The following is a 215,940-nucleotide window of genomic DNA, read 5'->3' as shown; positions in this document are numbered from 1 at the left end:
ATTGCATGTCAATTCAAGTTTCAAACATGGAATCGAATCCATACCCCATGGCTGTGTAAAACAGACGACACTATGATTTTAATAGTTCCATTTATTAGCGTCGTAAGACATACCTAAAAATATGCCATTCGATTCATTCCAAAAATTTAGCTTTACCGCCTTAAGTCGAAACGTACATCCTGTTGAAACCACATATCTTTTATACCCATATCTTCAATCTCGCCAAATAAAAATTTATAAATATGTGGCTATAGCAATTATTATAACGGTTTTTTATTTTCAAAAAAGTACAGGCTTATCATACCTTCAAACCAAATTGTACATTACACATGAACTTTTTGTGAAGGCAATGGTCTTTCGAGAGTTCATTGTAAAATTTAAGGACCCCATATACGACAATTTTATGAGTTGACATATCCACCAAGCGAAAATATCCTCACCATCAGTGAAGAAAATCCAAAATGAATTATTGTCATCCAGAAGCTGTTACTCGAGGAATATTCTACGCATTGCATATTGTAAAAAGGCAAATCTTAAGAAAAACACAGCAGTTTTATTTGGCATATGTCATTGAAACAGCAATATAAAACCAGGATCACGATATGTTATATTTATAACATATTTATATATTCTATTTATTATTATATTATTTACATTACATTATATTTATATTAATTTATATATTACATTATATTATAACATATTATATATTATATATACCATATTATATATTATATATATTATAATATATTTATAACATTTATAAATATTCTTATTTTATTGAGTTTATTTCACACCTAAACCAGTGATTAACAAATTTATATTCTCTGTTTATTGGTTAGTTATTTTTATTTTTGATATAATTTCTCCATTAGCCATACTATTTGCAGGTAAAGGTAGGAAGGACTAGCTTCCTTCTACTTTATCTTAATATTTGCTTATACTTTTAAAAACAAATTCCAGATTATTCATATTATTCTATTGAATCATTATACATATATAAGTGACCTTGTATAGAAAAATATACTTCAATTGTCATAGCAGTTTATCAGCACCTTTAATTTCAGTTCTGGATACGCCTATGTCTATCAGTATTGTACTTATTTTATTGTATTTTATGACTGATATTCTTCGCAGTGATAAGTCGTGGTTACAAGAGCTACAAAATGATAATAATAATTATAATAATAATAAATTTTCACATTTTTACTAAAACAACTTTTATCTTTCAATTTTAAATATCTTTTTTGAAAACAAAAATATAATGGAAATGTAATCACTGCACATAATCTTCGAATAATAAAGAAACATTTAGTCATTACTCAAACCAGAGAGATTGAAGTACCAGAACTTTCTTATAATTAGTATAGAAATCTTTTAATTGTAATTTATAGAACAAAGTTCTTCTATCTATTCAATAAATTTTATATACCAATAATTGTTAGTATATAAGGTGTTAATAAAACTAAAATAGAAAAAATATTGAAAAATGAGAGATCACAAGTAATTTTTTCTAATCAAAGTTTTTTACAACAAACGGATTGCAAATATGACAAGTGTATATATATTCCATTTTTTGATTCTTTTATATTCTTATATTTTATATATATTTACACATATTTACATATATATTTTCATACATATTAATATAATAAATGCAGTTCTTAGAAAAAAGTTAAAGATTATTTTTCATATGATTGATAGCAACACAGATGTTTAAGATCACCTCATATTAGACCTACCCCATATATTATATCAAAGTTTATTATTTATTAAAATCTTGATTTTGTAATTCATCGTCGATAGATAATTTTTTGCAGAATTGTAGAATTTTGTAGAATTGGAAATTGTTAGTCTATGCAGACTAACAAAAATGTCAGGCTTGAAAATTAACATCGAGTGTGCCAATCTATAGATATAGTCTTAAATAAATGAAAAAATTTTTAACATATATACTCGTAAATACACTAGTACATATATTTGAAACTAAATATATTGTATATATACAATACATATTATTATTATGCCCTTCCTATATATATATATGGAAGTTTGACTATAAATATATATATATTTATAGTCAAACTTCCATAACTCGAACTTCTTTAACTCGAACAAAAATTTTGTTCCGTGCCGATGGGAATATGGAAAAGTGCATTCTATAAGTCGAATTTTTGTTTTAAGTATAAATGCATTTTGCTGTTAGGGGAGATCCCTTTTTCCGAACCAAATGTTTAATTTTTTCTTTTTTATGTTGCTTCTTTGTGCAAATGCCAGTCGTTTGCAACGTGGTTTAAACTAAATAATATAAATTCCAGTGCTATTCTTAACGTTTATATTGAGCTTGACAATGAAATTTGTATATCAAGCTTTGGTACAGATGACGATATTATTGAGCACTATAGAGAGCTCTAAATTACTGGATCTAATTTTAAGCACAACGGAAAGTGATGATGAGGGTTCGGTGGATGTAATTGTTCATCAGAATGAAGTAGAAGACTCATTCAATATTCTGAATTTATATTTCCAAATGAATGATAGTACAACTGATGATCACTATAAGAGTATGAATAAATTTGAATCTCTTTTTATTGAAAATAAGAAAAAAATTAAAGTTCCAAACCCCAATTTCTGAATATTTTACTTCACTATAACTTCTGTGTTTTATTTGATTGCAAATAAATAAATATCTTAATTCTAGTTTCTTTCAAAAATAAAAAAAATATAGAAAAATTCTCTAACTCGAAGTCTTCATAAGTGGAACCTTTTTTTTGCAAAATTCGACTTCGAGTTATGGAAGTTTGACTTCTTCAAATTCTCAGAGCTATAATCAATATAAATTGGTTATTGAACTTTTTTGTAAGTTTTTGAATTACGACAATGTTTATGTTATTTGTAGTACCATATACTTCGGTACCATAGAGCCATATAGACTTAATATTAATCTTATAAATTATCTTAGTATATTATTTTCAATGGAGAGCTTGGATTTTTAAGTTAATAGCAAGAAAATCTACACACATATACAAATATGTGGAAAAAGATGAAACATTAAAACACAAATAATTTGAATTTAATGTTATTTAAAAGACGTAAGATTGCTATTGAATTTCAATATAACAGTTTAACAATATAAGAGTATTAAGGCTTCTTGAGCACAACAACATATAACCATTTTATAATATATTAACATATTTAATCAACAATTCTATATTTCGTTTATTCTTGCCTTAAATACTATCTATAAAGTTCAATGTAGATATAAAGTGCTACTTAAAAGCACATCCTAGCTGCCTAATAGAACCAAAGTTTAGTATAAACCATTCTGTATTCTATTCGTTTTACACATGTAGTACTAAGAACGTAGTAGATACGATAAGCACTTGATGACATTCATGAAGAAATAATAAATATAGATATAGCCTTTTATTGAAATTACTTAGTGGTTGGTGAAATTATTTAAATATGTTAACTGGTTCCGCTGATATGACTTTATCAAGCCAATTTCAGTGAGTTCTTTTAGTCAAAGATAGTTACATCTCTTTGTCAATCACGTGTCGTAGTAAACGATTTGTATGATTAATGCTGCTCTACTCTAGGGCTATTAAAATGAGTTGCATTTACGAGAATACATATACTAGAACATATATTTTATTTATTTATAAAATCGCTCTATATCTATCCATTATCAGAAGATAATGAAGCTTCGCTTTCGAAGTTCATATAAGCTTGTCTAAGGAGTTTATATTAATTATGTAAATTTTCTAGAGAAGTCATGTTACACATGCGAAAAAGCTGGGCAGATTAGAAGCTATTGGCCACCAATCATACCGAATGGAAGATATTTGTTGCGGCCCTATGCTCCTCCTATGAGTTAAAGTATCAAATATATATACATATATGTAAATTTCCGGACGAATGCATCATATGTTATTAATGCTTGACTTACAAACGTCAATAGAGATATTGTTGCAATGATAGTCCCTGCGAATAGATAAGAAATCTGACAAAATCATGCATTACAATCAATGTAAAAATATATGTACAATCTTAATTAAACTTTGATGTGTAGAGATGTTAGCTATATCGCCATGCAGTGGACTCTACAAAAACCAGCAGTCTATTCAAATTGCCCGGGAAAACGGAATTGCGCTAAATATTTCTGTTTAAAATCGTTTTAACTTGTATAATATTTTTAAATAATTATCACGCAAAAACAAGTCAATAAATAACTTGTAAAATGATGATAAGAATAAGATATTGCTCAAGTTCCGTGTTTTTGCAACTCAAAATAATTAAGAAACTTTATGTATTTCAGTCGACTTTGTTTTAAAACAAGTAAGAGTTTGAAAATAGAATGTTTATACCTGTATACATATATAATTATTTATCAAAGAAATAAAGAGAAAAATTTTTAAAATAACACATAAAAGTACAAAGGTTTACTCTTTTAAAATTTTTATTTGCGGAACTTATTTCGGCGGCATATAATTTCATTCTTTTTTTCCCAACCACTTCAATTTGAATGGGTAATAATATGAGCATTTATACTTCATAATTATGTAATTATTCTGTTTCAAATTTTAAGCAGGAAATATAAGTTAAGTCTTGCTTTATATTTTAAACCACAAAGAAATTCTAGACTCGCTCGCGGACCACCTGGAGACATAACTACTACTTACCAATGATACCAATGATACGTAACTCACACACAAAGAATTAGATTATTTTCTAAAAATATAAATACAAAATATAAATAAAAAATAATTAGATTTGGGTTTACCGAAGTTTTAATGCCCTTTACACAAAGGTATTATGAATTGACTAACAAAAATTTCATTTAAAAATTAAAATGGAAAGTCACAAACGTCTAGTTTTGTTCGATTTTTTGTATTTAAAGTTTAATAGATTAGGTTTACTGGGACCTCGCATCATCATCCACAATAGTAAAAAAGAAAGTGGTTTACTGTGAATAGATCATATAGATTACGTTAGCAAAAAAAAAAATAAGTGACCAAAAATTGCCACCAGTTTTTTTAAATAGTATTGCATTTACGGCAAAATGGAATCACTTAAATATTTCCAAGACTTGTTAAAATAATTTAAGTAAAAAAATGAAATTTTCGCAGATATTCGCTACTGTTGATGAATTTAACACTACACTCTGGAGACCAAAAGATAATCACAATAGTGGGAAAGGAGAAAGAGCACGATGTCTATAATGGGAACTGTGACGGGAAATATATTTTGGTGTCACAAGGGTAAACTACTTATTGACTTAATTCAAAAGCATTGTCTTATGACTGTATCATCCTATGCAATGTTAATGTATAAATTATAAGTCATATTTACCGAGAAACGTGTCTATTTGCAAAGGAAAAAAGTTTTATTCCACCGAGACAACTTTATTTCTGGAGACAATATAGTTAATTAATACAGTATAGTCGCCTTGAGACAAAGATATAATTTTTTGAAAAACACAGTTCTCAGACAAAAATGAACCATTTGGTCGCATGGTGTAGAACTCTGTTAACAATTGTTACTATATATAAAAAAGTACCTACCAAAAATACACCCTGTATAAGCGATCGGTTTGTATATCAACTATCGGATATAGTCAACCGAGTTAAACCCATGAAAAATATTCAAAAAAAATCATTTCACACATCAACAACTAAGACAAAACAATAAAACGGTTCTCATTAGCTGACAATGAATAACTGCTGTTGATAATCAACGATATTGCAACCAATAATAATGCAATGCAATACCATGACACACCTTCTTCTGTTTTCAAAACATTAATTTTTAATAGCATGTACTCACCTATACCAGATTAAAAAAAAATCATATGTCATACTCAAAGATTTCTTCGTGTAGAATTTTCCAAGTACCATAGGACCTATGAAGGAATGTCCGATTTCAAGTATAAATCTCTCAGTAAACTTTACCTTATGGAGTTCTTGCGTGTAAATACGAGGTATTGATAAACTTAAGGTACAGTTTTCACACAATGTATAAAGCATATTAAAGTATAACGATGTCTCGGGTGTTGTAATTTGACAACAGAACTTAATAAAATATTTGTACACCTTCCAAACAATGACTAAAGATTAATTACGATTAATATTCATGGGACACCGTAATTTCGCAAGGAATACTAGTTGTCATTAGATAGTTAGTGCTGGTTAGCCGAAATCAGAGGTAGTCCTCATAGATCTAGCGACACCAAATTAGAGTCTTAAAAGCAATTAGTGAAGACACACATTGCTTAAGATGTCTGTATTATTTTAATTGGTAGTTCACTCAAACATCAGTGACAAAGTTTAGCCCTTTAAAACTTGCAGCTTTTTAATTAGTTTAGTTTTTTTTTTTGTGTAATTAATATAAAAATTTAAAGCTTTTAAGCCAGGTATCTTTAAAACCAAGTTACATGGACGTTATTAATAAAAAGCTTTATAAATCGTAAGCCTAAAGTGACAAGTAGATTAATTGCTAGTCAAGATCCATTGAAATTGTCAAAAAGGGATTAGAGTGTAACAAATAATAATAGAAACAACTTACTTCTGTCTCTTCGAAAAATGAGTCCATTTAAAGGCATAACAGATTTTAATAAAAATGAATAGTGGTATTCATAATCTCAAATAGCGAACATGGTAACGTATTAAAATGGTAACAAAACATTTTGCAATAACAAAATATATTTACTGGAATATATAAAACGAGATCGTATACAATAGTCCCCCCTTATAATACGCGGTACCCTTATAACGCGTCTTCATATTACGCGATTTCAATCCTGCGTATAACACGGACTTTCCCACATATAACGCGGGGATTTGTTCAGTTCATAATTAGCTTCGAGAACCTTTACACGTGTGTATACGGGGTATACGGGAATACCCCTGTAACGCATTTTTCTATAACGCGGAACCAATCTACCGCGTTATAGGGGGGATTACTGTATATCTCTATGGTTTTTTATTTTAGTTTTGTAATTTTATTTTAAAAATATTTGCTTGGTTTTAAAGAATCTTTCATTCCAACTAAAAATTTTGAAAGACTATATTATAATAATTATTGTAGATCTCAAAGACATTCAACAGCTTTTGTCTAAAGCGTTGAGACCACTTAATACTTGAGTAGTTTGATTTCTGACAGTATTAGCTTAACTTGTTAATTAGTGATTTGACAATTTAACAGTGTCATCCTTCAATTGATTGAAAGTTTCATCCTTCAATAAATTTCATTGCAAACAGCTTATATGAAATCTAATTTAATAATTACACTAATTAATTTCTTCACTTTACCTTCAAATACATTTCAAACAGTACTTGAACTTATTTGTTTTATCCTTGCTAAGATTTTTGACATGCTAAAAATAGACACATTTCCATCTTCTAAGAAGTAGAAGAAATGACATTCATATTTGATGCCCTTATACGGAAACTTTTCTCAAGCGTACAGTAATACTGTACCGTGCTTTAACGCCTTTAGATATCCCACGTCCCACATCCCACATCCCACACCCCACACATATCTATATTGAGTGGGTGTGCACGGCCCATTTGATACTGACGTCAGTTGTGAATGACCTTTCGCAGTAAAATGAATCCCTGTTGCCTTCTGATTTATTTTTGAATTTAAAATTAACGAAAAAAATAATAAAATAGAAAAAATAAATCGAAAAACATCGACAAAAAAGGTCTACTTTTTAAAACGTGTGTGTACGTGACGTACATATGTGCACATACCACATTTTTAGCATACACCTTACAAGTATACGAAACGCTATTTGGTGTGACCAAAAAGTAACAATATAAAAACAAAACAAACAAACAAAAATATATACATATTTAAGCACGAGTATGTACACAACGATACGCATAGTACACAAGTGTATATATGTGTGTGTGCATTGCAAAAGTACGAGAAGACAACAAACCCACCAACGAACGAAGCAACGAACGAACGAATCGAATCAGTAAGCAAATAGCAAACAAGAAAATTAACAGAATAAAGAAAAACAGCAATCGCAGCAGAGAAAACAACAACTATAGGCAACGAGTGAAAAGAAAATTGCAGGCAACTTTGACAAATTCAGTTCAGTTTATTACGAGACTTCAAATAGTAGAGAGCTTTTTCGGTGTAAAGCAAGGTTTTAAAATTTTTTAATTTATTAAAGAAAAACGTTTTAGCAATTTGATTGTAAAATAAAATTACAAATAATAACAAACGTTTTATATAGTAGAGTGAAAATAAAATTGAAAACATTTTTTATTGAAATATTGTGAGCAAAAAAAGAAGAAAAACAATTTTATGTAAAAGAGCAAAATTATTGAAGTTGCATTTTTGTAAAGTCAATGAACGGACAAAAATAAGCACTGAAAAAAAGCAACAAAAACTTTTTTTTTACCAAAAACAAAAAAATAAAGAATTTGCACGAATTTATTGTGCGAAGCATAAAAAACGGGCCTGCCTCAATATTTTCTCTGTGTATACAAAAACAAACGACAAAATAATTTGGTTGCAATTATAACCACTAAATTAACGATTTGGCGGGTAAAAGTTAAGCAACAACGAAACAGAATAGAACTGCAACTAAAATAGTTACAAATTAAGCACAAAAAGAGGAGAACTATTAAATACAATTATGGATGTATGGGGCGTTTTTGCTGGTGACTCCACCATGTCCTATGGCGGTTCGATACGTAATACTTATTACCGAGATTTTGAACAATTTCCGTATGGCACTTTGGAGAATTGTTCAACTGTACACACTAAGGATTCCTATAGCAGAGTACAAGGTAAGTTGATGCATCAAATGATTTGTGCTTGTTGCATCAACAGCAAAAAAAAAATATAAAAAAGTAAATACAATTAAAAAAAGAATTAAATTAACAAACATAAAAAAAATAAATATTAAGGTCAAATAATAATTGTTATTTTATTATAAATAAATTAAATAAAACATAAATTAAATAAAAATATAAATGTAATAAAAAAAATCATAATAACAAATGAAAATACATAATTTAAACAATAAAAATTAAAAAATTTAAAAATAATAAAAAAAAATAAATAAAATCAAAATGAAATGAAATGTTTAACAGAAGTCCAAAAACAAATATTTGGACAACAAACAAATGTGATGAAAACGAGCGTATGGAAAAATAAAACAAGAAATTTTAGTCGCAAGCACAAACGCACGTAGCCAAAAATCCACTTGTGCCATAATATGTTTTCATATATGTGTGTGTGCGTATATACGTACACCATTCAATATATGTATATGCTATGTTATAACATCGCGTAAATGTGCATTCTGTTAAACTATTTATGCTATTTGTGCTATTTATACATAATTATAATATCACTGCTAACAATTTTCAATAGAACGTATTTGGATTTTTTATTTTAATAAATTTGAAAATATAAAAAATATAACAGAAAAAATTACCCATTATGGATTACCCAATTTATAAATTTGGTCTTGTAAGTCTTATCAATTTTTAAATTGTGATAATAAAATTTGTTGAATTTTATTTAATAAGTATACCCTTTTCCGATTTGTACTAGAGTCTATACGTCATCAGTTTGATTAATTTGAATTTTACAAATTATTCTTTTAGTTGTGTTCTACATATAACATAGCACTGTGCATCTCCTTCATTTTTTTTTTTAGTTTTACCTTATTTCGGGTCAAAGCTCCTTATATGCTTCTGGATTCTCCAATCATTTTTGCCATTGCCTACCTCAACCTTTTTATGTTCGTTTGGTCTTCTCTTTACATGGCCATATGGCGGCTTTTACACGAACACGGCTTTTTGGCACACCCATTAAAAACCTTCAAAATCATTTACTAAGATAATTAAATCGGTAATTGCGAATGTTCCCATTATGAAGTGAATTTACTTCTGTTTCTCTTTGATATTTTTTTTTTAGTGATAAAAATTCAAGAAAAATACGAAAAGAATAATTTTATAAACAAAAATGCACCAAAATGATAAACAAAAGTGTATTATGATTAAAAATTTCTAAAGAAAAGCTCAGTATAACATAGTAAAAAGTTCGAAAAATATATAAAACATGGGCATACATAATTTAAAAAAAAAAACAAGACCTAACGACGAAGAGAATGATTTCATAAAAAAATTAACCAAAGATTTCAAAAGAAATTTAATTTTTTTTTATAATACTTTTTAAACAATTTAATTTATTTTTTTGTTTTATTAACTTAATGTACCATTTTTGTGTATAAGGACAATAAGATAATTGGTTGTTAAATTCTTATACAACTAAAACTCTGTTTACTACTCTTTTGCATAGTCTATACTACAGTCTATAGACTATACTATAGTCTACCCTATTGTTCTATCAAATCTCCGTAAAAAATATGTTTTCACACAAGTCAGGTAGCACTACCTACCAATTTTAATATTTGACTGAAACAATTGAATCACTTGAATATTTACATTACTGGAAGTTCACAATATATCTAGTGTATAGGCCCAGATAGGTATAGGTTCAATAATAGTTTTTTTTTTTATATTTTTGAATGTGAGTAACAAATCTTATCAGGAAGTCAATAAAGTTTTTTTAGTTACAGATTCATTTCTGTTGTTGCATAGTACATACTATTTGTCTATCAAATCTCTGTAAATAATATGTATGATTTTACAGAAACAAATTCCAGAGTCTTTGACTTAAACGATTAAATCACTTGAGTATACTTGAATTACTAAATTACTGTGCTGTATAGGTCCAGATAGGTTCAATTATGGTTTCGTTTTATTTTTGAATGTTTAATAACGACTCTTAGTCTAGAAGTGAAGTTTCAGAGTCAATTTAGTTTTACTATGACCCCTTCGTACTAATTTTCTATCTTTAGGCAATTTCAGATATTCCACAGGGTTATTGACCGAAATAACTAAATTTTATATAAGCATAGACATAAATGTTTATATGTTTTTATACTATTAAGTCCTTTGTTAATTTAATGTTTACCATGTATGTGTGTATATATGTTATAAGCATATGTATATATATATGATGTATGTATTTTTTAATATACAATATTTTATTGTTTAATTCACTCACATACTCTCTTTTATATTTATTTACATTATTTTATTGTTTTAATTATAAAATTAAGTACAAACTTGTTTTGTTATTATTATTATTGTTTCTAAAATAAACAAAGAATTTTATTATTATTAAATTCGTAAAGGGAACAAATAATGGAGGTATAAGGAAATAAAAGTAAACAAAAATAGCCGTAAAATGAATAACAATAGGCAATTACAATACGCAAAATACTTTTAAAGGGAACTTCAAAGACAGAGACAGAAACAACAACATTAACGATATAATGAGTATAACAACAACAATATTGTGATACATTGAACTACACCAGATTACAACTTTTTTGGAAGTCAATGTTTAAGAACTTAAAAAAGAAATTTAGTTAATTGGCACAATTTTATTTATTTAAAAAAAAAAAAATGGTATAATATTTATTTTAAATTATTACACATGGAACAGTTATTGCTATTAGGCCGTACAGATTACAGCTTTTGAAGGGAGATTATTTGTTGTTTTTATAAGAGTAACTTTTTATTAAGAGTTATATTCCATTAAAGATTAACAACAGCAAAAGCCAAATTGACGAATTGAGTTTAATGTTTTTTTTTTTACAGCTTTAAACATAAATAATTTAAGTATTTTTAATTTGTACCTAAAGACATGTTTTTTGATATACTAATGAAATTATAAATCAAAAGCTGGTAATAAGAACTATAATACTAAGATCTAAAACCAGATCAAGTTGATTAAATTCTTAATTAATTAACTATATGCTATAACTGAGTTATAAATAAAAAAAAGGAGATATTAACTTTTCTTCTAAATTTTATATTTGATTTCAATAGTACGACGTCCAGAAATAGTAACAGATATCTGTTACTGTATAAACTTATGGTTTGGAGAAAACATCTTTTAACAAAAAGCTGTTTTTGTTTGTTTTAACTTTTGATATACATATGTATGTATAATACAGATATTATTTAAATCAAATAACTAAAATCACTTATTAAATACAAATATTTATCAATTTAATATTAGTTTAAACAAAAATACTCTTTATCATTTTTTCCTAATATCGAATTCGATACATTAACATCTGTTTTTTGTTTTTTAGTATTAACTGATATTATATATGTTTATATCTATATACTCCAGTCAGTTAAGATTAAAAATTACTTTACCCTGCAATAGGTGTTATGTAACATATATTATCAAGTTAATTACTCTGAAAAAAATCCAAGTTTTCGACACTAGAAGGGGTGTTATATTGAATGACCCCTCTTTAATCATATATACAAAAAATATGTTTTCTTATTGTAACTCAATAAAAATTTAGTTTATGTAAAAAATTATTGTAGATAATAAAACTTTAAATATATATATTTTTTTATTAAGAAACAATCTACTGTAGATGCAATTACATACAACTTTTGCTGAAAAATCATCAAGTTGCTTAGTTATAATATAAACATATATCGTTTGATATAATATTGTATTTGGTGTAATATTATTTATATTTCATTACCCCATATCTTGGTAGAATAAAAAAATTACATAGACTAAAAAGCTAAAAACAGATGTAAACGTATCGAATTCGATACTAGGAAAAATAATAACTGTATTTTTTTTTAACTTAAATAATATTCAATTGATAAGTGTTTTCAATTAATAAGTGATTTTAGTTATTTGAATATTTAAACAATAGTTGTGATAAACACACATCAATAGTTAAAAAAGACAAAAACAGATTTTTATTAAAATATCTTTTAACTAAACCATAAGTTTATATAGTAACAGATATCTGTTACTATTTCTGGAAGTCGCACTATTGATATTCATTATTTACCTTAGATAGAAAATTAATATCTGTTTTTGTGCTCATAAGTTAGCTATAGAATATAGTAAACTGATATTCGTTCTTACTGAGAAATAATCCGGTAAGCTTAATTAATGTTTATAAAACCACATACATATCTAGAAAAATTTATTTCATAAAGTTAATCATTAATAATAAATTTATTTGATTCTTCTGACTGTTACACAAAGAAAAACAATAACAGACTTTGGTAACAAAGTATATATATATTAAAAAATGCATTTATTCTTAAATAATACGTAGTTATAGCGTCGTATACATATGCAAATTTTTAATAACATGCTAAAACTTTAGAAATTAGAGTAATTACTATAAAAAGAACATTTTTTAAATTGTTTATAATATTTAGTATAAATGTAAAATTGAAAATAATTATTAATTAGATCAAATTTTTTATTGAACATATATTGTTCCAGGTACTGACAAATATCTATATTTAGTAATTTTTATGGGAACATATTGAAATTTAGTAGTTAATCATTGCTACTGAAGTCTGAATTCAAATACCGCTGAGAAAAATTGATTTAATATAGAATTTATAATAAAAATATACATAGCTTAGACCCACACTTAAGTAAAATTGAGGTTTAAAATTAATTTTTATAACAGTTTTCGTACAGTTTACTAGATTGATATTTTATTCATCCTTTGATGATACTAAAAAGATGATAAAAGCCATATGTATGACCATAAAATTACTTATTAGTTTCATTTTGTAAATTCAATTTTAATTTGAGAATCGTAAAATCTATGGCTGTGCAATATTTTGATGAGCTCATAAAAAGTAGCTTATTACTAAAATGGTTTTAACATTAAGTAATTGAATTTAAAATATTGAAATGCATTTAATTTTTAATACTATTGTCCAATATATAGACTGTCAAAGAATAGTTTTCCCCAAAATAACTTTCAAAAAAAAAAAGAGATTAATTCATTAATACTCGTAAAGGACCTAAAGAATTCACTGCAGAATGCGAGTGTTGGAAAGCAAAGTGTAATAAGTGAAAGATTATTCAACAAAAAATTTTCTTTAGAAATTAATGTATTTTTTTACATTCCGACTAATAAACTAAAAATAAGTGTATGTAAATATATGAAATTATTTGTTTTTAAAAAAAAGTTTTTCAGCTAAATTTTACTTAACATAATATTAAGATTTAGAATAATAAAAAAAAATTTTTTCCTTGGAACCAGAAATTATTTGTTGCATTTATTTATTTAGTTAGAATTTAAATATGGAGTATAAATTAACATATATGCATATATTTATTGTTTAAATTGATTTAGAATTATTAAAGGTTGAATAAATATTGTATACGTGTATTTTGAATGTTATAATAGACTTATATCAAGTGCCTTTTTTCAACTATGCTGTATATAAATAATAATATAATAAAAACACTATATATTTTTATATAAATAAAAATAATAATAATAAAACACAATATATTATTATAAAAATAATAATAATTAATACATTTTTACACTCTATTGTAGTAAAACATATACGTTCGATATATGTATATAATAAATAGATCAAGTGCTATAATTTTAATTATGGTGTTTATAAACAATAATAATATATACTTTTATACTCAATTTCAAGAGTTTATAATTGCCAATTATAGAAATAGAAAAACATATTATTTGCACTTTATTTCGATTACAATTTGGAACAATAGGAACAAATGCAATATACAATAAATTTTATATGTAAAATCAAAAGGTTTTTACTATTTTATTTATTCATAGAAAGGTTATTTCACTCGATTAAGACTTTTTGTAAGCTTTTTGAAATAAAAACAGTTATTTAGTTAATTAAAATAAGTGTTTTTAATTAAAAAAGTGCACAAAGTCTTTAAATAACAAAACAAAGGTTAATAATTATAAAAAAAGGTTATTTTACACACATTCAGTGATACATTCACTGTTGTAAAAGCTGTATTGAGGTAAACTTATAAAGACTATAAAAACAAACTATTAAGTTACAAGATTATTTAATTATTATTTAATACATACAGGGTATGCAATGATTAAATCACATGTGTAACTAGATATAACTAATATAATTTTTAAAGTAAACCATTAGTAAAATAATTTTGTATGACTTAATAATTTTTTAATAAAATATAATTATAATGTTTGCTGCTCGAATTATAATGTAACTATGTACTATACATAATTGTAAATAATTTTTGATATACTCGTACTGGTGATCACTGAATCATATAGAGGTACAAAGTAAGTTTAAAGTTTTTATGCGATTTTTAAAAAACTTGCTTTAAAGAGCTTTCTCTCAAGTATTTTAATAGAAAGAGTATGTGTACAAGAATTAGGTTGATAATTGTTAGAAAAGAAAGCAAAGAATTATAATAGCTGCTCAAAGAAATTCTATTCTAAAGAATTAAGCAACAATATTTTCTGTTACAAAAGCTATATCGAAAAGCTATCTTTTAGAGACAAATATTATTTTATGTTGAATAATCACAATACCAATAACAAGAGTTGTATTAAAAAATTCTCTTTTAAAGATTAGGTAGGTTCAGAAACATAACGTAAACAATTTTTTTTCCTAAACTGTTTATGCTGATCTGAACAGCTATGTGATTCAGCTATTATGGTTCATACTATGAATTGAAGGAAGACATACGAACACACATTCTTATATTAAAATTCAACTTAAAGGTTATCAAGTTTAAACTACTTTTTCTTGATTTAAAATAATCTTAATTACATATATTGTTACACTATAAACAATAGTAAAATTTATAAAAAATTTTTTATAAATGTGAATTGAACAGAATATATATTTCTTATTTTCTCGAGAAAAAAAAATTTGTTAACAAGTGTAAAATTCATTATGATAAATTTAAGTAAACCAGTAGCGTTAAAAGCATTCAACGACATTCACGGTGGACGAACATATGTAGTTGCACGTAAATATCAAATGAAAAAAACATGTTATTAAGCACACATACATATAAACATTCATATGTTACTTATATGCTTTTTGTTTTTGTTTTTGTTTTTTATTTTTATTTTTGAATTAATCTTTGTTTTTTGTTGTTCGCTAAAAATAGCACACACATTTTTGCAAACAAAAATTTTGTTTTTTAAATATATCAAAATAATAAAAGAAGCGAAGTGTGTTTACTGCTTGTCGACGGACGGATGCACTTATTTTTTTTTTTTTGTTACAGCTCCATTAAGTAGCAAACGAAAGCTTTTGCGAAAAAAAAGAGAAGGGGTAAACAAAAACAAAATATAATCATAAATACGTTTATATTTTGGACGTGCAGCGAAAGAATGTACGTCTGTACAAAATTGTAAAATGAATTAATTAAAGCGTCGTCGTTTGCAAAATGAGTGGTTACTAAAATAACCACCGCAAAAATAAAAAAGGGTTAATTTTGGGACATTTATTCGCTTAAATGTTTAAATTTGTCTAACTGTACATTTCCGCCTAAATTTCGTTAAAATGCTAAAACCAAAGTTTTAATTTTTAAATATTTGATAATTCTACTCTTTCATTTTGACTGTGATTATGTTAGTTTATAATTCATAACTCTAAAAATAGATCAATTGGATTTTATATGGAAAATAATGCATCAATTTAAATGCTCTTAAAGTTTGGTGTAAATATCGTCGCCAATCATAAACAAGCTCCCAGCTGAACCGAGCACTGCGACCATGATTGATCTATTGTGCTGCAACAGACCCTAACCGAACAGAAGACATTCGGCCGTTGAGGACTTCCTAATGTCAGAAGAGTAGAGTAGTTCTCGATCAAGTGATCTCCTCCTGGCCCAGATCAAGGCTGTGCAGTGACAGAGAATGTGATTGAAAGTCTCGTCCGCTTCTAAGCAGAGTCGACAATCTATCTCTTCGGACAGATCCATTTTGTTAAGGTGATAACGCAGTCCATGGTGACCCGTTAAATATCCCACTAACAACCTTAGCTCCATTCTGCCATAAACACTATAACAATAAATATGTTTAAAATTGTCTGCAATAGTTTTTCAACTTTTCCTTTAATTGTTTCTTTGGCATTATAGACCTTGTAGAATTTTAGACTTAGTGCACTAACAGTGTAATGTATTTTACAATATGCAAAACAAAAAAAAAATTGCAATAACAACAATATTGTCTTATGTGCTACAAACTTTGTTCACTTATTAACGTTAATATACATAAATATGTATATAATGTTATTTAATTTAATGTAATAAAGGAATGAATCACTATATGCGTGAGAGAAGTGAAGGGATTTACTTTTTAATTGCTGTAAATTCAATTAAGTATGGCAAATCATACGCAATGTTTATTAGTGTTTATTATTATTTGTATTCAAATCTATACAGATTTAATAAAAATTTTCTAAGAACTGCAAGTTTTTTCTATGCAAATTTGTATTCAAACCTAAGCAGATTTATATAAAATTTGCATTTAACTATGGTACGGTGCATACATATAATATTAAATGTACTTGTATAAATACTATTGCATACAAACAATGTCAATAGCCCCTTTTTTATCGTAAAACTTATAGCATATATATTTTGATCATATAAAAATACATGATGAAAATTTGTTTATACCAAAAAGTTTATAACACAAAATTTATTTATCTACTTAAAAAAAATGAGATATGTGTTCGCGCTGAAACCAGGAAAAAAAGATAAATAGAGAAGTTAAATTTTAATGAATAGATAACTACGTTACAAAAGTCTTGATAAAATAATGTAGTCTATGCACGCTATTTGTGTAGTGTATAGAAACCTGTTATGTAGAATAGAAAGGTAGCAGTGATAAGTTTAAGAAAAGATACGAAGTATTTTCTTTTCAATGCACCTTCCAAACGTGAATGCAATAATATATGACCTAAATAACATAGATAACATTTTTTGTTTACATAGCAAAATGCACTTGAGATATTTGAAATATTGCTATTATAAAAATATAAATTATAGATAGATATTTAGATAGGTTAAAAAGTAATATTGTATATATTACAAATGGTACTACTTTATCATTATCTCTGATACTTTTTTAAAGAATTGTTTAATTCCTTATCAATTCAACTACATAAAACTCAAAGCATTTTTTTTTTCAAATTAAATAAGTATAAATGTTATAAAAAAATTAATTTAAAAAAAATATATATAAAAAGATTAAAATTAATTTAAGAAAAAAATAAATGCAAAAAGTAATTATAAAAACATGTATAATTGATGGGTGGTCTGATAGCTAGAAAAATATAACAACAATAAATGCGAAATTGAAGAGAAGTGCCACATGCGTTGCTTTCTGTAGCATTTCAGTATTGCTAAAGGAAGTAAATTAATCTGAAGAAAATATGCTAACGAGAATGTACTATGTACTTGCGATTGAGAATAGAACTATAAATATGAGATATAATTTACAGGTGGGGTTAAGCGTATTCAAGTGGAATTCATTAAGGCAGTTAAGTTCAAATCTACGTAGTAAAAAAAGCCAGTTTAACGAGTTAGATTTAATTGATGACATAAGTTGTTGTTATTTATTTATTTACTTTTTTTTTTTGTTATTTTTGTTACTGCTAATTTTTTTTTTTTTTTGTTGTATTGAATTGCGTTGCGTTTGCTTATCGGGTGGAGTCACTGAATTGATAAATTTAAATTGCACATAAAAATAGATTAAAGTTTTAAATAGCAGAGAAAAAAAAACTGTGTGTGTGTCTTTAATTTGGTAATATTTTATTTTTGTTTTGTACTACTGACATACATAATCTCTCACATAATTATATATAATATGTATTTTATTGTTTTTTATGAGAATATTTACAGTGTGCGTCCTTGCGCATCTACTACTAACAACACATAGAGAATTTTCTAAATCAATGCAGTGTTTCAATGATATGCGTGTGCTCTATGACTTTGAAATAATTGTATTAACTACACTGAAAAAAATGTATAGTTAAAGTATATGTAGTTTAGATGTACACAAGTTATAAATTGAAACAATATTTTTAGTAACGAAAGTTATTATAATTTCTTTGAATAGGTAATATTAGTAACTTTTCATTTTTAATACTAAAATAATGCAGATAGTAGTTGAGATTATTGAAATAAAAACTTTTCACAAAATTTAATTTAATCTAAAATATTTAACCTTTTAGCTGTCGAGAATGTCTTAAGGCAGTTTAGTTGTAGAAACTCCAGCAAACTTTTCAAACCAACCAAAAAAAAAAATTTAACTAGTAAGTAGAGGGTTAAACTAGGATTTCACAGGATTTCAATATTTCTATGCTCGAGCATACTTGATTTAGAACATTTGGATCGAACACTATAACGTTCGAGCTGCTGTTTTTTGAACAGATGATGCTCGAGAAGTTCGAAAATATGTACTTGATTTCGAACATTCGGATCGAACACGTTCAAGCTGCTAAAACAACAGATCCATTCATTTATTTATTTTTATTTTATTTATTTTTATTTTATTTATTTTTATTTTATTTTATTTTATTTTATTTAATTTATTTTATTTATTTATTTTTATTTTATTTTATTAATTTATTTTTATTTTATTTTATTTTATTTTATTTTATTTTATTAATTTATTTTTATTTTATTTTATTTTGTTTTATTTATTAAAATTTTATATATTTAAAATTTTATATAGAAAATAGATATTGTAAAATTGTGTTAAAATAAAATGTTTTATAAATTAATGTTTATCTACATTATTTTTTCGCATATTTTAAAAAATACAAATAAAGTCTGTTATTTCAAATTAAGAAAAAAAAAGCACTGACTCTACTCTTCTACTACACTGACTCTGAATGGTATTTGCACATAGTTTTAAACAAAAATATTTCTAGAACAACAAATCCGCTGATGATGAGTATCTGGAAATACTGAAATAGCTTCCCCTTCAGCCAAAAATGCAATTGCTTAAAAATAATAAAATTTCGTTGTTGCAATTCGCTAGTGTTCGAAAACCTCTCTATTAGAAAAATAGTTTCTATTAAGAAAATAATTTCTTTCGTTATAATTGGACTTAAAATCAAAAATAAAGCTTTTCATTTGAAAAATCAAGAAAAAAAATATTATCAATATACATTTTACATGTTGAAAATAGTTAAAAATTGATCATCCGTTCATATTGTTGAAAGTGAAGGGGTAAAAAAATATTTCTTCTGAATATATCGAATACTCGAATATTTAATATAAAGCAGAATTTTTATAATTCGAAACTGCAATAATTTAAATACTATACGAATTATAAAATTTGTATAAATCATATAAATTTTTTGATTCCTTAAAATTAGCATTATTTAATTTTATTAAACAGTTTAAGAAAATTCTATACAGATACTTTTTTTTTCTTTCATTTTATTGCTCTATATAATTCTATTATTTCCTGCTTTACTGTTACCATATTGAATCATTTAATTGCTATCACTACATTCGTTTCAAATGAAAAAGAAAAACCAATAAAATGCATAACTGATTGGGATTACTAAAACCAAATCAGTGGGTGTGGAAACCATTAATATCAAGGCTATGAGTAGTTATATTGCGCCTTCTGGCAATTCACTCTGTAGAAATACGTGATGCGCAATCTGTATTACTTCATTCATATTCCTCCTTACACAAACCATAAAATGACTCATAGCGTATGAGTGACAGATATAATATTGCGTCCATGCGCAGCAAGAAGAATTGATGCAATTTTTATTTTAAAATTTGTTTATTTTTCTATATATATATATATAAAATTAAATTTTTAAATAAAAAATAATAAAAGAAAAAAAAAATTTTAAAAAAGAAACATATTACTTAAACCCTGACACGCTTATTTGACTGATAAGTATTTCGTTTGATATAAAAGGCTCTCACAGTGTATTTGATTACGCGGTGAATCTGTAGTAAGCATACACGGTGATTTATTCATCCTATAACAGACGGACAGACATACGAATATAATATTTCTATTATAATTTTAATTTTTCTCAGTCTGCTGCTGCGCCTCTTTATATAGCGTTGGTTTAATTGAATCATATAGATAACCGGCAATTTATAGCATTTATCTTTTTGCAAAGAATGACATAATACAAAAATATATTCTTCACAAGAATTTGTTTTTGAATTGCCTGGAAATGATTTAAAAAATGATTAAATTAGAAAAAAAAATTAACTTTTCTCTCTATTTGATTTATATAAAGTTGCGGTAGTTAAATATTTTTCTTAATTATATTAAAAAATCTCAAGAATAGTTAAACTTTTGAAGGTTAAAGTATAAAACATTGCAATGGAAATGGTACACGTAGTACATCGTAAAGATATTCTCAGACTGTGGGCGCACAGATTAATAGTTTAATTGTGGTAGTATACATTAAAACTGCCTTGTATCTTTAATCAACTTTAATTGTCTTTAATTATATAGATACTAAATTATTATAAATTATTACAAATAGAAAATTATTAAAATGATCTAAATACTGGATACTTGAAGTTAAATTTAAAATAAAAATTTAAATATTATAGTTAGCGTACATTCTTATATATTTTGCTAAAAACATGTTTTGTACAAGTGTATTATTGTCTAAAGCGGCGGAAGATTTTTTTTTGAAACTACTTTTTGAATCCTATAAAGTCCTAATTTTAATTCTTCGTTGAAAAATATTTTTTATAAATTAAAGACTTCATATACATTAAGACTGAAAAGTTTTCGGAAATTCTCATTTAAAATTCGCGCGCTGTATATTTTTCGATATTTTAAGTTTATGTAGTTTGGCAGCACTGTCCTTAATTACTATGCAAAAAATGAGAGCGATCTGTCAGACAGTTCGTTTACGGCAGCTGTTGAAACCAGTTCACCTCAGTAGTGCGTTGCGAAATGTCTTCGACGGTCGTACGACCGTCCTGAAAGGCTTTGTACCACTCATAAACTTGAGTTTTCGATAAAACTGATTCCCCATAAGCCTTTTGTAGCATTCGCAACGATTCTGCACACGAAATTTCGTTCGAAACACAAAATTTGATGCAAACTCTTTGTTCAATATTTTTTTCCATTGTTTTTTTCGCAACGCACTACTGAGGTGAACTGGTTTCAACAGCTGCCGTAAACGAACTGTCTGACAGATCGCGCTCATTTTTGGCATAGTAATTAAGGACAGTGCTGCCAAACTACATAAACTTAAAATATCGAAAAATATACAGCGCGCGAATTTTAAATGAGAATTTCCGAAAACTTTTCGGTCTTAATGTATGTCTCCCTATATTAATTTAATTAAACACTAAACACCGACTTAAAACATCTTTTATAAATTTAAATTATATTTAATAAAGAGGTTTTTTCGAAAACTAGTAAACTACAACAACAAAAAATTCATTTTATATTATTTATTTAATTAATTGAATTTTTGGCTGAACATACAGCTGTTTCAAGTATTGCCAAATACCCATCATCAGTGGTCTTGGAAATAAGTCTTGTATATAATTATTCGTAAATTATTTTTTTTGAGACTGCAAGTATCACAGATTGAAATCGTGCCCTACCAAACTTGAAGCTCAGAGTCAGCGCACCCTAACCAACTGACTCAAAGCCACGTACAATTCTTTTTCGCGCTCAACAACATCACCATATTGCCTATATCTTTTTTTTAACATATTAACAATCTAACAGTTTAACATTTTACCATACTATTAATTAAAATTCTAAAGTAAGTTCAGAAAGCATTTCACATCAGACAAAGTATGAAATATTTTTAGATTACTTGAACAGAAAAACAGTTGTAATTACACGTATACTTATACGTGTAATTTGAATAAAATAACTGTATATACTGACTATTATTTAAAACTGCTCTGATAATAAAAAAATATTATCTTTTTTAATTTTTATACGTTTATACTTCATAAACAGTAATTATGTAAATTTTAAATAATAAGCATGAACCAGTATTGTGTAAAATATATGTATATTTAAATTGTAGTTAGAAAATAGTTTTTTGAATATTATAATTGTTAATTAGAAAAATATAGGTGTTCTACAACTTTTTTGAAGGGCACTTAATGATATTGTTATTCATTAAACAAATTATTATTTTTTACAATATAACCCTCAAGCTTTAGTAAATTTAATTAAAGAATTAATCAAGACACTATAGAATGTGCGATATAAATGTATCCGGAATAAGAATTATTTATATAGTATAAATAAAAATAATATTAAAAAAACAACTATTATGTAATAAATATATATAGTAAATAATTAAAAACAAAATTTATAATAATATAAATAAACTTGATATTAAAAACTGAACTATGAATTATGAACATTAATGATAAATATAAAAATTAAAATTTTAACAATAGTGTAAATTAATTATTATAAAAATAGTATATAACTAAAAAACAAAATTATTAATATAAATAAAGTAAATATTATAAATTAAACTAAAATTAATTAAGATTAAGATTAATAATAAAAAAAATCAAACTTGTAACAATAATAAAAATAAATTTTTTATGGTAAGCAAACAATAGTATGCAATAAAAAGAAAAATTATTAATATAAATAAATTTATCATTATATTTGAAACTACGAATTATTAACATTAATACTAAAAACATTAAAGTTTTAGCAATTATTATTTTAATTAAGAATTTGTTCTTAATTAATTAAGAACAAATAATAATAATAATAATAATGCACTATATATAAATAAAATAACTGATAAGTAAAAGTAATACTGATTAAATTGAACATTTTAAGCGATAAGTACTTTAATTTAAATAAAAAATAAATAAAATTAATAATAATACTTATTATAAATAATGCCTCAAACAGAATAGTATTGAAATTTAACAGTTAAAAATAAAAATATAATTAATTAATTCAATAAGTACTTTAATTTAAATAAACAATAAATAAAATTAATAATAATACTTATTATTAATAATGCCTCAAACAGTTTAGTATTGAAATTTAACAATTAAAAATAAAAATATGATTAATTAATTCAATTATGCTACAGCTGGTTTATGGTTTCGTTCTAATATAAACACAGCAAGTGAATTTGTTAATAAAACTTTCAAAGCAAATTAACAAAACTCCAGAAAAATGTGCAAACATAAAAGTCAAGTACGGCTTTGGATCAGTTGGCTAATGAAGGCCGACTCTGAGCTTCAAATTTGGCAGGGCACGACTTCGAAATTTGCAGTCTCAAAAAATTATTTACGAATAATTAAATACAAAAATTATTTCCAAGACCACTGATGATGGTTATTTGGTAATACTCAAAACAGCTTTAGGGTCACCCCAAAATTGAATTAATTAAAACAATATAAAAAGGAATTTTTGTTGTTGTAGTTTACTGCTGTTCGAAAAACCTTTTTTTTTAAATTAATAATCTAAATGGTTAAAATAAAATTAGTGTAAATAAAAATCATGTAAAAAATAATGCTTTTTATACACAGAATCCTATTATAAATATAAATTAAATTATTATTTTTCTTTGTCTTTGTAGAGAAGTGCAATCAAATAAAATCTGAGAAAGCTCAAAAGAAGGAGTGCCCTTTCTGCAAGGAGCACAAGAAGCGTCCATTGATTAATTATATGCGTAAGCGCGATTCACGTAAGCATCATGAAAGCATTTGCGAAGACGAGGAAGAGCATGAGCATGAAGAACCTCAGGAGGTCAAGAAACAGCCACTTCCCCAATCGCAATTCGCGCGTGATGTTAAAGTAAATATTTAAATTCGAAGCGCGTTTCTTCAATATGACGAGAATGTCGAGAACAAAAAATGCAAACAATTTAAAATAAATATTAAAATTTAATTTAATTTAAGTATAAGAACAAACAAACTTTTATAAGAAGAAAAAGAAACGAATATTAAAAAAAAGCAGCTTAACTAACAATAAAAGACTAACACAATTAAAGACAAAAAAATTAAAATAAAAATTAATAATTAAAATAAATTGAAATTAAAATAAATATTAATTAAAATTAAAATAAAAATTAATTTAAAGAAGACCAAACAAACAAAAAAAAAACAAAAACAAGATAACAGAAAATGCATTTCAAGTTAAAATTAATAAATTTGCAGTCACTACCATTTTTTGATTAAACAAAAAGAAAAAAAAATTTATTAAAATTTTAATAATGTTTACCTTTATATATTTTTCGCTGATATATTTATATACAATACAATATATACATCATGTGCTTATCATTTAACTTTATATATTTCTTACAATTGCGCTTTTTTTTTAATGATTACCTGCTGTCATACAAAATATAAAGTTCGAGAATCAATATTTATGCATTGTTTAATTTTTTGTAGAAGAGACTGAATCATACAGCAAAATGTTTTCAGTGTAAAATTCAAAATTGATTGTATCTTTTAATTAAAAAAAAAAAAAAACAAAAATGCTGAAAATGTTTAAAATTAAAAAAAAATTATTGAAATTTACAAAACAAAAAAAAAATATGCTGAAAATACAAAAATTAAAAAAAAAGCTTCATAGGAATGTAAGATCAGCGAAACGCATTATCCTTTGGAACGGCCTAATCCTTGTCTATATTAGACATATACACAGTTAGAAAAACATTGCAAACGAATTAATATTATATTTAAAAAAAATCTTTTAAATTTTCTGAAGAGTAAAGTAAAGTAAAGATATTTCCCCAATAATAATCAACAACAACAAAAAAAAAATAAAAAAAAACAAAAATATGAACAAATATAATAAAAAAATAATTTAATGAAATAAAATTTTAATAAATTGAATATTATAAATTAAATAAGTTCTTAAAAGTTGAATTAGAATTTAAAAAAAAAATGGAATTGTTAAGTGGCACAAATTTGTTAAATCGTGTCTAGCTGTGTATACGCATTGTTAACATTATAAACATTGAGAATATATTATAACTATATATAAGTTATATACTATACATTATTATATACATTTATATATTAAAGAGATACTAAATAAATGTTATTGGTATATGTTTTAAAAGAAAATTTTTGTTTGTTTCATTAAAATAAAACTGTAAGTAAAATATTTATCAAAGACACTAACTACAACAGTTTAAGTTAATTAAAATAATAACTGAGTGAACTTACTTTCTTGTTGATATACCACTTGACTCAAATAATTAGAATACGGTTTGTTATCTGATTCATTAGTTTTACTTTTTAATTATTAATTTGCAACGAATAGTTTATTATTTCACACTGTTAAATTAAATTTTAAACATATACTTAAAAACAACATAGTTGTTGTTACAAATTTTGTTGTTTTTAGGTATTTCAATTGTTACTTCTAGTTTCTGGAAAAATACAATATGTACATAACAAATAAAAATAATAAAAATTAAAACAGCAACAATGGCAATGTCATCACAATGAAGACGAAATGTACCATTACGCTAGAAAATGTCATCACAATGAAAAAGAAATGTACCACTACGCTTTAAAATGTTTATAGAAAACTTCTGTATAAACATTTTCAAAGTAAAAAGTGTTTGATGAATTTTAATCCCCACTCCAAAATCTAACGCAATGAAGAAAAAATGTGTAAGTGTGTCGCACAGTTATGATGTAGGTTTTTTGGATACCAAAATTCAACCTATCATAGTTTTTGAGGCATCTAGGAACACCACTAGAGAGGGGTTCCAGTAAGCCGCTTGAGCTCAAATTAGATTTAAAAGAAAGATCATCTCAAAAACTACATTTTAGGAAAATTTCATATCAATATCTCTACTGGTTTCGAAAATATTAATTCTTGATCGGCTAATTTCTGTTTTCTCATACTGTGCGTCGTAAGATTAGAAATTAGCCATATAGCACTTAACATAATCTAAATAATATAGCTATTGATCAGATCGCCAGCGAATACCATCAGAAGAAGATTTGTTGATCTTTAATAATTCATTAAGTAGTATCATAAACAACAATAACAAAAGAATACAGTCTTTTAATATACCTAACAGTTGTTTAGTTCTTCCTTTGTAAGGCATACTACAGGTTGCTCTCGTATACAAATTGCTGATAAAATCAATATTATTTTCCTATTCATACGGATCCTTAAAGTTTGCTATAAAGTATATATTTTAGACACATCAAAAGTTTTTCTTAAAATCAATAAAAAAGTTAAATCGAGGTGATCGTTACTCTGCTTAATAATAAGAGCAAATATTTTACTCTACACACGAGTGGTTTGGTCTTAAACCATTTTATTGACAACATAGAGTCAAGTCAACAAACTCACCCATAGAGTTAAGAATCATAGATGCGAGTACTTTTTCACTGATGTTTAAAAAAGTAATGAAGGGTGTTACAAACAGGCAGATAATTCACCTTTCTTCGCTAGCTAATCTTCTAGTTATCAGAGACAGCGCCCAAACGTCAGATGTTGTCAGTAATGCTGTTGGAACTGTGTGCCAATATATTTCAATTTGCTCAGAAACAATTATAGCTTTAATATAGTTAAACTTTATATAAATTTAATGTTCGAGCTATTAAGAGAAAAATAATTTTCTTGCATACGCCTATTTAAGCAATTGGATTTACTAAAAAACTTTACGAATTTTATAAAGTAAACTTTTTTTAAATCAGGAAAATCTTCTAAAAAAATAAAAATAAGAAACCCTTTGTTGGGTTTTATTAACAAACTTTACGAGTTTTATCAAAGTAAAAATCTTGTGAGCAGAAAACCCTTCGTTAGGAGGGTGCCTGGCTCAGGCAGTGATAATAAAAAAATGCTCTACAGTTTACTTTTTAACTTTATCCTAACTGCTTTATTAAATGTAATTCAGGAAAATAATTTGATTATAAAAGATTTTTTTATATATATAAAGTTGTTATAATTTGATCTAATAGTGCATATAAATATACAAAAAAATGCTTTCATAAAAATAAGTACTGAAGAATCCATAAGTCACAAGGTTACACGATTAAAGCGACCATACCTTTTTTGTGTGAAATTATTTTTTATTGATTCAAATTATAAAAATTTGTGGAAATAATCAAAAGTTCAAAATGCATTCACTCTAGCTCGATATGGCCACCTTTTGGCTTGACCATGGCTTTGAAACGCTTAAAAATGAGTTGCATGCTTCACAAATGTGATCTTCCGGTATTTTGGCCAATTCCTGAATAATGGCTTTCTTCAACGCATCCATACTGGAATATTTTTAAGTTTCACCTTGCTCTCCAAAATGGTCCAGATGGAATAGTACATCTATCAAATTGCATCTGACGAATTCAAAGACCATTTTGTAGATGAAATGAAGTGTGAAACATGATTTGTTAATCATTCTTGGTTTACACGAGACGCTGGTTTATGAGACGGTGCTTTATAATACAGTGCTTTATGAGACGATGCTTTTTGAGGCTGTGCCGAGTCTTGTTGGAACGTCCATGGTCTACACAATAAACGTCCCGACAATAAATCGCAATGTCTTTGACGCCAAGCTCGATGAAAACGATTGGAGAGCATCCATCGGTGGTTACAGCTGCCCAAACCATAACTTAAGATGGAAAATTAGTTCGGGTGGCCTTTCGTAGTCTCAAATGGCAGTAAACGGCAATGCATTCAGTTAAATAAACGATAATTTGAAAGTTTATGAACTGCTCCATGGGGAAATTTTACTCATCAGAGAAAACAATGTTTCGAAATTAGCCACGTACGTAGTTCGTGCAAGCGTAACAACTTCTTTGCTCTTTCGACTCCAACTTTTTGTAGCTTTGCTGTTTGGTGTCAGATCCTGTAGCTTTTGGAACTTGTAAGGTTTTACCTCTTGAGCTCATTTTAGAATATGCGTCGGATGCTTCGCTGAGATATTTTCAGTTCTTTGATCATTCATCTTCGATTACCACTACTTTCCAAACCATTTCATGTGATGTTGCTGTTGTTTTTCGTTCACCACCATAACGTCTGATCATTAGTAACGTTTTCTGTACTATTAGAACAATTTATGGAACGGTGTGGTACATTTTATTGACTTTGAGATGTTTGAGCTCACGAACAATAGCTAACAATAGAACAATAGGTTGTGGTTGTGATTTTTCAGCCAAATACCTATAACATAATCACACTATTACGTTTGAATTCCATTTCGAATAACTTTTGTTCTATAAAACTTAGACGCAAACGCTTGCGGTGACTTGTAAACAATATACAGCTGACAGCTGTCATTCGTATGAAGTTCACGTAGTTGGGAATAGCAGTTTGACAGATATACCTGTGTATATATAGTTGGTAACACTTCAATCACCTAACCCTATAGTACAATCTTTATTTATTTCTTTACTGCGTATACCGTCTTTTAGCAAATAAAATACTTAATGGGTGCTATTTTTTCACATTGGAAAGTATAATGTTGCACGTATCTTATTTCGACTACTCATATTTTATATATAACAAGGCATTTAAAAACAAATGCATTTATGTGTATTAATTGTATGTATTCAAATTATGAAAATTATTAAAAGGACCTAAACCTTTATCCATTCCACTAAAAAATGTTAATAATTAACTTCGATAAATAAAAAAAATGGACACATGTAATAGGCGTGACTTTGTAAAAGAAATTTTATTAACTTTCTGGTTTATTATACTTGAAAGTTTTTGTGAATAATTCATGGATTCCTATATAAAAAAATGCTAAGTTTTGATGAAAAGTAATAAATACCTTATCTTAGTTCTGAAGTTTGTATTTACGTATTTATTTTTAATATTAAGCTGTTAATAAACTATAAGAAGGTTATCTGATAGAGCAGGGAATACGTATATATGCAAATATATTTTTATTTTTCTATATACAATTAATATATATATATGAATATATATAAATATAGGCAAATATATATATGTGAATATACATAAATATGTGCGAATATATAAATGAATATACATAAATACATATATGAAGGCACTATATCAGTAAAAAGTTTATTATACCATAAGTCACTAATTGTATCTATTTTTAATTCAAAATGGAAACAAAAGGTTAAGATACCGCGTACCGTTAATTATAGTAATTTTTCAAGTACAAACGAATTGCGTGCTATTAACAGATTGAAGATAGCACTTAGAACATTTAGAGATAAAACATTTAAATTGTATGTGTTTGATTAAAATAATTAAAAATACTAAAATTTAAAGTAAATAATAATAATATGAGTTGATATAATTTAAATACAGTATATTTTTTTAAATTTGATTGACGTGTATAATTAGATTTTGGTATCTCATTAGCCAGCTGCACTGAAAGCTATCAGTCTACCGCAATCTTAGCTAACAAATACGGCAGTCATAATTCTATATAAATAATTTGAAATTCCAAATATATCTTTACTTATGACCAATTTCAATGCAGGCTAATATATACTGACGAATATCAACTCCCTAATATTAACTGGCTAATATATAGTATACTGGTAAATATAATAAACAATTCAACGAATAGAAGCAGGCGGGCAGGTGCACTTTAGATAATTATGGAAAAATTTAGAAGAAACGTGTGCCAAAAACAAACGCAATTATTAATTCAGTTTGACGCTGTAAATAATTTAAAAACAATTTAAATAATGAGAAATAAAAATTGAATACAAATTGTGTCAGTTCTCATTAATTGTATAAATAAGCAAACGTATTTCAAATCGATACCTATTGTCATAAAAAAAAATAGATTAATAAAATAATGTGCTAGCACGAAATGAAGTAGTCTTTACTAGAATGAAAGTAGACGAAACACGCTAACGTTAAAAAATTGAACTCAGTTAGAAAACTAAGTACCAATAGAAGAGAAGATGGGATTATTAAAAAAGTTAGACTCAAAGATACACACCACATAATACAATATTTTTTGCGACTTTTCTTTTCTATCTAAAATAAAAAGATACACAGAAAATTAACTATTCGAAGAGCACGAATATCTTCAAGTAACTAAATAATGTTGAAGTATTTAAAATGTAATATCCAAATATTTGAATTTGAGTTTGCTAGAACACTTTGAAGCACTAGTTAGCACCCTTAAGCCAAATATTTTTAAAATGTAATAATTAGAACAACGATGTCCCCATACTATAAACACTATTATAAATTCACATTCAGATATTTTTTTAGTAAGAAACTTATCAGCAACTTTATTGTTGGCCAAGATAAACTATTCACTTCAAGCCTTCAATGACATTATTTTATATATATATTTCTATAAATGAAGTTTTACGAACTCCTTACCAGAGTTCTCTTTACACATTTACAACTAGCTCTTGCCTATAACTCCCAAGAAGTATGATTTTGTATTTCAACTAAGTTAGGTAAGAGATTTTAGCGTCTTGGAAACAATTTAAGTTTAGGGGAATAAAATTAAGAATTTTTTCAAATTACTAAACTACTTCAGAGGGTTTCGAATAGCAAAGACAGAAAGAACAAACACAAAAATTTAATTAATTTACTGAAATTTGATTGACCATATAACGCTGTTTCAAGTACTGCCAAGTACTCATCAGCAGTGGTCTTAGCAATTATTACTTGATTACCTAACATAGAATATTGTTGTTGGTTTGAGATCGCTTTCTAAGACAGACCCTACCCCAGAATTAAATTGCATGCATATCTGCTTGACTAAATTTGCAAACAATTGAATGAAGCTTTAGCTAAGGATAATTATTTATCTGTTTTCTTTCTTATACTATCGCAAGTATCGATAACTTATTGTTAGTTCTAAGTTGATTTCTAAAAGATTCAACAAAAAACAAAATAATACACAATGAAAAAAAAATTCCAAATAGCTAATTTAATTCAAACTTAATTTAAAGACATCGGCTCCTCTTAGGTTATTTGAAACTTCGATTTATTAGTGAATCAAATGCTATGTATTGAGTAACCACAAACAATGCTACCAAATCTCCATTTGCAACTCTTAGGAATAACCATGAAGAGAAGGAAAGTGGTCTTTTTCAGGAAAAATCCTGAATACCGTAAATGTTCTTTAAGTATGTTCTCCTTATAAGATCCTATGTAGAGTATATCTTTTAGGTTAGGTAGTTCACATAATAATGGTGATCCTAAGATTTATTTAGTTTTGGATAAAGTTCAAATAATTGTGCCGTTCGATTATGCTGTCATATATAACAAATCAACAAATTTTATTGTTAATAATAGCCGTAATTTTTTCTTTCAGAGTTGTAAAAAAACAGCATTAAGTGTGGTTGAAAAAAATTGGCATCACTTTTAAAATATGGTAAATGTTTTGTGTAAACATTGAAAAATAATTAATTTAAATAAAAGAAAAGAAAATGAATAATAGAAGAGTAATGGTAAGCATTTTTTTATCTTATTGCTAACTCTCTCTGGTCTATAGTTCCATTTTATATTCGAAAATTCCTCAATTAAATAGATAAAAGAAAATACAATGATTTATTATAATAAGTAAACAGATAAAAACAAAAGTAGAGGTTTAAAACATTTAACCTTGCACAGAAATTTCGTTCTGGTCACTTGTTGAGCTCCTAAGCAATATTTGAAGAAGTGCTTTTAAAACAAGAAGAAAACAAAATAGTACATTACAATAATCCATAGAAACCATAGAAACTAATAGCAAATGAAAGCTGAAGTTTGAAATCTTGGTACTTTTTTGTTATAACGAGTAGAATCACTAAAACAAGAAATCACACCGTCTCATTTAGGCGGTTTTGGTCATTATAATGATTTACCATACAAAAAGATTTCATATAAATGAGCTCATTAATAATAAATCAGCTCATTTAAGGCGAAGGTGTCGAATACAACCCTTAAAAATGAGTTTCGCACAAGGGAAATTACCAAAATTTGAAGTATGTGTCATATGTTTTTTATATAAAATGTTAATAAACACAGTTGAGCTGCAAATAAACGTACTGAGAAAGTAAGTAATTAATAAAATTTTTGTTTTCATTAATTGAACATGATACAGATTTATAAAATATATATAAATGATTTAATATATCAATCACATATTTTTTTTTATGTGATATATTATTAAGTAAAGTTTATAAAAGTTCTTTTAGCTGCATAAATGACCTCATTATAATGTGAACGTTTACTCAACAATATAAATGAGCAAGTGCCTAAATTAAATAGTGTAAGTAAATGTACTATAAATTACAGTATATTAATTGTTAATTTATAATTTATTCTATATGTTAATCTTATTATTACACTGATAATCTAGAATTTCACTTAGTATTTTAACTGCGTACTTACATAGATATATACAAACAACTTATTGAAGAAAAGTACTAAAATCACAATTCTCAAGCATTTAAATAAGAGGTAAAAATAATCAGTGAAAGTGTTAACTCAAATGTCTGTGCAGAAAAGGGTAGTTTATAAGCACACTTGCCTTAAAATCTATAAAAGTATAAAAATTCCACAGGCTCTTACTTTTGATAGTGTATATAGGAAATATTTTTTTTTTTTAATTTCTTAATAATTTTTGCAATAAGTCAGTTCGTGTATTAACAAAACATTCACAAAGTGCAATTAAATAAAAAATAATTACTTCATTAAGTAGTAGTCAAAGAAAACATATATAAAAACTGAAATATGATATCTTTCACTTAGAACATATGAAGCTTTAAAACTGTTTATGACATGTCGTTTTAAATAACAATCCAGAACATTCATGAAATTGTGTATTTATCTTTAATGATATAATTTGGTTATATTATTCAAACCCAAACGAATGAATAGATTATATAACACAAACGGAAATTATTTTCAGGGGTAGGAAGTCATGTTTTGAGTTATGATAAATCGAAAGGGATTTTATTCATTAAAAAATGAGTGTGTAGTAATTATTTAATAAAGATACAATTTAAATGAAACAAAACATAACGTTTAAGGAAAGAGCAGATATGGTTAGATTTGTTAATATATAAGTAAAAGAATGACATGGGACGCACTAACTAAAAAGAAAAAAACTATATAACTAATTCAAATATCTAGAACACTGCAATATATATAATATATGTAAAGTAAAAAAACTGAATATTAAATTCTCAATTATCCATAATTTTGAATGATACCGTAATAATCACAGAAGTACTCTTAAAAACATTAAGCTATAGATTCAAATGTTTACTAGACATGATCGGTTTACCATATATGTTCTGAACTACAAAATAACTTCAAAAGTTAAAATAGTTCCACAATAACACAAAAAAAAATTTCATAGATTTTATGGAAGCTTAAGAGCTTAAGGAAACTTCTATCAGCCATAGATGATCATAACCTGCAAATTTAAGCAAATTATATTGATCTTTCAATCAAAACCTTAGTTTTGATGTATCAAGCAATACTAGATCAACGATTAACGAAGTAACAGCGAATCAGATTTAGTTGATCGTTGATCATACAATTATTTATAATGGAATGTGGACAGAAAATATTCTAATATTAAAGGATGTTAAAATAAATGCTAATTAATATCAGAATTAAGAAATCATGGCCTCAATCAAGAAAAAAATCATATATTAATAATATCGCATATGTGTTACCTCATTAACTTTAAATATTATCAATTAAAAATTAATAATATAGCAGAGATTATACGTGAACACCTAGATTTAAATCATTTATTCCAGCTTAAGCACAGTCTGTTTACTAAAAATCTTTATCCATACCATACTTGAATGTAGAACACATAAGGTTTATCGATCTCATAATACCACCCAATAGATCGGATATGATAGTCTTCAACAAAATAAAAAAAATTTGCTCTCTTAACCCTGTTGCACTGTATTTAGTTCGAGTTATAGAAAATTCAAATTATATATGTTCGAGTTTTGAAAGCTTCACTGTATTTCTGATTCCCTAGGCACTATATTTAATACAGTTTCGTTGAATATATCTATTATTCTATACTTTACCGAACTTTATTTTACTTCACCTATTTTGATTAAAGGATTAAAATCGACAATCAACCGTTTGTTATTGCAGCAAACGATGTACACATATCCATACATTAGCTATCCATTGAATCTATTGAATTACATATCCATTGAATCAGCACATTAAGGAGGGGAAGGGGGAAATGTTACTGTATCCAAATGACATAATAATTCAATAACGAATAGAAATTTACAAGTCTTAAACCTTTAGCAAATAATTTTTCATTTGAGAAATGATAGTGGCAGGTAGTGTTTTATAAGCAGTTCCTGAAGGATAACATGCCGCGGCTTTAATTAACCGCTCCAAGTGGGTGCATAACGTTAACAATATTCGAAAAAGCTATATTGTGGTTTTGCAAAAAAACTCATTCAGTGGAATATGGTCATTAGACGCGTACTGGGCCTGGCGGGGTGGTTAAGTTTGTAGATGTACAAACCACTAAAAATGTTTATCAATCGTTTGGCCAGTAAATCGTTTGTGTAGATTAGGAAAAAGATATAGCAATATTTGTGAATATACTGATATAAGTGGATAACAGAATTAGGAGGGAAAATATATCGCTATAATTTGACAACACTGCGTGATTATATAACGTAACAACCGTTACGTTATATACAAGCAAGTAGAGTATATTGTATCTTTTAATTTCTTTGGCTAAAAAAAATATACGGCAAAAGTTTGCATAAAATATAGTTTTGTATTTTTGAGATGACTTAACAGTGTCAATAATAAAATAAAATAATGCGAATTTATTGGAGTTTATATATAATAATTACGCCTTTTTACAATTTTTACTTTGGACACACGTTTTAAGGAACCACTGTTCTATATTAGCTCGATTAACTACGTACGGAAAGATGCTCGTATATTTTATCATCTAAATTCGTTCATTCCGGCAAATATATAAAACTTGTTTCTCAAACGTCTAAATCACAAAATTAGTTTCGCCCTATAGATTACGAATATAATCATAGGGTCTCAAATACGTATTTACAAGTGTTTCATTGTGATTCAAATACATTAGATTAAACCTACTTAACTTATAATTTTTTACAATTTAAAAAAAGTAATAAAATTATAATACCTAAAATATAGGTCTCATTAAAATCAAAACAATATTAAAATTTTTTTCTATATTTTTTTAATTTAAAACTTATCATACCTACCCCGCGTATAGTTTGAATACCCACAACAAATGCGGTAATATTTTTAAAAGAAACATAAGAACTGTTGTATAATCTGATATAATATTTATTCAAAATACAGCAACCGCAAGAGTTTTTCAACTAAATGTGGGAACCCTTCTACTTATTTTAAATTCAAATAGAAATGATATGCATATTTAATCAGGAGCTGTTACTTTTGAGCTGACTTTCATCAAGTAAGGCTGTGTTTTCAAGTGTCGTCTGCAATTTTAAACTACAAATCCCAGAAAATGTTCTCACGTATCTTCAACACTTTTAATCGTAAACAGAATAGAACTTCCAAACGGCAGAATATACCAAGAATATGTAAGTTTATTTTATTTAAACTCCAATTAAAGCAAAATAAACTCTATTGGAACTTTAAAATAAAACAAGCAAATAATAATAATTATAAAAATGTAGTGTCAGAAAAAAATAAATTTATTGTTTAGCGTTTACAATCACTATTTGTCAATATTGATTAATTGATACCATTTTTTTGTGTGGGTAATTAAAAATTTAGATAAAAACAATGGCTTAGTTGCTGGGACCAATGAAGTTGAGGTGATAACAGCAGTGACAAAGCACACACCACAGACACCAGCCACGCTGTCAGCGAGTAATCATCAATCCAAGGCATGCAACAAATGCAAACCGCGCGATTGTTGCTGCAAGGAGCGGCGCACCACCATACAACTGTTGCCAAAGCGGAGCGCTGATATCTTATCAGGTGGAATTTTATTTTAAGATTGAAATAAACGTGAATGTGTCCGGCTTGTCGGGCCTGATTACAAAGAACAATGTTATTTGCCTAATTGATTGTTTCACTTACAGGGAATTATAGGGTTTTAAACTCTTTAATGGTATAAATTGTCTACAAAAAATTTCTATGTTCAGGTATTATATATAATGAGTTGGTGATGGTCTCAACAATAAAGTCAAGAAATATTGAATAACATATTTACGTAGTAGAAATACAATAAATAATTTTAACAGTACAATAACGTGCATAGGTAAATATTTACCTCAGGAATTTACTTCCGAAAGTAATAAAACTTTCAGACATTACCAATTATTACCAGAAATACCAATTATTTTAGCAACTATATGTTCTTGATTAATCATTAATAAGTTATTAATTAATATATGAGGTTGCTTGTTCATATACTCAAAACATCATAAGCCAATATGGCTAGAACCGTGAATGAAATATATAAGGATAAGTAAAAAAATATTTTAAGTTCAAATATATACATAAACTTAATAAAACTGTAGAATTCTATTAAAAAATATTGGAATCAATAAAATAATTTGTTAAAAAGTCATTTCGAAACGAACCTCATCAAAATAAATACCATTTATATTAAATTACACTTCAGTTTTTGCATGAGCAGCTGACATTTATTTATTGGAAATTCAAATTAAATTGAAGAAGAATTATAAATGCAAAATGTACGTGATATAACGCACGCAAAATTGCAACGTACAAATTATTTAAAAAATGCATTACCACTTACTGAAGTAATGAAAAGCCAAAACAATGAAAATATCTTCAATATAAAAAGGACTTAATTTCATGTAAATATATTTATGTTTCAATGAAATAGATTTGAAAAACTGTAATATTATGTTGTTGTATTTCGAGGAGGGCAACTAGAAATTGCAGAACGTCGTAAAAGACGATATATTACATCATATTAAAAAAAAATTATTAAGGATTATAAAAAAGATGTATTCAATGTTTCATCTTAATTGATTATAAATAAATAAATAAAGTTTACTTAAATATATGTATATGGATTTAGTTTCGAAATCAATTACGAAACTATAGTATTTGACATAAAATAGACTCGTTGTTAAATTGCCGGGCTATAATGTATTATAACATGATATTTATAACCCCGCTATGCTCAGCAAGCAAAATCTACTATCAATACATCATATTCTAGAGATCTTAATAATGAGAAATGAAGATGAAAGTAGAAATATAGATTGGTCAATATAAACGAATTGTTTCTGTGATTAGCATTAAATTTTGGTCACCATTGGCTATTAGAATTTTGCAACTTTGATTTCCATTAATTAAATAATTAAAAATTATCTTTCGCCTAATTTTTTATCTAATAAATTTCTTGAAAAAACGTGATATATGAAATATTAAACTTTCATAAACCTTCAACTTTAATACACAATATAAACTTCATTAAAAAAGCAGTTGATAAGATTACACAAAAAAAAAATAGCGAAATTTAAATATCTTACGATTTTCGTAAAAAATCATTAAGTCCATAGTTGATACATGCTATATATAATTATACAACTATCTGTAAAAAAGTAAAATACATTATAATTACGAGGACAGTTTGATAAGTCAGTAATAGCTGTATTTAATAAGTTTTGAAATACTTTTTTAATAATTTTTTATCTAGGAATAATTATGTCTAGAGTATTCTTCGTTATGGGAGATGCATAGATTTTGGAAAACTTGCAAAAATGAAAAATAAGAATTTCGCGTATTGATTGAAAATGACAAGCCACTATTATTCGGAATAAATCAAAAGTGATTTAGCAAGTTTTGTTATGGTGGAATTAATACCAAAGATATTGTATGAATAGAATGTTCAAAATAATTATTAACTCTACACATGATATGGCCGACAACTTATTTTTATATAAGTTGTCTCGAAAAAAACGAACTTGAAATTTTAAGATACCTTTGATATACCTTGATTACCTTGATTATGCGATCTTCTGTCATCACTTTTATCGCTCGTGATAAAAGATCGCGTAATCAAGGTGACTGATGAAATCTTAAGTAGGTATTTTGCGAGACCACTTTTATATAAAGAAGATTTCAGCAAGACGGGTGACGCATGGATAAAAAACATAGCTATCTCAAACAGTGCTCACAAATATTTAAGAATAATCCAAAAAATTTTTAAATGGATATTAACATACTACTATACTGAATATGAATAAGCCATCGAAACAGTCCACATCTTGTAATAAATATGTTAAAAAGTCTACGACAGTTCGATTGGACCTTTGTTATGTAGAGTGTCACGGACACGTCAAAATTGGCTCTTTCGGGCTATGATGAAAATGCATGTTATGCAGAGTGTCACATCAGTTTGTCAGTTTCGTGTTTTTGCTATTACTTTTGTCCTTTTTTGTTGTGCCTAAATTTTAAAAGAAATATATACATACACACATACAACACGGCTTTAACTGAGTGGCGAGACACATATAACCTCGACTCTCAAGACCGAATTTAAACCGACATCTGTTTTTGTCTCTCAAAAAAAAAATAAATTATATAATAAAATAAAAAAAAATTATATATTGTATAAAATAAATAAAAATAAGATAAAGAAATAAATAAAATATTTAAAAATTAAAAAAGAAATAAACAATTGGTCGAATTAAGTATAATAGCACATCCATAATAGCCACCATATATATATGTGACCACTTCTATTTCTATAGGTTAGGTTGGGTTATACCGGCGATCCCAAGAGATCCACTTAGGCCTTTAGGCTCATTGTGCTACCGTATAATTAAAAAAAAAAGTCCCAAAGGTTTGAACCATTTAGAACCTTTCGCAAAGCCTATGATGCTATTCAATGGGAGGTCATGATGTTCGTAAAGATTCTCAAAAAAGAAAGCCCCTAAACTATTAAGGTGACGTCTAGCATGTGCCAAACAGAAGCAATGCAGGTGGGAGACACTTTCATCGTTCTCAACATAACTGCGACAGATATGGTTGAAACGAAGATTTAGTCCCCTAACGTGGTTCCCTAAAATATCTATTTCTATATGATTTTAATAGAATTTGGATGCAACTAAATAATTTTTTTAAGAATACAAAGAAATATATTTCTCAGAAGGTGAAAAAAATGGAAATAGAGACTTACAACTCTATTTCCACAGAGCTGAAAGAAGAAATATAAAAATACAACTTCCCTCATTTATCGCTGATTTATTAAGTAGCCCTCGTATTTAGTTACACAACTATTTATAAACAAATAGAATACATTATACCTATATATAAATTATAATCAGTTGCAGATTTTTAATCGACACAGAACTAAAGAAATAAAATTTGCATAGTTATTGTTCAATACTTCTGAGGAATTTAATTTTTAAATGCAAAAGCGTAGGGTGTGCATAAATTGAAGCTAATACGATATATTCGTGCTCTTTCGAGTTTGTTCTTTTTTATCTAATTTTTAAAATGTTAATGTTTAAAATGTTTATTAAGTAATCAAAATTAAAATTATATAAAACACTTTTACTTTGTTTATAAAATTGTCTGTGTCGTACTATAATTGTATTGCACTTATATATAAAATGATAAGATATAAGTTTTTTATTAAGAAAGAAAACTTATTATCTAAAGGTTAAGTTAAAAACATATTCAATTGCGTATTCAAGGTGGAATGGAATATTTAGGAAATATACTTTTCATTATATAAATATAGAAAGTCTACTTTTTTATTTTTTTAAAATTATAAATAGAAAATTAATAAATAAAAATTAAATGAAAAACGACAATGTTCAGTTATAATCCGTCTGGTAATGCTACGGCTGGTGTGACATTATTAATATATAATAATCATAAGAAATCAAAATAAACCCAATCATTATGTGGTTCCGTTCCAGAGAAATGAAAAACTTTTTCAGCCTTGGTATAGGGTAGCTTAAAATTTTAATGCACTGTTTAACCCCACTTTTATCTTCTTTATTTTCTTTATTTTTTCATCCGAAATTCTCCTTTTTATTTTTTCCCCCCACGACATCTTGGTAAAAAGGTGTGATTTTAGCTTATCGGACACTGTTTACATTTTAAAAAAATGTATTACAAAAATTCTAAATACAGATAGATAAATGGAAGAGCAAATAATAGCATTCAGTATTGAATATGTCAACAATTTTATTAAATTTCTAAAAATCATTTCTTTGTATTCGCGAATATGAAAAAATGATTGTTTTTTGAAAAGCGCATCTAGATAAGTAATATAGATAATAATATAGATATATAATATAATAAAGACTAAAACACAAAGTAACTTAAAAATTGCGGTGTATTGGTCATCTGCAAGATACCCTCAAATGTTTTTCTCTAAACCCTTAATTAGAAGAGGAATAAATCGATAAAATGCAGGTTTCTGTACGAGAGCTGATTTCACTTAAGTTCTAGACAATTAGATTACCTCATAACCAAGTTGATCTTATGTATCTACTGTTGTTCACATAAAAATTCAATTTATCTCTTAATGAATTATTTTAGAGAGTTAGGTATCCTATTTTCTGTAATTGTTGTTGTAATCCTTGTAGTTTCATTATGCTTGATAAGACCTGCATATTAATTTTTCCTGCGAATGATGAAACTCTAACTGGAATGGTGAGTGAGACTTAGCAATGATATAAGCAATGATATAATTCAGATTTATAAGAATCAGGTTATAAAAGTGAAGTAGTGGAAATTATTTAATCTATTATTATATTTTAAATTTATATTATCAGCACCGTATAAGGAATATGACAAATAAATCGAAGAAACTAAAGATCCGATTTGCAAGACAAGTTTTTTATTTCTAGATAAAGAAATATTCAGTATATTCAGTAATATAGAATACATAGATAATTTTTTTTTTTTGGGATAAAGTACAGATAAAATTATTTAACTTTATATGCCTAAAGAGCCAAACTAGAAAATAAGATATATTAATTAAATGTGTCACAAAAAAAATTGTGGTGTCCTATTAGAATATAACTACTGTATAGATTGGGGATTACACCTATTAAAAGCTATTTGCTTACTATATTGAAGACTGAATAAAAACACAACTAAAGCACGCGTCAATGATAAATATACACAGAACCATAAAATTACTTTGGTTATTATAAATAAGTAACGTTAAAAAATTGAACTCTTGAACGTTATAATTTGGTAATTGTCCACAACACTTCATGAGATACTATAAAGCTGTAAATCATTAGAACTTAAAAGACTTACTGCCGCTATCAGTTTAATTTATTCAACATCAGTTTTTCCTCACACAAATTTTGGGGCTTCTTCGTCTTCTAGATTTTAATTCCATTTTTACGATGTTATTATTTCCTTTTCAGAGCGTATGCCCAATTTATTGACATTCTCAACTATTTCTATTTGAATGGACTTAATGTTTGTTAATGTCAGTAGATCTTCGTTAATCACAGCAATAAATAAACCATACATTCTATTCAAATAACGATAGACATAGGCATGTTGTTTACTAGTAATATTTGGTATTAATAAAGAGTAAAGATACTGTTTAGTTCTGATATTAGTTTTAATGAACCTTGCTTTTATATGATAAAATTTAACTACGTCGATAATTATTTTTAATACCAAAAGAACTTTTTAGCGCATTTAAAATCCGAGCTTTAAAGATAACTCAATGGGTTAACCAAAATTCAAATTAATTTCATCGTAGACAAGAGAATTTATATCTTAGTAGTATAGATTATCAGAAATTAAACATTCACAAGCAGTATAACCATTTATTTTTTTTTCACAATTAATGAGCCTAGAATTCATTTTATTGAACTTTAAAAAGATATCAAATCCCAGCTCTATATCCAGTGTTACAAAACATCATTTATTCAATACAAAAAAATTCAATTTTAGGGACGTAAAACGAAGAAGAGTGCGACTGCGTTTTAGTCAATAATAGATTTATAGAAACCAATGTCTAAGCCGAATTTTGCACATCTGATGACTCTAGAAAATATTTGATACCGATCTCGTGAACTTACGAAATACAAATTAAATCCATAGAGGAAAATCAAATTGAAAATCAGACTAAATATGGCATAGTCTCAGAAGATCGAATAGCAATATTGCTTAACAGGTATTAAGATGGACCCTACAGTTGCTAGACACCTCGGTGAGGTGGTGGAAAGCAGTTGAACGCGAATTAAGAATTGCGGAGTGCTGAAACCGTTGTCCATTTTCATAACAGACTTCATTTAAATTGACAGCTGAGGCTCTATGCTCTACTTGGAAGGATATAATTATATACATACTTTAGTAACCATTTCTAATATGAAAGATTCGTTCGCATTCTTTATTTCCGGTTTATATATAGCAGGTTAATTATGAAAAACTCTTACATAACATACATGTGATGTGATATTACACAATAATACCGCATTGAGTATCTCAAATAAATAAAATCATTGTTACGTTTCAAAAAGTTTTCCCAATAAAAAAAGTAAATAAAATTACACTTCAAGAAGTTTATTAAAAAATAGAAAATGCATATTAGCGGAAATGATTTACTTAATTACGTTTTATTTACACGATATTTTACAGGTTTCAATTTAATTTTAGAACACTTAACACTTGAAGTATTCAACCGTAAATTTTTAATATTCATGAGATCAGTAATAAAAATATTGGAATGAATTTCAGCAAAGGCATAAATATGAATCAATTGTTTCATTGTTTATTCAAAATTCAAATATGATAATTATATATATGTTAATTAATAAATTATCTGTTTTGAACGAATAAAATGCATATTCGCAGTGTGCATATAAGCCTTTCTAAAGTCAATTTAATGCTTTGAAAGTAAATTTTATTTTCTAATTTATATTGCACAAATGCATAATTAATTGTTTCTAAAATATTTTTATCTAATAATTAATCATTAAAAATAAAAAACAAACATAAATTACTTATAACTTGTAAGTAAAATACTTGGATATTAGAATATTTCAATTGGAACAATTGCTCGATAAACAAATGTTTCACTCTATTTTCTTATAATTTTATACAAAAACATATAACAAAAAATCTTCAAAGCTAATAGTTGAAATGCTCAAAACCATAAATACACAAAAAACCAACTTACTTAAAAGTAAGACTTATAAGACAATCAGAGACCAACTAGATCACAAGAGATTTCAGCCTTTAAAAAAATTCCTGCAAATTTTCGATCACTTCTATGTTTAATAAAAGCATTAATCAGACGAAAACCTGATTAATATCTTACAAGAAGTCTAGTTAGTTAATCGGTTTTGCAATTCCAACAATGTCTCTGTGTAAAGAAATCAATCTGGAACACATAATTTAAAGGCTAGCCTAAAGAACACAATACTAATTAGACTTGTCAACGTAAAGATTTTTTTGGAAATGGCTTCTTAAAATCCATCAGTATATAGATTTTCTTACAAGTGAAATGGAAAAAGAGAGAGAGAGAATGAGTATTATAGTATTTATAATAATAAATAAGTATGTTTAATAGTATTATATATAATATTTACTATTAGTATTATTATAATTACTATTAGTATTATTATAATTACAATTAGTATTATTATTATTATTATTGTGGTATATATTATAAATAATATTACTATTATGTTGGAGCTGTTTTGAGCTAGTGCACTTAAGCACTTATACTCTTTTTAACTCGAGGTTTTGTCAAAACCCCTCTCTACACCTTGACTAGATTATTGTTTATCACTTCATCAGACTAAGCAATAATTGATCTCAGATCTGCATACCTCCCCGAGGAGCCTGTAACCATTCTGAGATTTGATAACGCGGTGTTGTTCGCAAATAATTTCAGGATATATTATTATTATATTATAATAATAATATAGTACATATAATAGTATATAGTATGTTGAAATCCATAATCTGCTTTGTAATAAACGAAAGAGTACAAATTAATAATATGACAATTCAATTATTATTGACGAAATAGTCTGTAATTCTATATAAATACTGTAATGGTTGTGTATTTATTTAGGAAATTGGAGAAGAAAATTGACTTCAACTTTATCTTTAACCTTCACACTATTTTCAAATTATGCTTGTGACAGCTGGCATAACTGGTTGCTCATTTAAACCAAACCAATGATTCACAGTACCGAACCATAAGACTAAAAGATTAAATAAAAAATTAACTTCAACATCCTGATTTTAAATCAAAGAATTGAATTGCATATTGATCTTTCTTTTACAAATCGGACGGATTTGTAGGTCCATATCTCTTTGGAAAAAAATTTCAAAATTTTTTCCCGAGATACGGGTCATCTTATTTTATGGAAGGAGTTCATTTCAGGCAAATCGGAGATCATCAGGTCATTTTTTGCCAAAATCCGTCCAGTTTGTAAAAGAATGATACATATGCAAAATTTTACTTGAAAATTTGATTTATAACCCGCTATTTTTAAACTTTCGTTTTTTGTATAAAATAAAAATGTTATTAACTTAAATATATTTAAGTTAATAATGCAATTTTGATAAGAATTTTATCACAAAAGAGTTCACAGATAAACACAATAAAATATATGAAATAAAATGTGTAAATTAAGAGTATTTAAAAATATTTGACAAAGCTAAATACATCGTGTATAAAAGCCCAGCCTGAAAAAAAATGTATATTTTGCACATCTACAATATTAAGTAAATTTTTATTAAAAGTAAAAATAATGAAAAGCACTCACCCGCAAAAGCCATGTCAGCACACTTTCACGATATGGCACAAAAAGTGTGGAATTACCATTATTCTTTTTAGCATCCGCCAGAGCTGCGATAACTTTGCCCAGAGTGAGCAAGCTTTTGTTTATGCATACACCTTCACGTATGCGTTCCCCATTTGTATTGGAAGTGTTAATACGTTCACTGCCAGCCAAATCGACTAGACTGATTTTGCTGCGTCGTGTTTGCTGTATTGCACGGGTCTGTGCATCTGCCTTCAACGAAGTTTCTGAAGAACTTGAAGATATATCGCTCATTTCAGTTATGTTTAGTACAATATTAAATATAGAATGAGAACGAGAGCTTTTATCATTCATGCCTGTAGCTGCTGTGGCACGTTGTGAATTGCCTACCGCAAGCCAGTTACGCAAAGCCTTATATGAATCGACTGGATGTGCACTTAAATCAACCACGTATGGTCCCCAATTAGGATGCTCACGTACTTTGAGTCCCTTGCGATGTACAGGTGTACTAGCGCCCCATGAAGTATGTTGTGCAGCTTCAGCAACGCATAGTAAATCATGTATTTTCTCATTATATATTTCAAAATAACTGACTTCAATTTCTGCTTGTAATGTGTCTTTAACTGATTCAATACGACGAAATAGTTCATGACAAAAACGTGGAATAATACCAGCCTCTGGATGCGGAGCACCTCCGTCTAAAGCATCATCATCTAAAGCTTCAACACCCATCATGCTATAAGACTTACCAGAGCCTGTCTGCCCATAAGCAAATAGACAAGCATTATAACCTTCGAAAGCACGAGTTATCAATGGTTCTGTAGTCTCAACGAAAACATCTTGCTGTGAAGCGTATTCCAAACTTTCTGGATCGCAAGAATGAAATACATGATCGTAGGTGAATGAATGTGTTACACCAGCAGATGAATCAGCTGTAGTACCAGCTAATACAGTGAGTTCGGTTCCATCAACTCTTACTACATTTGTAACGCATTTGCGAGCACATTCTAAAATATTTAAAGGGCGCACGCGTACCGCCACTGTAAGATTACTGATCTCAGTATTATCTTCCAAATTATTGCATGTTAATGATTTTGTTGCTGTTTTAATAGAAGCTGATTTACGACTACTTTGCGGAGTATTAACACTGTTTCGACCAAGTACACTACTTGGTGTAGATAGGGCACCCCGATGTAATGACGAAGGAGTGGAACATGCATTTACTGTTGTAGATTTAGGTTTTAAGCGTTGTGCAGAGCCAAAAGAATATTTACTAAATCCTGTATTTAATAATTGACTTTCTGAATTTTGTTCAGCATTTTTTAATAATCGACGCGCTCGGTCTGGTACATTTAATTTACTCATGTTTTTATGACGCAGGTTTGATGCTGCTATTTTTGGCGTTCCCGGCATTCCTACACTACTTAAAGCAGGACTACGTGTAGTCAAACCTTTAAAACGTGCATGAAGTGGAGAACTTTTATTACTCATTTTATTTTGTAATCACAAAAAAGCAAAATATTATGAAAAACAATCGTTTTCTTTTAAAACACCCGCTCTGACAATAACGTTTTGTTGTCAATTGTGATAGCATTATGTGCAATATGCACGATGTTAAAAATTATCGATAACAATAACACAGAGTTGCTAAAAATTTTACTCAAATGTTTTTATTTATGAAACGCATAAAAATGCTTTGTGCATATAGCATTGATTAAATTTAATATATTCATTCTTTTATATATTTTTATTCTATTATATATATGTACAAAGTAAACTGTTTTAAATATTACTCCACAATATATATAAGAATTCGTTAATTGCAATAATAAATTTTTGAACAATGTTTACTTTTCACAACTATTAAATCACAATTAGTTTGAGCGCAATTATAAATATTTATACTTAACTAATTTATTTAATAAGCAGTGGCATAAAAATATTAAAAAATTAAATATTAAAATTAAAATATTAATATTTAAATTTACTTTTTACAAAGTTTACAATTATTGTATTTATCATACAAAAAGCAATCAATATATGCACTAAATGGCATAAAAGAAATTATCTTATATCCGTCTTATATCTTATATCTAATACTAATATAGTGGTATAAAATATGTATTGAAAAAACACACTTCTTATAAAACTGCTTTATAAATACATTAAATTAAATCTTTTGTTTTGCACGATTTTTACAGTTTTTCAGTTGAGATATGTTTATTGTTAATGTTTGCCAATTTTATGTTCTGTTATAAACATAAACATCTGTCATATGGCTTGCCACGCAACGTGATTTGTACCTGATCACGTTGTATCTACACACGTTGCAATATATAAATGTCATATCATTTACCTTTGATTGAATGAGAAAAAGGTGATTCCAATAAAAGTAATTCATTGAGCTTGCATTACGTATTTATGACACTCTATATATAAAAAGCCTCAACGTTTGCAATTCTTGACGGAGCACTATATAAACAGCTTGACAGCTGATAATGTATACTTTACGGCAATTCTGTACGTAGCATTAATTTATAGTAATTCAATAAAATATATAAAAATATTTTTTAAATAAACTATTTGTTTCTTTAAATTAGAAATTTAAATATATTAATTTTAATAATTAATTTTCGGTTTTTGAAGAATTGAATAAATTTTTGAAAATAGGAAATTTCAGAAGTACGATTTTATTACGTATTGTTAACAATTGTTGACAATTTGAAACTATTGTTTGCCAGCCCTGTTTTATTATTGTTTGACTGTTGTATCGTTCTTTTGTACCAGTCGGCGTTTTGATTATTTTGCGTTAAGTGTTGGTATTTCGTTTGTGACGTGTAAAGAAATAACGGCACGATGGATAAGTGTGTAGACAAATATAAGAGCAAATGGGAATTTTACCGAAAAATTGCTTTCGGTGTAATTATATGTGCAGTTATATTATCATTACCAACAATATGTTCGACACAGAAAGATAATGCCAAGTTCAGATACTCACGAGAAGCTAACGAAAACTTTGATCCAAAAGTAGCACCACCTGTACATCACCATCATGATCATGACGACCATGATCATCATCATCACCATCATGATCACGACGATCATGATCATCATCACCACCATCATCATAATGAACATTTCCGTGATGAGCATGAACATGATCATCCGCATGAACATATACATAGTCATGGACAAGCGAAGCGAACAACACATCAGAAAGCTCCAGTTGGTAAGCGTATAGTTGAATTTAAAGTATGGCATGTACATATTATAGATAATTTCTTTCTTAGACATATCCAATATATGGTTATATGCTATTGGTTCAACATTACTAATAAGTGCGGCTCCTTACGTTTTACTTTATGTAATACCCTTAGATAATAGTGAAGCAATGAAACCACGTCTTAAAGTACTATTGTCATTTGCATCTGGTGGACTGTTAGGTGATGCATTTCTACATTTAATACCGCATGCTGCGCATCCACATACACACGGTGATCATGATCATTCGCATCATAGTCACGAACATGAGCATGGAAATGAACACGAACATGGACACAGTCACGGTCATGATATGACGGTTGGTTTGTGGGTGTTGGGCGGTATTATTGCGTTTCTTGCCGTAGAGAAATTAGTGCGTTTACTTAAAGGTGGTAATGGTCATGGACATAGTCATGGCTCAGCACCAAAACCAGTTAAAAAATCTGATGAAAAACGTGACAGCGATGAAAAACCAGCGAAAGACAAACAGAAAAAAGGTTCTTCGACCTCAACTGCTAAAGCGTCAAGTAAACCTAAAAAAGAAAAGGAAGAAGTTGCAATTACTGGGTACTTAAACTTAGCTGCAGATTTTGCACATAATTTTACAGATGGTCTTGCCATAGGCGCTTCTTATTTGGCAGGCAACAGTATTGGCATCGTTACCACAATCACAATATTGTTACATGAAGTGCCACATGAAATTGGAGATTTCGCTATACTTATAAAATCTGGGTGCTCACGTCGCAAAGCTATGATGTTGCAGTTGGTGACTGCACTTGGTGCTGTAGTTGGCACAGCGCTTGCACTATTAGGTGCCAGTACCGGCGGTGATGCGTCACCTACATGGGTATTACCGTTCACCGCTGGAGGATTTATATATATCGCTACAGTTAGTGTTCTACCCGAATTGTTGGAGGAATCCACAAAATTAGTGCAGTCCATCAAAGAAATTGTGGCGTTATTAACAGGTGTGGGCTTAATGGTAATTATTGCTAAGTTCGAATAGTAGTAGTGATAATACTAACAAAGCCGTTGCAGCATTAAGATTACGCTTGAGCAAATAATACTAAATTATAAAGCCTTAAACAAATTTAAAAAAATAAAGGATATATGTAGAAAAATTGAATGAAATATATATCATGTTAAATTTTATGTATGTACTTTTTTTATTTTTATTAAATATATATTTTTGTAATTTAAAACATTATTATTTTTTTGCATTTACGTTGTCTAGTTGAAATTTTTATATTAAATATAAGATCAGCTATAAATTACAAATATTTATTTAACGACGATATTTGAAGAGTATGTATTTTATCCCTATTAAAAAATCTGATCGCGTATCTCTTCACTCACTAGCAGAAGTTGCTTTAATTTCGTTGAGGCAATATTCAGCTTGCTCAACAGCGTCATCATTATTACACTTCTTGCCAATGCGATATGCGTTTTGACATATTTGCTTTGCTTTGGCCAGAAATCCTTCATGAAAATAAATCAAACCTAAATTGGCTTCTAAAATCCCTTGCTGCGCTATGTCATTCAAATCTTTGGCTATAGTCAAGGCATGTTCTATGTAGTTCTTGGCACCTGTATAGTCTTCAAGCTAAACAATTCAATAAAAACATATTTTTATTTTAAATATACATATTCTTATGTATATAAATATTATATATAGTAACTTACGTGCACACAAGTGACACTTAAATTGTTCAGTATTATTATAATTTTGTCGTTACTAGGTCCATAAAGATCAGTGAGCAGTTCAAATGCTTCCTGGAAATTTTTTTTTGCATCTTCGTATTTGGCTTGTCTTAATTGTAACTGACCAAACCTGTGTAGGGATAAATAAGAAAAATATAAAATTTAAATACGAAGAAAATATTAAGAGAACGTAATGCATGAAATATAGGTTTTTTTGAAATTCAACTAATGAGTTCCAATTTTTAGATTTTTGGTGAAAACATATCAAAAAATGGACTTGGAATTTGAACACTGAAATACAATAGGGATTATTACAGAATTCAAATTGCTAATGAACTGTGGACAAAGGTGCATCAATTAGATAAACAGTAATAGTTGAGCGGTTGGCAATGTCATATTGGAGATTTTAAAGTGAACTGTTTGGAAGTTACAGAATTACGCTCTGTGGTTTAAATTTGCACAGATATATTCTAATAAGACGAAGTCAAAAAAATTCGAAACGTTGACAATTGTTTAGTGGAACAAAACTATATATATAATTAACATAAAAAATATAAAAAAATTGTTAACATAAATGATGTTCTTTACGTGAACCTTTAAATAAAACGAATCCATTATTAATAAATAATTATTATATTTCGCGTGACATATATAGAGTGACCGGATTTACGTCTTCAGTAACAAGTTGCTCTCATTGCAAAGGATCAAAGTCCGCACGCATCACTTTGAAATCGAAAATCGTAAATATGACAAAATGTTAAACTTAACACAGATTGAATATTCACTAACAAAATTTATGGTTTTCTGATTTATTTCCAGGTGTTGGCAGCTATATTTATTGGGGTCGGTCATTCGTCGTTTTTGTAAACGACCAAGTGACACTCATTCCTACAAAGAAAAAAAACTTGAAATGGATGCCTAAAAAGTTAAATTAACACCAACATTAAGAAGTGCCGGTTATAATCTTTGTTATAAAGTTGGGTAGATGGATCCTACTGTTAGGTTTAAATATCGAGCTTGTTCAAACTGGACAAGCAACTCATCAGTAACCTGCTCAACACTACGGTATCAGTGCTGATAGCTCACTGCGTATTAGGAAAACATGCTATGAGACTGGATGACTGGATGATTAATAATGAGTTTTTTCGGAATTGTGACTCTGTGAATGGGGAGAAAACTGTTCTTCAACTTATGTGTCAGTATCCATAATTTTCTAGAAGAAGATTCAAAACCTTTGTGTCGTTTTTCCCGCCGATCTAGCAAAATTAAGTTTGTACAATTTTATAGACCTATCAGGTTGGTTCACTTAAATGGGGGAATCGTGCATTTCGCCGTTTTTCGTCGCGATCTTTTTTGGAATTCTACTGCAGTCTTTTTTGGAATTCTACTGATCTGTGCACAAAAAACGCTAATCAGTGGTATCATAACGAATTATTATTTAAGCTAATGTGCGGCTTGAACATGTCTGCTACTCCAACCTAATTAAACCTATATAAAGTTAAACGAAATTAATATAACCCAAGATAAACTTCTTCAGACTCATAAAAAACTGTCAATTAGAGGAGGAAAAATGAAGGCTATAATAGAAAAAATCGACCACGGCTATCACAATCAAAGGTGCTTAATGGAACTGTCAAACTAAATCGAATTAGAAGAGTTATATGTAACTTAATAAAAAACTATAACTTAAGAATCATTACACAAATTCCGACTCTTGCACTGTAGATCAAATTATCACTTTATAAAGTGATATAAAAAAACATGTGCTGGGAACATCTTATATAAAATTTAGTAATAAAACTCGATAAGGTACCTTCAATACTAAATTTTTTGAGAAAATTAGTCTCAGAGAAATACTTTGATTATAACAAGGAGGTACAATACGTCTTTAGGTCTCAGTGCGAAATCTTCTAACTTAATAATAATAATATGATTTAGTTTGATACACGTACCAGTTTTTGGTAAGGCCGAAAAGTTCTTGTACATCTTTATCGTAATCCAATTCTTCAATATTTTTCTGAATGCCTTTTAATGTCCACACAAATCCTAGTTGCGCTTTTTCTAAGTCGCCCTGCAATTGTGCCATATGTGCTAATTTGGAGCTTATATGTAAAATCTGAAAGTAACAAAAAAACAATATTAACTCTAATTAAAGTAAAAAATAAAGCTAAGTACCTGTGGGCTTGTTTCGGTATGACCATCTGCTAATAAACTACGCATAACGTCGGCAAATAGTTTTTCTGCCTTAGTATACTGTTCACGTTCCATTGCCAAATTGGCCATAACATCATATATATAAATGATACCTTCTTTGCTATTTATGTCTTGAGCCATACGTAGCGCCAGGTGCAACATTTGCTCAGCTTTATCAAATTGTTCACGTTGTATACATAATACGGACCGTTTTATTGCTTCGACCAGCTTTGTTTCAGGTGTTATATCTTCTTCTTTATGCCATTTAAACCAACTAAATATGGAAAATGCGCTGCTTGCTGTTATACCACCTCTGGTTGTAAAAAGTGACCAGAAATGTTGCCAAAAGTGGTTACTTCTTTCATATTCAAATTTAGTTCGTTTGTGCTTGTACTCTTGCCACTTTTTCTTGTGCGCTACAAGTGGTACGTATACTCGACAAAAACATTTTAAAGGACTACTTCTTAAATCTATTTGAACCCTGCGTAACGATATAAAGCGTATTTGTCGTGAAACATTGTGACATAAACCGAAATTCATTTTTAGGTCACTGAATACTTGTTGTTGTAACTTCAATTTTGTTTTGCTCTTGTAACCGCCTAAAACAGCTGATCGGGTGTGTTAGTGGTGCACAAAAACGAGTAATCACTTTTTTGTGCTAAATTTTAATTTTGAATACAACATATTTTCAAATTTTTTGTTTAACACATAGGACAAAACAAAATTTACAAAGAATGAACGCGAAATTTCTAAAAAATATAATTCAAAATGAGTATTAATTTTTATAAATGTTGTTAATATTTTCAAGGCAAATTGATTGAATTCTGAATTAATTTTAATATTTACTTTATATTATATATGTGTAGTATAATTAAAAATATTTGAAAAGCTGCTAATAGCAAAGATTATGCAAATACTCTCAGCTAACGAAGTAATTCCAGAACATCAGTTCGGCTTCAGAGTTAAACACAGTACAAGTGAACAAGTGCATTGTACTGTATCATTCGTTAGAAACTTATTTGAAAACTAACAATACCGCACTTCCATATTTATAGATGTAGCCCAAGCGTTTGTTAAAAAACCACTTAAGCAAACGAACTCTTAGCTTAAGATATAAAGATTTTGTTTTGGAACCTTGTCATCTTAAAGCTGGTATTCCCCAAGGAACTGTTATATGTCCGCTATTATACCTACTATATACAAGTGATGTGCCTAGATCGGTAAACACTTACTGACGACACAGCAATAGTAAATGCACACAAAAACCCGGCAAAAGCCCAACGCATGCTTCAAAATCATGTTCACCAGCTTGAGCAATGGTTATCAGTATGGCGTATCAAAGTCAACGAACAAAAATGTACCCATGTAACGTTTACTCTAAGACCAGCCAACTTCTGCTGTCGAAAAGCTAAAATACCATTAGGCTAAGTGGCGTCTCTACACCTTTTGGACTAACAACCCAATCAAACATCTATATGGCGTTGTTTGAACGATTTTAGCAAAACGAGACGTATTGTGGTTTCCTATGTTAATTCACAACTATTGATGAAAACTGTATCAACCACTATACTCCACAGATCAAAGAACAATGAACAATGAACAGCGGTTTCGAAACGATGAAAAAGCTTCAAAACGTTAAAGACCTGTTGTTGGTTGACTACTTCAAAAAGTGTTGAACAATATTTGGAGCTTACTGTCCAATGTTACTGCATAAATTAAGTTTGCAACAAATCAGTATATTAAATCGATATACTGACCTAACACAGAAGTTACTATGACTACAACTCCTGAATTGTATTTCAAGTTGATAGACCATCACCTGACTTTTTTCTATGAATCTTGGCAATGACTGACAAAGTTCGAAGCTTTGTTCAAAGCACTAACATTTTTGTAATTGTTGAAGCCCAATGTACTCTGAATAGCAAACACATGGCAAAACTTCGATCATGGGATAGGATGGTAAAAATTGAAAGATTAAAGGTAGAGTTTAAATATGAAGTTAAAATTTGATTAAAATTAATAAATCTTGCCACATTGATGGCGTTGTAACATAAATTAATAGACCTGAAAATTGTATGCGTGTTTACCGGTGCTAACATATGGCAGATGTTACGAGGAGTAGACCTGCAATAAACGTACATATTAAAAACAAATGCTTTTTAGTGGAACAATTTACTGTTTTATATGTAGTTATATTTACATATTAATTGGACCAGCACTATTCTTGTAGCACGTGAGAGATCTCTTTTATTACGAGAGATTTTAGCCGGAGGCTTTTTAAGAACTTTACCATAATACAATCGTGATTTTATAGAAGATACAGCTCTGGTAGGAAGAGCAGTAAGCCGTTGTTGATATTTCATCCCAGTCCTAATGATATGAAGTGAGTCATAGACATTTGTAACGTGGAAGGAATGGATTATATTAACTGAGAGGTCATTTGAAAGCCAAGAAACAAGATTTTATTTTGATAGCAGGTATATTTTTTCAATTTTTTTTCTGGCAATTGTATTTCATTTTATATTATCTACTTAACAATCTACTGAAAGATTCGGGATAATATCAATAAGAGATATTAGAATAACAACTTAACAATAACAAATGTTTAACAAATATTTATCAATAAATATCGAATATATAGTTGAGAGATAGGTATGTAATCAAATTGAGAATGACAGAGCACTGGCAATGGTAGAGCCGTACGTGATTAAAATGCTCAAAACGAACAATTTAGACCTAGAAAGGATAAGAACAAGACTCAAAAAAGTTAATATAAAAATGGATGTGTAGACGCAGATCGTTAATTAAAGTGGTATGGTTTGTATACAAATATAAAAGAGACTTTCCCCGAAGTTATGCGAAAGCGGTTCCGTGAGTTAATATCTCCCTCCAAAGAGGAGGTATTCTAGACCATATACTACATTTAAATATGTTAGGGGTTCCACTCGCTCACCACGAAGAAAAAAGAAATACGTGACAAGAACAAACGCTCGTCAACAATTGATACTTAAATATATTGAAAATACATTTTAATCGTCTATTATATTTTATTTCTTTTATTTTAATATAAATAAACAAATTTTTATTTCTGTTAAAATGTTTTAATGACATTGGCAAAAATTTTTTACACGTTTAATGTTTAACATCACATTAAACCAAACACATAAAGATAAAAAGTTTAACAAATATAACCCGTTGTAACAACGTTTAGGGCACTCTTATATATGATGGATTTACTTTCGAAAAAACTTTATATGATCTTTATAACCAATGATTTATAATAGTTAAATAATACAATAGCTTATTCGAAAAGAATTAAGAGTACAAATAAATAAGTGAAGACAATAAAAAAATACTAAAATAACAAAAACTTAGGCGAGGAACTAATAAATATTATAAAATGAATAAACTAAATAAAAAAAAATTATAAGCATATCATTTTAAAATATATAATTTTCAAAATTTGGTATATTTAATATAGATTTTTGGATAAATACGCATTAAGACAGCCTTTGTATTTTTATTTTATTTTAAAATATTATTTTTTTTTTCATGCGAATGCACTAGTAGTTTTAAAACGTTTAAATATTATTTATGATTTACGAATTTTGCTTTCACATTGCTTATTTAAGACTTAATCCAATAAAGATGACCACTATAATTTTGCTACAAACAGAGAACTCGATACTACTAATGTACTACTTAATTGAGTTGATAGGTTCATAAGGCGACTTCATATATTCATATAACATATTCTATGAAGATAAACTTTAACGCACTTAACTGAGCAATGTGAAACCAAAATTATGATTGCTTTGAACTTCAATTGTATATACGAGTACGTAAGTATGTAAATAGTAATGAGTAATGTACGCTTTTTTATAAGTATAACTATATTATTAAATATTATTTTCGTTATTAATTTATGTTTTGTATGTAACGATACATTGTATTGCCCGTTAGTTACTCTATAAAAATTATAAATATTATTATCGTATTTAACATTTAATAAATATTATATATATGTATATATATATATAATTTTTAAGTTGTTCACTTGTATGGTGTTGGTGATACGCAGGAGTCTTAAGTTTAATATAATATAAGATTATATTTTATTTAAACAAGTACAAATATACTTTCGCTTATATTCTCTAATGAAACAACAATGCACAACAATTAATTAAATATAAAATAAACCACAAATCAAAATATTTATTAAAAAAATAAATTTCTGCTTTAAATTTAACTATTCGATATTGATAAAGAAATTACTATTATTGTTTAAATTTAAAAAAATTTAGTTTTTAATTTATTTAAAATTTAATTTTAAAGAGACAAACTATTTCCAAGTAAATATAATGTATGAATTTCGTTATAAAATTATTTTGTAAAAAAAAAATACAAAAATAAAGAATATATAACATTTATAAATCATATTCCAAATAGTTTTTAATTTATTTAAAATTTAATTTCAAAGAGCCAAACTATTTTCAAGTAAATATAATGCATGAATTTTGTTATAAAATTATTTTATAAAAAAAAAATACAAAATCAGAGAATACCTAATATATATAAATTAAATTTCAAATAAATTACAAAGTCTTTTTCTTAATATTTATTTGAAGAATAAATTTTAATAGTTTTAAAAATGTTTAAAAAACAATATACACAAAAATAAAATATAATTTAAATTAATTTAAAATATATTTTAATGTTGTCTTTAAAAATTCAAACTAACATTTAAAATCTGTATAAAAAATTTAAAATTGATTTGCAACTTATTATTTTTTTTTAAAAGATATTTGCATAGAAGTTTATATTTTCGTTATTTATTAAAAAAATTAAATGTTATAAGTGACATATCACCAATAACTGATTTAAAGAGTTGTTGAAAGTGAGTATAAAATTTATTTTATACTAATCTAATTTAATCTCTCTAATCAAAATTTTAATCTTTTTACCTCAAACATTTCCGCTCCTCCCTCCGATATCAATCAAATTTGTTTCGCTGATGACTGCTTAGTTTTCTGCAGGTCCTCTTGTCCACGAATAGTCAGTAATTCCCTCAACCAATATTTTAAGTCCTTGTCCAATTACTATTATACATAGAAACTAAAACTAAATCCACTAAAAGTTTCAACTGTTGCTTTTACGGACAGTTTTCGCGATGGTCCTAGCAGATACAAGGCCTCTGATATAAAACTTAAACTTGATGTGTCATCCGTCAAACTTGTTGACAAATTTAAATATTTTGCAGTAGTATTCTTCCTTAAAAATGTGTCTTTTCATTATATGAACATTAAAATCGCCTTCGGCGTCATAATCAACTTAATGTCTAAGCTAAACTTTTATACTATATAAGCAACTGATTCGGCCCCTTTTTACTTAATCCTTTCACATATGGTCTGATATTTCTTCTGCTCAGATGTAACGTCTTCACGTATTTGAAAAGAAAATATTTCGTGACTGTATAAACTACAGACGTAAATCTGATAAGAAACACCACCCGAATTCTTTTGTCTATAATATTGCCAATATCGCGCGACTAGATAACTTTCTGTTATCTTTAGCTCGTCGATACTTCATCAGGTGTCACAACCTTCTGCTCGACATACTGTGCACTGATCATAATCCCACTGATCAACTACTCTTTATGAGGCATAAGCCATACCAGTTCCTAGCCCTCCATTTGGACGACATTCCCAATCCTCCTCAGTATTCCGGTTGTATAATCATGGTTACGGTAACCCTCTACATAGAGTTTACTCTTAAATAATCTCTTTAACCTAGTTGTTAAACTTCATTTACAATTTACGATGTCATAACGGAAGCCGATAGCAATTGTCGATTTTACATAGCAATAGTGGAAGCAAAAATTTCAATTAGTTTAGCAATGCAAATAGTTAAGCAATTTGAAACCCTGCTGCTAAGGTAATAAACTGCAGTAGAAAGTATTACAAAGTTTTCTTCTATGTTTCCTTCTTCTAAGTAAACACAGCGAACATGTACTAAGCGAACATTAAAGCGTTCCTATTTCTGCAAAGCAATTCAGTAAATTGAAGGGCTTTAAAGGGCAAAGATCATGTCCCAATATTTTATATTTAGCTAGAATCGATTCTTTAGTAGCTTATTATTCTGTGAAAGATATACAGGGTGGTTATTCGTTTGGAAGTGGCCATAATTTCGTCACCACTGTTTAACTACAAATTAAGGCAAATGAATCTATTAATTCGATAGAGGTAATAGACGAGAAACCCAATGAAAAAGAAAGCGTCAAAGAAAATACTCATCCAAAAGATTAGAAAAAAGTTAGAACCTGCGGCAGTGGTGGAAAAACTAAGACCAAACAAATTACAAATAATGATGCAGGTGTGACCACAATGCGAGCAAATCGCAAAGTTCTGAAGAATGGTAATTAACCGATTTAATATTTGTAATACAAATTTAACTCTTTGGTAAAGCAAATAACTGGTTCTATGTGACTAACATGGGTTTTGGAATACTTAGCACAATTTTTTACATAAGTACAAATTGGTTTATATGAACGCAATGGATCTCTTTTTACCGTTATAAATCTGATTACGATTTTTTTAGCTTAACTATTGTAATTTATAAATTTCAAATCTAATATAGTCTTCATTACTTTAGGTGTTAGTGCGATTAAAAAATATCTTTATAAATATTAATCTTGTTAATTTTGTAAATTTTTGGTAATTGAAAACTTTTTGAATTTCATAAAGTTACAAACATAAAGACTTTTTTTCAATAAAATGAGCAAAGATATATTGCTGCATCTAAAATTATTATATTTTTTACAAAAAAAAAAAAAAGATTATTCCAATAAACTTGTGAATATACACACATTTTAAAATATGTTTAGTAAACAAAATTAAAAAGCAGGTATATTTATAATTCAAACAATTAATTTTATACTCAATTAATTAGTTGTGCAATGTTTTCAAATGCGATACTAATGTAAATATTTAGGTGCATGTGTTGTATGCGTGTGTAGTACATGAGTTTATGTATATGTGTATGATTTGTGTATTGTTTATTGTAATATCCACAGTTTTTTTAAATGTTTAAAAAGTATATAATAATTATATGCATAATAATTAAACATAATAACAGTAATAATAAATAAGTATAATTTCTTAAAAAATGTTAAATATAAAAGAAAATAATATACATAATAATAACTATAATCATAGTAATTATACAAATAATAATTATAATAATAATTGAAATAATTATACAAACAATAGCAATAATCACAATAATAATTACAATAATTATAATAATAATAGGCATAATAATAATATTAATTATAATAGTAATTACAACAATTATTATAATACTTATAATTATGATTGTAATTGTAATGATAATTATAACAATAATTATTATAATGCTAAAATAATTACAATTATGATTGTAATAATAATTGTAGTAACAATTATATTAATTGCAATAATTATTATAACACATGATTATGATTATAATTGTAATAATTTTTAAAGCAATAGTTATAATAATAATATTTAAATAATAATAATATTTAAATAATAATAATAGTATTTAAATAATAATAATAATAAATTTAATAATAATCAGAATAAATTTCATAATAATCAGAATAAATTTAATAATAATCATAATAAATTTAATAATAAACATAATAAATTTAATAATAGTCAAGTTTAACAAAACCGTTATAAATATATCAATTTTAAATTGTGTATGAAAATATTTACAAAATATTTAATAACGATTAAATGATTGTTTTTATTGTATTGAAATGCGTAACTAGAAAAAAAAAATTTATGTTCCCATACAGATGTTACTCACTATTATTTTAATTATTAATTATTAAAATTAATAAAGATTAATTTTTTTCAATATCGTTTTTCGACACATGTGGCAAGTACGTAAAGTTTTAGCGCAACGCGAGCAGGCGCCATGACCACAGAGGAAGGCAACATCACGTGTACGTTCCATACAAATGCTACAATAATGTGATTCCTCATATTCCTGTATTTTATTTTCTAGATAACGTAGTCTATCGGCGGAGGGCACGCGCGTCTGATCAGTATTGACTAATATACGCCCGTTGCAATCAATGCGTCGTTCGATGGTAGTACCACAATGCAAACACTTTTTCATGCGCATGCCACATTCTTCGCATGATATTTGATGTTGACAGGGCTCAAATTTGATTAGTTTAAAAGTCTCATTACAAACAATACATTCTTGTGGACCTTCATGTATCGGTACATGCGCTGGAATAGGTGTAGTGGCAGCCGAAGATGTACTACTAGTATTCGCTTGTGGTGATAGTTGTGGTGATGTTGAATTGGTTGCCGCTGCGCCTTCGACTAGTGTTGCATTGTTACCGGTACTATTGCTTACAGCACTTCCTGTGATATTACAATTATTTGTAGGAGTACATGGTGGTTTTGGTGCTTTTTTACGAGGTGCTGCAGTTACTGCCACACCAGATGTAGTGGGCGTTGGATTCATGTGTACATATTGATTATCTTGAGATATATTTGGCGTAACATTGTGTGCGAGGCGTTCCGAGTTAAGTTTATTCGTTGCTGATGATTCGTTTGTACTTGCGGCTTCAAAGTTTTGAGTTGGTGTTTGCCTTTGGGCTGGCACAGGCGGTGGTATAGTGGTCGTTGTTGTTTGGTTATCAGTAGGTTGTGGAGTACTTCCACTATTAGCGGCATAAACAGTAGCTACAGTCGTAATAACATTGCAATGTTCATTAAGATTCATTGAATGTATATTATTTATCACTTGCTGTTCACTTCCATTGTTTGGAGTTATTGTCTGTGCATTAGTAGCAATATTTTGTATTGCTCCTAAAGCTTGTTGATTTGCCATAATTAGTTGTTTCAAGTTTTTATCAGTTATCCATTCAAAAATAGTGGCACCTTTATTATTTTGTTCTATGCGACAACCACGTCGTGCTAAATAAATTAGTACTGAGTACATTATTCTATCTTCACGGAGAGTAATCAAACTCGTGTATATAGCATGTATTGCTGGTGCATAATCAGGATTAGGTTCCGTTGCTTGCTGCAAATTCGCTTTCTTTATTACGCAAAGATGCATTGCGTTATCACCATCCTCATCACGTGCGGATATATTGCAATTTAAATTTACCAACATTTCAATAGCAGCTGAATGTCCCTGTGAAACAGCCAATAGAAATGGAGTTTGACGACGATTATTACGTATATCTATTTCCGCTAGACCTTCTTTTACCAATGTTTCCACTACATTTGCATGACCATTTAATGCGGCTAAATGAAGAGCAGCAAACCCGTCATCTTTTTTGACGTTAACAAGTTGCCGTGCCAACTGCAATATGCGTTTAGCAGCTACCACATTACCTTTCAACGAGGCATGATGCAACACATTAAATCCACGGTTATTTTTCACAGTAAAATCAAGATTTGGCGCACCGCATAACAATTCAACCACCTCAGTATTTTCTTTGCCAATCGCATCGTGCAGCGCTGTATCACCGTATGAATCTTGTATATTCACATCAGCACTATATGCTAGCAGTTCTCGAACGCAGTGCGGCGTCTTTTTGTGTGCGCATATATGCAATGCAGAACAATGACTTGAATTTAAAAAATTAATATCTGCTCCACTTTGCAGTAAAATGTGCATTGTTTCTGGTTGATTTCCAAAAGCTGCATAATGTAATGCCGAATCACCTTCTTTATCGATAACATTCACATTGGCACCTTTCGCAATTAAGTATTTAACTAAATCCACATAACCTTGATGTGCGGCAACTTGTATACATGCTTTACCACCACTCATAACATCAACCTGTGCTGGATGCGCATCTAGATATTGCTTAACGAATTCCATGTGTCCTTGTGCAGCTTCGCGTACTAGTTTATCAGCAACTGAAGTTCCTGACAGGCCTGATAATGGTGTCATAACATGATCAGTACGTCTATGGCTTAAGTCCATCATACTATTGGATCGCTCCGCTGCTGTAGCTAATGGTGAACGTTCTAATTTGACACATTTTGGATTCACTGTCCATTCGAAACCATCTTCAAGCTGTTGTATGCGTAAATCACCGTCTGAGTATACTTTTACAACTTTGCAATGCTTACCTAAAGCCTAAGGATATGGATAAAATTATTACCTAACAAAACAGCAAAATTTTAATTTATATCAACACTTACATATAGCATAAGATCTACCCACTCGCCATGTCCTTTTTGTAATTGCTGTACTTTAGAAGCATCACTTATAATAGTAACTAAATCACCAACTCGAAATGAAACAACCTTTACTAAAGCAGCGGGGTGGAAGGTCCAACGATTTGGACAGTTGTCATATTGTACGCTAAAAATAAAAAAAAAACCAAATTATATATCAATAAATTCAAAAATGTCAGTAATTTACAAATTCAGTGCTTGTTACTAACCGTATATCACCCTTTTCTGTTATTCTATGCACAGTACCAAGCTTTGATAAATGTTCAACCATACGTGGATTCCAGCCGCCATGTCCCTGCTGAAGCTTCATTAAAGCATCAACTTCTAGACATACTTTAACACGGTCACCTACTGAAAACGTTGGTTTAACAGTAGGTACTACCGGTTGTTGCTCTTCCGGTTGCCCTATAAGTTGTGTTTGGTATTATGATATAGCTAATCCAATTTACCGTCGATACCACAAATCCATGCAAAATTACTTACCTAAAACTGGCATGTGTTCCTTATAATAAAAACCTCCTGTTGTAGGTACTGTATATTTTAAATCAACGTTGCCTTTATGTCCTAATCTATATACATTAGTTGAACCTGTTACCCATGAAACATTCGCTACGCTTCTGCAAGATTCATTGTCCCATCCACGAATTTCCATAACCCGACCAGTTTTACCTAAATGTATAAACAAAAACGTGGGATTTAAAAAATGAGACCAAATCCTTTTTTTATTTAGTTTCATACTAATAATGTTTTATATACAAAACAAAAATTAAAAAATTTTAACTTTTCATAGATATGTACAAAGAAATATTAATGCAACCCATGACTGTATATTTCATAATAGACGTCAAGTATTGAGCACCAGCCATGCTTAAGGACAGACGTTGATTCTAAAAAGTCACTATCTAATTTATATTGTGTAGTATTTAGAAGTCATGATTAATTATGCTTCTAAGAGTTAAAAAGAAAAACTTTGCAAAATAAGGAACAGGAGTAAGAATGTAGCAGACCCAGGGTAACAATTTTTGAAGGTCTCTACATATAACAAAATTTACAAGGGCAGTTTTTAAGTAAATTATTTCAGAACCGCTTTGTCTAACTGTACTATAGAGTTATATACTTTATAATAAATAAGAAATATAATAGACATGAAATTTTTTTAACGTCTATTATAATCTTTTTTAACAGAACAAAAATCTGATATTATAGTCATTAAAGAATATTCACCACCACCACGTCATTAAAATTCACAAATTAAGAAAATGGCTACAAACTGCAATTTGAGCGATATTCTAAACATTAATATTAAGAATATAGTATGCAGAGTGTATCAGATCACAATAGTGTTTATGTCAATAAAAGCTATATTCTTACTGTAGGCTTTAGCATATCCTACTGCAGTTCTATGTTTCGAACTTATGATTATTCTAAACTGAGAAAGTATCTATCTGTGTAATCTACTCCTGCCATTTTAATAAAAAATTTTTTACCCAAATTATTTTTGGCAGTAACTTATTAAGTAAGGGTATATACCATATATATGTCTGATACTAAAAACAATTGAATCCGATTTTGTAGTCTTAACTAAAGTTTCAAGACTGATTTAAGTCATACTTAAGTTGTTGACTTCAGGAAAGGGATTTAAATGTATTTCTTTTTCTATTCCAACTATACACTTTAGTCGTATTGTCATTATAAATTTTGGTAGTTTTGACTTACAGATAAGTGAAAACAAAATTACAGAGTGTGGAATTTTCTAAAACAGTTTTTGTTCGGAGCTGGAATATCGAAGTAAACATTTTCAATATATTTTACTTTTTCACCATTAAAAAAACTAAAAATGATATTATTGTGATTATATTCATGTTGAAGATATTCCACATTCTAGAACGTCAGAACGTCGTTCCATCTACAGCAAGAACCGACCTAGCTCAATTAAGATCACGGTATAGCTATGTGCTAAAGAGTTACTTATCACGGATAAACACGTCTATTCTTAATGTGTGCCTAAACTACAACTATATCCCCATAACATCGCCCATCTGTTTTCTTGTCCCTCTACTCGCACAAACCTTAGTCCAATTAATCTTTACTCTCACTCTCTTGAAGTGGGTAGGTTTCTTCGTCCGGATCCGGAATGATTTCAGTTGCAATTCCACACATTCTTTATCTATCTCTCCTCCCCCTTTCCCCACCCTTACCCCTAACACCACCCATTCACATCCCAACTCATGTATACGTCTTGTGATCCTTGCAAATCCTGGCGGGTCACAGCAACAACATTGATATAATCCGAACAAAAAGATTATAACGAAGAGGTTAACGCTTTATGGGTTACATATGCTGTTGTAGAAAGTAATTCACACAAAACCAAATTACTTTTTGAACTATCTAATAATATAAATAAGTATCAGAAACAAAGTCTTCGAAAGGATCAGTAGTACTGAGTCCTTAACAGTTCTCTTATGCTAATAATTATTTAATATCAATGTGCGACATATACGAAGTCTTTCTTCTTTTCTCTTTGAGATTGTATTTGATTTTTTTTTCCAAGATATCAGAAACTCTGACAATAATGAGTTAAAGTTCAAAAAATTAAAGTCTTGATAAAAAAATTTTATTTAATGACAAACGAATTCTGTATTTTTAGTAAATTAAATCGATCAACATTTTAACATTTGGTATTCTTCCCCGAATTCTGTTTCAAAAGAAGGCACTTTAATATATTTTAAAAGAATCATCCTGTAGAAAAATAACCGTTTTAACCGTGTGCGTGAAAAAATGTATTTCATGGTACTCGCCTTTTTTTCTCCTCTCATTCCAAGAAATGAAATTTACAAATAATTCGAAGTATTCAAAATATAAATTATTTTTGTGATTCCACTCAACTTTACTTCAACGCCCAGACAGCATTCCAACTGTCTAGTATCCATTATCTAACACAAGTAGCTCTGAAGCCGTATGTAGTAACAAGTTTGAACCTATTCGCGATTTGCAATTTCGCGAATTTGCATAAAAACGAAACCATAACTAGTAGAGTAAGTAGTAGATTTTAAAGGGCGATGAAAAATATGGTTTAAAATTTTGGCTATCTGACTCTAGAACGAAACATGTTTGGAAGAAACAACAGTGTCTCGGAAAGCCTGCAATTGGACAGCCACAGAAAAATCAAGGAGACCGGATGGTGTTAAACTAGACGGTAGGCTTAAAAGTACAAAATATCACGACCGACAACTTTTATTCATGCCTTGACTTGGCCAAAAAGCTTCTGGAGAGAAAATTAAGATATGTGGGAACAGTTCGAAAAAATAAAACAATTATCCCATTAAATAATAATAATAAGAAAATAGTATGAACTTTCTAGAAGGACAAAAGTGGTTCAAAAGACAAGATTTGTAAGTTTTAATTTTATTGAATTTGTATGTTTTAATGTCCAAACCTCAAGTTATATGCCTATTGGAACTTTGTCACTGTCGTGGCTCCATAATCATTTACATGGTCATCGACCCATGTCCACGGTGTATTGCTTAATGACAATACCCGGACACGGTGAAGGCTAGTCACTGGAAAAACGACAAAACAAAAATGTATATACTTAGCCGTACAGAACTTTAATTTATCTATTGGCATACTCTACCCCAATTCGCATTTAAAGCTATATAGCTATATAAAACGTTAGATACATGGTTTTTTTGTAACAGCATTAACAAAAAATAAAAAAAATAAAAAAAAAACACCACCCCATTAGCTGAGGTAAAATTTCGATATGTTGACTTAAAAGAGGCTATAAAGAAACTATAACAAATGACTCAAATGGTCCAAAAACAACGTAAAGTATAAAAGAAAAAAATTGTTATCAACCGTTTAAACTATCAATTATTGAACCCATTATTGCCGGAAACTCGGATATTTAGAAAAAAAAAGCAGATTGTAGATTTTAGTTTAACAACATCAAATTAACACAAAACCGTAACAAAAACAAACAAACAATTTAGTGTCGAACAATATAATTTAGAGTCTAAATAGTAAAGACTGATTAGAAGTACACTGAATACATAATGATTGTAATAATTATATTTTGATTAAACTTTATATAAGTTATATATATCATAATAAAATTTAATTACCTTCGCCACCGTCTTGGGTTCCCCACTCCCAATCAGGACCACGTACAACTTTTGTTCCAACAAATATACCCTTCAATTCTAATTTTTTTGAACCTTTTCTTGGTGGTACTCGTACACTGTAAAGGATGAAATTTTTGGTGATTAATATGGGAATCCAAAAACAGAAAAACGAAAATTTAGAGAATCATAAATGTGAAACAAATTTTTTCTATTTCTAAAAAATAATAATAATCAAAAGATTTGTTATATCCAATATATAATATGCATAGCTTACTAAATTTTTTAGTTTTTGATTTATATTAAATTCAACAATTCATATATAAGAATTGTAAAAGTGGTAAAAAAAACAATACCTTATTTCACTTTAGTATCTTAATTTTATGATTAACCATTAAATATCATTCTGTAATATCGTTTTTAACACACAATTTTTCCAATAATTTTTTTTAATTAATTGCATATATATTTTAGGTGATGCAAGTACTATAACCAATTATTTTTGGAAATATTTAAATGTATTAAAACACAACTCTGAAAAATTTTATCATTAACTAAAAAAATGATCTAAACCTAAGTCAGTGCATATAGAAGTTTATATTATAATATATATATTCATTTACGAACATTTTATAGATTTCAAACCTTATCACTAACACCTATAATAACATTTTGATTACCTATTCAGATATTACTATGCTAAAATGTCTTCTAAAAAGTTGGTAAAATTTTAGAGTTTGCCTAATAAAACAAATCGGGTATCTGAGCAGTTGAATGAGAGTTTAAGCTCATGTACTTCTCATAATCTATGTTCTAATTTCATCAAATGAAACACAATGACTTCAAGCCGATTTAGTGTCGCTCACCACCTGAAGTCAAATTTTACCGCCTCAATCTAATTAAGCTGATTAAGTGCCGCTCATTATTTTGATTAAAACTTCAAATTTGAAGTCAACTTCTGCTGCTATCGACCGACAAACCTTATGCTCTATAGAACACCCATCCAACATGTACTTCTCTATGGTGTAGAAGTACGAACGTTATCACAAAATAATGTAGGAACACTGAAAATGTTCAAGACCAAAGTTAAACATAAGATTTTTGTTTCTCTATGAGTTGGTATCGACTACCATATTAAAAAAAAAAATCACGAGTTTGATTTATTATAAAGTTATTCAACGAATTAACATCCAACAGCTTCGATGCCTAGATATCCAGAAATTCCACCGAGTGAGGGAGTGAGTGATGGTTCAGAGAAAAAGTAGTTTAAAGTTACAGTCGGATGCTGAATACGTAAGAAAAGACCGTGTCTTTGACGAAGTAATCAGGTTGATGGAGTACTAACTGTTCTGGATGTATGAGAATAAAGAGCAATGCTTCGAGGGAGTTGTTAAAATTAGCTACACATTAAGTATGTAAACATTTTAATACAAATTACCACTGAATGCAATAAATTTTAACTTTAGTAGTTTAAACTTATTTAAGAGAACTTTTCTTGTGTCTCAGTATTTTTGTTAAAGTTCAAAAAGATGCATTGTATTTTTTTATTATTGAATCTATTATCACCGATAATCCTTAAACACTTAATTTATTTATTTAAATACACTTTTTTCAATTATATGTACCTAATCCCACGAAAAATATAATAGCGCATATAATAGATTATTGTGATTTGATTTTTAATTATTGCTTACCCCAATGATGTGGGTGTTGTATAACGTACGAATGGATGTTCCGAATCGTGTACATCAGTTCCGTAACAAAAGAAACATAAATGATAATTCGGGCACTGTGCGCATTTAAATACTATACCGGCAATACCACCCTTTGAGCAACCATCACAAACGACATTCGAGTGTCGAATACCTGATAAAGATATTTAATAAAAAAATTGTCATTAATATAAATTTTCATTATTTTATAAAAATTAACTGATTATTATTATTAATATTTATTAAGCGCAACTTACCAACTTGTGCGTTATCTACTATTATTAAATCGTACTGATTTTGATAACCAACACGATAATTTGTTCTATGCCCAGAATCCCAATTCACTACGACTGTATTCTCTGGTGAATGTGTTGAACCGGATCGTCCTATTTCACAAACCGTACCAACATGACCTTCTCCGCCGTCTGTATCGATGCAAAATGAAATGAGAAAAACATGAAAATAGCAGCATTAATATTTTAATTGAAGAAAAACAGAAAAAAAAACAGAAAAAAAAGAAAATTCTATAAAATTTATTTTTAAACTTTTGTTGCTCCAACTCGCAAAAAAGTGCGTAGTCTATCAGCTATGAAAACTCCAACTGTAAATTTGGAATAGACTGCATAGCACCCTCTTATAATCGCAGCATATATATAACTATATATGTAGGTTTCAAAACAAACATATATATATATATATATATATATACTCGGTCACTTTTCTCTCTTTCTCTTCCACACTGACAAGCATTTTCCTCCTTCTTCACATTTTTTCTTTAAGATACGAGTACGCTATCGTATAAATGCATATATACATTGATTGAATTTATTGCATACTCCATATCCGGCAGCAGCGTCGGTGGTAGCGCACCCAATGATCTTGTATTCTGTTTTTTTAAGAAGTGTACATCTTCCTCAAACTTTTCCGAAACGATGATTCCTTACATCCCCTAATTAATGCCTTTGGCGTAGCGTATGCTAACAATTAGTTGAATGCCCCGCTGCTATTTTTAGTCAATGGCATCTCAGACACAAAAATAAAACTCAAAAATTATCAACTATAAGAAGTCATTGGAAACGACGACAAAGCGATAAGTATGTATAAGACACGCGCTAACAGAAGCCATCTGCATTATTTGCAATGAATTAATACAAGAGTTCGTGTTGGTTCCCTAAATATCATTTTAAATGAATGCGTTATAATCAGTCTTTTAGATTTTAACAAACTGTAGTTCAAAATCAATATAGTATATTGTACACATATATATCATTATGTATACATTCGTATATAAGTAAACTATATAGTTATACATAACAGTATTATATGGTAGAAGCCAGCGTATTTACCTCCCGATACCATAAGTTTATCTTTTATCGGTATATAAATTTTTGCGAAAAAGTAAGACTCACAATTGGTAAATAATCAGATGAATATTGGAAGCAGTTAATATGTTAGTTAAAACGCAATTGTTAGTCAAAAAATTGGTCATAAGTATCGACCGATGTAGTATTTCTTTTGCGCGATGTTCAGATCAAATACGACGCTTGGTTTTAATCGATGCAGGGAGCATTTAGAAATGACAGAACTGTGCATTATACATTAACGTTTGGCCCACTGTTATGAACTATTTGTAGACAATGCACTCGGAATTATAAAAGCAAATTAATATAATATTTTTAAAGAGCTTAAGCACTTGGCTTCTGTGTAATTGCCAGTATTAAAAAGGATATAATTTTAATATTAGGTATATCAATATCAGTTAGTCAGAATTTTCAATTTTGTACAATAGTATTATAAAACCAATATGAACTTATGGTATCCAGATATTTAGTAATGCTCGTGCTTCATTAGTAATGTTGACATTCTCCAAAAATCTCACACAGAAATACTTAAAAGAAACATTCACTTCGCATCTTACAATATAAATGGCAATATCCACTAAGACCCAAAAGACTGATAAAAAAGGTTTACTTCTTATCTTGATATTTTTCAATTATATCTAGTATTTTCTGATCAAAAAGACCTTACCGTCCATTTATTAATCGGAATCAGAATTATTCAGAATTATTAATAATCAGAATTATTAATCAGAATCTTTAATAAATTATATATATCAATGACTCTCAGACCAAGTAATTAAATTAAGGTTTACATTAAATCTGAGTTTTCTAAATTTATTTAATATTATAAAACTGTAAATTATTGACAATCAAATTCCAAAAAGAAATCGCAACTTCCTTTGGCTCGAATTACTGAAATATTGAGTACTACGAGTATTATTAGGCCCACGAAAATGAGAAATATAAATTTTTCAACTGTGAACAATAAATTACCAAATTTTAATGGTGCATAATAACATAGCTTATAATAAGTAACTATAAATCATAATTCATAACCTCAAATTTTATATACGTATATATACAAAGTAGAGGAGCAATGTAGATTTAATGGTAATAATAATGGTAATAATAATGGTAATAAATTCAGTACAATACAGCAATAAATCATAAATTATATTAGACTTTTATCATTATGCACAAGAAGATATATAGACGTGAACCATCCAAATGTGGATTTTATCAAGAGATTAGAGTTACATAAGGCACTATGAATCAATGAATGTTAATTATATTAAGTTTAAGTTTATAGTTTATTTTATAATTTTATTTCACTTACGGCCTGAACACCTAGCCGTATTACAGCTAGGTGTTCAGGGCTCAAAACTCCACTGCCTAGATAGTTAAGTCTACGTCTTGCCACGACTGGTCAAACGCATAGAAATTGTTCTGCTGTTTCCAGTTACTCTTAACAGAGTCGATCAATCTTTTACAGATGGTATCGCAGTCTACAGTGATCTTTTTGCTAAAAGAGAGTTATAGAGTTTGATATCTGTTCTGCTTAAGTTGCAAACAGCTTCAACTTTTATATATCCGGGGATACTAAGCCGTTTTGACTGCCGCATGTCTTTTTGGGCTCTCCAGAAATCAGTTAGGTGTTCTTTTTCCCTTTCGTTTACTAGGCTGGTTTTAAAGCTGTTATTAACAGCGCAGAAGGGTTCGATGTCTATAAAATGTGTTTTTGCTTCCTTTTTGGCTAAAACATTCGCCCTTTTCTTGCCTTCGAAAATATTTTTAATAAACCATAGTTGTTAGAATCACAAATGTTATTGTAAAGGTGTTCCAGTTGATATCAAATACTCAAATTCAGAAACGCTAAAGGTTCAGGTGTGTCTACACATAAGTCAGACCGATGTTTTTACATAAAAAGTGTTTAAGCGCCAAAAACGAATGACTGACACACACAGAAAATTATTTCATTTTTCACAAACGAAAAATTCGTCAACTGTATTTCGTTTATAAAGTTCTATATAGATCTCGTTTGAGTGAAAGTGAATTTAAGTAATCACAATCAAAAAAACGGTTACGTAAACGTTAACTTCGTTTACTGATAACATGCCTCGCATATTGAGAAAATTATTTCGATTACCGCAAACGAAGAATAAGTCAGCTAAATTATAATCACGATTGCATGAAGTAAAGTTCAATAACCACAAACCAAGAAACGGTTGTCGCCAGCCAGTGTTCACTTCGTTTCCTGATAACGTTCCCGAACTGAAACTGTATTAAAACTTATCGCTTACTAAAAGAAGTAGTCTATGGAAGTGATTGTTTATTACGTGAACGAGTTTTTGAGCGGTGTAAGCGTTTCAGAGAGGACCAAGAAGATGGTTGGTTATGGTTCATGCGTGCGTCACTCGCCAACGTCAAGCATAAAGAGAATGTTGTAAAAATCGAGGAATTAAATTAAAAAAATAAATAAATAAAAAATAACCCGAATTGTAAAACAATAAGTCATGGATCTTGCGTCAAAACAATGTACCAGTTTATTCAGCATTGTCTATTCGCACGTTTCCAGCTAAGTATATCATCCTAGTTTTAGACATCCGCCTTATATCGCGAGACCTTGCACTATGTGACTTTTATTTATTTTCGAAGAGACCGAATCTGTATTAAAAGAAGTAAGACTTCAGTTCGTTAAAGGAATAGAGGCACGCAGCATAAAAGAGCTCATCCAAGAAAAGTTCCAGCTTATTTCGAATAATCGCAAATATGTATGGAGCGTTGTTGCGATAAAGGAAGATTGTTGATTGAAGGTTATTATAATTAAATATACGTATGCGTATGTGTATATTCAAAATATATTGTTTTATAATAATAATAGTATAAGTACTTAATACACCAACATAGAGTGTAGATTCCAAAACACCTATTAAGTGCTAAAATTTTGATATGCAAAGATAAACAGCAATGACAACAACCACAGCAGATGCAACAAACACATCACATCAGTATTTTTTAAGTAAGTAAATTTAAAAACTTTGTATGTTTACATTTAAGTGCGAGTATCTCGGGCCGCTGTAATGCCACATCCTGCGTATAAAAATTTTAAATATGTTAACCGACATAAAAATAGACTTAGGCGTCAATATTTATATATGTAGGCATACGAATGAATGTATACGTCCATGTCTAGTTTTGCTTGTTTTTAGTTGTGTTTTAATTTCTTCAACAAAATATCTGAGTGTGATTTTCTCTACGTACAGAAAGTGAGATACTCAAGAACCATGTATGCACTCTTTAGATATTGTTCGATATTATTTGGAAAAATACTTGGTATTTGGTACAAATCATTGGAGAGTATATAAACAAAATTCATTAAATTCGTTTTTAGGTGTTTTTTCTATAAAATATACTTGTAAAATAATTGAAAATAATTACACTTCGTTTTTGTTTAAACAATTTTCTGATTTCGATTTTGAATTTATATTAAAATTTTTATAAACAATTTGTTGTATACATATATGTATCGAAAGATATAAGTACTATGTATGCTACTTTGATTACGCAAAATAGCTAAAATGAGGCAAACTATCAATCACGATTGAATTTGTGTGAAATTTTGCAAATATCTCTGAAATACTTTGCGAACAGTAGAAAAGTAAACAGAATTATATATGTACATATATAAATTATATCAAAAATCAACAATTTAAGTAAGAAATTTCTCTGGTTAATGCACTTAATAGTAGCACGCACAGTAAATGACCTTCAGAAATATTAATTTCGATCATATTGGATATTTGTCTTAGGCATTAGATATATCAAAAATGATTTCATTTTTCAATATTTACTGGAGTACATGAGCAAATATTTTTAAAAATTGACTTAACAGGCACATTTTTCTATTTTTCTAATTATGGCAGCTAGTACATCGTGTCAAAAATTATTGTTTGATTTTTCAATATTCGAATACCGAATTAATTTAAATTACAGAAAGAATTTAAAGAAAAGTGAAGAATCAGTCGCTATCGAAGGGCTCGTCATTGTCATTTCATCAGAAAATGTAAACATCTATCTACTGATTATTATTATTATTAATTTATTTCTCCTTAATGGGTATAAAAATACATTTTAGAAGCCCTAGCTTAAAACAAAATATATTGTATATTATATATGATAATTCACGTAATGAAATTTCTGGTGATATGATAGGTATCGAGGATCACTGACTTCTGCATGGTATCAACGAGGTTTTGCGGGAGTCCAAAGGTGCTCATATTTGTACAGAGATATTTGTCAATTACACCTTCAGCGCTTATTATTATTGGAATGGTCTTGATTTCCTTAAGTTTCCAGTATCAAAAGGTTCAAATATATACTGCTTTTTTGAAGACCTATTATGCTATACGTGAAGAGAGTCTCCGAAGTTTACTTACACAATTTAAGATTATTGATACATCTAAAAAATTCTTAAAATGAATGGAGGTATGAATGGAGCTTAATGGAGATATTTTCTAGCAATCGTAAAATCGCAGATTAATTAATTAATTTGTATTTTCCAGTATCTATAGATGTCACTGTCTTATTCTCCCAAACATTTTAAGATGATATTTTACAAAAGCATGTAATTAAACTTAGTTCAGACCTATTAAGGCTAAAAAACCACTCAATATTCTCGTTGTTGACTCAAAATATTATTGTTTCAATTGGGCTTATCAACAATTAGTTAGTTGCTTACGATTTGAATTTAAGTGTAGTTTTTTCGAAGATCTCTATAAGTTGTTTGCTAGCATATGGTGTAAAAAACTAAAACTAACAGTTAGCCTACTTATCAGACCTCATCAATTGTGGTTTATTTCGGTTAAATCATATTTGCAGTACGTTAAAATTTGTTTTTGACAAATAAATCACTAAACAGCACTTTTTTTTACAGATGTTATTATCGCCTTTGACAGCATTATGAGAAGTTATCTATATGACCCAATATATTTATTTCTTTCATCAAAATGATAATTAAATTGCCTCTAACTAGGTTTTAATGGTAAATCATCTCTCCCAACTTTGTTGTCATTTACGAAACCAAGACATTACTTATTAATTCTTCAAAATAAAGATGAACGCAATGCACTGCAAAACATTTAGACAGAAGGCCTCATACTTCTGAATTGTATTGATGTTAACAGGATTAAGAGTTGATAAGAAACAAAACGCGTAGTTCATGCAATAAACGCAGATCAGTTCTTAACTTCTTGCACATCAGATTATAATTAATAGCCAAACTTTTAAACTAGTGAAATTTATTATCTTAAATCAACATAGTACTAACAATAATTTGACACTTCACATTAGTAAATTACGTTAGCTAGATAATATAAAGAGAATAGATGATGTTCAGAATAAAAAGTACTCGTACTTCAAAACGATACCAGGAATGAGGGAAACTTAAGCAGGAATAGAAAACATCTTCTAAAGTAGAAAAATCAAGTCTTAGTAAATTCATCCCTGCTTGATATTTATAAAGACAATTGACAGTTATGGATAACTGTCTTCTGTTTTAGAAAGACCGATTCGTAGAATGATGACATTTAAAGATATAATAACAGTTTACATATAATTAATTGTTTTTTAAATATAAACTTATTTCTTTAATGAAAATTTATCATATATAATAAATCATATATAATAAATTGTTTCACTGACCTAATGTATAGATTAGTTGGATATGATGAATTAACGATTACACTATCTAACGAATTTCATTTTCCTTTATCCATATTTAAGATCACAAATTTAAAAGAAACAAAATCTACCAAAAATCTCAATTCTAGACATGATGGACTTGCTAAACACGCACTATTCCAACTATGCCAAAATATAACAAGGAGTAGTATCCAAATGCTTACGTTCGCGATGACAGGTCATCGTAGAGTGACACTAAGTTGGGTGTCATCAGTATAAATACAGTAAGGACGATATTGGACATATATTTCAGTATCCGTCTCTTCCCAGCTCTGTTCAATCTGATCACAATCTGATTATAAAACTTATAAAATTTCTAATTGAAATTAGACTGTAGGTTTATTTTCAAATAAAGTGAGTGAGTGTATATCTCAAAGAATACACTGTAAAAAATAATAAACTAGTAATGCAAAACATTTTTCATTTAATTTCTTAAAGAGTTTTTCGCAGTGTAGTTAACGTAACAAACAAAATTCAAAGGAAATAAAACATAACTGCATTTATTTGTGTTTTAATTTCACAGAATTTTAATAAGTCTGGAATTGAGTTATACAACATTGGTACGCAATTCATTACAGCAAACGAAAGTTCAGAGGTTATTGTGAATCATTATAATGATCTTGTAATTCTTAATGGAATGTGAAAAGATGACTGGCTTCAGAAAATTCTTTGTAATTAAAATAAATAGCTCACACACAGGGTCATTAATAAATGTTAGGCTCATTTATTTAATGGTCAAAGTCACCGTTAAATTAGCTAAATCATTGTGATTTAACTAAATTGAAATATCGTATAATTTATACGCTACTACATAGATTATCTGCCAAATAAATAAATCATATTAAAAGCATCCATTTGGTCGATATAATATATCAACGTTCAATATATTCTAATTCTTGTTTAATAAATTATAGCTGTTGGCTTACCATATATGCATAGTCAATCAAAAGGAGGTACCCGTTCATAATTTGGAGAGCTAAACGTTACCGTTAGCAGGTAAGCAAAGCAACCGTATAGGTAACATTCTGCTAGAAAGATTATTTCATTTGTATTTTGGAATATATACTAGAGCTGTTTTAATATGTACAGTTTAATATTTGACCCTTCTGTCACATGCTACACCTGTATTTTTTTCTTTGTAATTTAAATATTTAAATTTGAAATTTGGACTAAAAAGGATAATGTTTAATAGCGGTGAAAAAAGAAAACAGAGTACATAAAGTCGAAGCTTACTAATTTTAACGTTACTTGGACCGAGGAATCATCATACAAAACAGTGTTTTGTATAAACTCGTCCACATTTGGTAATTTTGGTGTTTAACTGTTTTACATTCATTGCAAGAAATCTCTAAAGATAAAAAGTAAATCTAAATCGATCCCGGTGACAGTTTAACAAACTGTCATAAAAGTACTTACCTAAAAAGTACTAGAAGCCAAAACCGACCAGTTATACAGAAAGTGCTTAGTTATTTCTATATACCAGTGACTAAAAAGAACTGCAGTGAATTTTCAAAATATGGTCGCTTTATATGAACACTATCATAATCAGAAGGTTACACATGACTTAAGGGTCTTCTATTTATCATTGGAAAGCTAAAGAAAATAGCGCTAACTACTTCTTTTAACAATTTTCAAGGATACATAAACCGGTACCGCTAGGGACTTATTTAGGGAAGCACCATGACGGACCAAAGCATCTACTTTTTCATTCCCTACAATGTTTATATATCCGGGATCTCAGATGAAACTGATGTTAGCTAATCAGTTGAAGTTGCCAATTTCCGCTCTGTAATTACCAAAGTCCTGGAGAAATTTGAATGCAGCGTATAGAAAAAAAAGTTAACTTAACATTAACTTTTTCGTTATATATGACAATGATTTTGATAAATTTTTGAAATAATTTTGTCCAACAGAAAAATGTATATATTTAATAAATACTGCTTTTTGACTATTAAAAATTGCTTTTTTTTAATCTATTTTAGAGTAAATCTTTTAGTCCCAGAACGTCAAATACGACACTACTAATATACTATAAAAAACAGCAGATAACATTAATTAATAGAAAGGATTTGTATGCCAGGGAGACATTTTATATTATATCTCCAGCAACTAAAGCTTTTGTATAAGTAATTTAATAAGATCGGCATAGTCGTCAATTAAACCCTCACGACTAAATGTTATATATTGAATACCTCTTTAATATGCATTGTAGAAACATACTGAAATCCCTATTGTAATTATACGAAAAGAACATGAAGACATTTTATATTAAACTATAATCAAAAGTTGAATTATCCAAATAAAATAAAATAATTCAATAATAATGAAATTATTTTCAAACAAATAAGTAATCGCTATAAAGACAAAAATAAAACTAATTAATTACTGTAATAATCACAAAATTATTATTTTAATTTTTCATAAAATGATTATAATAGTAGATATCAAATTTTTAATTAACAGATATTTACCTTGATTTTGCCAAATCCAGTTGGGACCACGCACAACACGTATGCCAGGTGGTATTGATGCACGCATATTCATTTAGTTTCTGAATTTTGAATTTTTTATAAAAAAATCGGATCGAAATTAAATGATTATCTGAAAATGAAAAAATTTAATATATTAATTAGTATTTATTTATTCACAACATACTAAAGCTTCAAATATTATTCGAGCTGTACGAAGCACAGTTTTTTATGACTACAATTGTAACATAAGATAAAATCGTACATAATAGCTACATTGATAGTAGCCACTACCATAGTAACCACTGCGCAGATGAGGTTTATTTAAAAGATCGTGTCTTTCTCTAAGCGTTTGGAACCTAACTAGCCACAGATGCAAACTTTCATAAACTACGAACATTTGTTGGTACATATCTCCAACATATCCTAAAAATTTAACAACCAAGCAAGGTAAATTGCTCTGATGTTTGCCAACGATCGGAAATAGGGATTAATTGGATATACTTAAAAGAAACCATTTCAAACAATTTATCTGCAGACCTTTATTAAAATCCAAAGATTAACAGAAGGCAATAATACATAAAGTCACGTGTCGTTGCACAGTATTGAGCGACAGTGAAGCTGTACAGTGGAGCGACTAACAGAAACTCACAGATGGTTCAAATGTTTTACCGAAACTTCCGTTTTTTAAGATTTTAAGAAATTAAAGACAGTGTTGATGGCAATGATAGTAAAAAACTAAAACTTATTTTTAATATAAACTGAAAAATAATATTATTAAAAGTAATTGCTACAGCGTCTGCAACTACTTTGAGAATACAAAAATCATTGAAATTTAAATATAAATAAATATTTATTAAATTTAAAATATGATTATGCAAATCAATAACAGCTTTTTAAATAATGTAAATGTCTCTACAAACAATTAAGTGAGATGTTGCAAATGACACATTACAAGTAAATATTGATCAATTACTGTCAAGAAATTTTATACCAACATGGCAAAATGTCATCACAAGCATTTGCGTCTAAGTTTTATAGAACGAAAGTTATGCGAAATGGAATTCGAACATTATAGTGTGATTGCGTCATATTTGGCTGGATAGTCACAATTTCCTATGGTTCGTGAACTCAAACACTTTAAAGTGAATAAAATGTTTGTGAATCGTACTATAAATCATTATAATGGTACAGGCAGTGTCGCCAAACAATACAGTAGTAGATGACACAAAAAAAAAAACAGCAACATCACCTGAAATGGTACGGAAAGTGAAGGCTCAACTTGAACGAAATCCACGTCATAGTAGTAATCATATGGTCAAAGAACTTAAAATGTCCCAGCAAAGCATCCGACGCATATTCTAAAATAAGCTCAAGAGGTAAAGCCTTGCAAGTTCCAAAAGCTACAGGATCTGACACCAAACACCAAAGCAACAAAAAGTTGGACTTAAAAGAACAAAGGAGTTGTTACGCTTGCACAAAACACGAACGCGACGAATTGTGTTCTCTGATGAGAAAAATGTCTCAATTGAGCAGTTCATAAACTCTTCTTCTTCTAGGTGCCTTGTCCGCTTCGAACGTTGGCTAACATGATTGCTATTTTATCTTTATCTACTTCCTCACGAAAAAGTGATCTTGTACTTTTATTGAACCATTGACGCGAATTCTTCAGTCATGATATATGTCCTTTTCTAGGGCCCCGTCTGCCTTCAAAGATTAATTTCAATAGTCCGTACTTTTCCGGAAGCCTCAGAATATGACCAAAAAACTCCAACTTACGGCGTTTTACTGCCTCTAATATTTCTGTCACCTTGTTGACACACCGAAGTACCACTTTATTTGTAATTTTTTCTGTCCAGCTTATTTTCAGCATACGTCGATAGCACCACATTTCAAAAGCCTCGAGTTTATTCATCGATGCAACGGACAGCGTTCAAACCTCTGTCCCGTAGAGGAGTATAGAGAAAATATAGCATCACAGCATTCTTATTCTGAGCAGATCATAAACTCTTACTGCTCAAAATGATCGTGTTTACTTTACTTAGTGCACTGCCGTTCACTATCATTTGAGACAACGAATGGCCACCCGAAGTAATTTTTCATCTCAAGTAATGGTGTGTATAACTGTGACCGCCGATGGATGCTCCCCAGTCGTTTTCATTGAGGCTGATGTTAAAGACAATGCGACTTATTATTGGGAAAATGTTTTAGAAGTTGCTTAAGAGCCGATTGTAGAGCAGCACCGTCTCGTGTGAACCAAGAATGGTTAAAAAATCATGTTTTACACTTTATCTCGTTCATACGACATGAATGGCTTTTGAATTCGCCAGATGCAAATCCGATGGACTATTCCATTTGGGCCGGGACATTTTGGAGAGCTAGATGAGGACTAAAAAATATGCCACTTTGAATGGGCTGAAGAAAGACATTGTGCAGGAATGGGCCAAAATACCGGAAGGTCATATTTGAAGGCCATAGTCAAAAGAAAAAAGGAGGTCACATCGAGGTAAAATGAATGGATTCTGAAATTTTGATTATTTCCACAAATGTTTGTAGTTTAAATCATTAAAAAAATAATTTCACACAAAAAAAGATATCTTCACTTGAATAGGTAACACTTCAATAGCCTGTAATAGCTGCGTTTCAGTAATGATCTGGATCTTCTTTGCTAAAACGTTACGGATCACATGTGCAAGTAATTGGCAACGCTTCAATCATATCAGCTGTGTTTGTTTAAAAAATTTTATTTTGATTTATCTGAATAATTTTGGCGCTAAAAGAATATTTCAAAAATCTTTAAATATAAGAAATAAAAAATCTGAAAAGTGTAAAATAAATAAATTCTGCTGCAATGTCTGAATTATTAAATGTAAGTTTTCATTTATTCTGTTTAATTCTGTAGTAAATAATTAAAAATTGCAAATTTTAATAAAAACATCGACCGACAGTGAAACTGACTCTTCCACTCCCTTTTTAAACCCTAATTCAAGTGTATTAAGCTCAGGATGAAGTGCATCAGCATGAAAATATTGGGAATTTTATGGAAAATATTAATAAACTTCAACGATGTACTATTAATTATTTGACGAGTATGTGGGCATAGATAATATAATTGCTTATTATTAATTATATTTCATATTTCAATAGACTTGTTTATGAATTCCAATCACGAAATACAAAATAACCGTGGTGGTCACAATCGGACGAGAGCAGAGAAGGAGATTTATATATTTTATACCTTTTGCAAAATTAGTATTTTTTTTTTTTTTTTGCATATTAAAAGCTTCTGTGTGGAGAATAATTGAAAGAGCTAGTGCTTGGCTCATGTCAATTGGATATGACCAATTTATAAAGTGTCCAAATACGGCCGAAGCAGTTGCTAATATGGCAAAAGTGGAAGCTACGAAAAAATTTCCATTCGTAATTGGTTGCATAAACAGCACACATATTAAAATAAGTGCTTTACACCAGGACTTCTTTCCGGACCAGAGAATATCGCGGGCCAATACAAATTACTAAATAGGTTCAAGGGCCGCAGAAATAAATACATACGTTTATTTATTCCCACATAAAAAATATTGTATTTTTAATAAAATGACTTACGCCTCTGTGTTTGGTGGATAAGAGTTTTTTTAACCAGTTTTACAAAGAAATATATACTAAAGCCTTTACCAATTAAGTAAATTAACGTGAAGTGTTGTTTAAATTATTTAAAAAATTTTAATTAATTTATTTGGGATACCACAAAAATGAAATAATCTAAATTATAACAAAAAAAAATTTGCCTAATTATGATAAATTAAAAACGTGCCGCAGGCCACACATATATTAGCCGCGGGCCGTGCTTTGAACAGTCCTGCTTTACACCATAGCCAGAAGACTTATTTCAATAGAAAGTATTATTTCAGCTTAAGCTGGTAGGCAGTTTGCGATGCAAACTGTCTTTTTATAGACGTGTATGTTGCAGAGCCTGGTTCCTTATACGACAGCCGAGTTTTGCGTAGATCGCAACTATATAGTACAGCATCACTGCCAAACAAATTTCTTAATCTTTTAGAAGAAAAGCCTAATTATATTGCCTTATTAGTTAATTCAAAGATAATGGTTCTTTGTGCTTTGACCAAAGAGAATTTAATGTGATGCCATCAGAAGCAAGAATATAATAGTAGACATTTTTGGTCGCATGAAAACAAGGTTTCGTCGAATGTTACATTTTATGGAATAACAAAGCACATCTTCAATAATAAATTGAATTATGTGCGCATGCATAATGCATAATATATATTGTATATAATATGATAACATTCATTATGAATTCATTCAGAATAAGTCTATTAACAAGGAAGACATAATAACTGCTTAATATCTTGAAGTGTATAACAGACGGATAATCATTACTATATGTTAAATACGCACTGCTAACGACATTTTGCGTAAAATAAAAAAAACACTTTTGAAAAAGTCTATTACTTAAGGAGAAGTTAACAAACAACAAAATCCGGATACTTTTTGAGCAGTAGGTATGTTCCACTTTTATTTTGTACATACATTCCACATTGAACCAGAATATGGACCAGTTCAATTGTTGGTTCACCCAATGTCATTGTTTTACATATTAATTGAACGGATCATTGTTTGCTGAAACGCAGCTAGATAGAAAGATAGATAGATAGTGAATGCAAAAATTTAGATCTATATACTTTTTGCTCTACTTTCGTACTACCTGCACTGAAAAAACACAGTTGTAGTGAATTCAGTTGACATCAGTATAAAATATAGTAAAATTGATATAAGATTCATTAAATAAAAATAAACGGAACATCTATTTAAAATTAGATACATTCTATGTGTTCAGACTGATAGAATATAACTGCGCTATAAACTATGTACATAAATCAATGAGACAATTTATGTAGAGAAGACTTGAAATAATAAATGGCTTTCTTAACTATAAATCCAAAACGTTATAATGTCTTTTTAAGGCACGAGCTTGAAAAAAAAGTGTTATAACGCTTTTTTGCAATTAAAAATATTTTTTTGGAACAAAATGTGTTCATTGACCCTTTTATTACATATTTATTGCTTAGATAAGTGTTTAATTGTCACAACTTATATCGCAACGTTTACATTACTTTGACGCAACGTTTAAGTACTGAATGTTATCAAAAATTCTTGACTCATACTTTCTCGTCTTCCTAATTTAGAATGTCAAAAATAATTCAATTAAAAAAACATTCGAAGATTTTAATGATGACTAATTCGGAAATTATGATGTTTACTTTTTATTTAGCTTGGGGCCGTTAAAAGTTATCTTAGTCAGTAGTCAGTGTATGTGTAATGTATAAGACTCTTCTTTGTATACTGTATATAGTGTACGAGTATTCGTAGAAGGGGATTTTACGTTTATCTTGTGAATAAAAACTTTTTTATAGCGTAATTTATTGATTTCTAAAGTGCGTTTACTTGATATTGTAATTGAAAAGTACTAATTTCGCATAATAATTTTTGCATAATATTTATACATATATATCATTAAGTACTACACCCGGTAAGGTATCAACTAACCACGAAATTTACTACTTCCTTTAATAATATTTTTGGTTTAGAACACACAAACATATTTATTTACATATGATTTTATAAAAAGTTAAGTACAATAATTCCCCCTATAACGGCTTAGATTGGTTTCGCGTTATAGGAAAACGCGTTATTGGGGTATCCCCGTTTACCCCGTATTATTATTATTATTATTAAAAGAAGGGATTGTGCACTGCGACCTATAAGATCTATTATGCCCCTTACTCGGGTTAGAGTGTTTCTCCAAGTCCGATTTCTTTAATGAAAGACAGTACAGAGCTTACATTTCCTAGTCTTGAATCTTCATAATCCATGAAACACCCTCGTAGGTATTTCTTCCGCTTGTGCATCAGTGTCGGGCACTCCCCAAGAACATGATATGCAGTTTCTCTCTCTTCTTTACAGTATCTGCAGTCTGAGTTGGATTGAATTCCTAACTTCGATAGGTGATTATTTAATCTACAGTGACGGGTCAATAATCCCGTAATAATTCTTAGGTTGTTTTTTGATTGTGCTATGCAATCTTTGAAGCGTTTTGGATTGTAAGTTCCTAACAGAATTTTAGATTGTGAGAGTTCTGGTATCCCTTCTCACGTAGAAAGGTACACAAAGCTAATGATGAACTGTACAAATCTCCGCGTTATATGAGGGAATACTCGTATTATACGGAGAATTGATATCGCATAATATGAAAACGCGTTATAAGGGTACCGCGTTAAAATAGGGATTGCTGTATTTATAAATAAATTTCATTTAATTAAAATTGCACAAAAGATGGAGGAGGGCTTCACTTTGATCTTAGGATTTATAATAATAATAAGTTTTTAATTATTTTAACAAATATTGAATTAATAAACAACGTAACTTTATATTCAAATCAAACTTGATAGTGATGATACCTCTGATTAAAAGTTAGTCAGTTAGTTGTACAAATTACTTTAAGTAATGAAGAAAAAAAAAACCAACAAAATCAATCCAAAAAAAAAAGCTAGGTTTAAAATGTAAAATAGTTTGATAGGAATTAACAGACAATTTTCAAAATAGACCTAAAAAAATTTAATCAAATTACCAGCGGTAGCTTGACATAACCCATATGTTTCTGTTGTAACCCAGTGAAAAGACTTGTTAACCAGGAACAAGACAAAGGGAGACTTTGACGGTTGTTAAGTGAATTAAATAAAACATAGAGAAAAAAATAACTTTGTTTGAGGATGGTATTATAAATAGTTCGGGTAATGTTTAATGCAAATGTACGATATTCCTAGGAATTCTAGGTGTAGTTGTATATACGAACATTTTTTAATGATTAATCGCCAATTAAGCATTATTAATCCTAACGGATTATAAAATTGTTTTCTTTTTTTTATAATATTAATAATAGCTATCTTATTATACTAATAATCACTAACTTATTATATTATAATAATAATATAATAATATAACATTATACTAAATATTACAACTATCTATTATATTAACGTTTATTTTTACTAATTCACTAAGTATTGTATCAAGATTTAGGTTTTGAAAAAAAGTTTGAAAATAAAAAACTGATAAAATGAAAAAAAAACCCTTAAAACAAAAAAGACTATAGGTAGATTAGATTGAGATTAAACAAACAACTTTCAAAAACAACCTACAAAATTATATACAATTACATTATCTTAAAAAGTATACACTATAAGTAAGATTTGTATTAAATGTAATTAACATCATCTGTGATAACCTATATATTAGATTATATTTAATTAAATATTAATAACAAATAAATCTCCCAGAAACAGTCATTTATATACGTCGTCTATACCTATAGTGAACAAGCAGTACCGCTCACCCTTCCCAGCAGAAGTCTATCAAGCGTACATATATGTACTCATTAGCGACAACTAAGTGCCGTTCACAACCCCTGACAAGGTTTCCTGCGGTCTCAAACAAAATCTTCAAAAAAATGAGAGAATTACGAAGTAACAACGAGTAACAACTTATCAAAAAGAAGAAACATATTATAGTCGACTAAAATTCGATATAACTTTGAAATAAAATTTGCCGATAATGATACTTCTTACTATCTATTAATCCACACGCATCCACAAACTGCCACTTATCATTTCATGACATCATGTGTCGTTTTAATTATTTCATTGCAATAGTAAGATGCCTGAATATTGATAAAGACCAGATTCAATAATTTCATTCTTTCCTCCCACATTTCCCTTTTCAACTCGTTAACTATTTCAATCCATTACAAAGTTTACTAAATTGAAAATTCCTCAAACGTAGTAGACCAAACGACAACAATAGGAGAATACAGATTTTTTCAAAATAGATTTAGCCTTTAAATAATTACTCATCTTTATAAACAATATAAGTTAATTTGCTGTAGAAACTTTACAATACCTGATAAATATGTGGTACCTTGCGTACTCGTGCAACGTAGAGCCACTTAAATAAACTAAAAAACATATTACTTTAAAAATTAAACTATACTAATACCAATACCGATACCGATAAATGGCTCGACATTTAAACAATCAATGTTTATCACATTGCTATCACAAACTCAAACTCTTTCAGCATAGAACTAAATATAAAACCTAGGTGTACGAAAAATATATGTCTCACCAAACAAGTGTAAAACTTATCTTTGATTTTTGCGTACGATAATTCAGACATTCGAAAAACCATAAGTTGCGCACCACTATTTGTGATGGTTTGACGGCCGTGGTGGTTATTAGTCACCACTCTTCACAGATGTTTTTGGATCGGGGTGCGATAGAGTCAATGTTTCAACAAGATTCGGTACCGCTGCAACAAATAGACACCTAAAATTTTACAATTCGTTGGGATGACTGCTATGATTATCAAATGCAAACTCGCTTAACTTCGGTATGAGGCTATTTTCAACCCAATCTCTCTGTTAGCTCAACAAGAGTCAACGTCAAATAAATACAACGTGTTGAATACACTATCGGAAGAATACGATGATAGGATATTATAATAAATTAGGTAAATGGAGAAAAAATAAATAATTTTAACTTATAAGAGACTAATATTATAAAAAGTTAAGTTAAAGAAGTGGAAAACGTACGCTGCGTATGGGCTTTAGGCTATGTGAGAGATTATACCAGATTAAGGCAGAAGAATATGGAGGCCACTATTTATATTTTGAGCCTTGGCAAAACTGATTGTTGTCAGGTTTCCATACAAAAGTTTAACATTATTAAATATAATCTACCTTAAACTTTGTATTTGTGTTATATACAATAATTTGTGAATTGAGTGTTCGTGAAAAAATGGAATTAATGTGAGAAAATGGAATTTTAGACTTTTCGGCGTGGATTATCCAGACAAGAATTCATCGATCAACTTACTTCACCAACCACATTTGGCGATATAAAGTAAGTTCCATCGTTTGCCACTATAAAACATTGCCACTGGTACAATGATTTTAATCGTGGCCGTAGTTCGTTATTTCGCTCACTGACGAAATTCGTGAAGGTCGTCCAAAATTAGTTGTTCAGTTGTTTTGCCAGAAAACATTGGTGCTGTGCAAAACTAATACGAGTAATACAAGATCGTCATGCAACATATCCGTACTGTGAGATTGAGGGAACCCTAGGCATTAGTTCCACCAGCATACGAGTATATAACATATTGCACGATCATTTAGCTGTGCGAAAGGTTGGTTCTCGTTGGATCCCATCCCACATCATTTGACAGAAAGTACAATGGCAGTACTTCAAAAGACATATACAGATATAAGATTGTAACAGGTGACGAATCATGGATATATGAGTATGAGCCGAAACGTAAACAGCAGTCGACTGTACGAGTATGGATGTTTTAAGATGAACCAAATCCAACAAAATTTGTTAGCGTTCGAAGCACTTCGAAACAAATGGTCGCTTGTTTTTTCGGGAAAACTGTTCATGTGGCAACCATACGAGTACCATTACAGGAATGTGAAACAGTCAATTCCAAATGGTATACAATGGTAAACCATTTGTTATCCATCTCCATCAAGACAATGCGAGTGTTCACACATCTCATCTAACAACCGACTATTTTTAACATTCAAATAGTCATCAATCGAATTGATAGGTCATCCGCCGTAGATTGGGAACAAGACTTCTTATTGTTCCCGAACGTCGAGAATACTCGTAAATTACGTGGGCAATGATTTTTGTCAAATGGTTCGAACACATGCAAAATTGTATTAATCATAAGGGAGAATACTTCGAGAAACAATAAAGCTATTTTTAACGACTATGTTTTTAAATAAAAATGTCTGTTTTCACATAAAAATGTCTGTTTTTATTCTTTACGTTTACTAATATTATAGCAGATATATTACAGCAATTCTAGCATTATTGCGCAAATTGCTTTAGTTGTATTTCATTATTTGCATCTTTCACTTAAAAATCTGATTGCAGTTGCTTCGAAAGACTTAGACCTCTTTCATGAGAAACCTTAAGTTGGCTGTGTGAAGAGCATATTATTGTATATTATTGTACTATATCATTCGAACTGCAGTCGTTAATCAATATCGTATATATATATATATAAATAGAGTATTTTAAATTATATAATTATGGGCAGAAAGCTGGGCATTGATAAATGTAACTATCGAATACCAATGTTGGAATTATAGTCAAATAAATCAAAAAATGTTGCGCCCAAAAACTTATGCTTCGTTCTGTGTAAGCCTGGACACAGACACAACAGGTATTCGCGTTTTTTTTTCCTCCAGAGTCAGTACACATTTACTGCAGAAGGTTTGGTATAGCAGGTCCAGCCAGCCATGCCGTCCTATACTCCAGCGTCCTGTTGGAAGCCAGATTATCTTACATACTTTCGATTTAGTTATATGGAGTAGTCAGAGATTCTAAATTTGGAGTATAAATACCATGTGGCTGGTAAAAAATATTAACCAAATTTCTGTTGGCTTTTCACAAAAAACGATCGTATGCCAACTTTTGTCTGTGATTAGCAGATACAGGGATTAAAACGGAAGGTTCCATTCACTTAATGTAATTAATGCATAGTAGAGATTGCAATATAGCAACCCTGATTGAATTCACATACTATTATTTATATATATATTTTAATTATTTTTAATGTTTTAGAAGACCCTACCTTACCTAATGCCTTCACTAACAAAATAGTATTGAAATTCAATATTTAAAAATAAAAAATGTGATAAATTAATTCAATTATTCTACAGCTGGTTTATGATTTCGTTCTAATATAACACTGCAAGCAGTTTTGTTAATAAATTTTCAGAGCAAAATAGCAAAAACTCTAGAAAAAAGTGCAAACATACAAGTCAAGTACGGCTTTGGGCCAGTTTTCTAGTAAACGCTGACTCTGAGCTTTAAATTTGACAGGGCACGAGTTCGATTCCTGGTACTTGTAACCTTAAATAACTTTTTACGAATAATTAAATACAAGAATTATTTCCAAGACCACTCATGATTGGTATATGGCAGTACTCGAAACAGCTGTATGGTCAGACAAAAATTCAATTATTTAAAATAATATAAAAAGAGTTTTTGTTGTTATAGTTCACTACTTTTCGAAACCTCTCTAGAAAATGTTAACGAAAACCTACAATATTTGTATTATATATATTATTATATATATATACAATTTTCTTATTTATTAAGGTTTTCGAATTTCTAAATTTTTTCACTTAATTAACTGAACACTTAAGTTTTACAGAAGGTCGATTTTAAAAAAAGACAGACGTATAACGAAATTTTTTATGGCAATAAACGAATGACACACTGCAAAAAAACACAATTATTTATTGGCACGTAAATTTAATTAGTACAGAAAATATTTTATATAAAGAAATGAGACAGAAATGAAAGCAAAAAATTTACGAATAATGTACAGTGCTTTGAAACATATTATAAACAAATAAAAAATTAATTAAGTTCGATTTTGTTGTAGAAAATTATGAAATCTAAGAAAATTCAAAATTCGTTTTGTTACCACATTGCTCGCAAGAACCCCTAGTACAGAAAAGTAAAGACTAAATCTATCCCTTCGAATTTAGACTATTTAATAGATCTCTATAATTTAATAGATATCTAAGAAGTATTTTTCTAAGAACCTATATCTTCTGAACGCCAAAGCCGAGGATACACAGAGGAAATATATTATGGTTTGTGAGGTTTATGGGGAATGCGCAGCTTCTCTGCGTGAGTTCCTACACACTAATAACCAGTAAGAACTGCAATAAACCTTGTAGTGTTCACGCGGTCTCTTTTGATGAAATCGTGGGATTTATTTTTATTATAGGTAGGCCATGTTAACCTGGAAGTCGCACATGACTTAAGTGCCTTCCATCTGTTATTATAAAGTTCCAGAAAGTAGAGGAAGGACTATTGTTAACACGATTCTTTTTTTTTTATTCTTCAATATTCAGTTCAATGCAATATTTCGTTTCGAGAAAAGTTGTAGTTGCACATGAGCCACTTGGATCTATCTCCCGGATCCTTTTATATATCACGACCAAGTACCAGCAAAAAAAAAAACAGATTTGTTTCTCTAAAGATAACCATTTGAATAAACATTTCAGCCAAAAACACTCATGGCCAGTATTAAAAAACATGAAACCAGCAAGAATGGATCTATTTTCAAAATTAATCAAGGTTCAGGATATTAAAGAAATCTCTCTGAAACAAAGGTTAATATCTTAAAAATAACATCTACTAAGCGTATATTATATTATAAGTATACGTAGATTATCATTTTATTTTTTTTCAATATTTAAAATTTATTTATAAAAATGAATAGATTATGGGTTATATGCTGTAATTGAGATTTAAGTTTTTGGAATTTTCTTATCAGCTTTTCTCCAACGAGTACTATGTAATTTAATACATATTAAAAATGAATCAACTATGTCAATAATTCAAAGACAAAACTACAAAACTCTACAAAACAGAAATAAAGGTTCACCTTAAAATATGGCAAAAGGTCGCCAGAAGAAATGGACAATATAAGGATTAATGATATTGGCTAACAAAAAAGTTTGACACAATAAACCACATATTTTATACAATATACGATTTTTTCAAATATAGGACATATTTGACCTTTGTACATAATTTATTTAAATATACAGAAAGAATTTCCAAGTAAACTAAAAATTGAATTTCTAATCTTGCATTCATTTCCGATTTCTTATTCTGATAAATGTATGTGTGTAGAAATATACATATGCATTCAATTTAAAATTAGATGTCCACTGTTCTAGGTGGTCTATTTTAGCGTCAATAGTGATAAACTTTTTGGAAAAAATGAACTTAAAATGTGATAAATATTCATTGTTTTTCATTAACAGCTGAATAAAAAATATGTTAAATACTTTATGAAATATATGCTCTCGCAATATACATATATATTAAAAATGTGTAAAGACATAAAAGCATATTTAAATTTGTTACATTGAATATGTCATAAAAATATTTATATATATATATTTTTTTTTTAATATAATACAATCTACAATCAGTATACAATCCTGAAAAGTCTATGATCTGTTGTAGAGATTAAAAAACATTTTTTAAATGCTTTTAAATTAAAATCACATTTTTTTCCGGTGAACTTAACGTTAACTAATACCTCTTAGGAAACTATTTCGTTTACCGAAAACGAAAAATTGGTCAACTGTTTTTTGTTTTATGATTTCATTCACGGAAATTGAACTCCAGTCGTCGCTACAATCAAAGAAACGATTACTGCAAACGTTTACTCTGTGTCCTTGCTACGGAAGTATTTTTTACGTGAACACCAAAGAGAATTGATTTACAATATAATTACTCATATTAATACATAACTTATAATAAATTAAGTTTGAAAAAACCAGCACATTTAAAAAATGATGTTAAAAGTCGCCAACACCTGTAGATTACGTATAACAAGTACATGTTATATGCTGGCACCGTGCAATTGCCAGTAAATAGGTCTAACATCTTCATACGGCTTTAACTGAACCAAATACCGTTTAGGACCTTGAATATAGAACGCAAATAAAAAACTGAAAAAAACTTTAAAAACTACAAACTAACATAGCCAAGCTATAACCCAGAACAAAAGTCCCACTAGCCTAAATACAAATGACAAAACTTGTAGCAGTACAGACAGACCCATATCGCTTTTAACCATAAATGCAGAAGCCACAAACAAGAAAAGGAAAAAGAAACAACTGAATTATCTTTACAAATGCTTTGACTATAGAAGTCTACAAACTAATGAACCTGCCGAACATCCTGAACGTTGACATTCAAAAAATAATATAATTTATCAAGCGACAAGGTTGCTTTTAAAACTAAGATTTTCCGATCGCATTTTTGGAGAGGTAACGGCGCTTATAGCATAGAAGACGAAATTGTACTGCAACTAAACCAACCAGAGTAACTTATATATCCTAAGCCATAAAAAATAAATGTTTGACAAAATTCTGAGATTAGACCGAAATTTGATTTACAACAACGTAGTGTCATTCCCGCCTATATTAATTCACCAAAGTTGAACTCATAATAAATTATGATTAGTAAAATTAACTTTGACTAAGTAAAACTAAAATTTTGAACATTCAAAATCATTATTTGTTTTGTGATTAGCGTGAGATTGCTGAGTTTTGACTTGTACTTTAGTACTTAATAGTCTCTAGAATCTGTTTTGTCGGTTTATCAGTATGTGTACCACCATTTGTATCAGATAACACAAACGAGTAAGTCGCGTTCACCACTTCCATGACAGATCTTACAGTAGGTCTAAGCAACTATCATAAATAAATGGTACCAAGTCCTCTTTGACGAGTTGTTTCATAATTCGCTCATTGGTCGCTCATTGAACCAAAGAAGCTCAAATCAATAATATAATTTACTTACACAGTTTCTAAAAACGATTACGGTATACATTATATATTTAATATGCTTGTCAATATGACTCTGATGTATGTATGATAATGATTAATTTACACTATTGATGCTAAGTTGATCACACAAGCACTTGTCAATATAAACGACCAAAGGTTCTAATCACTACTGTTGAAGTGTAACTCTTTAAGAAATCGATGCAGGCAAGTTTTCTTAAGAACGGCTAGAGTTATTGTACAATTAATTCTGATTATTTTATAGATAAACTCCAGAACATATAAGTCAAGTACGGCTTTGGGTCTAATGGCTAATGTTGGCAATGAATGCTAACGCTGAGCTCCAAATTTGGCAGGGTACTAGTTCAATCCTTTGTACCTGCAGTCTCAAAAATTTATTTACAAATAATTAAATACAAAAAATAATTCCAAGACCACAGATGATGGTTATTTGGCAATACTCGAAACAGCCGTATGGCCAGTCAAAAATTCAATTAATTAAAATAATATAAAAATAAATTTTTGTTGTTGTAGTTTACTACGTTTCGAAATCTCTTTATAGATAATCTATCTGATAAGATTTATATAATAAGTTTTCAGTGTATGGAGTTACTCAGTATTACTCAGTATTATTTATTTCTAATAAACTGTGAGAATAAAATTATGATTTATACAATAGTAATTTTTAAACGTATAACAGTTACGTTTAGTCGATTATCTAATCATTATATTTTATAGTAATAAAGTATCATATACAAGTAATTTTTGTAAATGATTAATAGATTCAAGAAATAAACAATAATTGTATTAGAGGATGGTTCATTTACCAAAATAGAAGGCGACAAAAGGTCATTGCTCCGAAAAAAAAAAATTCCATCAAAAACCCAAATATATCTCAGACCATTACTGAGATTGAAAGGCTTAAAGTTTTCTTATTTAGACTAATTTTTAGTCTACAAAACTTTTTTTTATTTAGTAACAAATATATACTTATATAGATTTGGGGGAATTATAATGATGAATATTATTGGATTTTATTAAAAAATATTTGATATTTTTACGGAAAACCTCATTAATTTTAGAATTTTTGTAATCTTTTTTGTTCGTTTTTTATACTCGAATATGTTTTGTAAAACAAATTTTTTCTATCATTCTATAAAATCATTCTATCATTTCTTCTATAATCGTCATCTGAAATAAGCTAATTTGCTATGGCGTTGAATAATAAAAATCAATTTGTAAGTTAAGAGGGCAAATGGTATATGTATACAAAAGAAAACCATTTCTTTAAACCATTTTGGACATATTAGCAATTTTTGAATCAAACGTTTTCTGATAGAAATATTTTTAATACCTTGTGTCCTTGCGAATATTATACATAAATTTCAATATCCTATTAGCTTTGTTTCAACTTTTTTTAGTTCAAAATTGAATCACTTTAAAACGAATATATATAGCACAAAACAGTCAAAAAAATATGACACATCAATTAATAAATGACGAAAGTTTCCTATAAGATATAAAAACACCTAAATTTTACGCTCATTATATGAAAAAATCAGATATATCTAGTCAACGAAAAGTGTTGAAAGTTTTCTATAAGATATCTAGTCAACGAAAATATATATATATATAGACTTCAAGGCATTTAAATGTGCAGCATCACAGTTTAATATTGAAATATAAAAATCTGAAATTAGATATACAGAAGTCCCTATCCTATATATATATATATATATATATATATTTATATATATATATATATATATTATATATATATATATATATATATATATATATATAACCTATATATCTATTCTATATATCTCTATATATAAAATCACATTTTATAGCACAAGTTCCTTTTTTAAATAGATTAATCAGTGATTTCGTTATGATACACTCGTAAAGGTACTTATAGTCAGTTGATAGCTTTGAAATTTATACAAAATTTGATATGATTCTGATTTCCAGGTTACGTCCATTTAACAATGGACTTTAGTAAAGTCAGTTATATTGAATAACTTTTTCTCTTACGATCCACGTCAATATACAACAGTTTAGTTTAGAAAATATTGGTTTGAAATTTTTGGATGACAACTATCAACAATAAGTAGACGCACCAGATGAACTGTTGTTTATGGAATCAATATAGACGACGTATGTGGTTTTTTGTTTTTATTAAAAAGATTGTAGCTTTAAAATGTATATATAGTCACTTTGCCCTGAAATCGCAATGACACATATATCTTTATTATTATTCCACTTTTAAAACTAATAAATTTATATTCGCTTATAACGTGATATCTTAAGAAGTAAGCTATATCAGAATATAATGCAGTTTAAAAAGTTGTTTTAAATAGCTGACTCTCCTATAATCCAATGCCTAAGAAATCGGAATCCCACCAATATTTTAATTATTATTTCACTTTCAAAACCAATTAATTTAGATTCGTTCAAAACTTGATATTTTGAGTAGTACGCTATATCGGAATATACCGTAATGGAATAATACGTTGACAATGGCTGACTCTAGTATAATCTGTTGTCTGAAAAATCGGAAATGCAACTATATCCTTACAATTATTCCGATTTCAAAACCAATTTAGATTCGTTAGTGTATATAAATCAGTTTTTTATTCAATACTTATTGACGAAGTTGTAAGGTTCTAATAGCGGGATTAGATTATTATATATTTCCTATTGTATAATATTTTAAGTCCAACTTAGGTCACTTTATTTATGAACATATTAATAGGTTTATTCAGCTGTAAAATTAAGCTATTTAATGTATATACTTTGACTCAGCAAATAAACATAATTTCTATAAAGATTCTGTTAAAAGAGCATTTCCGCTACTTCTTAATGCACATCTTTTAATAACGTCTTTTAACTTTTGCATATTCCAAAATTTGTTTATAATTATTTGTTTATGAAAATATTTGAATTTTGCTTCACACTTAATGATCCTTTGATTGCTGTTTGACACCTTAGGTGACAATCTGTCTTCCCATATTTTTAACACCAATACTGTTGGTGTGGTGGTTGCCGTGTTGTTGTTGTTGTTGTTGTTGTTGTTGTTGTGTTGATGATGTTTATTTAAAGTAATATTATGGGGAACAGCAATAGTTGCACGTTTACCGGAAATGTGCATAAAATGATATATATTTTTATCTATTTATTTGCATATCTATCTCTTCATATTTTTTTTCTTTTTATATATTTATATATTAATACAGCATTATAAATTGCATGCAGTATGCGTAACCATATGCATAAACACCCTAGTACAAACACTAACAGAGTTTACATAAAAATATACATACTTATATATATTTACATATATGTACATGTATGTGTATATATTTTTTGCTACATACGTACCGACATACAAATTGTCCACTGAAGTAAATAAGTGGTTGCCTATGCTCGTAAATTTTTTTTATTTATATTAACACAATTTTTATTTTATTTTATTTTTTCGAATTTTATTATATGTATTTACTGCACATCATATTTAAATAAATCACATTAATAATATTGCTATTATTTTCGTTGTATTTTTATATTCGTTAAAACTTTTTCATTTACCTTTTTTAGTTCACTTTTTATTCCAAATACATAAAAACGCCCAATCGCGGCTATCACATTTTTGGCATTTTGTTTATATTTTGAACACTTTGCGGATAAAAATTACTTTAATATTATGAATAATAAATTATAATAATTCGTACTTATAACGTAAACGTAATAAACTTATTGAAATTTAAGAGCGAATGAAATTTGCACGGACGATTTGTTTTTCCTATTCTTTACGTCACTTTCAGTCTGAGCTATGTTTATAAAGCATAAACAGTGTGGTAAAATAATTTATCTTGCACATAGAGAAGTTTTATTTACAATACTAAAAATATTAAGCTATAGGAATAACTCAACTTTTTACTGTATATGTACTAATATAAAATGACAATAAAAACCGCTAAATAAAAAATCCAAAAATAAAATAAAATACACTTTAGTTACATATCTCATATAATGAAATGTGAATGCTGTATTTATTTGTCAATCACATACAACATCAAACAGCTGTTAGCTGTCAGAGAAATGAATGATGTACAATACAAATTGTTACAAATAACATAAAATGAATTTAATAACAAAATTAATAAAAACAAAAATGTTATTTGGTTTTAAACCAATTTAAAACAAAACAAATGTATAATATTAAAAATCGTTAATTGAAAAATTAAAAAATAAAATAAATCACACTTTAGTTATATGTCTCATATAATGATAAGTGAATGCTGTATTTATTTGTCAATTACATACAGTTTTAATCATCTGTTAACTGTCAGGAGATCGATAACTTTAATTTCTTTTATTAGTATCTTCAAAAAGTAAAATACCAAATATAGATTAGCTATATTGTTTGGAATATATTGAATATAGAATACAATTACTAATATTTATCTTACCTACAACAAAAAAATTAAAGTTTTATATATGGAAACTGAATGAAACAAAAGAATGGTAAAAGAATAATCGATAACTAGGTATTCAACAGAATTATAAAATGATAAACGTTTAAAGAAACTCCCTCATTCTCTTTTCGTAATAGTAAATGTTTTGTCTATGTTAAATAAAAGCAAATATTTAACGAACAAAATTAAGCTAATGCTTTTTTATACATTAATAAATTAATTTAAATTTGGTAACACATTTTACAATAACAAACATCAAAATACTGAAAAATTTACCGAAAACTGAAAAATTTATTAAAATTCATACCGCAATAATACGTAATTCAAGCATAAAAACAATATACTCGATAACGTGATAAAATTTCATATATATTTGTTATTTTATTAATATTATTATTAATATCATTTTTTCGGTATTCGATAAAAGATCTGATTGTTATTATCAAGAAGTGTTGTATTAAATTTGAACTAAATTTGAAGCAATTCGAAAAGAAATAACAAACTTAAATAAATTACAAATTAAACAGAAGAAATTTTATTATAATTTGATATTTTTCACTTTTTTGGAATTTTCTTGAATTAACTATATGCAAGTATATAAAATAAATGAAAACGAAATGAATTGTTTTGACAGTTAAATTTCACATATTTACCATCTCATGATTAATGATTATTTATTTCATCATTTTACCATATACAATGTTATATCTAAATACCCCTAACATAAAAGCAGTTTCACTAATAACGACTAAAGACCCTAACTGTCAGTTTCTGTAAAAGCTATGTTTTTAAAAAGTGTTGCATAACATATTTTTTTTTGTTTTAACAAATTCAAGTCTTAAATGCTAAAGAAGTTATAATTGAAGAGGAGTATGTTTTAAAAAATATAATCGTCCAATCAAATTGATAAATCGAAATCATTTTAGATAATTTATCCGAAAATGATATTAATTAACTTTATGTATATAGTTAAGATATATACATATAGATATATATATATATATATATATATATATATATATATATGGATAATTTTTTAATGCGAACTGCAAATTAGAAAAAAAATAGTACCAACTGTTATTAATTATATTAATTAAAATAATTATATGACTACATATTTTTTTTTATTTTCACATTTCCAAAAAAACGGTAGTATAATATTTTATGGAGCGATTGTTCAAATGTCACGGACCAGACATATTAAATAAATGTCATGAAGTGTTTTTTATATCTAAAAACTTTGCAATAAACAATTTCAAACAAATCGAAAAAAAAAAATTTCAAACTAAAGTTACAAACTAACGAAATACACTTGTTTTGGTCTAATAAATTAAAAAAAAAAAATACTACAAGGGTAGTAAAATAAAAACTTTTCACCTCACTGTCTCAACAGAATTTGTTTGGGGGGATGGTTTTTAGCCTTTCATGATTATATCATTCGCAGTTATAGATTCGGAAACAATGTGAACTACTTTACCTGGATCAAAAAAAGTCTATACTGTTCATAAAAATATACTTAAGTAGATATTAATAAGCATATTTGTGTATATTTTAATAAATATATTCACATGGATAACATATTAATAAATGTATATATACATGTATATATGTATATATATATAATATATATAATATATAATGTATATATAATGTATATATAATGTATATATAATGTATATATAATGTATATATAATGTTTATATGTACATATACATATTAAGAAGTATACTAATAGTTGCATTGATCAGCATATTCAAGTATATTTTGATTAATATATATATTCGTACTATGCGATATTTCTCGTATATTAAGATTTCTGTCAGCTTTTGTAAAATTAATTTTTATTTGATATCAAAATTGCACCATAATATCATCATGTTTATTGTGCATATTTCAGAGATTTTTTAAAATTTTATTCATATTGACGTATTAACAGATATAATCCAATCAACAGCCGAATTAAAGTTCTCTACAAGTGCCGTTGGTTCTGGGCTTATAACAACTTCCTTTCTATATTTGCCAGTTTTTACAAGGATACCCTTAAGACCAGCAGACATAGCACCTTCAATGTCATCATTAGCATCCTATTTAAAAAAAAATCGACATATAAAATACATAGAATTCGACATATAAAAAATATTCAAGAACTCACATCTCCGATCATAACACATTCTTCAGGGCGAATATCTGCAGGTATAGCAGATTTAAAGAAATACTCATTTGGTTTTCCAATCACGATAGGTTCTGTTCCTGTAGCAAATTGTAGACCCTTAACAAAAGAACCTGGGCCCAACGCCAACCCATTGTTAGTCTTGTAGTATTTACCTTGATGTATAGCAATCAACTGGTTACATTTATTAGCCAACAAAATGCTGTTACGAATTAGAAATTACATTTAAATCCTTTAAATTTCTATATAATGCACAAACTTGAAAGCTTTATTGAGGTTATCATAATGAAACTCTTTAGGTGCTAGTCCAATAGCCACGGAATCAAAGGGTTTAGTATTATCATAAGGTGGAAAATCCGTGCGTGCATCTTCACTGACAAGATAATAAGGATTTAATTTGTGAAGTTTTATATAATTAACAGCAGCACTAAGAGAGCTGTAAATTTCTTCCTTTTTTAAATTAAAGCCAATTTTGCACAAGCGATTATATAATGTATTACTGGACTCTTTTGTTGTATTTGTGACAAATTTCACAATTACGCCGGAAGCGCGTAATCTAAAAAATATTTCATACAGTGCATATCAATTACTATATATATTAACATAAAACAATTACCTTTCTAATGCTTCTACGGCATTCGGTGTTGCTTCATCTTCAACGTGTAATGTGCCACTTAAGTCTATTAAAGCTGCCTTCAATGTCATCTTATTACCACTTTCGGTTTGTCGATGTTGGACGCGACCTATACGCATTACATTAGAGAACACATTTAGTAACGACTTTTTCAGCATTTTATATAAACTTTTAATTATTTATATTTTTTGTTGCTTGTAGAAATATGTAGAATATTATAAACGACATAACAAAATGTACTTTTTAAACAACCATGTTTTAGTTCAATTTATAATTTTTAAATTAATTTATTTAATACCTTTTTATGAAAAAAAGAAAGCCGCTTTTGATTTTAGCAAAAAATAAGCAAATGCGATAAAATAGATTCAAAATCAGCTGTTTTTTGTTATTATTTTCTTGCTTGACATCGAAGTTATCGATATTTACAAACAATGGAAATGTCAAACAACTGCGCTATGGCTTGTGGCACAATTAAAGAATATAAAAATATATAAAATTTTAAAATCTAATAATAAATTAATTGATAATTAATTTTATAACACAGTAAGTATACGTTACTGAATCAAAGCAGAAACAACATTGTTCAATTTGATTTTTTTTCGTTAAACATACTCTAGTATTAATCACCGACTTTTTTTGAGTCCCTTAGAGGAGTCAGAGTAATGCTTAACAAAGTCTAAACGATTGTAGGAAATATTCGTTGTATGCGTGATGTTTATGCATTTATATCACATCGTTTAAGTGCAATGCAATTATTGTAATTATTTTCAATTGAATATTTTTCAGAAGCAGCTGTTTTTTATTATTGTTATTGATACGTTTTATATGAAACACATGCGCTATTTATCGAGAAACAATCATCCATAAGAAGTTGTAATATTGCAGCGAAGATGTTTGGTAAACGCGCAGTGAGTGCCTGTGCGAGTGCAATTCGATTATTAAATTTAAGACAATCTACACAAAAATTGAAAGTACTAAATGTAAGTTATACAGATTGCGCGCCTTTACGTCCAAAGAAAGCTAAATCAACTAGAAAAGAAGTAAGTATTCCCTAATGTATTAATAATCAAGATTATTATGATACAATTGTTTTGAACTTTTAGACAACTTACTTTGCCGATTCGAAATATGTGCGCGTAATTGCTGGTAAAGGTGGTGATGGTTGTATTTCGTTCTTGCAATTGTGGTGTAATGAACGTGCTGGTCCCGATGGTGGTGATGGCGGTAATGGCGGTCACATCATCTTTCAAGCTTCAATTGATGTACGTAATCTAAATCATATCAGTTCAAGTATTCGTGCGTCCGAAGGTGAATCAGGAAGAAGTAAAGATTGTCATGGCAAGAACGCACAGCATACAATTGTGAAGGTGCCAGTAGGTACTATCATACGTGATGTCAATGGTCATGTGGTCGGTGATTTAGATCGAGCTGATTTAATGTTTGTAGCTGCACGCGGTGGCGCTGGTGGTAAAGGTAATCACTTCTTCACAACCGAACAAGAACATGCACCAAAAGTATGTGAATACGGTCCTCCTGGTGAAGATGTTTCATACATTTTGGAATTACGTAGTATGGCTGATGTAGGTTTTATTGGATTTCCTAATGCTGGAAAAAGTACTTTATTAAATGCCATAACTCGCGCCAAACCTAAAGTAGCACCTTACGCTTTTACAACTTTACGTCCACATTTAGGAATGGTGCAGTATCAGGACCATGTTCAACTAGCTATCGCTGACTTGCCTGGTCTGATACCAGGTTCTCATCTGAACAAGGGTTTGGGTATACAGTTCTTAAAGCATGTTGAACGCTGTTCAGTATTGTTGTTTTTATTGGATGCTTCCAGCGAAAAACCATGGGAACACTATCAACAGCTTGTGTATGAACTAGAAATGTTCAGCTTACATTTAGGGGATCGGCCACAAATTGTAGTGGCTAATAAAATAGATCAACCAAAAGCTTTAGATAATGTTGAAGAGTTAAGAAGACGAATAGAAGCACCTGTTATACCAATAAGCGCTAAATTGGGTACAAATCTCACAACTTTACTAACAATGATGCGAAAATTTTGTGAAAAACAAAATAAAACAAATACTAAACTCGAGAAATTGTAAAAATATCAATGATGGTTCATTGTTTGGTTTATGCTTGTAAAGATAATATTGTTAAGATTGGATTTATGATCCGGTGCATTAAGATTGGATTTATGATCCGGTGCTTGTAGTTATGAAACGGAAACATTTGCTTAGTTATTAAACATAATTAAGTATTACCACTCCTATATCTTTAGAACATAATTTCAAGCAGTGACGATTGCTCTAAGGTGCGGAGGTGTGCGGTGAACACCCTAACATAATGTCAAAGAACATAGGTATATAAATTTATTAGGTATCTTCACATCAAGAATTATTATTAATTATTACATTTCCATATACATATATATTTTTTAAAGTTTTAGCAAAAACAATTAAATATAATTGTCTATGAAAACTCAATCAATTTGCTTCTGTTAGCTGCTATCATAGAGTATATATACTCTTTGCTGCTATACTTGTTAGGTGTGCTCATATATTTGCAGCTCAAATCACAGAACATTTCTATTTTATTTCGTCTCTCCCCTTTGTGTGCAAAGAAGTTGGCAGCACATTCATACGTTGCATATGAACAAAATAATGTGCGTGTGCTCCCGTTCGTAATATCAGAGATAGAGATTTATATAGTGAGAATTGTATGAGAGTAATTTTCTGTTCTATTCGAATATCAACTGCATGCATACGAATCCAACATTATGATTTGCCAAAGTAGTTGCATGAGCTGCTGAAGTTTGCAGCTCATCTCACCATACATTTCTATCACATTTCGTCTCTCCCCTTTTAACAGCAGCACCCACGAATTTCTGTTCTTATGGTGCGGGGTACTTGTGCGCACATTGCAAGTGGTTTCGATTTTGTTTGATCACTGCACAAACATGTATGTTTCTAAGTACAAACTCTTTTGTTTGAAAAAAGTTGGTTTGATGTTACGAGAATTATGTGAAATGTTTTGTTTCTTCCATATTGATATAATATTAAATTTATATATAAATTATTAATTTAATTTGTTTAATATGTTATTTTGTTAATGAATTGTTAATATAATATTGCGAATATATTGTTGCCTAATATAATATGGTTATTATTAATAAAACATCTCATATATTTTAATTTAAGTGGTACATGTAAAAAAAACATTAAAGAAGAGCCGCACACCCTTCCAAATAGGGCACGCGTCGTCACTGATTTCAAGTATAGTATACTCTTAAAAACAGTGTACTTCAGCGATTGTAAAGTGAAGTTTAGCTTTAACACTTTAGCAACCGATTCGATAAAATTTAAATCCAAAGTGAAGCAGTCATGGTTGTGTGTTTTTATGACTAATATTAATCTTATTTATAAGTACTACTACATTTTTACTTATCACACCAAATGGACCAAACAATTTCAAAATTGATCCGAGTGGATCAGTTTCAGTTTCATATTGCTATTCAGTTTTCATCATTACGTACATGGGTATATATGTTCATAAAATCAAAAGGTACTGCTGCGTATGTCATTGGAATAAATCCCGAAAATATATCTAAGACTAAGTTATAACAACGAAAAAGGAAATAAATGTCAACAATTTTTATTACTTTTATGAAGTTCATTGTTTTAATATATAAGATTTTATTTGTACATTAAATAGTTATAATTATGTAAAAATTGTTCAAAATTATTTATGTCATACAATTTATTATTATATAATGTAATATATGATTACCATATTATGATTCCGGTTTATTTGACTCTGTTTATAATTTAATGTATAATATAATATTTATAAGGTTTCGGGTTTTCTGAAGCTTCAAGCATTTTGATGTTCGAGTATGGTGGATTTCGATCCAAATACGTGCTTCCCGAAAATGTAACAAATGTATAAATCATATATGCACATAATATTTAATCATTTGTTGTTAAAGCAGGTCTTCTACTAGTAAAATATGTTGAAGCTGCTCGTACATTTTCAATCCAAATGGATCAATTCGAGTATATTGTAACTGTGGTATTCTGATTAAATAAAGGTTTAGATGCAAAATTCAATTCGAAATTCTACTCAGTACAGTAACATCAATATACAAAGTATTGCAGTATTACTCGTTTATTGAGTAAACTCGTGAGACCTTAAACTTATGAAGCTCAATTATGTCATATAAGTTATAATGAAGTTTTTATTTTCTTCAGGTAATAATTCATTGTATTATATTTTGAATGGAAACATATACATATATATAAATAAATTGCATGTAGACCCGAAAACTTTTAGAGTATTTAGTACTTTAAAATGTTCTATAAACCATATGTATATAATTAGGGGTTTCATTATAAGTATTAACCGAAATAGATATTCCACAGCGCTTAGGACGAAAATGAACTATAAAATTAACAATAATATTTCAGTACAAATAATAGGTTTCAAAAACGACGACCAAGCGCCATTCATATTAAAACAAACGTGTTATTGATTTGGTTAAATTCGTATTTATTTATTTTTAATATTTTACGTATGGAATGCGAATGCATATTAATATTATTAAGTAAAAATTTATATTTGAAACTATTAACAAAATTTTTTATTACTTAAATCATAAACACCCTGGGCTAATATAAATTTGGTATAAAAAGTGTAAAAATGATTTAATTCATTGAATTTTGAACATCATCTGTAATTTTTATATTTCATAAAATTATTGTATATTTTATTCAATATTGATCCATTTAATAGCAGAGTTTTCAAGCAATATAAGATTATATATAGCATATAAGATTGATGCAAGGGAAAAATAAATTAAATAATTTAATAAAATGTTATACCTAAAGGCTATGTATAAAAAATTTCAACATACAAAAATATCCTTTGAATAGAAACTGTAAGGATCTTAGTTGTCCTCACACTAAGATCCTTGACGCGATCTAATCATGCAGAACACCGACATAAGCGACATAAGTCTACTTTATTATTTATATTTGTTTATTATATTGTAATATATGTTTATGTTAGAATGGATACATTATGTATTTAGTATCTTTTGTCAACTGCTTCAGTAGAGTAAATCTAAGACAAATAATCTAAAAGTGTATTATTAAAGTCTGTAAACTTGTTATGATCAACTATATCATGGGCTTTAATTTAATAAAGACAGACCGTGCTTCATCTTATGTGTGAGTGCCCTCTTTAGCTAGGCAAAATCAAATATCTTCGGAGCACCTTTTTTTTACTGAGCTGTTATCCTGTAATATTAGGGATCTAGCCAAATTTACAGAACTGTCAGGTGGGCTTTCCTTTACCTAATGGGCGTTTACTTTACTTTTTTACTTCTACTTTTTCGGCATTGGTTGTATACTGATTTCAATCTACGTACGTATACATGTTTTTCCTGTGGTACCATAATGGGCCATTATTTGAGCTCAAATGGGCTTTTTTTGGAAACAAGGCCGCCACTGCAACCTACCTACCTACCATTTTATATAAAGAGACATCTAATAATAGCTTTACGTTTGGTTATATATATATAAAAAGTTTTAACTTTTAACTTTAAATTTATTTTCTATTGATTTCAAAAAGTACAAGATAGAAATTCAACTATAAATGATAAATCAATTAAACAGTTTAAGAAATTTTTACACTTTATAAACAAATTTAACATAAAAGTTGACACACCCATGGCGTACACATGATAAGCTAATAAAGTTAATTATGTAGGGATGGAGTGAGAGTAGTTTTAAAATAGTTATTTAAACAAAGTTTGTTGAAGATTACTATAAAATGTAAATCATTCATAATTATAAGGAAAAATTTAAAATAAGTTATTATTAAAAATATATACCCTGACAAAGATGTGGAACATCCATTACTAAGGTTGATAAATATAGTTACTGTGAACTATATACCTAGCTAGCTCTATTAAACGATAACTCTCATAAGTGAACATGCTTATCAACAGTACCATGTTTCTGGTTCTCGGTTTTCATTTTTTATACAAACAGATAATATTCTCTGTCAGATAGAATTGTTAAACCCACCTGTATTTTTTACAGACCGCTTTACCATTGTATATTAAAAAAAAGAAGAGCAAATTTAAAGTAAGTTTTTTGAATGTTTTTAATTTGGGAATATTTGTACTTATACATTTTTTGAATAGTTTTCGAATATTGCTACTAAATGGATCAAATAAGAACGCTATCTTTAACTTAAGTATTTACAATTGTATAAATATTTTAATGTATATTTAAAAAAGCAGTGTCTTTGATCGCAGCTTTGTTACTTAAGTAGAAATATTATTTTAAAATGTATTTGTTTTATAATTGAATCCCTAATCTAAGACATTATGATCGAACTATACCAGAAGTTGATACAACATATTTTGTTGGTTAAATAGTAAAATCATTAAACCTTCCATCATAGATAATGTTCCTTTTGGTTTACTTTTCTTATTATAATAGTAATAATATATAATGTACAGAAAAATAATCTTATAACTTAAAAACAATTGTTTAATTCTAAAGGAAAATTAATAAACTTCATTAAAATAAAATAAAATGAAATAAAATAAAATAAAATAAAATAAAATAAAAAAAAATAAAAAAAATCCACAATTTACTTCTCTAAACCATCATTCATATCTGGATTAACATATTTGTATCCAATAAGTTCTTTTGGCTCCACATATATTGTGCCAGCTTTTCCTCTAGCAAATGGTGTTATGCCATTGGTTTGCAAAAAGTAGTCTCCACAAATACTGAAAATCAAATGCACAATGATATATGATATATGAAATGATTGCCTTTTTCAAAGTTGCGCTTAAATGTATATGAAAAGGGATGGGGGTACGCAAACTTACTTTGTTGGGCAGTCATGGCCCATAACAACGATATTGTGACTACTCGATAAAACTTTACCATTCTTAAAATCATTCCAGTTTTTGGCTTTGACCGCTTCAAAATTATCTGTAAATTTACCCGTAACACTTTCTGCCCAGAACCACCATGAACGTCTGTGACTTGATAAATCTGAAATAGAAAGCACTACTAACTACCGTTTTACTTGGCTGATATTTTCAATTAAAATGAGTTAATTTTTAATGAATTTAATTTGAATGAATATAACTTAAAAATATGAAAGTTTACCATTATCAGTTAACATTTTGTAGTTGCGTTTTGGACAACCAGGCTGTAGTGTTTTGCCACTATTAGGCCAAAAATCAGCGGTGCCAGTACTGACCGGTGCACCGTACAGCCAGGCATCGGTATGTATAACATCAACGAATTCCGCATCTTTTCTATTCAAATGTGATGCAAGTTTGCCCATGTAAAACAAAGGAAAAGCAGGGTCCAAAGCCGTTATTCTAAATGTAATAATACGTGCAGTAAAATATTTGATAAATACATTTTTTAGGATTTTACCTCTTAATTTGTTTAGTCTTATTGGTTAAACGATAAATTTCTCTACCTATTATACCAGCCATTTGTCCACCCAGTGAATGTCCTACAATATGAAATGTATTTATTTCCAGGCCACTTTCAAACATTTTCAACAGAACATCCGCCATAATAGGCCCAAGCTAAAGAAGGTTAATAAATTAAGAAGGTTAAAAAAAAATAACAAAATTTATTAGAAAAAAAATTATAAGAAGTCAACAAGAAATAAATATTATATTGACCTGTTTAGCATTTCCAACTGCATCAAACATATAATTGCCATCAGCTAGCTCGCTCCAGTCCAGAATAATTAAATTGATATCGTCCCGTTGCATATAAGCATCAACAATAACATGAATGCTCTCAACACTTGGGTCTTCTAAATATCCATGTAAATAGAGAACTGTATTTTTAGATTTGTCGAAGTTGGAGTTTTCCAATAGAGAGCTGTAATCATTTAAGCTATAAATTGAACTATCGCCATGAGTCGGCCTGAAAATGGAAAAACAAAATTAATTTTATATATAAAAAGGCATTATTTGGTTGTTTGGACTGGATTATGCGAGTGCCTTAGAAAATGTACGAAAGGTAATGGATTTGTTTTAATAGAATGGGTCAAAAAATTCGATTTGTGTTCTTTACATTATAGGTAACATTAAATCTTAGTATTGAAAAATTATTTTTAGATCTACATTATAATTATATAGCATAATATAGACTATTTCGCAAGGTTTATGACATATCACAAAAAATCCCTTTAAATAATCGTCACTCATACCTAACTCGCTGCGAACGCTGTTTACACAGTATGATTGACTAGATACCGAACCTTTAAAAGCATATCTGTTCCTCAACATTATAATTCACTAGGATATGACTGATTGGAGAATCTATTTCTACAAGGTTATTATTTATTTTTGACATATCAATCCAATACTGCAGCTAAAATACTGCTCTAAAAAAACGTCAACCTCAGACCTCTCACAGCAAGCTCTATTTACATAAAATGAAGAACTAGAGACGGAATGTTCGGAGGGATAAGTACTCTTTAGTATTATAATTTAGTAGAAAGTGACTACTAGCAACTAGTTTCAAAATATGATATGTGGGGATTTGCCTTTAATTAAGAAAACTTAAAACCAATCCCCTACTATAGCTGAAATGAACAGACATTTACGTCTAAAGCACATGAAATAGAAATTGGATGGTCTCAATGCTGTTTATCAGAGTCTACACAGGCACTATGTCACACAACACTCGAGTGGAACCTGTATGGTAATAGCACAAAAGAAAAACCAATAATAATATGTCGATAGACTATTTTAAACGACTTCAACGATCCCTCGACAATATGTATGACACATTAAAAATGAAATTTTAATTGATATTTTAAAATGAATAGTGAATTATTGATTTTATACAGGAAAGAAAGTTGTGTTAGAGGGAAAAATAGAGAGGAAGTGAGATAAAAAGAGCATTATTTATACGAGTATAATATATGTAATTAAATAACATACAATAATAGAATTATTTGTATTAAAATATTATATTATTATTTATTTAAAATTACATAATTATAATTTATGTTATAAATAAAAAAAAAACAGGAAATTATGAATTAAAATAATATAATCTAAATATTATATTACCCATAGTAATATATAAATTTGGCTTCATTTAAGTCTGCTTCAGCATTAACCATGCCCATCAATAACCCTGAAAAGAGTTAAACCATAACATATTATTAAATTGTTTTGTATATAAATATTTCTTATGATAATATAATAATAATAACAATAATTTAGACCTGAGAAAATATAATGTATGAAAAAAATTGTTTCTTGTATATACCTTAAATGTAAAAAGCATCCGAAATTATTAATTAACAAACTCAAAAATGATCAATCGATTAAAATGTATTCTCTCGCCTCCAAAGTAGGCACCATCGATTGATATACTATGACAACTATGACAACTTTTGATGCTAATGCTACATATACTTTTTATACACCGATTGAGATAAGGTCCTTAAGTTCTACAACCAAATATGTTTTATGGCAGCAATGAACTCTAAACTATCGCGTATTTTAAATTATAAAGTTCAGACACTTATTTATTTTTTTTATATATATATATATATTGTATTTTTTGATCGGGTCTATTCTAGCATGTCATTTGTGCGGATACACGATGGCACTTTAAAGAGTCATCGGAGACTGACTTTGAGCAATTTGTAGCTTCTGGATAGTAGAGTTAGCAACTTTGCTATACGCGACACACCTGTAGAGAAGTGCCGATCTGATTATCTGACTGTAGATTAACTTTCTGTCTTTTAAATCCTAGAGTCAAATATAACCATAGAAGCATCATATCAAAATCTAACTGATGTAATTGTACAAATACTAGTTTCTTGGTTTAAATTCACAGGTAAGTTTAGAAAACAGAAGTCTACTTTTTAAGTTATATTGAAATAATAATAAATAATACATAAATTAAATAAATAATATTAAATAATAATATAATAATTAAATAATAATATATAAGTAAAAAATAAATAATATATATAAACAAATAAATAGTCATAAATAATAAATTATAAAACCAAGATAAGAATATTATAAAAATATTTTATAATATTCTATATATTCTATATATTATAATATTGTAATATAATATAATTAATATTTTTAAAAAAAATATTTATATTTATAATTTATATAATTATAATAATAATTATAATATAATATATTATTTTATAATATTTTATTAAAAATAAAAAAAAATCTTAAAATATATAATCAAAATGTTAACGTATAACTACATATATTTAATATTTTATTAGCATAATTACTTACTGGACTTCTTTTTGACAGCTTTGAACATCGTGACTGTTAAACAGAAAAATAAAAAATTTTTAATATTAATTATACAATTAATAATAATTAATAAATAAATAATACATATAACTAAGAATTTTATATCCGAAAAATTTTTTTTTCTTTCTTTGGCTGGCCATATTCTTTGGCTGGCCATATAGCCACCAAATATTCATTATTCCTTGTCTTTGAAAAAATATATATTATTTTAGTTGTTCACACTTGTGGACAGGGTTCTCATAAATTGAACCCTGTCTAATATGAAATGTGGACTTGACAACACATAAATATAACACACATTTAATTTATTTTATTCAAATTTAAAATTTTGTCAATTGTTATTTATTCATATATATTTGATTTAAGAATTAATCAAACAGTTTTATTTCTAATATAACTTTATTCATTCAAATATTGCCTTCTTGATACTCAACTAGTTTATTCTATTTTTCAGCAAAAAAATTATTATTTTATAATGGCATTTCAAAATTTTAATCCTGGAATACTTTCACAGCCCTTTTTTGAAGACAATTTTCGGCAAGAGTGTAATGCGAAGAGCTGGTTAATTTGAGGGTGCAATGTCAGTGGGTTACAGCGAATGCATGAATACTTAACAGTCAAGCATTCTTAATTTTTAATAGGTCACCAAAAATGTGTTTGACCTAGCATTATCATGATAATATACAATTTTTAGTTGTTTATATCTATTGTTTGTACAGGCAGTAGTATGATACTCAGTCAATCCATTAAATATATAGTATACGCTTCACATATTAGCAGCTAGTAATGAATGATACTTTTATGATCCAATATAATACATTTATTTCGTTGTTTTGCCAGTATATATAATAAACTTTAACTTCTGATAGTAGTAGCTTATAATGAATAATATTTTTGAAATTTATTAAATACAAAGCATTAATTTTCATGTAGTCAATACTGCTTTTACCATCATTTATGGTACTTTTTATCTTGTTGTGAACAAATACTATATTTCTTATAATATTATGCTATATAATCTAGTTTCATTGTTTCTAATGCTAAACTTTGAATAAGGTTTAGTTTCGTTTTGTTCCAACAGTAATGCACTATTGGAACAATTCATAAGACACGCAAACATATAGATTATTTTTATAATTAGTTAAATGCAAATAGTTCAAAACAGTATTGTGGCTTATACAGTTCTTTAGTTGAATCATTATTACTTACACATCTGGTTCTTGATCAATATCTATATTAATTTTTCAGTGATAGACCAATTAGTGTAAGAAGCATTTTTCATATTTAAACTGCCAGAACAAATCATTCAAAACATTTTTCAGCAATCTAACCGTTAATGTAGCAAATATTTATTTTGTAATATCTCTTAACAGGAAATTCCCATCTTAGAGATAAATTAATTCCCAACAAATATTAATCTGTCATTCATCAAGCAAACAAAAAAATTGTGTACAAATTAATTGCATTTTTGCACCTAACTTGGTGTTCACACTGACTAGATTTTGACTAGATTTTTATATTCGAATGCAAACAACTAGACAAAAGTTAGTGTTAATGAAAATTGTAGAATGAATGTAAAATTCTTTTTAAAGTCTAGTCAGTTTAGATGAAGTGTATTGAAAAACGTTAAATACTTTGTGCCCAACCCAATATATTATTTTAAGATTATATGCACGACAATTGGTCAACCTTTTTGCCACTAAATATAATCTTCTGTGCCCTTATGTATATCTTGATAAGTAAATATTTAATTGTTTATTTAAAAATATTTTTATTAAGCTTTCTTTTCGCTAATCAACGAAACTAAATTAATACGGTTTTTGCCAAAATTGATAACATATCTGTAAATTATTTACCATTATCATTAACTTGGTTTTTTTGTATATTTTGTTGGTAATATATTTATCTTAATTTATTAATTTTTTTATTACTATTTTTATATGGCTTTATATGGCATATGATTTGCTAATTTATGAAAGTTTTATGAAATTATTTTAATCTTTTGTAAGCATGAGTAGGTTATTTAAGGTGCCATAGAGTGCTGTCCTCCCTTATCTGAAATACCGATTGTTACATTAATCCATTAAAGATAAATTATATAATTATATATTAAAAAAAAATATATATATATATGTTATCATTGCAATATTTTGTGAATTCTTCCGTAAACAAAACTTTTTCGTTTTTACTTTTTCGAAGAAAATTTTTAAAAAATAACTGAATAAATAATATAAATATCCAAGTCTCTCTTTTTCATTCATATACATTAAGTTACGTATTATTATTTAAATGTTTTTATTATTTTTTATAAAATAAAAATAATTTGTTATTTAAATTTTGTAGAAAATTTTTAATATTACAATTTTCGGCTTTATTTTTATTTTTGTAATCTATAGCTGTCCTAAAGAGACTAATCGAATTACAATAGAAACATTTTTTATACATATATAATATATTCGTTATATGCATTTATAATTTTTAAAAATACAAATAGAGTAATTAATTTAAATTGGATACTTTATTTAAAACAAAAAAAGTAAATCTAAATTAATAGTAAAAATTAAAAATCTCCATACAAAATTATTTTTATTTGCATTTAAATATTTTTTACAATTATTTACTATAGTTATTTCATTTTAAATCATAGCAAATAGCAGAATGTACTTAGGGCATTCACACCACAACAGTCGACTTAAGATGTGTTCTTTTGACATGAATTTTCCAATAGAATACATGTCGCTTAAAAATTAACATGCAAAGCAAAAACAAAATTCATAAAAATAAATCACTTGCCAAATCTTTAAATTAATCTATTGTGAATGATTGTTGGAAAAATATGGAAAATTCCAGTTAGATGACAGAGAAGTTTGTTTATTATTTATAACCGTTGCTAGTGTAATTGAATAAATTTAAATATTTTAAAAAAGTAATTTTTTTAATAAAATTTGTGAAGAAGCTGACAAGTTAGTAATTGTGAAGAAGTCATTTGTTAATTATTTATGAAGGAAATTTTAAATTCTATGTTCATTAAAAACTGCAATATAGGTATGAAAAAATATAAAACACAATCATTATAATAAGAGCAAAAACTTATAAGACAAGACTGTTTAATTAAAAATAAAACAGTTTTAAATACTGCTCATTTAGCATTAGCTAGAACATGACTAGTTTGAAGTTTGAAAATTATATAAACGAATTTATTGACTATCTCGTATTGCCTAAATCCTTCCCTAAATTTAATCAATTACTGCATACCAAGACATTCCTTGATGTTGACGATGTTTAATATTTTCTCATTTTGGTTAAAGCTTTTTTGTGTCATTCATTCATTTATATAAAAAAATTCTTTTTTATAAAATTATCTAAAGGTATTTTTGTAATTACATGTATTTATCAACCACAAAATTGTTCAACATTTTTTTACTTGTCATATGTTTACTGATTAATGCAGTGATGCCAAAGTATTCTTGTTTTATTGGAGCATTCATGCCAAAAGAATACACCTTTATTTAGCGCAACCATATTGAAGTCAAAAAATGAAGTTTCAAGCTGCTTAGTTCCTTGGCCTAATTAACAGATGGTTCCGCCAGTACCTAAAATACAAAGTACTTTCGTATAACAGCATTATAAAACCACTATGGATTCATAGTATGTAGCTATGCTTCAAAATTCTTAAAATTCTTTAACAAATTTAAGCAAATATATTTAAAATAATCTTTAGCGGTTTATGTTATACTAAAAATTTGTTTATCGGGATTTACGAATTCCCCTAGACAAAGTTATGTTTGATAATATTAGGATAAAATGAAAGGCTGACAGAATTCTTTAGCTAGAAATTTTACAATGATATTTAGTATTTCTCGGTTTAAAAGAGTTGACCATCCGCCATTTATCAGAACTCAACAATCAAAAGAAGAAACATTATATTTTCGTTAGGGAATATAAAAGCCTTATTTGTTTATTTTTTTTTTAATAAATCATATATCTCAATGTAATTTAGCCCAAATAATTTAAATGCAGCTCGTACTATAATGTTATCTTATAGTATATTATTTTTAATTATTTATTATAATAGCTAAATTAAAAATTGTAATATTATATAAAAATTAGTCTCATTGCAAGAAAATTGTGTTAATAACTGTTAGTGTCAAATTTTTTTTTAATTTATAAAAAAATATCGGATAACCGATCTAGCTCCCTACGATATTCAATATCAAAATATATTCAAAAATCAACCAATTACGCTTACAAGACCAAGCACTATGCAAAAATTTGTTCGGTTATACGGCATACTCACCGAGCAGCATGTGTCTGGGTTTTTACATAGGCTGGGGTGATATGTTTTGTGGCCCACACCCGATTGCAAAAAATTTGACAGAATATAACAAAGAATATACATAACATACAATAACAATGCCATGTATACAACCTTGTGACATCCAATATTTTTATTAAACTCTTAAATGATTAAGACTAAAACACGTATTGTTTTACTATATCTCTCTCACTCAAACTGTCAACATAACCACAGATTATTTTCATAAGATAATAATTACACTTCGATCGTAAACCATAGACTACCACCGTTATTAGAGCCACATTTATTCTGTTTATAGTACCAACACGCTTAAAAATCTTGAGTGAACTATGCGCTGAAAAATAGCAATTGAGCACCGATCAATAAGGTTATCTGTTTATTGGTACTGAGTTAGAAGTCGTTTTTTATAGAACCATGCCCCAAGGCATCATATATTTAGTTAACGATGTGCGTTAAACTCACTGTAAAAATGGTGATTCTGTAGGAGGTACATTTCGAGAATTATGAGGAGATTGTAGTTGTTATAATTGTCCATCTGTGCACACTATAGATAAAATTGTGAAGAAATTTGAAGAGACTGGATCTATAAAACCTGTGCTAAAACCTAAATAACAAAGAAAAGCTATGTTGAAAACATTGCCGCTAATAGAAAAGTGTCTAATAATGTACGAATTTATTTGTTACATAGCTCGCACAATATATGGCCCTTTTCTACAGTACATTATATCACATATTGGGTTTGCATTAATATCCAAAATACAAAATTCAGTTAACGTAAGAACTGAAGTTGACTGACTATACGCTGCTAACTGATGATGATATGATGATTTTTGGTGTAGAATTTTTTTCAAAATTGAGGAATTTTTTTTTTTTTGCTTCTTGGATATATTAACCAACTAACAAAATTGTTACATCTATGGCAGTAATAATCCACAAGCATCTTTCGAAACACAATTACATTCACAACAAGTCACTGTATGGTGTGGGCACCAACATCATTCGATTTACCACAATTGGAATTTTTTTGTCGGATTACATACACCCCACTCTAGACGGAATATATTGAAATGAAAAATTTGATTAAAACACTCTCAACCATAAGTGTCTGTTTACTTTCGGTTTTCGGTTCATTTATTTATCTTTTTTGGTTCATTTATTTATTTTTTTTTGTCTTTTTTGGTTCATTTATTTTTTTATATTTTTTGTTTTTTTTTTTTAAATTACCGCTACTAGTTATAATAGTTACACTGTTTTTAGCAAATATAGGTCACATAAAAATTTCGCAAACTTGATATAAACTAACTTTAACTTAAGCCTTAAGCCTGTTTGAGAAGAAACATGTTTTTTTACATTATTCGACTATGGCTTTCGACTTCAGTTGAATTGAGGAAGTCTTTTCCATTGCTTTTAGAGTTGTTTTACGTGCTTTAATAATAATGCATTAATAAGCAGTACGAATAGTTCATGTGTAAAATTAAAATCATCAAAGTGTATTTACGTTAAAATGGTTTTGCTGTAATTGATTAGTTTTTTGACATGCTCCAACAAAATATGTCAGTTTCTGCTATTTAGCAAAAGTAAGGATTCGTTTATATCAAACGTTTATTTTACAAAATAGTGCACTCGTAGCTCTCTAATACTACATTCACACTGCCTCATTTCGGCACTTGCTCATTTATATTAATGAGTGAACGGTCACATTATAATGAACTCATTTATGCAGCTAATTGCACTTTTATAAACTTTAATAAATTTCTTTTAATAATATATCACACAAAAAAATTAAATATATAATTGATACATTAAATCATTTATATATATTTTATATATCAATTACATATTCAATTAATAAAAACAAAGATTTTATTAAATACTGACTTCTAAGCCCTAAGCCTTTGTTTACAGCTCAGCTGTGGTTTGTTTAAATTTTACATATACAACATATCACACATATTTCATATTTTAGTAATTTCCCTTATGGGATATTTATTTTTAAAGTTTGCATTCAATATTTTTCTCCTTAAACAAGCTGATTTATTAATAATGAACTCATTTATATAAAAGCTCTTTGTATGGTAAATCATCCTCATTAGTGGCTATAATATAAAAATTATATAAAAATTAAATACTATGCACTTATGTATGTAGTGTAGATATAGGGAATGTAGTAAAGTTTCACCTGTTCGATTTAGGATTTTGATATATTGTCTATGGCTTTTGCATTAAAACATTTAGTAATAGTTGTTATCGTCTAGGTTAAGGTTTTATTGCCCGTTTAATATTCGTGCCATTCTTTGGAGAGTTTTTACTAGGAATTTTTTTTTATAAGCAAAGTCGATTTTTATTTGTATAATGTGTTATGCTGCCACTACTGTCATGAATTAAAGTTGTTAATTAAAAGTGGTTCCCATATTCTATTTCCAAATGGAAGTACACTTAAAAATAGAGATGCTTTTGTGCTGTAGTGATATTATGATTTTAGATAAATAGTAATTTATTATGTTAAAAGCTATGTATATTTAAATTGCATATTAGGAGTAAACAAATACAAATGAGATGTACTAGTATCCAGTATGCGGTAAGACGCATGTAACGGAATTTAAAATATTTTTTTTAAAAAAACAAATCAGACCTTGGAATACTTTATTAGATTGAAGTTGTCTTCATATTTCTACCGCAGCACACATTATTGATTTCGCACTGACATCCTTTAAATGTTCTACGGAGTACTTTTCTCTGTACAGAAATATTTTTTCATAAAGACTTGGTCAATGGTATGGATGGTTTTAAAAACTCAGCAGCTCTTTAACTTTTCGTCTATATGCGCTTTAATGGTACGGTTATGGCATACTGATATTCTAAAGCATGATATAGACGATGCTACATGTATGCAAATTAAGTATACCGTACTACCAAGTCGTACTGTCTATATTCAAGTATAAATACCAAATTTCGGTATGCAGACATACGGTAAAATTACATCTTGATCCAATATATAGCAAAGCGCATACTTGATCTACATACTTGGTGTGCATACATGTAGCATCGTCTATATCATGCTTAAGACATTTATATTCTTTCACTATTTTCACAATCGCCTGTGTGTAATACTCATTACAGCCCCGTGACTTCGAGGCTATAAGACCCAAGGTTAAGAATTTACAGATCATTTCTTTTATTTTTTACAAAATTTTTGGAAACTATATATAAAAACTTTAAGCACTTTTTTGGTGCATTTAATTTCTCAACATAAACTGTGAGTTTCATACACTTGCACTAATTGTGTATTTCGTCTATTTTATTTTGTAAACATTTGGGGTTTTCAGACAAAAAAAAACTATGTCATCCGCATGTCAAATAATTTTGATAATTATACTAGATTTTCAGCATTAAAAGTAAATTAAAAAAAAAAAAAAAAAAAAAAAAAGGGGGACTGAGCAAGCAACTCTGTTTTACTTCAAATTCGTTGAAAACCTATTTTGAGTGTATAGGATTATCTTAGGATTTTAATAAATACAAAAATTGTTAAATAGTTACTTTCCTTTCTTACCCAAGAGAAATTATTCTTAAAATCAATTTGAAGAAAAATAAAAGTTTTGAAAAATATTTTACTTTAGTTTAGCGGCTTATTTAATTTTCTTTCAAACAGTGTAAAGGATTTATAAAAAAATATAATGCGGAACTTATTTGAAAAAAAAAATAGAGGACAGGAATTATCTTAACAAGCAGCTGTGAAACCACCCAATATACAAATGGTATACCGGAATACCCTGTTTCATCTTCGTTCGCTTTCTAATTGGATCCACACAATTAACTCATCAACATCTACTAACTGGACCACCCATTTGTAATTTATGTGAGGAATTAACAATCGGAAATCATATTTTATGTCCATTTAAGGATTTTTTATTATCAACAATTAATAAGTTTTATTTATAATGTATTATCATTGAGCCAAACACCCTAGTAGCTAGAATTATTAAATACATTATTAGATTCTGATTTAATTCTGATTTAAACAATTGAATCCAATTAATCCAATTAATCCAACATCCAATTAATAATAATAAATGGATGTTTTTTTTATATTATTGCATATTTTATATATTAAAAATTCATTTATTTTTTATTTTTTAACTTGCCTAATGTAATTTTGAAGTGCTTGGAAAATACTCTATGAGTTATAAAATAATTTGCAAATTTAATTGCGGAGTTTTACAAAAAGTTGCTCTTGACCCACGCTTGACCATGAAATTTTATTTCTAGTTATTCAATGTAAACAGTTTAATTGCAAGACAAGACTAGGCAGGCAATTAAAGCAAAATTCTTGTGACTTTTCAAATTTCCGAACCAAACAACTTAAGTGCCTCCTACGGTCATGATTCTATCCAACAAAGAAACAAATTAGCTATGTATGCGCCCAGTTTTCTGCCTGTTGTTAAGTATCACAGCGGGGTCAGGTTAGCTTTCATATAAATCAACATATGTTTGTTGATGGGTAACTGCATTATAAATTTATAATTAATTAATTTGTTGTTTATTCCATTACGGTTTTCTATTAGGGTTAATTTATGCACATCAAAGAGCTTCGCATTTCAATCCAACAAACTCAACTTTTTTAACATTCTTAGTTGCTAATTAAACCGATTGGTACACAGTCAGAGCACCAACTTGATGGGGTTATTTCCAAATAAAAGAAAATATCCATTCAAATATTTTTGAATTAAAATCAATTACTTTTTTTAAAAAATTGTTAGATAATCTATATTATAACTTTAAAAAATCATAATGAAGATTAATATTAGAGATCGCAATGTCTTTGAATTCGTTTACAGATATTGTCTAATAATAATATTTTTCAGTTAATATTCAGTTTCAGTTAATACTATCCAGGTTTCTCCGTGCTGATCATGATTGATTTCAATTGAATCCCAACCATCCCTAATCCACCCCCACTCACTGATAATGCCCTCTTCCCATACTCATCATATAAGTACTTCATGTTATATTTCTGTAAATTATAATTTTATAAAAAAAAGTATGAAATTTAACAAGTAAGAATAACTATAATTACTTAATTTAATTATTCCATAGCCAGTTTATGATATCGTTCTAATATAACACAACACGTTAATTTGTTAATGAACTTTCGCAGCAAATTAACAAAACTCCCAGTTCAAGTCAAGTACGGCTTTGGGTCAGTTGGTTAATGAATACTGACTCTGAGCTTCAAATTTAGCGAATTTAACAAAAAATGTAATATAAAAAATAAGTCCAAGTTCACTGAATGATGGGAATAATCAAAATAGATATATAATCAGCCAAAACTTCAATTAATTCATGTTATAAACTGATCAGCCAAAACTTCAATTAATTAAAATAATATAAAAGAATTTTTGTTGTTGTAGTTCACGACTTTTCGAAACATTTTTATATAAAGTTTTTTATAAAATAGTGAATTATGGTATAATAATACTTTATATTAAATATAATATTCAATAATTAAAAATAAATAATAAATTTTTGTTGTTGCAATTCAGTACTGCTCTAAACATCTCTATTAAATATAATAGTTTACATTAAGTAAAATAGTCACTACCGTTATGACTAACTTTTAAATTAAATTTAATATAAAAAAAAAAAAACTTGCATTTTTTTTTCTTTTGATTTAGATTTTTTATGGAACTGTCTCAAGTAGTAAAGTTATATTGGGCGAAAGTCTTTCTATCGAGGCTTTTAGATGCTTTGAAAAATCTCGAATTATTAAATAGTGGAATGTGCTCATTTAAATATATTTATATAAAATATATATAAATTTCTTTTCATAAAAGTTAAAAGTCAAACAAAATTAAATGTTATTTAAGAAAGGCTTTATATTAAATTAAGAGGTTTAATAGTAGTTAATATATTGCAATACTCGACAATAATTAAAAATCTTAAACGCATAGATTTTTCCCACCAACTAGTCTTTTTTGGCGCTGCAATATCTTTAAGTAATAACTACGTATATATTTTTATCATTTACAGATTGTTACACAAATGTACGTATAATTAAGTATTTGTGTTTGCGTTTTCATTGGAATTCGGAATGCAAATGAGGCATAGCGCAATTAAATGAGTATTTCCTATATAAGTGGTCGCTAAACAACTTAAGCGCACACTTAAGACCCCAGCAACTTGCAAATACTCATTTTCGATTTTACTTGAGTATGGAATTATGACGGCCGACGCTTTTCATTTCGGCGGACTACTTACGTGGGATATTTTTATCTCAACCACTTTGTATTATTTATTAGTTAATTTGACAATATTTACAGTTTTTACTTTGTTTCGGATTTATTTGAATAGATTTTCGTAAATCCAATATTTTCTGCAGGTGTCAGTCCAAATCTTGTAATTAATTTAGGTACTGACAGTTGAGGCCATATTGTTTGGCACTATTCGTGATTTACACTAGTGTTTCCTGTTAAGTTTAACAATGCAATTAAATTATTGTACTCTGATTCTAAAACAATTAAAATACAATTTAAATAAACATTTATTAAAACTTATAGAGTAATTTATTATAGATGGAATGCGATGAAAATATACATATTAGGTAAAATATTGGTTGGTAAAAGATTGTTAGTTTTGTTTAACAATCGTTTATGGTCAGTAACGTAATTGATCACACTGCCATCTGTTGGCTACGTGTGCCGAAACCTACTTTTATAACGTATAAGCGTTATTTGTTTTAGTAAACGCTTGGTTGTTTTTATTCAAAATTTCAAATAAGCCCTTAAGACTTAAGTTTTCATAAATTCCGGATATAAAATATACTTAATTATCCATTTTAAAAATTTAACTACTTAGTATCTAAGCTCATCTAAGCTCTAGTTGCGACGGTATAACTAAGTTGAGATTACCTGGTAGTTGATACTCTGAATAAAGAGTATATTTAGGTGGCATAGACATTTGTAATACAGGCAATGAAACGTCAAATTCATTTTAATAACATATATTGTACTTAGTATTAGGCAGCTCTGTACTCGTAAATTAGTCATAATTTCTAAGCTAACTGTATAAAATTTTGTACATCGACTTCTTCTGAATACAGACAAAATCGCCAAGTAGATATAATTAGTGTAATTATACCGCATCATAGCATATCATATCGCACTTATGAAAAATAACTACCAAGATAACATATATGAAATAAATTGAAAAGGAGGTTAGTGTCCTGTTTTAATCTATTAACCGATTTGTATATTTAGGTCAAAGAAACTTCATCCCTTTCTTTCACTATTTTAACATTATAAAAAATTATATAAATGTTTTCTACAGCAAAATTCAACTATCGATAAATTTTTTCGATAACCGCTACTAGTATTGGATTGGGATATTCTCATATTGTCTTCTATCCGTTTTTCTGCCCGAATACACACAATAATTTGAGTTCTATTGATTAATGGCTGCATCCCACTAAAGTCGTTAACTTTTTATCTTTTTTTAACTCTACCCAGGTTAATTTCAATGAACAATCTCCAACATTTCTATCCGTCCCCTTCCCACACAATCTCCCTAAACCTATTGTTTATATCAAAAAGCTGTGATATAAATTAATTAAAGGATGAATTTTATATTATTTTCTTCTGTTAGCATAAATGGCTGAGTTCCTTTTTCTTCTTGTTTTAATTGATTGAATGATAGATAGGATAGTACATGGAAATTAAAAAATGTTGTTTTCTTATAAAAACATTTTTAATAATGAAGCTCACTTTATATAGAATGGATTCGTAAATAATTGAAACCGTCTATTATGAAGTAAAAAAAAATTTAGTCACGAAATGTACGTTTAGTTAAGAGGCATAAATAGGCTTTATTTCTTTAAAGATAAATATGAAAAAACTAAGACCATCAAAGCGGATCGTTATTAATGATTGATGGCTGTAAACATAACCATAGTATTCGTTTATATAATATTGTTTTCTATACATAGTTGTAAAAAAGTATATTTTCGACGTGGGGTGATACTTTAACAATTACAGGGGTAAACTTTGCTTTCCACTCTAAGTAAAATATTTACAGCTATTATTCTAACTATGGTTTCTAATGTTGCAGAAAATTCGCTGTTGCTTTCACCGACAAAAATCGTTGTCCACATAATTTATTCTAGCGTTTGATATTCGGGGACAAGAAGAAGAAGAAGTCATTGCTTGCCAAATCAGGACTGTATCAAATCAGGCGGATGACCTATTATTTAGATTGATTTAAATTTGAATGTTCAAATAGTCGCTTGTTACACGAGATGTGTGAGCACTCGCATTGTCTTGATGGAAATAGAGAATGATCCGACGATGCTTGTTGGCTTTCCGTATTTCACTTAAGACTTTCGGTAAACAAATTGTTATATACCATCCGGAATTGACTGTTTTACGTTTCTCTGGTGGTGCTCGTATATTTGTCACAGTTTTTCCGAAAAAACAAACGACCATTTGTTTCGAAGTGCTTCGAGCGCTAACAACTTTTATTGGATTTGGTTCATCTTGAAACATCAATACTCGTACAATCGACTGCGTATATCCATGATTGGTCACATGTTACATTCGTATACGTCATATACGTCTTTTGAAGTATCGCCATTGTACTTATTGAGCATTTGTATGCACGGTGCACCAATCGACACATACATTTGTTTGAAATTTTGTCAAATGATGGAAGATGGCATTCAACAACAACAACAAACCTTTCTCACGGCTAAATGTTTATGCTATATGTTATATACTCGCTGGTGGAACTAATGCCTAGGGTTCCCTCAATCTCACAGTACGGATATGTTGCATGACGATCTTGCATTACTCATATCAGTTTTTTCAATGTACTCTTGCTTGATAACCCACGTCGAAAGTTGATAGTTGTAATAAATCATCGCACGAAAATTATCTCGCGTTACTTCCTTTTTTTCGCGAACACTCTATTTACAAATCACTGTAAATAACATAAATAACGGTCTTTTGACAAAAAGTCTAAAGTCAATTATGTTTCATATTGTCAAATTTTCGTAAGGAAACGTCAGATGACACCTAACAACAATCTGTGTTTTTAGGGCTAATTACATTGAAAAATAAAGTTAAAACAGATAATTAGTTACTTTTAGATAATTAGTTCTTAATATCACATAAGGTTTTAAATGCTTACTTATTTGTCGCAGTGTTTTTCGTAATATTCGAATATATTTGCATTAAACAATATCAGGCAAATTTTTTCCAACTGTGACATAACACTCATAAATCACTCGCATCATATTTGTGACGAGTATAAGTATTAATGTGTTTCATATGATGAGTATGAGTAAATAGGGTGCTGTCAATTTTATCATTGAATATAAATCTCAATAAGATTTTACTTAATAGCTCTATATATTTGTGAAATTGTGTATACGAAAACCAGAGTTAGAGTGAGTATAAGCGAAATGCAGTTAATAATAGTGTGTGCCTCGAGTGTTTAGTACGCATTGCAGCTCTCTAGCTAAAACAAATCAGTTATATTCTATGGAACTGAAATCTCTTCTACTAATCCTCCAATCTTACTTAGGAATGTATATTCTTACAGAAGAGGCAATAAAACTCTGTAAAGTAGGTTCTATACTACCTTTTATTGACGCAACAGGGCTTAGAGACCTACTCTAAACCCAGAAGGACGCACAATAGACCTGACGGTGGCGGTGCCACATAAAAATAATTCTCCAATCTTCCTCTTTAATCTGATCCAAAATTCAGCTCACTTTAAACTAAGATTCAGAGAATATCTAATATGTGGATTAAACAAGAGAAATACAAGAATATTAGAAACGTAAATGGGGCTGCTTAGAGCACACTCTGAAAAAGCCAAATAGGAATATTACTCGACAGGCGCTGAGATGAAATTTGCAAGGTTCTATACAATTAGGTCCGACAGCTTTAACTTGAATAGTGAAACGGCATCGTTACCTATTCGAATAATATAGTTTGGTTTAAATTGATAACAGAAACTCTATGCACTACCTAGAAAAAAATCACATACACATTTTTTTATACTATCAAAAAAAAAAAGACAAATAAATAAATAACACTAAGCTTAACACAATTTTAAAACATTAAAGCGTTTTTTTTACTGCCCAATGCTTCAATACGAGCGATAGTTAAACACAAATCTGTGTATTTCTTATCATCAAGGAATTAAATAAAAAAGTGATATTTTGTGTATTTTATGTGAACTTGTCAAGTAAATAATTTTAAGGTATTCAATGCGAATATAAATTGTAAAATATGAATAATTGTTAGAACAAATTATTAATTTTTAATTAACAATTTTTTAATTAATAATTTTTTAATTAAAATTTAAAAAAAAAAATTTTTTTATAAGTAATTTTTTAATTAATAATAATAACTCTAATCAAAGGAAATTGTGTGCTTCATTTAATCATTTTTTTTTTAATTAAAATGAAAAACAACTTTAAAGCGAAAACGCTTGTTTACAGAAAGTTGTGTTTAAGCTTGAATTGAAATGACTCCTGTGTTAGACTGGTGCGTTCGAATTCGCTCAAATTAGCTTGCACACATCTTTTTAATGTAAATTAAATGACTCCTTCAAATTACACAGGTGTGTCCCAATTCGTTCGAATAAGCGTGCACATATCTCTTTTGATACGAAAATATCTAAATTACGTTATTTACAAACGCAACACTTGCATCCAACTGTTTTATTAGACCGCAGTCCAAAAAAAAAAAAAATAAAAAACTAAAACATTTAATATAAATATAATGTTAATTATTTATTTTCCTTTAAAGTGCTAAAAAAATTAACATTGCCTGCAATCATTTTTTAATGGGCTTAGCCTTGCGGCAACTAGTTGCCAAAGCATTTCCATAATACAAAGACTTAACTCGAGTCCGAAACATTGCAATTTCGATGGCAACAACTAATTAAATCTTTTACTTTTAATAAAAAAGAAATATGAATTATGCTAAATGCGAGCGAGCAGCACTTGTACGGTATGTCATCGTCATTCTCCTTTCGTTATCGTCATTCTCTGGCGACATCTTACAAGCGGTCGCTGTCGAGACTGCTACATTAGAAATGAAGTTTCAAATTTGGGGTAATGAGAAGCGATGCTGTAATCGTTACACTTTAATTAAAATATTTTTGTTTTATATTTTGCAATTTCTTGTATTTGTTAACATCACACTTTTTTAAACAAAAAATTGTAATTAAAATAAAATAAGTAATAAACTTTTTAATTAGTTTTTTCTTTTTTTCAAACAAAATTTCAAAGTTTCAAAGTTTCAAAGTTCAAACCATAACAACAAAATTATAATTAAAAAAATTCAACAATATTTATTTACGTTTAAATTTATATAAGTTTAGTTGATATGTGTATGTGTGTTTGTGTTTGCTTGCACGTGTGTTTTGTTGTTGGATAGGTCTTCCCATAAACAACACTTACACTTAAAAGGCGGTTTGTCACTTAGTAAAATTCAACAATCGAACAATCGAATATTTCAGAACTCTTTATTAAACGCAAAAAATCAAACCGCTACAAATAGCCGCACTTGCTCTACATTAGAACGCCGCGCAACAACTAAATGGGGATCGTTGCTTTGGTAAATATGATCTAAAAATGTTGATTCAAAAAATGTTTAAACAAACAAACATACACCGTATTTTTATACGGCTATTTCTCATTTACAAAATGCCCCACAAAAAGATAGATGTATACAGTAATACTTACATACAATGTTGTTTGTTTTGTTTTTGAGTGAGTTCGCAAAATATTTTCTGCCGTTGTTGTTGTTGTTATCAGTGTATATTAGTCACACTAAGCTTAACATTTCAGTGGCATTAAACTATGGTCTGTCTTATTTACTTTTCAATAAGACAGTACTCCACTTGTTGCTATGATAACCACCATTCAACTTTTTTTGCTTTGATTCGGTAAATCAACAGGCGGTCGTTTGAAGCACAAAATACCCAGCTAGCAATGTGGTTTTTATACTTGCCGTAATTTTTTCTTTCAGAGTTGTAAAGTCTAACATTAAGTCTGGTTAAAAGAAATTGACATCACTTCTATAATATGTTAAATGCTTTTTTTGACATATGGTTTTTGTTGTGTTGTGAACAATATGAAATATAAAAATTATTAACACTAAAAACGATTTAATTTAAATAAAAGAAAACAAAAAGGGGAATGGTTAGCATTTTTATCTTATATATTAAAATTTATTTATTTATTTATGTATTTGAAGTTATTAGTAAATAAAGAGGTTTTTCGAACAGTAGTGAACTACAACAAAAATTCATTTTATATTATTTTAATTAATTAAATTATTGGCTGACCAAATTGCCAAATATTCATCATCAGTGGTCTTAAAAATAATTCTTGCACATATTTAATTATTCGTAAATAATTTTTTTAGACTATAAGTATCAGGAATCGAACTCGGGTCCTGTCAAATTTGAAGCTCAGAGTCAACGTTCGTTAGTCAACTGACCTAAAGTCGAACTTGACTTGTATGTTTACACTTTTTTTTTATTATCAAATCCGCTTACTGTCTTATATTAGAACGAAATCATAAACCAGCTGTAGAATAAATATATTCACTAATTGTATTTTTATTTTTAAATGTTATATTTCAATACCATTCTGTTTGTAGAAGCATTATTTGTTGCATGAATTATATATTCTTTCTTATGTATAGAACCTAATTAAGGAACGTAATATTAAGAAAGTCGTGCTTATGTTACTCCACGAGTCGCACAGGTGAGATCATTATTTTCTCAACATAAAGTTTTAATTTAACTTCAAATTTATCAGACTGAAGTGACTATTATATTTTAATAGAAACTAGTATATTTCATAAAGAGGTTTTTTGAACAGTAGTGAACTACAACAACGAAAATTCATTTAATATTATTTTAATTAAATAAATTATTAGTAAATGATTTCAACAGATGACTGGAATTTTACAACAAACTTACAGTGAATGTTTACAATAGACAGATTTTTGAATTTGGCTGCACTGAAACTTAAAACCTAAAGTTTTTTGCGAGTAAAACGTAACTCTGAAGATTTTAAGAGCATTGTTTTTGCTTCGTATGTTTTCTTTAGCAAGTTGCGTTTGACGACGCTGACTGTAGGATGCACAAATATTATATTCAGTTTGAGCTCTCGAACTATAGCTGTTGTGTATAAAGTAATAAGAATCTTTGTATATGTTATATTATGAATATGTAAAACGAATTTTGTTAATAAAGCTGTTTTAGTTTCCATTGAACTCTCAGACAACGCGGCGTTTTTAACACTAAAAATCCTGAAATATAACAATTTCATATTGTACACAAGATAACAAAAAACATATGTCAAAAAGCATTCAACATATTTTAAAAGTGATGCCAATTAGTTTCAACCAGTCTTAATGATGTTTTTTTACAACTCTGAAAGACAAAACTACGACCATTGCCGGTTCCTAATTTTATTTCAATTCCTAATTCTTACTGGGTAAGCAGAAATACGCACACCCAGTATACTAGACAATTATACCAATGAAAAAGTTTGTTTGAAAAAAAATTGTATTGCTAGGATGCGTTTAAGTGGTTGAAGTCCTTCAAGTTTTGTTATTTTACAATATATATATGTACGTGTTGTGCTATACGTATATGTATATATATCATAAATGTACAGCCATAATTGAAAGTATGCCTAGGCAAAGACGCACATATTGAAAATCACCCTTAAGTGCACTTTCAGATTCAATCGAATATAATTACTGGCCTATGCGGTTGTGATTAAATGTTAGAAAAACTATAAAAAGCCGTATTAATGGAATGAAAAAAAATTTGTCTTTATATTTCTATGTTTTTGGTGAAATCTCTCTTAAGCGCACAATTACCGGACCAGCAATTCTGTCCGGTTAAGAAAGATATCTGTTAAGAAGGGGTACTTCATATGTACTAGCAACATTGCAAAATAAATAGAGTGTCTCTCTCTCTCTCTACCTGTTTATAAGAGCGATCGTTTCACTGAACTTTCAATGTATTTATGAATTGCACAAGTTTTTTTTTTATTAAAATTTTTTACAATTAATTATAGAAACACTTTTATTTACTATTGATTCTTCAATCATATATAAGTCTATTACACCCACACTAAAGTTATTTTTACAATTTTCCAATTTGACTTAAAGTATCTATTAATTCTATAACTTCGGAAGGAGTCAATAATATTCGTCTGTAATCTTCAAAGGGTAGAGCCCTCATTTTGGAACTATTCTTGAAAGGGAATAAACAAATATTTGGTCTATAATATGTAATCTCTTATTTAAGGACTCTCACTACACAGCATCATCAGTGTGTCAATCAGCGTGGACATAGTAAAATTGACCAATAAATAAGACAACAAAGTCCATTTAATAACTACTATATATTATTATAGCATTTCCAACAAAACACAGTATAATTACATTAGTTTGTACACACCCGTCTGTTAATAACGCTCATTTGAGTGGGTCAATTTATAAGCGTATAGCAAGACATGATTTTATAGACCATTGTGTGAAAATGTTATCAAAAAACATATGTATATCCAAAATAAAATAAAAGTCGGAGCATTTTTCAAAATATTTGGATGGTGTGTTTTGCTTTCGCTTATATAAAATCGACTGCTACTTTTACTTCTAGTTGCATTTGGATGCATTTGGACTTAAATGAAAGTATTTTTGAGAGAATTAAAAAACTAAGTCTGAATTTTGATTTCAGTAGCTAAATCTCATCAAAAAAAAAGAGCTGTAAGTCAACTTAGAAGTGGTTGGAAACATATGTTACCCCTAATTTCTGGATATAATTAAGCTTAAATAAAATACATTTAAGATATATATAAATTTAAAGCAAAGAACTAGGTTTGAAATTTAAGTTGTAGTATCTAAATCTCGAGCAAAACGAAGTATATGTCGGCTAGTGGTAAAAATGTGCGTCATGGTCTGATCTGCCATGGCACCGCCGTTACGAACAACTATGATGTCAGCCTGGAGATCAGACGAAGAATTATCATTGCTAATGGGTGTTACTGTGAGCTCAGCAGCGGCTTGGATGGCTTGACAATGTCGTGAAAATGGATGAAGAAGTTCCAGCGAGAAAGGTGTATAAGGCAGTAGTTGGAGGAAGAAGGTGTAAAGGTAGTTCGTATTTCCGGTGAAATGATCAATTTGAGGGAGCACTAACCGGACTTGATGTACGAGACAGGAAAGGCGCGCATGCAGCAGATGCGGCGGGAGAGGTGTGCTGCGTGAGGCCGAAACTCGGTTTACGGGTTGTTATGGTCAAATAAGGAAGTTAGTAAGCTAAATCTCGTGCCAAACAAATAAACCCAAATTATGGTTTGCTCATACAACATTGTTTTTCGTTTATCTTTGGGATATGATATGGACTATTATGAACTTCGTGTTGAAAATTTTGTTAGATTCTGTGCTTCAAATTTCAAATAAGATGTCGTTATTTGATTTAAAAGTAAACAAGTAAAAGTTGATTTTAAGTAAGCGAAAGCAAAAAAAAATATCTATATATTTTGAAGAATGCATATGTGTATAATTCATTTTAAACATATGTTTTCTTAGTAAATTTAAAAAAAAATCGATGTTGAAGAATGGCCGAACTTAAATTTCACTTTAGGTATATGTTTTCTTAGCAACTATGCTCGCAATGATCCACAGAAACATTTTGCTACATGTTTTAAAAAAATCGACCCATCCTAATGCCCTTCACTATCGAACTATTTTCCAATGGACTACCTGTTCATTATAAAATATTATTAGAAGGCTTTTAGGGGAGGCTTTACCCACATCAGCTTATAATTTATCATAACAGGGGCTATTTATCTTACAGTTAAACATTACATAAAATTCATACAAATACAAAAATTATATAGTACGATGACGTGTGTATGTAAAAAGATTTCGAATTGAAAATCAATTGTTATATTACCAGAAATTATCTAAATAGTCCATATGGCTTTCTACAATTATTATAGTTCCTTTACAAGTCTTAAGATCCTATGTAGGGAAGTCAACATCATTTAGAATAATTAGCCACCTATTGAATTTTGTAAGGTTCTCTACATTTCATCTTAATTTGTATGAGTGTTTGGATGAAGCATTAATTTTTTCGGTAGTAAAGTACATCAAAATTAGTCTAAAACCCTATTTATGTTAATGCCTATAAAAAATGAGTTTGCAGACGACCTAACAAGATTTAATGCGACGCAACAAAACCTCTCTAACTTAATTATTTCTTTTTGTTTTAATTAAATAATTAAGCCTCAAAAAATTAAAAAAAAATAAATTATATCTTCTATGAGAGTGTTATAAGTTTAATAAAATGACTTATTATTACATATATATATATATATAAATCATTAACTTACTTATTTGATTTGTATTACAATTGCTTGTGAGTTGAGTCTTGGGCACAACGTTTCTTGCGTTGAGGCTAATCAGCAATATCAATTTGCGACAGGATATCTCGATCATTCTACCCTAAAGAAGATTTTTTTATTCTACTACTTTGCTCTAATGGTACCGAATATTGTTTAACTGAAATGTCTATGTCATTTATGTCAATCAATGGATCTTTATTATCTCGACTTACAAAATTTTAGGTAAGACCTTGGGGGCTAAGAAAATAAGAAAATTTTAAAGATTTGAAGAAGTAGTCTAGTTAAGAAGATTTTGTTAAGAATTTTTCTGTTGAAAAGTCGTAAAACCATAGATTTTTCAGCGTTAATCGCCTTCATCGTCTTCAGGACGAGTTAAATAAGCAAGTTGTATAAAGTTATTTGTTTTCATCAAGAGAGATCTCGAATTTCAATTGCCTATGCACTCATAGTAATACCTATTGGTAGGATTAATTCTTTAATTGAAAATTGAACTTTTATATATATTGATCTAATTAACTTGAGAATTTAGTTAAGAGCGCTTCATTTTATAGTTCAGAAATGCAATTCGAAACTGAAATTGAAGGAAATTAATAATAATAATAGTGAAATTTACAGGTCTGATACGTTTGATATAAATATTCCCGGTTTTATGAAAAATTGACTTAATACTTCATATAAAAAAATGATCCATGAAAGTTTGACAGTGTAGAAAATTTTTTTATAAGGAATTTTATATCTATTTTTTCTGTGAAATACTAACATCCATTTCGACTTCAGATAGATAACAACATTAAGTGCATTTATGCTCTATAAACAAAATATACAAGACTTCTAAAATAAAATCGCATTGCAGTGGGGAAAAAATATAACCATACATTAAAAAAAGGTACTCAAACGTATTACGATAATAATACATCGCAAGCAATGCCTTGATTTGTTTAGATAGTTATTATGTTGTGAAATCAAAAGATTCTGCGTCGTTTGAAAAAGAAAAGTTCGGAAAACACTGGTGTAAAGCCTTCACATTACTTGTCAAGTTTTCTTCTTTTTCTTTAATAAATTGTATTTAGTCTTACTCAATTACTTAATACGCCATCATAAATGAGAAACTGGATTAGTGGCTTATTGTCAGCACTAGTAGTAGTACTAATACGTAGTACCTATTTTATTAAAAAAATTGATCACCTGGTTTTTCCACCGAACATGCAGACGTTATCTACAACTTTTTCTACTGGTGGGTACAGAATCAAACACCATTCTAGACGAGGCATTTTCTTCCAATTGCTCCGGCTATGACCAATCCAGAAAAATCCCTAAATTTTTGTGCATTTAACTATCGTGATGTTTTCGTTTCATTTAATTTGATCTTCGATGGCAACGCGTAAAGTACCATAGATCTTCAGCAGAATATTTTCCTTCTGCAACTAATGCCTTCTCAGCAATGTTGATAATTGTCCAATCTTCTGCACCACACAGCAAGGTGAGTTAATTTTTGGTGTTACACACATAAGTTGGTTCTCAAATATAAAAATCTTGTTGTCGCACAAAGTCGAACTTATACATAGTTGTTAAAAGTAGCGTGGGTTCTAAGACACCCCAAAAAATGTTTTATTGTTAAAACAACGGTTATCAAAACAAAAATTTATTTAGTGCAGATATCACCTACATATACCCCTCTGGGGTATAAATGTCTTGACAAACTTAATATACCTACTTTTTCGCTATAGCGTGAAGGGTGTGAAGAAAAATCAGTACTTAAAAAAGTATTTTCAAAATGTCAAGGTACTTTTAACAGAAATGAATATATGTATTAAAACTTTATATATATATATTTAAAACTTTATAAATAAATTAAAATTAATTATTTGAAATTATAATTACAAGTAAAATAAAGAAAATTGAATTTAAAATAACCAGCTTTTTGGACGGATAGACGGAAGTGATTACAAAAATTGTATATATATGTTAAATTGTCTCTACCATAAATCAAATATTTGTTTATGCAAATATTTACCCACACGAAACTATCTGTGTATCTATGTGCAATGGTATCGTATCAATTTAGTGACGTCACCCACGCTCAAATACGCACGCACTGTTTCCGGGGTCATTAGAATTGTAAACAAACCTACTCGCCTCATTTTTTGATTAAGAACACTTAGTGGAAAGATTGGAAAGCATTTGGATATTTCACTTTTTTAATCAAATCACATTTTGATGAATGCCATACCATATCATTTTTGGCAATTTTCTTGACGTGATTATGCCATTAAATTATTTTGATATATTTTATCAAACCCGCATAAATATTTAACTGGCTATTAATTATTGGGTGTTGAGAAAAAAAGAGGAGAAAAATATATGTACATAAATTCTTAGATAAAAGTGGAAAATAAAGTTATTGCAAATTTATTTTAATTTAAATTGAATTTGATTTAAATAAATTAACAACTCACGTGAATTATCAGTTCCCGATTCTTGGAAGGAATGTCGTTGAATGAAACGGACGTTGTGAGCAAATCACTAAGTATTATTTGAATTCTGAACTTCTATAATTACGACTTCATTGCAAGTTTTTCGATTTCGTTATTTCCAATTTTATGCGATAATTTGTATTGGAAAAAGGTAATTACATCCAAAAGCCACCTTGTCAGATGAACTATCAACTGTTTTTCATCTCTGCTTGACTGCATTTGCTCGTTTCGTGCAGATTTCCACACTAAACAAAAATAATGCAATAAAAACGCAGAAATTTAACCTACTGCGGCCCAATACTCACTGAGGCGTTGAAATCAATCAAATTCATTATGAAACGATAGAAGTCCCATTGTGTTGTAGCTACTCAAGGCCAGCAGGGGGGAAGAGAAAAATTTGGTAATGCAAGAGAATGAGTAAAGACTTGTTGAGTATTTACATTTAAAAATTTTTCAATATACTTTATGACAGCATATGTCTGTACTTAAAATGGAAACACAATGTCAAAGCTAGTCATGTTAATTGATATCGATCAAATATCAATATCATCTAAAAATATAATATATGAGACAGTGCTCTAAACGAATACGATTTTCAAATTAGAAATATTTTATGGAAGGTTTTCTCTAGACTAATTTTCTTATAACTATAGAAAAGAGAGCTAAAATAGATAATGTGTACACGATTTTCAAATCAGAAATATTTCATGGAAGGCTTTCTCCAGATTAATGTTCTTGTAATTGTTGAAAAGAGAGCTGAAATAGATAATGTGTACACGATTTTCAAATCAGAAATATTTCATGGAAGGCTTTCTCCAGATTAATGTTCTTGTAATTGTTGAAAAGAGAGCTGAAATAGATAATGTGTACACGATTTTCAAATCAGAAATATTTCATGGAAGGCTTTCTCCAGATTAATGTTCTTGTAATTGTTGAAAAGAGAGCTGAAATAGATAATGTGTACACGATTTTCAAATTGAGGGGAATATTTAAGTTAGTTAATCTGGTGAACTGAAAGCGACATGGAGTCCCATTGATTCCTAGGGACACCAAATAGAGTTCAAACTATATGTAGATTTTAGTAGTAGGCATTTTTGCAATTTAAAAAAGAAACTTAAAGTTGTATCACTTTCTTAAACAAGTATTTTTTAAAGATTTTTTAAAATGCGTTTTAAGACCAGTCCTTAGTGAGACTTAAACCCAGAGCCTATGTGCTTTGTTTCTAATACATAAACAGCGTGATATAAGGCCGTTCGTGAAAATTTTTTCCATACCTCTAAATTGTAAATTAAACACACGTTATATTAGTGATAACTATTGGAATGAAGATTTCTAGGCCAAAAATAGTTTCATTGTGTAAAAAAAACTAATTCTAATAGAAAATACAATATTAACATTCATATTTGTTCAATATGAGTCCATAATTTATATTATATATTAACTATAATACATATAGTAAATAAATATATATTTATATGCATAGAGTAGCCAGAAACCTGGATAAGGGAAAAAAGAAATTGAGTTTTTGATTCCAAAATGAGCGAAAAAAATATTAAAAAGTTTTGAAATATATATATATATATACTTTAATGTTTTGATTTAACAGTGTCAAACTGTAAACTATTATATATAATACAAGTTCGTCGAATGTAGTTTACTAGAAAAAAGTCGTTAAACTGGAATTGTCTCTCTTTTTTTTAATTCGTAATTCTTTTGATTACAGTCAAATAGCAACTATTGCTCCACGGATGTTGCTTTAATATTACGATAATATCTGCGAAAGGGGATGTGGAGCTTTTATGACGAGATCAAGAAGGAAAAGGTATATTGTTTTTCCTACAGACAATAGTTCATTTGTGCTGAATGGTCATTCATATAGTAAGTCTTGCAACAACACGGAAACTTTACTTTCATCGGTCCCTAGGGATAATCGGTAATTAATGTAATAATGTAGAAAAGCTTTTGATGTTTATGCTAAATAAATACATGGGCTGCTATTTATGCCTTACGCCTAACAATGAAAACACTGTTGGTTAATTAGTATAAATTGCGATGGTGCATTTTAAATATTTCCACATGCTTAAGGTTATATCGAAATCTGTAAAAAAAAACTAATCGAATTGCTTGCCACAATGGCGATCATAAACTTCATATCTTCTTGTATTCATTTTGACTGCTTACTGTAAAACTTCAAAATCATTTTATATTAAAAATTTTATTTAAAATTATATTTAAAATTTTATATTATTAATTTATAACCAAAGGAACTGAAGAGAAACTCTTTTATCAAAAAACATGAAATAAAAATACTACATAACATATATTTCGTTACCAAATTTATTCCTATATATTTTATAAAAAAGAACGTTGTTAATCACATCATTAATTTTGAATTTAAATGATACATTTGACTTAACAAGTATTCGATTTCGATACTAAAAAATTAATGCTGAATCACAAACAGATATTACGTTCAACTAGTAACATATTTTGATGTTTTTCTAATAATAAAAAAAATATCTTTAGAGAGTCGCAAAGTATTTAGGATAAAACCAGGACGAGCAGCCAGGCGCCTCGTCCATATAATTATCAACATTTTCTGCGTCATTTTCTTCATAACTATCATCACCTGACATATTTACATCTATATATTCGTCGACAATCCGATGAATTATGGTTTTTACAATATCTGCATCAAAATTGGTGGTTCCGAAATGTAAGATATGTATAATATATTGTTGAATCACTTCCATAATTTTTTTTCTCAACTATATCTTCGTTCATTTCATTCTGCTTAGTATACACAGGTTCTTCATATTCGGCTACATAATCAGTGATATATTTATTATCTTAATGCACAAGTGATTACATTTAGACATCAACTTACTTTCTTTTGCGATCAGACTCTGCTCTGCAAGGCTCTTGGATGAAGCGTTAATATGGATATTGGAGTGCGACGTACTTGTAACATTTTTTTTCGACTTCGCCAAATTTTTAATCATGTCATGGATTTGATATTGAATAACAGTTTGATCCAGAGCTGCAGGTATCTGGTCTACACTAGATGACGAAGGAGATTGGCTTTTAAGATGAGTTGCATTTGTATCATAAACACGTCTTTTTTGTTTTTGTCCATGACCAGCCGGAAACAGTTTTTTGCCTGTGAACAATAATATCATGATATATGTTTTAATTGATGTTTGTTTTAAATAACGAATTGAATTTAACCTACGTTTTGGTTTTACTCTTCGTTTTTTCGGTTTATTTACTGAGTCATATAATGTAGTACACTTTTCGCGTTTGTTCTTAGAACCCGAAATCAGATCATTTTCGTATACGTCTAAATTAGCTATTCTAAATGATAGTATGTTAATGTCTAATAGAATTGAATTCAACTTACAGCATGGTACCACTTTTCCTTTTTTCGGTTTATTTACTGAGTCATCTGATAGCAAACACTTTTCACGTTTTTGCTGGGAACCCAAGATCAGATCATTCCCCTCTACGACTAAATTGGCTGTTTTAAATGACAGTAATGTCTAATAGAATTGAATTCAACTTACGATATGGTGACCCTCTTCTTCTTTTTTTTTGTACAACAGACCCCATATCGTTTAAAGGCGCACAGTGCTTACGCTTTCTTCGTGGAGCCATGGAATAAATATTATTAGTATATATGATAAGCTTAGTAGAATTTAAAAAAATTTTAAATGACATTTATGTTCAAACTAAAAGACAAAAAAAACAAGTAAGCTTACATTCTATATTTCTCGTATCATGGTTCAATTTTGGTTTACTAACTTTGATGAAATCTTGTAAATAACATTGACAAGATTATGACCATGAGATTCACAATAATTCAACCCACAATCCTTTTACGAGTAAGAATGTAAAATTGCATTCGCACTTTTGATTAGCATTGTCAAAACTCATCTGAACTCACTTTAGAACGATGTTTGTGAGTTTCCTTCTCATTTTGTATTCCCAAGTTTTGTATATTTTTGTTAGTCCCTACGTAGATTTGAGGAAATCTAAAACCATTGCATGTACTGAGTTACAACTACTATAAACTTGTGAATGAGTAAAACTCTGTCGTACTTGACATGGATCTAATATGATATGCATAAGATTGTATAATCGATGATAATAATTTAATTAATATAATTCAATTAATATTATACATGCTTAGTAACTTTTAACTTTATATTGTCTAGAAGCACAAAGGGCTGTGAATAGACTTCACAAGTAAATAGGTATTAAAATTATTCAACCCAAATAATGAAATACTTGCATCTTTTATCGATGAAGCAATTTGAACCAAATGAGAATTATAACTTTAATGTTAATGAGTTATTTTTAACAATTTATTTTATTTTTAAAATTAAAACTATTTGCAGGGACCGTAAGAGTTATCATAAAAAAAAATAAAAATCACCTTTTAACTTTTATCATTCACATTTTAGAATAAAGCTCGAAAAATAATAATTAATTTTGCTTTATATTATATTCCTCAAAAATAATTGTTTTATGTGCCTTTTATTTTTTCGCGCAGAAATAACTCTTAAAATTCTGTTTTTTATATTAAAGCAAAACAAAACAAAAGTTTGTTATATCGAGCATTTTTCTAGTTCTTTCATAAGCTACTCCTAATCTGTAATTGTTTTCTTTAGTATAATTTCCTATATTGTATAAAAGTTCTATATTACCACTATTAAAATCATAAAATTTTCTTAGAAAACGTCCATATAGGAGTTAGTAAGGACAGTATCCATGTGCTAATGATGGTGTTGTGTTAAATCAATACGTGAAGTACTTAATCCAAACATCCCAATCATCTCTATTGACTGAGATGTAAGATCATATATATTCATTAAACGTACGATGACTGCGTTCTACAGCACCTAGTGTTTGATGATGGTAGATGTAACATTCTCGATATTGAGATATTTACATAGGTCACTCATAATTTGGTTTTTGTACTCTGTACCCATGTCAGTTATAAACCTTTGAACTTTTAAAACAGAAAGTATTTTTTGACTTCTTTAATGAGATTGACAGTTTAAAGTTTGTGACTTCTTTCTTAGGGCAGAGTAACATACTTATTTTTCATAAATATATATTTATTTACGTTGTAAATATATATTATAACTTTAAAACAGTCACATATAGCTACTTAAAACTCGGAGCTAAAAAATTAAGCTGAAATTGAAGTTTTCTAATATAAAATAAGTAGACGGATACTCCGTTGTGTAACCAGTAAGTCTGGTATCCAATAATTTTACAATAAGATGTAAAGGTACTGGTATTATCGAAAACCTTTCGATCGAAAGTTTTTTATTTGAGGGAAGAACATGCAATAATTAGCCTATTAATAATAGAATTGAGATAAAGCCTATAAAATAGACAGATTTTTGAGAAAATAATAACCAAGAGTACGATGTTATTGGAAGGTAGCATAAAATAATAACATTATTTCATTCGTATTGCTGTAGAGATTGAAATATCATGAATATTGTTGTCCTCTCCCTGGACAGATCAATATTCACAAATAGAAATTGAAACAATATCGCAAAATATATATTTACCACTAATCCAATTTTAATTATCTATCTACGCAACGTGAAAATGTTAAAACTTGCATAATTAGAACTCGTGACTTATATCGAATGGTTTCTATATGTAGCATCCAATATATTATGGATAAGTAAAACGTTGAGTATTTTTCATGAGATGTTTTGAATTGAAAGAGGTTGAGGCGTGAGGCAAAAAGAGACCAGATTTATGGCAAGAAAACTCATGGATTTTACACCACACAGCGTTTGTTGTGTCGCAGTTTTTGGCCATAAACTCCACCAATATCATCAACCAAGCACCGTACTCTCCAGATATGGCCCCGTGTGACTTTTTCCTCTTCCCCCGACTCAAATTACCATTGCGAGGAACGCGTTTTGAGACCATAGAGGCCATAAAAGAGAATTCGCCGCGTGAACTAAAGGCCATACCTTCGGCGACCTATAAAACTTGTACGGAAAATTGGATCAAATGTTGGCATGCATGTATTGCCGCAGGAGAAGAGTACTTTGAAGGCGATAATAAAGAAAATTATTAAAAATTAAAATTTTGCGTGTTTTTTTAATTTTGCTGGGGGTGTGTTTAAAATAATGTCGACTAATTTGATGTCTAATACCAAGCGACGACAACGATTATTGACAACAATTGTTGATTTGTAATAGGCCCTTTAGTTTCCGCTTCTTGAAGTTGCATTCATAGATTGTCAATGCGTTGATTCATTTCGATTATAAATTCATCAGACTGTTTACGTTTAGACTGGAAAGAATTTTGTTTATGTATCAAGCTGATGTAAAAGATAAGGAAGACTCTTGCTAGGAGTATTGCTGATGACTATACATGAAGTCCCTCGAAGTGTTGTTTTGATGAGATGTAATTAGGTTCACATTCTCAAATTTACAAGTTCTCAAAAGTTCTTAATTTAAACTTTCTATGTATATATTCTATAACATCACAATTATCAGGATTCATTCATTTTTAAATAATTATTAATTACTGTTATTGAGTTTACAAATGTAATGTTGTATATTGTTACATTTGTGGTAAAATTATTAAGTACACACCTTCTAAAATGCGTTCGTCTACTTTATGATTATTTGATATAAGTATTGAATTCTATCTTATTATCTCCAAATTCTTATTCTTTTCTTTTATTTTAGTACATGACGCTTCTTTATGATTTAATAGATTTGACAAACAACTTTTATTTAATGACAGTTTTTCAAAAATTACTACAGTCGAATCCCGATCGTTTGAAATTGCAAGGGAACAGCATTTTTTACGAATTAGAGGGGTGTTCGAAATATCGAGGTTTCGATTTAATGAGTTTAAAAAAGAAGAAAATACGAATTAACGGAGCTTTTATATTTCAGTTGATTTTCACATATTTTATATATATAATTTTACTAGAACTAAATAATCTAATTTACATACATATGTATTTAGGTCCTATATATTATTAATTTAATAAGAAAATAAAAACATAAAAAATTATATAGAGAAAGATCAAGTTTAAACTTAAAAAAATTTGTAATTGTTGATTGCTTCAGATTCTTTTCGCCTATCGCTTCAATTGATTTTTCCAAACTTAAACAATCAAAAACATTGTTTTGGACATCATTTGACTTGTTTATTCGTTATAAGTTGTTCCTCATCGGCGCTATCATCCTCATCACTCTCATTATTAAAAGCCGCAACTTCTTCCAAAATATTATCTATTAACATACCAGATACAGCCACGTCATTATCAATGTTCACGTAATTATCGAAAAGGGTGACATTTTCAAAGTTCTCACATATACGGTCCTATACATAACCTATGTTTATTTGTTCGACTTGACATAAATTTTCATTTAAATCTTTATTAAAACTGCAAGCCCGGAAGCAACCAGATTAATAACCATTTTCTTGCGGTAAAATAATTTAAAATTTTGTATAACACCCTGGTCAAACGGCTGTAGCTTGGAAGTGGTGTTTACTGAGAAAAAAATTATTTTTACGTGATTGAGATTAGGGGACCCATTATGCGCTTTACAATTGTCCATAAATAACATTATCTTTCGATTATCTTTACTATAAAATCTGAATTTTGCATTATTTTGAACTTTCATACGTCCATTAGGTCAGTCAAAAAAAGTTTTCCATTCTTATGATTAATAATATCCTAAATTTCTTTAGGTCTGTTTGTAATAGATTTTGTGATTCTGTCTGTTTGTTCCTCATCGGCTTGTTTCTTTACTTTTGTCCTACGTGAAATATTTTCTAAATTTTGAATAGTTTTTCCATACTACCTATAGTTTTAAATTTTTGTTAGTTAGTGATAAATTGTTTATTATTTTTTACTGCTAGCTCGTTAAATTGTTATTAATGGTTACTAGATCATCATAATCTGGGGCTTCTTTTACTTCTATGCTTAATCCTCTGTAACTGCGATAATGACGTGCCCATCAGATGTAGTTCTAATTGTATGTCTTAACTGTGAATGTGTATCATAAATTTATTATGTTGCATTTCTAATCTAACATCAACATCTTCATTAATTTCATTTCTGGTATAGTCAATTATTTCCGTTGATACCATGTTAAATCAAATTAGAAAAATTATTAGTAGTATGTCCATTGCCTGCAAACTTAAAGAGTTTAATTTTTGTTATATTAAGTTGTATAGTTTTATACTTTAGTATTGTCTTTATGAACAATTCTATTCCTATTATGGATTTTTACCTTTTTTCCTAGGTCTTCTTTAACCTCTTGTTTTTTATATTTTGCATCTAGTTTGTTTCTTTTACCTATAACTTTTTTATAAATGACCTCATTGAATATATAACCTTTTAGGGTATTTTGATTTAGCATTTCTAATTAAAATATTCTTTTGCGATTTTTTTAACCCACACGAACATTTTGATGTTGGACTTTATTAAATATAATAACACATCCTGTGGTCTCAAATCAGTGACGGTATGAATCGTTTTATTATACTGCTGAACAGCTCTATAAAATACTATAAATACTAAATACTATACTATAATATTATATTCTTGTTTTAGACATCTAACAATATCTGTAATCGTGGAGTGAACGTGTTCTATTTGGCTATTAGTTAAACTGTGTTGTGGATCCCAGTGAAAGATATTAATATTTATTCGTTGCAATAAACTTTTGAATTGAACATTTGTAAAATTTCTTAAATTTTTTCGTTTAATTTAACTTTATCCTCTATGTGTTTAAAGACTAAATATTTGGAATAAGCGTCAATGCATGTGATAAATTTAAATTTTGGTGTAAAGAAGATATCTAAGTGTACTATCTCCTTCTCCTTCTTAGAAATTAGAGCCTCGCCAATTGGTATCTTGTGGGTACATCTAGTGGAAAATTTTTAGTATATAGAAATTTTATATTAAAGGTTTCGATTAATTTTTCTTTAATTTCATATAGATCTTCAGGAGTACAATGGATTCCTGTTATTATTTTGAGTTGTAAATGTTCCTTTAAAATGGTTAGCAAATTTTCAACTGTATCGAATTCTATAATATGTCGGGTTCTATTAAAGTCAGTGATTTGTTCATGTATTGTAAAGCATGCTTTTGCTTATAAAATTTGCTGTTTAAACTGATTAAGTCGTTTGAATGTTTTTTATGTAGTAGTGTTGTAGTAGTAGTGTCTTCGTGGAATGTTGTACAGAAGTAATCGATGAGTTTTTTGAGAAATGATTTAAATATTGCCTTAATAAGACATTAGCCACTACATTAATAATTCCCGATTTGTATATAATTTTGCGTGAAAACTATTTATCTTGGCATTAGGGTTCCGAGTGGATACGGAAAATGTTAGAGGTTGGTGGTCGTTATGGATCTCTAAATTTGAGACTCCATATAAGTAATTTCGTAGTAATTTAATGCCCAGACTATAGCATATAATTGCTTTTCGTTAGAGGCGTTCTGTTTGGTTAAACGTTTGAGATATAAAGATAATACGCTTACCATTTTGGGTACGTACTTCATCAATTGCTACATTAGATGCGTCGGTAGTTAAAACAAATTTCTCATTATTCCATTTGATTGATTAGCAAATCTTTAAGTTTTTTAAATGCCTCAATTGCTCCTTCGTCTAGTATTATATCAATTTAGATACTGTACCATTTTCCCTTGCAAAGTATTTTGGAAGCGGCTTTGTAACTAAAGCATAATCTTTTATGAACTTCCTGTAAAAGCCTGTCATGCTTAGAAGACTTCTACATTTTCTAAGCGTTTGTGGTAATGGGTATTCGACAATTGTTGCTACTTTATTTGGCTCAGTTTTAATTTCATTATGAACTACTATATATCCCAGGAATTCGCCTTCGTTTTAGAAAAATTTTGATTTTTCCAACGATATTTTCATATTGACATCTTTCAATCTTTCGGTTATTTTTAGTAAGTCCACCTCATGTTGTTCGATGGTTTGCGAGTAGATGATAATATCATCTATGTATAAATGGCAAATTTTTCCGATATATTCGCTCAATATATTGTCCATGGCTCTTTGAAATATAACTGGTGCATTCTTTAGACCAAAAATCATTCTGACAAATTCATATTTTCCGTTATGTACAGAAAATGCGGTTTGTTCGATATCTTATTCCTTCATTAAAATTTGGTGAAAGCCTGACTCTAGATCAATGGTGGAGAAATATCTTACTTTCCCTAAGTTTGATAAGATTACATTGATATCGGGGATTGATCATCTGTCCGATACTGTTTTTTCCTTTAATTTTTTATGATCTGTTACCATACGTACATACGTAACTTGGGGGGTGCCATCTTTGTACCCTTTTTTGGTACAACCCAAATTGGTGAGTTGTTCATGCTCTTACTTGGCCTTATGTTTTCATAGACCATATCATCTATCTCCTTATTAACAAAATAATTAACTGAGAAGGGCTGTGGATATTGTTTACTTCATATAGGAATTTCAACAACGGCTTTAATTTCCGCCTTAACATCAGTTCTAAAAGGTAACTTCATATTAATATTGGAATGACATTTTTCTATTTGCCGTTTTGATATTTAGTATTCGGGTTTCAACTTCGTCATTATCCTTTATATTATTAAGTTTTGATTCCCTTTGTTAGTTTTATTAATATCCTTTATTTTTGCGTTAATACTCTTAATTGCATTTTTTATTATTTCATTTATATCGAGAAGGAGGAATCGTTTTCAGAATTATTTAAATCTTCTAAAATTAAAAATTTCTCGATGATCCCGTTATACTTTAATATTTGCTTATCAAAATCTATAATAACACTTGCGCGTGTTAGTACATTTATACCATTAATATGTCACATTCTAAATTATTTATTTCATAGAATATAGTCACTACTCTAAATATCTCTGTCTCGTAATAGTATTTAATTTTGTTTAACCATTTATGGTTTTAACCCGCATATAAATAGGTAATTCCTGTTTATCTGTTAATACGTTTGCTTTACAGTAGCAATTTGTGGCTCCCATATCTATCAATATTCGGACTCGCTGGCTTCCAGATTTTGTTCTAAAAATATAGGGGACGCCTGGCCGTTGGCCTAAAAAAGTGTTCTCTTTGCTGTCATTTGTACGTTGATTTTTATTTTGAAGTTAAGCGCTGTGTAAAGATTCTTTAATCGGTTGTGGAAAGATATTGCGACTTAGATTAGAGACAGTCTGAGGTTGATTTAGTTTATTTAATTGAATTGGTTGCGATTAGCATTAGGAGTATAAAAATTGTTTTGATATCTCTGTTGCAAAAATTGGGGTCGAGGTTCTCGGATATTTCTGGTGGATTGATCGATATCCGTTGGTTCCGGTTTCAGAAGGTAATAGGACTTTATATTATCATTATTACTATTAATGCGGTACTGAGGGTATCTTAAGTTATTTTAAAATGTAGTTGGATGGGCTTGATATTGTGTGTATTGTTTCTATTAAACATAAGAGTGAAGTTGGTTCGTAATTGATTCGATTCTAACTCTTGTGCTTTAGCTAAAGCATTAGGCAAGTTTTCCAGACTTAAGGAAAACAAAATACTAAAGAGTGGATGGTTAATATCTGTTATAAATATCCTGGTTGCATTTTCGCGATGTTTTCTATTCAATTTTATTGTGATTATATTATTGTTTCCGTGAGTCATTATCGTTTTGTTGATCAGCATTGTCAACTCTTTGTTCATTTCGATATAGTAGTTTAGTAGTTTATAATGGTCATGGCTCATTGTCTAAGTATACTCATTTTCTGTTCGATTATATGGATTTTGCGTTTGTCCACGTACGCGAAATCTAAGCGGCTAGTAATTACGTCTATTTTAAGCACTGTACCATAATTTCTTATTACGTCATTCGCATGTCCCACTATTTTATTTCTAAGTATGGTAAGTGCCGCGAAATATTTGCGATTTTCAGGTTTATATAAATTCATAGAATTATTAGCTTCTAACTAATTGTTTTTCTATCGAATTTCGGTAAACGTTTAATTACATCTAACGTCTCGTCACTTTTTTTTTTGAAAATTTTAGGCTACATCCCTTAAATGAAGCACTCAATGTTTGCTTTTTTGGAAGAATTGAATTTGAACAACCTTGGCGTACTTATGCTTTCTGTGAATGAGGTCTGCGACTGAAATCGTTATACTAATATTCGACAATTGCAAAGGATGGGACTTCGTCGCCATAAGTAGAAGTAAGTTCAGTGATGCACTCTTGTCTAATCCACGTTTTTTTTTGCAGATTTCGCAGCTTCCAAGTTGCCGTGAACAATACAAAGCATACTCGAATTACTCAAAATGTTCAGAAATGTTCAGAAGGTGTTGAACAAAATGTTGTTCATACAGCCCGATCTGTGGAGATCTATTTAAATTGGAAACATGAATGGTGTTGCAATACGAATACATGGATTAGAATAGATGTAGATGTACGTTGCGGGAATAGGGTTGTGTGGAATAGGAAGCATTGGTGAAGAAATCTGAGCACTTTTGGTCACTTTCATCTGACATCTTAAAGTATTTAAAGTTCTCAATATTCATAATTCTAGTACAATTGTGTGTTTTCTTGAAAGAACAAAAACAAATATGATTAATTTTTTAATTGTAATTTTATTTGCAATATAATGAATATTAATATGCATAATTATTTCTATAGCAGAAGTAAATGTAATGTTGGTATGTGAGGGTGTTCGTGAACTTTTTTTAATTTAATTTTGTTTTTTTCTTTTAAATTCATTTGTATTTTAATTTCTTTTTCATTTAAGGACATTTAAGCATTTTAATAAATACAATCAATTGCAAATTTAAATAAGTTTTTCTTTGATTGATTCTATTTAATATTTTGTTTCTGATTGTTTCACTCTTTAAATACTTCGTCTAACTTATTTAACATCTAAATTATTTACTTCTTTGTTGCCAAGTACATCTTGTCCAATACGTGGTGTATGACCTTTTGCCATTACTTCAGCTTAATTATTAAAAATAAAATAAAAATATTATAAAAAAAAAAATGAAATGAAATTTGTGGCATTTAAGAGATTACGCTGAAAAGAGACGAAAAAAATTAGTTTAATAAAAAGTTTATATAAAAAATACATAAATATTTTTAACATGAAACAAATATTTAGCGAAATGAACTAGATGAAAATTTTTTTTTTATTAACAACAATATGTTTACAATTACAAAAGAAAAACATTGAATGAGTTATGAAATCATAAAATACATGAACCAATTTCATAATAGTTAAATTAATTTTCCTTCTGATGGGTAACGTAATTTTGAAGTCAATAAAAAAAATTTTGAGTGCTTTTTTTGTGTTAAAAATCTTGAAAATCGTAGCAACGTCTGTATTATACCAAACGAGATGGTAAAATTATAGGTGATTTCTTCCTATAAAATGCTGAAAGATCAATGATTAAGTTTGAGGATTGTTAAAAATTTAATGTTAATTTTTATATTATCAGAAATGCAATAAAATTTAAATATGTGTTTCCATAATTAAATAAATAAATATGTTTAAATAATAATAATAATTAAGTTTTTGAAGAGGTATTATATTGTTTTAAAATAAAATAATATTGATAATACTAAATAATAATCAAAATAATTTTTTGGCTATTAAAATAAACAAATTTTTCAATTATAGTAGAAACTCATGTTTTCGAGAACTACGATCCTTGAGCAATTTGAGAATATTAGAATTTGAACATTGATGAATGAATAATCAATTTATTTTTCCTAGACAACAGACTCCCTACAGATTCCAACTACCTAATTTTATTTTCGTTTTGTTTTATATATAAATGTATAACATAGCATGACATCATATGTAAAGTTCCAAGGTTTTCAAACAGCTAATTTTATGTTTGAGGTATACTCGAGCACAAGTATACCTGCATATGAAAAAGGTCAAAGCTTGTAACAGCTCGAATAATATTTAAAGCACTAATATATGTGTATTTATTATATTTACTAAATAAAACTATGCACACCATATGTACTACATATTCCATACTATAAATAACACTACAGTATATATATTAAATATGTCATAAAGGATTATCCATTTCGTGATCCTGATTTAGCAGTAGTCTCTTATTGACACATATCAAACAGAATTGCCATCCCAGATATCTTATCATCTCTGGTTAATTTAAAATTTGGTTAATTGCGTACTCGAACAATAGTATTTTGATTACAATTTTACGGATCGATTGTTTTTTAATGTTGTTGTTGTTGTAACCCGCTGAAATCTGCTTGAGAAATCCTTTTGGGAGGTGTCTAACGGCATTTTGTCATCGCTGGCGACGAGTGGCTTCGGGACGTAGACCGTTCTTGAAATTGTTCTTTAATGATTACGTTTGATTGATTGATTGATATATCATTACATCACTATACGTAACACCACTACATACACATAAACTAACTATATGGTTTAGCATTTAGTTTAAAGGTGTGATATGCACAATATGCTTTGAAAATGGTAAAATTGTGACAATAATCGTTCATTCCACTCACTACAGTCACATGGTGAACAACTTTCTTGGCATGAAATTGAAAATATGGTTATAGAAGGTATATACTTTTAAAAGAGCGGTTTTATAAACTACTCATATTTTGTTTCGTTTTTGTTGTTCGAGAAATTTATTACCAATGAGGTATTCCCAACTTTATGCTAAGTCACTGAATATTATTTTAAAAACGATCCGCTATTTTCAATTCCCAATGTATGCAGCTCTAATTTAACGATACTGTACTAATACCCTTACCAATTTGAGTCCACTTAGTCTTTGGTTTCATCCCATTGAAGTGCATATGGTTTTTCGCCTTGACACAGGTTAACTCCAATTCGCAATCCTCTCTTGATTCTTGATTCTTCTTGAGTTAGTGCTTTTACGCACTTTTACTCTATAATGGCTTATCTCTACCCCACAGTAGGCTTTAACTAGGCTAAAAAATCATATCATTTATTTGTCTTTTAGTTGATGACGGACCTTAAATCAGCAAATCTTCCTGAGAGTCCAGAAGTGGACTTGAGGATTGTATCAACTTTAGTGAATAATTTTAGAGCTCTGTCTCTGATATATTTTTTCACTAAGTCAATTCTAAGATCTCTATGTATGTCTGTTGATCTAATATACCATGGAATCTTAAACACAACTCACACTTCGTTTAGTTTAACTAAACATATCGTAACTGATGTATATATATTTGTAAATCTTTTCATGTTATCTGCTCTATATGTCTCCGGAGGTTACAACAACAACAAGAACAGCAACAACAATAACAGTACTGTTATATATCTCATGCAGACTATGATCCCTGATTGCCAGGTTCAAATAATATATTGAAATAAAAATTTACTTCCAAAGTCACAAAATGGATAATTCTGTTACGTATAAATAATGTATATAACATATATACTAAATATAATATAATACAATATATATTATATGTAATACTTGATATGCATACAACATGTAGTGTAAATATATAGTAAATAATTTATATACTACACACATAAACACAAAATTAAAAAACTAAAATAAGAAAATAAAAAAATATTAATATTAGTGTATGTCGTAAAGAGAATGTAATTTCCTTGTTAAATTATTTCACCTTACAGAAACAAAACTATTGTTTAATTATGTACATATACAAATTTTTGTTTTTGGTTTTTTGTGAAACTAGATAGTTAAAATAAATAGGTCATATAAGAGAAAGCTAAATACCCCTTTAATATATTTTCGAATTGTGCTTGTGCACATATAAATTTTACATGCAAACATCTATTATAAGAATCTGATAATTTGTATTATTAAACTGCAATAATCAATACATAAATAAAGTTCCAATTTTCAACATGTAATGTACATTAAATTATGCAAAACATTAACATAAAACATTTATGACACATCTATTTAAACAGTAAATTCACTCAACTAACAGTCGACGGAGTTGGTATTAGCAGTTGTAGGAGGTTCCACTACTAGTTTAGCAGCTGCTAAGATTGTTGAATCCTTACCCATTATTGGCGGTACGGACACATTAAAAATATCTAAAGCCATTTCTTAATATCGAAAATATTAAGACCATTAAAAATATGTTTTTTTCTTTTAAATGTTAATAATATAAAAATGTTAATAATATAAAAATGTTAATGATATGTGCAAATGTATAACTATATATATAAGTATATATATAAATGATTGTGTTACTAGTGATTTTAGTATAAAATATGTGCACTTATTAAAACTACAATGTATATGTGTCAATTGTATATATGAATTCAAACACCTAAATAATGTAAATATGCAAATTCATACCAGCTGCTATTCCTGCCATCGCTTCTGATGCAAAATGTTTCACATCTACGTCAGTATCTCCATTTAACTTTTCCAAAGTGGGTTTGACTTGTGTATCGATGATACTTGCTTCCAAGTAGGGTGAAATCTTTTGCAGAGTTTTGGCAACATTAAAACGGACATTTGCAACAGGATCCGATGCTAAAAGCAAAACTGTGGGTAGAAGTAACTTGGTTGTGATATCTGTGCCACAAACTTCAGCTAACATATTTAAGCAGAAGAGACAAGTCATTCCTATATAATAAATAGAAAAATATTGACTTTTTCAATAATTTTATAGTTATTTTATAATATACTTACTGTATAAATAGTTCTTGTTGCGTGACATAACTAATATCATCGGAATAATTGCTTGTTCGGCCCATTGTGCACCAAATTGTTCAACCAATTTCTTCATATTTAAAGTAGCTGCTTCACGTATAGCATAAACATGATCGTTTAGCCAACCCATGCATAAACCACGTAACTTTTGATCAAAGAATTCCTGTCCCAATTGTCCGGCTAATGCAGGCATATACTCAATAATAGCCAAACGTACGCGCCACTTAGAATCCTCAGCAAGTTCGACTATAGCTGGTAATAATGACTGCAAATATACCACAAATATTAACATTATCAATTTATATTTGAAAACCTTAAATTTTATTTTTACATAAAAGAATTTAAATTTTATTGTAAATATTATTATTATGAATACTAATAACTTTAGTTACAGGGAGAATTAAAAAAATGTAAATTATATAAAATACAGTAAAAGATCGTTAACGACTAGAATGAATGAATGTTGCCTCAGACTCTTGTAAATGTTTATTACTTGGTACTTCCATAAATCGTATTAGAACTACAGTTACAGAGAAGGTCTTCAGAAAAAATGAAAGTATTCATCTCAAACGTTAATAACACTTTGCAAAGAAGATACACTATTAGTAACCAATGTTACTGTTATAACTTGATTTAAAGAATGATGCAACTTTAGCAAGAAGGATGGGTGACGCTTGATCATTGTCTTAGACCAATAATACCAGAACTCAGTAGTAAAAAAATATTCTTTTACTATTAAATAAAACCGAATAATTCAATATTTTGTAGCAATTCTTAGCTTTCAGAGCTCTCAGTTTATTCAGTTGAATTATTATTGTTGTATTTGAAAAATTCGAGTATGTGGTGAATAATTAAAATTTGGTAGAAAGATCGTAAGCGAAGAGTTGTAGGACGTAATGGCGCTAAAATGATGAAAGACTGTTTAACAAAAATGACTCAAACAGTGTTTGGGAGGTACTCCCAGTTTAAAGATACATATTTGATATTATATAATAAGGCAAAGTGTTGTATTATGTTCTTGAAAAAGTTTGACTATAAAGCAAATGAAGAAAATTCGTTAGGAAAGGTAAACATCGTCTTAGTCATCAATGTAAACGAATAGATCTGTACGATAGGGAAGATGAGATGATCAAAAACTTTTTAACAAAACTGAGTTAATGATTTTAAGCTATTTCTAGGTGTATAAGGTGTACATCTTAAATCAATCTTATATTATAAGATGAAGTGTTTTATTACTGTTTTTGAAGATTTTGGCTATAAAACAAATGATGACAATTTGATAGAAAAGGTAAATATTGTCTTGATCATCTTCGTAATATCAGAACTTTGTGGTTTTCCCCATTCTATTCTATTGTACAATTTATGTCATCCGTACATATGCTGGCGTTTAAAGTATATTTGGGTGACAATAACAACTATAACAACAACAGCAAATTTTAAAGCGATCAATAGGACTTTTGAATATTGCAACTCCTATTCCCTTTATATACTCTAATCCTTTTTATATGTTACTTATGCTTATTTTCATTCTTCTTTTCTATCCTATCTTATTTTTTGAAAATCTTGCAAGATTATCCAAAAATGTTTGAAATAAAAAATCAGATTGCAATTACAAAATAAGTAACATATGTTTTTTACAATAAAAAAATCATATTACTATGATAATGTTATTATATTATTATCTAACAATAATATAAGATAAATTATCCACTTTTCAATACAGTTTTATGCTATATGCATTCTGATGTTGGACGGATAAACATATGTTATGCCATTAAAAAAGTAATAGAAACATATTTTTAATTATATAATCTAATAAGAATTCGCTAGGCTTATTACGAATTATTGACACTCATGCTAACTAATCGCAGAAGAAAAATCGCAATATACATAAGCAGAATATTGTTTCTAATAATAAACGAAACGATTGATTTTCTACGAAGTGTTGACATTCTAGTTTTTTTTTTGCAACAAAAATAACATTTATTACCTGACTATATGTAGCTAACAAAAACCATTGTCTTGGTATAGTACTATAAAGATAGACAAATCATATGTTTATATTTAAAATAAATCAGACAGATTTACAAGAATTTGGTTGCTTCTACTTAAACAATTAATCATTTATTATTAATGTTAAAAGAAACATTTGTTTTAAAAATTTAAAACATTTGTTGCTATATATCTGATTACAGTACAAAGAACATAGATGGGGCTTAAAACCTTACTAATCAATGATTTCATAGAATTTTGTAATAGGTGAGACTATTAAATATTAACTGCATTTAAAATTAATTAATATTAAATAAATAATATTACTTTAATGCTTATTGCTATTTATAATAAATATTTTGTTTTTTAAAGTTTTATTTTTTGGCAAAACTTGAAACTACTGTATGGTTAGCGAAAAAATTCATTTAAATTAAAATAAAATTTATGTTATAATTTCGAGAAGGATAATACAGTCAGTCGAATTTCCATAACTCGAATTTTCTACAACCGGAGTGCAACAGGTTTAGAGAGCAAATTACATATAACAATAAAAAAAATCTGTGACTAACATTGTTATTTTGAGTATTGACACACATAATATTAAATAATTATAAACTAATTTATTTTTATTTATTCTTACCTGTGATAATTGTTGAATTCCTATAACATCATTAACACAATCCAAATTGGAAATAATATTTAAACGCACTTCTGGGCATTCATCTTTCAATTGTATCAAAAAGAGAGGTAATAAATGCTCTACTGTATTATAAGCACCTAACATTGGGCTCAAGCCCATAATAACTGAAGCCAATGCAGACTTAACATGTGGATTAGGATCAGAAACTAAGTCACGTACATATGGTAAAATTGAAGTCATAATAATTTGCACTTGATTTGTTTTATCCAAATTTGCGCAAAAATCTTTAACTTTTGTTGCAACAGCTGCACGAACTTCTGCTTCGGCATCTTTAAGCAAATACTGTAAAATAAATAATAATATATTTAAATACTTAAGTAAAAAAAAACAATAAAAAATATATTTGAACAACCTGAAAAGCTGGAACCAAATCTACACGTGTAATTTCTGGTCCAACTGCTTTCTGCAAATCAACAAATTTCTCAGCAACCATATAACGCACACGCCAAGAAGAGTCGCTAGCACACTGGCGCAAAGTTGGTAAAACTAACTGTAATATTTGTGTATACTTGTTAATACATAAAGCATATAACTATTTACATATGCAAGTGTACTTACATGCTCGACATCTTCCTGTGGCAATAGTTGTGCAATGCTTACGCAAGCCTCTACAGCTAAAAGTCTAACAGAGTCCTATAATAGTTTAAAAATAATTTAAAAATAATTATAATAAATTGTAATTAAATCAATATTAAAAGTTTTAAACAAAAAAAATTATAATTATTAACACGTTAAGTATATAAAATTAACGCACACAACTAACCTGATCATCCTGTGCCAATTGCACAAAGTTGGGTATTAAATCAGATTTTAAGTATTCGACCTCTACAACTTTAGCGAATTCACCAAGCTTACTTGCGGCTGCTCTGCGAACCATTGGTGTTTCATCTTGACACAGTTTACGGAAATTAGCGCGTAATTCAGATTTAACTGGTTGCGAAACACGTGGATAACAAACTGAAAACAAGCCACAAGCTGATGTACGTGAAGTGAACCAATCACCAGAAACCAAACGTTGCAATGTTGGAACAACATGAATTTCTAAGTCTTGTGCGCTATGCTCAGCAGCTACAGTGCGCAAAGATTCTACAGCTTTGTCTCGAACAACAGTCTCTTCAACTGTAGCCAAACTTTCAAGTGGTGGAATTAAATACATAGCATATTCAGGACCACCAACTAGACCTAAAATTAAAATAAAATTTTATAAATAAAAAAATTTTTTTTTCAATTATTTTTATATAAGGTACTTACTGGTGAAATTCCCTAGCTGATCAGCTAATGCAAGCAAGACTTCGTCTTCATCATAAATAGTTTCAGTGAGGAATGGTATCAATTCTGATCTTGTACGTTCTTCACCAAGTGCTAAGGCGATTGTCGATAGCTTTTTAATTGAATTCAATCTTAGCTGCAATAAATAAAAATTAAAATGAAAATTAATTTCAAATTTTTAATTATATTTTTTTTATTTTTATATTTAAAAAATATTTTAAATAATTTTTTTCTTTATAAAATATATAAATATTTTGCACTACCGGCATTATTCTTTCGATTTGGATTGTCATTTTGCTCTGAAATCGTTATTAGGACTGAAAGATACTCATTCTTTTTATTTAGCACACCATTACCAAATAATTGAAACTACAGAGTTGCAATACTTAATACGTACGCTAACTATATAATTTAAATTTACCGAAGAAACTATAATTACACAAAGTGTGCAAAAACATAGATGACACATTAGGGGTACTCATCTAAACTGATAAATGCCTTTCAAACCTTATAAACGTATAAATTTATCTTCTTGATAATTGAAGTGTCAAATTTTGTATGAAAAACAGTTTACACAAATTTATTAAATTTATAAGAAAAAATTACCGAATAAATTTATATCGTATAAAGTCCCACAAAAGCAAATCATTAACAAAAATATCTTTGTGAATACTTTTTAGTTTCGACTTTTCGCTAAATTTCGGTATATTATTTTATAATTGTTTAATAGCGACACAGCTGATCAATAAAGTTTGCACAAATATTTATAATTGCAACGATATTGGCCAAAAAATTGCGCTGCTAATAATTTTTTGTTGATATAAATAGTGGTATTATACAGCATATTGATAAATTTACGCAAATATTTCACTAAGTGCATTCATATAACCATGTACGCAAACGCATAAAATTATACATTTGATAAATTTATATGCTAAGATGAGTACTCCTATCATTTTAAAGAAGTGCTTTGGCATGCCATATATAATGGTCCAGCGTCAACTAGTATTTGTCTTCTCAGAAGCAAGTGAAAAAACACATAATTACATATAAAACAATTAATGCCCGTAAAATAATATACATTTACAACTCACATTTAAAAGTGTTTTAATTGACAATAAAGCGGTAATACAGAAGTACCACAAATATGTAAAATAGAGCATATAATAGAGCATATAATAGAGAATTTATAATTATATAATTTTTGTGTTCAATGACAAGACTTCTGTTTCCAATATAAAGGGATAATAGCGACGATATATTGAATCTAAAAATCTAATTTTTAATTTAGCGAATTATACGATTCAACGTCTAACAGTGTCTTTTAAACGGACACTGTTAGCATTAACCAACGGTTGTCTGTTCAAGTAGAGTGGTCGGCTAAATGCGCTGAACATGTTCCAAATTATGACAAAACAAAAAGTTGTCCGGCTAAGAATAATTTGTCTTTAACACGGATGTCCATTAGATCAATTTTGGCTGTAATACAAATTTTTTTTTATTATGATTTTTATTGCAAACATTATAAAGCGTTAAAAAATTCTAATTTAAAACATATATATATATATATATATATATATATATATATATATCTCAAGGATGGCTTAGATACATATATGCGTCACAGCAATAATAGTGGATAAATGCAACAAGAGTGCAAAAGAGTAATATCGAATTACCATAATTGGAACATAAGACTTAGAGCAACACTGAGAATAGTCAATAGTGATTGTTAAATTAAGCATATTTTAATATTAAAATTATAATCTGGCATAAAAATAAAACATTTTTATTATGGAATATACTACCAGAATATACTACAATTTTTTATTAAGTTATAAATAAATAAGGTATGTTCATTCTTGAACAACTAAAGACACTTAATGAATTATTAAATTTATATTTCAATTTTTAAAATAAATGCGCGAATATTTAATATCAATCAAAAACAAACTTTAAATGCTGCTCCTACGAAGTGCTTAGTATAAATATATTTTCGGGGTAAATTTTTTTCTTAAGTATAACAACAATAATAAGTATAACAATGAAAATATAGTAAAGTGCAACGAAAATGTTGGTCGAAGCAAAGGCTTAAATAACCTAGTAACGTTACAACTCATTGCACGACGTGTATACTGTTATCGAGCTCAATACTCGAACTCGTGAATAACCCTAGTAAAAAAAATATAATAGTAACAGTAATACATACTATAGAGAACGTATCTTGAATCAGTCAAAGCTCAAATGAAATATACTATAGTTATAATAATAATATACAAATAATAAATAATAGTAAAGATAATAAAAAAATAATATAATAATAATAATATAATAACAATAACATAATAATAATAATATAATAACAATAACATAATAATAATAAATAAATTATAAATAATAGTAAATATAATAAAAAAATAATATAATAATAATAACATAATAATAAAATAATAAAATTAATATAATAATAATATTAATAATAGTAATAATAATAATAATAATAATAATAATAATAATAATAATAATAATAATAATAATAATAATAATAATAATAATAATAAAATAATAATATAATAATAATAATATAATAATAATATAGTAATAATAATATAATAATAATAATATAATAATAATAATATAATAATAATAATATAATAATAATATAGTAATAATAATATAATCATTTAATAATAACATAAAAATTATTTTTATTTTTTAAAACTTTCATTATTAAATTATTAGGTAGGAAAATATATATATATTGTATACATATAATATTATATAAACCTTTATAAAGCTCTTTATAGATTGTTGCGTTACAATACAATATATGGTACGTTAAAGTATTATAGTACGCACTGAGATTAAGTAAATTATAACCAGGGCTTCGGATCAGATATTTCTGAGTTCCAGTTCAATAAACAAAAATATATCGGTTTCTTTTCAAAAAAAATAACAGTAATTTCTTCGATTTAATTCCGGTTCTGTTTCAAGCAAATATTTTTTAAAAATAAATTTAAATAAATTGTAATATGTATTACAAAAATCACTTTTTTTATCATTCTCATCAATTTTTGTTTCATTTCGTTTCAGATACAGCGGTATGTTAATATCACTTGGATTATAATATTAGTTACTGTAACACATTGGTATTATACTCGTACCAGCAAAAGAATTAATAATAATTAGACGGGTTTCAAGAACGGCCCGGAGCCACTCGTCAACCACGACGATTAAATGCCGTTCACTACCCCCTAAAAGGATTTTACAAGCAGATCTTAGCGGAGTACAATAACAACAACGACACTACAATAGGAAGTGATATGCAATTTATTAATTGATATTCCAAACTGCTACGTCTCATCTCTTCCTGTCAATACTTTGATAAAGATTAAATACGTTTCAGTGAGAGAAATTTCAATGAAAAAGGGAAATATGATCTTAGGGTTTGTGATTTTATACCAACAACTGTTATGCCAAGATAATGTTGGTATAGGGCAATCTAGAGAAAAAGAGAACAATACAAGAACTGTGAAACTACTTACCACATGAGTAATTCATACATAGCTTATTTTTTTGCCGTAATTTTGTATATGTATCATTATATTTAATTATATTGTTTACATACGTTGGAATTATTGAACTAATTTACTTCACACTAATATCAACACTAGAAATACACAATATTATGATACAGTTTAAGCAACATACATCAATTGTTGCTATAGTTACCGATAGATAAAATGATATCATAGAGAATACCAAAAACTAATTCATAGGCCTGTTCCATGTGAGGCAGTAGTGAATTAATTGGACCCCTTTAAATGATTACTACACTAGGGAGTAGCACTAATTACATTAGGATAAATCATTCGGCTAGTTTGAAACTACTCCGATTTGATGCAGGGTTAGAATAAATTAAAACAAAAAGAGATATACTGACTCAACTTAGGAAGGTAATTTTTTTATTTAATCTGAATGATAACAGTTATAAGGTGATTTTTATTTTTTTAATCATTTTTTTAAGATCCTGTTAAGGTCCATGAATAATAATCATATTTAGAAAAATAATTAATTAATTAATTTTAAGATTTAGTATAAGATTTGATATAGACAAAATAATGTTATAACGTTCCTATTTTAAGAATAAATACACCTAAACGTTTTCAGAAAATTGTTAACACAGAAAGCTGTTAGTTTGACATAACAGGGCTTAAGAATCTACTCTAATCTACCCAGAAGGGGGTACAACAGACCCGACAGTCGCAGAGCCACATTCCCTAACTATAAGAATAATACCATTTTCTTAAATAATCAATCAATTTAAGTCATTATGACCTATTTTCGACTGTGCGATGGATTGTGGTATGATATGAATTTGTTGATACTCCCCGCAAAATTAGTGCATCCCAAATTGGGAAATTTGTCAGTGAAAAATATATATAACATTTAAGTCAAGTAAACATAGAACATAGCAACATAACATAGAAATTTTGGTGTTAATCGTGACGTGTTTGGACGTTACATTGTAGTAAAATGCATTTAGAACATTTAGAAATGTGAAAATGTAACGACCCGACCCCTGTTGCCTATTGCATATCAATTGCTACAACGTGAGAACTCTTGACAAAAAAATACCAAAAACCTTTAGTCAAAGTTAAAGAAAAATGAAGCAAGATCGTAACCCCATATACGATTGTAGTGCTTAGTGATGATTTGAAAATATGACTTCTAGTAGTAATCTGAATAAATTACATTATTATTTACGTCTGTGATTTCTTTTAAATCATTTTTAATCATTATTTACGCCTGTGATTTGTTTTAAATCATTTTTAATCATTAAAATAAATAGCTTTATAATAATGTATGCAAAATAGCCCAGCTCGTAGGGTTAAGCGGCATGTGGTTGTCTAATAGGGTAATTGGGTTTGAGCAGTAGGCTTGGATGCTTCTAGATGTGTCATCTCGTCTTCGTTTTATTCACAGGTATTATTTTTTCGGAATAATTCTGTGTTGTATTTGTCACTTTTCGCCTTAAATGGTAAATATCCTTCATTATGAATATGCTGAATATGCTATTAATCACTATCCTCAATTGCTTACTGAAATCTATAGCTCTAAAAGAGGCACTGCATTAGTCTGATATATGGATAGGAATGAAGTATGTTGCTGTTGTTGTTGGAATAATGCAGTTGAGAAAGGTGAACGAGAAAATAAAATTAGGTAAATTATATTGATTTGGAAACTTTTAGCTTAAATATAATAATATATGTGTCTAATTGCTGAATCAATTACAATCGTATTAGATAATTATTTAATTACAAGAACTAATGAAATAGATATCAGTGACAGTTATATCATTTACACATTTCGAATAGGAATTACTTATGGCAACACTTTTCACTGTGCTCCTGCAAAAAGCGACTTACACAAACGCACTTAGACAATACAAAAAAATGCATAACGATCTAGATCGTTACATCGGGTTGAGAAAAAGCTGGATAAAATTCTGTTTCGCAAGCGGTGTCAATTACGTCAATTAATTGCTCAGTGATTTCAAGTGTTTCTTTATCAGTTAGTGTCTACAACATATGTTTTGTAATATAAAAAACAATCTGAATAGATAATTATAACAATATCTGTTCAATAAGTTTGCGTTTAAAACTACTGAGTGAGTAATGTTAACTTTTTTTCCTATTTTATATAGCATTTGTGAAATATATTTGTATGTTCGCGTGGTACAACTGTTCACATGTGGACTATATTTTAATCTTTCAAAAATCACCTGATGATGATGATATTAAAATTAATTATCATTAGTCAATGCTTATTTAACTAAAGTATATTTTTATAAAAAAAAGTTTGAAGATCGCATTTTTAGTAGCGTTATATCTACTTATGTATTAAAATTTATAAAGATACTTATATATCGAATAAAAAATCTAGAGAATAAAAGTTAATGCTATAATAAACTAAATTGTTGTTAAAAATATTAAGCAATAAATAAATTATTATTGATTTTATTCACTATTGTACATCCCCTACTGCAATACTTTGTGTAGATTGATATTAAAAAACGAATATACATTATACATTAAAACGCTGCTCCTATTATAGTTCTTTTAAAATTGTTTATTTACTTGAAGTCTCAACAGTCCTAGCAAGTGTAAAAAAAACTTTTTTTTGTATAAAAACTCATATACCAAGAACACTTTTAATTTATATACTACTGGATGCACTGTAAAGGGTAAAGACAAACTACGAGATTAAACAACCTATCCCAGACAGTTTAAAATTTTATTGTTCACCAGGTTTCTTATCTCAACAAAATGTGTCAGAGATCAGTATTGCTTGTATGAAATAGATGTTGCAGACTTATCTATCTTAAGGATAGATATATCACCCCCTACAACATATAGAACAAAACAGTACTATTATTATCGACTTTCTTTAAAAGCCTAGAAATCATTTCAAATAGCTGGAGTTAGTTGTTTGAGTAAAATGAAAATTGGGTAAAAATAATATCATCAAAGTTTTTAACAACACCAGATTCTCAACTAACACCAATAAAATTATCACCATTAATAACTTAACATAACAATGCAGTAGCCTCAGGCCTCAGTTCAATAGTCGGAGAATCCAAAAACAAAAAAATAATTGGGTCAGTTGCACTCTATAACATAGAACAGCTATTGTAAAGTAACAAATACAACTAAACACGATAAATGACATATTAACTGAGCAATTAAAGTTTATTCTTTTTAATTATTTATACATTTATTTTATGCTTATAGTCCTCCGTTCCATTGTCCTTGTTATTTATTAATCTATTTCAAAAATAGAACCAATTCCTATCTATTTATTTGTTCTCGTCAAAACAAACATATACACAGATATAATTTTACATCGATTCGTATAAAGACACTAATTAATAAATGATATACATACTATATAAAAAGTACTTAAAATTTATAATATACACAATCATAATATACAACAATATGATATCTATGTATATATATATTATATTCTAAAAATCGCGCTTAAAAGATAATGTCACTTCTTTTTCTAAACTTTCAGTACTTTCATTAAGAAAGGCCACTGAAAACAACAAATTATATACAAAAAAAGTAGCTGAAACCGGTTTTATAATGTATTTTGTTGTTCTCTACAGAAATTAACCATATAATACGAGATGTTTTTACAATTATACTTTTGTGTGCTCTGTGATGGCACAGTCTTTATTGTGCAAAAATGTGTTACAAAAACACAATGAGTGTAAATATACTGATACTAACCTCACCCGGCTCTATATGACTTTTTACAGCTTCTGGAGGTAAAATTACCGCAGGTACACGTTTCAAGTTTGTTGTGTCCATACTTCAAAAATGTTTGGAAAAATGTTGTATTGCACTCGTTGGGACCTACTTTAAACTAGTCAAAATAAAATTCTAATTGATCGATATGTTTGATTTAATAAATTCAGCTAGTTGTAAAAAAGAATGTATATATTTACTTAATAGAATCTCCTTCTTTCTACTTTAAATACATTTTTCCAAACAATGTGTGTGCAATACACATGTGAAAGTATTTATATATGTTAACAGAGTAACTTATACAAATTTCTACCTCAATAATTTAAAAACATATTTTCTTACAACAACAAACACCTTTCAAAGCCGCCATGAATCTTAATAGTAATACTATTTCTAGCATTTAATAATTTACAATTAAATTTAAGTGTATTTTGAAATTAATATTTTTTTTTATCATGATATTATTCAAGCGTGGAGGGGTATATAGGGTGTATATATACAATATATAAATATGTGGACATATTAAAGATGAAATCTATATTGCTCAATACCACTGAAAATGCGCCTTAATCGCAATAAATTGTCAATACTTTAATAAAATATCTATCTCAAATATGCAGACATATGAAATTTAACACTAAGTAAACAAAATGCATGATTTCAAGAAAATTCTTACATAAATGTTTATAAATAAATTTAATGATAATATCGATTTTATATATACCTATACATAAATCGATTTATATAAAAAATACATGAAGCAAAATAGAAATTATATTCGTGTTATTTACTTAAATGGAATTTTTTGTTTACGTAATAAATAATATATTTATTGAATTTATGAACCTCCTATTTGAAAAGAAATATGTATTAGACATATAGATATTTAAATTTTAAACATATTCTAATTTTTAATTTATTTTTAATCATTCACACAGGATATTTTTTACACAGGATATAGTCACACGCTAACCAGTTCTTTGTGACGCATATATAATAATAATAATAAGAATAAACAGGATACTAGCTCCCAACGGAGCAGAGCACTGCGACCAAATTGATATTTTGTGCTACAACTGACCCGTACCGAACAGAAGACATTCCGCTTTCCGAATGAAGGTCAGAATGTCGTCCGTTGAGGACCTCCTAATGTCAGAAGGGGAGAGTAACTCTCCTCCTAGTGACCTCACAGAGAATGTGACTGAAAGTCACACCTGCTTCTCATATATAAGTCCATAAGATGCATTTATAAGTCCATTCCCAATATTTGTCCCAACTAAAACTCTACTTCACATGAAACTGCTGAAATGCTTTTAAAGTCAAACAAACAAACAAATTCCGTTTGGTTTAATACAATAGATTAATTTAAAATTTCATATATTTTTAAAGTACTTGTTAACAAACAAATTAATGTAATAAAATGAATTAACAGTACAGCATAAAAAGTGCAGCAACACAAAACGATCAACAACTTTAAAAGTTCAGCAACATAAAATGTTTAGCAACATAAATGCTTTGGGATATGGCTTTCATTCACCGTTGCCATTATTTCATTCATTAATTTGCACATTTGCAACTTGCCATAGAATCAATATAAAAAAAATTTGGCAACATTTTAATTCAGGCAAATGTATTAGCCAAATATTTTAATGACATTCAGATATCTCACATATAAAGTCTCATTAAACGATTGGTTTCATAAGATCCAAAATCTTTGGAATAAAATTGTTTACGAAATAAATAGAAAAAGTTTTTTTTGCCTTTTTGTTGGCAACATTAATTACAAAAAACTTTAATTAATTATTTAATTGATATACAATAAAGAATACAATAAACATGCAATATTACACTTAGCTATATGTGTATATAGTTAGTTTTTTCGGGAGTGTATAAAGCAATAATATATATGTTGCAAGATTTTTATCTATTTTTCCGTCTATTCTACCATCCCGAATAGAGCCACCAAGAGCAATTTATAGTTTATTTATGTATGGAAGAAAATACTCTTAACAATACTATGCTGCATTTTATATTGTTAAAGAAATCAACGAATTATTAAAACCAGTGGTCGATTAAAATATTGACTCCAAAATATGATCTGTGGCTAGACCTTCTAGTTGTTGCGATTTATTGTTAAAAGAACATTTTTCGTTGAAGTGTTTGAAGTGATTTGGTCTATGCGAGCAATGATTCTAACTTTGAAAATAAATATTAAAAAAATTTTTATAAATAAATCTTCTTTAAATATTATCCAAAAAAGTTTGCAAAATTGGAACTATAGTTTGTAGGATGTTTTGTTATTGTGTCGTGAGAATGCAAGAAGATCTATACCATTATATAAGTTACAAAGTATATGCAAACATCATCATATAGTATCAGAAACTATAGATTTTAAGTAAATTAATAAAATAAGAATTCTTTTATCTTCGTCAGATAATTAACATCAGCCAAGATTTGTTCTTTCTTTCAAGAGGAGTAAACCACCAAAATGGAATAAACTCTTTCAGATAATAATAAAAACAAATATATTAATAAAAAGTGATTGAAAATACTTCATTTAATTGCAATGATTTTATTTTCGTTAGGCATGCAAAATGAAAATGATATAAATTCCATATTGATAAATTAGAATTTAATCTTTTTTTAATTGAAAAATATTTGCTTTTATGGAGCAGTAAAATTTATTTTTAAATCAATTATAATAACACTTTTTTTTTATCTCTCTAATTTGTGTTTTGTTTTTTAATAATATTTAAACAAACAAATTTTCTTTGGAAATCGATTAGAAGGGTTGATTTTCAGTTGATCGCTTTAAAAGGCGAGTACGACTGGAAGAGCCAGAAATGGCTATGTCTCTCTGTTTTAACACTGGTTAACATCAATAAAAATCCCACAGATTTTGCACATTCTTAGCTAAGCATATATTCTAACCTATCTATACATATTTGTAATTCTTTTCATGCTATATATATCTTCGAGGGTTAACATAGCAATAATGGATAATTGCAACTGCTGGTTTTTATACAATATCTTAGCAACGAAGATTTTAGTCTGATATATTGATTATGTTTTCCGCATTACCAATACTTAAAAAATCGTTTGAAAATTGGTTCTGCAAAAGCTTAGTCATTTGTATGAGAATTTCGAAACACGAAAATTAGTGATCTGTTATTAGAGTGCTGAATTAAAGTACTCTCGTGCAAACATTGATTGTACTTAATGCTCTAGACGCCCAAATGACGTTGTTACTCTGGTACATATGAAAAAAAATCGACAATTTTATTAAATAGCCATAATTGAAAGTTGCAAGAAAAAGCTAAATTCGTAAAAATATTAAATGAATGTGTGGCATTTCATATGAATATTTGATTATGAGAAAACTGCTAGCAAAAACAGCAACGCTTTGGGAATTCTGAAGTCTGTTCAAATATAAATTAAACGTATTAAGAAATTTTTATTAGTACTTTAAATAACCATTAACGAAATATAGTTCTATCACTAAGCCTATTTTCAAGGCCTCAGCAAATTCTTCCGAAATAAAGATGAAATTAGTATTTGTATGTTCATGACATAAAGAATCTATTTCGAAATACAAAATTAATTTTGAATTTAATTAATTTTTTTTATAGACTTAACAGTATTACTTTCACTGATATTAACAAACATCCACTAGCAATCGCCTTTGGATATATTCATTGGTTTTAATAATACGTATGCAATTTTAGACTGTAAGTGCCGATCAAAAATATAAAACACAAACTTTAGTGGTCTTTAGACCTCGACCACTGAAGTTAATGTAAGAGAGATATAGAATAAGCATTGCAATAATCGCATAAGTGTTAAAAGCAAATAGATAAATAAATAAATAAGAATGTTATCCAAAAAGACGAATAACATCAAAGTGAATATCCAATATATGGTGAATATGAAGACTCGTGATAATCCCATATAAGAGTTAATGACTAAACGCAACCAGCATTTACATTCATTATATATGATATCTTTCGTATAGACTAATAAGAGAACCTGTAAATGAAATTATTTACGTTCTGTTAGAAGGAAACATATATTGTGAAGGTAGAGGATGGCATCTAACGATTGCCTGATGTAAGTTTATGCCTATAAAACTAGTATATTAAGCAGCTAAGATGTGTAACCAGAAATAGAGTCAATTATAATAAGAATTAGAAATCAAATCTGTAAAATAGAGTAATAATTAATTTTCTATTATTATAAAATGTGAACTATGAACAAGTATTAATAACAATAAAAATAATTTTAAGTACTTTAAAAGTTCATAGAAAAAGTTACAAAAATATTAATATTATATTTTTCATATAACAGCTATTACATTAACATTTCTCTTATTAAAACTTATACATAACGTAGTCATATTTAATTTAATTTCATGAAGCGAATATAATAAAAACAAATGGCTAGAACTAATTCGTAATTGATTCGTTTGGTAATATCTTTTGAAACAAACTATAACTTGGTTTCAGGACCGAATAGGTTTACGAACCACTTATTATCGTCGAATAAGTTTCGCTCACAATTTCCAGTGTAGTCCTACTGGAAAGTAAATCAAAAAGAGTTTTTCATTAACAAGAGAACTACACGGACTATAACAACAACAACTGATAGATATGCACATTAAATATTCGCTAAATCATGTTTGATTTCTATTAATAATTCATACACTATATTTATATGTATAACAGATAGATAGCAACTGGTTGTATCTGACAGGACAGTTAGAGAAATGGCATACTTTAGTTTTGCAATTGATTTGTTATATAAATTGTTTCGAGTATTTGGATACTTTACTAACTGTTTTAACTTAAATTTAATTCATTATTACTTTTTACAAGAAATAAACATACCGATACATTAATGTTAGTACGTTAATAACTACGATAGGTTTATCAATTTAATAAACAATCTATGTATATTTTAGCATAAGAGCTTAAGATGAGATTAAAAAAAGCTAATTATATATAACAACTATATGTTGTGGAAAATATTAATAATTTGTATTTTTTAGACTATTGATCTATAACTATTAACATTACTATTTTTAGTTTACATGCAAAGTCTTCTTTACAAGCTATACATGATTCTATACACTGTAAACAATTATTGATAATAGTAAAGTTTACATATACAATATTTATTAATAAAATTAATTTATAAACAATTATTTCATATCACTATAATATATAACTAATTATTGTGGAAGTACATATGATAAGTATATATAGACCTTAAGTTTCATGAAGAAAAATAAATAAATAACTCAAAAAGACCTAAACATATTTATTTAATATATAAGCACACAAAACATATTTTCAAGTGTGCTTGCGTTTGTACAAAAACTTGTTCCGGTAAAAAATGCATCAGTATTTACACACAATTTCTACGGTACAAATGCATTAAAATAACAAAATAAAACTTATTTTGTTTTGTTATTCTGATTAATACGATTTAATATAAAAAGTATAATAATAAAAAAATATTTTCATGTGGGAGCTTGTAACGTTTATATTAATTAAAATATCACAAATGTTTATTTGTGAAATTACAAATATGACGAATGTTGAAATGCGTCATATTTTCAGTCAGAAGCGTTCACATTACATATAATTTTGAATGGTGTGGAATATTATTTACCTGGACATCCTCATTTTTCAACTCATCGATTAATACGGCAATCGGGTACAAGGAATCATCAACGGACTTGTCACTCGCTGCCATTTTTCTTTAAAATCTGAATGTAATTTTTCTTTTTTTGGTTCTGCGACACACTCCAAAACTTAATACTCTACGTCTGCTTTCAGCTTAAGAATTCAATTCTCAATTTTAAGTTAGCACTTTTATTCAAGAATAAATACACAATTTTTGTAAAACAATATATAAATTCTATCAAGTATAAATGTAAAAAATCTTAAATTTTCTGCAAATGACACAACTGTGTATTAATAAAAACGAAGAGTTGCCTTCGGTAAGAAAAATGTGTTCGGAATGTTGTGCATGTGATTGTTTGTGTAGACAATATTAAACAGGGTTGCTTTACCAAGAAAACAAATACTTGCCTCAAAAATTGTTTATATATTGTGTATATATGCTGATTCATGTAGTGTATACACATTCAATTTTAATTTCACAAGAATTAGATATTGACCGCACTATATTGATTCGCAAAACTCAATTTTTTAGTTTAACGATCACGTTTCTTTACTTTTAAATTTTAAATAAAAATTTATATATGAACACTATAAAATCACTCAAGCCCATTAATGGCAATAAAATTTTATTAATTTGATGTATTTATATCTATGTATAGATATTTTTTATATATTATAAAATATGTATACGAAACAATATTAAATTAAAATATTAAAATACTTAAATTAAAATTTCATTTTTGACATATTGTGTCATGATCCTGAGTTACATACATATTTGTTTATAATAAATTTATCATTTATATCCGAGTATGTATATCGTGCGTTATACTTCTATATAATCGATTGTTTCTCTCATTCTTGCATATATACGTGTACAAAGTAAAAACACAAAGCGTGGAACTTAATATTCTTATATTTAAATTAGTATTATGATTTGTGCTAGCAATCTGTATTTTTCAAAACAGCTGTTAAAATGATAAAGATGTTATCTCATAGATTAAAAAGTATATGCATATATATTAAAATGTTTTTTTCTTCAATTCATAAATGTAATGCATACAAAGAAAAAAAAAAATTAAATATGAAATACTACGTGTTTTTCTATTGGTACAACTGCTTCTATATATTAAATACTTATAAAAACATTGTTAATGAATACAAATACATAATTTATTGTTTTACTTAAAAAGGCAGATTTAGAATAGATTGAGGTAATTAAGTATTTTTAATTTATTTTTATATACATTTCGAGTAAATCAATAAATATGACATATTATAATAAACATATAGGCTCTTATATTACTTTATACCATGTTTACCAATTAATAATAAGTAGACCTCAATCAGTAGAAATAGCTATAACTAAGATTTCACTATGGCTATTGATAAGAAGCGAAATAAAATAATGGTGATAATTGTTTTTGTAAAATTTGCGAACATTAACATTGTAAAAAGGGAAAGTAGTTGATATTAGTTTTATATATTTTTGAGAACATGATAAAATTAAATTCGAAAATAATTTTCAATTTAAACATTTCTGTATCATTTATTTTCTCAAGGAGGGGTTTTTATTTTTACTATAATTAATATCAGCAATTTTTTTATTAAAAAACTATTTCAACAAATCTAATATATAATTAAATTAAACTCCACTAAATGAGTTATTTTTGTTTTACTTTTTTTTATTTTACTATTGAACGCAATTAGTCGGAAATACTAGTTTTATCATAATAATCGCAAACATATGATAGGTAATGTGTTAACTGAGAGTATAAACGTGCGTTGAAATTTAAAATTACGGTTATGCATTTCAAATTGCCTAAACTTTACATTTACATATTTTAATTGAAAATGAAATTGGTTAAAATAAATAAAGTAAAATAATATTAAAAAGCATATTAGAATATTGCATATAAATATGTTGCTGAATTAGTAAACAGCAACTAATGTAAAGAATAGAATAGAAGCTTTCGTACATTTTGTCAATTTTGACAGCCGTCAAGTTATTGACAGAAGTTAATTTAATTTTAACAGGGATGTCGCATTAATTTTTTAATATATAACAATATATATTTTTGTTAACAATAGCACCATAAACATCCTGCTATTGTTTTTAAATATGCTGAAAAGCATATACAATTTTTAAATATAAAAATTTAATATATTTATTTTTATAATTTTTAAGCAAAACACGTTCCCGCTGGAATGAAATATCAATGCCTTTTGAAAACAGGGTTGGCCAATTTTAATTTAGATCTTTAATAATTATAATCAAAAAACTATTTTTCATTAATAGTTAAATAATATAATGTTCAATATTTTCATTAATTATTAATTTACCCAGAAATTTTTAGTTGTACTTACAATTATAAATGATTTATTTTTTGATTTACAAAATAATTAAATTTTATACTATCTTAAGGACAGACAGACGGATAATAATATGAGAGTGACTTTAATTTTATTGTTTCAATTCATTGTTTCAACATAATTAAGTAAATAATATATAAATATAATATTTGGCTTACTATTTTTCATATCAATCATTATTTAATTTAGCGGAAGTGGAATTAAAATAAATCTGTGATGAGTCTGTTTAGTTTAAAAACCTTTTTATTTCTACATTCCTTGCAAATTTATGAATATGGTTGACTTATTTCAAAATTACTTACAGTCCTAATCAAAATTATTTACATAACAACCTTTTTTTGGTACATATTCCAGTAAAGCGAACTTTTGTTGTTGTTGAAAGTAAGTTACCAAAAAAGTTTTTGTTGGCTTTATCTATGCGGAACCAAATAATAAAACAAAATTGGAAAAATAACGGTTTAAACGAAAAAATTAAAGAAAATGCACTGATGTTTATGATTTTAAATAACCATGCCTTTACGTCAAGAAATAGCAATAACATCAGTACATTTCCTTCTGATTTTTTCATAGGAACCGTTTATTTCCAATTCTTTTTTTTATTTAGTTCTGCAGAGATAAACCTAAACAGCAATTAGGTTTTTTTTGGCCACTTCCAACAACATTAAAAACCTACTTTAGTGGAATATGCACACAAATCTGTAAAAAATGTTGACTAGTTCACTGTATGTTGTGATAGAAAACGGGAAATAGCACAAATATGTGCTTGAATTTAAATAAATCTAGGCAATCGCAATATGTGTTCAAATGTTTTTTCGTTGAATACTATTTACAGCGATATTTGCGAGGTTCGATTTGAGGAGCCCCAGCCTGTAATGCGGGAATTGCTTGAGAAGCTTTTATCCAGGAGACTCCAAGTCACGAAAGTTTGCCAGCGTCTATTAACTTAATGAAGATAGTTTTTTGCTTGCGAGAATGTATACGTTATTACTGTTATGGCACATATTGCTAAACATTTTCCTCGAACATTTTTCTGGTAATTGATATAATTAAAATGTACTCTAAATTTAATTGTTATTAGAACAAAAAACATATTAAGTAGTTTTAAAATAAAATATTATATATAAACAAACATTTACTTTAGCATTTCAAACTTATAAAAATGATCTTAATTTTCTAAATATGAAACAAATTCTGTGAGATAATAGAAACGATCATATGTATCGCTATAATCGGTGTGGACACTGGGCATTACTTTTGGCCGTATGATAAACTGTTGCCCTTCTCTTTCATATACCCAACCAAGTGCATTGCAGGTTTCGTTCAGTCTATCACGTGGCATTTGTACAAGTTCCATTAAATTTTGTTCGTAAATTCCATTATAGGAGCGTGAAATCAATTTAAAAACATTTTCTCGCTTTTTAACTGAAAATTAATAGGCTAAGTTGTATTAGAGGCTTTTACGTAGTTATCTACCTACTTAACAAATCTTCCATGATATTCGCTAAATCAGGTGTCCAAGCATGTGTTACAGTTTTAAAAAATTCACCTGTATTACCACTAAGAAGGCTCACTAACATGAGATAAGTACGCTGCAAATCTTCATTTTCTTTGATTGGTTCTGGAATACGTTTCCAAAGAAAATTTGCAGCATGCCTTGTGTAAAACAAAAAGAAAAATTAAGGCAATTGATTTTTCTGTATATTAGTTAAGATTCACTTACAAGTTATCCTCGTACATGTACAATGCCATCAGTCGTATGTAAAGGCCGACATCAAAATCTGGATTCTATAGAGAAAACGTATGTATTAATTACAACCAATATTGAAAATTAGGAGCGTTTACTGACCTCTGCTTCATCCACTTCCAATTTTGCTATTAAATCACTGAATTTAGAATAATTCATATCGCACATCATACCAAATCCGAACACTTAAATTTTGTTACTATTTACTATTGTAGTTTCGGTAAAACATCAAGTTGACAGTGGTTAAAAATGATACAGTAATATGTTCAGAAACTGTGCTAGATGTCAACTGGGCAATGTATTTCATGGCATATTATGCCCAGATTTACGAACAAATTATCATTATCATTTTATTTGGTGAATAACAATTCAATGTTATTAAATATACAAAAACTAGATAATATAATGCTTTAATGATTTATTTGATTCTGTTTGATAGTTTGTTTGTTACATACTACTTTTATTTGTCCATTAAGGAATTAACTACCACGAGTATATTCATAAAAAATCTTTTTATTACTTATATGTGTAAGCATTTTGTCTCTTAAATTCATTTTAAACTTATATCCAAATAAAAATGCTAATATTTTCTATTCACTTAATTACTAATCCTTGCAAAAGTTGGTATATGTGCTAAATGTAACTAAAATTTTATTCTTTAAGAACGTGTGTTTATACAAAAAGGTTTTAAGATGAAACGTTCTTAAAAGAAATTTTGTTTTTTTGGTGAAATTTTTTTAATACATAGTGTATATAAACATATATATAAAATAAAACAAAAATTTTTTATAAATACACGTTAGTTAAAAAAACATTTATTTTTATCAAAAATTTATTTATTTTTGTTTTGAAAATTTTTGGTTTTGGAAATATATATTTAGCAAATTTTTATTTGTAAGTTTGTTCTTAAATATATTAAAGAGTAATGCTAATTTTAAAGTATTCAATTTTATACTGAATAAGTTTTAAAGTATTGTGTTATGTACAACGTTTTATATAATTTTTTTATTATTAATAACACGTTTTAGTTAAAAATATTATTTTTTTTTCATCTACGTTGCAGATAAAATAAAAACCCTGCCATAAAAAATAATTTTATGTGTTGAACTTATTTATATATATTTCGATTCAAATGATTTGATGTTGAATTCACAGTCGAAACTAAAGTCTTCATATTAAGGTTGTTCCACGAGCTACTTGTAGTAAAACTCAAGTAAAACACAAGTAAAATAATAAATTGTTAGCGTAACATAAATAAAGTGCAAAATTTCGCTCTTTACACAGATTTTCATGGAGCAGCTTTGTGTAAAATCTGGTGAGAACACCAGTGGGAGCAAATAAATAATATAAAAATTTAAATTCAAACCAAAACAATAATATGTACTAGTAAAGTCTGTGTATCATTTTCAAATTTCGGCCGGTATGTTACGCTCTCTTAGATGCTCTCATTTACTCGAAAATTTGCTAGTGGAACGCACTTGTGTATACCACAAGCTCGTGGAACGGACCTATTATTGCCATATCAATATCATTATTTATAACATTTGCATTATTTAACATATATATATATATATTGACTAGGTATAATATAAAAATACAAAATACAAATAAAATTAATTTGAAAATATATATTAATGTATAAATATCTTTAGTTATTTAGCTACTTAACCCCGCCATAACAATCCTCAAGTCCACTTCTGGACTCTCAGGAAGATATGCTGATTTAAGGTCCGTCATCAACTAAAAGACAAATAAATGATATGATTTTTTGCCTAGTTAAAGCCTAGTGTGGGGTAGTGATTAACCCCCCAGTCATTATAGAGTAAAAGTGCGTAATAGCACTAACTCAAGAAGAAGAAGAAGAAGAAGAAGAAGAAGCTGTTAGAATATGAAATTGTAAAATAAAATTAAAAAATGAACCCTGTATACAAATGAGTAAACAACTAAACAGTGTCAATATATATTTAATTAGCTGCTTGTACCACATCGTCCTCGATAGTATAGTGGTTAGTATCCCCGCCTGTCACGCGGGAGACCGGGGTTCAATTCCCCGTCGGGGAGTAGTTTTTTTTTTTATTTATTTTATAGAATAAAATATAGAAATAATATTTTTTAAATTACCATTTTGCAAATATTAAAAAATATTTTGAAAGTGTGATTTTCCCACGATATATAAAAAGTGATGCTTTACAAAGTGAGTATATTATTTTTGGTGAATGAAATAGAAATATTTTCATTTATGTGTGTTTATGAGAGTGTTATGAATATATAAAAAATTTTTCATAATTTTTCATTATTTTCATTATCAGAATAAGATATTAGATTTGACTTAAGACTTCAGGCGGAGGGGAATGAATTAAGCGATATATACCCACTCGATAATATAATCTACAGATAATATACTGCAAAAACATTACCAAAAAAATATATTTTACACTAAACTTAATATTGAACTGTATCTTACATAGTAAATTATTAATGATTTAAAAATATGGTTGTTTTTATTTATCTGGAAACCTCACTCTATAAGTTCTTGTTATGGAAGACTTGTAGGAAGTCTCTGAAAACACAAATTTCTTCGGAATATCAATTATTCACAAATTTTATTAAAAAAATTTCTCTTTTAAAATATTTAAAATATTTTAATAAATATCTTTTAAAATATTTTGTAAATTTTGTTTTTGCTTTGCATATTAATTCTTAGCAATACTTGTTCTATTGGAACATTCATATCAAAAGAATACACCTATTGTTCGTCTCTTTTCTCGTTAATAAATTCAATATTTTACTTCTAAACAAAAGTAAGACTTTTAGTTTGACACCGATATTACTGGGTATGTACAACAATTTTATAGAACGTTGTATTTCAACGGAAAGAAAATGAATTAATAGGGTATTTTACGTGTGTGTTTGTCATATAAAGTTAACACATGTCATCTATAGTTGCCCGTTGGAATTTATTATTCCGGCGGTCAATTTACTTACCTTAGCTTAATACACTGCGTACTCTTTTCTAGCGCCATCTCTTAGTTAAATCCGAAAAAAACTTATGCAAATACCTGATATTTATTAAGCCATACTTTTCACTTCAACGGTTGGGTAAAATATATATAATAATTTGTTCCACTTTGAAGATAAACCAGGAAACTTGAAATCACTTAAATTAATGGAATATGGCATGTTAACTTAATAATGTTGACTTAATAATAATAAGTAAAAATCTCTCCCAAAATATAGTTTAGGTAGATTTCTGGTAGTAGACATTAGGTAACACATTATACTCCGTGATGCAAGCATATTTTATATTATATTTGTTACTTTAATTCACAACCATTTGTAAGGACAAATAAATTTAATGATATTTTTGAAACTAACAACCAAATTCATAAGAAAACATGGACCGACGTGCAAATCAGATAGATCATGTGTTAATAGACAAAAGACATATGTCATCTATAATAGATGTACGCTGCTACAAAAGTGTCGATCGTGACTTGGATCGCTTTCTGATAATTGGACACTTTATACATCGCTTATCACTCGTCAACTAACGAAATCGCTATAGAAAACAAAAATGGAATATCAAAAAGCTTGCCAACGAAAGGTGCAGAGAATAATACAAAAGTACAATAGCGCAAAAACTGCACAATAATCACTGCAACCCAATAACAACGCCTTGGCATAATATTAAGGCAGCAGCAGTCAGGAAACGTCAGCAAAAAAGAGGATAACTGGTGAATACGACTGGTACTGAGAGTACATATCACAACGATTAAGATGGCTAGAACACGTTCAGCGTATAAACCCAAGAAGAGACATACCTATAAAGAGGTGGCTAGCTGATGCTGAAGAAGATTTAATGAAGATACGCGTGAGTGATTGGAAAAACTTCACATTGTATCGTATAAGATGGTAAAAATTGATTAAGAAAACTCTGGTCCACTTAGGAATGTTATGCTAAGAAAGAAGACGAAAAGTGTTACACAAGAACAACAGTTATAATCATTCAATCATGTAGGTTAACTCATTAAACCTGTTATATCAAATTTTGTTAAGATTTGGTTTATTAATTTGATATCGAATGAATAAAATATAAATATTGCCATCTGAAAAATTAGTGATTTGTAGACTTATATTATTTATATCAATTTATTTACCAATAAATTATTTTGATAATACATAAAATAAAAAAAAAAAAATTAAAAAAAAAGCATTTTAGGAAAAATTAATAAAAGGAAAAATTAAAAAAATAAAAAAACAAGAAAAATTAAAAAAAAGAAACATTAAAAAAAAAATTTCTGCCTCCCCGACGGGGAATTGAACCCCGGTCTCCCGCGTGACAGGCGGGGATACTAACCACTATACTATCGAGGATGTTGCTTCACTAATGACAAAAAATTTTACCAAGCCATTAAATAAATATTGCATGCACACGTTCAATGAAATCATCTGGGGTCAATTAGGCAAGCAATACCTGCAACAGCAAGCCATTAGTAAGTGCTCTAGTATTGAATTGAATAGCTGTGGTTAATAAAGGAATGATAGTTCTCTCAACTAAACATATACATATGTGTACACGGGTGAATTTCTGCTGAACATAAGGCCATTTTCCAATTAGCACAGAAACTGAGTGCACGGAATAAGTTATTCATTTAAGTGGCTTTTCTATGCTGTTCGATTGAAAAAACTGATTTGGTCTTGTTTTTTATTAAACAGATTAAGTATGCTCAATTAATGTCTGTACTGGTATATATACAATATATTATTACATATACTATTGTATATAAGCTTTTAACTATTACTCTGAAAACTTTTCCAACGGACACTCATGTTGCATAAAAACACAACTTGGGTGGACAATATTTTTTAAACCTCATTTATTATTAATTTTCTTAAAGAAAAAAAGTTGGGTGACGTTGAATGTCCACCCGAGTATTTTATGAGTTATTAAATAATTTTAAAAAAATGCTTTCAACGCGTTTCCGGATATCACCATAAGAGTTATAGGGTATTTTTTTCTAAAGATATAGTAATTCAACTTGAAAATATTATTTCAATAATATTTGTTACATAGAATTATCGTTTTTGTGTTTTTTTTATTTGACATCACTATTTCAGTAACTGTTATCCAAGACGGCATATATTTAGTTATGTATTTATATTTAGGTGAAGGTTTGACATTCCCAAAAATGATTCATTTAACAACCGCGGACTCTTTAAGGCATGTTAAAGACAATATCACACTTTTACTGAAAATGTTGGAGTTGTTATGAATAATATTAGCTGTGTTAACTACAGAGTTCATAGATTTTTAACCTGCCATTCAGTATAATTAATATACTTATATTAGTCAAATGCAATGATAAGCGCCCCTATTGAAATCTCAAGGAATTCCGTCAATACCAATCGAAGCATTTCGTTCAGATATAATTTCCTTTTTGATAAGGAGCGAGACCCATCTAATGCCTGTGATGTTCTTTATAGCATAGCATTCTTTCCACATAACTTTGGATTTCTACCACAGCCATCACGATACTCCCATTAAAGGAGTCAATCTCTATTGGTTTATACAAAATTTACACCTCCGGTCGGGTGTATCAAATGAAGTTCACTAACCACCATTTATACTGTAAAAAGTATCCGGTAGTCTCTACTGAATTTTAGTCGCTTCTTACGACAGGCATGGTCTATCACGTGAATATTAATATTAATTTACCTCTGGAATATTCGGCGGGAGTTCTGTTTGCTATAATGAGCACAAATGTTTTTTGACTTGAAACTGAAGAGCACAATGCATTCTGTGCTAGTTTTGTGGTTTGAAAAATTTGCTGGACATGTGATTTAACGTTTACTAGTGGTTATTACTGAAATTTATTTTTTAGAGTTCAGCAAAGAATTTTGATTATGAAAACATTAGTTGTCATTTTATGGCCGAGCTATTACGAGTTTTGTGCCAACAAGTACTTAAAAATTAACTTCCATAATTAATCCAGTATTGTAAGATGATCAATGAAGAATATTTGAATTATATTATATTTCATTATATTATATTATATAGATTCAATACTATTTTACAGTATTTTTATTTAAAAAAATTATTCAACGTCTATAAATACACTTTAACCGATATAATGTTTATGTGTTATGAGATAACGATTAATATACGTATAATATAAATTCCGTTGTTCAACTTGTAAGAACTTTTTCATTGTATCTTACACGAGTATATATTGGGTCGTTTAGTAGTACTTATATAAAGTAATAAATTAAGGTATATATTTACAATAGCCATAAAACTATTAAAAAAAATGAATAATATAATTTTTATTAACCGTAAAATATTATTATTATTTATATTTAAACCCCGACGTTTCGTGTTTTCTTTGTCACCTCAATAAAAAGGTATGGTATTATTTTGCATCATTTATTTTGTATATCTATTGAGAAGCTCTGTTTCAGAATGTACGTCAAATAGAACTTAACATCCAAGGAGTTCTATGTTGAGTTAGGTGCTTCCCATTTCCCAAACTTGTGAAAACTTTGGTGTGACATTTAGTTTATTGCTGTGATAGGCCCGTATCTTTTTAAAAATAATGAAAATTTGTTACAAATCTTAAATTCTGATCGCTATAGCAATTACAAATTTTTTGAACATGATTTTGATGAGGTCAATATGGAAGATTAATATGTTTTTTACTGAACAGTGCCATTAGCTTAACAACATGTCCCAGTCTAGCAAGTTTACGTTTTTATTATGTGAATTAACCATCAAGATAATGGGATTTCCCAACACAGGTTTTTTTATGCAAAGATAAGTGAATTATTCTTAACCCCGCGATACTTCGAATGTGCACATTCTTCAAGTTATGGGTGAGTTATTGCGAACTGCATACTGACAATTCAATGAAAATATCATCAAAATAATTGGTTCTATATAATCTCCCATGGAGGACATTTAAAGAATTTTGTTTTTCATCCTAATTGTAGGAACCACACACTAAAAAAAAATAGTGGCCATTTTAGTCTCAAGTACAGTCTTATTGAAACCAAATGTCATCCAGGGTGAGTTCGTTATTTCTTGGAATGGAATCGTTACGATAACATTTTAATTTGATTAAAAGAGTAAGACCTAATCATGCCACCAGTCAGCAAACGGAAGTGCAAGTAGTGTATTTTTTCCTGCATCAATAGTTGACCTTATGATGTAGTGTCGTAAATACATTTTTAACTGAATTCATATTTTGGAAACACATATAAACATATTTTTTTTTATATTTATTATTTGTGAATATATTCAGTAAAAGAATATTCAGTATTACTTATGGATATAAAATAGAATAAAATGTCCCAGACAGTCAGTAGTAAATACCGCTAAAGATTAAATTAGAACTAATAATGAAACAGTAGTTGGTTATAAATGTTTAATATCAGTGAGTTTTGGCAAATCCGAAGTAGAAAATCTTCTTCTCAGTCGACGTGAATGGTTGATATCTGATAACAGCTCGTGTGATAGTGCTAATGTGTTCGGGTGATTTGATAGCCTTGTTCGGTAGTTTTTGTTGACTGTTTGTATTATTTTAAACACTGCCGCACATAAACGAAGTATTTTTGATTCAAGTCTCTGTAATATCGCTATATTAGATTTTGCAGCTGTTCCCCAGATCGAGACACCGAAAGTCCATACTGGTTTTAAATAAATTTATATAGAAGTAATTTGTTCAGCGATAGCTTTAGAATTTTGGCAAAGAAGCCTGTACATGGAGCGTATTTTTAGACCCAGTTGCTTGCGTTTCGTAAATATATGGTGTTTCCAGGTGAGATGCCGATCACCGATTAAATAGATTTATGGTAGGTAGTAGCAGTTATTTATTTTGGTTCGCTTATCATACAATGATTGATATATATTTTATATTTATATTTAGCTTTAAAATCTAAATGCCACAAAACTAAAGAAAAAAGAAGATAATCCAATCTACAAATTAAGGTACTTGTTAAACTATAGAGTTTCTGTGGAACCCCCTCACCCATGGAATGGACCTGTACACTGCGCCAACTGCCAGGAGTTTGGCCATACAAAAACCTATTGTACGCTGGGCCCGGTGTGTGTTGTGTGTGGTGAACTTCACTATATTTCAGAATGTGACAAAAAAGATAATAAAGACAAAAAGGTAGTAAAATGTAGTAGTAACTGCAATGGTAACCATACCGCAAATTACAGAGGGTGTCAAGTCTACCAACATCTTAAACAAAGTCTACTCTACAAAAGACAAGCCCTCCGGGACCCCAAAAATAATATGTTCTCAACATATGTTGAACATATGTTGATATGTTCTCAACATATGTTGAACATATGTTGCTATGTTCTCAACATATGTTGAGCATATGTTCTCAACATATGCGAATGTATTTCCACAAAGTTAAATGCCCAGCAGGTGCAATAAGTTCCAGTTCAACAAACTCCAATACAACAAGCTTCAAAATTTTGATATGATGTTTTCACAGTTCATGCAAACTATGCAAATAATGTTCAACCAAATTATACAAATGCAATCGCAATTGATGTCAGCGATTTCAGCCAGGTAATGAGTAATATGTGCATGGAATGCAAACGGCATAAGTCAACATAAGTTAGAAATTTTGAATTTATTGAACCAAAATGAAGTTGATGTCTTTTTACATTAACCTTGGCATATCACCAACATCAATTAATTTTATGGTGAACGTTGTTTGAATGACGGCTCATGGTATCCAAAACTTTTTCAATTTTCTCTTCTCACCGCTAGTATTTTCTTTGTATTTTTAATATTAATATTATGTTTATTTGTTTAGCTATTACCTTGAATGCTATAATTGTACCTAAAAATTCTATTAGAATGAACACATAACTACTTGGTGCTCTGAAAAAGAGCGTGAGTCGCAACAGAAGAAGTTTTTGTATTGAATCATTATTGGTAATAAAAAATGATTTTTATAACTTTTATTACAAATCAGACCCCACATCAGACGTTTTTAGGCTATATTTTAGGATTAGGCTATATTAATGGTTTTACCAGTGGATATTGCTTGGGGATATCGACGATGTTGTGGGAGGCACTGTTCTTATGCGTGAAACAGCGGCCTGAATCATTTCTATAAGAGTAGGAGCACGGAATATCTGTGATAATGTTGACATCCACAAGAGATAAATGAGTGAATTCAATGTGGTTGGTTGAGTATTTGATTTTTGAATATTACTTCAATAGTGAACAATATACCAGCAACATGCTGAAGGCATGGGCTTGTAACCACTAAAATGGTTATGAACCCGTTATGGTAACAGAGGTCTAGTTTGCGGATGTCCAATTTGCTGAGTTCAATTAGTGACTGGAGGTCTGAACACAAAATTAAGCTAAATGTAATAATTCATTAATTATATATTATTATATCAATAGCTGAGCATTTGGTGGGATTGAAAAGTTGTGATGTACTAAAATATGAGTAGCTAAAAACTAATGAAATTAGAGCTTTAAAGTGAGTTCTGTTCAAAATTATCAAAATGTGTGACAAAGACTAGTCACACATTGCTATGGTAATTCAAATATATTTTAATATAGTGTTTTTATGGATTCTAAAGCACTTGTCATAGCTACTATATATTAAACTATCTGGTTATTGTTTCTTTCGATGTACTCTTAACAGTAATGTGTTTATTAAGAAAGGATTGAGTTTTATTCGAATTCTTGAAAATGAGAGATTTCTTTAAAAATTCAAACATTTCTTCACACCTCTTTTTACACTTGAAATAATAAAATGATTATATTTATCAAGTATAGTATTAAGTATACAAATGATAGTTCTATAATGAAAAAATTAAAAAAAATAACAGCGTTAGCCTTTAAATAATAATTAGATAAAGTTTATTGAAACAGTGAAAAAGTTCTTACAATTTAAAGAACAATGTAATTATTATAGGTATATTAAATAGCAAACAACTAAACATTTTCAACATATTTATTACAGTGTATTTATACACACTAAACAATTTATGTAATAAAAATGCTATTTAATCGCACTACAGTGCTTACAAATGAAATCATAACTTCCTTATGGCAACGAATTAAAGTTTAGAACTTAGAACTACCAGGTTATATTAAAATGGATAGAGACTGGAAACACGTGTTACGAAAACCATAACTTCTTTATGACAACGAATTAAAATTTAGAACTTAGAACTATCAGATTATATTAAAATGGATAGAGACTTGAAACACGTGTTATGAAAACCATAACTTCTTTATGATAACGAATTAAAATTTAGCACTTAGAACTATCAGGTTATATTAAAATGAATAGAGACTGGAGACTTATGTTATGCATTTACTTGTCATTAACGCAATGACTCTTATCAGTGGCAGGATTTCAATTTGACAAGAACTTCTCTTCAAAAGCCTTAGAGCTTATGGGTCATGAGTATATACGCAGACATATGCCGAATGGTCACACTTTTTGTGTGATCGTGACTATCATGTTATATACCTATTTTATATTTGTGTTATATTTACTACTATTACTACTACTACTGTATTTACTACTACATTGATAACATACATTGGTGGGGCCTTAATTTAAAAAGCAATTAGAAAAAGGCAACACAATTCCACAATTAACGTTACTATAACTGTTTCAATAATATGGCCCTATGCATTACCTCTTTGTAAACCAGATGTTTTTAATACAAATGTTGGGTGAAATATATATAGATAATTTTTTGATGGCAGTTTGGTTTCGAGTATGGATTACGAAATTACACTCTTATAATTAAGTGAATAATTAATTATTAACTCTTATAACTTTAACAAAATATTTATGTAAAAGCTACTTTTTTCCCTTATTAGCTTTATTTTTCAGTATAATTTTTGTTATTTTGGAAGTCTAACCTTTGGGTATAAAATAAAATCAGCTATAGGAACTGAAATAAAAGAACCCCATTTCTTCGGGTTATGATATATGGCATAAGTGTAATTCATTCAAAGGAAGAGTATGTGTTTATGGGTAGTGACGTGTATTGAATCTAACTTGGATACAGGTTTAAGAACTAAGACATCTCTATGAGATGAAGTCATAAATCAATTGGGGTCAAACTGGTGTGTGTTGTAGAACTACTTTTTCTTTGAAATGCGATTGCAGATATGTCAGCAACTGAAGTACAACGTGCTTTCAGATTTATTGGCAATATTGCATGGGTTAACAATAATAGTTGTTAACGAACTTAAAATTGCGATAGATTTAACAGAAAGGTGGAGTTCTATAATATACACATCATTTTCTTATAAAAATTTCCTATATATTAGCTATTTATGATCTTTTGCTTCTTAAAAGCTCCTATAAATTTTATGTGAAATTTTTACTAGAGAAACAAAATTCTCTAAACTTTGGGAATGGTAAAATTGCAATGATTTCAGTAAAAGAGAGACTATTTGAAGCAGTAAGAGATACGTATGTGGATAATATTTTAAGAACGAACCTTTTTATCGAATTCATTTATCGAATTTTATGAATCTACCTACCAGGTGGTCTGAATATTCCAAAGAGTAGAGAGAAAGAGAATGAGAGAGAGAGAGAGAGAGAGACAGAAGGATTGAGAGTGGTTAGGCGCAAGAATTGCCAAATTGTTTAAATTGAACTTTAAATTATTTTTTGATTTACTGAATAAATGCTTTGAATGCTTCCGAGAGACACAGCAAATAGCCACAAGAATTGCCTAATTGAACCTCTCTATTCACCGTATTCTTTGAATTTGACATCAAGGAGGTTTGAATACTTACATCAGAGAAATAGAAAGCGATTAAGCTCAAGTATAAAGTATTCAGAGAGAGTATGGTTTTGCAAGAAATTATTGTCGAAGCTGAAGTCTATTGGGAGGTTTAATATAAACTATTTTACAAAGGAATTATTTTACTGAATACTGAGGAATACTAAAATATTCTTAAATAATACTACCTCATCTAGCTGAATAGATATAAATATTGTGTTCTTGTCAATATTTTTCGTTTAAAAAGTCACAGAAAAATGCGCTCACTTTTCCTTTAAGGAATTATTCAATAATCAATCCAAAATCCTTATTGTCTCTCATTAACATATAGTTCCAATAATAAAAAGTTGAAAAATAAACCATGTACAGTCCTAAATCACAGTCCTAAAGCACAGTCTTATTTGAAGTTAAATGATATTTAGCCTAATATTTGGTCCATTGTCAAATCAATATAAAACTAATAGATAACTGAATGGCGATAACATAAAAAATTCTAACAAAGTTTCCTCCCTCTCCTCTTTTATTCCGAACTTAATCAGTTCACTTTTGCTTGCTAATTGAAACAGAAAACTTTAAGTGTTCCTAAGCCAATTGAGTTTGGCGATCCCGTAATTCTGAAATCAAAGCGCACAATTTCGCCTCTGTACGTCCATAAGAGCCTGAGTGCCTGTGTGTATGTATGTATAGGTTTCAGTGCTACACAAAAGTTCAATATTTCGGCAAATTATAACAAAAGGTGGCAATAACTATGGTCATATTGAAGCAATTAATATCCACGGGTCTTGAATACGCGAAAAGTCGAAATGACTGAGGGAAAAAATAGTCGGATATAAAAGTGGCAGGCAGCAAGGCAGGCAGGCAGACTGGCACGCAAGACTCAAAAGAACGAGGAAATGTGCGGGGGGAGGGGCGGAAAAAGGAAAGAATAAAAAAAAGCATTCCTGTCATATTTCAAAATAAGCTTTACTCCTTTGATTTAACGTGTTCACGCACCCATTCCGAAATCATGCACCAGTTGCCACAACTTAAGTTTAAATCCTCAAAAAGGTTGTTCTTGTTCTTCTTTTTGTTGTTGTTGTTGTTGTTGCTGTGCTCGTATTCCTGCTACTTCTGTGTTGTTGCGGTTATTATTGTTGGTGTTGTTGGTGTTGTTGGCGTTGTTGTTGTTGTCGTTGTTGTCTGCCTTCTGCATTAACCTTATACGGCGAATTATTGAATAAATTGCTCTGCACTCCAACTGCGGAACATGAATCACCATCATCAACCATCTCTCTACATTAGAAGTGCTTGCTCAGTTCGGTCCCTGCTTGTTGGCATGCCATTCATGTGCTTTATATGCTACTTTATGCCGTCGACACAATCTGTGGTGTAGCGTGGCGTATAAATGATGCAGAAGTTTTGTCACAGCCATACACACTCACGCCCGCACGCCCGCACGCCAGCATGCTACCATGCTACCATGCTAGCACAACCAACGAACCCGGCCATCCAACCCAGTCAACATTTCAACTGTTTTTATTGTACTTAGCTCAGCTGAGTTTAGTTTACTTGCAGATAGTTCAGTCAGTTCAGTTCAGTATGGTTTAGTTTAGTTGAGTTCAGTTCAACTCTTAAGCATGTTTGCTATATTCCCCGAGCAGTTCACCCGCCCGCATGTGTCTGTACAAAGTGGCCGGCCGTTTGCTAGTCACCACATTACGATACACAATGATGATAATGATGACAACAACAACAACAATGCTAACGCTAACGCTAACGCCAACACCAACCAACATTACCAACAACTTCTACTTTCAAGGAGTTGATGGCGGGCAATAACGGCAATGGCAACGGCAACGGCGGTTATAAAGGCAAAGTCATTTCAAGTCAAGCGAATGCTATGCGACACAATCCACGAGCCAACATCGTTATATTGTCAGTTTTCCGGCGGCATGTGTTGGTGTGTGCGTGTATTATACACATAAAGAAATGTCTGCGTTTGTCAGATTGTATATACACATATGCGATTGTGTGGTTGTTTGGTTGTGTGGTTGTGTGGTTGTGTGCTATATTGCACGGTGTGAGAAATCATGTAATGGGGCGTTTGGGTCTTTGTTGTTGTCATTATGTTGCTGGCGTTGTTGGCGTTGTTGGCATTGTTGTTCGTGTTGTTCGTGTTGGTGTTGGTAATGATGGTGTGCAAATATCCTTGCTATATTTGCTTGCCTTGCATGTGCCAAATGAATTCCGCCCAACCAAATTGTTCAGTGCGCTATGTGCTGTGAGCTATGTTCTGAAACTTCTGTTATAAAGTGAACTGAACCGTGCCGCCGTAGCGACGGTTCAAGTTAAACAGACATCCTGTGGCGAATTATACCTTTTTACGATGCCATGTTCTGGTTTGCCATTGCCATCTTCCATCTTTGCAATCAGTTTAAGCATCTGTATACGTAAGCTACATTGTAAATGTACGTATGTTTCCATAAAGCCATACAAATATATACGGTTATATGCGATGTGTATGTGCCATTCGCAACTTTGTGGTACATGAGATATGTGTGTATGTGTATATGTGAATAAAAGTTTGTATGGTTGGCACGCACGCATACTTATCCTTGTTCCCGTAGCAGCAATCGTCAGCAGACTTGAATCACACAAAACCTAAAGCGCCGGTATTTTACATTTCTTTCCTTTTTTTTGTTAGTTTTTCCTTCACTGTACTTTTATACTTTCCTTGTTTTTTGTTTTTTTTTTTTGTTTCTTTTTTTGTTCCTTTGGTTGTTCTATTTTGACTGTTATTTTACTTTTTGCTTCTTTTAAATATATGCAAACATTTGCCTTATAAGTGTGTATGTGTTGTGTGGTAAGTGTGGCAAACGAAAGGCGCGAACACTGAACAACTCAAGTGTGCACGTACACATGCACGCTCATAAATAAAAAAACACAAAAAAAAATATTAGTAAAAATTTTATATATTTTAGAAATTATAGTTGACGTGACAATGAATCCAAATGCCGATTTATAATAGGGTAGAGAAAAATAAAGTAAGTTAACTTACTTACTTAGTTGGCCAATACAAACGTGAGTCGTCATTGACCGAGTCGAGTAGCCTCCGCCAGTCAGCCCAATTAGTTGCTTGCAGTCGCCAGTTGATAGTACCGATCGTTGGTCACCCCCCAAATCGTTGGTCCTTCTACCGAATATGCGGACGTCCTCTACCGCGTTTTCCACCTGCGGAAAAGTAAATTAACTACTGTTTTATATTCTTTAAATATTCTACTTGTCTTTATTGAATGCGTTTCTTTTTCCTATGCGACCGCTATTTTTGGTTATTATTTTTAGGGCATCGAAATTTTATTTTTTTTCACTAAGTAACTTTTTCTACTACTAGATTTCTGTATTTTTACATGGAAACACAAAGTATTAGACAATTGTGGCTACCTCGAGCACATAATCTTAAATAAGTTTGTTATTTGGAAGTATATGCATATAACATATTATAAAGATAATTTTAATAAATTTAATATGAATGAATAAATATACTATATAATCATTACAGATCTTTTTCAAGCCATATATCCGTCTTTTTGCTAGTTTGTAATTTTGCGCTAGTCTTTTCTAAGGAGATATCCTAGCAATCATTTAGAAAATATGTCAGTATTGTAATGAAAGCTTTAAAGTAATTAAATTCAACTGAGTATCTTGGAAAATCTTGTTCTGATCATAAAAATATTATCTGTATACTAGTGTAACACACGATGTGCTCAGTCGCATTCATATAGAAAATTTTCTTATATTTAGGAATAAATGTGAAAATATTTTAAGAATGATTAAATACCGTAACTTTAGAACTATTTTTTAGTAGCGCTAGGCACTATATGCATACTTGATATACAACAAACTAGAATTAAATGAGGTATTTAAAATGAACTCGAAGTTTTAAAATATTCTGACGATCTTGTTTCCTATTTGAACGAAAGCGTATAAAAATTGTCTTTGAGTGTAAGAAAGTGGGACTAAGGATTAACATTAGTGGAATTAGGTCCCTCAGAATTAATGACAATAGCGTTTCTCAGTTAATCATTAAAGGAGTTTGTAAAGGAAAAAAAACTTGAATACTTAGTCAAAACTGTAGAAAAATATCTCACATCACCAATAGGTTGGAAATGCCAAAAAGTGTTTTTGCAAATCTTAATGAATACAAAAATTTTAATTCTTACATTCAATCAGTATTATGGTATGGATCTGCGACTTGGTATTTAGCGGATACTATCTTATATGAACTAAAGACACACTTTAGCAAATGTCATTAACAAATTTTTCTGAAACTCCTGAATTCATTACTGTTAGGTATTGCAATATAAAGCCAACATGTATTAAATTATCTAACAATATCTTGCTAAGTATGTAATGAATAGAATATGTAATAATAAATTAATCAATAAAACTCACTCTCGATCTGGCTACCGAATGAGTAATACATTTGAATTACCCATGAACGCTTTTCAAGCATAATTAGTATCTAGAGAACTAAGTATTGAATCATATATTTATATAATACAAAACATAATAGATCTTTATATGTAAATCAATTTGTTATTAATTCCAAATATTTATTTTAGTTTAAAAATGTAATTTTGTTGAGACTAGTTGAGTCAGTGCACTTGAGCTCTTTTACACTCTATTAACTGCGAGATTTCTTCATAACCCTTCTCTACGCTTTGACTGGATTATTTTTTGTCAGATCTGCATAACTCTCCGAGGAGCCTCTAATTATTTTGAGATTCGATAACGCGGTATTGGTAAGCCCGTCAGTTTTCGTAAATAATATTGTATATAGTTTTCACTACAAAATATTCAGTTTAAACAATAATTTCTTTATAATAAAAACTCTTTTCCATTAGTGACATCCAAAATATAACTTAATTGACTCGAAATAACTGAGCACTTATTTTGAGTGTATGGAATGATTGGTCGTTATTATATCTGTTCACAGATTCCTATCAAATTGAACCCAACCGACGTGCAAATAGCGTAAGCATCAAGCCAGCAGTCAACAGACAACAACGATTGCCGCATTTCACCCGTAGTGCATGGTGCCAAGGTTTTTTCTACTTTTTGCCCTTTTTCGTTTTAGTTTTTCCTTAAGTTTTTTTTACTTTTTTTGCTTTCCAAAATACTCAGGAGCACGAGTACACTGCTGTTGTGCTTACCAACTCACTGAATTTTACTGCGTCACGCTAACAACAGCAGTTATCCAACAAGTACAAACAAAAAATGTGAACAAAAATGAAAAAAAAATGAAAAAGGAAAAAGGATAAAAATGCTAAAACACAGCAAAAAAAAAAAACATTCAGTTAAGGCAAAAAAAAAATACAAAAAGGACTTAAAAAAATTAAGGAAAATCATCCGTACCGAAACAATCCATGCACGAGCATAAATCCCCAAACGCCAACAAAAACAGCAGCGGTAACAACAGCAAAAAAATTTTAAGGCAAAAAAGAAGCAACGAAACCAAAAATAAAACCCATACGCCCAATGGCACTGTTAGCAGGAACAACAATCTCCATTCATTTTACCGCACCGACAACGTCAAGCAATTCTCACACTGCACAATTTCAAACCAATTTAAGCACCCACATCCACACCCAATTAGTCGCCCTTCGCAAAGATTAACACATACACACCTACTACCACAAGTGTGAACACAAACAAACGAACTAACAAAACTCGTACCCAAAGTGACTAACAGACGTGAATGGCAAAGCAAAGCATGGCAAAGCACAGCACAGCACAGCACACAGCACACAGTCGTTGTCGTTGCTGTCGTCCTCACTTGTGCACCCGCAATACCATTACAATCGTTCGCAACAGCCAACACCGTCACAAACAACGTTGTTGTAACCGTCATCATCATCAGCAGCACGATAATCTCGCACGTCGCATTTGTAGTGCTGCAGGAAACGAAGTGGCAGAAAGCACGCAGATGCTTCATTGCTGTATTTTATGGGAACACCGCACGAGCGACCGACAAATGCTTCTGAATTGCAATGACAAGCACAAAAAACCACACTTCAGAGTAAAACATTTGCTTCTGTTTTGAAATTCAACTATTCTCTCTCTTAATTGGCTTCAAATGAGGTTAAAACTTTTCTAGATATGTTAAAAGTATTTCTTTTAAGATTTGTGTATTTTTACATGGAAAACACAAAGTATTAGACAATTGTGGCTGCCTTGAGCGTATAATCTTAAATAAGCCTGCCATTTGGAAGTAACATATATAACATATTATAAAGATAATTTTAATAAATTTACTATAAATGAAATTAAATTAAATTTACTTAATTAGCTGCAAAAGAGTCTTTTTTTTCAAGATATGTTGAAAGTATTTCTTTTAAATGTTGAAAATATTAAGAAATTTAAATTTTGTATTTTCACATTATTTCTTTCTTTCTTATTTGGCACTACAGTCTAATGTAAATCTTGCTCTTCCTCACTATCTGCCTCCATCTGGCTCGACCTTCTGCTACTCTTTTCCAGTTCAATACTCGAATCATTCTATGCATCACTATACATGTCCTCATCCCATCTTGTTCTTGTTCTTGTTCCTACCTCTGTGACTGGTTGTCATCGGCTTTGTATTGTATATGCTGCTCGCCTTTCTATTCGGTCCCATTCTTACTAAATGAACAGGCCATTCTAGCCTTCGTGACTTAATTTCTTCCTAATAGTTCTTCAATTTTATTATTTGTTCGCCTTTGAAAAGTTTCTGCAACAATTTGGATTAACCTGTAGATTTGGCGAACTATTTTTCTTTCGAAAATTTTTAAAGCTTCTTCGTCTGCCTTCGTCATTATGTTTTTACATTATATTAATTAAGACTTACTCTAAACTTCAAATTTGGTAGGGCACAATTTCAACCCTTGATATCTACAATCTCCAAAAAATTTATTTATGAATAATTAAATATAAAAAATGTTTCCAAAAAGCTCATTTTGGGTCTTTTGGGTATATGGCAATGGTCGATACAGCTGTATGGTCAGACAATTAATCAAAAATAATAAAATTTTGTTGTTGTGGAATAATAGTTCATAATAATAATGTGATAATAATGTATAATAATGTGTTTATAATAATATGTGATATTCTTTCGTCTTAACTGATTACAAAAATCAAATTTAATTACATTAATTTTTAATGTGGTATATTTTATTTTATTATACATTTTATGATATTACAAAATGTTACATTATCAACAATGTAATATATCAGTAACAATATAATAAGAAGTTTTTAAACATTGTTGAGGGATGTGGCATTGCGACCATCAGATCTATTGTACCCCTAGTTTTTAAATATATTTTGACAGTAAAATATATATTTTGACTCCTTGATCATATTGACCCTTAAGTCCTTGTTAATATTAGGATTTTTTACACACCATGCAGTTCTACAGATACTTATTTTTCATTGTAATAAATAAATAAATTTCATTATCTAGACTAAGTTTTAATTTAGGATCAAAAATTCAATTAAAATTAAAAATTTTCAGTTTTGCTTATATTATATTATATATATAATTTTTTTTATATATATAATTTTTCCATGTCAATCTACTGTCCAATATTATAAAACATGATGAAACATCGTAATACCAGAATAGTTTGAAACACTGCATTATGGACTTAATTTCTAACCTAGAAGTTAAATTTTCTGTCAATTTACTTATAGAAGTCACAAGTCAGAAGAAAAGATAGTATATACACTTCTTTGAGTTGAAATGTCTTTGAATTCTTTAAGTATTTTAACAAAAAATTGTTAAATTTAACAAAACTAAAACTTGGCTGAGCTTTTCTTCTCCTTTATCTTCAGAACAGCTATTTATCTCAGAACAAAAAATAGTGCTAATACTAATAATTTTTCTCTAATAAAAATGGTGATTTTAGCTAAAGAAAAAGAAAAAAGATCTACTCTCTCATACCTGGTTAAAGTGATGCTTGATCTGTCACATTCCTTAATTTCATCACATTCCGAATTACATTTCGTTGCTTATACCCTGACCTCTACCCTGTATATGGGCAACGCTAGTCTGTGGTATCACAATGAGCCATTATTTAAGTTCAAGTGGGCTTTAGGCACAAGATCACTATTCCAACCTAACCTAACCTTAGATATTATCATTATATCTCAATATAAAAATAAAAACACAAGACAACCTAAAGCAGTTAGTTATCAAATTACACCTCTACTTTTGATATATCATCATGATAATATCATTATTGTTATATCAAAGTATATAAGGAAGAGGTGTAATTTAACAACTAACTATTTTAGATTGTATTATAAGCCTTTTTATTGTTCGATTATATTATCCAATATATCTTAACTGTAAACATGTGTAAATGTACTTTTTCTCAGTTACACAAATGCTTTAGTTCTCGGATGACAATCATGCGAGTAGAATATAGCAAGATATTTGCACACAAGTGTTTCTTTCTGTATTTCACTTTTTGCTACTTATTTTACAGTTTTGTTTTTGTCCTTTTTATTTATTTATTTTCCTTTTTTTTCTGTGCCAAACTTAAATCCTTCAACGACCATTGTTAATGGCAGCGCATAAGCTAAACAGCAACAGCCACGCCAAGTTATTTCCATGTGGTTAGATTAGAGTGGGACAAATCGTTCGTTTTTAGCACAAAAATATAAAGTGATTTAAATGTGCTTTAAAATTAAGTAATTTTTGTCAGAAGTAAAATTTAATACTGAAAATATGTGATATTTACTAAGAGTTTACAGATTATTACACACACATAAGCTAATTAGGTGTAAGAAATTTGGTAAATGTGGTTTTAGATATGTAATTAAATTATAATGAAGAAAGAGAGCAAATCAGCTATTAATTAAAGCGATTACAATATTTAATATAGTTTTTCACATTCTATATATGATACAGTAACGCGTTACAATTATGTGACACATTTTGGGGCCAGTCAATACATCGGTATGGCAATATGTTACGCAGATCCAACAATACTACGATCGGTTATTGCATCAAGCCATCGGTATGAGAGCAAGAAAGTACTTCTAAAACCGATGGATTAATGCTCTGGAAAGTGATCTCAAAATGATATATGAAACATTTTTTGGGCACTGTCAATACATCGGTATGGCAATCTGTTACGCAGATCCAACAATACTACGATCGGTTATTACATCAAGCCATCGGTATGAGAGCAAGAAAGTACTTCTAAAACAGATAGATTAATACTCAGAAAAGTGACCTCAAAATGATAAACCTATGAGTGAAATCACAAAACGATGATAACTAAGTGTGGCGGATAAAAAATTATTTAAAAATACTACTAATAATACAAAATTTGAGAATTCTGCTTGGTGAAAGATATTGTGATCTTCATTAAATAGATAGTATACTTGCTTTTGCGTTAGAAACACTTTCAGAAGAAAAAAGCGATCTTTTAAAATCGCTTTTATTTAACCTCCTTTATAACCCACAGCTTTGACTTTTTTTTGTTAACATTATTTATAATAATTGGAAAAAAAAATTATAAAGTAATGATAACTATTTACAAAAACAATACTAGAATATTTGAATAGTGGAAGATGAAGACTTTAAGTAAGGCCCGAGTCTAATGAAAGTATATCTCAGTTTTTCTGGTTTTTTAAAAAAATAAAAACATTTTTGACATTTTTTATTTTTTTTATTTGATTTATAAAGTTTTCACCACGAGTTGTATCATTTTAATAAAATATTAATATATATTTAGCAGGAATCAAATACTTGTTAAGTACTTCTAGGTTTGCTATTTTACAACATAAATCCTGCAACAACCGCTGAATGGTAACAATATTTGGTGTCGAACTTTTTTCAGTGATAATGTCTCATGTTTTGCTTGTTGGATATGCTAAACAAAAAAATTGTTACATCTGGGGCAGTAACTAGAACAATAACACAATTGACTGTGAAAAGATTATTTTATACACAAAAAACTGTATGGTGTAGCATGTAGTCTGATGGTGTGCTGAGATCGTACTGGTCCGAAAATTACGAATATGTGACACATCTCGTTACTACAGCGATATATTACCTATTTGTTTTAGAGTGAAATGTGGAAGAATGTGGTTTCAAGAAGTCGTTGCCACAAGCTAAATTAATCATCCTGTTTTAGCTTTATTGCGCTAGAAATATTCCGAACATATAATGTTTAGATAATGTGAAATGATCACCAAAATCATATGGTTTATAATCATTGGAGCTTTTTTTGGAATTAAGTTCAAAATTGCTTTTATGATAACGCACACACGTCGTATTATCTCCAAACTCTTGTAACGAGAAGTAATTGAATATTACCTGAAAGGGATCTACCTATAATATATTTTTTGGAGAAAATTTAAATGATGTTTCGTTTCACATCTTAAGGCAAAAGCCAAACAATATATGATTAAAATAATCATTCGATTGTTATCTCTATCACAAATACCTATATCTAATTTACACTCTTTTTTGGAACCAAAAAATTGACAATCCTGTATATTTATAACCGATGTTTTGTGATTCTTTTTTACATTTCTACAGGTGCATGATACTATTATAAAATCAACGTGTTTTTTTTTTAATTTTTTAATAAAAACGTTTCTACAGATTTCTAGTGCTGTTTCATATCATTTTTATTATTCAGTGTCTATAAATAATCTCAAACAGATACATTATATGTCTGTTACGAAGTAATTATTAATATATCAATAATAAAAAAGCCGTTGTTTAAATTGTAAGAACTTTTTCACTGAGCAACTATATGCTGTATCGTTCATTGTTATTAATAAACAGTAATCATCAAGCTATACGAATATATAATATTTATAGAATATTTCTATTAATTAATAATACAATTTAGTTATCTTTAAAACCTGACACTTCGCGGTTTCGTTTGCAACATCATCTAATAAATCACATAGTTAAATAGGTTTATCCACTTTGTACTTCAGAACTGTTTCAGTAACATATTTCAAACAGATCTATCCGATGTAAACTTAAGATTAAAGTTTTTTTTTTTTACAACGCAGTTCGTTTAACAATCGCAGAACATGTTATCAATATGAAAACTAGACGCAAAAATAGTAGTAACCACCACTGAAGTTTTTCTTGTGGAGTTAAGCAAAGAGTAGTGTTTATGTGAGCAATATTCAAACTTTTAAATATTTCAGTATTTGCTAGCTATAAACCGACAAGTCAGCAACAACTACTCAAAAAGAATCTAATACTGAAAGAGATTCAATAAAAGAATTTTGACAGATATTTTATATCGATCGAGATCGAGATTTAATAAGTGTATTTTATTTACATTTACTTTTGGAACCACAAAATAGATTACCAAGAATGTATCAATTAAGAGGAATTTTTGGGATAGGGAAATTGATTGGGAATAGTGAAGAATTTCTTAAATGAGATAAAAGAGTTTATTAGAATTTATGACTACTCTGAATCTTTGGAGTAGAACCTTCTTTAGGAAATGAAATAGAGTTTTGAAAACATGAAAAGTTAAAATTTTTACCAATGATTTTTTAATTTGAAAATCTTTTCACCACATTTGAGCTCATCTAGTATAATAGGTAATAACATACACATGTGAATGCTGTCTGTTAAGTCGGTGATAATTTCTCAAAATAAATTATAACGTGATAATTATAATAACTTAATGTTATACAATGCTAGGTGACCCCGCGAACTTCGTACCGCGTAACAGTCAATGAATGTTATATTAAATTTTAGATTCATCAGCGATCGAATTTTGTGCTTGAATACACGCGCAGTGATGTCGTGCCGATCACTTGATGTCTGTCCAGGAAGCAGCATTTGAACAATTTCTTTCCATTTTAGATTACACGAACTAATTTTCTTGGTAGTTTCCTCACCTGATTTAAAAACAGTAAAATTAGTATCTTAGAAGTAAGACTCACGACTGTATTCTGAATTGAAAACTATGATGTTGATACCCACCATTCAATGGGTTTATCATTTTTATATTGAAGTGATATCCATCATCCTCTTGCCAAAACATCAGTGGGTATTGCAACGTGTCATATGAACGGTGTGTTTCACATACTTGTTGCAGTTGCCCAGTATCGCGACGTGTAAGCACAATATCGAGTGTGTTCAAATTTTCTCCAACGATCAAGATTGCAACTTCATCTATTGGTTGCAGTGATTCAATATGATAGTGAATCTGGCACTCGCACAAAACAAACATATCAATACTTTCAGCTCATATTTATTTATTATATTTGAGTTTATTATATTTGAAATTTGAAATATTTGAAAAAAAAATTTAAAAAGAAATCAATATCACTCAAACTGTCGTACTGTCAACAGTTTGAAACAGCATTTACAAATTTATTATTTTTGCTAAAATTAGTGGATTTTTCCAATATTTTATAATGTATGTTATTCTGCTATTCGGAGCGGAGACGATTCCAACAAATCAAAGATAATTAAAATCGGTCAAGCCGTTCTTGAGTTATAAGTGGTCTAACTAACACGACTTTCTTTTATGTATATAGATTAAGTAATATCTTAAGATATAAGGATATTGTTACAAAATGACAAAAAAAAACCAAATTTCTTAAGATGATTAAGAACAAACTTTACAAAAAAAAAATCATTTCTGAAAGAAAAAAAATTGCTTGATAATCACTATAAAGACTTTGCATGATTACGATGAATCCGTATAGAATATTTTAATTCAAAAGGTGTTTATTGATTTTTATTATAGTCGTATGAGTCCAGAAATGCTGAGTGATCAGGATACCTAAATGAGATAACAACTCTGGGTATGATAAATGAAATTCATGATCTGATGATGGAAGATTATCAAATAAATGTTCTCCAAGTTTATTGATATACTGAAAAATCTAGGGAACTAGGGAACTCTCTTCATCACTTGCTGCGATGTTTAAGATAATAATAGGCTTTGTGATAGAGTCAGACCCTATAACATAAGATTTGGGATAACTAGAAAAAGAAACTCAATTAATAGCAGCCTTTAAGAGTTATAAAGATAAAGAAATTTGTCTCCTTTTAATAACATTCTTGGTAATTATATGTAGACATTAAAGAGTTCTTAAAATGAATTTCCGAAATCTTTTATTAATAATTATTATATTAATTAATTTTTTACTCAGTTTCTGAGAGTGGAAATCGAAAATGAGACTAAAAGAAAAATAAAGTTTATAAATGGTGTAATATTGAAAGAGCAAATAAAAGAGGAACATATGGAGTAAGTGAGATCAACAAAGAAAAGATAATGTATATAAAGATAATTGAGTGAAGAGAAATGAAAAATACAAACTTGAAACGAAAAATATTTTTATTTGAGAAATTAAAATCGGTCAATAAAATATAATTTAAAAAGGGGACTTACTAAAGATTGTTTCAAATTAATCTTTTTCAAGGATGTATGAAAAGTAGTAGAATAACTAATAATTAATAAGTAAGATATTTTGTAAAAATTTATGATAAATATCAGATCCCAATGTTTAATTAACCCCTGTATATCTAATTTGAATAAAGAATAAATAAATCAACTGGAAACTAAAAACAAAATACCGAATAAGTATAATGAAATGGTGTAGAACAAGGCTGTCCAAAGCACGGCCCGCAGGCTACATGCGGCTCGCGGCTAATGTTTGTGCGGCCCGCGAAATGTTTTTAATCTACTACAATTACGCAAATTTTCTTTTGGTGTACTAGTAAAACAACAAAATTTTATTTTTGTAGTAAATTTATTATTTAGTAATAAATTTAAATTAACAAATTGCTACATCTATATTTAACATTATAACCGTATTTTTATATTTGTCGAAAACAACTACGAACATTTGTATTTGTTTCTGTGAACCCCCAATCTATACAGAGATTTGTATTGGCCCGCGATCGCTTCTGGTCTGAACAGCCCTTGTGTACAATAAAGACTAAATCGGCTTTATAGAAAAAAGTTTCAAAACCGCTAGATTAAAAAAAATTATGAAAGATTTCTGAAACAATGTGATTATCGGAAAATAACACCTGTCTCTACTCTATGTTTGGAAGAGTCATAGAATATATAGTACAGCAAAATAGAATATTTAACATAATGAACTTCTAGAAATTGCGAGAATTAGAATAGCAATATGTACAGTTAATGCATCAGGTGGAATTGAAATAGTTCGACAATCATGACGTGAAGAAAGTAGCTCCAGAATAACCTTAGTTTTATTAAATAAATATGAAAACTAAAAAAGGAAGTTACAAATACTAGAACAAAGTGAAAATCATTTAGAAGTCATGAGGTTTTGACAAGGAAAACACATTTGAAATGATATATCGGAACAACTTGCAGTTTATTTAAAGAAAAGCGAACTCTCCAATTTGTTGAGAGAATTCGTACACTGAGAGAGTACACTGTTGTAAATATCAGAACAGTGTAGTGCTCGTATTGATGCAGCAAATGTCACGATGATAAAGATACTTAGTTAAATAGCGAAATATTTCATTATAATTACACAAAAGTATTGAATATAATTTATTTTAGTTTATATCAACATTAATTTAATTTAATCGCATTTTCATTATAAAATACATATATATATAAATATGCACATATAGTTTTTTAATTAAATTTAGAAAAATTTACCATGAAGTTTTGTATTTTCGGTGTAGGGAAGTACACTTAAATATATTAATTCTTAATATTTAAAATACTAAATACGAGAGATATTTAAAAATTAAAAAAAACTCCCAATTTTTGAAACAGGGCTTTTGGGTATCCGATATTTAAAATGCTACTTAATTATATAAATTAATAAAAACAAATAAATCAGTAAAAATTAACAATCTTAACAGATTGTTTGTACCCACAGTGTATTCCTATCTGAACAATATATTATATAGTTATTCTATATATACTATATATATATTCCTAGGCATTTGGACTGTTTAAACAAGACAATAGCGTATTTTAGCAAGGATTTTTTAATACATGGTAGGATTTATAACGTCCACCACTAATCCTTTCTCTAATCAAGACCAATGTCAGGCAGTTAAAAAAAAAGTGTATTTTCCTTCTTATTATTTTCCTTTTCTAGAAAAGGATTTTTTCCCCTTCTAGATAGCATAAATTTTCTGTACTTGTGTACATCTCAAGTGACAGGTTCTGCAACTCTGTAGCAAGCATTATCAGGTCTTCACTGGAAAAGAAAGGTAATTGTCGGATTGTAGAGAATTAACAATTTTAAATACAAACTGATATGGTGGTTGTAAAAACACTTAAATTTTGTTATATTTACAATCGATTTTAGAAATTGTATAATTAAAATAAAAAGCTATATTAACTTATAAAACCAACCTTTATCGAAAATGTGAAATATTGTGATGTGTGTTAAGATCCTAGTGGCAAAATTCATGACAGTCATGACTGGTCAGAGATCAGTAGGGACTTAGACATTCTGTCATGAAAGTGTATGAACTAATAAGTCTGACAGAAATTTAATATAGATTTTAAAAACAACTGCAACTTAACGCTTTTCGTAACAAAACGACACGAGCATTTATGCTCTTGGACAGAAGACGAATCTTTGCCGCCATTAAGGAAGTTTATGTTTTGATCCAATTGGTGCTGATAGTTTGCAGAACAATATAAAAATGCTGTTTTATATACACATTAATTTCTGAAAAACAAGACTATAGTAATATGTTATGAAGGATCGAATTCAATTAGTTTAATTTTATTTAACTTTAAATTCTATTGTAATACAACCTTTTGGTGATTTATATTTAGTTATTACATGAAACAAAAAATTGCCTTCACTAAAACACGTATAAAAAAAATTGCAATATGATAATGAGAAATAATGAGAAATATAATGAAAATGCAAATGATGAACAACCATATAAACGTTCAAAAATTAAGCAAGAAACCTTGAAAGCAGCACAATGAACGAGTTAAGTTTCAATCAATCTAACTTTGATTGAAAACGTGACCGCAGAATTGCGTTTTGCGAAGCGCACGGATTATTATACATTCATTGATATAAGTATGTACGCATGAACAAATATCAAATGATCTTTATATATCTAAGATATATATGATCTTATATATATCTCTCATATTCAGAAAAAAGTTTTAATAATCTATTATATACTAAATTATTTGGAAGTAAAATAAGGTGTACTGATTTTTTTATTAATTTCATAGCATGTTTTTAGGGTTATATTCATAACCTTATATGAATTTATGATGATTTTTTGCATCTATGAGTCACCATTAATTAATAAATTAAGATCGACTAAAAAATAATTACCACATAATATATAATTTATAATTTTGTAGAATTTCCGAATTATTAAAGTAGGTGCAGTCTACTTTATACTTTATAGTAGGTGCCGTAGTCTTATACTTATTTTAATATACATTTGTTTTAATTATTATATTAATTAATTATTATAATAATTAATTATTATATTAATGTCATAGCATGTTTTTAGTTTTCATTTATAATCCTATGAATTTTTAATAATTTTTTGCGTCTATAAGTCAATATTAATTAATAAATTAAAGCGACTAAAAAATAATTGCCACATAATATATAATTTTATAGGATTTATTTCCGATTTATTAAAGTAGGTGCATAAGCCCGTAGTCTTATATACAACCAAATAATTCGTCCGTCACTCCTATATGGATGTGTAGCGTTTAGCAAAGCCGCTAACACTACTATTTGCCAGCTAGAAATTGCACAAAACCAGACTATGGTACATTAGGACGAGTGATATTCTCAGACACCTCAAGATTGATCCGATCAAAAAACACATAAAGGATATAGTCCTGAAATTATTTACGAAAACTAACAGACTTATCAACACCGCGTTATCGAATCTCAGAATGGTTACAGGCTCCTCGGGGGGGTGTGCAGATCTGAGGTCAATTATTATTTAGTCTGATGAAGTTATAAACAATAATCCAGTCATGGTCTAAAGAGGAGTTTTGAAAACACCTCGCAGTTAATAGAAAGTAAAAATGCTCAAGTGCACTGGCTCAAATAGGTACAACATAATAAATTGTTTTAATTATTTGTTCGCCATACTTATAAGCGCATATTTTTTTATAATACTTTCTATGTCACTATGTCATCGTTTCAATAAAGGATTACAGAATCCGGGACGCTTGGAGCCTTCAATTATTTGTTCCACGCATTTATATGGGTTGTATTGTTTAGTAATATTTCCACTGTCACTTGGTCATCGTTTCAATGAAGATGACTAAGTCCGGAACGCTTAGAACACAGGGGCAACTGACTGAGTCGGCTCGTGATCACGATCGGTTAAACAAGCTCAATAGAAAACCGAAAACCGCTTGTAGTGCCGATTATCATAATAATATATTATGGTATGTTATAATAATAAGTATAAGAATTTCACAATGAATAAAGGGATATTCGGTAATAGTGTTTCATTTAGTTGATATACAAAAAATAATACTATTATATTGTTCTTATGCAATTTAAAATCTATCTAATATCAAGCTTATATTATTAAAAAACAAACCACAACTTAATGTATTACAAGAATGCTCGACAAATGCTATAGAAAAAATTTGTAAGATCTATAGAATGGAAAATACGAAATACTGACTTTATTTTCATCTTCAAGCTAATAAAGGAATTTATACTACCAAAATTAATCTAAACTACATACAAGTATAGAAATGCACTCCTACACTGGCACACACAAACACACGCGCACCCAACAGCAAACACAAACTCAACAACGTTGACATTAAAATATTTTATGTGTTAATATATATGAATGGTGCTACTGTGCTTTAAGCTTTATGTTTCCTGCCAAAAGACACTTGAATGCTGTTGCTTGCCTTTGGTGTTTTACTGCTTTTATTGCACGTACAAGTACGTACTGTCCGTGTTAGTAGCAGTGTTTGTACTGGTGCTGGTGTAGGTTTGTGTTTGTTATCGCCCCACAACGTTGACGACTGACTTGAAAGCAAGCAAGCAAAGAAGCAAGCCAGCATACATTCAGCAAGCAGGCAGGCAAGCAACAAAGCAACTAACCAACAAAGCAAAGAGGAAAGCATGCCGGAGGCGGTTGCGGCATTGGCAGCTATAACGAACGATAGCACTTTTGAAGTTTGAGCTAAGTGACATGCTGTTTATTGTTGAAGGGTGTTAAAATGTGGTGTGCGGCACTATAGCATTATGTGCGTCCATGTGGATCGAGAAATTATAATGCCAAGCTTGTACAACGACAACGGCACGATATCCTGCAGCACGAGAAGCACACTTATTTCCATAGCAGTCATGCCAAAATATACACAGTAAACATTTTTTTGAATTTCGTGTTATAATTTCTTAAAACTATATAATAAATAATAATAATAAATTAATTTTATTTTTAATTAACAATAATAATTAATTCATTTTATTTTCAATTAACAATAATAATAAATTATTTTTTCTTTGATTTTTTTTTTGAAGCTTTGATACTAACGATAAGCATTCAAAATTTTATTGGCGAGACTATACTATATAACTATATTTACCTTAGTCAATGCTGTCGAAAAGTTATGTCAGTGAAATAAATATTAAATGTCGTGTTTCAATTATATATTAATAATAATAATAGTAATAATAATAAATAAAACTTATTTTTATAAGAAAAAATTTTGATTAAGCATACTTAACGTATGCCTAAGTATATATAAATAAGTTCAGATGATTAATTTCACTCAAAGACCTCTGAGTTCTAAGCGATAACATTTATAGATATCGTTGACAGTTCTTGTATTAGTTGCAAAGTTTTAAAGTTTTCAAAGGCTACGAACCCATGATTTAAAATACCTTGTTAATTGCCTATTTGAATCTATTACTCTACGCAATACAACTACCTGTACTTCTTAAATAACTGAATAACTTCTATATAACTGAACATGTTCTATAGAACTAAACGATTTTGGAAATTATGACGGTCCTGAGTATTAATTAATTAATTAATCCTTAATATAATTAATTGTCCTCAATATTTAGGTATACTAAAACGTTTCTTGATTTATATTCTTTTTTTTATTTATTTATTTATATATGACGGTATTCGTAAATTAATAAGCCCCACATTGGTAAAGATCTCAAACACCATAGTGTTTAAAAGCTTGATCCATACCATTTAAAAACGCAACCTACAGTAGTGTCATACATTATGGTCCTGTGCGATAGTTGAAATAAAAAGATTTTACTACAGGATTGGTTCGAAGAGTTGAAGGTCTAACTGAACACAAGCGTAGCAAAAGACAAATAGCTATCTAGCTAAATGGTTACCGGAAACAACCATATAACACATTCTCAAACTTAAGCTGAAAATGACACGAATTTCAAAAAGAACAACATTTTTTCAATCTTCAATCAAACTAACACTTGATACTGAATTGTCTTGCATCACTTATGGTGATGGCTGAATATTTTCAGATACGGATTATTTGGGTCGCTGGATACATGCAAGGCAACTGTATAGCAGATGAACTAGTTAGATATGGTACGACTGTACAAATTCTTCTGGGAAAAGAAAGTGTGGGTATACCACTTACTTCTTGTTGGCATCGAATAAAATTATGGACACATGTTTAATGTTTAAGAGAAGATGGTCAACAGTGACCAACTGCATAAAAACTAAGGTATTTTGACCACAAATTAGTAAAAAAAAAAATTAATCATAACCTATCCCGAGCAAATTTATTCAAGATAATGGGAATAGACACTGCCCATTGGGAGGACCTCCTGACAGGTATCAAATCCTTAAGGGTATCACAATGGACCTCATGGCCTAAGTGAGTTTTCGGACGGCCCCAGTAACCTACCTACCTACCTATCACTTGACAGAGCAAAAGAACCAATGCGACTAACTGCATAGTATATTTTCTCCAATGAGAGAAATTTTGTAATTTCACCACCAATTCATTAATAAAATTATTAAGTTTACTTAACAAAAAAATCATACGATAATTTGAGCATTCAAATGGTCACAATAAATGAAGTACCAACATTTGTGAATATTTTTTGGAGGTGTTCTGAAACTTTGATCCCTTAAAGACCAGACGGTACATGTCCATTTGTGAAGGTTTTAAGTGTCATCATCTGTTAGTTTCAATGGTTATTATCCGTCAATATTGTGTGAACATTAATGCAGGTCTTTACCACAAAAGTTCACCACAATGCGTTAGTCAAGTCTTGCATTAAAAAATACCAAAGTATTGACCTGCCCGTCTATTGACCTGACCATGTCACCTTCATCAACGCCCAAAGATTTCTCACTTTCTATCTTGGTTTTTAAATTTTGAAAGTCATACAAATTTTAAGAATAGTTTTGAGATACCTATGGTGATTCTTAGTGAATGTTCTAGAAATAAACCTTATTAATCAGTGTTCATTTATAATATGATCTATTTTCGTGCCTTAGGTTACTTAAACTCACTTAAGTTTCTAAAATGTCGCTAGCTACGAAATGTATACACACCTAAAAATTGATTGTAGACATCAAATGGGAAGCTATAATGAATGTTGCTTTTTTCTTTTACATCATAAAAGAAGAATAAATCTATAGTTAAGCTTACCTATAATGAGTCAGGTGATTCAAAGATTCTATAGCGTGTGTATATATGGCGTATACATGTTTACTATATAAATAAGTCCACAATTACTTGGGATTTCTGAACAGGCCTTAAGGTTTTGTACAGCATTTTCAGTATAAGAATTCTTCTTAATTGCTTTCTTATTTTTACAGTGTACGCTTTTCGACATATCCTGTAAAAAGTTTACCAGTTTGCTAGACTCTTGGTATGTTTGCAACTGTAAATATTGTAGGTCTTAAGGAAAAATGAACGGAAAAAAGAAATAAAATGTGAAATATGCAGGTATGCGTGTTGTTGTTGTTATTATTATTGTTGTAGTTGTTGTTGTGCTCATTGTTGTAGCACTCATTTTTGTAATTGTTATGATTGTTGTTGTATGTGTAGTCCTTATGAATTCCATACAGATGTGCTATGTGTACACTGAAGCGTGTGTTTTGATTTTCTGGCAACAGCGCCCACAAAATGCAGCAAGGGAAAAAATAAACGTGCTTATAGTATACAAACAACTGAACACACGAAAGAGCAACCAAACCAAACCAAACCAAACCAAGTTAAGCCAACCGACCAACCAAGCAGGCAACCAACCAACCAACCAACCAAATGGCGCAAAACTGTCGACAGAGTAAAGCACATGTAACGAACGAAAAATTACAACAAATGAACTGACAAAGTTACGAGAAGTTCAACGACTAGAGGGACTGGCACAGCTGACGTTGTGACAAACGGAAGGACGTTGGAACGAAAGGTTAGCTGGTATATTGGTTTGAGTTCGTTCGCTATTGTGTCATTGACAGTGTGTGTGACAGTTGGTTGAAATGTGTAGCAAGTGGATATTTAGATTGGAGAATGGGTGGGTGGGAAGTAGAAGTGGATTCGGTAAAGGCAACTAATTGCAAACTTAACATAACAAAAAAGTAACGATGACCTCAAGTCACACGGGCAGTCAAATGGTCATATAGGCAGTCAGTTATCCAGATAGTCGGGCTGTTATCCGTTGCTGGTGTGCCAGTGCAACAGTTCGTGCTTCAGTTCGTTTGGTAGTTCGTTCACTGACTTGTTATCTACTCTTGCGTCTGAGTTTCTTCTCCTCTTGCAATTTGTTTATGGTTTGTTTATGCAAGTCGACTGCTCGACTGGTTGACTACTCGACTACCCGCCTGACAGACAACAGCCTGACTGTTGTACTATTAAACTGCTCGTTTGTTGGTCCTCACTTTTGGTTTCGTTGGCCGTTTATGCTAAGTGTAGTCATTATAGACACAGAGCACTGCTACAACAGCAAAGACCTTACTGTCTATGGGAAATAAACAGCAAGCAGCCGTGCCAGTATTGCAATCCGGCAAAGCGAAGCAGTGCCAAGCTACTTCTCGACAATGGTAGTGTTTTGTGGTATGAGGAGTGGCATGAGAAAACTTTTTGGAACTAAAGACATGATAATACCAACAACAGCATCGGCATTACACAGGACAGCACCACAGAATACAACATAACATAATATGACACAGCATAAAAGCAGTTTTGTTGTTGTTGCTGTGGTCTAGGTAGAGTCCAAATGTTGTTGGTGTTTTCTTTTTTTTATTATTGTATTTGTGTTTTATACAATTTTTCAATGGGATAGGAGCATGGCATGGCGTTGTTAAAATATCAGAGTAATGTGCTATCAGAGTATAGCCAAGGAAATCGAGACGTAACGGCCGCGGTAGTTGGTGTAAAGTAGCAAGTTAGCATGGTTTTGGTATTTTGCGGTATAGTGCGGCATGGTAAAGAAAAATTGTCATAGGAATCATCGGCTTCGTTAGATGTGGCCTCAGTGGTAATTGCGGGACATTTCGTTTTAAGAGCTCAACTGAACTGTGATGTGATGTGCCGCACTGTGCTATGCTGGCCTGTACTGATGCTAACATCGGTGCCGCATTGAATGCCTCTTCTGTGTGCGCTGGTGTGTTCTGTGGCGTGGCGTGTTGTTTGTGTGCTGTAGTAGCTTGAGTGTAACTTAAACTGATTGTGCGAATCGCACGTTCGACGACTAGGCAAGATATATCCATTCATTCATTTGTAAAAGGGTCGAGGGATTTGCCTGACAAAGTGGCATGGCATGGCATTGCAATGGCATAGCATGCCACGGCTTGGCTTGGCTTGGCTTGGCTTGGCATGGCATGGCACGGCATAGCAAGTTAACATTACGACTGCTTTTGGCAACTTTATGTAGGCAGGCTTTGTTGTTTGTGTATTGTTTGTACATTGAAGTAAAATCAAGCGAAGCAGGAGCAGCAGGAGCAGTATGAACGGGGGTAGTCGAATCAGTCGTAATAGTACTAACAGTTGAAGTTGAAGTTAAAGTGTGGTTTTGGGGCAGATGATTGTCGTAGCTTGTAGCGGTTGTGGTACTGATAATGGCGTTGATAGTATTCTTAGTATACGTCTGCGATATGTTGGTAGCATTGCTGTTATGTGTATATTGGCAATGCTATAGCGATTGCTTTTCCTTTTAGTTGGTGGGTATTAATGTTCGTGTAGCTGTGTTGTCAATTGTAATAGCAGTGGCAGTGGCAGTGGTAGTGGCACTGGCAGTGGCAGTGGCAGTAATGGCTAAAGAATTACATACTAAATTGGCTAAAACAGGAAGCGTCATCGTTGCTTCATTAAGCAAGATTTGAGATGAGCGCGTGAGGAGCGTACATTAATATAGCCAGCAAGCAACCCTTAAAAATCAAGAAACGCGTCGCGTCAATTGAGGCAACTGGGAAAACAAGTGCTTAAGTTAAAGGACAGGATGTTGTTTGACTGCTGCTGCCTGCTGCCGGTTATATAGACTATACGTTATAATAATAGCAGAAGCGACAGTGGCGGCATTGGCGGCGAGGGTTAAGCAGGGTAAACAATAGTAATGCTAGTTGGATTGTTGAATTGCTTGTTGATGTTACGACTAGATACAATGGTTTTTAGTATGACACAGCATGGCATGGCAGGGCACTTTAGGGCAAAATTTTGGTATGGGAGTTTTGGTTGTTTATCGTTTGTGAAAATGAATGACTGTGTGCGTATGATTCAAGTGTGGAAGCAACTATAAGTACGTGAGTGCTTGTCGATGGTATACGTGTAGGAGGTTGGGTGTATGAGGTCGTTGTGGTCTTCGAAAGTATTAAGTGGCGTCAGTGTGTATTGACATGGCTTGTTTGTTAAAGTGTTACTTACTTATCCCACCCAAGTAACCGATTTAAATACTGGGGGATTGACAAGGAAATCGTAAGCACATGAGACTTCAAAACATTTTTAATGTGAATAGTTAAAGTCAAAGATTTAATTTTTTCAGTGTTTTTCCATTGACTATGTTTTTTTATCTACATTTCATATCTTCTATTTTTGATGGCGTCATTTGTTTTTTAATTTCTGAGCCTTTTATGATGTTTTTATATATTCAATAAGAAAATTTTTTGCAGAAACTAGAAAAACATATTCTCATAATTATTTTTTACTCTTATACTTTATTCTGAATAATTTTGATGATAATAACTTATACAGACTTCAAGAATTGTAGATTGAAGTATCATACAAAACTCTAAAAAATTAGGTATATCCATATTTTTGTACGGACTTCTTTTCTTGGTCAATGGTAAATACTACACAATTTTTTAAATTAGTTTTAAAAAATAAAAAATATTGACACTGATTTTTCGAACACGCCGAGCCAATAACGGATACTGAAATATTCTGGATGAGCCTTGTTATGGTTTCAAGCTTCCATCTTGTTGCTTCATAATCTATGGGTTCATTGGAAAACATTCATATATAACTAGTAATTGTAGATGGTGAAGTCTAGATTACGTTCTAGGCTATACGTGGTCTTTTTGAGTTGCCGTTGGTAACATTTGGATTGATATTTCTGTTCGCATAGGCACACATTTTCTTTATTGTTTTGTTGGGTTTTCTTGAGAGTGTAACTGTCACCATGTTTAGTTTTTCTCGTCAATATTGTCCGTCAAATTTATATTGCTGCAATTCAACTGTCCATTTGGCGATACGACCAGTGGGGTCATCTATAGAATTGAAACAATATATTGAATTTGTAATTAATTTTATTAATTTTTTGATTTCCTGATCAGCAATCAGGAAAGCATTGATTTATTGCATCTTGCACTGTCTTCCAGTGTCTTTCAAGTACTTCTAAGCCGGATGCAAAGTACAAAACACTTTTCTGACCACTCATGCCTTGGCATATTTGTTCTACTTTTGATACAGCGTTTCATAACAAAGAGTTTACATTAAAGATAGACGTGACAATATTCGCATCCTTTTTCCAACCAAATGCAAACCTGATGAATCTACATTTATTCACAAAAATAATTTTTTTTTTACCACATCAACAGTAATATTATTGATAGTACTGATGCAAGCGGGTATGCATCAGATGATCGTGCTATATTTACTACTTATCCAAACTTTTATTGTTAAACGTTGTATTTATAAGATTTTCTTAATTATCCAATAAGAAATTGCATCAGATAATTTCAGCACCCTTTATGGTTTTAATTTATTATTAAAAAAGCTTAAAAGAGATTCAAGTAAAACTTTTTTTGCAACAAATTATAATAGGGAAACAATATATTCGATAAATTAATAGAACTATAAAAAATAAAGCAAACTAAACCATTTATACTGTTCCGGTCCAATTTTTAACTATTCTTCTGATACGAATCGAATCTAATATATTGTTAGCAATCAATATTTTATTTTATGCTAGAGTGAAATATATAATAATTAAATTTAATTTAATTAAATTTAATCGAACTTAATTCAATTCAAATATTAATCCGTTATTGAACCGTAGAAGATAAAGAAGAATAGTTCATCCCTTTTTAACTATTCTTCTAATAGGAAAAGAAACCAGAATCTAATATAATTTTAGATATCACGATTGTATCTTGTGCCAGAGAGAAATAAGAAAATTATATCACACTAATTGTTTAGTCGAAAGGCCATTGAAAACCAACGAGATTTTCTTCGTTAGTGAATACGGAGTGAGAAATATGTTTTGATCGTAACACCTGATTTTATGTTGATTGACTACAGGAAAGCCAGGAAGTTCCATATATAACAAATATGGTGCAGTTTGGAGATATACCATAGATGTGAAAGTATAAAGAATCAGGAATTGCTTAATTTACAATAATACTACCTTAATGAAGGGTATTGAAGCTTTAGTAAAGCCAAATTTAATTTTATTAGAAAAAAAATTGTATTAAATTTTATAATTCAAAAATGGAAAAGTATTAAATTGATTTTGCATATCTACCTTAATTACTTAAGTTAATGATGTTGAGAATTTTTAATAGTCACACCTAACTTGCAGCCTTTGTAACTTAATCATAAGCAAAACTTGTAAGACTTTTAGTAAGATTAGTTTAAATCGCATTCATTCTATGTGACATCTCAATTTGATACTTTTAATGAATCGACTTACATCAATAATGCACTTCAGTTATTTGTTCAACTTCAGTAGCAAAATTCAGTGATAGATATTCTTTTATAAGATCATTCTTTTTCATAGTTATAGGTAATAGATCAGTAATTAGTAAACTAACATAGCTACGTTTAATTAAAAGTTATGTTTAAAGAATCAGGACTATAGTTAAGTTAATGCTAGATTTTTATGATTTCTACAGTTCATGTGTTTTATAATTTTATTGAATTTTTAATATATCCTATACATAAAATAATCGTATTTGCTGATTTTAAGTGTTTCCTTTTTTAGGAAAAAATCATTACAGCTTACGTCATGCATTTGTTGCATGAAATTAAATGAAGTATCGTAAAGACGCAGGTTAAATGAAGCGTCTCGTTCGTGCTTAATAAGCTTCCGAAACCACAATCCAACGCATGACTTTTGAGACTCCTCGTCGCGTTTAGGGATTGTATGGTTATTTACTCTGATTTTATTGCAAAATTTACATTTTCATGTATATATGAGTATGCATTTCAACAACTGTGGGATGTATGTGTTCGACGTTTAAAATATTTATTGCTTTAACTCATAAAATTCATATCCATTTTGTTTGTTCTAAATATTTAATAGTTTCTTCTATAAAAAGTCAATAGTCATGCTAAGCGAGTTGGAAAAAATGATTTTCATTTATACAAGTATGCTTTTTTTGTTTTTGTAAAACTCTATAATATATCTAAATATTATATATTATGCAGCCCAATCGATCTGCAACTTTACGGATTGTTGAATTATTTATTTATATATAATATTTCAAGTTTTCAATACAGCCAACTTAAAAGTGATCCATAGCTTTGAGACTTACGAAATCTTCATTAATTCACGATGTAGGACTGAAGGTGATCGAAAAGCTAAATGGGTTTGCTTCTGCTGACAATGGAGGCAGAATATATTGGTTAGTATTTGCTTTGTATGACGGTGTGAGATCTTATTAAAACATCTAAATCAGAGTATCCTCTGAATCTTTCTTAAGAAATATTTTAAACGTTACAACCGATGACCGTCGTAATATCAGAAACAGTGATGCGAAACTAATAGTATCCATTTGAATGTCTATGCTTTTGTAGGTCATTTACGTTAAATATACTCGATTATTTTGTATTGTGAAAGTATAATTTCTTTTTAAACATTGGCAAAAACTTTTTTTTTAGAACGTACAGATCACCACTTCGAACTCGTTTTTGACTATTCGTTACATAATAATCTGTAATATATTTCTCCCACATGTACGAGGGTTACTATTTATATTTTGAGCCTTCACAACAGAGATTGTTTTCAGGTGTCATTTGACCTTTCCACACGACATTATTAAATATACCCTACCTTAGAATTTTTGTCAAAAGAGCTGCTCATATTTGTGTTAAAATTTCCGTGCAATGATTTATTATAACCTTCGACGTGGATTAATAAGACAAGAGTGCAATGATCAACATACTTCCACAATTAGCTCCATCCGATGAAGCTGCATTCTTTGCCACAGTGAAACACTGTCACTGGTACAATGATTTTAATAGTGGCCGCAGTTCGCGCACTGACTTCACTGAAATTCGAATTGATGGGTCATCCACCATATATTGGGGTCCTGAATTGGCACCCAATGACTTGTTCTTATTTCCGAACGTTAAGAATACTCGTAAATTGCGTGGACAATGATTTGTGTCGGTGGAAGAAGCCGTTGTTGCATTTAAAAACCATATTTTGGGGTTGTCTGAAGAAAATTGAAAAAAATGCTCTGACAAATGATTCGAACACATGCAAAAGTGTACAAGTATTAATCATAAAGGAGAAAACAATAAAGTAATTTTCAACGATAAGTTAGTCTTTTTTCATTATTAGGTTCAAAATATAAAAAGTGACCCCCGTATAAAGGTCTCATTAAAAAATGCTTCGTGAAACAGAAGTACGTTTTATCGACATCATCATTGAAATTCAAAAATAAAAATGGAATAGTACCGGCATCATAAGAATAGGTATAATTTTGTTCATATGATGAATCCTACTCGATGGGTGTTGATTTTCTGATTAAGCTCAATATCGTTAAAAGTTTGATCAGGTAGCTGTACGTTAGCAAAAAAAAAACATTACATATAATTAATTGCTTTTCGAGAACATCCCTATCTTTGGCTCTGTCTCTCTCTTATTTTCGGGATACATAATTTCTTATAGAAGGTAGAATTTGCAAATTATATACACCGTGATCGATCAATAGTAAAATACTGTTTGTACTAGAAGACAACTTTATATTGATTTTAAAGGTTCATTTCCGACCATTAAGTCCTGTCGTAGTTTTTACGTTGGCTAACATGACTGCAACTTTGATTTTATCTACAGCCTCTCGAAAAAGTGATCTTGTACTTTTATTGAACAATTGACGTAAATTCTTCAGCAATGATATCTTTCGTCTCCCAGGGCCAAGTCTACGTTCTACTCTGCCTTCAATGATAAATTTCAGTAGTCCTTACTTTTCCAAATGCTTCAGAATATGTCCGATAAACTCCAACTTTTGTCGTTTGACTGTCTCTAGTATTTCTGTCTCTTTGTTGACACGCCAAAGTACCACTGCATATGTAAATCTTTTTGTGCAACGAAATTGGAACGATAAAATGATAAGTGACAGTTGACAGTTGATCAGATAAACAGATTTAAAATTTTACAAGATAATATATATTCTCAGTGATGCTACTTTGTGGTGTTAATCTATATTTCGTAGAAATAAATTTGAAAATTAATTTGTATTCACAATTCGAATAAATCGCTTTAAATCTAAAACCGATAAATCTAAGAACTATGATATATTCGAGTTATAATTTATGATACTATCAAATCTTTTAAGAGAATTCAAGCTTTCGATTTCATTTCAGAAATTTGAATGTTAAAGATGTACAACTCTCTGGTCGGAAAACTCACTAAATAAACAAGAACGACACTCAAGCTGTCAGCAAATAGCAAGTTATTGAAGGCATTAAACATCAACCACATGATAGTATTGAGCCATTTAAAAAGAGTTAGTGTCCAAAAATTCTTTATATTTGCTTACCATACAATTTAACACAAAGAAAATTAATTGACCGTATTATTATCGGTGAAACGCTGCTGTAACGTAGCATAAATTGAACATTTTTTAGGCTAATAGTAAGGGCAATGAAAAATGGATTAAATACGATAATAAACAAGGCAATCGATTGACGGCAAACAAGGTTATGTTGAGTATCTGATTGGATCAGCAAGGAATTGTCTCTTACGAGATGTTTCAATCTGATGCAACGATTAATATCTATAAAAGAATAGATATTAAAGTTATATCTTCATTTATGGTGTGTGAAATGATGATTACATTTTAACTAGAAACCTAAATTTAAATTAAACAGATATTACGCTAACAGAGTCTTCATAGAATCTTCATAGAATCTCATAGAATGATCTATGGATGGTGAATTATTATAACAAGGACAGTTAGATGACTGAAAGCTTTGAGTGTCTCATACGCAATCGAATAAAAATTTGACATTGTTGACTGATGCATGATTGTGGTTATATTGCTTTTAATCCATTGGTATTGATAAACTTGTACCGATCGTTGTACGCTGACCATTCTTTCATATGTTTGTTGATAAAGTTTAAAGTGTTTTTATTTTTGGATGTATTGAATAAGAACAAGGGAGAGCGAATGGCAGCAGAGGCTGCTTGATCTGTTAGTTGATTTCCTTTAATTCCTGCGTGCCCTGCATATGCAGTTATTTCTGATAGCGAATGTTGCTTTATTTTATATATATAATCTGCAAAATATTTTCTTCCAGAAATGCTTAGAAATAATTTTTTAAAGGATGCAAAATATTTTCCATAATTGAAAACTATGTAACTATAAGTTTATTAAGTGATACAAATTCATCTTTTACCTACTTAAGGCGTTCGGTAGTTCATTAAAAACTATATTAAATTTCAATACAAAATAAGGCATACAATATGGATTTAATATTTATTTTATTCATTTTTATAGTTTTCTTTACCGTATCTCATAGCAATACTTCTAATTTTAAATTTTTTTTTGTTTTTAAACTATACAGATTTTTTTTTAAATCTATAATATTATAATTTTTTTTTTCATTTTCATCAAATTAATTTTACAATTGACAAAAAAAAACAATAAAATTCAATTGAAAGAAAAGAGCAGTGCAACAGTACGTATACGTAACTTAAAAATAGTAAAGAATGTTATAATATCTTTTAACTTAATTTTATGTTATCAGAATAATTTTATTCTGATTACCTGGTTTATCACCTGGTTGGCCCTATGCTGCAGTGGGAGATGAGGATACGATAGAGACTATATCACTTAATAATCTGTTCTAAATAATTTTAATATTTTTAAATACTCTCGGAATATTTGAACTCAGATTTTATTTTATTGTATTACAGTCAATATTATTATTACAGTCAATATGTACATTATACATAGATTGTAGGTAGATTGAATTAAACTAAACAATTAACTAAACACATAAAAATCTGTCATTAGATAAATCTAAATCTTCGATTACATACAATACGATAAAGATCATCTATTTAAAATGAAAGAGATACCCATAAATTAAAAAAATTGTATCTAAATAGTGAAAAATTCTGCATGAAGTAGGATGAAAATATGAAAGATTTTAACAAGATTAAGGCTTGATTTTTAAGCAACACTGATATTTATTTTGTAATTTAGACTTATTTTGTAATTAATTTTTACATCATTATTAAATTGCAACTATTGTATTATTTGTATATAATAAAGCTTCTTGCAGTATATATCTATATTCATACAAGCATATCATATACATACTTAGTACTTAATTTAATATTTATACTTAAACCTGGTGAGATATTTAAGAATATATCTTCTTTGCTAATATATTCGAAGAATATAAGCTTTAATTACCGATGATGGGGCCGGAACTTTTTTGTTCCTTTCTCTCATAAAAATAAAGGAGAACCAGAATAAAAAAGATTACTGGGATAATATACCAGGATTATTGGTATCTTATTGGTACCTATAACAACAAGAGATACCAGGATTGTATGAATCTATCAAAATAAAAACTTAGAATCATCACAGGAACCATAAGAGGGCACTGTTGACTAAAACACCACCTCACAAAATTGGATATACTTACGAATGCAAACTGTCGATTCTGTGAAGAGAATGAGGAGTCAGCTACATATGTGCTGTTAGAATACCCTAATGCACATACAAAACAGGCTCCTAGGAATGTATATTCTTACGGAAGAGGCAAGAAAACTCTGTAAAATAGGTTTTATACTACTTTTAATTGACGCAACAGGGCTTAAAGACCTACTCTAAGTCCAGAAGGGGGCACAATAGACCCGGCGATCGCAGTGCCACATCCTTTAAACAATAATAATAATAAGCTATAATTAATGGAAAGTACCGCGCATACTGATGTTAAAAGAGTTGTGTTAAAATCACATTTACAGGTGGATATATGGTACATAACTATTAGAATTCATATCATAATATATTAGAAATCAATCAAATATAGAAATAATTCGATGACTTCAATCAAATAAGCCAGTATACTTATGTTTGTAATTTATCTTCAACCCCGGATGGGACTACAGCTTTTTTTAATCACTCACCAGAATTTGGTTCTAATAATTACAATTTTTTTACTTACTTGAGGAAGCATACATACATCATACATACATCTATTTTTAACCGGCTTTATGCAAAGAATTTTAAATAGTATTGTGGTCGATCTTTACAGATATTGCAACTGCTTTTACAATTCTTTTTTTTAGTTTCTGGCTATAATTACATTCAGTTTTTCGATAATAGTTCGACTATAGCGTAGATCATCTTTCCCATTTTCAAAATAAAGTAGCTTCTGAAGTACCTGAAGTAAATAAATTCCGAACTTTTCCAGAAATTTTTTTATAATTATTTTACTTTCCTTTCTAATACCGAAAAGATTTTTATTTAAAATATATTCAAAATTTCAGCTTATTTTTCGAGCAGTTATCACTTGATATAGTTTTTTATTGGTCTAATTGATATACAAAAAATATTGCTGTACCTCGTAAGTTTTGGAAATAATACGCATACGATCTTTTTTTTGTTAGAAAGCTGTCTATGCATATATTAGGTTCTACCATATGCGTGACCTTTTCTCTCTTCCGCAATTGGGAACTTAAATATGCAAATGATTTGCTACTTTTTCAAATTTATTAAAGAAATTATAGGTTTGACGACTTAAAAATTTTAAAAATTAACTATTAATCTTAGAAATATCAAATTTATATTAGATAGTTGAGATAGTTATCTAATATTTATATTAGATAAAACAAGTTGAGTTGAGATTAGTTAATATTACAATTTATTAATGGTTGACGATTTTTTTGAAATATTCCTGTAAACCCTTTCTCAAAAGATATTT

The 215,940-nt window shown here is 29.0% G+C and overlaps 11 protein-coding genes and 2 non-coding genes across 20 annotated transcripts; 4 read left to right on the top strand and 9 right to left on the bottom strand.

Moving 5' to 3' along the window:
- Positions 1-7,821: 7,821 nt before the first annotated feature.
- LOC119689317 lies at positions 7,822-24,910 on the top strand. Its single transcript, XM_038104120.1, has 2 exons — positions 7,822-8,807; positions 24,477-24,910. The coding sequence occupies exons 1-2, from the start codon at positions 8,654-8,656 to the stop codon at positions 24,704-24,706; spliced, it is 384 nt and encodes a 127-aa protein (XP_037960048.1). The 5' UTR covers positions 7,822-8,653; the 3' UTR covers positions 24,707-24,910.
- Positions 24,911-45,552: 20,642 nt separating this feature from the next.
- LOC119688489 (kinesin-like protein KIF14) lies at positions 45,553-47,179 on the bottom strand. The gene has a single exon (XM_038103165.1). The coding sequence runs from the start codon at positions 47,068-47,070 to the stop codon at positions 45,553-45,555; it is 1,518 nt and encodes a 505-aa protein (XP_037959093.1). The 5' UTR covers positions 47,071-47,179.
- A 1,155-nt stretch (positions 47,180-48,334) lies between these two features.
- Positions 48,335-49,932, top strand: LOC119687567 (protein catecholamines up). Its single transcript, XM_038101917.1, has 2 exons — positions 48,335-48,808; positions 48,870-49,932. The coding sequence occupies exons 1-2, from the start codon at positions 48,436-48,438 to the stop codon at positions 49,844-49,846; spliced, it is 1,350 nt and encodes a 449-aa protein (XP_037957845.1). The 5' UTR covers positions 48,335-48,435; the 3' UTR covers positions 49,847-49,932.
- A 129-nt stretch (positions 49,933-50,061) lies between these two features.
- LOC119687566 (tetratricopeptide repeat protein 19 homolog, mitochondrial) lies at positions 50,062-53,461 on the bottom strand. The gene is made up of 4 exons (XM_038101916.1): positions 52,717-53,461; positions 52,494-52,657; positions 50,524-50,671; positions 50,062-50,443 (listed from the first exon to the last, which is right to left on the bottom strand). The coding sequence occupies exons 1-4, from the start codon at positions 53,272-53,274 to the stop codon at positions 50,189-50,191; spliced, it is 1,125 nt and encodes a 374-aa protein (XP_037957844.1). The 5' UTR covers positions 53,275-53,461; the 3' UTR covers positions 50,062-50,188.
- Positions 53,462-60,569: 7,108 nt separating this feature from the next.
- Positions 60,570-96,598, bottom strand: LOC119687660 (E3 ubiquitin-protein ligase MIB2). The gene is made up of 9 exons (XM_038102067.1): positions 96,432-96,598; positions 78,377-78,506; positions 69,084-69,251; positions 68,809-68,980; positions 67,118-67,233; positions 63,477-63,662; positions 63,203-63,398; positions 62,958-63,120; positions 60,570-62,892 (listed from the first exon to the last, which is right to left on the bottom strand). Exons 2-9 carry the CDS (start codon positions 78,447-78,449, stop codon positions 60,613-60,615), a joined length of 3,354 nt encoding a protein of 1,117 aa, XP_037957995.1. The 5' UTR covers positions 78,450-78,506; positions 96,432-96,598; the 3' UTR covers positions 60,570-60,612.
- A 2,528-nt stretch (positions 96,599-99,126) lies between these two features.
- Positions 99,127-100,595, bottom strand: LOC119689143 (haloacid dehalogenase-like hydrolase domain-containing protein 2). 2 transcript variants are annotated; one of them, XM_038103901.1, is made up of 5 exons: positions 100,424-100,595; positions 100,108-100,234; positions 99,751-100,047; positions 99,474-99,693; positions 99,127-99,405 (listed from the first exon to the last, which is right to left on the bottom strand). In XM_038103901.1, the coding sequence occupies exons 2-5, from the start codon at positions 100,194-100,196 to the stop codon at positions 99,238-99,240; spliced, it is 774 nt and encodes a 257-aa protein (XP_037959829.1). In that variant the 5' UTR covers positions 100,197-100,234; positions 100,424-100,595; the 3' UTR covers positions 99,127-99,237. The 2 variants fall into 2 exon arrangements, with proteins under 2 accessions (XP_037959829.1, XP_037959828.1); XM_038103900.1 differs by lacking the exon at positions 100,424-100,595 and having other exon boundaries at positions 100,108-100,350.
- A 51-nt stretch (positions 100,596-100,646) lies between these two features.
- On the top strand, positions 100,647-102,498 carry LOC119689142 (mitochondrial ribosome-associated GTPase 2). Of its 2 annotated transcripts, XM_038103898.1 has the most exons (3): positions 100,647-100,668; positions 100,912-101,165; positions 101,229-102,498. In XM_038103898.1, exons 2-3 carry the CDS (start codon positions 101,016-101,018, stop codon positions 102,234-102,236), a joined length of 1,158 nt encoding a protein of 385 aa, XP_037959826.1. In that variant the 5' UTR covers positions 100,647-100,668; positions 100,912-101,015; the 3' UTR covers positions 102,237-102,498. The 2 variants fall into 2 exon arrangements, with proteins under 2 accessions (XP_037959826.1, XP_037959827.1); XM_038103899.1 differs by lacking the exon at positions 100,647-100,668 and having other exon boundaries at positions 100,747-101,165.
- A 4,294-nt stretch (positions 102,499-106,792) lies between these two features.
- LOC119662478 (pancreatic lipase-related protein 3) lies at positions 106,793-126,409 on the bottom strand. Of its 3 annotated transcripts, none has more exons than XM_038072101.1 (8): positions 126,173-126,409; positions 110,471-110,503; positions 109,265-109,331; positions 107,858-108,107; positions 107,601-107,758; positions 107,325-107,542; positions 107,039-107,222; positions 106,793-106,936 (listed from the first exon to the last, which is right to left on the bottom strand). In XM_038072101.1, the coding sequence occupies exons 1-8, from the start codon at positions 126,258-126,260 to the stop codon at positions 106,795-106,797; spliced, it is 1,140 nt and encodes a 379-aa protein (XP_037928029.1). In that variant the 5' UTR covers positions 126,261-126,409; the 3' UTR covers positions 106,793-106,794. The 3 variants fall into 3 exon arrangements, with proteins under 3 accessions (XP_037928029.1, XP_037928030.1, XP_037928032.1); XM_038072102.1 differs by having other exon boundaries at positions 107,039-107,207; XM_038072104.1 differs by having other exon boundaries at positions 126,274-126,409.
- A 9,923-nt stretch (positions 126,410-136,332) lies between these two features.
- On the bottom strand, positions 136,333-137,336 carry LOC119688488. Its single transcript, XM_038103164.1, has 5 exons — positions 137,291-137,336; positions 137,128-137,244; positions 136,960-137,076; positions 136,615-136,887; positions 136,333-136,549 (listed from the first exon to the last, which is right to left on the bottom strand). The coding sequence occupies exons 1-5, from the start codon at positions 137,334-137,336 to the stop codon at positions 136,422-136,424; spliced, it is 681 nt and encodes a 226-aa protein (XP_037959092.1). The 3' UTR covers positions 136,333-136,421.
- A 9,038-nt stretch (positions 137,337-146,374) lies between these two features.
- On the bottom strand, positions 146,375-167,749 carry LOC119687612 (serine/threonine-protein phosphatase PP2A 65 kDa regulatory subunit). Of its 4 annotated transcripts, none has more exons than XM_038101989.1 (10): positions 167,419-167,749; positions 154,415-154,568; positions 153,927-154,345; positions 153,722-153,796; positions 153,516-153,671; positions 153,104-153,445; positions 150,451-150,736; positions 150,112-150,384; positions 149,733-149,855; positions 146,567-146,828 (listed from the first exon to the last, which is right to left on the bottom strand). In XM_038101989.1, exons 1-10 carry the CDS (start codon positions 167,500-167,502, stop codon positions 146,824-146,826), a joined length of 1,917 nt encoding a protein of 638 aa, XP_037957917.1. In that variant the 5' UTR covers positions 167,503-167,749; the 3' UTR covers positions 146,567-146,823. The 4 variants fall into 4 exon arrangements, with proteins under 4 accessions (XP_037957921.1, XP_037957917.1, XP_037957918.1 ...); XM_038101990.1 differs by having other exon boundaries at positions 153,516-153,653; XM_038101993.1 differs by lacking the exon at positions 149,733-149,855 and having other exon boundaries at positions 146,375-146,828.
- Positions 167,750-170,903: 3,154 nt separating this feature from the next.
- Positions 170,904-171,860, bottom strand: LOC119689099 (COP9 signalosome complex subunit 8). The gene is made up of 4 exons (XM_038103839.1): positions 171,652-171,860; positions 171,526-171,590; positions 171,283-171,458; positions 170,904-171,227 (listed from the first exon to the last, which is right to left on the bottom strand). Exons 1-4 carry the CDS (start codon positions 171,718-171,720, stop codon positions 170,971-170,973), a joined length of 567 nt encoding a protein of 188 aa, XP_037959767.1. The 5' UTR covers positions 171,721-171,860; the 3' UTR covers positions 170,904-170,970.
- A 1,678-nt stretch (positions 171,861-173,538) lies between these two features.
- On the top strand, positions 173,539-173,610 carry Trnad-guc. The gene has a single exon. It is a non-coding gene; the product is annotated as a tRNA-Asp (tRNA).
- A 2,241-nt stretch (positions 173,611-175,851) lies between these two features.
- Trnad-guc lies at positions 175,852-175,923 on the bottom strand. The gene has a single exon. It is a non-coding gene; the product is annotated as a tRNA-Asp (tRNA).
- Between the last annotated feature and the right edge of the window lie 40,017 nt (positions 175,924-215,940).

Source organism: Teleopsis dalmanni, chromosome X (assembly GCF_002237135.1).
Source record: "Teleopsis dalmanni isolate 2A chromosome X, ASM223713v2, whole genome shotgun sequence".
Classification (NCBI taxonomy): Eukaryota; Metazoa; Arthropoda; class Insecta; order Diptera; family Diopsidae; genus Teleopsis; species Teleopsis dalmanni.
This window is presented reverse-complemented; position numbering and strand designations above follow the sequence as displayed.

Coding starts and splice junctions, on each gene's coding strand:
- LOC119689317 (XM_038104120.1), top strand. CDS start 8,654: ATGGATGTATGGGGCGTTTTTGCTGGTGACTCCACCATGTCCTATGGC. Junction 8,808..24,476: donor TTCCTATAGCAGAGTACAAG/GTAAGTTGATGC, acceptor TTGTCTTTGTAG/AGAAGTGCAATCAAATAAAA.
- LOC119687612 (XM_038101989.1), bottom strand. CDS start 167,502: ATGGCAGCGAGTGACAAGTCCGTTGATGATTCCTTGTACCCGATTGCC. Junction 150,737..153,103: donor GAATTCAACAATTATCACAG/GTAAGAATAAAT, acceptor GTATATTTGCAG/TCATTATTACCAGCTATAGT. Junction 149,856..150,111: donor GATGGCAGGAATAGCAGCTG/GTATGAATTTGC, acceptor TTCGATATTAAG/AAATGGCTTTAGATATTTTT.
- LOC119689099 (XM_038103839.1), bottom strand. CDS start 171,720: ATGATGTGCGATATGAATTATTCTAAATTCAGTGATTTAATAGCAAAA. Junction 171,591..171,651: donor TGGAAGTGGATGAAGCAGAG/GTCAGTAAACGC, acceptor TTTTCTCTATAG/AATCCAGATTTTGATGTCGG. Junction 171,459..171,525: donor TACATGTACGAGGATAACTT/GTAAGTGAATCT, acceptor GTTTTACACAAG/GCATGCTGCAAATTTTCTTT.
- LOC119689142 (XM_038103898.1), top strand. CDS start 101,016: ATGTTTGGTAAACGCGCAGTGAGTGCCTGTGCGAGTGCAATTCGATTA. Junction 101,166..101,228: donor CTAAATCAACTAGAAAAGAA/GTAAGTATTCCC, acceptor TTGAACTTTTAG/ACAACTTACTTTGCCGATTC.
- LOC119662478 (XM_038072101.1), bottom strand. CDS start 126,260: ATGGGAAGACCTATCCAACAACAAAACACACGTGCAAGCAAACACAAA. Junction 109,332..110,470: donor AGCTGTCAAAAAGAAGTCCA/GTAAGTAATTAT, acceptor AACTCTTTTCAG/GGTTATTGATGGGCATGGTT. Junction 106,937..107,038: donor GGCCATGACTGCCCAACAAA/GTAAGTTTGCGT, acceptor TTTGATTTTCAG/TATTTGTGGAGACTACTTTT.
- LOC119687660 (XM_038102067.1), bottom strand. CDS start 78,449: ATGAATATGCGTGCATCAATACCACCTGGCATACGTGTTGTGCGTGGT. Junction 67,234..68,808: donor ACAACACCCACATCATTGGG/GTAAGCAATAAT, acceptor CATCCTTTACAG/TGTACGAGTACCACCAAGAA. Junction 63,663..67,117: donor AACCCAAGACGGTGGCGAAG/GTAATTAAATTT, acceptor TTATACATTTAG/GTAAAACTGGTCGGGTTATG.
- LOC119687566 (XM_038101916.1), bottom strand. CDS start 53,274: ATGAATTTCGGTTTATGTCACAATGTTTCACGACAAATACGCTTTATA. Junction 52,658..52,716: donor ATACCGAAACAAGCCCACAG/GTACTTAGCTTT, acceptor TGTTACTTTCAG/ATTTTACATATAAGCTCCAA. Junction 50,444..50,523: donor TAAGTGTCACTTGTGTGCAC/GTAAGTTACTAT, acceptor TGAATTGTTTAG/CTTGAAGACTATACAGGTGC.
- LOC119689143 (XM_038103900.1), bottom strand. CDS start 100,283: ATGCTGAAAAAGTCGTTACTAAATGTGTTCTCTAATGTAATGCGTATA. Junction 100,048..100,107: donor GCCGTAGAAGCATTAGAAAG/GTAATTGTTTTA, acceptor AATATTTTTTAG/ATTACGCGCTTCCGGCGTAA. Junction 99,694..99,750: donor AACCTCAATAAAGCTTTCAA/GTTTGTGCATTA, acceptor AATTCGTAACAG/CATTTTGTTGGCTAATAAAT.
- LOC119688489 (XM_038103165.1), bottom strand. CDS start 47,070: ATGAGTAATAAAAGTTCTCCACTTCATGCACGTTTTAAAGGTTTGACT.
- LOC119688488 (XM_038103164.1), bottom strand. CDS start 137,336: ATGGGGTCTGTTGTACAAAAAAAAAGAAGAAGAGGGTCACCATATC. Junction 136,888..136,959: donor ACGAAGAGTAAAACCAAAAC/GTAGGTTAAATT, acceptor TATTGTTCACAG/GCAAAAAACTGTTTCCGGCT. Junction 136,550..136,614: donor GAGTCTGATCGCAAAAGAAA/GTAAGTTGATGT, acceptor CTGATTATGTAG/CCGAATATGAAGAACCTGTG.
- LOC119687567 (XM_038101917.1), top strand. CDS start 48,436: ATGGATAAGTGTGTAGACAAATATAAGAGCAAATGGGAATTTTACCGA. Junction 48,809..48,869: donor ACATCAGAAAGCTCCAGTTG/GTAAGCGTATAG, acceptor TTTCTTTCTTAG/ACATATCCAATATATGGTTA.